The sequence below is a fragment of the Prinia subflava genome, chromosome 4 (assembly GCF_021018805.1).
Source record: "Prinia subflava isolate CZ2003 ecotype Zambia chromosome 4, Cam_Psub_1.2, whole genome shotgun sequence".
Classification (NCBI taxonomy): domain Eukaryota; kingdom Metazoa; phylum Chordata; class Aves; order Passeriformes; family Cisticolidae; genus Prinia; species Prinia subflava.
This window is the reverse complement of record NC_086250.1, coordinates 4,176,455-4,389,874: the sequence shown is the minus strand read 5'-3', so window position 1 is coordinate 4,389,874 and position 213,420 is coordinate 4,176,455. Positions and strand designations below refer to the sequence as shown.

The following is a 213,420-nucleotide window of genomic DNA, read 5'->3' as shown; positions in this document are numbered from 1 at the left end:
CCTGCACTCTCCCTGGATTTGTGACTCAAGGCACAGACTCCAGAAGACAGGGCACATGTCCTATATCAGGAGACTAATACTAATTCTGTAAGTCTTAATTCTATAAAGGACAACTCTAAGCAAAGAATGAAAAAAATGAAAACTCGACCAACAAAAACCAGAAGAACCCAAAGTAGATCTAACACTTTTTATAAAAGAAAGATGATTTTTCCTAGCAATATTTGGGTAAAAGGAGACAGTTTTTACTATCCAGCTAGAATAAACAACTGCCATTTCAGGTAATCCTGAAAGTGCTTAAAAGCAAATTTCCATTGAGTAATATCATATTTAAGTTGGGGGGGGAGGGGGTTTGCTTTCTTTTTCCTCTCTTCTTGTACAGCTAAATCCAACCCATGCAATGCAGTGGATATCAGAGAAGACACTCTCACAGATTACAATAAAAAGTGATTTACCCCTCTAGGGACCCCTAAAAGTTTTTGCTCAGCATGCACATAAGCAAGCTCTGGCTGAAAATCCAGTTATTGTCTGAGTAAAAAGTGAGTGGGGGATTCTGTCACATTCTGTTTGGCTTTATTCTGCTGACTTATTTTTTTAAAATTGTTGAGAATCATGAACTGGACATCAAAAGCTAATTTGTAAAAACCTCAAGGCTCCAAGATCTGGCTCAGCTAGAACAGTTTTCATCCCTATCATCAGGTTTTCTATTTCTACTTTCAACTGTGTTTTTTCTAGGCTGAGTAACACATTATCCCCATGTTAAAAAGAGTGCTGGGAGGAGATTTGCCCAAGTCCTCACAGAAAACTGTCTTCAGGGCTGAGAACACAGGTGGTAAAACTCAACTTTTCTCCAAAAAACATTTCTCTGCTGTTAATAAAGTTTTGACAATTGGCATCGTTCACCAGTCTTGATTTCATTTCCTGTTGGAAAAACACAGGCAAATCATGCTACTAGCAAAAGTTCTTGGAAAATTAATAAACTCATACCTTAAACAAACGCTTGAAAAACAAACTGATACAAAAAAAAAATCTAGGAAGATTAAGGAAGCACAAATTTGCTGGAAGATTAAAAAAAATGGTTCTGAGAACAGTCGGTACTTTTTGGTTTTGTGGCAAATCGTTTATAACCAGAAATGGATCTCATCAAATATTATTGCTGGATGGCATTCTTTGGCAGGCAGGTCTGGGCAGCTGCCAGGAAGTGTCAGTGCAGTGTGGATGACAAGAAATGTGAGCGTGGGAAGAGCGTGGGGTGGTTCAAGTGTCCCCAGAGACACGTGCCACCTCCACTGGAGCCAAACCTTACCAGCCCTGTGGAGAGCACCTGGACCTGAGCAAGCCTGGGAAGGCTGCTGTGTGCTGGGGTCACCTCCACTGCACAGGAAAAGGGCAGGGGGGCCATGGAAGCCAGCTGGATGGCTTGGAGGGATGCCTTGGGAGGGCTGACCTGGAACAGAGACTGAGCTAGAGAATAAAGTAGATATTTATTGAAAGGCCTCCAGGATCCACCTTGGGCAGGGCAAGAGCCTGAGCAGGGCTACACCCAAGGTGGACTAAGAATGGTCACAAAATGGATCACCGGTCATGAAACCTTACACTTTCATCAGTTTTGGTCCATTTGCATATTGGGTGTAATTGTCCAGTTCCAGCTCCAGGCTGTGAGGTCCCGTCCTTCTTGTTCTTCCCTCCAGCCCACCCTTGTTTGTGCTTTTGGGCCTGACAGTTCTCCTTGGTCTCAGCAGGAAAAGGATTTGTTTTGTCTCACCTACTCTGTGAAGAGAGCTTATTAACACTTAATATGAGAATTGCACCCCTAGACAGCAGAGAATCTGAAAACACAAAAGTTAGAACTGAAGGCATCAGGAGCACTGGAGCAGCAGGATAATCCCCTCTGTCCAGGAATCCATTCTGGAGCACTCCATAAAAACATAACACCTCACTTGGGATAACATTTGGAGTGTGGGTGGCAGCCCCCAATGAAATTCTTCACAGCTGATGTTGCATTAAGCTGTTTGATTATAAACAGCATAATTAGGGGGAAAAAATAAAATTGGAATAGTTTTAGGGGTGGATGAGTACCCATATTGCTAGCACCGAAGAGAATCAACTTTTTATCCTATAAGAGTGGCACCTAGGAATCCTACACACAGATGGAACATGGCTTGTCAAATCTGAAGGTCTTTTCTGGCAAGATACTTAATCTTCATAAAAAAAAAGAGAACATTTTTTAAAAATGCATTCAGATGCAAAAATTTATATTATTATCTGCTTTTTTTGAAGCTCAGCACAATTTATATTTTGTTTGTAATTCTAGCACCTTAAATTTTTTACGTTTTTTGCAATATCATCCAATTTCCTTCTTCACTAAAACTGCTGAAAATTTAAAAACATGCAGCTTTTCATCTCCAACTAAACCTCACAAATTGGTGCATAAACATTATAAAAAAATTGACACTGAAAATGCAAGCAAGCAGGCTAATCACAAAATAAAATTATTAATTCTTGAACATAAAATAACACAAAAGTCAAGGAATAAATGTAAAATGTGGACGATGCAGTGCTGATGACAACATTCACTGCTAATCTGTCACTCTGATATTGATTACCATTTTGATCTCATGAGTAGTTTCGTGAACCCAATTAATTTTAATTAATTGTGGGACAAAATATATTCATGTGACTCACAGTGTCAGCATTTTGCCCCAAGGATGTGAGGCAAAACCCACAGAAGTCAGTGGAAAGATCAGAGTTGACTTTAATGGGCTTTGGCCTGGGTCCATAGCGTGGAGCTTATTCACCAAAAATTAGCTCCAGTCAACTTTGTAAAGACTCTTTGTCTTTGGAGGAGCTGTAGACTCAGCTCTAAAACTTGCTTTTGATTAATAAAAAAGACGAAGACCTTACAGAAAAGCATGCCAAAAACACACAAACAACCCTTGAAGAGGTTTGTCTTCATCTCCCCGGAGCATGAGGAGCCGTGCCAGGTTTCCCAGTGATAACTGCAGCACAATAAAAGTGTCTCACTCGTGACGCACGAGCCTCCTCTCTTCACAGGTGTTCCCTGAAAGCCAGGGAGGCCTTTTGATGTTTATTGACAGTCAGTCCAGCTTCCAAATGAAAATACGGTTGTTAGGATTAACGAGTTTGCCCTGCCATAAATCTCCGGGTTGTAGGTGAGAGGATGAAATGGCAAACAAATATTGGAAAGGTCAGAAGCCCAAATGGCTGGAACACACATATATCACTTACCTCTGGGTTCACACTGTCAACATCCCGGAGTAACACTGACTGTGCTCCTCCTGTTAATATTTAGCACAAAAATGGTGTTTCAGTTTTCCTGTGTCGTAGCAAGGGTTGTGTGAGAATTACCTCCAGAATGGGTAGTGCAGGTATTTTTGGGTTCTTTAGTTTTGTCACCATTTACCTTTTAAAAAACACAATGACTTTTCAGAAGCCTGATTATGTATTGCCCTGAGTCCAGGAACTTTTTCTTCTGGGGAACAGGAACACCTTAAATTCCTTAACTAAACAACCCTTATGCTATCATATGGCAAAACACAGAAACACTGTAGGCACTTGGTCAAGAAAATGTGCACAATACACTTCCTTGAAAGAAAAGTGATACCAGGATCAGTCCTAGTTCAATTCCAATCTTTCTAAGCAAAGATTATGGCAAGAAAATGTGCACAATACATTTCCTTGAAAGGAAAGTGATACCAGGATCAGTCCTAGTTCAATTCTAATCTTTCTAAGCAGGCAGCTAAAGGCTGGATCAGGTATTCTATGAGGAAACACATGACTTATAATATCCCACTACGAATTTTATTTGGGAGAGTTCACATCCTGGAAAGGTACTCTTGACAGAATTCAGAGTTTTCTTCCCATTTGCCTCTGCAAAAAAACTTTTCAAATCTTCATGTAACCACACTTTACCCTGCCATGTGAAGAAAAGTATTAGAGAAGAAAAATGAAGCCTCTCTTCATCATTCTAGCATGGCTCTGTCAAATACAGACAAATCTATATTTTACAGTCACACACTTAATAATCAACACATGTATCTTGGTGTCTTCCCACCTAGCAGGTCACAAAGCAACCCAAAAAAGCCCGAGCTGAAGGAAAGCAATTAGTAATTTGCCTACTCCTGGCTGTCAGCTCTCTGTCCAGGTACTTGGTGTGCCATGTCTGAGCACCCCACAAAGACTAATGTAATCTTTCAACACTTCTGCTCAGGAGAGGGCTCATTTTCTGACTGCAGATGCAATCCAAGGAGGAGCAAATTGCTCACACTGAATCGAGACAGCTCGTCAGAGGTGAAAATTGAGCACAGGTCTCTGAGCTCCAGATGTGGTGCCCTGATGATTCTCTCTTGCTGGACATTTCTCTTGAACACATCCCTTTCCTCATGTCAACAGGAAGGGCTCTGCAACATACAGAAACCAAACAACCAACCAAATTCAAAAACAAACAGCTGCAGCCCAGCCAGTAAGTTCTGAATTAGGATTAGTAGTACCATATATTATATTACATATATATTAATCCATAGTTAAATGTGTTTTCTTCTCAGTGCTGAGTGCTATCATTGTAAATTATGTGGCTGGAAAATCACAGTGTAAATCACCTTTTCTCCTTAGGAATGTCTTTGTCTTCCTCTACCCCTATCTTCTTCAAAAGTACAAATAATCAAAACCTGAAATATCTGTTTCAAGTGCTATTGAAATAGGCATTTAGTCAATTAAAACTAAAAAATAACGGAGGAAGGTTAAAGATTCCCAAGGAAAGCAGGTAATTAGTGAATCCATACCTTCACCTATCCTGAGCATTCTCAGAACTGCCAGTTTAAACCTTGGCTATCACAAACAGAAATCAGGCAGAAGGAATTCACACTGGTCAAATAACAGGACACCCATGATGGTCAGACTTTCACTAAAGAATGCAAATTTCAGTTTCATTAAAATATCCATTTTGATCCTCAGAACAGTAGAGAGAAACAGCCCTCTCAGAGAGCTGTAATTCCTCACACAGTGATTTCTTTTCTCTGAAAAGACACAAGAAGGTTGCTTGCTGTGGTTGTGATCAGAAAAAATGGTGATGAATAGAAAACAGCAATAATCAGAGCAACTCAACCTCCCCACAGGTTTTCCAGAGTTGGATTTTTCAGGCACCCATCCAGATTGCAGCTGCTCGTTCTGCACTACAGGGAAGCTTTTCTGGGATTTTAAGTAGAACATCCTTGGGAGGGGCACATTTCTCCAATGTGGAGCCCTACAACTAATCTTGGCCACTCCTGTGACAAATAATGGGAGATAGAGAAATTAACCCCATCCCTAAAATACATCTCCAAAATAACGTGTGCAAATTGCTCTCTGGTAGGTTTTAAGGGTTTTTTTACTTCTCTCTGGTCTTTTGACAGACACCCAGTTTAGGCCTAACTTTCAGATGGCCAAAGCTAGGAACAGCAAAGTCAGTTCAAAGCCTTGGTATTTTGGAATTGTGGTCAAAATTTAGGAAAAATGCCATCTAATTCCAACTTCCAAGGCTTAACAGGAACTATATCAGGGCTTTAATGCTGGATTTGGGCTGGTTGAGAGCATGGTGTAGGCAGGAGGAATTAGTAACATGGCCATGATCATGGCACTGGGAATCTTATGGACATAACTAAGTTCAATTCAGACTCGTTAAAATCTTATTTTTCCCTTCTTTCAGCTAAAACTGCTATAGCTAGGACATCCCACTGGAGCTGACCTCCCATAAATCATGTCAGAAGGAATGGCATCCTTTGTATCCTGTCAGAATCCCCATGTGTTCAAAGGTGACAGGAAAAATGAGAGTTCATTAGTAGTCGCTTAATTTTATTAAAGACGCCCATTCTCCTTATCCAATACCCATTTCTCTAGATGTTTATTGGCACATTTTCTCAGGCACCACATTCTGTTAGCAGCTGAGGTGCTAAAACTGTGAATGACAAACCACTTAGCAGATAGGATGCACCTGTAACTATTCTAGATGAATTAATTGCCAATTTCCATGTTTTCCTGCATCAGTTTGAAAATGAGTACTCCGTTCAATGCATCACTATTGGAACAGGTTATTTAGTTCTCAAGGCCCTCATTTTTCAGGAGGTTACAGCTTTTTGAGCATACAGAACAAACAGTCTGCTGTTTTCCATTACTCTCTTAAAATTTAAATGTTTTGATTTGATGTACTCATAGAAACCTAAAATTGATGGACCTGAAATTTAATTGTGAAGTCAGCTTTGATTTAGTGCTGCCAATTAGGTTCACTGTGACCCACTGTACCCCAACTTTTCCAAATATCATTTTTCTTTTTTTTTAAGAACACCAAATTGTTTTTATTAAGTTCTAGCACTGTGTAGTAAATAGCACGTTCTTTATTCTGTCTATTACTTTAAAGGCACAGAAAGTGCCTTCCTGCACTTATACTTGTGCTTTTCATGGTTTTCACAGATTCCCCTGGTAAAAATATGATGCATTATTTTTTTTTAATTCTGCAGATATTTCAGACCAGAAATATACAGGAAAGAGAAACTAAAGAATCTTTTCCTGATGAAAATCGCTCTATGCATTATAGGCTATAGGATTCTTATGTTGGTAATTTCTGTCTCTCACAGCAGCTCCTTGTCACATTTTCCCTGTTCCTGGGCTTTGTAAAATTGAGAAATGTCACTGCAACTATGAATGCAACTGCATGAAAATGCACAAAATTTAGATGGCATGACTTAGCTTCCATTTGGGCAACTAACTCCATGCTTTCATAAAGAATGAGTTTACAAATAAATTTGTGAAGGGAACAGTTTTATTGTTATTGTTAAGCTCAGCTTAGGCTCAAAACCTGATACCATATGGCAGCAAGATGAAGACAGGAATTTAGAAGACTTTTAAAAAATACAAGAACAGAATGGGCCTGACTGTGTTTCCCTTTCCCTGTCTGCAATTAGAGGCAAACACACACATGACCTCTTTCACAAACAGAAGTTCATGAAGCCCTTATTAACTAAATGAGAATCTGTGCCTTATCAGATGAGTATTTTTTGCTATTTCAACTGGAAATCTGTTCATTACATTTGTCTTCCCATTGCTACACACTGTCTTTTAATTTCCAGTTAAATTCTAATTACAGACCATGTGCATTAATTTGTTTCTGGCCTGACAATTTTTCCTGGATAGACATCCCCAGCTACCAGCCCCAGTTCTAGACCCACCAAACTCTGCCTTGAACTTCAAATATCTGCCTTGAATTTCAAATATCTGCCCTGTTGAAAGTTTTATTGAAACTGAAATAAATATTTCAGAAAAATAAAAAAAAGTTGTGGTTCTGATGAAGTGCCACTTTCCAACACACACATAAACCACTTCAACAAATAATTCCTGACCACATTTATTCCATAACTGAATTTTTAAAGGAACCTCAGAGAATAAGTTAAATAGAGTCCAGTTATGTTTTCTGAGAAATCTCCTAGCTTCCTGATTTTTCTGTGGTTATATTCCTAAGTAGTATGCAGCACTATATGGGCTATGGTCTGCTGAGCAACTGAAAGAATTTTTGATTTCACTGTTATTTTTAATCCATATGAGCAAGTTCAAACGTTGCTGCCATATTTTGACTAAAGTAGACTCAGTTCCCTAGGGGCAGGGAATCATTGGGACCATAACTGAGAAATACATGCATTGGGAAAATCGAACTAGCTGTGCAAGTAAAAGATCACATCTCTTTTTTTTTTTTTTTTTTTTTTTTTTTTTTTTTTTTTTTTTTTTTTTTTTTTTTTATTGTTTGTTTGTTTGGGGTTTTTTTGTTTTGTGTTTTTTGGTTTGGTTTGGTTTTTTGGGGGGTTTTTTGGGTTTTTGTTTGTTTGTTTGTTTGTTTAATAAGGAAGAGAAAGATGATGAAGACCCTATTAACTTTACACCCCAACTTTAACCAGGCACTGGATTGGTTTTAGTGCTGTATTTTCCTCACGCCACTTTCAGTCTTCAAGTAAAAAAAAAAAGAGTATCATGGCAATAGTCCTACCTGAAAGATTGGATTTGCTAAAGAAAATAAGCTCTTTTTTTTTAATGGAGAGAAAAAAGCTGCCTCTTTTCCAGATCTGCTCACAGTTCCTTTTCTCAAGCCCAGGAGTGGCATGTGGGAGGAACTGTGACCCCATGAGGTGAGGACCAGTTCTCAAAAGCACACTCCAACCCTGAAAGGTGAGTTACTAGAGAAGTGATGATGAAATTTCTCCAGAAGTTCCTGCACTTTCAGGGGCTGAGCATTGTTTCCTCTTTGCTGAAGGTCAGCTTTTTCCACAGCCTGTTTGCACCGAGCTGCATTTACCACTGTGAGCAAGCACAGCTCGAGAGCAAACAGAAGCACACACTCAGCATGAACACTTCACCGAGATAACAAGAAACCCTCAACTAAACTTTTACAAAGCTCCTATCCAGTAATTGCCCTTTAAAAAGATTACACCGTGATCAGGGAATGCCTAGCTGGGGAGGAAGTTTGTTTTCACAAGCTGCTGAACGTGATAGGGTGTTTTTCTTTAAATCATAAATCTGCTGACTTTTGTGGAAGCTTTTGGAAACTATGAAACATGCAATTGTTTCAGTGAGGGGTTTGCTGAAAAATGCCTGATGGTTATCTTTAAATTATTAGTTTAACTAAACAGGAGAAGTTGAATAGCTATAGATGGATAGATATTTTGCAGGGAAATATCTGGTTGTATCTACATCATTCATCTGCAGTTCTCAGCTCTCCTCAGAGCCCAACAATAAAAGCTGCTCTGGGCATCACTGGTTAACAGTAAGGGATTTAAATGGATTTAAAAAGCCATCCTATGAGGAATTCTGCAAGTAGAGAGTTAATATAAGCCCCTTGTCTGGTCCAAAACCCACACAGTGAATGATGGCTTTTGGTTATCACTAGACAAGCAATTTAGGGCTTCTCTCTGACTCCCAACATCCCTTAAATGGTGACTGCAAGACCACAACTGCCTCGAGCTTTTCATTGTTTAATGGCAGCCTTATGCAGAGGAAAAGTGGATTCAGACTTGAGGAGAAAGGGCCAGAGGATCTAAAGAGCATAAAAGGGTTTGTTTTTTCCTCTGCATATCACAGGAGTTCTTCGGTGTTACTGCTGGGATCAATTTTTTTATCTCCTGAGGGATAAAACTCACCTCATCAGAAAGAGTCAGTAGGTGAAAACAATACAACCTCTCAAATCTACATAAGTCCAAAGGGTTAACTTTTATCTTCACTTTCAATTATTCCTATTATCAATTAAGCCAAAGAAATAACAACCACTAATCTACCCTTATCTGACATTAGCATGTACCCAGCTCAATGTGCTTTATAAGCAGGAGCTTTGGCTCACAGCTGCTGTGCAACAGGCAGCCTGCATTTATGCTCCTTTCACTGACACAGAAGCTAAAGCAAAAAAGGAAATTGTGCACCTGCTGATAATCCCCCCAAACACCAAAGAAACTTATCAGAGTTCTCAGAAGGCAAGAACAGCTGGAAAGGGGAAGGACAGTAAAGGTAAGACCGTGGGGTTTAATTCACCTCCCCGAAAGCGTGCGAAGGACTCTGAGATGGGCAGACAAAAAGACATGTCAGAAAGTTGGGGGATTTTTTGTTTGTTGGTTTGGTTGATTGTTTTGTTTTGTTTTTTTTCCCAGCAGTCAGGTGGAGAAATCACACTTCCTTCTTTTCAGGAAAAAAAAGTCATGCTAGGTTCTGATTCAACAAAATTAGTAGAGACTTGAATTTTGTTTCAGAGTTGCTCCTTTTCCGTGCAGATGAACACGATGCTCATCTGTACTGTAAATTCATCCCAAGAGATGAGGAAATTCATCAGGCTGAGCGTGCCAAGGGCAGTTCCTGCAGGGATCAGTGTGCAAGGGCCTCATAACTCTCATCAGGTCTGATCAATCTGAAGCCTCCAGCCCAGCCACAGCAGGGTCATGTCAGGAGGCTGCCAGTATCAGCCCAGGACAGGAATGAGTGGGTGCCTTGGGATCTGCAAGATGTGTTCTTTTGCCTATGTGGTTGTCACACCTATAACATTCATTTCATCTAAGTACAGGTAGAAAAGACCCTTCTCAAGACAAATAATCTGTTTCTCAGACAATCCTTACTGTTAGTCATACACTGAAATAAACATTTCTTGTGCTTACTAATGCTATTCCCAAATGATGTTTTATGAAGTTTAGTATAAAATCTATTCTTTTTGATGTAGACCAGCAGTAAGTTCAATCTAAATGTATAATTAATAATTTTATGATGTGATCAAAATAATACATTGAATTTAGTCAAACTAGTTCCTGTAAAGTGACCTGAAACTCTGTCCAAGATTTATAATTTCTATAAATTGGCAATGGTAGGAGTCAGCTGAAAAACATGAAACAACTGAATGCTTTTGTTAAAAACATTTAACACTGTATTTCTCATTTCAATTAAACAATCACAGCTATAAATTTTCTGTAGGAGGCATTATTTCCCACAGAGTCCAGAAATTACCTCTGGGACTTTCCTCCAGACAAAGCCTGAATTCTTTTGCAGTGTATGTGAATATCTGTGTGTGAGAGTGCAGTTTATAATGCAGGAGATTGTTTAGCCTCCTGCAGTTTACAAATAGAAGGAAGTTCCTTTGTTCACTACAATGGCATCTTTCTGTAGTAGAGAAATAAACCTATTTACAATTTGGAGTAGGGACCAGCATTTCATGAACTGCTTTTCTCAGAGCAGGACCAGGAATATTTATGGGGTTTTAAAAAATGGTGTCATGTCATGTAAGTGTTCTAATAATGAAACTAAATGTTTCTAAATGGTAAAGAGCCTGTGTCTGAGACAGTGGCTTTATTCAGTCTGCTGACTTTAAGTGTTATTTCAGTGCTGGTGCTACAGGTGAGAGACATAAACCATCACAAGGGAATAAACAGCCAATTGTTCAGATTTTACTGCCTCTCACTTGCTGCTACCTATGGCAAAGCTCCTCAGCTAAAGAGGATATTATTGTGGGTCTGGGCCACAGGGCTCAGTTTCTGGCTCTGCCCCAGTGTGTTTGTCATAACCCCATTAGCAAAATGGTGACATTGACATTTCTACCTTTTCTCTCTTTTGTTTAGATTGCCAGCTGCTCCCAACAGAGGGTTCCAGAGAAAAGACCTCTGGTAACATACCCAGAATTTCTTTTAAAAGCTGAGAGAAGTGGGAAAGGACAGGCTACAGAGTCAGGGTGAAATTCGTTGTAAATACAGACAATTTTTCCTAAATTTTCTTGCTCACCTATCAGAATACAGAAAAATAGTGCAAAAACCTCTGTAAATGCTGATAATGATAATACAATAATGACAATTTAAAAAATGATCAGTTTCCCTCGGATAAATTGCTGAAATTAATAGGTCAATTCTAATAACATTTCAACTGAACATAAATTTCAGTGAAACACTTTTTATGGCTTGGTATCCCTATTTGGCCTTCCAAAAAAAGCACATAATTTGAACTTTGTAATTTTGATGACTTTTATGCCATCATTTTTTAAAATAATATTATTACTTACAATACTAAGTTGAAAAAACAATACAAACAAATGCAGACTTTTTGTCATTTGGGGAATTTCTATCATTTCACGTTTCAACCAGAAATTCAGTTTACTAACTGAGATTTTATCTTAACTTTTTGACCCTGGGAACCCAACAATGGGAAACTCGAGAAAGTGATAATTTGTGGATTGAAAAATGAGAGAAGCTTAAGAAAAAAAATCCACAAAACATCACAAAAATAGCACTATAAGTATATTGAGACATATGCAAATTGCCTGTATAAATGTCATTAATTCTTTCTGTTCAAGGCCTGGTGTGGATAGCAAAAGGATATCCCTCAGTGTGAAGGTTCTTGGTAAAGAGCACAAACCCTGTGTGGAGGGAAGACAACAACTTTCAAACCCTGCTGATGGTACATGAACATCACCATTTTTTCACATTAGTGTCACCACTGTGTTATCACCTACCCACGTCAGATAAAAACTTTCCCAGGACATTGCTGCAAGAAGGAATTACAGAAATGATGAAGGCATAAATGCAAGCAGGGAGCAACACCCTGCTGCTTTCCTAGCAGCTGTCAGAACCGACTGGTGGAGCAGATGAAATGTAAACTGCAGCTCTGTCACACATATTTTTGAGATGTGATGTCCTGGCCAAAGAAAGATACAAACTTGTTTATCTTTAAAAAGAGACTAGAACACTGACCTTGAAGATCAGATCAAGTATAAAGTGGCCTAAAATAACAAACAGAATGTATGTCATATCTCCAAGATTCATTCCTCAAGTTTACACACGAAACTTGTAAGTGACTCTGGAAAGGCTGATCCTGTGAAATGTACTGAGAACTCTGAGGCCAAGAAACTGCCAGTGGAATTTTGGATGCTGAGCACCTTCCAGGATCACTCTGATGGGAAAAAAAGAAAACCAAATGCCCCATTAGATGAAAATCAAAGGGCTTAATACTGATGGCAGGATGCTGATCTATCTTGCTTTTAATGGCCTTATTTTTGGAACAAGAAAGACTTGCCCTCAGTTGAGGAGAGGGAGGTTAGGAAACATTTAAACAAACTGTGCACACACAAGTCTGTGGATCTGATGGGATGCAGCCATGAGAGCTGAGGGAGCTGGCTGATGGCCTTGCTTGATTCTCTCTAAAAGGTTGGGGCAACTGGAATAGCTTCCTGAGGAGTGGAAGAAATAAATGTCATCTCTGTCTTCACAAAGAGAAAGAAGGGGGATCTAAAGACCTGCAAGTTGTTCAGCCTCACCTGCATCCCTGTGAGTCTGGTGAAGCAAATAATCCTGGAATCCTTTTTCAGGCACATGAAGGATGTAAAGGTTATCAGGAGCAGTCAGGATGAATTTCCAAAGGGCACATAATGCCTGACCAGGCTGGTAGCCTGACTAGCTTGGTGGATGACAGGAGAGCAAAGGATGGTGTTTGTTTGACTTTAGCAAGGCTTTTGACACTGTCTCACATAACATACCCCCAGATAAATAGTTTAAATACAGGCTAGGGAACTTTTATCCCCTTCCTAAATGTCCTACGAAATGGGGCAGAGGACTGCAGTGATTTTACAGATTATATGAAAACTAAAGGGGTGAGTTCTGTACAAGGTGGTTGTGTTGGTGTCTAGAGGAACTTGAACAAATTTTGGAGATTAATAAAAACCTGACTACATCAGCATCACGTGGGCAATCTTTCTGGGTGACCCTGCTTGTTCTTTTCTAATTTTACTGAGTCTGGAGCTCTATAATCTGAGATTAGTTTGAATGTAAAATCCAGCCACAAACAAACAACAACAAACCCCCAGATAACAGGCAAGAATAAGTGAAACCATGACAATATCTTTATCTTCTAAATTGTCTTCAAGATCCAGGCAAGTAATGTCTATGTTCTGAAATATCTGCCTGTTGGTTATATTTTTATTTATTTATTCCAGCCAGCTTGGTGATCCTGCCACATCCATCTCCTAAGTAAAAGTGTGTATTCTGCAATTCTTGAGTGCAAATTTTAATCTCAAGCTTAGATACTAATGCAAAACAAATTTTAAATCTTGCTTCCACAAGCAGTTTCTCTAGAAACATAGGACCAGAATTAAGTTTGCATAGTAAAGGATATAAAATCTTAGAGATTGTGATCTGTTGTAAACCATAAACACAGCTTGAACTCCAGAGCTTTAAGATTAAAACTGCTGACTAGGAGAAAACAGAATTCACCCCACTAGAGGTGGCTTTCTATGCCTTTAGGAAAAGAAACCATAGGAGTTGGTTTTGTGCATTAATTATGCTTTATAAAGCCGCAGATACATTAATAATAATTAATTACTAACTAATATTACTCTATCTGCTGCCATACTAAACACAAATATTTTATGCATATTATTGTACATTTTTCATACCTACAGAAGTTGTGACTCTCCTCAGACTCACACAAACAATGGCAAATCTGCACTACCAACATTTTGTTCTACTCTAGCAAGTCACATTTATTTCTTTTGAACTTCTTTAACAAATTAGTGTCACTGGATCACTGGATAACAAAGACTGGATTGCAACATCTGTACCTGCACTCTTCTCAGCTTAACTGCAATTAAAGTTCAAAGATCCTTCCAGACACCTATACTCAACACGAGGTGTACCTTGAGTTAGGTAAAATTTATCCCCATAAAAAGAAAATTCATCTTTTCAAGATTTATGAGGCACTTACATCATAAGGTTTGTGCTAAGCCACTGTACAGGAGTGTGGCTGACCCTTGGTCTGCTCCAGGGCGTGTGTTACAATTCAGAAGTCTCAGGTCAGTGGTGGGTTTAGTTTAAGGCCTTATCTGCCTTGAAATCAATGGCAAAATAAAAAAGAGCTAGCCATACTTTTTTAACTCTGAGAAAAATCACATTTGGTCTTGTTGCAGAAAAAAAATGAAAGGTAAGATAAATGATGCTTTTTCCATTGGAGGTTCCTTGGTATGAATGTCAATGGCATAAGAAAAAGAGAAAAGGAACAGTGCATGGCAGGTTTTTGAGACTTTTAGATCAAGGACTGCAAGCTCTGTATCAGTCATTCCACAGCCTCTCTTTTTAGGGATACCAAAACTTGCTGTTATGCTGCCTGTCTGCTTCACATTTCACATCCTATGATTCTACCCTATAAAAATTCAGCGTACAGGAAAAAAGGAGTCACAATGAGAGAAGGGAACAGTGCTCAAGGATTTCATTAGCGTTGTGTTGATTTGATTTACACAGGGCAATACAAACCCACATGTATTGCTCATCAGTTCACACAGCACTAAACCCGAGCCACTGCTTTGTCAAAAAAGAAAAATCAAGTGACAGGAAGGCAGAAGAATCTCTCAGTACAAAATGTTTGTAATGGAACTTGTAATTTTCCAAAGATCTTATTTGTTTGCACATATTCCAAATAGAGGCTCTGCAGGAAGATGTACAACTTCCATCTCCATAGATTTTCTATGATGAGACAAAAACAATAAACTGTAAGGAGCTGTGGACTTCTGGGTAGAAAAAGTGCACTTGTAGCATTGAGTGAGGATAATTAGCACAGAAATTCTTATTAAGACCAGTCTGGCAAGCTGAGTTGTTGCCAATACATTTATCCATTTGTTCCCTAATAGCACAGAATCTGCCTAGTGAAATAATACCCTAAAAAAATGGAGTCTGAAAAAGTAAACTCTAATTCACTTACCACATTTTTCATTAAAAAAAAAAGAAGGAAAGCAGAAAAGTGGACATGATTGCTTGATCTGCTTTCTCATTCAGGCTGATGAATTATGCAGCACAAAGAATCAGGAATTGCTTATAGGGATTTATCTTTACACAGAAAAAAATAGTTAGTCAGTATTGTTTATCTTGTTGGAGAGAACAGTTAATTGTACACTTAATTCTAAACCAGCTAAACCTCTATTGTGTTCAGCTATAACAAAGTGTATAAAAACCACACCACAGAGTTCAGGCAAAGACGTCAGCAGAACCACACAGGTGTTATGTGCAATAGATCTGAAAATCAAGCTGGGAGCAAATTAAACTTTCACTGAAGGCATGTTCTTTCCTCAGACCTTATAGTCCAACTTTTAGTTCACTTAACAAAACAGCTGATCAGAAATAATAGAAAGTTCAAGGAAAATTGAAATATATTGTAGAAAAGTTATTAATATACATATTTTGAAAGCATTTGTTGCTTCAAGAAAACAAATGATAGTTCAGGAACCATCCTTCAAAAATTTTGTTAGCAAGAATCTAAAGTGACCCTAAAAGAATCCTTACAAAGTCTTGAAGGATTGCAGGTGTTAGAACTACATGGCTCAGGTACAGCTTGGCTTGTCCCATCACTAATTTTCCTTCAAACATTAAGTTTTACTTGTTTTATTAATTAAACCTTGTTGGCTTAATTTTTAATATACTTAACCTTATACTCTGAAAGATTCTAGTGTTTCTCTAATAATGATGTTTAACATCTCCTAGAAGGGAGCTCTACATGTGTGTAAGCTTTAATGAAGTAAAGACATTGCCCTATAACAACAAGAAGCAGGGGCTGACTCCTTCAAAAATAAAACTGATCCCAAGAACAAGACTTCACAGTTCTAACACATTTATATTAAATGCTGGCATTCTACAGAATATTCCTAAGGCATACAAAATAGCCACAAAGAATAGGTCTAAATCCTGCAGGTTTCTACCTCCACAAGGAACCTAAATTTTAAAAGCTGGCAGTTGAAGAAGAATGAAAAATTAGTCTCTTTTGACCCTGAAACTTATTGGATTTTTTTATTTCGAATTATTAATATCAAACTTCACAGAAAAGCTGAAGTCAGTCTGTTAAATTGTTAGTTTAACTCCCAAATTCTGAAAAAAAAAAGTTTTAATTTTAGGAGTAGATGTGAAGTCACATTTGAAACTGAGCTAAATAAAGACCTTTGAATCACATAAAGGTAAACCTTTCAGAATGATTAAGTTCATTGACCAGGAGAGAGAGAGACTTTCAGAATGAACCCTGGCCAGCTGGCAAAAAATATATTCATTATATTTGTGATTGGAGGGATCTGCATTGAAAGATATTTACCTTTTCAGATGAGCAGAAACAAGATCAACTGTGTACTCTGTAAGGAGAGAGGTAAAGGTTGCAGTTCACAGCAGATGTGAGAACAAATCTGGAATATTTGTGCTTATTTAAGCTTAGAGAGGAGAGGGTTGCACAAGCAGTGTATTTATAACAAGGGAAGGTTTTTACAATATCACAAAAAAAAAAGCTTAAAATTTGGTTATTTAGTCCTTCTTTAATATTACATAAGTTCATACAGGCATCCCATTAAGGGTCCCTTTGAACTGCAGGATAGAACTGGGAGAACCAAAGAATCAAGTTCCAAAGTTTAGCTTGCATTGCAGTGAAAGTTTCCTGGTTAAGAACATATCACCCTATAATGAAAGGTGTGAATAATTAACATTCCCAAAGTGGGCTGAGAGCAGCCACTTCCAGTGTTGATAACAACACAGAGAGAGCAGAGCAGAGTTTCTCCAGCTGTGCAGAGGTTAGATAGCAGCCCCAGGGGATTTGGTTTAAAGCCAGGTAATTCTAAATGAGGTGCCTTTACACCTGACTGCAGCAGACACAAGGATATAGAGGAGAACCATGGCCTGTACAATTCAGTATGTTCAAAGAAAGCCAGAATCCCGTGGAAATGTGCAGTGTGCTCTTTCAAGTGTCACTGCTTTGATACTGCAGAAACTTGTCAAAGAAAGCTTGAGTGTCAAAGATAAGAAAAAGCTCTACCATGTCAGCCTCAAGCATAAATCCTCTAGCTCAAAGCCCCACTGAAATCACGGGCAAATTGTATTGTTAAATTGGAATTACTGTTGGACGTGGTGGTCTCTTATTCCCCCCATTCACAGCAGATAAAGTTTTCCATTGAAACTGCACTTTCTACAAAAGAGATGCTAGAAATGTGCATTGTGCTGTTTAACTGCTATTGAAATTTATGCCACGAAAAACAGTTGTGCCTGGCTGACATTCAAGATAATTTGGCAAGTTACTGAAAAGTTTTACTGTATGCCCCAATTTATTGCTGCTTATACAGAGCCATCCCATAAGCCCAAAGCTATGTTAAACTATAACAAGCTTGTGTTTTCTGCAGTAGAATAAAAGGTGACAAGGAACCAGTACATTTTTCAGTATGAAAGTGTATGATGAGAAACTCTTTTCTACCAGAGTAAAGCCATTGGAATGCTTTTGTGGGAGAGAGCTTTTTGTTTTGGTACGTTTTAAAGCCTGTAGGTCATCTGGAGACTGTTTCCAGCTCAGGAAGTTTTTGAGCATGTGGTTAGACCACAAAGTGATCTAAAACACTTTAAGAAAATGTGGTTTCTTTTTCCTCCTAAATTTCTTTATGTCACATTTGTCAACAAACACATCACAGCACAAAAGGCATGTGATCCCACAGCAAACTGCCTCTAGGAGTTTGAATGCCTCTGGCATTCCCATCTACGGCTCCCTTAAACCCCATAATCTTCTTGATGGCCAACATATCCCTTATCATGACCCTACATAAGCTTCATTACCACAGTGCTGTTAGGGTTAATGAGGCAAAGGCAGCAGGACATTGTTTCATGAGGCTCAAAATCAGTGAAATCCTCCCGAACTCACCAGTACACCAGAACTACTTCATAAATACAAGGACAAGTGGAATACTTGGTATTGCAGGCAGTGTGAAGGGATTTTTTATTTATCCCTTGACCAGAACACCTGAATTGCTCTAGGAAAGCTTAGAGTCAGTGTTGTAAGCATCATAAGAAGCAAAAAGCAAGGAAACCTTTCCTCTGTTGTCAAAACAGTTTGGACCTCAGAAATATTCTATAATCACTATCCCTGGTGAAAATCCATTTTGCTAAACTCAGCTATTCCAAAATTATGATCAGGGCTTCTAAAAATTATGGGATTGAAAAATGGTAATGCTGTAAGAAAAACATCCCTGGATGCTGAGGTCATGGAAGTTGGCATCCCAGTGTTGAAGTGCTGCTTTCAAGTCTGAGGGTTGGAGCAGAGCAAGTCCTGCTGCCCTGATCACCATCTGGTTCAGCTTCTGAGACCAAATCTTCCCTACAATTAACTCCTTTACTTAAAAAAAAAAAATCAAAATAAGTTGTAATTGAACTGTATTATTGAAACTAGTGATGTTGTACTTTGAAGCAAAAATAAGATTTCTTTCCAATAACAGATAGACAGAATAATGTTAATTTGTCTATGCATATCTATTTATACCTATAAGGAGTTATACCATCTGTTGTTTCTCATAATGACTCAAATTAATGATAGATTCATTTTATAAAATGTAACTTAATTCTCTCCATAACAGAAATTTGGTTAGGATGACGGAAGTTGCCAAACTCAGCTGTCCATACAATCCAAATGTAGAATATTAAAAACTTGCTTATTTCAAATAAAGAGAAAATAAACCACTAAGAGTTCACAGAAACAGAAAACACAGGCACTGAGTACACAAATGTATTTTACATCTAACCAGCTGTATAATAATTTGATGAATCCCAGATGCTGCAGTAAAGCAAGGCAAGAGCTTAACTATGCAATTTATTTGAAACAGAGATATATTATTTAAATTTATTCCTGTAATAACAGTGAAATGGACAGGTTATGAGTTTCAGCCTGAATTTCCTACATACACCAGAAACCATAGTTCTGTCAGTAATCCACCTCAGTGGCCAGAAATGAAAGATGCTCTGGTATTTACTGTGAGAAAGTAAGACTTTCCCAGATAGCCTACGAGAAAAAAATAATCCCACCTCTTTTCTTCCAAAGTGCATCAATTATAAAGGGCCCTGAAGGAGGAGCTGAATTCCTGTTTTTGCTCAGGATGCCCTGAGAACTTTCACAGAGCAATCTTCACATTGGAGCTATGTAAACAAATCAAATCCATAAAGCACCCTAGGCCTGCCAGAGCTACATGGCACAGCAAAAGGTTTGAGGAAGGATGGTCCAAGATTCACTCCCCCTTAAACCTGCTCTGGCAGCAGTAAATAGGAGAGCATGGAGAGTGGGAATGGGGAAGAAAGAACACCAGACTTCTGAGAAGGGCAAGGCTCCAAATTTTCTCCAGGTGACAAAAATTGGAGACACCTGGCAGGTTCTCTGAACATGGCATGAAACGATTTTACAGAAGGACCAGGCTTATCTAATATTTTGTGTGGACATGAAGTCCTTTGTATTCCAATCTGTTTGCCTGTAGAATGCCCAGCTATATGCACAGTTCAGCAGCTGTATCAGAAAGGGAGAAAGGAAAGGCAAAGGTAAAAAGATATCTGCAGAGATTCCCCTGGGGTTTATTCAGGCTACTCTGGAGGAAAGCGTACAGCTGGGGTAAATCCTAAATCTGTCTTACCTGCAGTTTCATGTAGTTATAAAAATAAGGGATCTTCTTTAGGCCACTTAGCCTGGTTTTCGAATTGTGCTGGTAGCACAGGGATGTTTTAGCTCTTGCTGAGCAGGGCTCCCACAGAGCCAAGGCCTTTTCTACCCCTCACCCACCCCAGCCAGGACAGCTGACCCCAACTGACCAAAAAGATATCCCAGACCATAAGGATCATGCTCATCATACAAAGCTGGGGAAAAGGAGGAAGATAGGATGTCCACAGTGATGGCTTTTGTCTCCCCAGCTAACCATTACATGTGATGGAGCCCTTCTCTCCTGGAGATTGCTGAGCACCTGCCTGCCCTGGGGATGTGGGGAAAGAATTCCTTGTTTTGCTTTGCTTGTGTGTGTAGCGTTTGCTCTGACTCTGAAATCCATGAGTTTTCTCACTTTTACCCTTCCAATTCTCTTCCCTATCTCACTGGGAATGAGTGAGCAAGCAGCTGTGTGGTGCTTAGTTGCTGTCTGAGGTTAAACCATGACAGGTCTCTTCTCCTTTAGCCTATTTAATTAAATTAAATAATATCATATGACAAAAACCCCTAATACCACCTCTCCTTTAGGACTCCCTAGGGGAGCAATGTGCTTTTAGCTGTGCTGCTTAACAGATACCTGCAGAGTTGTCATTTCCTCAAGTGCAGCTCACAGATGTTCTCAGGCTTCAACCCCTTGCATCACATTTGGCACTGGGACTGTGGTGGTGTAGATGGTTGGACTTTCCCCATTTCAGTATGTTAAACCTCAGTTGGACTCCACAAAGAAAGTTGGGACAGTGTAAGCAGAAACAAGCAGGTGCTGTGAAGGACTGTGACAAGGAAAAGAAGGATAGACGAGGGAGAGGATTTAAAGAGAGAGACTTAAGGAAGAAGGAGAGGGTGCTGAAAGAAGGATATAGGAAAGAGGGTTTTGAGGCAGAGAGAAGTTGAAAGATATATGGGTGGTTTACCAAGTAGGAAGGATTTAGATATGTGGAAAAGATGAAAGGCTGGTGGGTCCTATATTGTATGTTCTGTACAATGCTGTATGTTCTGTACACCCCCCCTTAATTGAAATTCATAAGTTCCCCTTGGTCACATGTTACCTTTTCCCCTCTTCCCGCCACTGTGTTATCCCTCCCCTATCCCCTAACTGGTTCAAGGCTTGCAACCCTTCCCCTCATCTCCCAAGTGTCAAGGTTCCATTGGTTGCCGCAAAGAGGGACTCCCATTTCTCCTCCCCTACCCCGAAAGCATATAAGCTGGTGCATTTCTTTGTTCGGGATCCAGTTCAGCCTGGTTCCACTTCGGTCTGGACAGTGCTATGTTGGATTAAAGTTGTGGTTTCTCTGGCTGGCTGGATCCTCCTTTCTCGCTCTTAGCGCGTCGCTTCAGTTATCCTACTGCCGTTCAGGTCTCTCCCAGGGCCAAGAACCCACAGGGCTGACCCCTTCGTTCCGCTGAGGGGTAGCTCGGATTCCGCTTGCTCCGGTGCCTGGGCTGGCTCGGGGTGAAGCCAAGGGGCTTAGTAACGGCACCGCGACAGGTGGCTGGCACCCCAGATGGGACCCTGAGGAGAAGCCTTGAGTTTCCGTGGAGGCTCTTGTCTTCCCTCTTTGTGGTCCCCGTGAGGATTGGCGGTGCTTGCACCAGGCGCGAGCACCGAAGAGTTTCAGATCCAGGGCGGTCCCACCGCTGCGAGTCGAGCAGCCTCTTCGGAGGAGCGCTCCTCGCAGATTCAGGAGGTAGCTTCGTCGGCAGCACTCCCGGCGAAGTCTTCTGTGCGCTGAGGGTTCCCCAAGACCGCAGGTAAGTACCCTCCGTCGGGGGCACGCGATCAGGACCCCCTCTCCAAGCCACGGGGGAGGGCTCCGAGGAGAAGTCTGCGCAGGACCGGGGGGTTAACGCTTTCGTTTTCGCTCCCGGTTTGGTCGTGCCCAGGCGGTTTTTAGTTCTTTTCGTTCGGGTTTGTTTCGTTCGAGTACTCCTGCCAGCTCTCGAGGGAGGCTCGGAGCTGGGGGAGAGTCGGATTTTTGGGGACGTTGCGTGTGCCGCGCGCCGGGAGGATCGGTGGCTTTAGCGAGTGCAGGGTTGCCCGGTTTTTAAGTTGCGGCAGTTACGGTTTTCTGTTTGAGATTTAGTTGGTCCGGTCTTGGGTGAGGGTGGTTTTTCAACACCGGCGAGATGGGTGCCTCGCTTTCGACCACCCAGAAAGGAGTTTATTATGTTCTTGTTAGAGTTTTGGAGGAGAACAAGGTTCAGTTCTCCCGCGGTTCGTTAAAAAGGCTGGTGCGGTGGCTTTCCGTGCAGTTCAGTAATACGTCTGAGGAGCTTGTAAGGAACCCCCGTTACTGGGAGGCGATCGAAAAAAAGGCGGCCAATTCGGATAAATGTCCCCAAGATTTTATGTTTTTGATTGTCAAATTTAAAACGATCGCTAACAGCTCTCCCCTGCATGAAAAGCCGACGCGACCGCCCGCCCCAGTTTCCCGTTCCCCTTCTCCCAATCCCCGTGCTCCTCGGAAGGGAATTCTGAGGAGAGCCGCAGACCCTAGGTCTGCCAGCCCAGGCTCTCACCAGAACTCCCGGTCCCCCAGCCTCAGCAGTCTTGTCCGGACTGCTGAGGAATCCTCGGGTCGCCCTGGACAAGCGACCCGGGGACGCAGCCCTTCCCCTGTCTCCCCACGTTATAGACCGAAAGTTAGATTTAATCTTGCTGCGTCACAGGAGCCACAAGATGGCGCCTGCGACACACAAGATGGCGCCCGTTCGCGCCGTTCTCCTACCCCTCCCCCGCGTCCCCCTCCCCCGAAATCTAATCCCTTCCTTGACCCAACCCCTTCATACCCGCCCAACCCCTTTTATCTGCCCAACCCATTTTACCCCTTGGTCCCTCCCACACCCGCCCCCTCTGTTCCCTCCCTTGCTCCACCCATGGCTCCTCCCACATACCCGATGTCTCCTCCCTTTGTGGCCGCCCAAACCCCGCCTTCGGTCCCTCCCTTTTCCCACGCTGACACTCCTCCCACTCCTGCCCCCTGGCCCGCCCTAGGGGCGGAGCCAGGCACTTCTCCCCACCCCGGAAGGAGGCCATCTTGGAATGGTAGTTCCCACGCTGCCTCTTCCGGTTCCCACGGTAGGGAACCGGAAGACAACAGCGATGGAAACCAGGAAGTGCATCTCTCAGCTGCGCCTGTCACCTACCGAAGGGCTCGCGGGGGTGGCGACCCTAAACCGAATTGGCAGCCATTTTCACAAACTATAATTCGAGATTTATGTAAGGCGCACAAAGAATTTGGGAGAGAGAGCCCGTACTTCCGCGGCCTCCTTCAGGCAGACCTAGCAGCTGCGACAACCCTTCCTGCAGACTTAAAGCAATTATTTTCTTGCCTGATGACACCGGCTGAATTTGAATTATGGCTTGCTGCATTTAGGCAAGCCCTGAGGGAAGAGCTGCCGCACCTGCCACTCCCAGCAATTGATGAGGGAGGCAATCCCCTTACTGTTGAATTGCTGGGGGGAGAAGGTTCCTTCGAGTCCCCTCAAATTCAGGCACTGCTCATTCCACCAGCAGTTTTGCCTAGGGTGCGAGACCTGGCCTGCAAAGCCTTTTTCACGATGCAGCCTCGTGCACCCCTGCCGCCATTCACCCAGATTAGGCAAGGGGACACAGAATCATTTGTAGATTTCGTGGACAAGATGACTAGGGCTTTAGAAATACAAGTAACGGACGGGCTCGCCCGTAAGAGAATTTTGGAGGAGATTGTTTTTGCTAATGCTAATAATGTGTGCAAACAAGCGATTTTAAGTCTCCCTCCAGAACCCCCACGGACTCTACAGGTGATGCTGCAAGTTTGCCAGCAAAAGGTCCCTTTCCTGCTTCAACATATGACCACCGCAAGCAAGCAGGGAACTCGGCAGGTGCATGCTGCGGAAGATGCGACTCTTCGTCGCCCACAGGCCCGCAAGCAGGCAGCGTCGAACCCAGCCAGAACACGGGTCGAGTGCTACCTCTGCCATGAAAAAGGGCACTTTGTGAGCCAATGCCCGCATAACTTGCTGGCAAAGCCTCGGCCGCAGCAGGAGGACTCCCAACACAATTCAAAAAACTAGGGGGGGAGTGCGGGCCCACCCGGCATGATGACCCCAACAGGGTGGGCAGTGCAGAAGAGAAGGCAGTCAACGCCTTTGGGGGTCACTGGACCAAGACAACTATCTCGGACTGGCATTTCCTTTACCCTTCCCAGGAGGGAACTTTCCCGGACTTGACGTTAACACCATTTTGTAAACCTTACAGGTTGAGGCTCACTCACAGTGCGCACCTCAGAGATACCAGCTGGTACCCAGTTCGCGTGGATTGCGAAGACCTTCTGGACTGGCCGTTTCAAAGGAAAGGTAAGTTCATTGTTGTTGGGGACTGTAAATACACTCCGCAAGACATTGAGGTATACCCGGGGACCTATAAGGGTGACCCCAGGTTCCTCAATGTCTGGCTGCGTTCCACTCATCCCCCAGCTTTCCACCCAAAGGGACAAATAGTGGCCCAGGCAATTCCACACACCAGGCCAGATCAGTATCAGGTTTACCCTGAGGAAAGGCCACTTTCAGTCAACGCAGTGCATCGGATCACAGAAGAAAAACCTATAATACGATGTACGATGTCCATTGGGGATGAGTCCGTTAATAAAGGTCTTCTTTTTGACACAGGAGCGGATGTCACGGTCATTCCCACCCGGGAGTGGCCGTCACATTGGGCCTTGGAGGACGCGCCGGCGAATATCTCCGGAGTAGGGGGTTTTCAATCGGCTAAGAGATCAGCGCGCATGGTGAAATTCACGGGGCCGAAAGGGCAATTGGCATATACGCGCCCTTTCGTTTGCAAATATGAACGGCCCCTGCTTGGTAGGGAGCTCATGTCCCAATGGGGGGTCACAATTAGTATCCCAGACCCCCCTCAGGTTTTTTGCCTAGCGGTCACTGAGGAGCGCCCAATCCTCAAACTGAATTGGAAAACGGATAATCCAGTGTGGGTTGACCAGTGGCCGCTATCCAAGGAGAAATTAAAGGCGCTCGAGGAGCTCGTGGAGGAGCAGTTACAGAAGGGTAATATCGTGGAAACGAATTCCCCCTGGAACTCGCCCGTCTTCGTCATTCGAAAGAGTGACGGAAGGCGCTGGCGCCTCCTTCACGATCTTCGACAAATTAATAACGTTATAGAGGACATGGGATCCCTCCAACCAGGAATGCCATCCCCTGCCATGCTGCCCCGAAATTGGAATCTGGCAGTTATTGATCTGAAGGATTGCTTCTTCCAAATTCCCTTACATCCGGATGACGCACCGCGTTTTGCCTTCTCGGTGCCTACCATCAACCGAGCGGCCCCAAGGAAGAGGTATCACTGGAGGGCTCTTCCCCAAGGTATGAAGAACTCCCCGGTGATGTGCCAGCTGTACGTCTCTTCCTTGCTGCGTCCTGTGCGCGCAGCCGCGGAGGAGGTTATCATCCACCATTACATGGATGATATCCTCATTTGCGCCCCAACAACAAGCGAACTGGATAGAGTCCTCACACGCGTAACAGATTTGTTAGTTGCTGCAGGGTTTGAGCTGCAAGCAGAGAAGATTCAGCGGATGCCACCCTGGAAATACCTGGGGCTGGAAATCGGACGGCGGACCATTGTTCCCCAAAAATTGGCTATCCGGACATCAGTCCGGACCCTTGCGGATGTCCATCGACTCTGCGGAGAGTTGAATTGGGTGAGGCCCTGGCTGGGTCTCTCCACGGAGGACCTAGCACCCCTCTTCGATTTATTGAAGGGGGGAGATGAGCTTAGCTCTCCCAGGGCGCTCACCGCGGAGGCAAGAAAAGCACTGGAGAAGGTACAACAGGCGTTGTCATCACGCCAGGCGCACAGATGTGACCCCGGCTTACCCTTTCGGTTCGTGGTGCTGGGTAAGCTCCCGCATCTTTTTGGGGTCATTTTTCAGTGGGATTCGAACACCACACAGCATGACACCAAGGGCCACGGGGGGAGAGATCCACTGCTGATCATAGAGTGGGTCTTTCTTAGCCACCACCGGCCCAAGAGACTTACGAGGCCACAAGAAATCATGGCTGAGCTGATCCGCAAGGCACGTACGCGCCTTTGCGAGTTGGCCGGTTGTGACTTTGAGTGCATCCATCTCCCCATCAAATTATCCTCGGGCCAGATCACCAAACCCATGTTGGAAACTCTGCTTCAAAATAATGAAGCTCTACAATTCGCTCTGGACTCTTTTACGGGCCAAATTTCAATTCATCGGCCGGCCCACAAATTGTTCAATCTGGATGGAAATTTTGAATTGGCATTGAGGAGTGTCCGAAGTGTAAAACCACTCCAGGCCTTGACCGTTTTTACAGACGCGTCCGGGGCTTCTCACAGGTCAGTGATGACCTGGGAGGATCCCGAAACTCAGCAGTGGGACAGTGATGTTGAAATCGTTGAGGGTTCGCCTCAAGTCGCTGAGTTGGCCGCAGTCGTCAGGGCATTAGAGAGATTTCCCGGACCGCTAAACATAGTTACCGACTCTGCCTATGTTACAGGGGTAGTGTCCAGAGCTGATCAGGCAGTATTACAGCAGGTTTCCAACGACGCGCTTTATGCGCAGCTCTCGAAGCTTATAAAGCTTGTGTCCCACCGAGAGCACCCCTTCTACGTGATGCACACAAGGTCGCACACCAATTTGCCAGGGTTTGTTGCAGAGGGCAACAGGAGAGCAGATGCTCTCGCTGCTCCTGTGACAAAGAACCCACTGCCTGACATATTTCAACAGGCACAGCTCAGCCATGCTTTGTTCCATCAGAATGCACCAGCCCTGGTCCGCCGATTTCGTATCACCCGGCAACAGGCCAGGGCGATTGTGGCTTCGTGCCCATCGTGTCAATCCCACTCCGTGCCGACCATGCACGCCGGAGTCAATCCCAGAGGGCTGGGAAGTTGTGAAATCTGGCAGACCGACGTCACCCATGTGGCAGCGTTCGGGAGACTCCGGTACGTGCATGTGTCCGTTGATACCTTCTCGGGTGTAGTCTATGCCTCCGCACACGCAGGAGAGAAGGCCTCCCACGTCATCCAACACCTCATTCAGGCCTTCTCTTTCATGGGCATCCCCAAGGAAATTAAAACAGATAATGGCCCTGCGTATACTTCCAGGGAGCTTGCAGATTTCCTGCAGCAATGGGGAGTTGAGCATAAAACGGGCATCCCTCACTCCCCCACGGGTCAGGCCATTGTTGAAAGGACCCATCAGAACGTCAAACGGGTCCTTCAACAGCAAAGACCAGTCCTGAAGGTTGAAACTCCATCAATCAGATTGGCAAGGGCACTTTATGTGTTAAATTTCCTAAATTGTTCTTATGAAAAACCAGATCCGCCCGTTGTGCGGCATTTCAATAGCAACCGCGACTGGAACCTGAGTGAGCAGCATCCGCCGGTGACCGTAAGGTTTCCCGAAACAGGGAAAGTGGAGGGTCCACTGACGCTTTTGACGTGGGGGCGCGGGTACGCCTGCGTCTCCACTGATGCCGGGCCGAAGTGGATACCCTCCAGATGGGTAAAGCCTTATATCGAAAGAAAAACAAAAGTCCGGGAAAACGAAAAGCCTCAAGTCGCCTCCGCGGCTCTCCGCCGCAGAAGGCGTGAGTCCAGTGACTCAGAGGAAGAGGAGGAGCAGTCAGAAGGCTGGGAGGACCCCTTTTTCTGTGATTTCCCACTTTGTAACGATTTGTTTTTCTGAGTTTCTGTTTAGATCCGTCCAACCATGAGCGCCAAGACTGCCATCAGTTCAGCCGTCCTCTTCGCCAGTCTCCTGACCATCGCCCAGGCGTGGCTCGTCCCCCAGCCGCAACAGAACGTCTGGGCTGTCTTGGCCAAATCACTGGGCCAAGACCACATATGTCTCAACCAAGCGAGTGCCGCGAATCCCATGGCATCCTGCCTCGTGGGGATCCCATTTAAAGATCGTGAGATGCCCAAGATGCTTCTAGGTTATGCTCAAAAACTTAGACAAGAAGCTGCTAAAATGGAGCATAACCTAAAGCATGCCCATTACATCGTCGCGTGGTACAATTATATTAAAAGTCTTCCAAAGTTAGAAAACGAGCCTCAGGAGCTGGAGCTTCTAGGTTCCGCCAGAGCCGAATCTTGTTTTCATATCCGCAACGACCACGTCCAGCGTCACCACCGTCATTTTGTCTCCTCCAAAGCCCATTTTAATACTCATTGGTGCAACGCTGTGTCCTTTAGTTATCCTCCAATCCCTCCCCAAAAATCAGCCCAAGTCTTTGCCCATCCCCGCCAGCTTCCTAGGGGAACATTCTTGATTTGCGGAGACCACGCGTGGGCAGGTATCCCCTCTCACCTCTCCGGAGGCCCGTGCACCTTTGGGACCCTCGGATTGTTTTCACCCAACAAATCACAAATTTTGGATTGGGTTACACAAAATTCTACAAATGGTGCACATCTATTGGCACACTCTAGAAGGAAGAGAGAAGACTACTCTCTCAAAAAATTGGCAGACAATTGCGATGAGGAAATTATCCATTGGAGCAGATCTAAAGGCATCGCAATCACAGTATTTGCGCCGTGGGTCGCCATTGCTAAGACCCTCGGAGAATTAGGCCATTTGGAATGTTGGGTAGCTAAGCAATCCCGTTTGACTTCTAGGGCCCTATCAAACCTCCTGAAAGATGAGGAAATTACGAGGCAGGCAACCCTCCAGAATCGTGCAGCCATCGATTACCTCCTGCTCCTCCACGGTCACTCGTGTGAGGAGTTTGAGGGGCTCTGCTGCTTTAATTTGACATCTAGGGCCAAGGGGACTCGCGAGGCACTCAAACAAATGGAAAACATGATAGGAGACATCAAGCAAGAATACGGGGACTGGCTCAGTAATTTGTTCAAGGAATGGGGGATCTCGGGTTGGACGGGATCGATTCTTAGAACTGTTCTGTTAATTGTTTTTGTGCTTTTTGTTGCCATTGCCAGCCTTGGACTAATGAAAAAGATGTTGCAGAATTTGATTTCTTCCTCCACATCACCACTCAAAGCTGAAGTCCACCGAGTAGCCGTTGAAGTAGGCCCAGAAGTGTTCAAGGAGGAGGAGGAAAGCTTCGTTGATGAGGACGAGCAGGCTGAACAGCTTGAAATCATCGTGGAAGAAGTGCGCAGCTTTCCTCGAGAACAATGGCCTACTCAACAGCAGTGGTTTGCAGAATCATACCCACGTTCTGAACACCTGGTGGACCCCCCTCAATTCGGATATCTGAGATAGAACTCACAGGGTCAAAAATAAAAGAAAAGGGGGAGATGTGGTGGTGTAGATGGTTGGACTTTCCCCATTTCAGTATGTTAAACCTCAGTTGGACTCCACAAAGAAAGTTGGGACAGTGTAAGCAGAAACAAGCAGGTGCTGTGAAGGACTGTGACAAGGAAAAGAAGGATAGACGAGGGAGAGGATTTAAAGAGAGAGACTTAAGGAAGAAGGAGAGGGTGCTGAAAGAAGGATATAGGAAAGAGGGTTTTGAGGCAGAGAGAAGTTGAAAGATATATGGGTGGTTTACCAAGTAGGAAGGATTTAGATATGTGGAAAAGATGAAAGGCTGGTGGGTCCTATATTGTATGTTCTGTACAATGCTGTATGTTCTGTACACCCCCCCTTAATTGAAATTCATAAGTTCCCCTTGGTCACATGTTACCTTTTCCCCTCTTCCCGCCACTGTGTTATCCCTCCCCTATCCCCTAACTGGTTCAAGGCTTGCAACCCTTCCCCTCATCTCCCAAGTGTCAAGGTTCCATTGGTTGCCGCAAAGAGGGACTCCCATTTCTCCTCCCCTACCCCGAAAGCATATAAGCTGGTGCATTTCTTTGTTCGGGATCCAGTTCAGCCTGGTTCCACTTCGGTCTGGACAGTGCTATGTTGGATTAAAGTTGTGGTTTCTCTGGCTGGCTGGATCCTCCTTTCTCGCTCTTAGCGCGTCGCTTCAGTTATCCTACTGCCGTTCAGGTCTCTCCCAGGGCCAAGAACCCACAGGGCTGACCCCTTCGTTCCGCTGAGGGGTAGCTCGGATTCCGCTTGCTCCGGTGCCTGGGCTGGCTCGGGGTGAAGCCAAGGGGCTTAGTAACGGCACCGCGACAGGGACAACTGCAGAAGTCATCACTCCCTGCCTCCCACTTTCTCCTCTGCCAGAGGTTACCATAATCCCAGCAAGGATGAGGCTGAATGTGCTCTACTACCAGAATGAAGGGATTACCAGCTGAAAATCACAAATGAGAAGTCAAAAAGCAAATTGCAGATCCACAAATGCTAATGTGAAAATGTTGGGTAAGTGCCCAACCAGCTGCACCATCACCACTGTACTGCTTCCACTGCTCTGGGGTTTAAAACAGCAACTGAGTACCTCTGTACACCTTCCCAAGAGCTGCTCAAACTATAGATCACCAATTCCAAGAGAAAAAAAAACAAAAATAGGAAATTCAGGGGTGAGAATGTAGGGAACTGTAAAAAAGTAAATTCTGAAAATGCAGGGAACTGTAAAAAACCCCTTCAACTGAAATATTAAAAACATGAAAATATCAGTGATTATTCAACATTGCTACATTTTCTAGTTTACAAGGTTTGCTAAAAACTCTCTAGGTAGTTGAAGAATTCATCTTCATAACATATGAGCCAAGGTCCTGCATATATCTTTATAAGATAATTTTGGTTGAGAATTTAAATCAAACTTGATTAAAAAATCTAGAAATTCTTCCATAATCCAGGACTCAAAGAGTCTTCTATTTTTGGGGTTTGTCATTTTTGATAGGAAATTCACATAATCTAGTCTTTTCATAATTAGACATTATTAAATTTAATTATTTAAAATTAAACAATTAATTAGGTTCATGAAATACTTTTCTTTGTTTCAATAAGCAGTCTATACATAATTTCTAAACCCAAATAATCTTAAATTCAAGGCCTATCTATACCTAAACTTGTCTGCAGACTCATCTGAAGCTGTCACAGGAGAGCCTCTGCCACAAGGTTCAAAACCTCATTCCCTGTAGTTATCCCATCAGCAGGGTTACCCATATTTGTCATGTTGTACACTTGGTTAAATCTTTTGTAAAATGTGAAAATCTGACATTAAACCTTTCATGAGAACTGAAGGAAAAGGATCCCTTCTCAGGTGAGAATGACAAAATAGATGGATTAGCTAAAAAAGTTAGTGGCAATCTGCTATATATCCTACTAACCTAATGTAAGAACTTATTCACGCTACCATTCCTAAAAATAAAAAATAAGTAGCCCCTTTCCAGAAATGATTGATTTGGAGTCTTCAATGGAGAAGAAAATATTTGCGTATCATTGGCCAATTTTACTGGAATTCTAGCCACGAAATGTAAGATCTTTTTTAATTCAGCCAGGGCAAAGACACTAATCTTACAGGGAATGATTAAGTTGTCAGTTTAAGAATACAATGTGGGGGTTTTACAGTTTTCTTGTGGCATTTGGTTTAATGCCTTATATGTGCAATTTTTAAAGACTTTTATTGTTGCAGAGTTGGATCTAGAATGTAAAGCACCGGTGGCTTTTATGGGCCTGTCTGGGCTATCCAAACAAAAAAATCCTTGTAGTAGGCAAGTTTAAGGCACTGCTACTCATGAATTTTAATGAAAAGGCCAACGTGCAAATGTAACACAGCCCTGTGCTGAGTGGACTCTGAAGGGTTTTAATGTGTTATCACTGGCTAAACTCTCAGGAAAGACAGCGTGGTTGAGACATGTGCTTTAAATCAGAATGATGAGCATTTTCTTCTCACATCTACAGTAGCCTGTTCTGCCCCACGGTATGTGTGGGAATACAGAGGACAAGGAAATCAAGGGGGCCAAAAATCTAGCTATATGCAGAGGTGGTATTTCACAGTCGGTTTTGCCTTTTTTTATTTCTATATTGCTAAATTCTAACTGAGAAATGACTGATGAAAACGTTCTTTTTGTGTGCTGCAGCCAAATGAGCTCAAATGAAAATAAATGTCCATATACTGGATGACACATTCATCTATTTCTTTCAAATGCCAAGTCATCTCTGGTTCCAGGGGGAAAAAAATCTCCATCAAATCAAATAAGTAAAAATCCCATTATTGTTTGTTTCTCAGGGTCTTCAAAAGTTCACAAGGACCTATTTCTATGATCTTCAAAAATACTGTTTGTTTTATAGCCATGAAATTAGATATCTGTGGAATACTGACTCCTAACTTAAACATGTTCTATGTTACAGAAATCCTTCCTTCCTTCCCTCCTTCCCTCCCTTCTTCCTTCCTGATTTTCTTTATATGAAAAGGCCTGAAAATATGAATATGAAATGAATATGAAATGACTGACCCTGTGTCCTGCCTGTTGTGGCTTCTGAAGATGGTCACCAGCCAAGCTCAGAGATCATATTATAATTTCATGAGGCCAGTGCTTTTTCCTTCTTGCCTGCAGCTGAGATGTTCTCCCAAGCTACAGAAATTGCTCTGTGTAGGTAAATGTGAAATAAAACAGATCAAGTGCCAATGTTTCCTAAAGCAATAGGAAAGGAGTGCTCTGTCAGAATTTCCATGAAAAAAATCAAAACTCAAAAGGAAAAAAAAATGGTCTGTTTTTTTGTTCAAATTTCTCTGATTCTAGTGCTATAGCAAAAAATGCAAACTCAAACCTAATTAATGAACACAAATCAGAGCATGTAGACTTCAGGCTAACTGTTGGATTCATCTGCACAGTCTGACCAGGTTCCAGCCTGCTCAGCAGCCTTTGGAGGTGAAAGAGCACTCAAGAATTGGGCTGTTGACTGCAGGAATTCAGGAGTGCAGTGAGGGGAACTCTGAGGAGTGAACATCATGTCTTGCATGTGAATCTCCTTCAGATCACTCTCCTCATAACTCAAAAAAATGCGTCTGTTGCCTTGACCCTAAGGAAATGTGGACATGCAGCTGGGTGGAGGGTGTGGAAAGGGTCTCTATGAACCTGTGTCAAAAGGTGCTTGTCTCAGAAAAGAAACAGGCAAGGAGCTCCCTGAACTGTGAGTGAATGAGCTTGGCTGTCATTAGCAAAACCGTGGCAACACTACACAACTTAACATAAGTTTATTTATTAAGTCAATTCTCGTGCTGTTTCAGCTCATCATTAACTGGTTTTGTTGCAGCTTTCCCCAACACCTCCTTTTCCTCTGGAAACAAAGCCAAGTACACATCCAACAAGTAGCTTATGCTTGGACAGCTGTAGGGCTTGTCATGGTAGAGAAGTAAGTCAGGCTGAGTGTCTCAGGTAGGGGGGGTAAAAGAGAGTAATCTTAGTTTCTTCTAGCTAAGTAATCTTATGAATTATCTTTGTATTCATACACTGAACTCTAAGCACTGTATAATTTAGTCCACATGGCTCATTCCCCCTCTCTGTGCCACTATCTGTCTTGTTAATTAGTGAGGGAAGACAAGAGAATGTATACAAAGGATGTCAGAAAAATGTATTTTTTGCCTGCTATCAGGTGGGAGTAGAGTTTGAGAAAAACTTCAGGGCATACAGACACAGCTTCCAGGACAAACCCTCCAGGTTGCTGGGGAAATTAACTGAAAACCAGGCAGACATAAGCTCAGTAAAGTGCCTTCATTTGATGATTAGGTTATTTTAAATCTCTCAGGAGATTCCACAGCACCTAAATGTAGTGAGATAAAGAACAATTAGTGGTTCTCTGTGAGTGTCTGGAATGACAAGCAACAATTACTGTCATACTTATCTGGATGCAGAATTCTGTTACTGAAGAAGGGAACAGAGAATAGAACCATACTTAGAAAGAGAAGGAATGAAAAGTGGTTTTGTTTTCCTTTCTCTCTGGGAAAGAGCATATCAGACCCAGCCTAGGCTAGAAGAGCACTTCCAGAGGCAGAGTTTCTGACACTGGAAGGGTCTCCAGGGTGTTATGAAGATACTGAACAAAATGAAGCTACAAAGGGTAGGTAACCATGTGTCTTGGTTTGGAAAGACAGGTGAAAGTTGGAGCTCCCCTTGGAATGGAAAATGTAAACCCCCTCCCTCCAAATTATTATAATTTTGCAATTCAGGGTTTTCCAGGCAAAGATATGGGAATAGGAATAACAGTTCTTTACTAGGAATATTAAAAATATAAATGCAGTAGTACAAAAAAAAAAAAAAAAAAAAAAGGAACCAACCAAACAAAAGTCCTAGAAAACCCTGACAGAGTCAGAGATACAACCTGACACCCTGTTGGTCAGGATGTTGGAAGCAGTCCAAATAAATCTTCCAGGAGTGACAGGGGTGGTTCTGTTGGAGTAGAGATGATCCTGTAGAAAAAGGGTCCAGTGATGGTGAGATGGGTCCAGACTTCCTCTGGGAATCCAGTGGAAAACCGGATGCTTGGTGTTCCTACGTCTCAGTTTTTATCTTGGTGTTCCTACTTCTCAGTTTTTATCTTGGTAGCAATGATTGGCTCCTCCCCGCTGGGTGGAGCATCTCACAATGGGATGATGTACTGGGTCATGTCAGTGGTGAGCCTCAATGGCCCATTAACAGAAGATATCCCCTGGAGGGTGGACAAAGTTGATGAAAAAGATAAGAAACACTGCCCCACCTGGTTTTAACAACTGGTCTATTATCAGAAGGTATCCACCCTCCTCCCCCATGGAGTTACAAAAGATAAAGAAAAAAGAAACCATCCCCTAACTGTTTTCTACAGATGAAATAGAATACACTTTATTGGTTACATAACCCAAGATACCATGAAACAAACTGTCCCTTAATAAAGGAAATCTTGCCCTGTAGATACCTTGCCTGAGACATCTCTAAGTGAGGGGGAACAGGTTGATGACGAAGGAAAAACAAATAGGAGAAGATTTCTGCCCAGAAATGCCTCAGAATGCTTAGTTATAGAGGATGCCTCCAGCAGGCAGTGTGCAGTAGCCTAGGTTGAGTACAAGCTTTTTCAAAGAGTAAAAACTTGGTAGACAATCCAATCCATATGCACCCTTAACTAAAGCAAATTTTCTTTCCACCCTGCTGAACGTTCAATGTGTACTGAATTTAAGTTCTGCAATAAATCAAAGCAATTAAAAATAGTTAACAGTTGCGTTTACATGAGAACAAGAATTTTCAGATAATTATTCTGAAAGTTGGAAGTGGAACCAAGCAATCTGTCTAATTAGCTTTAAACCTACTCCTGCTTTTTGGAGTCAGATTGGAAAGGAGCTGAGGGATTTGAATTTCAGAAAGTGTTGCTCAAAGACTTTAGCTTTAACACTAGTCTGAAAGTTCAGTATGTGTCACAAACCACTGTAATAATAATGATGGTGATAATAAAACTTTGATAGCAGCCATCTGCCCATTCCAGACAGCTGAATCATTTCCAGAGCTCCCTGAGAGCCAGCCCTGACACGGATTTTTATACACTATATCACAGAGTGTATATGCAGGGTCTGCAGCCGAGACCTTTCTGCAATGACGTCAAAGAGGCTGGGCAGGCAGCTCTTAAAATTGCTGCAGGCTCGTCCTAATGACATTAGGATGTAACAAATGAGGAAAGGAAGATATGTACATCGATGTTACAATAACAAGGAGGGACAGCACACTGCAGCTCGGGAGGCAGCGCTTAGGTTATCCTCCACAGAGCTGCTCTCCAAAGTTTGCGTCAGTGGAGGGGTTGGGGTGTGAATTCCATGACTCAGGGGCATAACTCAGCTGGAGAATGTTTTAGGGGGAGGCCTGGGAAAAAAACGAAAAGAAAAAGGCATCAGAATTGTTAAGGCAGAAGTTAAACAAGAAACTGCGAAGAGAAGAAGCTCTAGCAAGTTGGTTTAGTGGTAAACATAGGGGTGAAGGATATGATTTAAAACAGTTTATAAGACACAGCTAAGGAGTTTTTCCAGAAGCAAACAGAAAAAAAATCTCAAAATAAATTAATGGAACAAAATATTCAATGATCACTCATAGACCGCTGGCAGGGATGCACAATGAATCAGTTTGTTTCAGCCCTGGTGATAACCTACATACAGCCACATTCACATGACCATCTCTGAGCTGGAGATTGATGGTATGTAAAAGAGAGACATGTTTTTTTTCCCTAGAATCTAAAAGCTGCATCACAGGCTGCATCTCTTCTGTGATGCATCTGGACCTGTCAGCCCTCTGGGTAAGCTGGGAAGCTCACATCAGGTATTTATAAAAAGGCACGCAGAAGGCCTGTTTCTTATCAGAGGGCAGAGAAATCCACCTGGATTTGTGCAGAGCATTTGACACTGTCCCTCATGGCATCCTTGTCTCCAAACTGCAGAGACATGGATTTGATGGATGGACCCCTCAGTAGATAAGATATTGGCTGGATGGTTGTCCTCAAACAGGCTGTGGTGAACAGCTCAGCACAAGCACAGGCTGGGCAGATTCAGTGGAACAGCAGAGAGTGAGTCCAGCTGGAGGTATTACAGGAATTCATTTAAAACAGGATAGGTTTGAGGAAGTTTTGATGGAAATCTTCACATTTTTAAAGTTCAGATCAGTAAGTGGTTTACAAACTTCTAAAAAAAGAATAAAAAGGAGAAAAACCCACAACACCATACTAAATCTCTACCAGTATTTAAGATGTAAGGTGAACATGAATTTATAGTCCAAAGGAGTGTTCTGTTCATTGGATAAAATATAGTTTGTGGAATTTTGCTATTTATACTCAATAGATACTCATATTTATGTAAATGAGACTACTGGTATTTGTATGAAATATGCTAATAAATACGTTATTTTCTCTACCTTTAAAATAGTCTGTGATTTAGCCATTCATGCTAATAGTGTAATGTGAACATTTAGAGTTTCTTTATGTTCTTATTTAATTTTTCCTTCATGTTTTCACTCTACTTAGCAGTACTTGCAGTATTCCAGCTGTACCTCTCAGAATAGGTATACAGTTTAGTATGATTACACTTCTCTATAATTATCAACATTAAAGCTTAGGGTTTACTCCCTGTACCTTTACTTTCATCTATTTCCTGGAAGCCATTGAAAAGAACACCTCTAGCTATATCTAATTGCATTGTAACAACATGCTTTCAAAAGTATTTTTATTTACTGTGGATTGTTGGTTTTGAAAGGAGCATTCTGAAGATTTTTAAAGGCTTTAGATCTTTAGATCTGAGGAATAAAGAATGAGGCATTACCACACTGGGAGGTACCAAGTGTCTCCAGGTCCTGTATTTCAGTGTATGGTGCAATAAACAGAAGTTTCAGAGGGACAGGGAATTACGAATATTCCTCTGAATGAATTTAAGAGTGAAAAACAAAAAGATCACTTTTGAGGTAATTGTAGTAATCAAGGGCTATGATCTATTGAGTTAATAGATCTAAGGGTTAGATCTATCTATGATCTAACCTTTGATCTATTACACTATAATGATCATGTTACCTGATGGAAATATAATGTAAAAAGACCTGAAAAAAATCAGAAAAGAGATAAATAAAACAACCCAAAGGCAAAACCTTCCTAGGATTTACATACTTCAAGTGTTTCTAGTTAATTTTTTACCAGCTTTTCATTGTCTATAAAGTCATCTCACTCAAAGACTTGGCCATGCTGGTGACAGGGTTGTGAGGTAGAAGACAAGCAGCGAAATGTCTCCCTTGCCTTGTGATTTTTCTCTGTTTTAGCTGGGCTTAGTCACAATGTGCTAAAAGAGGCAATTCAGAAAGCCTTCAAAGCCTTAAGGAAAGCCGTAAGACTTCTGAGGCTGCTATTTTTTTGTAAGGCAGCAAAGTTAGACTGAGTTCTTAGATAAACCACAGCAGTGACAGATTTAAAGTCAGCAGTGATTCTGCTGGAGAATAATTTTAAAACTCACGCAAAGACACAGAAGGATACAATCTAAAAGCATCAGACTTCAGGGTGAAGATTATAACTGGGCTTTGTCCTGGCAGAGAGGTTATGCCTGCATCAGAACTACCCCCAGAGCTGTGTGGGAAAAGGAAGAAGAGCTGAGGATCAATGAACACATCCCACATTTGGTGCCTGGGGACGGAGCCACCGCCAGGCATGACACAAACCAGAAACTCTCCTGTGACAGCGTTTCCTGAACCTCTTCCAGCCCTTTGCTGAGCTCGATAAAGTGACCAAAAGGATGAGCAAATGCTTCCATGATGATCCTCTCCTACCAGTGCTCTCAAAAAGAGATTCATTGGAACTGGTCTCCAAGGACAGAGATAACCCAGCAGCTACAGAGCAACCACGGAGCTGCTGGACTCCACACTTCACTGTCAAGTTTTCAAGGAAAAATTAGGAAATAGGATATAAATCTGTGTGGTGATTCCCGTCTTCAGAGGTCTTTAAAGAGCAAGTTAAATAATCTTGAGATGAGACAAAAAAACAGATGAGCCAATTTTTTACAGTCCATCAAGTCATTTAGATGCCTCTGCTTAAACAAATTTTGTAGTATATAATAGGAGTATCTGTACTAGGAGAAGCAGGGGTGCTGGAGTAAGGTCAGCACAAGATTTTTTTTCCCAAGCCCTCTGATTCTACTCCCTGGACAGTGTTTTTCTGTTTTCCAAGTGGTTTTCTTTCCTTTATGTTGGTTTGGAGCTTACAACAGTGAACTGAGTGAAACTGCTACATGCAGGGCTCACTGCTTAGGGCTATTTTCCAGCATCACAATACTGGAACATATCATATACCATGAAAATCATTCATTTTATCTTATCCAAGTCAATCTGTAACTCATTTTTATCTCTTCACCAGCTAGGTAATTGATTCTGGAAATGCTTCAGAAAACCCATTTAATATCTTGGCCCCTGTTGTGATAAAACCCAGATGAATACCAGCTCCTTCTCAACACCTTGGTTTCTGGGGAAGGAGGAGAGGAAGAGAACAGATGCTCAGCAGGCTCAGAATGATCAGCAGACCTGAATGACCCCCGGGGCAGCACTCTGGAGCCTCAGGGAAGATGCAGAGTGCCCCTGGTGTCCCTCATCAGACAGATGGCAGCTTTGGACACAGAGGGATCTTCCTGAGCTCCTACACTTCTTCTCACCTCCAGTGAGTCAGGGGCAAAATTGTGCATCCATTCTTAGAAACTTTCTTGTGAAAACCTCACCTGGACTTATTTGGGTGTCATTTTTTAGGGGTTTTCTTTCTTTTGTAATTTTTTGCACTTTTTTTTTTTTTTTTTTTTTTTTTTTTACAATTTAAGTATTTACTGGAAAACAAGCAAAGAGGAGAAATAATATTGTATTACAGACTATTAGCAAGACAGCTATAGCAAAAATCAGACCAAAAAAAGTTTATATAGAAGTGTCTTTCATTATAAGAAACTTCACACGACAAACATCAAAGTGAAAAAACAGTAAAAGGTTGGTTGTAAGTCTAATTTAATTTTCTCCTATAAAGAAAAAATTAGTTCATTGAAATTTCCGACTTTATTATTTCTTTACTACTTTCATATGGCACAAATTCTCTAGTCTTTTAAGAAGAAAAAAATACTAATTTATAATTAGAAACAAAAATCTTATTAACCTGTCCCCATGTTTGCAAAGGCAGCAGCGATCTTCTAAAATTTTCTGAGGTCTCGTGGGCATGTTATGGTAAGGCTGCATAAACCAGATGTTCACTATGGTTTATGATGTTCAGATGAAAAGATTACACATTAATTCTCAGAACACTTCCTAGATGAAAATTTGTGAAAACTAAAATATAGCTAAGAGATTTGTTATCTGCATTCTGCATTTCCTGAAAGGCTACAGAGGGATGTTTTTTTTCCCAGTCATAAGAAATCACCAATATAAAATATCTTTTTTCAAAAACACATAGTTAAATTAGAAATAATTTAAAGTTGTTGCATTCTCTGTTTTTGTTCAAGGGGCACTGAGGAAATAAAGATGAATTACTGAATTACTGGGGCTGAATTATCAAGAATAAAACTGAGGGGACTCTCCTTCTGCAGAGATAATATTAATTGCGGGCAGTTAATGGCAGAATTATAGATTCATTTTGGTTTTATATAAAACTTTATTGAATTAATTGAACCATGTTCACTGTGTCATAATGGGAAACATCAATAAACTCTAAGGGAAATTTCATTTCATTTCTGCACTGAAGGTTGTTGTAAGAGCTTGTATTATTCAGTTCAAATACAGCTGCACAGTGTTTGGCTTTTTTTGCCTGGGTTTGTTAATCTTATGCCAGGGAAGAAAGACCATTATCCACTAAAATTTTATAGACTGTTTGTACTCCAAATATTCCATGTCAAAACTAATTTAGCAAGCCAAGTTCAGAAGGAGAAGCAAGTTGGTTCATGCTAGGAGTGGAGGTTAACATTTGGGAAGCCTCAGATGTCTGCACAGGGCCAGGGACAGCTGACAGGGGATTCTCAGCACCACCAAAATCATCTTAGAGTGAACTGTGGCTGTGTTTCTGGGCTACTTTCTCCTTCCTGCAAGCCCCAGTAGGAGCCTGAACCTAACGCTGATTCCATCCTCTGCAAAACCTACTGAAGGCACTAAATGATGAATTATATAATAGTTGAATTAAGGGCAGTGTTTGCACCTCATTAATCTTCTTGTTGTATGTTCTCTCTCTTTCCCTGTTGCATTTGAGAAGCCTGACACAGACCGAGGCCATCCACAGCACATGAACGTGGCCTTTGGAGCATCATCAACACAGCTCCAAAAACCTCTGTGACTGAGGCCCTCCTGTACCTCAGGTTGCTGCAGCAGCAGAAGAGACTGGGAAGAACATTCATTAGCTCATTAACCTTTTTTCATCAAGATAAAACTCTCCTGCATATATCAACAGAGCATCACAATTGGTTTATTGTCCTGAGATCCCCCTTTGTGTATATACCAAGAGATAATGGAGTTACCTGTCAGTGTGCACTCCTGCTGTGATCTCTATCATGCTTGACACTTTAAAAGTCTTCCTTCTGCTAAAGATTCTAAAGCTTGAAGAAGGTTGTATCAATAAGAGTCAAAGAAATTTAATTTGGTCCAGTTTCACAGATTCTTGCAATTCTGAGTTGGCTTACCCTGTGAATACAAATGAAGTAAAATCACAGAGGTGACTCCACAGCTTGTTATTGTCTGTATCACAACATTCAGGCAGAAAGGGCTGACAGAACTGTTGTTTGGCTGGACCTGTCCCAAGTTTAGCTCATCTGGGCTCACTCCAGTAGTTGGACAAGGGTAACAATGCCAACAAATGAGGAATAAGCCTATTGTAATCCTTTTTAACATCTCTGACGAAGCCATTTGATTCAGCTGCTTCCCTGCAAAAGGCATGATGCAGTAGGAACAGGTCAAACCAGGCTACTTTGGGGAAAGCCCTTTAACTCACCAGAACTGATGGCAGTTCTTATGTGAAATACAGCAGATTCAGTAGGTGTGACGTGCAAATAGCTGTGAAAGAGCTGAGATTGCTGAAAGAAATGTTCATGGTGACGATAGAAAACAGTTCAAGCCAGTTTGTAACACTCAGAAATTCTTTCAAAAGGAGAGGCCAGTGAATCTGATTTGTGACCATATCCCAAGGAACTCTGTGCTTATTGGTGCCTGACACATTCAACTGTGACCATCCCAGCACTGATTCCACAGCACCACATGCAGCTTCTGGGAAATGTTTTCAGATGCACTTTATCTGAATTTGCTACAGATTATGTAAGTGAAAGAAAAATAAATGCCTATTTCCTGTAAGAACAGCAAAATAAAAGGTTTTCTTCATAAGTAGACATATCAGAATTTTGGGATAAAAATCATTTCAACTCTATTCGTTTGCTCTGTTGGCCAAACTCTTCCTCCCCACCCAGCCAAGGACTCATGCCAAGCTCTGGATAAATCACTGGCAGCCATTCCCATGACATGGTTGGCTTGAAAAGGCTTGGGAGGAATTCCAGCACTGAGAATTCAGCTGCAGGTGGAGGAGCACAATCTGGAATGCGCAATGGCAGTCATCTCCGCACATTGGCATTTGCAATCCTTTTTTCTGGCTCACAAAGACTCGTGCAATCATAAGCACTTAGTGTAACACTCCATTACTGCTTACAAGCATCTCTATCACTGCATGCACAGCAATATGACTGAAGCTATTGGCTTGACTTTGAAGCAAATCCTTAGAAGTGGCAAGCCCTCAATCAATTCGTGTTTTGTTCAGTTGGTGTCAGCATTCCTCAATAGACAGAAAAAGGTGCTTCAGCTCCATCTCTTAATGATCAGCTGAGGATGGCTCCAAAACCACAGAAAGATGCATAGCTCGTAATCAGCAAGACCCTCTGTTCATTGTGATGGATGAATGTGGAGCTGGACAGCAGTTGCTCAATATTTTGGAATGTCTCTGTATGCTGGCAAACCCCTCTCCCAGGCTCCTCCTTGCTAACAGGCAGCAAGGCATTTTAATTACTGCTGACTTTTCTAAAACTGTTGTCGCTGTATTGGTTAGAGCAAAAGGCTTCCTTCCCTCAATATGCTTCCACTCTCACCAGTGCAACCCAAATACAACATGTTCAACCCTTTTTGCAAGATTGCACTGCTGATTCCTGCCCAGCTTGTTGCCCACTATGGCCCACAAGGGATTTTTTGGGGTTTTGTTTTGTTTTTTTGCAAAGCTCAGTTGGCCACAAACCTGTAGAGCTACGTGGAGCTTTTCTATCTGGATGAAGCCAGCATCTTTAAATCTATGTAATCCTTATTTCTCAGGTCCCACACCACGGTATTAAGCTCCTAATGTTCTGGTATGCTGGCAGCTGAAGGTCCTGCTTCAAGGTTTGAACATATTCAGGCTGATCCCATCATTAGACCCTCTCCTCTGCAAACACAAACATCAGAGAACCGATTTAGCAAAGAGGTGACACTGAAGTGCTTTGTCTTGGTTTTAGCCTCAAAGCACTTCAGTTAAAATGCTTAGCAACAAAGCACATCTCAGCAAAAAAAAAAAGGGAATGACGCTCCCTAATTTTCATTTGTGGAATTGAAAACTCCGGACAATGAAAAGTGGTGTAGGCAATAAAGGAGCCTTCAGCAAGATTATGATTTTGTTCTTAAGCACAGCAGGCCCACAGTGACACTACAATGGCACATATATTGGCTTTGTGGCTATTTTTTTTGTCTGGGATTTCCTGTTTTGTTAGCTCAATTATCAAATGAGTGTCCCCAGGGTTGAGATTCCCACAATCCTGCCTAACTTAAGGGACACTTTTTAGCATGTCCCCCGCCAATGCTACATGAACTGTCATTCAGACCCCCTCTAAAGGCTTTTTATTCCAGAAACCCTAGAGCTGCATTAAAGGTGATGAGTTATGTCTAGATCTCCTCCACACCCTTCCCTTGCAGTGGGTGTTGGGTGTGTGCATCCAGCTGAGAAAGAGCCTGTTTATCCCCAACAGTGATACCCTCCAAACTAGGCTACAAACTAGCTGGGCTTTCACTGGAACAGCAGTTCTTCTGTTTCGTGCCTAACTCTCTGAGGTGAAAGCCAACACATAGAACTGATGGTCCTGTAATGCAGAAAACGTTTGCAAAAGGGCAAAAAGCTACTCTGGATCAAATTTCACTGTCCTTGAGCTGGTGGCTACTCACCAAAGAAGCCCAAAACCTCAGCTGATAAAGGAGTTGGTGGCACATTATGTGCTACACAACCTAGAAAACAAAGTGACTTGGTAAGAAGAATTTCTAAGCCCAGAAATCAGCCTTCATCATGAAGGTCTGTCTAAATGGGAGAGGTCAGTGAGGAAAAAACTTGCCAGATTGCTTCCTACCATCCTTAGCAGTGAGACTGGGACAGAAATCCTCAGCAGGGACCTGTCCTTGTTTAGTCTCTACATGGAAATATAATAGCAACTGTGGAAGTTTTTAGTTCAGAAAAAAAAACCAAACTTGGGTTTATGTCTAGACAAATAGAAATACCTTAGAGTTTCTGTTTATTTTTTTCTGAATTGTGGAGGATTAAGAAGGACTGTTTTCATGTTATTTTGGAAACAGCAAATCTTGTCAGATCTTATCTAGACTGCTGGCTAAATCTATAATGCTTACTGTGCTTAATGTGTAACTTAAGAACTTAAAAAGGGGTACAAGCGTTTGAAAACTAATGCTAATCTAATACTAAAGTAAAATTGAGTTAACATTGAACAATTTTCAAGTCTCACTAGCATCTCAGTCTTTTAGATTCAAAGACCTTTAACTGTACTATGAAGCAAAATGCACAGGAATTTGCTTCTACAATCACGAAAGTAATTTTTAACTTTTAAGAGAAAATACTGAGACCTAGAAATGATACAGCAAAGAAATTATGTTATCTCTGATAGGAAGAGCAGACCAAGAGAATACCCTCAGTACAGTTTACAGCCATGACTAAAATAAGCACAAGAAATGGAACATGAGAGACATAATAGTTCTTTTTCCTGCTACACAACCTGCTCTGACAAAAAATTGATGTGACTGAATTGTGTGTTAGTACAATTCACAAGAACTTATCCCCAGCTGCTGAATAGTTACTGTCTTTACAGCAACTAACAGTTTTATTTCACCTGTTTGCCATGAACCATGTCCTCAGCTCTTTCATTACAGTCTCTTACATATTTCCTCTCTGTACTAGTGATAATCTTCTCTCTTCTCATGAAAAGTGGACCCTGTCTTCTTACAATCGTGCAGCAGAGATAGGGATGAGCAGCAGTCAAAAGACAAAGCACAACCCCATGTTCTTTGCCCCAGACTCAAATACATGACTTGGGGTCATTTTTTGAATTCAGGTATTTTTGGATTCATTATGATTTATACTGCTCAAATGTCTCATCAATATAAAAACAAAGAAATAAACCCAAGAAAGTAGCTACAATAGGCCAAAACCAGGACTCCAAGAGTGAATTCCTTCAGATTATTCAGATTCCAGTCCCTGAATCATAAACCAGATTCATGGGTTTGGCCCTGGCCCCTTTGCAAACAATGTGCAGGCCCCTCTTCCAGTGAGCTTTTGCCAAAATCTTTAAGGAACAGCATATCACTTTCTTGAGGCTGAGATGAGTGACGAAACTTTCACAGAGGAGCAGCTGACCCACATTGCTCAAGAGGAGCACTGTCCCTGGAGAAGGTGAGCAAAGGAGGAACGACACTGCATTTTGGATGAGACATTTCATCAAGAAATTTGCCAAGTTCTTTGACTCACACAAATCAGAATCTGTCCCTGTCCCTGACCTGGCCACCAAACCCACATTCTGACATCTTTAATGCAGTGCTACCCACTGATCCTACTTTTATACAACACATTTACTGTTTCTGGTTAAGCTATGGGAACACAACTCTGCTGTTTCTTTCCCTTATACATAAGGTAACAAAAAAGGAGGATGGCAAAAAGAGTCAGAAATATGTTCTGGCTATAAATAGACTCCTTAATTGCTTAGCACGCTTCAATTATTTCATTGCACAATTACAGTTGTCAGTTCTCCACTCCAAAGAATCCTTCTTAACTGCTAATCCAGAACTATGATTTAAACAAGGCAGCATTAGGAATTTCTGTGTGCAGCAAAACACAACCAATTATAATCAACACTGGCAAATTGTAATTTGACATTAGACATAATTAACTCCACGAGAAATTACCCTTATAATAATATTCAACAGGAAGCAGAGGCATCTCCAGTAACTCATGCTCACTATTAGGTGTAGTCACAAAGCTCCTGTTGGCTTCTGGATTAACTACCTGACACAGGGGCCCAGGGTAGCCCAGCTACTTGTGGTACCAAATTCTTCTAAGTAAAAGACTTTTCTATCATTTCTTACTGCTGCAGAGCCCAAGAGGATCCAGAAGATTCCCAGAGTCCTAGAGGAAGGGTGAAGAGAGCCTACTGCACAAAACAGACCTTTCATTTTGCACTCCATGACATGAAAGGTTAATTCAAGTATGCTCTTGAAGTTCTGGCAACCTCTAAGCTTGACACCAGGAACTGAATGTTCTCTTCAGTTCTGAAGATTCTTCTCCAATTTTAAGGCCTTGCTTTCCATCTGACAGAATGGTTTAATCTTGGCTCTCTCTGCCTGAGGATGTGGTCACCTGGAGGCATCTTGTCACAGCAGCTTAGCAAATGACAGCTTCTCAACCTAGGCTGCTAAATGAGGAGATTGATTTTGTGGAGAAAATAGCCTCTCTTGTATCCAGGTCTTCTCCCTGTTGTAGTCTTAGCTATCCTTGCAACACTGGCTTAGAGGTCTTATGTGAAAAATGTAACATGAAGTTGTTCCATTGGCTTGTTCTGTTCAGTTCAACAATCGAGCTGTTCAACTGTTCATTCAGCTTGGAAAAGTCAGGTACCCCAAACCAAAGCAAATGGATATTGTTGTGCTCTGTGGGCTGTCCCAGGAAAAACCAGAACAAAATGGAGAATTACATTAGACAAGGCAACAAGGAGGGAAGGAGGAGGGATGCAAGAGGCAGTACTGAAACATGATATGCCAGATTTCACAATTGTCCTTGCTTCAAAGAGTTGAGTGTGACAGAGAAAATCACTCCCATGTGGCAAGCCTGGTGACAGTGACTCTCAGTGACACAGAGAAATCTTTCTGAAAATTTCAGAAAAATCTTCATTAAATACACTGTAGTCCTTGGCATCCTCCACTTTTGTATACCATGGGTAATAGTATTTCTTCACACTTACATTCTATAGCTTGAAAAATATTAGAAACCTTCAGGATGAAATCCTGGGCCCAATGAGGTTAATTAGAGTTTAGCCATTTGGTTTAGGAGAGCCAGAGTTCATATTTATAATCTTCTCGTTTTCTGTTATCGTGCATTCTTTGTTCAAACTTTCCTTTTTCCATTTAGAAAGTGCTCCTAGGATAACAAAGCAAACATCCCATGGACATAGAAACCTGACAAGGAATGAGCCTCTTGTGCTAAAAGCAATCCAGACCACTAAATTTTTCATTAATTAGTATTTCTCAGAAAGTTTCTGATTAGCCTCCCAGCTGTTTCCAACACTTCAGTCTGAAACAGCCCAATAAATACAAAAACATGTTTTCACATTTTTAAAACCTAATGGCTCGCAGCTTCTAGCTTTTGCATAGGCCAAGATGACCAGAAATAAACTGGGCAAAAAAAATGAGCAAGGAAAGCAAAGGCAGGTTCCATGAGGAATCACTTCAGAAACCACAAATGAGAAAAAACAAGATAAAAATTAAAGCGCTGTAAAACTGTGCCCATCATCCTTCTTGATGAAGGACTGCTTTTTACTGCCAGTACTAATTTTTCTAAGGTTAAAATACTGTTAGTACCATATATACATGTCCATATAATATCTTCAGTGTGGCTACTAATGGTAAAAGATAATCTATGATCCAAAAAACATTTTGGACTCAGATAATTCACTGATAAGCAGACATGCCTTTCTGTAAGAACAAATATAGAAAAACAAAACACTGACAGAAGCTGTTAAAAAAAAAAGATGTCATATTGCTGCTACAAAATGAAGTCTGAATGTTAATTTTACTCACAATATTGTTATTTGTAATCAGGGCAGAGGGGAAAATGCATCACAAACACAATTTTTTGTCCAAAAGTAAGGCCCTGACCTTGCTTTAATAGATACACAACAACATTCATATCTAAAATAACAAATCTACAGGACACTTCACTGCACACACTTCCATCCCTGGGGAGAAGAAGAGAGTACAAACAACATGTGACAGATGTTAATCACATAACTTAATGCACTATTGAAAGTGGGTCAGCAATAGCAATGAAGAGCAGCCCATTGGAACCATAAAAGGATGGAGTAGGACTAGAATAAATTATAGAGACCTATAATACAATTGAAATGTGAATAATGAAGCTGGTTTGTTTCTGATACATGAGAAAGTTTGTTCTCAACATGTGTTTTATGTGGAAAGTAACCTCTCTTATCTGGAGAGCTGGTGTCAGAATCAATATTTAACTTTGGAGATGGCAATTAACTAGACATATCTCACATGGAGATGTGGTTAAAATCAATTGGAGAGAGAAAGCAAATAGGAAATTAATTGATCTTTTTAATTGCATTTTTTCAAACAAATGCCCTTTGTATGGCCCTTTTCCTAAAGTCACAGACCAAAACCAGGCAGTAACTTTTCACAGGGTAAGGAAGACCTTAACAAAGAAATATCTGACTTTTTGTAGTGATGAGTTATGTGTAGTTTGCTTCTCACTGATTCAGCATTCAAGAGACAGGACTCAATACTTACCACTAAAAGCCTCATAAGCAGCACTAAACCCCTTTACTAAGGTATTAACAGCTGAGTATGGTGGGGAGAATTAGCAGGATGATGATTTTATGTCAAGTAATTTTGGTCAAAGTAGAATTCTAGGCAGACCACTTTATACTAATCTCATCCCCATGATTGCAGCTACATTGAGAGAACTTTGACTTTTGCTCCACACATTCACTAGAATTTTAATTTCACGTATCAACCTTGTTTCAGGAACACTTTCTTGTGCTGCCTTTTTGCAGTGAAGATAAAATTCAATCTGTCTGTAAAAGACTGGATAAAATATTTTCTTCTCTTTTATCTATTTGCTTTGCCTCCTAAATATAAGTTTGCTGAGCAAGAACTGCTTCTATGTATTAAACTAATGCCTAGAATAACATGACTAAGATTTTAACTGGGGCCTCAGACAACTGCAACAGAAATAAGACACAACCATAATAAGTTCTTTGGAAGAACCCTTCCTTTTGCAATCTAAATGGAAAGGATTGTGCAATTAGAATGATATTTTATCCTTCATTTCTGTAGAAAGGAAAAAAAAAAAGAATATTGACAGAAGCAATGGCCTCCTAAACTAATTTTAATCTGGCTGCAATTTCTCAGAGTCTGTACAGCACTAATATTACAAGATGGAGATAAGTAAATTCCTGTGAAATTTGACCAAATAAAAATTGCAATTGTTCCAAAGTTATTCAAACAGAAAAAAAGGCAATAAACAGGTCTAATTGCAAGAGAACTAAAAAGGAACAATCTAAACATATCAATTCGATAATGAAATACAAAAAGACAAGTGTATAACTTGGGAAATTAGGAATTCATTCTAGAAATTCTTTTATTTGGAGAATCAATCAACCAGAGACTTAATAAACAAATGATTCTTTCCTCACACAGTGTCTCTTTAATCAATATGTTTGTTTGTTAAATTGTCTAAGTATCAAAATAAAGCATTTAAGGATGCCTTCCACATTCAGTACTTTATTCTTCATGGTCTAGAATCATAACTACTTTGACTAAAACCTATGTAAAAGGGAGTGAAAGCAACTTCATTTTGAAAGTGAGTCCCCAAGCTCTCCTGCCATCACATGGTTAAGTATTCACTACTTAGCTGTTTATATCATTTAAATCTTTGGTGTATTTTATTTTGTATCACAGTTCTGGAGTAGATTGAAACTATTCATATAAGTCTTGGTAACTACTAAGAAAAATGTCAAAACAAAATGTGCTGGAATTCAAGAGGGATTATAAATACACAGAGGGATAAGAAAATAACTAGTTAAAGCTTTAACCATCAGACATCAAAAGTTATTTTCTAGCGGGTTTGAAATATGCTACTTTTTTTCTTTCTTTCCTTCTTTCTTTCTTTTTTGCTTTTGTTTTTTTAAGGCCACTATTGACACAAGGAAAGTTTCAGAGATAGGAACAGCTCAGGTTGTTTAGTGGTTCTCTACAAGGGTCATAAAGGGAGAGAATGCACTGACTAGTTCAGTTCATATGCAGTTTTCTAAAAAGCCTGAACTCAAAACCTCAGATGATAACAGGATGAATTCTGGAGAGCATTTGTATCCAAGCATAGCACTAACATTGTAAATCCTTCCTCAAAGGGAAGGATTTTTTTAATGTATTGTGTGCCAAACTCCTCATCTACCAGTATCAGTGGATGCAAGCTGTCAAGTGCCAAGCTTAGAAGTTATCAAATTACTATAGTTCAAAACTTAAAATATTGTTTCTCTTGAGGTTGTGTGAGAAAGTGCTTAGACTGTTTGGGTTAATGCATGCTTTTTCTGCTTGTATTCACCTACATGAATCCTAGACAAAACCCAGCTCCCATGCAAACTTCCCTGACTAAAAATCCCTGAAAAAACCTTCACTGGCTCCAACACTTGGGGTTATGTTATGAGAGAGGCTGGATCCCTTGCAATAAGGCATGATAAAGTCTTGCAATAAAGGACATTTTCATGCCCTTAGCAGAGTAATCTCATAAATCACTTTCTTTGAAAGTGACACCGAAAAGAAAACCCCTGTGGGAGACTAATTGTGATTCTAGATGAGTAATTTGGAAGAAGGGGGTCTTAATGGTGAGTGAAACATTCCAAGAGATGGTAATAGCCTCAATTCTCTCTAAATTAATTGCAAGAAAAGACTCACTCAAGAAGAAATAACTCCTATTGTTATTTCACTCCATGCTTAAGAAGAAGTTTAGGATGAAATCATATGGTTCTAAAAGACAACCAACATTTTTACTGATCCAGTTGCAAAAGATACTATCCTGTTTTTCTTATTCTGGCATTCTTATGAGTGCTGTTGGTAGGGTCTTCAGTAAGTGGTTGTCTATCAACAACCTCAAGCAGTTCAAGAAAAAATCCTCAGAGAAGAAGTAATATTAGTACTTGGAGAGAGAAACATAAATGTGAGAGTCCAACATGGAAATAAGTGAGAAAAGAACCTCAAAACAATATGTCTGAGGTGACAGCAGGGGATTTATTCACAGGTCTTGACTCTCTGTTTGCATCAAGAAATCCTGGTGGGAGGGACTGATAAAGTAAGGGGCAAACTGAGCTGGGGACCATGAACTTGGTTGTAAAAACACATCATGGGTATGCTCGAGCACATTCAAACCTCCTCTGTTCTCAGAACAGCAAAAAAATTTGTGGAAAGAATGAAAATATACTTTTACTGAACGTGACAATTAATAAGAACCCATGTGAACCACAGTTTCTCATTTTACATATTAACATGCTACCATATCTTAAACATTTTCTTTTTGCCTCAAATATCATGTAGATTACTGACCACCTAATAATGAATACTCCCTGAACTTTGTTAGGTGTTGTGAGAAATTCTCTTTCCCTTCTCTTATCACATGACCCTCTTATTATATATGAAATTATTTATTCTTAAGGATTATTTTCCAATTCTCCCTAAAAAAAGAAAAGATCCAGAGAATTTTCTGCAGCTCAGGTAGGTCAAATTGCTATAGCTTTAAACAAATTAGCTCCAGTACTGTAAATATAAATACTTGGCAGAAAAGAATCATCAGTAGTGTCTGCACATTCATCCTTACCCAAAGTTTTCAAATGGAGAAACCATTAAATAAAAATAATGCACTCTGTAAATATTCCTTCAAGTTAAAAGGAAAAAAAAATCCCAAAATACGTGGCTGTTCTATGACAACAATGAATTCAATACAAACTTACCTAGACAGCCTAGGTGAGGGCACTAGACCAGGTTTCTGGAAGCATCTGAATTGGCAATCTAATACATCATAAGACAACAGGATTTTGGAAATAAAGATATAAACACAGGACTTCTCCAACGTTCTTGCCTGACATTAAAGAAACAAGAGATCAGCTGTATACTGAGGTTGTCTAGTTTACATTCTCATAAAATGAAGCTTCCAACAGTTTTCTTCATAAATCAAAACACCATGGAGCAGCATTTAGGAAAAACTGACAATTGGATCCCATCAGATCACCATCAACCCCACCAGACTGCTTGCTTTACCTTCATCTTGTTTTCTCCAAAAAGATCTAATGTTTTTGGCCTTTTCTCCACTGTATGCTCTGAGGACAGAAGCTCCTCTACTGAGTCCAAAACACATCACAATACATCACTTGATAGCTGTAAAATCTGATTAGGAGTCCAAATTCTCCTAATCTCACCTGTGTGACAAATCCCAGTGGTTTCTGTAGGTCTGCCAATGCAACTGCTAATTGAATATGATTTGAAGCCACACCGTACTTTTGGTTCTACATATGATTATGTCTTGATTATGTCTATAAGTTTCCTGTATTTGTAGGTACTCTCTACTTGCTCATACCCTGTTTGAATTCATACAAAGCCCTTAATTCCAGTCACTGAGTCAAATTCTGCAGAAGAAATTAAAGGCTACCAGCAGTAATTTGCAAAGATACACAGTATACTCACTCTCTCTCCAAAAGGACACCTCAAGCTTGTATGGGCTTTGTTCCATTCAGTTCTGGAATTTGTCTTGAGTCCTGACCTGCAGAGTTCTTGTTTAGTTTCCATATCTGAATCCAGCATTTGCTTATCTGGAAACTGCCCTCATTTTGCTGTTTTCTATAAGGTATTGGATCCAAACTCTTTGGAATGCAGGAGAGTTACTGGTGAAACATATAGAAGGCTTATCAATTAAAATAATGCATAATTTGCCTTTACATTTTTAATGAACTCAGTAATGAAAAATTATACAGTATCAGTTTCAAATGTACTGTTTGGCCAACTCTGCTGGTGACCTTTTATCTTTTCTTCTGTGGGGAGACTTTACTGACCATCTCCATGGAGAAACTCAATGACAGAGATAAGAATCACATAACTGAAAGGCAAATGTCTAGACTTTGGCCCCAATTTGTTTTATTTTAATGCAGTTATTGCATAATTGCTTGCAAATATCTTTTCAGTTCTCACAGCTCTAAGATTTATATCAGCCTGGTTAGCTGGCATTCATGAGATACACAGTGCTAGCAAAAGCTGATAATAGTATGAACAAAAAAAAAAATAAGCTGGGGGGAAAGATGATTTGCAGCCACTATCTGAAACTATTGATTAATATCTCTGTATTGATACCATAATATTCAAGGAATATGCAAATTTTGCACAGCCAGGAAATGACAGGTTTATTTAAAGCAATAATAGTTTCTGTAAGGGGATTCAAAGCTCTTCTCTCTCACAGCTCACAGCTGAGCTCCTTTACATGAATCCCAAGTGGGGAGTCTAGTGATGCTGAACAAAGTGTACTTGCTCTCCTTTATAGATACAAGATATTTGCTGCCCTTCATCCTCTCTACCTGCTGGTTTGAGAAGCCCTGGCTGCTTTTCAGTTCATGCAGCAGTTCCCACTCTTCCTTTGGATGTTAGACACGGAGTGTGTGCACCTTGGACTCTCTGAGAAGAGCTGGATGCCTGAGGCCTTCTGAGCAAATCCTCTGTGGGCTTGTTTTTGAATGTGTACCAAACTGCTCTGAACATAAGGCTGCAAATAAACAGCTTGGATCTTTTGCACCAGCAATGGCAAAGCCTGCTTAGAATGGCCTTTTGAAGGCAAGACAGTTTCTCCATGATGGGCTTTTGATCCAATTCTGCATCTATCATGCAAAGTAAAACCATTGAACTTGTTCTTTTGGACTAATTTTAGAAGATTCCAGCTTTCACCTATGTCCATTTATGATGTAATTTATCGAGGTGAAAGCCATCGAAGTGAAATCAATTTTAGAAGAAGTCTAATAAAGTTACAACCACATGTTTAACCAAGCTCAGACGGCCTGATGGCAATGAAATAAAATAAAAATGTGCCGTGATTGAAAAGCTCTGCTGTAAGTTTCAGAACACCAGAGTGGGGAAATCCGAGATGCATCTCCCACAGCTGCAGGACCTCATCTCTGCTGCACACGTGACAAGGGAGCACAGCTCCCACTGAATTTAGCTGTGCTACAATTCCCATCTCTGTCTGTGGCAGGTCAGATTCCCCACTATGGGTATAAATCAGCCCGTTCCATTAAAGCCCAGACAGGCTGGACTGATTTACACCAGTGGAATTCTTGGCCTGACCTCTTTCCTGTCCTGTAGCACAAGTTGCATGACCAGCTCGTAATGGCTCTTGGAAACCAGTTGCCTTTGTGCCTTCAGCTTTTAGGCAATTGTGGGGTCCCTCTGCCCATGGAGGCAGTGGAGCAACAGGTCTTGGAAGGGGAATAGAGAAAATTTGTGGCCCAGGTCTCTGCTCAGACCCAAGAATGCCCTGTTCTCCCATGGAGAGTGTAGGAGCTCCTCATCAAAGAGCAAAGACACTGCAAGACTAAACAAATAAACATATGATACCCTCCACTCTCTCTCCAGCTCTGTTTTCTGGTAGTCAGATAAACAAATGGCTGCAAGAAAAGTGAAGCCATCTTTGCCATTTACAGTTTGCAGCTCCATAAATACAGTGCAGAGCCATTTGTAATGCACAAGCTGTTTTGGGTAATGAATCATTAATTGACAAAGTAAACACAGCATTATTATAAGTATGCTGAAAATGTTTTTGCTCATGTTCAGCATCCTTTGGGAACTTCTTGTACTTTACTCAAGATTGCATCTCAGGAGGATTTTTTCCCCCCTTAAAAAAATTGGAAAAAACCCGGTCATTTATTTTGAAAGCTACACTTTATTGTGTAGCTGCTAGAAAGGAGAATGCTGTCCCTTTTCCCTCTTTCCTGTTTCTTTCCTGTAAAAAGCAAGCAGCGGCATTAGCATCAGAAATGCAACCACAATTAGCTCCATCTCTGAGCATGAGTCACGGCCATTGGCAGTGCTGGATGGGAGCTCACATCCCCTGACATCACACGGGGATGAGGGGGATGCTGAGGGGGCTGCCCTGTAAATGTGAACACCCAAAGCCTGAAATGTGGCACTGGCTCCACTCTCAAAGCAGCCTTTTCTTGTTTCTTGAATGAATTTTACACGTAAGAGAAGGGTATGTTCATCCCCAGCCATCTTCCGTGCTCTGTTACTACAAAAGTAAGTTTACATGTGCAACAAATTTACTGTGAGAAAAAATATTCACCATATGACCAATCTCTTTGTGGCCATACCCTACAGAGGCACCTTTTATTGGCCACGCTCATCCTGCTCTTTCCCCCACTGTCCCCAGAGTTTCTTTGGCTGTTACCCAAGGTTTGTGTTTGCAGACCACACTAAAGCACATCACGAGCTGCCCCTGCTCTTGACACAGCTCTCTCTCCTCCTGCCAAAAAAACCCTTCTGAACTATGACATTAGAGGTTACATAGGGAGGCAAGGAAAAACAGAAAGGAAATTAAGCCCAGCAGTCTTCCTCAGAATGTGTCACACAGTTTTAAATGGTATTTTTTATCACAGGGGGTTGTTTAACTGGAGGACTGGAAGAAGAGAGAGGGGAGAGAAGGGAAGTAGGATTTTGTTTTTGTGAAAGTTTCCTAATCAATCTCTCTCAGCTTGCAGAACAACATTCTTCACAACTGCACTGCAGCATCCAGCTCTAAGTGCTGGGGGAGTTCCCTTGAAACAAGAATTCCTAGAATTATAGTTAAAAAAATATAATACATACTAATGTCTAAGTGCTAAAGAGGATTAGGGCTGAAACTTTCTTTATACAATGAAATAAAAACTATTTTCTATAAAACAGATTTCCCCTTTTATATAGGAATGTGACAAGCGAATTGTAAAATCCACCTGAATTTGTCCATATCCTCTTACAAATCGTGTCACATGTTTTTAGTGTGATAGATTGATCAGACGAAGTCATTCTAAAAATCATTTTAAGGTCAAAATTTCCTTTGTAGCATGATTTTTTTACTTTTTAAGATTAATCTGTTTCGAATTAAAGCACTCTAGTTTCAGAAGGAGTAGACTTAACTCCAAAATGTTTTTAGAAATAATTTTGAGAGTTATGAAAATCTAAGTAGAATACTTACAGTGAAAAAAAAAATACACTCCTTTCTTAAAACCCACTGCTGTTCTCCTTTTGTGAAAACTTTAAAAGTTGAAATTTGTATTTAAACTTCATTATCAGTCCAAGCCCAAGTTAAAAATCTATCATTTTAAAAATATTTCACTTTCTGTATGACAGTGTCACAAGGGAGCTTAAAAACCTAAAGCAAAACTGAAGCAAAAACCAGCAAAGCACCTACTTGTTTTCAATTTAGCAAAAACTTCTTCATAATTTTTCTGTTTCTAATAAAAAGTATGCTTCTGGGTTAGGTTAATTTTAACGCTGAATAAAAATTAGAGTTAGGTTTAGCAAATCAATCTTTTGTAGAACCTCAGTATTTAGGGTTGTATTCTGTAAAAATTGGAAGACTGTAGAGTATTGCATTGCCCTATATTGTAATAGGTGACATTTTACAAGAAGTTTCTTAAATTCTGGGTGTTGTACAGGCTTCATAAACATGTTTAGTAAAACTGGAGGAAGGAGCCTTAAGAGAACAGGGTTATTTTATGTAACAAGATCTCCTTATTCTTCACGTTATAGGCATCAACCAAACTGTTATACTACATATCTCCTTACTTAGATAAACACAGCCTTTTTGTACACAAAGAGCCAATGGTTTTCCCCATTCTAAGAAGATCGCTTGAATAAAACTTCTCCTAGATTTCTTTTCATTTCATCGATTTTTTTGCTTTCTTACAAATACTCATATATTGTGGGCAAACAGTCATGCATTTATCTGTATTATTATAGCCTTTTACCAGAGGCCAAAATCTATAGGCCTATTTCATTGCTTAAAATGTGCAGAAGTTTGAAGAAGATGCACCTAGACTAGTATCTGAAATCATATTAATTTTATAATCACAGTGAAGGAAAAGCAGATAATAATTTGAGATCTTGCAAAGAGCTGCATTCACGTTGTCTGTCCAGAACAGCAGAACTAAGAGAATTTTTCCATATAAGCACTTAAAAAGTGCAGGTATCCCACTTTGTGTCCCTCATGCTGTAAAGATAAAGACCCATTTGCCTCATTCTTCAGGGACATCTGCTTCATCAGGACATAAAATAATACTGCCAGTTTGTTCAGTTTTAATACAGCCAACCTTGCAACCGGGAACGAAACGGGAAATCCTGATCTCTAAAACATCATTAAAGAGAGGCAAAAGAGGGACAAAAGAGATAAAGATGAAAAGAGAGGCAAAGCCCATGGAAATGGGAATAACAGTTGTGTATCACTGTGTCTGTTAAAACGTATTTAGTCCCAATGACTGCCGCCACATTCTGTCTCATAACCTCCTCCTCAAATACCACGGATGCTTTTCTCTGATGTTCCTGATAGACACAACAGAAGGCTTGCACAGAAGGCTAAAAAAAGTCCATAAATAAAAATGTATAACCTAAAAACATATTAGAGTTGCTACCTTCATGCTGACAAGAGGCAAATCTAAGTTGTACTCACGTGAAACTTGTGAACAGGGGTACCTGCTCCTCTGGATCAACAGCCAACACACAGCACTGCCAGCAGTGGATCTGCACCAGGAACAAGAGCAGGAGGTTCCTTTAATGATAACAGAGTTTAAAAATGTGCATTATCATTTCTTTGCATTCAGAGCCAATATAGCAGCAGCCTAACAGCTAATGTCCATAATTTTACAGGTAATTTCAGAAAACAGTTGAAGTGTTAAAGGGCAGTTCACTTTTCATAAAGATGCACCAGCAGTATTTGTTCTTTTTGAAAGATTAATACACGTTTCCATTTCTCTTTTATTGTCTGGATGTTAGGTTGTTGGATTTTTTTTTATTGAGGTCTAAATTTTCTATTAAAAAGTTACCTAACAGTTTACCTGAACAATACTGGCAGCTATACTACTGATATACAAAGAGCAATCATTATTTCTTCTTGTGTCAAAACCCAAGAATTTCCTTAAGAATTTCCTTAATTGGGCTTCCCACCCATCTCTTGCTTAGGGACATTTATCACAATCTAATTATCAAATCTCTGCAGGGAACCAGGACTCAAATGCCATCTGGAGCCCACGTTCTGTTCACTAGGATACATCACTACCACGAGGCCATGATATCAAAATGTCTCATCAACTTACCTTCCTTGGGATTGTTAAATGGGAAATTATTTACTTCCTTTCAAAACCACCACGAGCCAGGAAAGGGTTACTAGAATGCTGTCTTTGCCTATAAGAAAAAGAAATTATTTGGGATTACTTTTAGCACAGAATCGGTTTCCAGTGGATTGACTCCAAAAATAGGAGGTAGCTGCAGCTGGCCTTCTTCTCCCCCTCAGTTTGTCCCTGAACCAGAAAACCTGTAACCAGGAGCAGAAGTGCTTCATTCAACCCTTCTGAAGAGGTGCTGAGCACAGCACAGCACAGCTGTGCTAAGGATTCATCAAAAAATGGCCTGAAAAACACTGAGTGAAGGATGCACAAGCTCCATCACTCAGACCCACCTGCACAGAAGCACCTGCAGCTCTGCAGATGTTTGAGCAGTGCTGGCCAAGAGGAATTTTGTAGATGTTCAGAAGCTTCTCTAAATGGGATGAAGCTGTGAAGACTGAATCTTCCCCTTCCTGAGTTTTAAAGCAAGCCTGAGCCATGATGCTCTACCCCTGCCACATCATAGGAAAACTTTTAGACCTCAGTCTGTAGAGTTTCTTAGGAGTTATAACATTTTATCAGAGCACCCTGCTGATAGAAAACACTCCTGGTGCACTGAGCACAGCAACTCACTAAAACAGAGAAAACATTTCTCTGCTTCTTGTAAGAAAACTGGGAGAGCTTGGAAGAGACACGTGCAGACTCTGCTGCTCACTCAGCTAACAGAAAATAGAATTTCTGCCCCGGAATCAGCATTCAGCACTTACAGGAACATAACAATACACAACAAAGACATTCAAATTATTGTACAATAGTAAAAGTAATTGTGGAAAGTACAAGATTGGTTAACATTTGGCAACAATAAATTAAGGTTATTGTTTTAATTAGTTTCCTTTTCAGTTCATGAGTTGGCTTCATAAAGCTGTTACTCTGTTTTGATAGACAAAAACGTTCACAAATGCTCACATTCTGCAAAAGCAACAGAACATTAAAAGTCTTTTCTCTTAAAAAAAGATGGGTTTATTCATCTAGCTATAAACCAGCATATTAGTTTAAAAATAACCTAGGAAACTATGTCTTTCTGAATTGTGATTTTGCCAACACAAAGAAATAGCTCATATATTTATCTATCATTACAGCCTGGTTATGGGAACTAGAAAAAGGAATGCAATGATAGGAACATTAACCTTTAACAATGGTTGAGCTATAAGCCATTCTTGTTCCAAGAGTCCAGTTGCACAATGGGCCTTTTTATGACAGTTTAAAATGCCTTTGCTGATAGCAGTGTTTATGGAATTAGCTTGAGATGACATCTTCTTTTCTATTTCTCAGGGCCCTAAAGCAGAGGAAAAAATGCCTCTGCATAGGGAAATCTAGAGAGGAGCAAACTCCAGGATTATCAGGAAAATGAGTCTCCCAGACATTTTCTCAATATTTCCATTGATCAAGTCAGAATTCCCTGTCTCCCTCTTTCTAAACACAAACACTGCAGAGCATTTTCTTCCCCACTCCTTGGGGCAGAAAGGGACTTAGATACTTTTCTATCCCACTTTCCCCATTTGGTTCTTCATGAACCTTACCCTTCACACTTTTATCTCATTTCCTTCCCACACCCACTAAGAATTACACAGTAAGCTCTGATTAGCCATCTTCACACTGCATACACACTATCTGCATATTTATATGTTTTCACATGTGGCAACATGAAGAACTCACTGTTGAGGTAACAGTTCTTAATTTCCAAAAGGCTGAGCTGTAACCATTTCAGGAGGGAAAAAAAATCCCTGCTTGTTGCAATGGGAAATGAAGTAAGTTGCATGAAGTTAAACAAAAAGAAATGGTACCAGTTATGCCAATTAAAATAATTCTTTGCATGTATGATCATTTGCATTCAGAAAAGCTAAACAAACAAATCTGAAGACATGTATATTTTTCACATTTAGGTAGGTCTCAAATTCACATATGAAGGCACATTTGAGATTAACTGCAAAAGTTTTCCTTTTCTAATGTTTTTTGGTCATAGAATTTAGCTGGGAAAACCTGAAGTGCTCAGAGTTAGACAGGATTCATCTATATAGCATATGAGTCAATAAAATTAAATGCTGGTTTTCAAATTACCTGTGCAATATTGCCTGCAAAAAAATATTCTCATTTTCAGCCCTGAACACAGAGCTTCTTTACCAAGTTACCCATGCAAAGCTCAATAAAGGAGACAAGCTATGACATCTACATTTGTTTGGTTCAGAGCTGTGCTGCAGCTTTGAGTTAAATTCCCCACTCATGGCCACTTGCTGGGAATTTGCTGGATTCACAGAGTTATTTCACCACACATGGACTGAATTCCTTGGGAGGAAACTGAACATGGTTGCAGATGTGCACCAAATGTCCACGCCAGGGACACAGGCCCTGGAGGAGATTGGTCCTGTGAACAGATTCAAATGGAGCTGAGCTGCTTTCTGCATAAAATTTTAAGATGTTCTTCTTTCTTACAAATCAAAATTTGATACAGAACAGCACCAGCATGCTGGAGAGCTTTTTTCTCAGAATCAAGTCTCTAACAAAAGGGGATTAATCATCTTGATTACAGACAGCCACTGAGCTCTGTGGACTCGTATTACTGACAATCATAAACTACCTTACAAAATGGTGTTATACAAAATGAATCGTTTTTATATTTAATACAGTAGCTAAAATTCTAGGACTGTTTTACTGTACTCAGGGTTGCTAATTTGGAGCATAGATCTCTGTTTGGGATGAATGTTTACAAATCCAGAATAAAACACACTATATCTTGGATTTTGTCAGTAGTTCTGTGACTTTTGTGCTAGACATACTAGCCAAGGAATGTCAAGCAGAAACACAAATCCCCTTTAAATGTTACTGTGCTTTCGCTGGTAATATCTCAAATAAATTGCATTTAGAAAAATAAATTATAAAATCATGTTCTACATCTACACACCCCAAGGTCTCTTGTCCTCTTATTGGATTCAGCTGGCATGGCTTGGAATTCCTCACAGGAAGCCAGCTTTTGAAATAAACCACTTCTCAGGTATTTCGTGGGTTTTTGGCATCAACTGTCGTCTCTTTTGGGATTGCATCAAATTTTACCAGGGGACATTTGACTACGTACTGGTATTTGACCTAATTTGTATATTAAGGTTTATTTGATCTGGATTGAAAGTGTGTCCACATTCCTAATATGACTCTAAAATTGCAGGTTTATAACCTGTCAAGCAATTCACCAGAAAACCTGCCCAGTTACCAAGACGATTTCTGCTTGTCAGCATTTGAAACACATCCTAAAATAAAAATACACTAAAATTATTGAGCATAGTAGCAATACACCTTACACTGTTAAGAGACAGTGAAACATTACTATGACTCAAGTTTTTCCTCCATGCAAATGTTTTTGAATAAATTTGAAAAAGAAAAACCCATCCACTTTAATATCATTCATGTTTCTTCTTGGGGACACACTGATACAGAACAGTCACCTAAGGCTGTTTGTCATTTGTTTTATGCCTACTGCAAGTTTGGTGCATTAACAAAGCACCAAACTACACCAAATAAGCAAACTACACATCAGAATCTTTCTGGTGGATGGTTGGTTTTGGCCATAGCTGTGCTTAAATTATTCTGAACTAGAAGAAAATCTGCTGTGTTTTTCAACTGGGGCTATTTGCTGTGGCAGCAATGTTTTTTTGAGCATAGCCGTGATTTATTTTGTCGTAATTGATAATTTTACTTCTCAGTGGTTTTGTAATTCATTAATGAAAATAATATGGGATCTTTCTAGTGTACAAAACTATAGATATAATTTGTATGTGTAGACATTAAATCCAAATGATTAGCTTTTTAAAGTGTTTAAGAAAATGGTAGGTTTCAGGATCAAGGTCTTTGGGTTTATCACTGTATTTTAACCTTAACAAACTCAGTCCATCCAGGGCACTTCATGGTCCTGACCAGAACAGTTCTGGTGGTCAGCAGCACCATGAAGTCTTAGACAAGCTGAAGATCTTGCATCATTTTTTTCCCCCCTATCTCTACCTTTCCAGTCCACATTTTCAGGTACGAATTTTGGACCCAGGAGATACCAGCTGACTCGATTCACAAGGAAAAATATGGCTCTGAAGTACAAAATGAGAAATTAAATAGCTCAAGAGCCCCCTTTTTGTTGGTTCCTATATTCATCTTTTCGTGCTGGCTGGACTTTTTCAGTGGAATGTGTCCTGCTGTGGAATACATTACCTAATGATCTTTGTTCTCCCTGCATTCATCATAGGGTGCAGAAATTAATGACATTCATAATCACGTTGAGGTCTGTTAGTAGTAGCAAACCTGGAAATTAATTTGGAGGTACGTGACTCTTTTCTAACTAGATGAGGCCAAAAGAAATTTGCAGCTGCTGGAAATCTGCATTTAAATATTTCAAACAAAGTACTGTGTTGATTTTAAGGGTTGAAAGAACAGTTGCAATCAGCAAAAAATATTCATAATAGGTCACAAGGTATATTTTGCCAAACTATAATATAGGTTTGACAAAGTGTTGTCTTGTATTTAATCAGACTTTTTATCATTTTGCAGAATAGTTGTATTCAAAGACATTGGAAATCACAGTGCAACTTGAATGCTGGATCAAGTTATCATTTAAGGTAGTCTGACTGTGAAATCAGACTTGCTCTTAGTTTGGACAACATTTAATTGGACTCATTTTGAAATATGTCAGTTCCTTCTCACTCCCATGGCGAGGGAAAGCTGTGCTGAGAGAAAGTAAATCCACTTCCAAGCATAAATAAACAACCAAACAGAGCTGCTCCTCACATGGATCTAAATAAATGATGTTATGGCATGACAAGGTGCTGCTGTGTGAGCCAGGAAAAGCCTGAATAGCAAAGAGAGAGCCACACCATCCATTACACAAGCAGCCAGGCAAATGGAAACTTCCTGGTGCTAAATCTTTCTCCAGTGGAACTCTAAAAGCAAGCCCAGCCTCATAACCAGTGCCAGTCCTGGTGACAGCTGCTTGGACAAGGCTCCTGCTGTCCTGCTAAAGCCAAAGCCAGCTTGATAAATTTGATGTATAATGTATTGAGCTGAACTGCTGGTTCCCATCCCCTCAGAGCGCTACCTCATCCCATATCCTGTGACACAGTCTCACCTTCCCTAGAAGCTTGTTTCCAAAGTTAATTGGCAAGTTATTTAGTGGGAAGAACAGACATATTATCTGTCTGATGACCTGAGGTGAAGCAGGCAGAAAACAGGGTTTTAATCAGCTAAAAAATATTTCTGTTTCATTTACAGTAAATTTGTTTCTCCCAATTTGATCGCAAAGCTTCAGGCAAAGAAAATAATTAGATTATTTTATATGTAAAATTATATATTTTTCTCATTTAAACAGCATCAAAGCAGATTTTTGACTGCCTTTGAGATATTCTTCTTTACAGTCCAAGGATGATTATATTGGTTTGTGAGTTACATTCTGGGAGATAGAGACAGAAAAGGAGCAACAGCCAGGCAACCCCAAACTTGTAACTCACTCTGTGTCCACAGCTTTTAAAAGTACAGGGAAAAGAATGGTCTTTGGCTCTGAGCCAAGTTAAAATGTGTAATACAACTTTTTGTGAAGCTTTCTGACATGTCCAAAATAAAATTTAAGAAGCAGGGTATATTTAAAAAACAAAATGGCAGCTATGTCTTAAGTGATACCAAAAAGCTTTGACATGCAGCTTCAGTGGGCTGGTCACTACAACCACAGACTGAGTAAAGCTTAGCAGGCTTGTTTCACCACATTAAGCAAACAGCAGACAGGATGAATTTAGGCAGTTTATGCACCTGCCAGACTAATCCAAGATCTACGAAATCGATGAGTTTGGCATGATTTCATCCTGATATTTGCATCACGATGCTTACCCAGAAAAACAACTGAAAGAATGTTGCTTTCGACAGTGCAGGTTGCACAATGCTTGTGGCAGAGGATGGCTGGCTGTTTCTACACCAGGCAAGAACCCCTTGATCTCTTCCAGGCTCTTCCATGTGGTTTCCCTTATATTATAATACGTGCCAAGAGAAAATGCTTGAAACCCAAATTTCTGGATTTGCTGTTTACAGGTTATTACAGTAATAACACCCAGCACCCCCCCAGATCCTTGCTCACTTGGTCACCTGCTGCTAAGGAAGCAGCAAGCACTCCTTCTCATCAGAACATTCATCAACTTAATGGAACAAGCCCCAAAACCATTTGTAGTTTACAGCTGCCCATAACGAATTCAGATGCAGAGCATCAAGCTTTTGCATCCCCTCATCCTAAGTACAGAGCAAAATCATTTGCAGAACTGAAGTCTAGTCCCTGTGTCTCCCACCCACCACCCCAACAACACAAAGTTCAAGAGCGTTTGGGCTCTGGAGCTTTGCATAGTATGTTCTCAGAGAAAGCAGCCATTACGGTTACGGAAATGTAAATTTCATCAGATAAAATGGTTTTCCCATTCAACACACAGAAAAGGCCTGAAGGAACAAAACAAAAGCTTAATAAAGAGCATAAAGAAAATTAACAGGAATTCCTCTAGGCTGAATGTTAGGATACAGCCAAAACCATTGAAATGTCCGGAACCCAGGCAGCGCCCAGCTGGTTCACAAGTTCATTCAGGGTAGGGAAAGGGGGAAATGTGGTCAGATGCTTCTGTCAGTTTGAAGAATATCTGTGGGGCTTTGACAAACAAGATGAATGTTCTCATTCAAATGCACCACCAGTTATTTAACTTACTTCCCCTGAATGTCTGGACTTCAACTCCCTGAAAGACTGAAATATTTTGTCCCACAAGCATTTCTGGTTTGCTGATTTATTTGTGTTGTGTCCTGACCCCTTCCCAAAGAACGATTCCTGTTTCGAGCATCCATGTCTATATGCAAAGCAGGCTGTCAAAGCATGTTTTCTTCAGAGCCCTTGCCATCAGGTACTTCTCCATGTCACCAGGCTGGTTTATTTTGTTTGTAGGGTTGTTGGTTCTCTTTGGGAAAGTTCTGAACTGTGGGCTTTGCTGAATAGCAACCTAAGCAGAACTTCCACTAGGCTGTCTCTCCTCTTTGATTTTAGCTGTTAAACATGTAAGACATCTAAAAAAACCTGAATGTTTTCCATTAATGTGTAAATCACTGTCTTTTACTGGTACAAAGACAACTGAATACAGAAAAGAACAGAAAGAATTATATAGAAAGTTTCAGAAACATTTGTAATAAATGATGTCTCATTATATAAGACTAAGCCCCTTACATTTTAGGGATATGAAGTATCTGTATTCTAATCTAGTAGCACTTTTGCTCACACACAATTCTGAAAAATGGCAGTTCATGTTCATTTTGCAGTGCATCCCTCTCTTAGCAAGGACTGTCCTGCATGGATCTAGATTCAAGGCTCATCTTCAAGTAGCAGTCACACTCCAGACTAGTGAATTCACTTGGAAAGACAGACTGACAGAACAAGTTATACCATTAATCCACAGCACACTTTTGCAGGCAGCATTACACAGGCAATGATGGGACAGAAAACAGGCTCCCTGGCTTAACTTAGCCCTCAAGTTGGGCTTGGCACAGAAAATCCTCTGGTTTTAATCTCCACAGGGGAAAGCCGACACCATCTTTCACATGGGCTCGGTGCTGTGAGAGTTCTCTTTTTATAAATGCTCAGAGTCACTTCAGGGTTGGTGCTAAATAAAGCAGGCAGCAAAAATGTAAACTACTGGCTAGTGTTTTGTTTTGCTCCATATAGCCACTAGTAAAAGTGAAATGTTTCAGAATCCCCAGAGTACAAGCGGAAAAGAGTCTGCACGATAGCTCTGTCTTATTTTGGCTGTGCAATAAAGAAGAACATTAACCATTCTCAGAGTGCACATCAGCACTCCTCAGCCAGTAGCTGTGTGACCTGGCATCAGTGTCTTCTCTGATCTTATTACAATGTTCAGAATTTTCCAGGGAACTGAGGGAGCAGGAAAAACTCAGCTGACGTACCATTCTGTTCACTGAGCTGAACTCATTTGCTGCAATTCCTGTCTAAACTTTAGAAATATTACGTTCTAGCTTTGATTGTAAAGACAAAGTGTGAGGAATAAGAAATTCCCTCCCTTTCCCTATCAAATATGCAGCAAACCTGAAAGTCCAGTGGCTATTATGATCCTGCCATGCAGCTTCCAAATCTTCCAGCTCCAGTGGTCTCCTTGTACTCTGGGCTCATTACTTCAAGTTTCCTTTCCAACAAACAGGATCAAAATCTCCTCTCATTCCCAATGACATTAGTCTGCAGCCACTTCATAGATCTCTGTGACGTTCTGACAAACTCCTACCATGCCGACCAAGAAGAAAAAACTCCCTCCTGTAAATGATGTGAAAACATAATTCACAGAGAAACAGAACATTAATTCCAGGTTCTGTTGAGGTCATTGGGAGTTCTGTCACTGGTTTCAACAAAAACAGGATTTGGCCCCCAGGTACTGAGTAAGCCCAGTGAAGTCAGTATATATCCACTGGGCAGGAGAACAAATCAGTCTCTGCCTCCAGCTGCTGCCACACAAATCCTTTTATTTCAATGTTATCACACACTCCCCAATTCATTCTCAGGAGGTCTCCTACACAAGAAGTTTTGTAGAAGGCAATGCTTAGTGGTACCTTGTGCTCATGGCTAGAATACACTAATACTTTTATCTATTTCAACATTGGATTCACCTACTGTATTTTTTATGAGGAAGGAAAAATAGTTTTAACTAGCCATCCTTTCCTTTTCTCTTTTCAGATGTGCTTGCAAACCTAAATGGAAACAGTAATGTCTTTAACATACTTCTGTGTTTTATCAGTCATGGCAATGCTGTCAGCAGAACAACATGAAATCTTTATGCTGACTGATACATGAGAACTAAGAGAGCTTTAATGATATTATGCTAATAGTTCAGCAGTTTTTAGGTAGAAAAAGATATTATCAACAAAGAGTCATTTACTGGAGGAACTGACTCTCTTTCTTGATCAAAACTCCCAAAATTTCTAGGTTTATGTTCCCTTCAATGAACCTAGAAATTCATCTGGGGTCTCAAGTCTAACCTCATTAACTATTCTGATAAAGCAACATTCTTCAACTGTGCTGGGAAAAATACATTAATGGATAAAGTCATTTGGCTAAAAGTGCTCACCTAGTCACTAATTGATTATATTATTTCTCTAGAACAACTCTTGTTCTGTTTGACAGCTGATCTTCTCCTGGAAGGAAATGAACCTTGAAGGAACACTGTAAATTTAATTGTGCTATTTAGTGACTCTGCAAAATCCTAGTGGCAAATTGTTAATATCACAAGTTTTCAGTCTTAAGAGGTGCCCATAGCATAGTATTAAATGATCTGTTAGCCACACAAATATTTATTTGAACATGTTGCAAATTTAAGGGTAGTAGATAACAACAAAAAACCCTTTTTCCTTTGTGCTCTATTGGTGCCACCACTTGCACTGTGATCTGCCCCTGAGACCAGGATCAGCATGATGAGACTCCCTCCTTGACATCATGTGCAGCACTTTGTGTGTTTAAAGAAAGAGACTGATTTCTGTAGTGAGGGCAAAATGGGTAGAATGAGAAGTAGAAAACTGAGTTACCTACTGCATTCAAGGATTGGTTTGATCTACTTTGTGAAAAATTTGTGTAAGATTATGTAAAAACAGTCTTAATTCTCTATTCCATCTTTTTCTTCTTAACATATTTATTTGTATTTCAGAGTCACACACTAATGTCTCTAACTGTTTTACAAAGAGTTTAAAGTCATGCTTGTAGAACCTCAGTTTACTAATATCCATAATTTTGGGATCTCAGTCTCACTAGGCTCAAGACACCAAGTCCTGATTGAGGTTCAAGTACTTCATACAAGCATATTGACTTTTATTCTCTGTATGCTGTAGTGGACATAGAACACAAAGATGTAAGTTAAGTTCAATTCCAAGCATAAGAAGGTACCCAAATATTGAAAAGGTCTAGAAGGTTTTGGTCTTTTCAATAATGGGAAATATCAGTGGAAGAGGATAAAAACTGTATTTGAAATCTCTTAATAGAGATAACACAAGTTGCATGTGCATTCAGTCCAAGTTTATCAAAATCTTTATGTGTTAAAGGGGAATTCTGAGGAGAAAAGAAAGCATTGGAATGCTAGAAAGCAACTGAAATTATTAGATCAATATGCTGTCAAAGTTGGTTCTGTCAAAACAACCCCAGTTCCCTGCATGCTACAGTAATTCTGTGGACAAAAGGACAAGCTTTGTAGTTTAGTGCTTTTCTGAGGAAAAAAACGCTGTGTTTGTTGGTGATTAATACCTACCATATATTTGGCAGACTCGTCTTGATCGTTTTTGCTCCAGCAGCTCACAATCATCTCCCTCTGGGGTATGTATGTCAGCACATTACCTAATGATAATCTGATAGCCGAATCTGCTGCTAAATAAAATCTGTAACATGACAAAGTGCCCACTTTTTGTGTGTTTATGCATCTGTAAGTGTTACAGGGGGCAGATCTCCAAGTAAGTTCAGAAAAAGGAGGAGCAAAAGAATGCTGTGTGATGAGTAGGAATAAAGTGGACACTGAGTAGTGAATAATGGAATTAAACAACGTGGGAGATTTGTCCTCATAAGATGGTCCTTCCAAGAAACAGAGGGGGAGGAGGTTGGAGATCAGTGAGGACATCGGAAAATTCAACTTCTAAATGGTCTTGGATGCTTCTCAAGGGAAATAAGGAGCTGCAAATAGATGTGAGGACAAATGGCCACAAGTCTACAGGACTTTTTTCCCCCATCAGGAAATGATGGAATATTACTTTTGGGCAGCAGGCCAGAACAGCTCTTACCACAGCTAGTTCTGATCAGCTGAGGTGTAGGGTTGGGAGTGTAAATGCAGAGACGTCACAAAAATTAAAGAAAATTACCACAATAGACAAGTGCAAGTCAGCCTCCTTTCCTGAACGTCCAGGAATCAACAAGGGAAGAAGGTCTACTGGACCCACACTTAGCAACAAGGAAGAACTGGAGAGGGGTGTGAAGGTCAGGGTCAACTTTGTTGCAGTGACCACAGGATGGTGGAGTTCAAGATCCTGTAAGAAGGAAACAAGGCAAAAAACAGGACTTCGGATGAACACAGAATTTTCCTCCAGGATCTGCCTGAGAGAATCCCATGGCAGACAATCCTGGGGAGAAGGGAGACCTGGGACTAACTCCTCCAAGCCTTGGTCTGTCCTGACAAGAGAACAATCAAGCATGGATCCTGCATGGATGAACAAGATGATGCTGATGACTTCAACATGAAAATAAAACATGCAAGAGGAAGAAGCAGGGATGTGTGACTCAGATGGAATAAAGACAGTGTTTGAGTGTGCAGGTATCAGGTGAGGAAAATCAAAATACAAAGCTGATCATGAGGCAGCAAAAAGAGCCAATAATCCCCTGGTTACATCAGCAAGAGTGTTGCCAACAAGATGGAGAGAAGTGATCCTTCCCCTCCACTGAGGAGTGGTGAGGCCACGTCTGCACTGCTGTACTCAGTTCTGGCTTTATTGGCACAAGGGAGGCACTGAGTTCATCAAACTCCATGAAAAAAAATGGAGCATCTGTCATACAAAAAGGACGAGATAACTGGAACTGTTCAGCCTGGAAAAAAAGAGAATGTCTCAGGAGGAGATTGCCAATAGGGGAGAATCTTACCCCATGGAAGACCATAAAGAAGACTGGTCTGACTCTCTAACACAGAAAATTCCATTTAAATAGAAGTTAAAAGATTTTTGCTGTGAGACAAATCATTCACTGGTTACCCAGAGAGGTTGTTCAGTCTCTTTGCTTTAATAAACTAAACTCTACTGGAGACAGTCCTGAGCAACATCCTGTAAGCTGGCCTTATCTTGAACAGAGAGGGTGAACTGGATGATGTCCAGAAGTGCCTTCCAACCTGAACTGTTCTGTGATTCTGTGAATGCTTTTCTGTTCTGTCATTCTGCTGTAGAAGGCACTTAATTCTTTTTTCAAGTTTTGAATCTCTATTTACACGGGTACTGCAAAAGAGATAGAAAAACAGAGAAAATAAGCAGAAAATTATGCACTAACCTGTTTATCTTTAAGAAAAAAACCAGAATTGAATTTTATTTAACAATGAAATTAAGCAGCACCACTCTCTGAAGCAAATTTGGGTGATTTTGTAACACACAATAAAAATGAAGGCGAAAAATCTAGAGTATTCAAAATCCATCAGATCAATAAACTTTCAAATGTAATTTCTGGAGACTGATCTATAAAATTCTGAAGATGAACCCTGCCTTGTACAAACAGCATAATAATAAAAGGGGAGAGAGATTAGAAGGGAACGAGGCATCTCCAGTTGCACAGAGTGTTCATGCTCAGGGGACAGCTTGCAGATCCAAATGAATCTCAATGAAGGAGAGAAGCCAAGCTGCTGGGAGAGTGATGCACATCCTCTGGCACAAGAAACACTCCACAGAAAGCACTCGCTTCTGATGTTGCCTGAGGAGAATGGACAATCAGAGCATCACTCAGCGCACTGAGAACAGCCCCAGGGCTGTTCATCACCAGGAGAATCCAAGCTCTTGTCACCATCCACAAAGGCACGGGGAGAGTTTGCAGAAAGATTTTTATGTAGCTAAACAAAACGTGGCCTGACGCAACATTAATCAACCACTGAATGTCATCACCAAGGGAAAGAATAAAACCCCAAAAGAAAATGGGTTTCTTTGATTGTTTGGTTTGAGGGTATTCCTTTCTTCTTCCTTTTCAGAAGTTATGGAGTAATTTTTCATACAACGTCAGTTTGTCTTACATTTTGCTTTCAGATCATTGGGAAAAGATTTTTTCTATTCAGATGTAATAATCCAGATCCTCCTGAAAAAAAACATTGAAGCAAAACAAAATAGCAGTCAGAAGATGAACTCTTTTTGATCTCCTTCCAAAGCACAACTCTTCAGATAAAATCTTAGTTCTCTCTCTCTATTCACCAAAATTATATGAAGTACAGCTAGATACTGTTTGCTAATAGCTTGTTATTTGTTTTAAGCAAACAGTTCCTAGCTGCACTTCATATTATTTGGCAATTAGCAGTTTAATGTTATATAATGTTCATATAATCTGGCAATTATAAGTTTATTGTTATAAAATCTTCATATAACTTGGCAATTATAAGTTTAATGTTTAGAAAACTACTTAAAAATGCATTTTAGAAGATATTGCTTTCAAAAACAAAAAGGTACTGCTCCACCTACCTATAAAATCTAATATTAGAAAAGGCTTGGACAGTTTGAAGTTGTTTCTTTGTCCTGAAATGGCTTAAGAAGTTAAACACACTAAAGCATTTCTTTAGAACAAACCCCAAAATGTTAAAACTTCTAACAGAAACGTAGAGTGCCTCATACTGGGGTAGGTCCAAGTGGACAGGATATTTGTCCAGATGGGAAATTCTCCCATTTGAGGTTAAAGCACAAATGTCATTAAAAAAAAATACTATGCCATAGTACTTTGGTGTTTCTCCCTCTTTCCACAACTGACAGATAAGAATACAAACAAATGAGTTACTGTTAAATAAATTATTTGAACTGTTTGGTATCTCCTGGACAGTTTTTGCCTGGAGTCTTCATTTAAAAAAGAGAACTGTTTTGGCTATTGGTTATCTGTTTGTAAGAGCAGGTAAAGTACAGGGAGGGGGAAATAGTGAAAAACTATGGATATTCAATTATTTTAGAAGCTATTCTAACATATTCATCACTGTGGTATTTGTCTGGACCAGAAAAAGGAAAAAGAAAACTACAAAAACCTCAGTGAAGGGAGAGAAGGCAGTGGTAGAGCTCCTAATGAAAATAAAGGTTGAAGTATAGGTGATTTAACCATGCATCTTCCATTAAAATTCATGGAAAATTCTATGGCAAAATATTTTAGCTTTCACTTAAAACCTTAATTACTGAATAATGTCTTTCACACCATCATTCTTGTTTGCTCATTTATGCTTTGCAAAGCATCTAACCCTAAGATTTTGCAAAGGTATTTCTCTAGGCCTGAGAACAGACTTGGTTGTTAAACCATCACTGGATTTAGACATCAAGAAAAATGTTTAGAACTTATTTTTCTTAAAATGTAATTTTCTGTGTTTCGGTGTGTCACAGACATTTATTCTTTCTCAGCTGCTGTAAATTTTCTGAATGAAACATGCAGTTTATTCAGACAATCCTATACAACAGTGTCTTCCTTCAGAGAATCTCAGGCCTCCTTAAAAATCTGACTTCTCTGTGAGTTAAACATTGGATTCCTTTTCCAAGCAGTGAATACATGAACAATAAGGTGTGACAAGCCATTTATCAGCATCCTGGTAAGTTTTGCAAATCAAGAACAATCTTGTTTAGAACTTGACAAGAGAATCAGATACAATATCATTATTTTTGTGAAATTGAAGTTTTCCTGGTGTTCGGGGTGGGGGTTTGCTGCAGAATAAGACTGAACTCTGATTGGAGCCTAGTGCAGAGCCAGGGAAATCATTCAACTGAGCTTGGAGAGCTCTCACCAAAGCAGCTCTTTAATCTCACCTGATCCCAAAGCAGACACCTAAAGCTCAAACTGGACACTCATGCAAAAGCTTTAGAACAGTGTTTTTCTCTCTGCCTCACTGTGCAGAGATTTAAGCACTTCCATATCCAATTATACCAGCTTTACAGGTCTCCCAGTGTAACCTGGAACAGTGTTTGTCCCAGGTGTAGAATTGAACACAGCAAAAAATGAAGTGACATTTTCTAAAGTACAATATCAAAGAGACCTCCAGTGAGCCTCCCCTGACACTGCCAATGAGTGCTTTTGAGGACAGAAACTATGAGACTGGAAAGAAGAACAGTACATCAAAATCAAATTTAGGAAGCAACTATTTGTATTTCAATACAAAATCAAGTGCAGGAGCATCTGTGTAAATCTAAACCCCAAACAAATCCCTCAGCCCCACCTAGAGAGCTCATTCCAGGTGATTAACCTGAAAATATTCTTTCCACTTTCACAAAACACTTGAACTGGTGACTGATTCAGGAACCTGGTACAGGCCATTGGACACAGAAACTTCCTGGAGATTTTCACACTGGAAAGAGAAGGGACTGATAGTACAATAATAATAATAATAATAATAATAATAACAACAACAACAACACATTAACAGGTGCCGCCGTGCAGGAGGGAGGTGCTGTCTCCTGGATCTCAGAATCAGCAAGCAAAGAAAAGAAAAATTGTTGTTTCTTCTCCAGATAGGATCTGCACTTCCCCAAGAGATGGAGGCAGCAGATTTTCCTGTCCAACAGCCTCTCCTTGAGATGAGCTTTCCTAAAGAAAATGCCAAATTCTCTCCAAAAGCAGAGGGGGCTCAGTCTGCAACAACAAACTCCTTCCCATGCCTTCCTGAATCAGCTCTTGGGCTGAATAATTTCATGGCATGTTGCTGTGAGATCTGTGGAAAGCAAGGAGAGCCTTGCTGAATGCCTCCTTCCCCTGCAACCTGAGCCAGCAGGGAGTACAGAGCTGATTATTAATTGTGTGATGTGTTGAAAACACGTTTTTAAACCTCTTCTGTAAGTACCATTTGGGAGCTCACAGGGACAGGAAGAAAAAAAACCCTCTGCTTTCCCACAGCAGGTCGTATTTTAGGTGGAGGGGAGTTTCCAAGGCTCTGAGTGAGTCAGACAAACAGTGAGGGACTTTGAGACTCTGCATGTGCCTCATACCCGCTGTGCTTCTTTTCCCTACAGGAAAAGATGCCTGCATTTTCACAGGCTGATGAATTCTAAGGACTGTGAGAGAAGGGAAAGGCACAGCAATTCATCTCCCAAAACCTTGTGCTTTCCCAGCATTCAGGAGAGGGTTACAGACAAGCACTGTGCTGATTCACTGCATTTTTTATTGATGTACCTTAGTCTTGATTAGAGGCATCAACACTGAGCAAAATGAATATGTTATTTATCAGAAAACCTTATTCTTCCTGTTACATGCACTCAGAGAACAGCAGCCCAACCATTAAATCTTCCTCTGAACACTGGATCATGCTTTCCTAACCAGAGCAGGAGATCGATTTATGCCCTTAAAAAACAAGTTACCTTCCTTTTCTTAGCCTGAATATCCTCCAGCATTATGAATGATCTTAATTACCCAGCTCCCTTTTCTCAGGGGCTCATGAATATGAAACTCTCTGATTAAAGCAGCTCTGAAGCTCCATGCACATCCATCTCTGGAGGCAGCTCTGGCTCAGGTGATGGGTTTGCAGCAGGGCTCAGCTCTGCCTGCTGTACCAGAGAACACATCCAGCAATTTGATGGTGAAGTGACATGGCAAAGAGCAGGTTCAGCCTGCTGGGGTGAAGCAGGGTCCTGTGAAAACCACAAAAGAGCCACACGTGAGGTGGCTGGAGGGTCAGCAGTGACACTGGAATAAAATGGCCCAAAATGCTGTCACTGAGCCTGGAATCCCTGCTCTTTATTCTGTGTTTCCTCATCAAGCAGCTCGGTGATTATCGTGCACATCATGCCAAAGGGCAGCTGTGACATTTCCCATCCCAGAGGGAGAGTGACAGGACCCCATCCACCACGTGAGGGGATGGAAAATGGGAATTTTTGGGGGAAACTGGGAATTTTTAGGGGGAAAAAAATGGAAATTTGTAAGGGGGAAAGAGGGGATTTTTGTGGAGGGGTAACCGAGAATTTTAGGGGAAAGAAACAGGAATTTCTTGGGGGGAAAAGGGGGAATTTTTGGCAAAAAATAAAAGGGAATTTGGGGGGAAAAACTGGGAACTTTTTTGTGGGGGAAAGGAACTTAGGGGGAAAAAGAGGGAAATTTTTGGCAAAAAACAGGAATTGGGGTGGAAAATTTTTGAGGGGGAAACTGGGAATTTAGGGGAGGAAATGGAATTTTTGGGGAAACCGCAAACTTTTGAGGGGGAAAGAGGGAAATTTTGGGACAAAACCTGTGAATTTTGTGGGGAAAACGAAGAATTTTTGGGGGGGAAGAGAGGGAAATTTTGGGGAAAAAACTGGGAATTTTGAGGGGCGGAAAGAGGGAAATTTTGGGGAAAAAACTGGGAATTTTGAGGGGGGGAAGAGGGAATTTCCAGGGGAAAGCCAGGAATTTTGGGGGAAAAGCCTGGGAATTTGGGGAGAAAACCCAGGCATATGCTGGATGTGCATGAGGACTCCTCTGGGCTGTGAGTCACAGCCTGCTCCTGCCAACATCTGCTGCCTCCATGGTCCCAGAACAACCCTTCTGGCTGGTGGTGTCATCCCAGTGCTGCAGCAAGGGAGAAAGAGCAGAGAGGATGTGACAGATCACCACCTGTGCCCAAAAGGTAATGGGTTTTGACATGGAAATAATTAATCTCTTAAGAGGTGACAAGAATAAGAACTGTCCCTCTGTCAGCAAGCTCCCAGGGAGCAGCAGTGGTGGGACAAATGAGGGTTTGATGTGAGCTACAGACAACTAAGGAGCAAAAATGGGAGGCACAGGTTCATCATTTGTGGTGGCAACAGCTTCACAGTGGGCAAGAGTCAGAATTACCTTAGTCACAGCAACCAAGCAAGGGCCATAAACTCTCCCACAGGACAACAGAAATGGCCTTGCTGGGTATGGGAAGAAGCAAACCCAACAAAGAACACAATATTGTGTTACTGAGTGACAGAGAGAGCAAAGTCTGAGGATCAAGTGATAGATCTTCCAGCAAATCTGGCAAGTTTCTTAAATGGATTGTTATGACTCTTGATTTTGGCAGCCAATTTTATCTGATTTTTATAGTAAGCCAGAGACCTCCCAAGCACAAAAGCTGAGCAAGAGATCAGATATGAAATTATTTTCTTCCCCAAACTAAGCTTCAACACCAATCAGTTTTATATGTTCTGCTTTCAAGTGCCAAAAATTTTTTAACACACCAGTAAGTCAAAGCTAGAACAGCTCAGCTCTGGGTATTGAAATGGGGAGTTTTTTACATGAAAAAGAAACCCCTGGAGACTGTGAATTGGGAAGCCTTCTCATCTGAAAGAAACTTCTTCAAATGTCTTTCTATGGAAGAATTATGTTACAGTACTCTTCATTTATGTTATTGATAACAGCTACTTAACACTCTCAAAATGGAAAATAAATTGAGTTATGATTCTCTGTGTCCTGATGAGGAAATACAGAGACATGTATTTGTCATGTACCCAAAAAGCACCTGACCTGAAAGAGAAGAATTCTCATCTTTCTCTTCATGGCTTTTAAACTCTGGGAAAGTGATGAACCATATCAAAAAAAAAAAAAAAAAAGAAAAAAAAAAAGAAAAAAAAAGAAAAAAAAATGTTATTAAAGCAGATACCAAATCTTTGGTAATAAAATCTGTCTCTGGGAAGAGCAGAGCAACTTGTTATGAATTATTGTGTCCTTGTTTCTTTAGCATTATGCATCATGTGAATTGTGTTCTAGTTCCACCAAAAGTTTTATCTGTCTGTATAAAAGGGATGGGGAGAAAATAGTATTACACATGCTTCAAAAATCTGAAACTGCCATGCCCAATAAATCACAGCATTTCTGAAATTGATTACTATTGTTCCAAACATATCCCCATTCTCCTTTCTGTAATGAGAAATGTACTTGTACTTGGTATTTTCATAGCTGAGCAAGTGCCCTGGGGACACATACAACTTTCCTACTTATTTATTTATATTTTAACACCAAGAAAAGTTAATAATCTTTTGACAGAACAATGACCTGCCATAACACTACTGGGAAGGGCTCAGCTTCAGGCCTTATGAAGGGATTATATTTTTACTGGCCCTGGAATCAGTTGTTTACTTTTGTAGAGAAGAAAGTAAAACCTGCTTCGAAAGGTTAAAAAGCAACAAAACAAAGCTGAATAAGATCGAATATTATATGAACATGCTTAGAGTACCCAAAATTCCCTGGCATCATCCTGCTGTTCTGAACAGCGCCAAAGAGGGGATGGAGAAAGGTGCATTTATATTTTATTGCCAGCTCCTAGGGCTGGGCACTGCTCCACGTCCATCACAGGTGCTGATCCAAGGAACAGCCCCCTACTGTCCTGAGAAAGTCCAGAAACATTTCCCATAGGGAAATCCTCAAGCTCTGCACTCTCAGGGAGCATTCAGCTGTCACCAGAGCAAGAAGAGACACGTAAGAGAGACAAAGAGAAGGGCAAGAAACTGTGAGAAGAGAAGGAACACAGAGTTTGGATGTAAGTTCAGAATCTGTCCAGATGTTCAGAACTGACAGTGGACTGGGATCTGCAGCTAGTTTCCCACAGAAAGTGAATAAATCAGCTCCAGCACTCAAACAACTCATCCCTCCTCCTCCCAGAACTCCTTTCACAGCTGTCACGTTTCTGTGTTCCCTTTGCTTCACCAGCCTGACTTTCCTCTTCCCTCTCATCTAATCTGGTGCCAGACTCTTCCCTGTGCCTCCCTATCTGCTGGTGTGAGTGAGTAGCTCGTGTCCATCTCCTGACTGATCCTTCAGCCTCTCTCTGTCTCACTGCTGCTCTCAGAGCTCGAGACATCCCTCGCAAATGCAGAACATGAAACAGAAACTTGAGCTCTGTGGAGGCCTGTTTGTTTTGGCTGTCGCTGTAGTTTTTATTAATAAATGCCTCCTGGTAGACTAGACTCCATTTATCATGACATATGTTATCTAGCTTATGTTCTTATACAGTATTTATTACAAAATTTAAGTTGAGCACGGAACTGTTCCTCTCTCTTCCCAGGCAGTGAGAAGGGTGGTTATGTTATTTTAATGAATTTGCTTGTCTTATGTTATTACTGAGAAAACTTGGTTAAGGAAGTGATCCCTGCGGTTCATTTTGAAAATGGGAATTTTGTGGTTGCTGTGGTCCTTTCCCATAGGAGAAGAATTTCTAATACATCTACACATTAATAATTCCCCAACTTCTCTTTTGCTGAGATCTCCCCATTGTGAATTTTTCCCAGACCTCTTAAGCTACTTCCCTTTCCAGCCTTGCCTATCTGATTGGTTGGATGCTTGTTTTCACACACCATATGCTGCAATCAAGAGAGCTGCTAGATTACCCCAGCCAAAAAGAGGAAACATCCATTTCCATGGCTTGCCAGCACCTCCTTCAATATTGCAACTGACCCCTAACTCTTGAGAAATCCTGTTTAGGATTACAGGGAAGTCTTGGGAGAAAACACTCGTCTAATCTGATTTGAAGGCATGAAAAACTCAGACTAGGTTCAGAAAGAGGAGCCAAATATTGTGGTAGGTTTCCAAATGCAGCCTCTGCTTCTAAATAAAACAGAATACGTTTCTTAGATGTGGTCTGACATCTCACAAGGGTTGTATCAAGCAGATGTGTGAACTGGTCTGTACAAAGCCCAAATTTCTGCACAGCTTTACCTTTACTGGCTAAAATTCATGAGAAGTACAAACACAACCTTATGATTACCTAAGGATAACAAAAATGAAGTGGGAATGCAAATTTTGTAGTCCCAGAAGGACCAGCATTTATAGAATGGCAAGGCTAGATTTGGTTAGAATGGGCAAAACTTATAGATTTTACATATAGATTGTACGGCAACTTTTCTCAACATGAAGCTTTGCACCACCTTGCTCTTTTCCCACCTCAAAAGAGCTGTAGGTAAAAGCATTGTGCAAAGTATTGCCTCGAGTAAGTTCTATTGTGCTAAGCCAGCTTGATAATTTTAGTGTTTACTGTCTTGCTTCACAGGTCCTTACATTCACAGTGATTTATACAAAGTGTTCTGGTTTGTATCTCTCACAAATTGCTTCAATACTGCACTAGGTAAACAGAATGTCATCAGATTTCCAGTCCTTCCTGGGTAATTTTCCCCAGTTATGTAAATGTTTATCTTAATTCGACTTCTTCCTTTGCACTTTTGAGAATGTTTTTGCTCCTTCCCCGTGCTGAGGCAGTGTGATAACCACGATGCAGAGTGGAGACAAAAGAATACCAGGGCTGGATGCCAAGGAGCAAGGCTGCAAGTACCCAGCCAACTGCACAGTCCTTGACTGCCAGTTCTCCAAGAAGGCATAAAGCAGTGCAGGGATCCTGTTTGAGCATTGTTACCCAAAAAATTCCAGATGCACCTCTTAGAAAGCGACAGTGAGGTATTTCAGCAGCCCTCGTGTTCATGTAGTAAAACTGCTTGCTCCTGTGAACACGGTCACAGGTGTGCCAGTGCCAAGAATGTACATGGCAGCAGAAGTCTGGATCAAGCCTTGATTCCCCTGGTTGTTTTTCCCACCATGTAACCTGTGTTGCATTTGGCAAATCATCTTCTGGGGAAAGGGAGCTGCATGTGAAGTCCTGGCAACAGCATTCGGTTTGATATGCATAAGTTAATTAATAGAAAACAGCTCATGTCAACGATGTTTACATTTCTCATGCTTTCTCTCTTTAACCACTTGAACTGAACTATACAAAAAGCACTTTAGAATCTACTGCGTGTATAAAAAATCAGTACTCTTCGAATAAATTTAAGTTTGTCAGTGTTGTTGATAGGTTGGGGATCCTTTCCACAGCCAAAAAGTGAATCTAACTCAGTGGAGGACATTGAAACTTGAGTTAAAGCTTCCTTCCAGGCAAGCACTGCTTTCTTTCCAGCTCCCAAAAAAATACAAGATGGGACCAGATAACTGCAGGAATCCACAGATTTCAGTGGGCGGAATTCTAGAGATAACCATCTCATTTCAGCAGACTTTGAAAATAAACATGAAATAAACAATTCATCTTGCTAGAGGTTGACACATTCATCCTTCTGCTTGGAAAATCAAAATTCTACTTGCTCCTACTCCAAGTGATCCTTGCAGCATCCCTGTGTTTGGGTATCCATCTGCTGCCAGTTTCAAACTCCATCAGCGAAATGCATTTAGCTAAATGGGCACATTTTAGTGGCACAGATAAATTCCTCCTTAATTGCTCACACTTTCTCTGCCAAGTCTCTAAATATGGATATGTAAACCAGAAGCCTTCTCTGATTTGGTATGATTTGATGGGTTGTTTTTTTTTTTCTTCTAAGAGGCAAAACATGAACTTACCTCTCTCATGACTTTATAAGGAACATAAACAAAAAGGACCAATTCCTAAACAGAACTTCTACACAGTTCAGATGTTTTAATTTAATTTTGTCAATACCTAAACCTACTTAATCATCCAAACTTTTGAGCAGGTACCACAGTACTTAGTGCTGGCTCATCGAGCAGCAGCTGTGAGATAACACAGTGCTGGATTTACTGTGGAGTCTGGAATCAGGGGCTCTCTGTGGATGACTTGTGCTAATGTAAAGCAAATGAAGTGCTCAGCCTGGAGGAACTTGACATCCCCGTGGTTTGGTTCACACAGAGGTAAACCAGAATTAACAATAGCCAAGCAGAGCCAAGTTAGACAGCAGAGCTTTGTGGGCCAGAACAGCACAGAGACATCCCAAGCTGGAAGGCAGCACATGGTGCCACATCCCTTGTCCAGGATGGAGCTAACCCAGACCAGTGGGTGCTTCTCCAAGACAAGGGTCCTCAGTAGTGCAGTCATGCACAGAAAAAAGCATCTATAAACCATAACTAGAGAGGGCACTTCCCTCTGTAGTTTTCCTGCACATCCTGGAGCAGTCCTGCAGTCCCAATGGATTCACTGTTTAGTTTTTTTCTCCCACTAGTAACAACCATAGAAAATGGGAAATGAGGTATGGAGTTCACCTTCCCAGGTAAAAGGGTGGCTGAAGCAGAAGCCAAAGGTTGTTTACTACCTCCTCCATATGGTCAAGAAAAAGTTTTCTGAAAATGCAGGGCTGAAGTAAATCTGTATTTGATTTCTCCCAGCTGCAAGTTGACTGCCATGCTTCTGTTATAAAACAGGCTTTGGTCAAGGGAGAAATGGCAAGAGCTGGCAAGGCCAAGGACAGAGAGACAGAAGGAAACAGACTTAATTTCACACCAGGTCATTTCCACAAATTGTAGAAACAGTAAAGAAGACATGAACAGTATTTCCACTAAGTGGATATGGAGCTTGTTTGGACCATCTCCTAGAGGGAATAATATCCAGGTCTGCATATTATTATTATATAAATATATAGTATATAAATATATAATATTTAGGTCTGAGCTGAACAAATTCATTGAAAGCTAATGGGACTCATTTTCCTACAGACCTTGGGCAGTTATGGAAAAAAACTTACAATATGCACATTTTCTACTTGTTGCCAAAAGGAATCAGCTGATGATAAAGACTAAGAATACACAAAAATTTACCTTCTTTTACAATCTCAGCCTGACTGCTTCTTCTCCTGCACCTCGCCTAGTCTCTTCTAGGAACAGCAGATTTTAATTCTTCCTGTTTTACCTAGAACTGTGCTGATCTCTGGTATTCAATGGGCATGCAGGTGAGTTAGCAGTGCTTGAAATGAACAGAGACAACATCTGGGACTGCCAGCTGAACTTGCTTTTCCTTTCCTCCCACAGAAGAATTTACAACACTTCTGGCTCATGCAAGGAAGTTTCTAAGGAATGGGATCAAACCCTCTGATTCAGGTTAAACCTCCTGATTAAGATTAAAAGGTTACAGTCTCCTCAAGGGTGAGGGGCATTTGCAATGCTTTACACACAAAAGAAAAATTGCTGTGTTTTGCTTGGGTTTACATTCACAAAAAGAACAGGTGAACATCATCCTGAAAATGCATTTTTCTCCCCAGGATACTAATTTCTAGATCAAGCCTTGGATTATACTCTGTAGCAAAGGACCAGGAAGAATTGCTCTCTCAAATGTTCTAGCAATGCACACTATAAAGGATGCTTGAGGAAATACTCATCGATTGATGCAATTAGCTGAAAATAGAAGAAAAAAACAGGTAGAACAGCACCTCTCATTTTTCAGTGTTGCTTTCACAAAACAAAATCAAAACCAGCACCAGCATCCCTCTTTCACGACTGCAAAACTAAGTTATCCATAGCAACTCCTTACACTCAAAAGCAGTGTGGTGCTCCAAAAAATCCAACTTAGTTTAGGGTTTAACAGGTGAGACAAAAAGCAGAAATGCTTATTTAGACCCCTACTGCCTCTTCTTCCACCCTTGCTCAAGTGGCTTAACCGCAGGCAGTGTTTTCAGGGCAAGGACTTTATGTCTTAAATTGAGTGACTTGATTCTTTGTGGGTTCTTTCCTTGAAACTGCTTCTAAGTGGCTTATCTGAAACTGATACTCTTTCATGCATAAAAAGGGAAGGCAGTACAACCAAAATGAAATAGCTTATTACAGGCTTGTACTTAACTTGATTTCCAAACATCAGGTTTTAGGAGTGAAATGCAATAATTATTTTGCTCACAGTTTGTTTTTTTTTTAAATGAGCCTGTGATTTCCTTCATAAAAAAAACTCCCTAAACCCTGATCACTTCATATGCAAAATGCTTTTGACTGGGTAGTTAATTTACCTCCAGTTTTAGGAAAAAAAAGGATCTCAAATGGATTTTAGCCTAGCTGTGGGGAGTACAAAACTCTGGCTAGATAAATGATAGGAAAAGGCATCAAACTTACAAAATTCTTTTACCTCTGTCCAGCTGAATATAAATCTTTTGCCTCTGGACTCCCCACGGTTCTCAGTCCCGATATGGGCAACCTATTTAAAAACAGCTCCTGGGCATGTCACACACTGGCCCTTCCTGGTGGTGTAAATCATCTGTGTCAGCTGGGAGGAGGAGGAGGAGGAGGAGGCAGGGAGGGCACTCCTGGTGCCAGTGGCTTCCCTGGCAGTGTGGGACCTTTCCAGCAGCTCGGTGCTTCTCCTGCTCTGGTTCCCAGTGTGAGACAGGCTGAGGGAACGTGGCCAGAGCCTTGCTCTGTTTCAGCTATTCTTGGCCACCCTATCAGCCCCTCGAGGCCATAGGAAGTGTAATGTAATGCTGCTCTGAATTTATGTCCCAGGCTGGAGCAAGGTTAGGAGAAGTTTTTAGGTCTCCCGTTGTGTTTTCAGCTTTGTTTCCTGGGGCAGAGGAAAGCAGAAATATTGATTAGAGGGTTCAATTAGTTTAACCTGAGGAGAGCAGAAAGTTTGATCTCCCCAGCAGAGTGTTTAAAGACTGATCCTTAACAGGATGTCTTTCCTTTCAACGTGAGTTTCAGCATTGCCACTCCAATCCCTATCTACAGGACACTTCTCTCCCACCTTGCTCCTTCTGCTGCTGAATAAATCCAGGCCCAAGAACCCAGAGGACACGCAACTCTGAAAACTAACAGAGGATGAGTTACAGTGACACCAATCAAATGAAATTATGTGTGTTCAATAAGATCAGCTCAAATATGTATATCAATTAAACGAGTCTTTATCTCCCCACAGCTCTAAGTAAGAAAACATTCAATTCAAGGTGAAGCAACCCTCTGTCAATGGCATGCTGCTTGGAAAATTTAATTGTGAGAAAATATTATTTGTGACCCAGAGGCCCTTACTCTCAACATTTTTGCTGTTTAAGAATTGCTTCTTACTGGGGTCTCGAGAATCCCTATATAAAAAAAATCACTTACACATTGTGGATTTCCCATAATAATTCAACTCTGGAACCTGAATATTCACAACATACTTGGAGAAGGTAATATGTGCCAGGCTTTATACAGCCCTAGAGAGAATCTAGACATGTATGTTTAATACTATAATGAAGTTTGAAATTTACTGTAACTTTAATACCAAAGGATTTTAAAAGCAATTAAACTGCTTTAAAATAGCATAGAGCTTATGGGAATGCAATATGGATTGGAACAAACAGGCCTAAATCAACACTGGTTTGGAAGTCTAGTAAGGACTAAAACTATGGGAGGTAATTCAGGAACAGATGCATCAAATTAATTCCAGTAATACTGGAGTGTTAAAAATGGCAGCAGAAGCCAGCTTTGTTCAACAGAATGGAAAAATAATCATCCTTTCTCTCCCTTTCCTCCCCCAAGGAGTTGGATTTTCCCGGCACAGCCATTCATTGGTGGCAGCAGTTGCACCAAAATGTTTGACACCAGCAAACTGAAGGCAAATAAAAAACATGCATGGGGGAAACAGAGGGGAAAAAACCCCCACAACATAAAAAAAAAAAACCCCAAGAGTGCACGTAGTGCAGAGAGGTGAAGCTGCAAACACACAGTAAAACCATGAAGCTGCTTGGGAGGAAACGAAAGTGAACCATATCTCAGAGCTTTCCATGGAAAGCACACCAGTTAATCACAGTCATTTCTAGTCACAACTGGAAGTGGATGGGCAGGTCACAGCTTTTTCAGGAAATTCATCACTTTTCTCAAGAATTGTCTGCGAACAGACTGTGACTTTTATTAATTTGTCTCCAGCTGGCAAGGGTACACCAAATATTTTCTGTGAATGAATCCTGGCCAATGGATTGCTCACAGACTCGGGGCTGTTCTAATTGCTTCAATACCCCTGCCCTGACGTTCAGGATGAGGAGGCTCTGATCAAGTCCCAGTTACAACTATTTCATTCCTAAAGTAATGAGAAATTTACCTTTTAGACAGAAGATACCCAAAGAAACCTTCCTAACATATAAAACAAAGGAAAGCAAATCAGAAACAGATCTCTGGCACTGACAGAAAGGCAGGGAGGAAATAGAGAAAATATTGATTAATGGGATTTATTTGTGCTGTGGATGGTGATCAAAGGGGAGTGAATGCAATGTGCAGCACTCACCATTGCTTTTAAAACCAAAATTCCTTTGATGTGCAGCTCAGTATCCGGCCATTATGGGAATTAAAAGAAAAAGCCATGAGAATATTATTAATAAAGGTTTAAACTGAACAGCTTCAGGCACCAGGCTCATACTACCAAGGTTTTTGCCTTTTTTAAATGACCAGCTGGTGAATAATCATGATAAAGAATGTTTTACAACTATTTGGTTTAGTAAACAAAGCCTCTTGACCATACACTAGGACCATTTCCACACAGACCATATGAAACTTTCATTCTTGTGTTTTTAACTGAATTATCTAAGAAACAGGAGCTTCATGTGTAAAGTGAACAATGAAATAAGATAAATTTTAAGGCTGATGGGCATTTTCCCACCATTAAAATTACTGGATACCACCTTAAGTCTTGCCCCCTTGACTGTTAATCAGAGATAATTCTCTGCCTACAGAAGAAGCAGCTTTTAAAATGCTGCATCTCTTGCAAAACATCGAAATTCATCTTACAAAAAAGAAAGTGGAAGGTTTTGAAGAGGCCCCATCCTCCTTGTCTAGCAATATCACACCTTTGCCACATACAGTACTTCTATCACCAAAAATGGGATTTAAAAAAAACAAATAAATAGTAGGAACCCTTGTAAACCAAACCCACTTTTAAGTTAGGGTTTTTGTTGCCTTTTTTTTTTTTTTTTTTACAAAGACAATCTCACAGCTCATTTGACAGATTGATTTGGTCAATATTGTCACAATGGCAGTGCATTATGTTAGGACTAATGTTAATTGCAGCACTAAGACAATCATAAGTGGAAGGAGACAAATAATAAACTAAACACAATGCATTACAACTCATTTTACTGCATAGTAAAATGTAGAGAGAGCATCCAAAAGCTACAAAATCAGTTCATTGACTAAAAAACAAGAACAACCCTATTTAACTACGAGTTTAATCCAAAGTAATATTTTGAATAAATCAAGCAAGGCTGTACAAATCCTTTTTTTTTTCAGGTTTTGAATCAAAAATGCATTTTGAAAAACATAATCGTGATGAAACTGTAGAGAACACTTGAAGTATCTTTAGAGATTTGGGGGGGAGGGTTGGTGATGAAGAGACAGAGAGAGAAATCTGGTTTGTGTCAAATGAAATATTCCATGCAGTTGAATGAGAAACTTTTTCTTTGAGGACCAAGAAAATCAAAGCAAATAAAGAGTTAAATTTGAAGTTCTCATGATTACTTTGCTGCCACACAGGAACAGAGGTTCTGGAGGATACTGAAGACTGAAGTTTATGCCTCTGTTTTCCTTATCAGGTGTAAATGCCATCTTCTCACTGTCTTACCTAAGCATAGAATACCACTGCGACTAAAGCATGGACTTTTGCTTCTCTCAATAATATCATTTTTTTCTTGCCTAATTAATTAAATGTTCAGCGTGGAAAGTATCGTAAATGGAATACACTTGGCTTCCTCTTGCAGGGAAGCTCTGCCATTGACTCATTCAGTGAGTAAATAATATTGAAGAGGGATGTCTCTACCACAAAAAGTCAGACACCCCCATGAGTTAAAGCTGTAACTGAGGGATCTCCTCTCTACACTGTTTTTCTATCTCCAGGTTAGTGGTAAAACTCTTGCCACTCTAGGCTTCCTTCCCTGCCAAGATTAATTTCAAAGAGGTAAAAAAGGTGCATAATTTTCCTTCGTGATTTAATTATTTCTCATCCCTTCCCTCAGAAAAGAGATTGTGACATCAATAATCTTAATGTAAGCTCATTAGTTACTGCAGAGCCGCCAGTGCTGATTTTCCACAGAGCTGTCAGAGGCAGACACACCAAGGGAGTGTTTTCTCATCAAGAGGTGCTGGTTCATGAACGAGCTGTTCATGAGGAGCACCCTGGGTCCTTTATTTCCTTTGGAGAGATAATCTTTATTTCCTTTGGAGAAGCATGCCCACCCTGCAGCCTGCCCCTCACCCAGGGCTGAGGAGCGAGGCCCTGCTCTTTGGCCATGGCTTTGACAGCACACGGGGTCCCTCAGCAACCTGGGCAACCAGAGGAGGCCTAGATCGTGTCACTGTCTGAAAGAGCCCGGGGAGGCTGCAGGAAATTACACACACATTAGCTGGAGTTGATTTTGTAACAAAACAAGCTGTTTGAACAGCTTGATTAATGGTGGCCAACAAGGCTTCAGGAAAAGGAGCTCACGTCTGGCTCCCTGGCCGGAGTTCTCACGGGGGATGTCGGCCAGGGTACACACACAGGGGGAGAGCATTTCCTGAGAGAATCACAAAGAATCCACCAAACCTCGCTGGAGATTGATGCAACAAACAGCTCCAGCCATGGGGGCAAGAGAAAGAAGAGATTTCTCCATCAACTGAGAGCTGGCTGCGGCATAGAAAAGGGAGTCACGCTAAGGCAGAGAACCACTGGCATCAAAAAAAGGCAGAGTAGCTGCTTGCAGTGGGGCTGCCATTTCATTAGTCTCACTGGAATGCCCTTCAAAGCATGTTACTGCCAGACAGAGCTGTGGAAAAGGTCAGTGTGTCAGCCCTTGATTATTTTAGTTTGGGAACACTCTATTATTCGTAAAGTATCTGTGACATATTCGTCCCTCTCACTCTCCCTCATGGGCAGAAACAAATGGGAGAACCACTTCAGTGCAAGGCATAGGTGGTAGTGCAGGAAAGGAAAAGCACAAGCCTGCAAAGAGGATAGACTGGGGAGGGAAAAATCACAGGCAAAAGAGGCACCAGTCTAACTGACCTGCTTAAAATCATCAGTCAGAGGATGAGTGGCAGATTGAAATAGCCAAAGAAAGTGGGACAGACTTATTTCATATGATAGCTTAGCTCCTGCTGCTCCTCACACACATGTGTGTGTTTGCCACAAAACACTTCTCTCTGCTCTCCCCAGTTTTGTCCTCTGCTCCTGGTCTGGGTCTCAGAGGGTGATGGAGAACCCTGGGGAATCTCCAGTGTGGCATGGAGAGGTGGCAACCTGTCTGGTTTAAACCCTCTTTGGCAGCAAATTGGCTGCCCCTGTGGAGCAGCACAGCTGAGCTCTGGTGTGTGATCCCAGGCATCTGCTACCACCCAAGTGGAGTGAGAACAAGGGTCAGAATCAGCTTTACATTGTTACGTCCTTGGTCTCTGCCCCCCAGCTGCACATCCAGTTATGACTGTCTGAAAACACATTTTTTAAACACTAAATGAGCATGCCCTTCCTCCAGTTCTTTGCTGATACTGTATGTTCCTTCCATTTCACACTGAAATCACTAATAATGTATTTTGGCTTTCTAGTGGGAACCTGACTCAGCAGGCACAGACAAATTTTTCTTCTCTCCCTCCTAGTTCATCTTATTTCAGGCCTCATTAAGTGGGATTTCTCCTTATATTTCAGAACCTCAGCCCCATCTTCACACTTCACTAGCTACCCTTGTCTTTCTAGCCTCAACCAATTCCCTGTATATCAGGATATTTTTCAGCTTTTTGCACCATTTCATCCAAACAAGTACCTGAATAATTTGACAATTTCATCTCTGATATTCACAGGAGACAGACTTACCTATCTTAAGGTGTTGTAACCTGAGAAACAGGATGATTTGACTGAATCTAACACAACCATTTCTCTTTAATACTTTCATTTTTTAATGATATCCAAACTCACCACCACTTCACTCAACAGCTTCCTCAGGCTTGGAATCAGCTCTTCCTGGAATGAAAGAAATAACAACGTGATCACTACAACTACAAACACCAAACAAAAGAATATAAACTGCAGTTCCTTTGAAGCACTGTGAAGTTTTGGGTTGCATGTGTATTTGTACAATATAATTAGTAGCCTGTACACCCCTCATAATGTGTTACTGTCAGGAAAAAAGTCAAGAGTTACAAAAGAGCTGCACCACAGAAATAAATAAAGCAAAGGTTCACATTACTCCAGCAAGCACTGCATGTTAAACAGATTTTTTCAGTTTACCAGACACATTTGGTCTGTCTTATAAATAAATCACTGAAATAATAAACAAGTGGCTTTTCTATTCCTAATAGGCTTTAAAAACCCACCCTTTCTTTCTGAAACAAAGCCATCCCTAAATGATGCTAATGGCATCCTTTTATTGATCTCCTGTATTCACTTACCCTGCAATTTTTTCCTCACATTTCTCATCGCAGAGAAATAATTGCCATCTTACCCAGCATGAGAATTGCTATTTTGTTTAAGTTCCTTAAAACAACAGCAGCCTATTCACAGCTTCTCACATTTCTATAACTATTTGCCTTAACCCAGTGCAGCCACCCTTGAAATGGTTCATTTTACCACATAAGGTGTACAAAAGAACTTTAGGAAACATCCACAGGCATGGAGGGCTTGTTTTAAAATCAATTGAAACTGAGAGGATTACTTCATCATCTTTCAAGTCAGTATTCTACACATAACACCATTGAATTTGAATATCAGCAAAAATTATGGGTATCACAGCTCAGGGGAGATCCTTCACTCAAATATTTTCTACCTAAACTGTTCATATGTCACTATCTCTAAGCATTTTTCAACTTTTTAATTTCAAAGCCACCTTTCATTACAAATTTTCCTTATTCTAGTACTTTTAATATGTTTGTTTGTTTTCATTTTGGATGTATAGCTTTATATTTATTCAAGTTGCCAAATTATTAAATTAACTGCCAGTAATAACTATAACAAATGGCTGGCCTAAACATGAAGTGAGCACAGGAACTATTTATTTACCAATTACAAGGCTGCATTTCCTGGCTGACAAGACCAGTGCAGCAGACTTCCTGCAAGGGAAGCTAATTTTCACTGCCAAACCAGGGAAAAAACAGTGATGAAAAATACTTTTATTTTTCAGATCATGTAAAATTAAAGAAGTTTCAAGTAGGTAGAAAGTATTCTGTTTCAGAACATTTTGAGGGTGAACACTGCGTTCTTTCTCACTTCATTCAAATCCCTTTTCTTCATTCCTACCACAGGGAAAAACAGACCAAAATCTCAGATTCAAATGATTGCTAACTTATGCCACAAATCCCATCCAAGTTTTGCAAAAGATCTCTCTGTCATTCAGGGAGAGTCCCAATCCTAAATTCCAACACCCTCAGTTTAGTGATATTTGCCACAAGCCAGGAAAGCCTCTGCAGGGATGGGAATCTTTTCTTTTCTGGCATCTCCATCACCCTCCTCTGCTGGGGGCTCACATCTGCTGGCTTTGATCCAGAGAAAGAGTGTTAGCCAAAAAACTGGTGTGGGAATATGAGGTGGAGGTGGAAAAAGATAAAATTCATCCCCTGGGCAACTCTTGGGTGCTGTTTAAAGATTTATCCCATCTTGGCATAAAACATCCAGGGAAGGTGACCACTCAAGCTGTGCTTACCAACTTCAGCCGTTCCAGGAAAACACAGCTGAATGAGCAAATCAGGCCCAATATGAGCACACTGAGGTGAATTTCCTTTTGTAAGCTTTGTAGTCTAAGAGAGAAGACAGAACAATTTGCATCTCTGTTTTCATTTGGGACCAGGCCAGTTTATAAAGCAGAATTGAAGGCACGTGTAATTTCCTGCCTTCTTGTCCCTTTTTCTCCCCCTCCCCTGATCATAAGAGTTTTCATGTGTTCTCAGGCTCTCCTTTTGTTCTGCTGCAATAAAGTCCCCAAAAAATTCCCAGGTCAAATGTACTCTGTCATTCTTCCTTTAGTGCAGCAGCTGGTGCTCACCTCTTAAAATTCCTTTACTGTCAGCTGACAAGTGCCATCCCATTTGAAGAATTTCTAATGTGATTTTCAACTCCAGCCCTTTGCTGCTCTCAACCTCACTTTAAAGGCTTGATGGGTCCACAAAAACCACATAGATTCAAGTGTCCTCAGATGGTGTTCAGATCTGGAAGCAAGCATCATTAGATTTCCTCTCCTGACAGGTGAAATGAAAATGAGAATTTGAGAAAGAAAAAGAAACCTGACAAAACCAACAAAACACATGCCTGCTGTTTCTCACAGAAATTTAGATGCTGACTCAATCTCTTTTTCAGTAGAAACTCCATGTTGCTTCAAAAAAAAAAAAAAACAGCAAGCAAACAAGCCCACAAACATCTGTATATTTATTTGGTATTTTTCAGATCGAGCAAAGGACTTGAATTCATGCATCCTTTTCAGCAGACAAATAATAATGCCTGAAAACCTTTTCATGCCTCTTGGAAGACAGAGCCATTGTCATCTCCTGGTCAAAAGTGCCACTAGTTTAGATATTTTCCCAAATAGTTTATAATTTGCTAGAAGGACTGATTGTTGAACATAAGCCACCCTTCTTAACAGGACATCCAAAAGGAATGTGGAATAAAGGCAAAAAAGCACTACAACATTATAAAACAATAAAAATGTTATCAAGCTATCAAACTCAGACAAAGAATCTACAACTGTTGTCAGTTATAGATATGGCTGAGGTAGATCATACAAAAGAGTAAAGGGAACGTCTTCAGCTGTAACTTCATTTTTAAGGTTAGGACTGAAGTATTTTGTCACTGTGATACAATTACAGAGCAAATTTGAACTTGCCAGGAGCCAAGAAACCGAGGGGCACATTTCCTCACTGGGAGGTGGAGCAGAGCACCCAAGATGGAGACCAAAGCAAGCTTTCAAACATCCCGAATCTTGTTAATTGGATTTCTGTCTGCAGCCTAATTTAGACAGCTCAAAACCTAAGTTAGAACTTTTCTGAACTCTACCCTATTACAGTGCTGCTGGAGCCAGGCTGCACTGACACACCCCTGTCTTGCCTTCCTAAGGACAGGAATTCTGGCTCTTCCAGAGGTTCTCTGCAGAATATCTTTGTGCTGTCCAGGAGCAGACTTTTGGTAGCCACTTTATATTACTTCAGTCTTTTCACACAGTGTAAAGGGACAGAACACATCTCAGCTGGTCTTTAAAAGCTGCTTCGGAGTATATTCAGATGGGATAAAAAGCCAGAGGATCCAAAATCATTATTGACCATGGGTTAACCCCAAACCCACTGAGACACGTGGATTAGCAGAATTCACTGCCTTTGGTGAGCTTTGGTTCAGGTTCCACACACCCCTTTAAGGATCTTTTCTATTTCAAAGTATTGCAGCTATTTCAGCAGATGCCCAGCATCTGCGGGCTTGATGGGGTGCTAATCCCATTACAAGGTGATGATTGGAAGCCTATAGCTGATACTTCCAGATGGTTTCAGGGTTCTGAGACCACATATGCTCAAAGAGAGGAGAAGGAATGTTTGGAGAGCAGGCTGGGTGTGAGAGTTTCAGAAGGTATTTGCAGAGTTTTGAGAGGTTTCCGGAGAGCTGGGGACCACAAACCCTACATACATTAAACAGCAGATATTCACAGAGCTCTTGGAAGCTTGGAAGACTTTACCCAGACCTGTTAATATTCCCTCTGGAATGTGTCAGGGATCCCAACAACTCTTGGCATGGCACACTTGGCAATCAGCCACTCAGACTTTTTGCTTCTAGGAAAGTGTGGAGGCCTTGTGCTCATTTTCACAGCTTTTCATCAGAGTGAAAGCTTCAGGTGACTTCATTCCTTCCACTCTGGCACTGTGGATGTGGCAAGGCCACAGCAAGGATGTTGCTAATTTCCTGGTCCTGGTTAACTACAATATGCTAATCATAATCCACACCGACTTCCAAAAATTGCACAACTTCATAGCTCAAAGCAGTCACAAAATATTCCCAATAAAAGAAAGGAACAACTGTTAATCACTGTTCCTGCAAGTTATTGTGAAATTTCACAAGATTTGATCACTGTCAAGGCTCCAGCTGCTGAAGTTTGTGCAAGAATCTCAGCTTCGGGCTGGACTCAGTGCCTGCCTCCAGCAGCAAGGGCAAGGTGTGAACTAGAGGATCAGGATAGGTTCCAGTGTTAGCAAACCAGAATGCAAACATTTACAAACAGTGGCTCTTCGCAGTGAGAAGATTGTTTGCTCACACGTGCTCAGTCTTTTGCAATGCTCAAACACACAAGCTAGCAAAGGCAAAGTAAAACAAACACAATATTTGAGCAGGTTATCAGTAGTGTTACTCTGTACCTATCAGCCTCACACCTCCTTCAACTTTACCTGTATCAACAATGTTTCATAATTAGATGGTCAGTCAAATATATCCCTGTCCAAATACCCACACTGGAAACATGGAAAAAGAGCCTGGAAACCATTTCCAGTCAAGGAACTCCTACAATAACTCAGTAGGGTTCACTTGAAGCTTGCCAGGAGCAGACGTAAAGGCTTTGAAATTGGACGTGTGAAAGTAGTGAAATGCTCAAATAGGTGAGATTCATTTTCCACCACAGGTGTCCTTTACTGAAAGGGAAATTTTACTGCTGTTCTTTCACTGAAGTATCACACACCAGATCTAGTGGCTGAACTAATACCATTTTTCTAAAATGGTATCCTGCTGAAATATTTCTCCATTCCACATTTTTGCTAACCAAGATGCAGAAGGAACATGTAAAATAAACAACAAAGGCTAGACAAATAGTTTAAAATACCCTTTGGGTGTTGTCTCCTGCATTACTCTTAGAGATGATGCCATGCATATCAACTGCCAGAAATACCTCCCTCTCTAGTGAGGGTGTTTAGTGTGCTACAGAACAACCTTAGGTACAAAGTTATGATCACCAAAACCACACCAGAAACCACCTCTGATAACATTATCCTGTACATGTTCTATGGGAGCTGATATTTCTAAAGGGAAGTGAGTAGTGGATTCCTGCTAGGTACTATTGACCTTTGAGTCTTAGTAAACAATCTTAAAAAGTTTTTCCCTGCTCAGAGTCCAGTGATGTGTTTTGTTCTGTGGGCATCAGGGTTACAACACTGATGCTTGTTCCCTCAGGTGAGAGCTCAGTTTTATAAGAATATGTCTCAGCCTTGAGATTAAATGCACTGATTTAGGCCCTTAAAAATATTTAATTTTGAGAAACTCTATGGAATTATAAAGGTATCTGTGCCATTAATCCTGTTGCAGTACCAGTCCCATTGGGAATAGGCTGAAAGGAATAGCAAACTTTAATCCTGCTGCATTTTGCCAAGAATCCCACTTTTTATAAGTCTTAAAATTTTGTGGTCTATAAACCAGCTCTTCATTACTGGTGCATTGAAAAGCATTTTGAGTCCTACTTTTGCCAATAGGAGCCTTTTCAAGCTTCCATCACTGCTCACTGCTTACCAATTGTTCCAAGGTGGGTCAGGGCATGGGTTTTTCTGTTACCATTGTGGTTTTCCTCTGCTGTCATGCCAAGTCTCAAAACACTCTCCAGATTCATCAACGTTTTAAGTATCAAAGTACCTGGTAAAAACAGTTTCTGATTTAGTTGGGGGAGAAATTAATGGAAACTTTCCTGGCAGTTTCAGCAGGAGTGAGATCAGACTTCTCTGATGCATGAGAAACCGTCAGCCTTTCAGGTGATGTCTGAGCTCCATTTCTAATCAGATTTGTAGAGCACAAAGAAGGGCAAAACTTTTCTTCTCGGAACTTGGCTACTGATTTGGACATTAGGAGGACTGGCTGGAGGAGGACTGTACACCAGTCTTCCAATAATGCTGTAAGGGAAATGAAGTTTTATCCTTCATTTCCATCTCACCCCATCTACTGAGGCTGAAAAGTCCCTAGAAGTACATGGTTAAGAGGTACAAGAGGCTGAAAGGGGATTTGCACTCAGCTTTTGGATTGCTGCTCCTCTGAGCAGTTTTAAAAGCCTCTTAGGACAGGACTGTAAGTGCCAGCGATGTTATCAACAGAAAATATGTTAAAACTAATGAAAAAAGCCTGCTGAAGGCAAGTCCAGCAGGAAAACAGATGGATAAACCAAAGAAAGCCTCATACTTCTCTCTCCAGAGTGGTCTGAATCTGAATATATAGATTTTAGTTGCAAACTAATCTGCTCTTTGCTGGAGATACACACTTGTAGTGTGAAGGACTGAACCTCACCTGTAACACAGCAAAGCAGGCTAAATGCTTCATTTTCTCAGTGTGTACGGGAGGAAACTGGGACAAAATGTGTTCTTAGACCCTCTGCCTCCCAGAATTAGACTGTCATGATAGCCAACATAGACTGAGAGAGGATTGCAAGGATCCTTCAGGCACAGCAACAACTTTTTCACTTCAGGAAAACTCTACCAGCCTGCCTCAGCAACATTGTCCTGGTTTGAAAGGAATGACTTCGAGATTCATGGCCAGAACAAATATACAGGGGAAAATTTTGTACTGTTTTTTAAGACATAACTATGTAGCTGCAAGTTTATAAAGACTATATATAGCAAGTGGAGAGATAGATGGATGCATTTATTGTGGTAAGTCATACCACTGGGGTGCTCTGTATGTAGCAAAGAAGAGCCTTTCAAACTTTTAACTATTGTAAAAGCAAAGCCACACGATTATCCATCTGCATTCCTTTTTGTCATATAGTAATAAAAGATACTTCTCTGAAAGCATTTAGGTATTCCAAAAGGATCCCTCAAAATTTTGTGCCCATGGTGAACAAACACTCCTCTGGTAGCTGCCTTTTTCTACCAAGTTCTGGATATAAGAGGACAACACCTATCAGCCTAACTTTGACCAAAACTAACTAACTAACTAACTAACTAACTAACTAACTAACTGGCCTAACTAACCACAGTGAGAGGCTGCCATGCCTATTTACAGCATTGGAGAGCACAGTGAGCATTTGTTCACACATAGGCATTTTATTTCCCTGTACCTAGAGCTCAAGAGCTCCAGGGGATTAGCCAGGGACAGTACGGGATTCTACTCCTGTGACAAAAATCTCTGCTTTTTCACAGTACAGGTTGTGTTCCTGTAAACCTGTGACCAAGCAAAGCCTTTGTTATGCTGCTGCAGTCCCTGAAGCAGTGAGGTTCTGCAAACTGCTCATACAAAGCATCCCTGAGATGGTCTCAGACAGAACAAGCCCCACTGTTGTATAATTGAACAGTTGGTCTGAATCTTTCTCAGTAGACCAAGTAATTTCAAATGTTCAAATAACTCTGCAAATACAAGTTTTGCAGAAATGCTGTTTTAATTTCCCATAGGTACTTAAAATTAATTTGCATGTACTTCTGGAAAACAAAATCCAATTGCTGCTTGGAAATCACAGGAAGCATTGAGGGCTGGAAGAGTGCAAGCAGTGACTGAATTTACAATACCTTTTCCAGAATTGTGTATTCTTGCAAGCCAGTGAGAGACAAACATGAAGCTTAGATATCAGTCAGGCTTCTTCAAATTCTGAAAGCAGAACTCAGTGGAAGGATACAAAGACTTCAGTAGCAGGGAGTACATTTGAACAAAATACAAAGCTCCAGGTTGGAAGTTAAGTTTGTAAAATATTTCTGGCAGAGATCTTGAGATGTGTTTTCTGACAGCACCCAGCACAGGAAAACCACATTCCTAACTGGGAGCACCTAGTTATAAAATGACATTTATTACAATAGGGTGGTATCTAATGGCATTTTTATCAGACAGCACTTAGATTGAAAATACAGATCTTACTGTATATGCTGTCACCATTTCTAGAGTAACTTGTGATCTACTCAACATCTGCACACAAATTTAGAGTTTCTGGGGCTAGTCTCCTAAGAAAGTAATTCCCAAGGATCAGATGTAGTGGCTGCAGAGTGGAAGTGACTTCAGTGAGCGTGGGATGCATAACTATGGAAACAGTGCTCCAGTCAGCCTCTTCAAAAGCAGTCTCATTTCAGCCTTGTGCTTTGATCCAAACAAAGAAAAAGCCTCAAAAAACACCTCACACACACAAAGAACAAAAGAGATGGTCCACCTAAACAAGAGGCACTTCCGTGACTCTCAGCACAAAATTTTGCTTTAAGTCTATTGTAGCATTCAATTTTTCATAACCACCCTCATTACACTAGCATATAGGTCCCACACTCCATTTTATTCAGCTGAGCAGGATTGAATCAGTTTTCCAGACCAAATAGTCATCATGATGAGCTTAAAATTTCCTTCCCACAAATATTCTCTTTAGTTGCTTTCAGCGACCTTTGCAGTCTATCCCTATAATTCCACTTACAATGTAAGTAAGGGAAATTTAATGAATATATGGCTTTATTCACTCCACACAAACCTCAGATAGAGCTGGAGTTAATTTTTAGCTGTAGAAGTCTAGTCTAGTAACTTTCTTTGCCAGCTATGAGAACATGAACTCCATAAAATCAGGCATACAACAGTTGTTACTCAAAAATCAATTTTAACAACAGTTACCACAACACAGAATCCATGAAAAACAGGGCTTTTAGATTTCTAACTGTGACATGGAGAAATGCATGTAAGGACAGGATTTTAAAGTTCAAACTTCATGTCTTTATCCAAATCTGTGTTTGTGTCCCTGGAAAAATACATGCAGGTCCTTTTTTCAAAGTATAAATCTCATTTTTTGCATAAAATAGCAAAATTTCACAAATAATGCTTCTCCAAAATGTTATTTCAGATGTTTTAACAGTTCCCCTGTGAAGTTAGATGTGAAATTTGTGATACCTAATAAACTGAAGTTACAGCCAACTATTTTCTTTTGAACTGAAATACCAAAATCTTGAAAATAGAAAGATTTGTTACAAAGAATTTTCCTATAGCCCACAAGTCTAAGCACTGTAAGTAAAGTCTACATGGAATTTACTTTGGTGCATTGGTCATATGCTTTATGGCAAAACAAGCTTAAAGGTTGTTGTTTGGGAGAGCTCCATGCTACAAATTAATGAGATTTAGAAAGAGCAAATAATAACAGTTACATCTGCAAAGAGGTGATTAAACCTCACCTGGTTTATATAAAATCTTAGGTGTCCCAGGAACAGGGACAAAGAGGAAATTCTCATCACAAATGCTTTTTCCCTACACATCAGGGTTTCTAAACTGTACTGTCCACCAGGGATAAAAGCTATCCAAATTGGAATTGAGGAGTAATTTGATAGTTACTCTGAAATTTTAGAGAAAACTCTGAATAAATACTTGGCATCAAGTCTGCTCCAGAAGTACAGCCTCTTTTTCTCCATTTGTGTATTCTCTTAATCCTAGTAAATTTTCTTCTTTTCCCAGATAAATTGGCTGTTGCTTTCTGGCCAGTACAAATTCCTCTGAGGGTGGATTAATATATTATGTCACACAACCTCATAAGATTTCTGCCACCTATTTATCACTTCAAAGAATAAAACTGAGATTTTTCCTAAATTGTTGTAAGAATTGTTGCTTTTTCAAGGTGGATTCAGTGGTTTGCTTGAAGACAGATCTCTCTCTCAGACCACTATTTAACACTTGAAGATTATGGTAATAATTATTTCTATTAGAATTCACTTTAGCCTAAGCTGGAGTCTCAGCTGAGAAAATCCAGATCTCCTTTTGCCTTGCTCCTAAACCTCTTCCCTATAAAGAAGCCATTCAACAAGCAAACACTGCAATTAAAGCTGGGAAACACTGTCAGGAGGGTTTGGGATCATCTGGAAGACTCCACACCACTTATCTGACACTTCTCAGAAATACTAAATACACCAAAAGAACAGGTGATGCCTAACAGGGGAGTATTAATGAAAAGGTTTTGACAGCATTTTTACTTCACCTGTGTCCTTAATCAGTTCAAAAATTATTAGTATACAGAATAAATATTTAAACAGTATAAATTAACAGGATGTGTGTGCTGAGCTGGGGAAGTGGCACAGGCTGAGAACCAGCACCTGCTTTGAGCCAAAACATCACAATGAATTTTGTGTCTGGGTCCTAAACAGACCTATTATTCTAATGGAAAGTTCTTCTACAATATCAGGAAAGTGAATTGAAAGGGTGGGTTATTCTGGGGAGCAAAAAGGTGGGCATTGAAGCAGTTATAAACACTGTTAACCACAAAACGTAACAGATAAAATGATGACAATTAATCCTCGGTATGATATGGATATGGAGGAGCTCCCATCATAACTAAAGGAAAGCCTGTCTTGAAGGACAAATTTGGGGATGCCAAGCAGTTTAAATAAAAAGATTGGTTGTCTTGATGTTCCAGATGGACTCCTGAACACTTCCAGAGACTAACCAGTGCACCTAGGCTGAGAAATCACAGCTGGGGAAAAAGAAATCCTCCTGAAAAGCCTCATAAATTGTCTTTCATTGTATTTAATGGTCAAAAAGCACCTGTGAAATTAGACTGTGCTGAATTTTTTTGTACAGAAGGAAAAGTATTTATACTACCTTAATTTCATTATAAAAGATAAAAATTAAACTGTGACAGGAGCAAATTATATCTACGTATATATTCTATGATTTTTATACAGATCTGCTTACATGCTTCAGTTCTGATGGTTCTGATTCTAAAAATAATCATTGCCTTTTCTCATTTTAAACTCTCTACTGCTGATAAAAATGACAGCAGTTTCTCCAGTTTAGATGCTTCACTGTCCACAGTTAACTTCACTGAATCTTCTCTTTTCATCCCATTTGTCATATCCTCTCAAATATCAATTAAAAAAGCACTCCCATCTGTGCCAGGATTGTTACCTAAACATTGCTTGTTTGACCACAGACATCAAAATTTCTGTCACTTAAGCCTGGATACTGTAAAAGTAGCTCAATCACAGAGCTGAGAAGCAGATAAAAATGGCACTGAGGGTCAAAAAGGAGTGAATTCACCCATAAGAGGATAAGGAGAGATGGGCAGAAGAAGCTCTGCAGCAGAACAAAAAGTTGAAATCACACTGTGCAAGTCAAGAACTACAGCAAAACTTACAGAACCCGGCTTCCTTTAAAAAACGCCACTTTCCCAGTTGGGACAGTACCACTGGTGATCTTCAGGAACTGCTCTGAGGTCAATAAATAAAGAATACACACAGCTAACTATTACTGACAATTAATTACAGTTATTATTGCAGCATGACAGCTGGCATTTCTAGTATCCAATATCAGATGCATTTTTAAGAATCTGACCGTGCAATATCATGCGAAATAATGACTGAGCTGCATCTCAGGAATCTGTCAGGCTCCTAAATACAGGTCTTTAGTTGCTATTTTCAGCCTGTAAGATACCCTCCCTAGGACATTCTTGAGCTCCCTTATCAAAACCCATCTTTTCATCCAGCCAGAAACTTCTCCTCTTCTCTCTCATGCTGTGCTATCAAGGGTGCTTATTTATACTTGTTATGACTTCATTTCCATCCTCAATCTTTTTTTGCTATAGGCATGTCAACTTATTAAGGATCAAGAGGGTCTCAAGGCATTTTAGAGTGAACCAGAGGCTGATGTGTAGAATTTGTATGGATTCCAGTCTCTAAAGACCAAGTTATGCAAAGGTTTCTGGACAACTTGATCCTATTTGAGTATCTAAAGAATTTCCTCCTTGCAGCCAAAAGTAGCTGTACCTACCACAACAAAATTCATTCTGGTATTAAATTTGCCTTGATGTAACCTCAGACTCCCAGTTTCAGCAAATAATAATCAAAGGCCTTTCTGAAACTGGGAGCTGTTCACTTTTGTGGAGCCTCTGCTCATGAGATGTTTGCCAGTAATGTTGTTACCCTTAAAGAAAGAAGGTGAGTGTCACAGGAAATAATAAATAATCACTCCTTTGCCATTCTCCAGGACTCAAAGTAAATAGTTCCTGTACACTGGAGCAGCTCAGGATGTTTTCAGTGCTACAAGCAAGAAGAAATTCATTTTGATATCCAAATTTGACACTTTTATAGCTGTACAAAGGCATACAGAAAGCCACTGCATACATTTGACCAACATGTACCAGTTAGAAAACTTTGCAGATACACCAAGCCTCACATAGCAAGCTACTAGAAGAACTGAAAAATTGACATGATGAAATGTGTGACCCACACGCTGCATGAGGTAAAGCTATTTTAATTAATTCTTCCAGGTTTTGAGCAAAGAATTCCACGTTTCAACATCAGTTGTGACCATAGGTCAAGAGAAAATGATACCACTGCATTTCCTCTGAAAATGTTCTTTAAACACATTTTGCAGAAATGCAAACTTTACATTTTTTTACATGGTATTAATGGTATCTTATTCCTTCCCACTCATTTGCCCTTCTTTTTTTAAAGGAAAGGCTGAAAAAGCAAAAGTCTGAAATAGAAATTAGTAGTGAAAGGGAAAATGAAGAATCCCTTTTTCTTTAGGCATTTTTCCTTGAAAAAAAGAAATAGAGATTTCCTCTCTCCCATCTCACTCTTCAAAACCATTTTTGAAAGGTGTTTAGAAGCAACATGAAAAGTTTATTTTGAGGTGTTTCAATATTTCTGATGGGAGAAAGCCCACAATCTTTTTCTCTGATAGATATTCAGGGTTGCCATTTAAGAGTAAATGGTTTTCCTGTCAGCTGCAGTTATTTGTGAGTACATTATAAATTTCAATTTCTCATGTTTTAGACCTGCAGTATAAACAAGTTCTTTATCTACCTAAATTTCTGATGTGCTGTTTTCAGGATAAATGTCACACACAGAGGTGCAGTAAGAGGAATTCTTCTTCCTCAGTGGGTGTTTGAGCAGCTTGAAGAGTCAGACCATGTGTTTCAGCACGGCTTTTAGCTCATCACATTCAGTTCATGGCCAAAAAATAAAACATTTTTAGTGACACCAGAATTTAATAGAATGAAAGGGCCTGATTGACAGCTCTGGTGATCCATGTGCTTTATCCCTCTCAGGAGAGGGGTTGTATAAACACCTGGAAGAGCTTGTCTGATATTAGGAAATGGCTGTAACTAATGGCTTGGCTGGAGCTCACCATATGGACATTCTTATTGCACAGCAAACCTGCCTCCACACGATTTAATTTAATCTATATCCAAAACTAGCATGAGATAAAATGTAAGCCAAGCATCTATGAGAAATTTATTACAGAATAATGATTCTGAACTGTGATCATACCTTGACTTATTTTAAAAATCATTTCCTCCAAGGACAATAACATCAGATCCATCCCTATATTTTCCAGCTGAGACCAAGCCAAGCCAGCTGCAGACCCAAAAAAGGAATTGTGCCTCAAAAGCCCTTTAGGCTCCACTGCTAAAAATGCCAGTGATTGACCTGATTGATGCTGTTGCCCCTCTCTCCCCAGATCCTGATGAGCTGCACATCCCTCTTTCAAGTCTCCTGCTGATTTCAAAGGACTGCCTGTATTCACCACTGAATCCAGGAGAGGTTACAAGGAGCACCTATCTGCACTTATGCAGGGTAAAAAGGGTAAAAAAGGGTAAAAAAGGGTCCCTATTTCACCCAAACCTCACTGCCAGGTGGTGGCAGACAGGCAAAACCCTGGCTGTGCTTCCTGGCATGCATCAGTCTGCAGATCTGAGCCCACAGAAATATCTTTCCAACACAAATTACTCCATAGGAACCACATTTTTTTCACCATGCAGTTTTTAGGGTTGGCATGGCAAGGTTATGACCAAGGAGAAGCTTTGCAGTGCAGCCTGTGCAAGCTCTTAGATCCTAATCATAATTGAGAGAAACTCAGGGCAGCATTCTGGGATATTTGTGACACAGACAAGTGGGACCAGAGCATTTTTATTGATTACAACTCTATGGGTGTAGAGGAAAAGGTGTTGTTTTAAAAATCCAGTGTTCCAGATAACTCACCGCTCTTGGCAATATTCTTTGTAACTGCTTATACTTAAGAACTAATTTTGATGCAATGCCTCATTATCCATGTACCAGAACATCTTTTTTCCTGGCAGCATTTTAGAAAGAAAAGAAAGAAAAAGAAAGAAAAACAAACCAAACCCAACTCCTAACAAAGACCTCTGATAACTTCAGTGACACAGCCTGTACTCATAAATAATTCTCTCTTCACACAACAGTCAAATGACTATGCACAAAGATTTTGCACCTCTATTTTCTCCTTTTTAAGTCACACTGACCACAAGGCACCAGCGTGTTCAGCTGAAATTAGAAGGAATGCTGTGGTCCAATAGCCATGACACCTCCTAGGACTACAGGAAACTCATCTGTTCTCTGCTTCACAAATTGCCAGAACATTTCACAACAGAAAATCAACGAGCAGCACAGAAAAAGTTCATCCAAGAGCATGTCCTTGATGTGTGTTTGATGCTCTTTGCTGGGTACTATTTTTTCATGGCCTACTGGAATGTTTTTGGTTGTTTGTTGTTTTGTTTTTCACCAACTCAATTTTTACAATAGAAATAACATTTTAACTTCTAAGCTCACATAAGCACACATGGTTATTATATATACATATACAGTTTTAAAATAAAAAATGTATTGATCATAATGAAGAAAGTTTTCTCTCAGAGTGCACTGAGGTGGTGCTTGTAAATTAAAATCAGTATCTTGCCAGCATTAAAGAAAAAGTTTAGTTCTCATGCTACCTTAAAGTGAACCCTATCCAGTGAAAATCCAGGTCATAGCAGCCCATGAGCCAAATTCACTCTTCCAAATATTATTTAAACCAAGTAACCTTCATACCTTATTCACAACAGCTCATTAGTCTTCATTATGGTATATTTCAAAGTTTTGCAAACACAATAATAATAATAACAATAGTAAAAACCAACTAAGCTATGATTAATTAACAAAATAGTGACCCAGGAGGCAACCAAAACCATTGTAAAGAGGTATATCATAACAGCAAAGCTTGATAAGGGCATTCAAATCATTATTGGAGCTTATTTCTTTTTCACAAACCACAATTACCTTAATTCTTTCACTGTACTACAAAGCATGAGTCATGGCTGAGATCTTCTCATCTCCAAACTTTTTACCCCGGTGTCTTGTCCAGGCAGTGGTAACTTGCATGTGACAGGAATGTCTTAGAAGAAACACAACATACTTTATCTTCCCAGCTTTGGGAAGAGTTTTTATCGTTCAAGTCCCTCTTTTCCTTCAGTCCACCCACTTGAAGTGCTGCTACAGCTAAATATGTGATTTTTGTTTCTGTGCTCCAGTATTCAAACTCAGCTGAGAGAAAGGTGATCTTAAAATCCTAGCAGAATTTAGGAGTGTCAGGGTTTTGGCTTCTCTGTTGAGCTTGTATTCAGATTCTTAGTGTCAACTACTAATTACTCAGTCCAAAGGATACACCATTCTCCTCCAGTATTTTTCCCTTCTCTCCCTCCATTTTCCACAAAGAAACATGAACAAGTACTCAGGGAAGCTCTCCACTCAGATCTGCAGGTACTTTTCACTGGCTTCACAAAGAGAAGAGCTAAAACAAATTTTCCTCCTTCCTCCATGGATCATCACAGTTTTCTTTAATTTTTTAATCAGCAGTAAAATAGCTAATGCTGGCATTTATAACAGATATTTGCATTTATTCCAGATGAGATGTTTTGTTCCTTTCCAGACCACCTAACTCTGACTACCTTCATTTGGATGCAGATGGTGCATCCAAAGTGCAAAATGCACTTTTGTCATTTTTTTCGAAGTTTTTCTTCTGAGAAAATTACAAGACACTTTCAGTTAGGGAGGAAGGAAGAGAAAAGGAGAATACGGAAAGCAAAATGGCAATTCCTGTAAGAAATCAAATCTCAGAAATCTCAAATATTTTTTCATTTTCAAAGGAAAAGATCAGATCTCACTTATATCTGTTTCACTTCCTTTTCTCCCTCTAAATAAACCTGCAGACAATAGATGACTGAGGCACGGCCTGCCATATCCATCAAACCCACATGACTGTGTCAGAAACAGACCTGGAGACCATATCCTGAGTTCCTGCCTTTCCAGTTCTGGGAAAATTCCCACCACAAATTAGATTCTGCATCCTCAGTTCACGTTTCACTCATCTGTTTCCAGCACAAAAGGCTCTGTTTGCTTGGCAGCCTGCTTGCTCTTAATCTGAAACCATAACTTTCAGATATATGAAATCAAAACAATTTCCAAAGTGACAGCATGCCATGGCAAAAACACGGGCTTATAAATTTCACTGAAGAAACAAACAGAAGAAAAGAACCTGGCCAGGGGAAATTTTCCATATTCTTAAAACATTTGAGTCTTTCAACAGTTGTTTTAAACAACATCTGATAGAGTGCCACCAGCAACACTAATGTCATCTTTGAGTGCTCACTAATGAAACACACACAGAAAAAGCAGAACTGTTTGCAGCAGAAAGTTTTATATTTCTTGACATCTCACTACTTACATGGCCCTCACAACCTTCATATAAAGACCCCAAAATCATTAATGGATTAATGGATTTACTCCCACATTGCCCCTCCTAAGTGGGTTATCTACATTTTGCAAATGGAGAAATCAAACTAAGAATTAAAAAAAAAAAAAGCTTCTTGAAAGCTACCCAAAGGAGATGATTAATTAAAATGTGATTACAAATCTCTGGAGTATTGTGTTTTAAAGCTCTATGAAAACATAAAAAAAGGGGCTAGATAATGTTTTTTTCTGAAAATATCAAACTTCCAGAATAATAATTTTTAAAAGGCCATTTTATGTTTGTCCCTTCTATGCATATTAATGACCTTTTTTCACGTAAAGCTCCATTTATTAATCAAAACCATTCTGTCTCTCACCCAGGACAAGATAACCACGATGCTGTTGGATTGGAGAGCATACCCAAAAATCCATTTGGTTTGCTATTCATTGTGCTTATTACAAGATCACAAGCAGTCCCAGCCCTGTTGGGTTTCATTGCCCAGAACACAAAGGAACACAGGCTTTGCCCAGGGAACTCAGGGAAAGTGCAGAAGATTTAGAGTCAATCCTGCCTTCGGGCAATGGAATATATTCACTATCTTAAACTCTCTGCTGTGTTTCTGCAGTCTTATCAAAGACTCAAAGTTTATCTTCCTGTTTCTGAAGGTACAAAGTCTCCCATAGCTTTAAAATCACTGTCAGGCTGGGGTTTTTTTTCAAAAACTTCTAGCAAAAGAAAAAAAAAAGATCAGAAAAAGCAACAGCAGGTGTCTTATTCATGATGTGCAATTTATTCCTTTGTTGAGACAAAAATCATTTCAGATTCTCCTCACCTACCTACTGCTAATGCATTACAGTCCTCAGGTTTGACATTCATCTTGGCCAGGTAAGCCATCTAAAAAACATTCCCTGTGGGGAAAAAAGAAAAACAAACTCAAAACCAACCAAACAAAAAAGCACAACAAGAACAACAACAAAAACCCACAAAAAATAATCCCAATAAACAGTAAGAATTTTAAAGAAGCAATTCTTTTAAATTGTTGTAAAATACTATTTCAAGGTGGAAATAAAAGACCAGAGGGGTTGGGCTCTGAGCACCCTGGTTTAATGAAAAGATTCCCTGCCCATGGCAGGGGCCATGGCACTGGGTGATTTTCCAGATACCTTCAACCCAAACCATTCTGTGACTCTTCATCCAGGCATCTCCTTCTGTGAGAGCCTGACAGCAGATTGATGACTAATTGAGATTGTGGCCTCTGGGCAGCTAATCTGAGCTTCCATCAACCCCTTCCCAAGAAATTAGGGAGATTTGTAGACATTTATTCTAATCTGGTGAATCTTTCTGACTTTTCTTGTTCCAGCAGCTGTGCTTGTCAACCACAGATAGAGGAGGGGGGAAAAAACAAAAACAAACAAGAAACCACCAATAAGGCAAAAGCAGAGGACTGTAATAATTTGATATAGAGCTCCTCATGGGAGATGTCTGGATCTATAATTTGGAAATGCATTACCTAAACGTGAAGTTACAGAGCGATCGCCATAACCGATGAAAAGTACAAGAGAACCACTGGCTAAAACTTTAAACTTTACCTGATAAAATGAGAATAAAGGCATTTAAACTTAGAAATCCAAAGAGACTCAGCCTTTTTTTAGCTTTAGTTTCTTTTTTAGCCTTAGCAAGCTTGAGCATTCCTCCGAACTCCCTGGCTTTGCTGGAGAATTGTTGCTCTCAGGTTTAACACAAGAACAGGCTGTGGCTGTAGGGCAGCCTGCGCTCAGTTTTGGTTTTCTGCCAAGGAAAGGCGGATTTCAGCGGGCAGAGCTGCAGGTGAGCACTCAGCCCTGGCCTGGGGAAGGCTGGGATGAGGCTGCTGGGGCTGCCCGGTCCCGGGGAGCCGCAGTGCCCCGGGACCATCGTGGGGCTGCCCGGTCCCGGGGAGCCGCAGTGCCCCGGGACCATCGGCGGGACTGCCCGGTCCCCGGGAGCCGCAGTGCCCGGGACCATCGTGGGGCTGCCCGGTCCCCTGGAGCCGCAGTGCCCCGGGACCATCGTGGGGCTGCCCGGTCCCCGGGAGCCGCAGTGCCCCGGGACCATCGTGGGGCTGCCCGGTCCCGAGGAGCCGCAGTGCCCCGGGACCATCGGCGGAGCTGCCCGGTCCCCGGGAGCCGCAGTGCCCCGGGACCATCGGCGGGACTGCCCGGTCCCCGGGAGCCGCAGTGCCCCGGGACCATCGGCGGGGCTGCCCGGGCTCGGCGTGCCCCGGGTGCCCTCTCGTGGGGCCGCCTGGAACAGGGCACCCCGACCCGGCCGGGGGTGAAAAATCCGCTTAAACTGCGAGCAAAACACAAGGAATTGTGATGTGTTTGTCCTAAAGGCTCTTAAAAATAGCTGTCAAAAAGCGCTTTGTGTATCCCGCCCGCCGGAGCTCGCAGTGAGCGATGTTGATGGACCAGAGCGGCTTCCATTAAAATTAAATGCAAAGCTTGGTTTGACGGCAGTCTGAGCAGGCTGAAGCCTCGTGTGTCTTCCCAACACTAGTGTGTATGCAATTTATTATAAAATAAATCAGCTTGGAAAGAGCCAGGATCTTGTATGTGCACTCACCAAGCTCGCACACTCGTGTGCCACCAGAAACAATTGAGTTTTCTTCCCCAGCAACAGGGACAAGGACAGTGTGCTGCAAGGATGCAGTGTCCCTGTGTTGACATGCCTCGACAAAAAAAAACTATCCCTGGACAGGTTAAACCCCAAAGGCCATGCCTGAAATTTCTCTTGGAGTCAAGAGAGCAGTCCCAGCCATTCAGCACTGAGGATCTGGAGGGGAAACTGAGCTTTCCAAAATAAGAAATAAGGACATGGTAACTATTGTGGCTGCCAATCACAGAGCTTGAAGCTCAGTGTTTCCATGGTCAGGATCAGAATGCTTCTCTCTCATCCAATCCATTGTTTCTCAGAAACTCGGTGTCTTATCTCCCGTGTGATCCAAGGCCGTCGTGTTTGTGTCCATAGGAACACTTGTGAAGTCACAGAATTGCTTGACTCACCAGAGCAAATCAGATGAATTAGAGCAGAAAAGCCCTCCTGAGCAAGCTGGAGGCTCAACAAGAATATGGTTTGCAAATACTGTGCTGGCTTTCTGCTGTTCCTGCAGAGAACATGATGCTTTCACTTGATTTCATTACTCACAAAATCGCTGGCACTGAACCCAAAAAGAAGGGGAACAGGGTTTTTATGGCCAGCAGACCCCAAGCCCCTCCCAACCATGCCACAGTGCTGCAAAGAGCACCCTGAAAAAAATAACACTCCCTTTTTCAGGGCATCAGGGAAGCAATTTGATCCTGGCTTGCTCACAAAAGGTGGATCTGGATTACATGACTACCCATATCCACAGAATTGTGAGAAGAGGTTGGGAATGAAGGTTCCATCTCTTGGAATCTCTCACACCACAACTATTCTCAATTAAAAGCTCCCCGGTACCAAACTGTCCTGTGATATTTGGTGGTAATTTTCCTGTACACTTTCTGCTATGAAGCCATGAGGAAGGGGAAAAAATAGAAATATCCTTCTGCAGCAGTATTCTAGGGTTGCTGAGGATGCTGAAGATGCACTGCAGGGCTGATTTTCCACCAGGTTATCTCAGATACTCTCTCAGCTGTCAATTTACCCCTTGCACATATTTAGTGATGTGCAGCCAACAGTGCATCCTTACATTATACAGAACATTTCAACCCTTCCAACCCTATCTTGCTCATTAATCAAATACACAAAAGCTACAGGACAGTTCCCAGCACCAAAGCAGAGCAATGTCTGCCCTCGAACCTGTAGACTGCTCCCTCTTTACACCCTAGTCATCAGGTTTTCTCTTTTCTCTTTGGGATGACAGTAAAATTTATCTGGTCAAACCTTTCACCCTTCCTGTACAAACCTTCATATGATTTTTCTGGCATCACAGTTGTGGGAACAAGAGTCCATCCACAACTCTGCCTTAAACTCACCTAGTGTTTATTAAAAATTACACTCTTGTGAGATATAAATAACACCTTGCCCTAGTGAAATGATGTTTGACAAGAGAAAATGATGTAATTAGGATTAGGGCTGCATGTGGCTTGGTCCAAGAGTGGCCTCGGGAGAATTAACTTTGATTCTGTGTTTGACACATCCCCGGAGGGGAATGACTGCAATGAGCAGGGTCTGCCCAGGGTTTCTGGCAGACTGAGGAAAGGGGATGGGAGGGGTTGGGACTTGCAGTGGGGGTGGCTTCTGTCACCACTGCAATCTGCCTCTGGCCAGACAAACACTAGGATAAGGTTTTTAAGGAGCAGCCTGACTTCAGGGGGGCCGAGTTGGCCGTCAGAAATCACGAGGCAGCATTGCACATTACACTCCTGATATTTTATGTTGCTCATTCAACAGCGAGTGACATCTGTTCCTGTCATTGTGGTGCTAATTCACAGATTCAGTGTGTTCTCTAATTGTAAAATTAGCTTTAATAAGTTGGAGCCCCTATGTGTGCACACTATTGGGTACAAAAGAGAGATTTTTCTAATCCCTCCACAAATGAGTGATATTGTAGATATTAAATGAGGTTGTTAGTGCCTGCAGAAGCGTGGACTGTGGATTCAGATAACATTAAGTCCTTGATGTGCTCAGTTACCAATCCGATCTCCTTATGGCCCTGTTTTACAGGAATTACTTTTGGTTAGTGCATCCCTTCTGTTTCCTCCATGCTCCAATTGCATGATGCTGGGACAGATGTTTAAGAAGCTGGGGGGGTGTTTATTATGGGGTTTTTTTTTTTAGATAAAGTCTCAAATCGAGGGGGAATACTACATTAAGCAGCTTATTCACTTTTGTGAACATTTAATGACTTATGGTCATAGAGATGGCAGCCACTGCAATAATCAGAGTTTCACTATTGTTATCCCTTATTTATCCAGTTCTCAGTATACCAGTGAAAGTCTTGTAATGTTGGGATTTTTTTCCTTAGAATCACTGTTCCTGAAAACAAGTAATTACTTAATGATGTTGTATTTGCTTACTGCAAGGTTAGGTTTCAAGCCTTTGTACTAGTAGACAGAGGATTGAAAAATGAGACTTGAGGGGATTTTAAAGGCTGTATAAAAGTACCCTCAAAATTAAAATTAAAAGAAGCACAAATGTTTATTATTATTGTGGTTTTGGTTTTTTAAGCCTCAAGACTGAGCATAAAAGCACCTCTGCAAAAAGAAATAAAGTGCTAAAACTACAGATGATTAAAGGAAGCTCATGAATAAGATATTAATTCTCTATAACATCAAATTATTAATAGTTATCAATTATGGGCTGGATTGCTTTCTAAATGCTTTCACAACTATCTTTTGCACACAAAACACCCCAACCCTTCCCAAGTTTTAACTGCAATCTTGGTGCTCTTGCACTTTTCCCACAGGAGTTGTGCTCTTATCCATAACTTTTCTGTGGGATATTTTCTCTCTCTGAAGGCATCACAACTACCACAGCTCCCAGATTGCTATCCTGCCATCTCCAACAAGAGATGGATGAAGCAGATTGATTAATGGAGCCTGGAGCAACAAATACAAGAGGTCATAAAAAACAAGCCTTAAGTAGTGCCCTAAAACAATGCAACAGCTCCGAGCCATTTAACCAGCTGACCTAAAATAAACCATGGATTTCAGGATGACTTGACAAAAAAAAAATAGGTTTTTGGTTTTTTTTTCCCTTGGCAAAAGTGATGCATTTCCACAGAAAATATCAATTTTGCTGCAACCACAAGTGTCTGTCAAGTCATTGCAATGGAAAAGTTTCCAACCAGCTCTAATCATTAGTCACTTGAAAATGTACACTGAAACAAAGGACATTTTGGTGTACATCTGCAGCCAATCAAGAGATTAATTTGAAACAAAAGAAGTCCATATACAGTTGGAAAAACAAAAAAATCAGCCAAAGTGTGCAGCTGCCAAGAATGCAACCTCGAGAGAGCATCTGAATGACACCAAGATATGTTGTTCCACACTGATCTCGGGAAAACCTCGTTTGATTGTAATGGATTTCTGCACTCTATCATATTTTTACAATCCATCACAGTTCTGCAACATTTAGGGCCATATAAACCACGTAGACTCCATCTATCCTATTCCTCAGTGGTTTTGACAAAGCAAGATTCTACTCCTTGTATGAATCCTGAAAAACAAAATATAGGAAAAGGGAAAAAGAAGAGGAAAGTAAAGGAAAGAAAAGGAAAAGGAAAGAAAAAAAATACCACTTAAATAGAACAATTTTTTAATGGTTCTCAAGGATAAATCAGGTGCACACTGTAAGTGGCACCACCTCATAGTCCTTTTAATGATGGACTTATACTTGAAAAGCTGCACACGACATCATAAAATTTTAGTTATGAAAACATAAATGGCTTCCAAAAAAAGAGTCCATTGTTTAATAAAAAAACTCAAACAACACAAAATATGCCCCCTGGGAGTTCAAAATTTCTTCCTTGTGCCTGTCATTCTAGTAAAACAGAGATCTGCTTAACCAATAACCAAAACAATTGGCAGTCTCTTTGCTTTCTCAAATTTACCATCAATATGAAAACCAATGTGAAAATTTCAACCGGCCCAGTTAGCAAGAAGAAAAATGAGAATATGTGAAAAATTCAGCTAAAAGCTGCAGCAGCACCTCAGGTTGTATTTTTTTTCAAAACAGCACACTGCACACAGGGAGGTCTGTAACAATTTGTGGTGTGGATATGCAGTGCACTTCCATCTACAGGAGCCTGGCAATATTTTAATTACACTGAGAAAACTATTGGGTATGTAGATACTGTCAGAAATGGAGACTGGACACCAGAACAGATGTTATTTTCCAGAATACAACCATCATTCTAACAGGCAAAAAGAAAGCCTCAAAGATCATGTAGTTTCTAGCACAGGTCCCATAAAGTGGGAGATGATACTGAAAAATGTGGCTCTTATTGAAATGGGAATTATCCACTGCCCAGGATTTCTATGGGATGGTTGGTACTGCAACAATTTCACTCCCTGGAACGAGGACAATGCACCACAGGAACATTCTAAATTTCAGCTTCCTGACCTGAGTGTTGACATGTTGATTTTGAGAGTTCATTCAAACTTGTCCTTCAGTTTGACAGCTTTAGAGAGCCAGTCATGAGGATCAGCTTGTTGAGATCTCCCAGTTTAAGGCACTCTCCAGTGCTGGTGAGGTGTCTGAAAAATAAAAAAAAAAAAATCACTGTGCCATGAGACATGGCAGACCTGGTTTTTAATTCCTCTTTCAAGAGCTGCCTTCTCATCTCTTCCCTTCCTTTCTCTCCCTCCCAAAATTCAGGACTGATCCCATACTGAACGTTGCTCTGCTCTGTTGGGACCAGTGAGAGCAAAGGGAAAAAGCCTGATGTTCCATCAGCAATATCTGAATCACAAAGCAGCTTTGGGATCAAACCAGCCAGGCTTTGCCACTTATCCAGGTCTGCAGCAGTTTGGAAAGGAAGAGAGGGGTTTGGAAATAGAGCACATTTACAGGAACACCTTCCAAGTGAGGGGCTCCAAAATAGCATTTTCTCCTTTATAACCTGATTGAAATAATCATCACACAGTCAAGCACAGTTTGTTGGTTGCACTCAAAGCAAAACATACTTCCAGCTGTGAGAGATAATTACTATTTATTGACTGGCTTTTGAGGACTTTTATGCTATATTTAGTTTTAGGGCTGCTTGGGGTTTTTATTTGCATCAGAGGCATTGATGAAAAAGGCTGTTGCTTAGAGCAGTCAGCTGCCTTCTCATGATTAACCTCTTATTTCACTTCAGAATATGTTTCACCTGCAAATGTGCTGGGAAATCAAAATTAATCCTGGGCAAATTCCCACAAGTGCTCCGTTGAACCAGTAAGTGCATTCATCAGCATTACCCACTGATAGCCCTTTGTTCTTGTGTAGTGGAGGGGGTTTTATTTGAGTGTCTTCACAAAAACCAGAAAGGACAGTAAATTACACCCATCCTGCTGCAGAGGGGTGATTTTAGATGGGGCTGCACCAGCTGGAACCAGTGCTCTACCCAGTGAAGTGTTCCTACTGCCTTCAGTGACCAGCACAGTTCTCCAGAGGCAGAATCAGAAACCAAAAAAATAAACACAGAGGAGTTTTAACCCCTTCATCTCCAACAGTCACAGTAGGGCTGCGTTCTCAAGCCAAGAAATTCTAAATCTCTTCCAGGACTGTTTTCTCGAATGTAATTTCTGTCAACCTTTATCTTATTTCATTTGGAGGTGGCTTCAGATGGGACTCAGGGTGTGTGAAGGCACTGAGGAAACTGTCCATGCTCTGCTTTCAGTGTTGACTTCCTCTTTGGTGTGATGTGAGGACAGTGCAACTGGAACTATGCAAAAAATGCAGAGGCAAACAGGAGAGGTCAGCCTGTAGCTCTGGTGCCACAACTTTGGCAGCTGCAGGCACACAAAAGGGAAAAGCACAGAGAAAGAACAGTGGATCAAATCAATTAAAAGGTTTTGCTAAAATACTCTTCTTAAATCAAGATGTTTTTCTTTGGAACTGGGCCTGAAGTTTAAGTCACCTCAAACTGAAGCATTTCATTTTGAAGCAAACAATGTCGCAACTGAAGCGCTGAAAACAATTTTTTTTTCCTTATTTTGGTTTTTTTTTTCGCTGAATGGCTCCAAAGAAGTCTTCAGACAAATCCAAAACAGTTCTCATCTTCCCCAGCCTGTTTAATATATTCATTAGGATCCCAAATGGTCTCATCATGACATGCCAATTGCAAAAGTCATCCCCTGTCTTTACAGGGAAGTTGTGGAGCACACATGAGTAATCTCAGAATTAAAACAGCCAGAAAGAAGCAGCAAGATCAAGCAGTAATAATGTTAAGTGTTTGTAAAAGGTACAGGACCATGGGTACCAAAAAGGATTGAAAAGATACTTAAGGATTTTAAGGATTATTGGAATCTACAAGAAAAGTCAGATTGATATGTCGTCCTTGTGAACCTGGGGTGCAGATTCAGACAATATATTGTAAAAATACATCTTTAGAGCAATACTGCTATCAGCAGGGCAACCTCCCAACAGTCCACCACATGTTCTACATTACCATCCCTGTATAAACACAGAGAAAGAATAAAGAATCAATTTAGAATTACTATGAGAAGATTGGAGATACTATACAGGATATTTCTGGATACATATGTATTATATATATATATAAATAACATATACATATAATATATAGAGAAATACATATATTTCTGCACCGAATGCAAAGATGGGAGTAATAAAGAGAAGAAGGAGTTACAAAACAGCATTCCTGCTTTTGAAAGTGACACATAAGTTCATTTTGCAGAATATTTAAGCATCAGACAAGTAGGGACCTGAACCCCCCTTACCATTAAGACTGAGATCCAGACTGTCACCCGGGTTACTGTAGCCACAGAGGTTTATTATCAAACTACAATCTCAATTGTAATTTCCCATCTGAGAGTCCAGGCAGCACACCTGTCTATGAACCAGGTACTGCTTTGAAAAGGATTAAATTCTGTCTCCTCTTGAATTTAATGGAAGCCTTTTTTATTAACTTCAGAGGCAGAAAGACTAGACCAACAATGAAAATTATATCCTAAGGCAGAGTGAGATCAAAAGACCTTTAACACTATGAAAATTAACATATTATTAAAATTACTGGAGAGTCCAAAATTGGATTCAGGTCGATTTGCAGGGTAAGGGTAGTCCCAGAGTTATGTATCCTAATGTTTGTAATTAAGGAGAATAAGCAAACAATTTTAAGGCAGAACATGCCATTTAAATAACTACCTTGTCTGAATTCAGCCATGCTTGCACAAGACACTGCAAAGTGAAATAGATGAAACTTGAAGTCCCTGGGAAGTTAGGACTGTTCTAGTGGAGCAATTTGTGTCCCCTCCCAATAACATTTGCCACAGCAGAAAGAGGCAAAAGCCTGAAGGCATATTCTTAAAGATACTCCACAAAATCCACTCCAATTTGTTTTGTCCCTCCTTAGCAAAACTTAAAAGAATAAGAGCAAAAGAAACAGTCAGGGGGTTGGGGTTTCTCCCCTCTAGTGTCACAGCCTTGCTCAGTGCTGGTTTGCTAAGCACAACCACAAAAGAAATAAAGAAATTTTATTAGCTGTGGCCCAAGGGAGTATGTCAGGTAGAGTCTGCCTTCTCCACCCAGATAAAATGCTGTTCCTGATGGAGGGGCAAGATGCACTGCAGGACTGAGAGTAAAATGCTGCAGTGTGGCAGATTCATCCCACTGCTTATCTATTTTCAGTCACAGGCTCTGTTTTGCTTCCCACCTCTAAAATCTACAGGGCAGGCATGCCCAAAAGGAAATCATTTAAACATAATTAAGGCAGTGGACTTGGCAGTGCTGGGGGACTCAAAGATCTCTGGGGTCTTTCCCAACCTAAATGATTCCTGTGATTATGAACATCACACCATATAACTGCCTTGAACTACAAAAAAAGAAAAAAAAATCTATTCTAAATATTCCATGATATGCTCTGGTTTTCATTTGATAAAACTTGTAGAGAAGAATTCATGCTATTAATCCAGTTTTCAGTAGGAAGGTGTACATATCATCACCAGTAACCTCTTCTCAAATCACCATAAAATAAAAAGGTCTGGAGAACAATCTGTTTTCACGATTAGAGACAAAACTGGACTTACAAGTGAGAGTGCCTGTGTGTCTCTTAGGAGGAACAAGAGAATGGAGAGTTGACTTTATTGCTTGCTCGTGCTGTATCTTGCATTTAAATAAATGACTTGTTCTAATTCACAGTGAAGTCAACTAAACAACTCCCATTGTCTCAAATAATTAATCAAGTCCAGGAAATAATTTCAGAACTTTTCAACACCACTAAATTAATTCAAGAAGATGAAGAAAGAAGATAGATTACCCAAGAAAAAAAATAGAAGAAAATAAAATTAAAAATGGTTTTTATATGAATGCATAAGATGCTAACCCTGTGACTTTGAAATATTGGCTGCTGTTCCCTGGGCTCCTTAACTCAACAGAACTTAATTTTAAAGGAGGAATAGAAATTTTCATTACATCAACTGTGAGCTGGGGCAGTTTTTTCAAGAAAAGCACAGGGATTATGGTCCTGTAGGGAAGAGACAGCATCACATCACCATCAAAGGCTCTTTACCACCAGACTGCTGTGCAAACTGGAGCCGTGTCACCATCCCCTCCTTCTCCACACATTTTTCTCAGGAATTCTGGGGCTGTCACTGCGCTCCACATGGAGCTGATGCCAACAGATAAACCCTGAGTGAATCCTGGTAGGAGCCAGGCCACAGAGGGAATGCACAATGGCAAATTGGCCTTCCATAACATGGCAGAAGTGACTCGGGACATTAATTATTCAAGACAAACAAAAAATCTTCATTTCCAAAAGTGTCTGTAGGACTAGAAGTGCAGGTAAGAGGTCAGTCTGGAGTTTGGGGATCTGAATCTCCCCTCTGCCTTTTGAATTCATCAGGCCAGAGCTCAGTTTTTCCCCTGAGGAATGGAGACACTACAATTGCCCAACATAACAAAAGTGACAAAAAGAAAAAACACACCAAAACCACTCCAAAATCCTGAAGTCCTGACATGCAAACAGGTGTTAAATTTATATCAGAGGGAGAAAAAAACTCTAAAGGTGCATAAGCCTTTTTCTGTGTGAACCTCCATGAACTTCCCCCTTGGATTATGCCTTTCTAGCTGTGTGTACAGGAAACTGAAAAATGACTGTATGGAAGAATACTACGGAAGAATATTATGTCTTAAGGGCTTCAGTTTGCAGATATTACAATGGATAGCTTAACAGATATTTTAATGCCTCTCTGACTAATGCCGTATTTCCTAGTAAATGTATAAATATATCATTGTTAAATAAACAGTCCTCTAACTTCTTGTAATTACACACAGCTGCAAAAACCTGTTTGCTCAAATGTCAGGAAGCAGCACAGAACTTTTTGCCTTTTCAGATTTTCCCATAACCCCAGGCAATTTATCCTGAATCTTAAGATGTCATATGTATATTTTTTCCTTTTTTTTATGATTAGAAATCAATTGTTATTTTTAAGCTTTTATGGTGCATTCACTAATAACATACTTATGTTTTAGCCTTTCCTTGGAGATCTTTGACCAGGCAAAGCTTTCACAAAGATTTTACTTAAAGCCAAAATGGTTGGAGGTCAAGGTTGACAATCACAGGTGTCAGCTTCCCATGATATCCACAAGTTTATTATCTGCAAACAACTCTGCTACACTTCACCAATTTAAATCATTGTGTTGCCTGAAGTGTCTGAAATTTATTGAGTTTCCAACAAAAAAAAGAAAAAGAAAAAAAAAAAAAAAAAAAAGAAAAAAAAAAAAAAAAAAAAAAAAAAAAAGCAGGGTCATAAACCCACAGAAGCCATTTAGAATGAAGGATGGCCCTAAATCAAAGCCTTGATCCAGACTCCACTGCAGCTGAAATTCAGATCCAAACCTACTCACTCAGAAACCAGTGATGAGAGCCATACAAATATTTTAATACATCTAAAATATTTCTATACATACAACTTCTCCTCTGGCTTCTTTCCTTGGAATGAGTGAAATCAGAATCCTAAGTTCAAGCTCCCTATAAAATCTGGGAAATGTTTTATCCACCTCCAGACTCTGACAGCCTTACCTCCTATTTGAATCCTACGCCAAATAAGAAGTAAAATTTCTGTTTTCCAAGCAGCCCAAGATTTAAATACTCCAATATCACTGAAAGGAAAAGAAAATAAAGGAAAACCAAAGATCACAACCAAACCCCCTCCTTTTCTAAACTCACTTCAATGTGTTAGAAGGGTTGCTGCTTATCTATTCATTGAATAAGACTAATAGGAAGTTTTATTTCTTACTACTCTGCAGGATAGATTCCTTTATTAAAAAGGGAGTCATTTCACTAAATTCTGATAGCTTGTTTATAAGCATAAAATTTAGGAATAACAAAATCTAAAGACAAGGATAAGCTCTCATCTGTTTTAGATAAGATGGCCTCTGAGCCAAAAGGAGGAAGCTATAAATACTTTTAAGTTTAGTTGAGCTGTAGAGTTTTAATCTCACCTGATCAGGGCAAAGCTGTGAATTTTGTCTCAGAAGATACTCATATTTTAACTACACAAAATTGTCATTACTAATCTCCAAACTAACATCTCTGCCACAGAAATGCAGGTCAGACCTGGGAGGGGTCTGAAGGGAAAAGGGAACAGGAAGAAAAGCCTGTGGGAAGGCTTAAGACTCTAATCCTGGAGCACCCTCTTTCACTAGCTCCAAAAGTTCATGAATAATGCTCCCTCCACACAGCCCAAGAGGATATGGCTGACAAATTCCAGGTGCAATGAAAACCTTTGGAAAGCATCTCAAAAAAAGCAAATCCTTCCACAAACTGATTCTTGACCTCAGCCTTCCCTTGAGAAAGCTGAGCAATCACAGTAAGTGCCTAACAAAAATTAATTAGGATTCATTCTCCTGGTGTAAACAGTGAGCAATAGGAAAATTACAATGGTTTCCAGCAGCTGAAGTGCAGTTTGATCACAGGGATTTTCTGTAATAGATAAGACAGGCACTGTTTTTGTCAGATGCAGGGAGAACACAGTGGCTGAAACAAGTTCCAGCTTGTAATACTCACTAATATATTTCAACAAAATTCTTTCCTCTCTTTGTACTTTGTTTTTGAGAGCAAGCTGAGCAGCATCTTTGTGCTAATATCCAGATTGTCAAAGAGAGATTTAAATAGAGCAGGGGAGCTGGATCCTAAAGCAGATAAGTCACTATAAATGTTAGAGAACAAGGCTGATGTTCGTGTTTCTGACACACACACAGGGGCAGATCGCAGCATTCTGCCCCCACTGAAGAGCTGGGATCTGGGCCAGGCAGCTGCAGGAGTCAGGTTGAGAGGATGGACAGGCAAAATGGTGCTGTGCAAGGGGAATATTGTGTGACTTCCACGATCTGGTGCAAGCACAGGAACAACGCTGCTTCATTGTTATTTTTCACCAGAAAGGGAGTCTGGGCTTCTTTCCCCAGTGCTGAACTTTTAGTCTTTCCTCTCTGCTTATCAAAACTCAGGGGACCCAGGACTGCCTAGAGCTAGTGAAAGGTCTGCTATTTGCAATCCAGCAGGATTTGAAGCTCAATGCATTAATGAGTCTGGTGAAATACAGAACATTACAACAATGGAAGTCCAAGTTCTTTTCCTTCATTCATTATTTTAATCACAGCCACTTTCTTGAACAAGCTGGAGAAAAAGCTAAGGTTCTCTGTTCCAGGGCCAGTGTTTCAGTCCCAATTATCCCTTGCAGATCAGAGCCATGAATTGTTTCAGTGGACATCCATGCCAGCCATCTCATCAAGGCAGGACGAAAACAAACCACCTCAAAAGTCTGTTTTGTTCAGATGCAGTTTGCCTCAGAAAAAAACTTATTGGGCAGAAAGTTCCTGCAGCTAACATGGCCTGCAGTGCTCAGAAACCAACTCTGACACACTTCCCTTAAGCAGGGTCTCCCAGAGGAACTTTTCTACCATCACACTTCTTGCCATCTGCCTTGCAGTCACACGAGCTGTGCCTGTTCCCATCAGCCAGGAGCTCACAGGCTTGATGAGGACCAAACATTCTTGGGTCTCACAAGACCTCAGCCTTGCAGGCACAGCTGGCACAGCTCTAACCAGGCACCAGCAAGTCTCATCTTCCCCTCAAATTTATCTATTGACCAAGTGGTACATCCAGACACCTAAAAACTTCCCACTGGCCACTTGGCTTCCTTCAGAGTCAAGAAGAAGTGTTGATGTTATAATGTCCCTCCTAGAAGTGTCTGACCTTCAGGATACATGCCAAGACCCCACATACACACCTTTGGCTCAGAGCTACCCTTTTCTCCACTAAAGCAATGCAGATGTACATCAGCTTCTCCCAGTTCAACCTGGAGCCAGATCACCTTGTCAAAGTTTTATCTCAGCATTGTCTTACTGTGGATGCTACAAACACACGGAGTTCATCCTCAGAGCACACAGATGGGGATGGGGCATTGCTGGGTACTCCAGCAGGCCTGGAAAGAGGCAGACAAAAGTTCTATCAGCTCCCACTGAGGAAATAAGCAAGCTGTTCTTGCAGAACTCTGTGTTTTACACGGGGCAGGGTTCTAGGCACTCCCATCAGCTCACTGGATCAGAGATTTCGATGTACTTTATCACTGCTGCTGCATTTCTGGGTGCCAGCTGTGGCACTGAATTATTTCTGCTGTGTGAGGATGACCTGGGGAGTGCACCTTTCCCCGGGGCAGGGCAGTCCTTGACACAGCTTATTCAAACTTTATTCATTTCAAGATGAAATTGCCATGATCCATTTCTGTTTAAAGAGGTCCCTAAACTCCACCAGAAGCCTTAACAACTGCAGACCTCAGCCCTTCAGGTGAGGCAAGCTGCCATGAGTGCATAAACCATAAACTGATCCCCATCCACAGGGTCATCTTAACCAAAATAATTTTGTTGAAGCACTGCCTTACTTAAAATGCTAATTATATCACTTCAGCTGCACTGAGAGAGTGAGAACCTGAGGGAGAAATGAGTGCCCAGACAATTTATCACAAATAAGCTTGTTTTAAGAGTGTGATAGCTGCCTAAGCTCCCAGGAACAGCTCTGGAAATGCATCAGCAACCAGCCATGGGAGCAGTCTGGCCACATATTCTCCACTAACAGTTACGTCAAGAGCTGCTAAGAAATCTCTAATTATCCTAACTTTGCGTGTTCTGCTTGATTTTTATGCTCTGGAGAAACAGAGCATGAGCTCCCTAAGATGACAGAAAACCTTGCTTGAATTTCAGAACACCTGAGGACAGAGAGAGAAGGGTAAGGGCTCTCCTGCTAGAGCTGAGTGCAGAACTCAGGCTGTCCTGCCACTCCCTCCTGGCATTCAAGCTTTGGACCAAACTCATCACAACTCCTGGCACATGGTACACACCACCGGTATCTGCAAACCAAACCATGTGTCAGCAGGTGCAGCCCTTGTTTTTCCTCTTTGGAACAGGTTTTCAAAAATCTTCCAATATACTTTATTCCCTTATCAAGTGAACAGAACCCAGAAACCAGATAGGGTTGAATAGATCTTGATTTTGAAAAATGAATCACATTGGTTTCCTGTTGCACCCCATCTCTTCTAGGCATTTATTCCATTGCTTTTACTGTTCTAATATTATTTGTATTGGGAAAAGTACAAAGAAAGGCATTAAAACAGAGCTGCAAAGCCTGTTAAACCCACTTCTGACAGGTGTAAATGCCTGGATGAAATTTAAGGAACTGAAGAATTGGGACTGGAGTGTTCAAGTCCTGAATGAAACAGGAACCAGAGCTGGCTGGGGGCTGGCTGCAGGATGAACTCCTCAAAAACACACAGTAATCTTAGCTGCATGCAGGTGCAGTTTCAAAACTTCTGAACTTTTATCAAAACAGAAAATTCCATTGCTCAACTCCAACAGGGAAAAAAAAAGAAACCCAAGCCCCTTCCTCTGTCACAAACATGGAGATATCGAATTTTCAATGGATGAGTACACAGGAAATAACTTTTCCTGTGGAAACTCCCTAACTGGGGAGATTTGTTACCTGTTGCAAGCCATGTTTCAGCCATGGCAAGAAGACAGGTTCAAAGTCAGGGCATGGGATGTAGGACAAAAGCAATTGGCCTGCTCTGGATTTTCATCAGCTCTGAATTTTCATCAGTGTCCTGATGATCAGCCTACCCAAATCCTCTCTGGCAGGAGGAGAGCCAGTGCTGCTTGAGCTTTGAAAAGGATGTGGTGAGAAAACAGGACACAAAACACCAAAATCATTCAGCCTTCTGAAGGTGAGGCTGAGAAGTAACCCTGAACTTGAAAAAAAAAATACTTGTCAAGTGAAAAAGCTTTCTATTGTGTTAATTCGAACTTTGCAAGTAATTGCAGGCAATTTGAATTCTGTATCAAGGCTAGAGGAGCTTGCATAAATAATTCTCCTATAAGAGAGATCAGAATAAACCTCATTTAGAGAACTTAGGTATTTATGACTGGAGAGAAGCCTGGTTTTTAATCATTAACTGATGAAGTGAATCCTCTGTCAGGTCATATTTTGAAATAAAATAAGGAAAAACAGTGAAGCAGGCTTAGCAACCATAGGATAAAACCAGCCTAAAATCTCAAAGCAAAAAAAAATTGGAAGTAACTTAGGTCAGGTGTACTTGTGAGTACAAGTGGAATACAAAAACGTTTTTGTAGTCTGTTTTCCTTACACGTTAATCACCTACTAATTAGCTCGTGTGATGGGCTATTACCATCGTGTATGTCCACATCCCAGATTTATAGCTGGCAAAGAACTCTTCCTTCTCCTGTAACACTTGGAAAGCTGCATAAACACTGACTAATATGAATCTAGTATTGAAAGGGAGTCCTGGGTAATGAGAGGGGCTTGGAGAGGAAAAGTGCTTGCCTTGAATGATATTTGGGGAGAAGAAAATACTCCAGAAGCAATGAATCTGCTCCAGAAATCTGGAAATAGCCTTCCCTCTTCCTGCTGGAGACTTGGCTGAGACAACACAGATTGTGCTTCTCCTGCAAGACACAGAAGAGATTATTCCATGATAAGAAACAGCACCAGCTGAGGACCTTGTGGAGAGAGATAAAACATGAAAGCAGCACAGCTGAGACCTTAAAACACCTTAATTTTGTAAAACCCTTCTGTGGTTATCATTATTGCTTCAAATCAGGAGCACAGGACAGAAACTGTGTTTCTGGATTTACCAAACACATTTTACTTTCTCCTGATAAAAAATGTTTCTTTTCTGTGTGTGCATGAGGCCCCAGGGAGGTTGTGCTTATTTATTTCACATTTCTGTGCAAGGGCTCAGCCTGATTTAGAACACACATGGGAGGCAGCCTAAATATTTTGATTCTGACCATTTTTTGCTGTCATTAACCACTTGAAAACTTATAATTACAATGACAGACATCTGTCCAAATCAGATGCTATTTCCTTTTAGGAAGTTGTCCTACCACCAGAGGGAATACATCTAAATCAACTGAAAAACATGCCTGCACAACTGCACATGAGGACAGACAGGAGCCAACATCAGGGTCCTACCCTGCTGGAACCCTGGGCACTGAGAATTTCAGAGTTTCTGTGCTGACAGACATTGATCCCCAAGAAAACACTGCATTGAACCTGAGAGCATGGAAAAGGCTTCCAAAATTGACAGCACTGGGATTGTGGGTGTGCAGTTTGAATAGAAGTGTGTGCAAACAGGGTGCAAAATTTAGATTTTAAGGTTTTAGAATATAGTAATATATATAAAGCAGGATGGAGGTTTTAGGGCAGAGGCCAGTCTTTCTTTTTCACCTTCTTCTTCCTGGGTCTGGGTGATATTTTGTACTTGGGTAGAAAAGTCCTCATTGCAGGCCACAGGTGGTTGGTTATTGGATTAAAAGTAAAAATAATTTAGGTGTCATCTCTTAATTGGACAGTTTATCCTTAAAAGGCCCTATAAAGAGAGAGAAGGGATCCATTTTTACTTCGTTAGCTTGAAGTGCTGTAGAACTCACTGTTTGTAAGGCTGAAATATAGATAAGAATTAATAAACATCTGAGTCCAAACAAGAAATACTGTCTCAGCATTTAGTCCCGACTCTGTCAGAAAAGAAGATAAAAAGCAACAGGAAGAGGATGCAATGAGGGGAAGATTAAACCAGTGGAGCTGGGCTCACTCACAACCAGCACCTCTGTTGGAAGTGGAATTCTGCATGGAGCACCCACCTGAGCTGGTGGGGGTAACTCTGTGTCTCTGTGCTGCACCTCCCTGATTTGCACAGACCTGGAAAAGGAGGAACAACCCTTCAGGTGCTGCCTCACCAGAGAGAGGGTTCAAATGGCATTTCCACCCTCCAGCTGGCCCTGGGGTGGAGGTGTCTGTGGGGCAGGAGAGCGTGTCCTCAAAGAAGATATTCCCTCAGGACGTGAGGTGAAGCCGGCGCTGCTGCCCTTAGAAATCCCTCTGAGGTATCATCTCACAGCTCGGAAGCACTGGCAGCTGGTGGTGAATAAATCATACCCTTCAATCTTTTTAATACAACCTTGCTCCTAGCTCCTAATAAATGAAAACACTACGTTTCCTTTCATAAGAAATGCATGAAAGTGTGCCATTCATAAAAAGATTCAATTAAACATATGAAGCGTATCCTGCTGTGACCCACATCTCAGCAACAATGTGATCTTTCTTTTGTGGCAGTGGGACTTGTGCAGGCAACTTTTGGGTTTGATTTTCTTTACATTCTGCTTCTCTATTTAAAACACACAGTTCAACCCATTCAGAAAACCTGTTCGAATCTTTAGGATTAATTTTGTAAACATAAAATAATTCTCCAGTGTAAAAGTAGTATATACAACTATTTATTTGAATAGAAGCTGCCAAATCATATTTTTTTCCCTGAAGCAGCAAAATAAAGTCCTTTTTCTTCCTCTTAATGGAAAATTTAGAGAAGCTTTGTTATGGGCCAACTAGATCAAAAGGGATAATGGGGAAATAGCTCACACAATACAGACCTTTCTTCCTCAGGCTTTTATCTTCTAAATAATTATATTCAGGTCTGAATGTAAAAGACTAAAATGTTAGTTTAAGAGCTGATTTTGCAGAAGTATTTTAAACACCTTTTGCCATCTTTGATTTCAATAGCCTGAGATAGGAAACTGAGCAAATGAAGGAAATGATTCACCCCAACAAGGGAGCCCAAAATCATCACCTTGAGAGGAAAGTCCACAAAAATACTACCCACCCTCATATTCACCTCTTGCACAGTTTGAAGCCACAGAAGTGGTTATTGCTCTCGTGAAATGTGTTATCTTGGGCAAATAGATTTCACTGAAAACACTCACAGCAATTACTGAACATTTATCTTCCTAATGCTTTTGTTGAAGAGCAGGACTGTTTAATTAGGAAATGAGATTGAATCCTGGCTCACTGAAGTCAATGGGAGTCTGCTACTCACTCCACTGTTTAATCTTCAGATTTCCAAAGGACTGCCTGGCAGCTGAAACTTTAAAAACTCCTTCAGTGTGCTGCTGCAGGTCTTTACCCTCCAGTCTCTTCAAGTATCCATTTTCTTTACGTAGGGGCAAAGTTCAGCAGTGCAGGATGCTGAGATTTCTGGAAGGATGCTCAAAAATCTCCACAGAAAATAAAACAACTCTCACCACACCCCAAGCTGCTTTCAAAGTGAGAGCCAAAGGCTTCTGTCCTTGCACTGCAAATTCAGCACCAAAAAATCCTGCACTTGGAGAAAACAATTTGGGATTAAAGCACAACAAAGCCTTAATACCTGTGGGCATATGATTGCTTGATATGCCTAAAACAAACACCAACATTTTCAGAACTAAAGCACAGCTATTATGAAATATCTGATAGCACAAGTCTTGGTACTGCTGGTACTTTATTACAAGTTTTAACACTTTATGTGTTAAAATGCAATAAAAATGGATCTATTTCTAAGAAAACCAAACCAACGCTGTCATAAAATATGCCACAATATTATTAAAAAATGCATTAAATATTTTTTTTAATCTCTCAAAACTCATGGAAGTGACATTTCAGTGTACATAGCCTAGGGCTCAACAACAAGAGAAGGTGGATGGGAATTGAGTCTCAGACCATTCCTGCTGTTGACACTGGATGTTGCAAGCACATCTCAGGGTTACCTTATTAGTTTTGTTCAGTGTTGCTGTGAATTAATTGGAAAGGCTGGCACAAAAGGCTATGGCAAGGACCTATTACACATCTCAGTTGGACCAAGACACGTGAGAAAGGATTACTGGAGTTTATTTTCAAAAAAAATGAGCATTTATAAAGTTAACGAGTGAGGTCTTGGAGAAAAATATCATTTATTGCCCCCCACAGGTTTGGAAAAATCTGCTGGAGGCAGACTGCATGCAGTTACAGCACTGTAGTCACACACTGTGACATTTGCTATCATAAATTCCAATTTTCAAAAGCAATTCATTTAATTTTCACCAAATGGGAGAAATACCTTAGTTTTGTTTGCTTCTGTGGTAAGCTGACATTCACCTTAAACTATATGAACACAATCCAGCCATATTTAGGGTCTTTTATAACATTTTGATGGTCTCTTTTAAACACAAGCACTCACCATCAGCCAGTCACAGCTACACTTGTATGTGCAATTGCCACTCTGCTCTTTGCTAGTCAGTATTTTAAGGTCATCTACAGCATTAATCCTGCTGCATATTTTAATAAACTACCATTCTCCTCCACCAAAAATGTTATGCTGATCTCCTAAACCCCTCTGGCTCCAGCTGTAATTCTCTTCCACCATGGATTTAGTCTGTTGCTCATCATTACAGCACCACTTGCTTTAATAAAAATAGGAATGAATTAGTTTTCAGTTAGCAATTGCACCAAAGGGCAAGGCAATGAATAGCTAAACAGATGTGAGTATGATGTGAAAAGGGTAGTGTGGACTATCTGCTTGAGATCCTTACTAAACTTTTAATTGCTTTATCCAGTACCAACAGAACAAGGCAGAGCAATCCACTCACCTTTTGTAAAACTGATTTCTACCACAGGTTTAATGCAGGCCCTTAGCATTACAAGAAAAGGCCACAATTCCAGCTTCAGAAATGAAAGGCAGTGGTGTTTGACTTCCTTGGGTTAGGGTTTGACCTCGCAGGTGAGCAGAGAGTGCTGCCCAAGCTGCCAAACACTTGGGAGCTGCCTCTCCACCTCCTTTGGCTCAGGAGCTCTAATTTTGCCTTGTTCTCTGCTGTCTTTCCTTGCCTCTGCTGTCTCTCTCAGAGAACACACACAGGACTGGATGGGCCTGGCCCAGTTCTGTCATCCTTACTCCAAATGAAGCTCAGAGTGTAGGAGAAACCCTACTTTTCCATAAAATCACTGAGATGAGTCAACAGCAGCTCTCACCACAGTACCCAGGGGTCTGCATCTTTATTCATCAGCCCTGTCTCCAGGGCCTGCCATGCTAAACCAAGAGTGATCATCTTGCCAATTAAGGTTTTTCACTGTTGTACTGGGATTTTTACTGAGTCACACAGCACTGACATGAAAGCAGAGTGTCAGCCTAAACCCTGCACTGCGAATTCTTGTTAATTAAGATGTGAGGTTGTTGCATCACGATCCCTAGCCAAGAGCAAGCATGGAACAGTAAACAATCCCTTGCTGGAAATGCTCAGTATCAGTGAGAAAAGTAGCACAGCATCATTTCAAATCTCTGCACTGGACAGGGGACAGTGGCAGTAATAGGCCTTTGAAAACGTTAGTGTGATTCTTCTGTGCAGAAATATCAGTTTGGTGTGTTCCAAAAACTATTGTAACAATTAAATATCTGCCTTGAAAGAGCTCTGTAAAGATAGAGAAAGTGACATTTTTAAAAGTGTACATAAATGACAGACCTATCATTGTCCAGCACAGTCTAGATAACTGAAAAATCTGAATTTAACAACCCCTGTTGTATAAAGTCATATTTAGATATGTACTGCACATTTTCTAAGAATGTTAATTAATTGTCGAGTTACTTTAGCAAGACAAACTCAAAAGAAGAGTATCTAAAATACAGGCTATAAACACAGCCCTCCTTTTCTTCTTAATTTCAGCTGCCATTTTATTTCCTGATTAGCCAGGCTTGTCAGATACTTTCTCTCTATTCCACATCTTGCCCATAAATTTATTTCATATGCACATTTTCCCCTCTTGTGCTCAGTCAATAAGAATTAAACACACTTTATCAAAAATGGAAAAGCTATAATCAAACACAAGTGGCCAACAAAATCCTCCCCTTAATCTCTCTTTGATTCTCAGCAATTTCATGTTCCAGAACTTTTTTTATTCATCCAGTACAGAGCACAAAGCTTCTCATCTGTGTGTGTTTGTGAATCCACACATACATTCACGAAAATTAAAAGCAGCCCTACCATCAGAACTAAGCAGAAAAAAATGTTTCAGAAACTTACAGATTCTTTTGCAAATAATTGTGGCCTCTGAATGAAAGCTTCTTTCTTCCCCCATATCTAGGTGTTAGTGGTTTCCATGACAACTTTTTGTCAGCTTTCCACTACTTCCAGTAGGTCTTTGAATTGAAGTTTACCTACTTTATTATTCAAAGATCAGCTTTGGTATCTGATGAACCCTAAAGCCTTTTTAACAGAGGCAAAAAGAACAAACCAAACCATCAATGACAACTTATGCAAACATACATTTGTTATCCTGCAGCCTCAGTAGCCTGATCAGAAATCATCACTCAAACACAGCAAGGGGAGAAAAACTTGGAAGAAAATCTTCCAAGAGAGAGATGTCTCTAATGGCAACTTGAGGCACAGCAATCAAAATTAAAACTGCTGCAGTTCCTCTGGTTTGTAGCCAAAAGCCTGTGGATACCTTGGGTGTCACAGGGTCTCCTCCTCAGCCACAAAATCCACTTTGATTCACCCAAGTTCATGAAGTGTTGGCTCATGAAATTGCCTCAGCTTTAAATTCAATGGATTAAAAATATACAGAAAAAGCTTCTGTACAGAATAATGGAGCATTCAACATGGCCAAAGTGTTCTGCAACTTCACTCATTATATGACAAGATTTTTTTTTATTTTCTGCAGAAGGTGGTTGGAAGAAATTTGTTACCATAAGGCATCTTAAGCTTCCAAAGGTGAAGACTGAAAAAAGAGTTCTGCCATGTCAAAAAAGGGGGAGCTATTCCAGGAGAAAAAGAGCAACATAGCACCTGAAATTCTCAGGAGAGGCCAAACTTGATCCCTGTTCAGATGCATCTCTTAGTATGACAGACATGTCATTCTATAGTGGGGTATCCCAGAATCTGAGGCTGGGGCTTGGGGGATAGGGTGGATTTAGATTTGGGGGGATTTTTTGGTGTGGCTTTTTTGTTGTTGTTGTTTTGAAGAGGAACATTTGAAGAGATGTGCAATTCAGATTGGCCTGGATAAAAACACGACCCTGTAAAGCATTTAAACTTGGCAAGCAGGCTGGGGGGAGCATTCAGGCAGCACAGCTGGGTGCCTGAAAAGGGAGAATCCAATCAGCAGTGATTGCACATGGATAAATCCCATGAAGATTGGAGGGGGGAAAAATGGATACTGGCAATTTTCTATCCTGCTTAGTGCAGGGAAATAAAAACCTTGTGCTGACCTCAGGGGGAACAGTAACATTTAGAGATTCAAACTTGAAAGAGGAAAATATTTCCTCTTATTTTTGGTGTAAGACTCCTCTCAAGAAGCATTTGGACATGTGAACTGGAGAAAGGAATGAAAGCACATTTGGGAAAGCCTCAGACTGTGCCCAACTGTGCACATCTGTGACTATGCACACAGTTATGCACTGCCTCCTTCAGCCAAACCTCTTTTTGAAGCTGAACATGAAGATCAAGCAGTGCAAAGCCAGACCAAAGTGGAGAGTTTCAAGTTTTCTAAAACCCAAAATAACAGGAGTCTCAAACCCAAAATAACACCAAGCATTGCCACAGGACAATCCTATTTGCTCCATGGGCATGAGACGCACAATTTGAGGTACACACACAAAGGGCTCTGATCACACCAGAATGACAGAACAGCTCTTCCAGCCAGAACCATCCAAACAGCCCTTAGGGGCATTAAAAGTGTGTTTTAACGTTATTTAGTCCTTTAATTCCTGTACACTGGGAAATGAACAGGAAGACAGCATTGCCCAACTAATCCAGTGCCTTAATGCATCAGAGCTGTCGCTTCTCAGGGTCAGGGGAGAGATTTTTATTACCTGGCTGGAGCTGCACTTGTGCTGTTTCCAGGAAAAGTCCTTAGCTCTGAGTGCCAGGATGCTGCTCAGTGGATGCAGGAGTGCTCCCTTGAGTCCAAAGGCAGAACAAAACTGTGGCAGCTCTGAGGGTCCCTCTCGATACCTTTGCCATAGACGTTTTTCCATCTTTATCAAATGTGCAACTCTGCTTCTTCTGTCTCCATTGTCCTTGTATCCAAGCCAAGTTTCTTCCCAAATCCTCAGAACACCTCAGTGCTGTTATTTATATATGGAGGCCTAAGCAAAAACCAAATTACTAATTTTTCAGTGTCTTACCAGTGAGTCACTTGGCTTTGTAAGCCAGAAGCAAAAAGAACTCAATAAAGTATCCCAACACTACAAGGGAGAAGGAAACTGAACTGAACTCCCCCAACCATCATTTCTCCTCCTGACAATATCCAATTCTAATTGCAGGTAACAGGCAGGTCGTGATAGATTGCACTCTTTGATTCTCTCCTCCCCTCAGGTGCAGGTTCACTTTGCAAACACAAATGGTGGGATGCTGCCCCATTGGATTTTATTACAAAAACAACTTCAATAAAATACTCAGAGAAGAATTTGTACTCTAATCTGCAGCCAGAGGAGTAGCTCAGTCCCATTTATACACAGAAATTATCTGGGGGAGAGGAGATGCTTAATCAAGAGCCAAAGAGGAGAAATTCTTCCCCAAAACATCTTTCAGCCCTGGCACCTTGCCACACTATCAGAGTTAAACCACAGCTTTAAACAGATTTGTATAAACTGTTTTTCTCAAACAAAGAGTTTTTAGTTGTTCAGTCAAATTTTTCTGTTAAAAGACCTTTTCAACTGAAATTTAGGCTTTCTAATAAATGCTGGGGAGGAGTAGTCAAGGAAGAAGTGTAGGCTTGCTACAGAAAAATACATATTGCATCTGAAACTGGAAATCTCTTTGATAACATGTTGTAGGTCAGGAACTTACTGTTGTTCACACTGTCTGAACTGGGCTCCTCAAACAGATTATATCTAACTATGCAAAAATTTCGCAATTTTTATTATGAAATCTGCCCAGACAAACTGGAAGCATAACAAAACTGATCTACAACTTCCAAGAGTTTCTTTCCGCAGTGTTTTCAAACCAAATTATTTAGTACACAGGGCAAACCTGTCCAGTTTTTTAAGAAAAGAAGTTTTTCACCATATCTTCTGTAAAAGACAATGACTTTCTATTAAAGACAAAAAAGAGGATTTGCAGATTAGTTTGCCCCACAGCTGAAATCCATGCATTCCTGGGAGTAAAACTCATGAAGATTTTTAAAGTAAAATCCTAAATGTAGTCTACCCAAGTTCCAGCTCAGCCTAAGTTAATAATATGCTTTAATTAATTTAATAATCCCGTTGCCTAAGTTCAAGGGTCCAGCGTAATCATCTACACAAAGTTGCTTATTACAATGAATATTCATGATTTCAAGTACTTAGTGTTATGCAGCTGAGATCCTTGTAAGGATGGGCAGAAGGATAGGAAGCTTCTTACACTCAAAATGCAAGATTACAGGAGGGTTTTTTGTTGGTTGGGAAGGAAAGGGCTGTTTGTGATTTTTTTTAATAGCTTATCCACTTCTACTAAGCTGTTGTGATATTTCAGAGGCAATATTTTCAACTGGCTAACAAACTTCACAGAGGTCTTTGAGTCTTTAAACTCATTTTATAATTTAACACATTAAAAATGTTTGCTCTCTACTTTTCAACAGAACCACTACATTTGATAAATATGGACCAAATACCATCTTGTCCCAAAATATCAACTAAGCCTGAATATTTAAGCATGCAAGTCTTTCATCCATTAAAGACAACCAATTTTAAAAATAAATTTGGCTGTGGTATGTTAAACCTTTTCACAGACTGTGTTTAAAGTTCATCTAGAGAAAATATTTTCCCTACCTGCAATTTTGCTTTGATTCCTGCAGCCATATATTGAAGCATGCATAATTAACATATGGAAGGTCTCAGAAGATATTACCACATATTCTAAATTTAATCAGTCACTGTGTATGATGTCAGCTGAATCTAATTCAGGCCCCTCACAGCAAGGCTGCCCTTTGAGCTCACACCATTCTGGCCGTGTGTGTCCAATCTGTGCCCATCTCCTGCCTCCTCCTCCAAAGGCTGGTGGGTGCCTCAGTGTCCCCTCCTGTGCCACCCCTCCTGCCCAGGGCACACAGCCCAGCTCCCCCAGGTGCCCTCTGCAGCTGTGTTTGCTCTCCGTGCTGCCTGTAGGAATGGGAACAGCATTTTTATTGGTGTTTTTATTTTATTTATTTATAACATCACAGCCACCCGAGGAGCAGCCACCTCCTGGGGCTGACAGCGGGCTCCTTCTCCCCCTGCCCCCTTACCTTCCTGTCTGAAAGACAAAATTCTGGGTTTTTTGCATTATTTTAGATCAGAGAGCAGGCTCATTGGGGCCAGAATCCACAGACTGAATACTTGGCTAGCTTCTGACCACAGGCACAGATTACCTTGAACAAAACCCACTTAATGATTATGGCACCACTCTTAGTTATTTCCTTTGCTACCCATTCTGCTGGTATTAACAGCAGCTGGTGAGTACTTGACACTTTTAAAAAGCAATTGTCCATATTAAGTAAATAAATATTGAGTGAGGAACTTATCTTTGGAGACTCATTTTTTTAATAAAGCTTGGCCTTACTCTGGCTGCTTTTGTTTTTCGAGCTAAACGAATTACAAGTATTATCCCACTGTTAATATCCACAGCACTGGATGCCAGCATCAACAGATTCCATTGACAAGCTGTGTTTGGGTTTCCCCCTTCCCTCTATCAAACATGCCAGGGCTTTAAAAATGTCCTCAAGTAATTGGAATTACTCAAAATGGAACTGCTATAAACTTCCCTCCATGTCACAGATAATTAGTTCTGGGCATCTCGTCCATTATGCCTTTGGGCATTTTCTGCAGATGCCACCTAAAATTCCAGAAAATGTGCTTTTCAGTGAAGAATCACAGCAAACAGTCATGCCAGGGGCAGTAACAAGCCTGCTGACAGCTTCACAACTCTCCTTCATTCAAAGCAGTCCCCTGATTTTTCTGCAGTTTTTTTCTCTGAATACATTTCCCTTCCCACAAATAAGGGTTTTGGATAGCACAGCCTTGATAAACAAACCCCACACCCCATTTAATAACACGTGGAATAAATGTTAACCCATCTCTAAAGCTTCTCCCTCTCATTCTCAAAAGTATTATGCTGGTAGCTTTATTACACCTCTTTTTTTTTTTTTTTTCAGTTTCCTACCTCTTCCCGTTGCAGCAGACAGCAATAAATGGAACATAAAACCAGCTTTTTGCTTCTTATGCATGGAAGGATATTGAGTTTTAAAGCTTTTTGGCACAACCAGATAAGGCTGAGCACGACTTAAAATAAATCCAGCCCAAGGAAACCCTCCTATGATAGAGGCTACATGAGCTACAGCATTTTGTGACATCACAACAATCACTGAAAATAAACTGCAGTAATAACTAACATTTCTGATGTTGCATTCTGACAGTTTTAAAGGTTTTAAAAAGGTTTTAAAAAACCTCAAACACATATTATCCATCATATATAAAATGTCAGCTGTTTAGAGATGCCAGCAAAGGTTAGGGCTCCATCCTGTCAGGCACCATATAGAGCAAGACACGGATTTTATCCCACCCAGGTTACACTCTGAAGCTACAGAAGAGACATTTTTGGAGATAGAACATATAACTGTGATTTTAGAGGCCAAAAAAACCCCAAAAAATCACATATGAATCAGCAATTACAATTAGCAGCTTTAAACCTGGATGATTAGGCACAACTATTAATACAAAACCTTGGAAAATCCACCATCATTTATTCACCTAAATATGAATCTAGGGAACCCTGATAGAAATTCAGTTGCTTTCTCATTGTACCAGGTTTTGTCTGGGATGCTTGGCAATATTTTGTGCTTGTGACACAAGCATAAAGTCATTTCTGCTCCCTGCAGGGAGTTTATTAGTTTGGGGTTTTCTGTGCTCAGACAAAGGCTCTTTAGCCTTTTACTAACAGCTCTTAAAACTCCTTTGCTTCGCTGTTCACAACTCCCATTCAGCATGAGTGGATGGAAAATACATTGATTTAGAATTCGAAGTGTTGGCAGGAAACAAATCTATATTTTATTGCTCTTATCCATTCTAGACTACATTGGAAGCAACCTAATCCACGTTTCTCCTGCAAATCTTAACCTGGAGACTCCCACAGTAGCCAAGGATGCTGAAAAGAGGTCCTCTAACAGGAGAGGGGTTTTGTTAGACAGTGATTTGTCATCACAAGAGGTGGTTGCTCCCCAGGAACAGACTTGTTAATGGAAAATGTGAAAAGCTCCTCTGCTAGTCTGTGTGGGGATCATACATCTTCAACAGGTCAAATGAAAAAAAAATCCAACCCTCCAAAACCCCAAACCTTCTCATGTAAGTTTAAAAAGCCAAACTTAAGATATGTTTGAACTGGGGGAAAAAAGAATCTAAAGAACCCTTGAAATAGAAATGCAGATCAGGTAGAAGATACCACACTAAAGACAAGGCAAAAGCAGAACCACAAAATAAAGAATCCTTTACTATTAATTTTTTCTGAGTCCAAATATTTTCAATCTCTAAAACAATTGAAGTAACAAAAAAAAAAAAATAGGTGAAGGAACACAGAAGGAAAACCAGGCCACTCTTAAAAAGAGTATCCAGATCAGTTATCTCTAATAAATCATTTCTGATGTTATGGGAAGCCATAAGGGAGAGCTAGCAGAGTGTTCTCATGGAATCCTGTCAAAACCCTTCTACTAATAATGTTCATGACACGCAATTAGTCATGAAGTCAAGGAGACACACAATATATAGTCCCAAACCACAACAGGCTGTCTGGAACAAAATGTCAGATGGAGAGATTGGTAAGATTCAGGACTGGCTTTAAAGACTCATCTTGGCAACCCTGCATACAACTGGCAAGAGGGAAACACAGGAGGAAGGCCACTATTGTTCTAGTTTATTGAACTTTTGAGCAGTGATGCTTGAAACGTCTCATAAGAGGCTTACAAGAATAGCAAGAGGAAAGGAAAAAGGCCCAAGTTTGTTGCAGCTGAAGGATTTTTCCATAAAAGGCAGAAAGAGGTATAAGAGAATGGGATGGTGTTGCCACCAAAGACATGAAAAGGAGCGACTTCTAAGCCAAAGCAGCAAAAAATTAAGGTAGAGCCTGAGGAATAGTTGTTTAAACTTGATATTAAGTTTGGAAGGAGATCCTGCAGCTTGCTGAGGGACATGGAGCTTGGCACAGCCAAACTGGGATCGATTTCCAGAGCTCCTTAGCCCACAGAAGGCTCCTGAAGAGCTCTGTGACAGCACTCCCCTGCCTCAGCTTGCACTGCAGCTGTCCAGGCACACAGTGCTCACTGGAAATCTTGGCAGAGTGCTTTTTTGGGAGCCACAGAAGGGAACTGAAAACAGACTCAGGAATTATTCTCTTTTTTTTTTTTTTTTTTTTTTTTCTTCCATAATATTTGTTATTTTAGATTCAGGTTCAGTTAAAAGAGCAACAAGCAGAAATCAAGTTTCAAGGAAACAGCCTGAACTGGGGAGAAAAATACAACATAGCTTCCAAAGAAACTATATCAACAACCTTTCCCTTTCGTATATTTGGATGAATTTCACTGAGAGCTGGAGCAGAAAGGCATTCTTCAAAAGCCTTAACCCAATTCTCTCCAAATTTGGTCAAAAAGGTTCTTTAATTGAACCACATTCAAAGGAAAAAAAAAAAGGAAATAATAATAAAAAATAACAAACTGAATTACCACCACCACACATTTCAGCTATCTAGGCTGCATGTTTAGTTTTTTATTTTGCAGCACAGTGGTATTTACAGTATCAAAGCCAGAATCAACAGAGGTTGTTGTTGATGGGTTTTTTTCTCCTCTTCCTCCCTCCCCCTAAAAAAGGGAGCTGCTCAAGGCTGTCCAGGTCAAAGTCTGCAATGCAGACTGTGAATCAGCCTGTGAATCCCTCCTGCAAGGGCAGAAAGAAAGGGATGAGGTGCAGTGGGGGAAATGGAGCTGCCCTTTCAAGATAAAGCCCAGGAGAAAAGGCTGCAGCCAGCAGAGCTGCTGCACACAGGGACTGTGCAGGGGCACTGCTCATGGCCAGGGGCACTGCACAGGGACAGGGGCACTGCACAGGGACAGGGGCACTGCTCATGGCCAGGGGCACTGCACAGGGACAGGGGCACTGCACAGGGACAGGGATACTGCACAGGGACAGGGATACTGCACAGGGACAGGGGCACTGCACAGGGACAGGGCACTGCATAGGGACAGGGGCACTGCTCATGGCCAGGGGCACTGCACAGGGACAGGGGCACTGCACAGGGACAGGGATACTGCTCATGGCCAGGGACACTGCACAGGGACAGGGACACTGCACAGGGACAGGGACAGGGATACTGCACAGGGACAGGGGCACTGCACAGGGACAGGGACACTGCACAGGGACAGGGACACTGCACAGGGACAGGGGCACTGCATAGGGACAGGGGCACCGCACAGGGACAGGCAGGGAAGGTCCTGCTCCTCCTGGGGGAACAGTCCCTGTCACAGCATTCTGAAAACCCTGGATGGGCATTCAGGGCATGGCTGTGCTGCCTTATCCAGCAAGGCTCCCCTCTGGCTGGCAGAGCTGCCCTCCAGGCTCTCCAAAGTCGCAGCTCCCAGGCTTCTTTGATTTGCAGAACTGTAAATGCTTGCTCTAATCTCAGCTTGTTTGAAAAATAAGCACACTTCCATCCCCGGCCTATCCTCTATCTTTCAAAATAATCTTGACAACACGCGCTGCCTGATGGAGCTGAAATTGTCATAAATGTTTTTTTACAATCGGGTTATTTTCGCAGTCAGGACAAACAACTGCTCAGAGCTGACCTCAGAGATCTCTCCCAAGTTTTTTAAAGGATCTCTGTTCATTTCAGCTGTGAAGAATAGCTCTGCCTCGGCTGCCAGGGCCAACAGCAATTGCTCCCAGCTGTAACAACTCCAGTGTGCAGGCAGTGTGAAAGCAAACCACTAATCCCAGGCTGTGGACCCAACGCAGGGCATCCAGAGAACCTTGCACGAGTCCATTCCTCTGAAGAAAGCACTAATAACTTAACTGGGCCCAGCAGGAGCCAAAGAAAAGAAAGTACTGATCACTCCTGCTGCTTCTTTCCCTTTCCAAATCACGGGCAAAGCCCTCACATCCTGCAGACAGCAGCACTCCTGTCTGGAGCATTCCCAAGGAGCCTGCATGGTCAGCTATGCTGGAACTCCAACAACTGCTTCAAACCGTGGATGCCAGCAGAATGAAAAGAAAAATCATCTCTGACAAAATCTCTTTTACCTTTTCTGCTTGTCAGCCTTCAAGCACTGGCTCTGTCAGAGCCCCAGTCCTTCCCAGCCAGGACTGCTGTGGGAAGCAGTGAGTAACAGGATGGTTTCTAAGGCTGATAATGAAAACAAAATCAAAGGCCCTGATGAACTGAGGAGCAGAGCACATACAGAGGAACCCATAAAGAGAACAACTGGGTGCCCAGCAAGTGCTTCAATTTTCCACTTTTCATAGCTGAGCTTTAGAAATTGACCCTGCTCCAGACTGTGTGGATCTACCAAAACTCAAACAGTTTCTTGATTTAATCAGAACATTAACTATTATTGCCTTTTCCTCATTGTTAATGCCATTAAGAGATTAGAAGATTTATGTGCAAAGCAGGTTAATTTTTTTTAAGTGCAAACCCACCTTGCTCTTACAGGGGTGTACCATATAGGGCAGCCCTGACTTTCAGGACCAGCACACACACTGAGGGAACAGATCATGTATCAAAGGGCGAAAATTATGAGAAAAAACCACTTCAGGCAGGTATTTCTCTGCAGGATGGGAGGTATATTTTCCTCCATGGTACTTTGCAGCTACTGCAGTTATAGCATTCTTCCAGAAAATGATTTTAGTAACCCATCAAACCCATTTACCTCTGAACACTAGGAGAGCAAAACAATCCTCTGAATCACCCAGCCCACCCACATCCCACCAACACAGAGGACTTCACTCTCTGCCTTCAAGTAGCAAATCATTTGTTCCATAACCCCAACTCCACGCTTGCATTGCTTACAGTACATCACTTTTAATATTTACCTGTTTGACCACTGTGGTTACAATATCCCTACATGCTCCTATCTACAGTCTGCCTGAGCTCTTTTTGTTTGTAACTAATATTATTTTGTTTGCAGCATGGGAGAACTGAAGAGCTGCTCTAATGGTTCACATTACGCCAGGCACAGAAAAGAACAATAAAAACAGCCTCTGTCCTAAAGATTTCCCAGGTCAAAGCTGTTTGCCCAGTTCTTCCTCTGGGTTTAATTTTTGCCATTGATGAAACCCATTTATTTTATCCTTTTCAGATACTCAAAATTTTGTGTCTTCCCCTTATAGTTTCCCTTTTCTCTAAAAATGTACTTTTTGTGAATTGACCATACAAGGTCCCTGCATCCCCTTTCTTCAAAACTGTCAGAAATATATAAAATTAAGGTCTCTAAACCATTTCCCTTAGCTCAGTAACTGGTAAAAGCAATCAAAGCATGTTCTTCATGAAGGATTAAAACCCTTAATCTGATCCTTTTTAAATCCATTAATGGTTTCAATATTTTCCCAGATGCTATCATTACTTTTTAACTGGTCAGAGAATGTCAATCATGATTGTATTTGCACTCTGGCATGCTGCTCTCAAGAAGGAATGAGCAAGATGGAGAGGGAGTATTTGCCAGGGGATGTAGTGGTGGGACAAGAGGGAATGGTTTAAACTAACAGAGAGTAGGTTTGGTTGGATATTAGGAAGAAATTCTTCCCTGTGAGGGGGTGAGGCCCTGGCACAGCTGCCCAGAGAAGCTGTGGATGCCCCATCCCTGGCAGTGTCCAAGGCCAGGCTGGATGGGGCTGGGAACACCCTGGGAAAGTGGAAGGTGTCCCTGCCATGGCAGGGGGATGGAACTGAATGATCTTCAAGGTCCTTTTTAACCCAAACCATTCTGTGATTCTACGATTCCTTCTGTAATTCTGTGAACTTCTGGAACAGCACAGGACTCTCATTAGACCTTCAGTCCAGCAAGAACTAATTTGTTATAAAATGAGAGACAAGAGACCAGTACAAGATTTTCTCATTGTTCTGAAAGACATTATTTGGTAAGGTATGTGAAGCCACCAATTAGTTTGTAATTGCCAGCAGAGCAAAATACCAGAACTATCTGTGCCTTAATAGAGAAATTCCAGCCTTGCTTTCTTAGGCTTCTCAGAATTCAGTATGTGCAACAATTATGATGTACAAGAGAAAAGGAAGACATCTCCCACACAGCACATGGGGTCACACCTCTTCTACTTCAAGTGATTCTGTTCCAGGGAATCCTCCAAGATTCCTGATGACTCAGTCATTTGGGAGTGTCTGAAAAATTCCTAAAATTAAAATTAAAAGAAACGTGCAGAGGCACGGAGATAACTTGGGGCAGAATGCAGAAGAGACCCTGTCAAAGTGAAGGGCTGTCTTCTCAGTCCTTGTTTATTAGCTGCTTGCATTTATGTGCTATTATCCATCTGCATGATTAATTAATCCATGAGGAAGGGAGAAGAAAACTCCACGGACCAGCCAAGGGTTGAGGTTTTTAAGAGACACTGATGTATGAGCAAGCTCTCCAAGTGGTTCTGAGATCCTGGATTAGAGGGCTGCTTAGATGAGCTTTCCCTCTTGAGCACTGAGTCACTGGAGAAGGTGCAGTGATGGGACTGGAACAGGAAAGCAGACACTTCACATCTCTCAGGAGGAAAGGATGAAATGTACAGAACGTGGCTGACGTCGTCACCCAAAATCTGAGAGCGCAGATGGCGCAAAACGCCGGCAGTCACCAACGCGTCTGCACTGCCTTGGCTTCTCTGAAAGTACCAGGAGTGAAAGGCAAACCTCTGCACTTCATAAAAGCCTCCATCAAAGGGCCAAACACAGACCATGACTAACTCCCTCCTGTGAAGAGAATCCTAAAAAGAAACCAGAAACAGAGAGAGAGAACAGCCGAAGGGCTTGCAGTGCGAAGTTGCGTAGATTCACCTGACCTTTGTAGAAGTAAAGATTAACAGGTCTGACAGAACTTCACAAAAATGAAGGTGAAATCTCCCTCAGATCTCAACAACAGCAGAATGGAAAAATAGTGCAAAATTATCTTAATGCTGTCAGCAAAACCTGCTACCTGTGGGAAGCCTCATCCAAAGCACAGGGCGCCTTTTGCGGTTCTGCCACGTTGAATCTGTGAGTCTTAGTGGCTGGTGATGTGTTTAGCATCATGCTAAAATATGCTCCTTGTCACAAGTTTTCTGCTGTTTTGGTTTGGTTTTCTGAGAAATCCTGACACAGAGGCCCTGCAGAAGTTGCCTGAGAGCATGTTATGATGTAGGAGGCATCACACACACCACTGATAAAGACAACCTCAGACAGATGCCCTCAGTTGTTACATTGATCACTCAGAGGATTTCTAAATGCTAAACTCAGGATGGCATCCATAAAAAGTCATTGCATATGTTGGAGTGCCAGATATATTTAGTGTAACCTAGAGACAAATAAGGCAGGGAGATGACTGGAGCTGCAGGGAGTTCAGCAGTCTTTCAGGAGTTACACAGGTAGATTTTCTAATGAAAACGTTACCACCTAATCAACCTCTAACATTTTTAAAAATGCAGGATGAACACTCTCACAGCAAAAGCCTCAAGGATGTCCTTTCCCCACAGAGGGCATTAAGGGTGGATCTGCTTGGTTCCTTCAAGCACTGCAGTCAGGCATAGGAGCAAAAAAACACGTTAAAAAAAGCTTTTGCAGGAGCTTGATGTCTTCCTCCTGCTTTTCTTGGACGTGGCCAGGGTCTGTACAGGTGTATGCCAGATGGGCACGGTTACACTGCTTGTGTTGACAAGCACAATATTTCCATGAGTTTTCTTGTTTTTCTTGGACAACCTTCTAGAGAATGCCTAAGATTTCTGCCATGTACTTCATCAGATTCTGGAAAATTTTAAACTTCCCTGTGGAAGCCAGGAGAAGATGAGGATATTGCAGCTGGGGCTGGATGTTGTTCTGCTGGAGTTTGAGGTTTTTCTCCATTCTGTCAGATAGCTGGGCTTGGAGAAACACAGTTGTGTGAGAGGATTTAATGCACCCTTTGAAAGTGAAGAGCTGTTCTTTGGAGGCAGTGGGCAGAGTTGGCTCTGGGGGCTAGCAGGGAGCAGTGCAGCTGAGGGGTGAGAGGAGATGAGAGCTCAACCAGGAGCAGAAACACAAGAACCTGCACAAGGCAGGAAACAGGACAAGTTCCTGTGCAGCTCTTGCTGAGCCTCTGGGCCCTTTTCTGGAACTTGGGCTGCAGGGAGAGAAAATTCTGGCAAAAGCAAAGCCAAAAGGTGCATTCACAAGCAGGAGAGAAATAATTGTTTTTGTGATGTGCTGGGACCACCACCCTGAGGTCAGTTCTCCACAGTTCAAAAGCCCTTTTGTCCCTGTTCTGCACTGCCTTGCTGGTTTCTTTCTAGGCATCTCCAGACACACAAATGAAGTGCAAGGTATTAAATTCAACATTCCTTACCCTTCTTGGTCTAGGTTTGGTGGCAGGTTTCAGGAGTAACATCCAGTCCAGCCTTCACAGCTGTCTCTTATTTCCCGGACACCTAGCACTGTTTGTGCATCATACTCTGTAAAAAAAATACACAAAAATAGATGTTGAGGCAAACAATTTGAATAAAAACTAAAACCCCAGAGCTCTGGACCAGCATTGAGATGGATTTGCTATATGGGAAAAGTGCCACAGGAAGGAAGGTACTGTGTGTGCCTGTGTATCAATACAGGGAAGCCAGACAAGAGCTTGTGACCCTTCTGTCTCTTCCCATACCTGGCAGAAGCCACCAGTATCTTTAATACACACCTTTTTATGCTCCAGACTGGCATTTGTCACAGATGGAAGATGAGCATCATCTGCCTGTGCTAATCACTCAGCTAAAGAGAGCTGAGGCCCTGCTGGCTGAAGTGAGGATCCTTAACCAGCAAACTGAAGTTATTTTACAAGTTCTCTTCAGAATCCACTAAGTTTTCTTGCAAAATTTCCTCCCTGTCTCTCAGCAGGGCACTGAGAATGTTCACAGATGAGCAGCATTTTTCTACACATGAAACAAGTGGCTTGTTTGAACCACAGAGAAAAAAGCTTCTGCTTACACATTTAATCTTCAGTTCCCAGGATATCAGAGATGCCTGGAGTAGAATTCAGCTCTCATTGAGGTTTTGTGTATATATTTTAAAAGACATACCAAGAGTCTCTGTGTATGTAGATAACTGTGTGTTTGCCAACTTTAAAATTCAGTGTATTAGATATTACTGTTCATAAACAAGTATTCACCAAGTTTGTCCATATTAAACCTTTCTTCTTGTGCCCCAGAGAGTATTTCTTCCACTTTCTGATTAGTACCTCTGGATGCATTCTCAGTTCCTTGGTCTCCTTTGCATAATTTAGCAATTACTCAATTTCTTAAGACTTTAAAAGTAGACACTCTTTCTCAACAGTTTTCCAACCTTTTCTCTTAAAACTTTTCTTCCAACCTAAGGGTCTGTTGACAGTTGCTGAATCCCTGCCTTTCTTAGAAATTTTATTGCAGCAATTCAGTTTTTAGATCTCCTTCTGCACTTTTAAAAGACCTAAAACTTTCAAATACATTTATTAAAATGGAATACTGACGACTCAGTGATTCACTTTAAAGTGCAGATTTCCCAAAAACAAATCTTAAGCTGCCAAATCCAGCCCTACCCTTAGCCAGCCTCTGACGTTTTCACAAGGACATGGCTGCCAAGATATGCAAATTGAGTCATTTTATTCTGTCTTTGTCTTTTAGAATTCAGATTCTGATTTCTCACTAAATTTATTTGTAGGGCTCTCCTCTGGAAAAAAAACCAAAATTAAAGATGAGCAGATCTCTCTTTTTTCAGATGGTTCCCTTGTGTTTACTTGTTCCTGACTGAACTGTCACATCAAAGATCTTCATAAACTACATGCAATTATTCCAGTATCTCGTTATCAAACCATGTAATGACTCAGTGTATATCTGCGAGTTTCCTCATCATGAAGTCATCAACAATGCCATTCATTGGAGGTGAGGGAATGCATTTAAGCTGGATGCTGACATCTACAATGGATCAGTTGTTGAAGCAGATAATTAAGAATAGCGTCAGACCCTTCTGCTATTTTTCTTGACACATCAACGCTCCTCAGTGGATTGTGGTGGAATTTTCTAAAGGAGACCTGTGAGTTTATGACTGGTTTCCTCTCCCTTCTGTTTGATGGCTGCTTTGATGCCTGTGCAGGGATTCTTGCAGGAGAAATTTATTCAATTTATGCTCTTCCAGGCTGAAACTCAGGTCAGTTCTTCTTTGGAAGGTTGTGCAATGTCACACGAGTATTTGCCACAGTTCACTTCTGTATGTAGGTGGTAACATCTATTTAACCACAGACTCCTCCTGGTCCTGGCGTCTCTTAAGTCTGCTTTTATCACACATTTTCCCTTCAGATGCTTCTGTCCTTTACAGTTGCCTGGTCTTCAGCTACAGCTTTGTCACATGCATAAGCTCTGTTTCTCTTAGCATGCCCTTTATCAGTGTCCTGGAGAAAAAACCCACAGGCAGCACCACTTCCCACTGCTTGACACTCCTCCTCTGCATCCAAACCTTTTCTTGCTCGCCCTTGGCCAACACCCCAGCTCACACAGCCTCCACAGAGGGGATTTTTCCAGAGGTATAGCAGAGGTATCACTGTCTCCAGCAGCAGTTTCACCTTCAGAGCTGGTTTGTCCATGTGCTCATCATCCACGGCGCATTATTGCAACAGCACAAACTCACAGCCACGCCACTGGAGCAGCACAACCCACCAGAGACCCAGGCAGGGACTTTGCCTCACGGCAGCAGCTTGTAAGAACAGCTCAGAGGGAGTTTGACAACTCTGCTTTTGTGCCCTCAGGCACCCATGCTCCAAGCCATGGCCTTGGAATCCCCCTGTCTCAAAGAAAACTCAAATACTGCCGTTCCTTTTGTAGGTCATACCTCCTCTCCAAGAGGAGAGCATTATTTCCCCTCCATCTCTTCTCTTTAAGATCCATGCTCCACCAAGGGTTTTCCTTTCTATTAAGAAAAGAGAATTTTCTAATACTATTTTCACTGAAGCTCACTGGGTGAAATCACCCAGACTCCCACAAGTCATTTGGAAAGCTAAACAGTGTATTGATAAAATATACACCATGACCTTAAATATTGCCTACCTGCAAAAATTTAAGAGATCTACAAATAACATGCTTGCATTGCTTTATTATCAAAATAGACAAGTTACCAATATTTTTATCTTTACAGCATATTAATTTTATCCCTTGTAAATCTCATGAAAAATTAACACATCTGGTATTTTCCTTGTTGTCTTAGACTATCTGAACTTCCCAAGATTTTGCATCTTAAAGTAGCTTGTACAATATGTAGCTACGACTTAGTGCCTTGTCCAAAAACTCTTTTAAAAAGCACCCAATATTTGCAGAGCACAGAAGTGACATGGAAAGCTAAGGTCTGTTTTCAGAAATGTCTGGAGCACTCAGAGCCTGCTGGAAGGCAGCAGTTCTCACCTAAATGTCTCAGACACATTTGCAATGCTCCTGTGCTCAATACCTCATGCCAGACAAGAGTTTTGTCTGTGTCAGATTGTAATTGCTCACTGCTTTATGAATGTCATTGTAATTATTGCATTCACTCTGCATTTTAACCTCCAAGGTGAATTGAGAGACTCAGTTTCTGCTGAAAACTGATTTTTGTTTGATGGTATCTCTCAGTTCTGAGGCCCTGGTTGTGCATTCCACGTGCTTGGAAGAAGACAACCAGATGAGAATCACTCAGGCCAACATTTCAGGCTCCTTCACTGGATCTACAAGCACTTAAAGTCCTGTTGTTGATTTGAATAACTTTCTGCTGAGAAATTGGGTAAGGCTGGGTCAGGGAGTGGCAAGACATTGGCAGAGGTGACACAAAGCTTATTTTCAAGAAATGACTGCTTTTGAGAGCACCATCCCAGACCACCAGCAGAGCCCACATGGCAAGGACAGCTGCCAGGCACAAGGATGCTGAACCAAACCTCTGGGGTGAGGTCAGGCAGGGGCAGAGAATGCAGGGTCATTTCTTATTTTCCAAAGGGCTGTTGGGATCTCTAAAGCTTTCCAGGCTACAGCCAAAAAAATTCATTTTGCTAATCCTACTGTCTTGCTCTCCAGTCCTATCACTCCTAAGGATTTTTCTGGTTGACTCCTATAGTCAAGGTATTTTTCTGTGGTGAAAAGACAGGAAGGCCATCACACTTGCTCCAGAACCTGTAGTTTTCCACTCTCTGGAGTCTGCAGCCCAAGAAAAGGACCAGACATTGGGTCAGCACCTGGGAGTCCTTGTGCCAGTGCAGCATGTTCTGTAGAAAGAGAGGAGCACAGGGAAGTATTGCACAGGTTCATCCTCAGCAGGTCCAAAGTGTTCAAAGAGCTTCTGGGCCTGGATAAAACAGTTCCCACAGTCCACCTAAGAGAGAGCAGGATTCCTCTTTGCTCTGATGTGGCCCAGGAGCCAGAACTCCAAGGCTGTGGTTTATCAAAGCCTGGGCTTATCTTTGTGACTTGGCCTGGCCTGTGCAGTTTGACATACATTCTGTTCCTTGTTCCTATTTTTCTTTGATCTTGGCCTGCCTGGAATTTTCTTTTTGTTTTATTTTTTTTTTCCTTTCTCTTGCTTATTACATGACCATTCTATTGTCCAGCTCAGCGGTGAGTGAGGTTTTTCCAGGCACCACTGCACAGGGGTGGAAATTCTCAGAGCACTTGGCATCCTGTTGCTGGCACAGCCTAACACCAGAAAGCCAAGTGGCACCAGGTCCCTCAAAGCCTTTCTCCTTTACACCCCTGACCCCTGGCAGTTTTGAATTATCACTGCTCCAGCCTCACACTTTGATTTAGAATCTTAGGGTGAATATTTACACTCATCCAGAAAAAGCAGAAGTGTATATTTTAATTTTGTTTCACCCAGAGGTGCACATCCTCATCTCTCCCTGTGGCACTGCATTCACCATCTGCCCACTGCTAACCTGTGCCTGATCTGTGCATCATCACCACTCTCTCAGTTGAAAAACATAAAAGATTTGCTTGAATTCACTTAATTAGGAGCTGCACCACTCAGGGAGATGTACCAAAAATAACTTGATTTATGAGCTGGCAGTTTAAGCAGCCCCTTAGCAGCCCTTAACAACTGCTGCTGATGCAAGATGTCTCTATTGATTCAGGGCCATCCAGGTTTGAAGTGAGTCAGGTAACTCCATCTCACATGCATCAGAGTGGCAGCTCACGTTTGAGGGATTTATCTGAAACATAGTTTTTATGGGAAAATCCAGTTAAGATAAATAGCAATAATTTACTGTTGAATCTCTGGAAAAAAAAAACGCACCCCACATCCACAGTTTTTGCATTAAAGGCCAAGCAAGGGTAGGAAAGCAAATATCTTCACTCTGTACTCACTTTTCCCTGTTGATATACTGAATTATGGGATAGATGGAATACATTGTCTCCACTTCACTGTTTCAAACACAGCTTACTGAGCTGGTAGTTGTTTCCAGGACAGCCCTTGCAGTGTGCTTTGAGATGCAAGAGAGTCAGGAACAACTTCTGCCCCTCATCTTCAGATGGTGCCTTCTCAACATGATGCTTTGCCACAATGAAAAACAAAAGCAGCCCATGCAAGATGCTGGGTGGTGACACAAGGGGCACAGGGTGAAATTTCACTTTCACTCTGGTGATTCTTCAATCATTAAGTCAGTCAGGATTACTCTTAATCAAGTACACCAGGAAAAAGCCAAGCACTGTAACCCCATTTTTTCTTCTGCACACCTCCCCAGTGCACATCACAGATTTCCAAGGGCAGAAACCTTCTGCTACTGCCATGCCTCTAAGCAGGGGTGGGAAGAGTCCAGCAATAGAAAGCACATTTTAAGAGTTCACTCAGGAAAGAGAGGAGATTCCAAAAGCTCCAGCACAACCCTGGAGAGCCACAAGCCACACTAAATGAATTAGATGATTTTGAAAGGTCTAAATAAAAAATAAAATCCCAAACTGTAGTGACACATTTACAAGATACATCCTATAAAATCTGAAAGCAGAAAGACATAGAAATTTTGGGAGGGGGACTATTTTCCTTGTAAAAGTGGAAATAACAGCACCCCTATGCCCAATGGGCAATAAAACACATTATGGAGCAAGGCATCAAGAGGCTACAGTGACTGGGTTGATCAGAGGAGTGAAAGAGATGAATGAAAAGGTCACTAGGTATGAATAGAAACATCTGAGCACTCTGAGGGTTTCATAATTTGTTAACCAAACAGAGATGCTGCAAGAACGGCTACAGGAGAAAACAGGGGCAGAGAAACAGAGAGCTGCAGGAGAAATAAAATATAGTGGCTGAGTAAATCTCCTTAGACATAAAAGTCTGGAGGCAGGGGCAGGGGGTGTTGCACAGCTTTAAATCACATAAAACCAGGCATCAGGGCTGTGCTTCTTGTGGCTGGGCCAGCAGCAAACACATCTGAGGGAGCCAAGCCCGCGTGACGGCGGCGCTCACGTGTGCTGTGCTGAGGGAGATGTCATGTAGAGCACAGATAATTCCTCTGATGTGGCATTTGCTCGGGTAACCACGCAATTCTCTGTGAACAGCGAGCTAAGGAACCGTGCAAAACCCATAGTTCACTGCTCTCTTCTTCCCTGAGGTTGAATCAGCTTGTTTATTATTTTTTTTTTAATGCAGTATTTAGTTCTTTGAGCCATTCATGTTTCTCCCCTATCTTTTTTTTTTTCAGCTGGTCTCCCATTTGTGCATTTGTGCCATCTATGAATGGTGGCTGCATTTCATTCATCCATTCTGCATCCGTGGGGGTGCAGAAAGGACAGGCACATTTGTGGATACACAGCTCCAGCAGAGTGCCAGGCACAAGGATGGCCTTGGCTCTCTCAAGAGATGCACAGACAGCCTTTCAGAAAAGCGTCCTGGCTGGGGGCTGCCATCCCAGGATTCATCAAGGAAAGCACTCCAGGAGGAATTCACAGTTCCAGGCTGAGCGACTGTGCAATCCCACAGGTTTTGAGCAGGGAATTGATGTTCCCTGAGTTCCAGTTCCATGCTGGCCATGCATGTGCTCCCTCCACCTCTCACTTTGAGATCCTCGGTGCTGGACAGGTTTCCAGCTCTCCTTCCAGGACTAGATGGGTGAGAGATTTAGGATGAGCTGTGCTAGGTTTTTTTCCCCACAAACATTCTTTAATTCAACAAGTTTAGGACTGAAATTAAGACTGGAAAAAAAATCTTCATTGTTGACTGGACAAATTTAAGATTTTAAACCAGCACGGTTCTACCTTTCAGCTGTTTTTCACATTGTAGCAGACTCTTGCTTATGGTTTTAAGTGCACAGTCACAAAACACAGAGTGTGGCAGATTGACACCACACTTGGATTTATGAAGCTTTCCTGACCTGGATGTCAGTTTGTTTCTTATTTAAACATATACATAGGGAGGCCTCTGGAGCCTTTAAAGGATATTATCTATGACCACACACATACAGAGATGTTTGAATTCAATGCTTTTTTAAATGTTTGCTTACCAGGTGGTCCTATTTTCTCTCTCTCAAGAAACAAGGCACGTGTACATACAAAATTGTCTCACATAAATTATAGTGAAGTGAGTTGTTTTGGTTTTTAATGTAAGGAATTAGCTCACATGCTCACTCCTTATGCAATAAAAAGGTGTGCACATGTCAGATTTCCAAGATGAGTATCCTATAGGAAAACATTGCATCTGGGAAGCAGCAGGAAACAGAACAGACCAGCCGTCTGTTTGGTTTGCTCTTTTTCCTTTTTCCTTTTTTTTTTTTTTTTTTCCAGTGCAGCAGTTATGCATTTGGCTAAATAACCTTGCCTCTCAAAACAAGAGCTCTGCCTCTGTACAGTAATTTACTGAATTCTGACCTGTTATCAGGGAAGGATGGATGGAATGGCATGGATAAAAGCAGTGATCCACTGTTGGATGGGGCTGGAGGTCTGGAGGAAGGTGTCCAATGATCTCTAAGGTCCCTTCCAACCCAAACCATTCTATGATTCTAAGTCCTGTACATGAAACATGAAACAGGGCTACAGGATGCTCCAGCAGGATGTCTCTGGGCAGTTTCCCCCAAAGATAACTCAGTGAGAAAGCAGTGAATCAGGAGCATCACTGTGGGGAGTTAAAAACAGTGCTGAGCAACTCCAGTGAGCAGTTCTGAACAGAGCTGTGTTTAACCTTGCACAAGAGGTACAGAACCACACAATCTGAATGCTGGCAGACTGGGGAGTGTTCCATGCACAGCTAAATGTGACAAAACTCCACTTGCAATGAAGTAACTCCACAGGCTCCTGCTCATTTTAGCCCCTGTATGACCCAAGCACGTTTGGAAGTGCTGCCCCTGCACTGCAGCAACCCCAAGCCCTGATGGTGACTGTACCACCACACATTCTGTGAAATCCCATTTGAAATCAAGTGGATCAGAGCTCCACAGAGTCAGATCTCTCTGTGTCATCTGCAAGGACACAGCCATTCTTCACAGAGGGCAGAGGAAATGTAGTTTGAAAACATGAATAATTTGTGTGCCACTAGGGCTCCAGAATTTTGCAGGAACACTGATGAAATAAAAAGCAATTTGGCTCTGCACAGGACAGACCTTCAAGCATAGATAGGCCTCTGCAGTAACAAAAACTTCCTGTCTCTAGAACTTGATTTTGTTTGCTCTCTTTTCCTAGCTACTGCCTGGATGCCTTGACAACACAACAAAACTTCATTTCATTTTGAAGGTTTAGCATATCATACAACAATAACCAGATCACTCCCTCTAATACACACAGAAAAACAAAATTGCATAGAAGAAAAGATCTCATTTTTGTTGTTTGGCACCAATTATTCACCGTGTGAATTACTCTGGAAAGCCTTAAAGCTCAAAAACCAGAACATTCATCAGTATCTCTGAAAGGATTCCACAGGTATCAATTAGTTGTTTTGAGATACAAGTTGAACCAGTGATTTCCTCCCTCAGTGAAGCCCAGAAACTTTCTGTCCTGACATTCATGAAACGTAATCTACACTTAAAATGGAATGAAAGACAGGAAAACAAAGCATGCAACATGAAACTAAGGTGTCAGGATCAGTGGGGACACAAGAGGAAGAGCCTGCAGAATTACCTTAAATTGAAAACCACAAGATTCTCATTAGGTGGAAAGTAACACCTATTACAACTGTTTTAAACATGGAACCCAGCAGAAAGATAACACTTTAGTACACACAGACAAATAAGTAAAAGGTTATTCACTATCCATGTTACAGCTCTGACAAAAATCCCCACCTCCTTTCTGGTATCTTTGAAAGAAAATTTTTTAAAAAACCAACACCTGAGGCTCCACTTCAATAGATTTTTGCCAGCAGATCCTGGATTCTTTGGGGAATTCTCTAGGAGCAATTGAGATGTAGGGAAATGGATGAACATAAAAGTTCCATCTGGGCAAAGTTTATTAAAGGAGTGGGATCCTAAGTTGCCCACACACTATTGCTGTACCCATTAATATTCTGTTTGCAACATGTAGCATCAAATGATTCACAGATGTTTTAATAATTAGCTTACAAGCCTATATAACAAACTCTGTTTCTATAAACTTGCAGGGTATGCTAGATAATCACACTTTTGAACTGTTTTTTAAATGAAAGCTTAACAGCAACTCTGATGTTTAATTTTTACATACTAATAAAAAACCGATTAAAACCATGATAGTTTTAGAAACCATGATTTCAAATGAAATCCAAGAGAGGGTTTGGGTTTTCATATCCCAAATACTAAGAACAAATTTTTTCCCCATGTTGTCTGAAACAAGCAGATTTTTCCTGCCTTCAAACAAAGCAGTCTGAGGGCTCAGAGGGGAAGAGATGAATTAAATGTTGACTGAAACACTTAAAGGCCTTCAGGAAGAAACACAAATGCCAGGTGCTGACCTAAGGTTCCAAAAGCCTATAACGAGTATACAATAAAAATGAAATATTTCAAAGTCTCCTACCCTTTGACAGATGTTGCAATCATGTTGTTTCATTTTTCTGTTTTCAAGACTCACATACTTGTCCTTTGGACATTCCTCATACGAAGCTCATGCTTCTATCTGTTGTTTGCAGCAAGTCTCTAAGGCAACCACGGGGTTGGGCAAATAGTTTCACTTTGTGCAAGATAATAGGTAATTCAAAACATCTATTTTTTCAAAGCAAGCTGAAGTCATCTACACATCAAACAGTGCAGCTGATTAAGAGTCCAAGAAAAACCAATCAACGAGGCCAGTCAGACAATAACAACTCAATCCCAAAGTGCTGCAGCTCCCATTAACTTTCAGGGTCAGGGCTGAAATTCAGGGGTGTGTAAAGCACAGCCTGCTGCCAAACACCCACCCACTGCAAGCACAGGGTGAGGAAAAAGCTGATTAACTGGGGGGTTATTGCCAGAGAATGCACAGAGCACACAGCTTTGCCCAAGGTGAATCCACTTGAGCCCAGAGAGTCATTCTGGCACCTACCAGCACAGCACAGGCTTCTCATCCAAAAGAGGGTCTGAGCCAGAGGAGAGACCCCTCAGATAAAAGATAATGAGAGACAAAGGGAGACAAATGCACTCCAAAGGAGCAAATATTCAGATATACCACAATCCAACACCACTGCAGCTGGGGCTTCTGCACACCTACACTGATTTCTACTTGAATAACTGTTTTTTCTTGAAAAGCCTCTTTTGTGCATCTGAATAATGGAATTATTGGCATGTCCTGTTAGAACGAAACAGAGGTATCATTGTCATGGAGCTGCTTAAAAAAAAAAAAAAAATTCCTAGACTGAAAAACAACTGGAGCCACAGTTGGATCAAGAGCAACCAAAGCTCTTGGGCTTGCATCCACTATAGCTGGAGGTAAACTGAAATAAACTTCCCATTCCACAGAGCTCTGGCACTCTCCTGGGAGCTGTACTCACCTCCAAAACTATAAATAAATAAATAAAAGCAGCAAGCCCAGACCTCCCACACCATCTTATTTGACATAACAGTCCATGCCTGGGTGGCCCAATTTGTAAACCAACCTTATTTTTATGACAGCAGAAAACACTAAATCATGCTCAGGAAAAGTGGATATAGCTCCCAAAAAGATAGGAAAAAGAAGCAGAACATGAGCAAGAGTGAAAGCAAGTGCAGTACTCCAGAAGGAAGGGGCTGAATGAAAGCAGACATTTAAATTTAAACTTGCTTTGGGCAAAGGAGCATACCCCTCTGCATTTTGATTCTTTTTGGCACGTTCCCCTTCTACTTTTTGAAACATCCAAGCCTACAACAACATTGGCCAGGACGTTCTCCTGGTCCCCACTAAAGAATCTCAGTTTCTCCAGATTTGCAGGTGTCAAACACCTGGCATACTCTGAAAAGAAAGAAATTTCCTGTCATTTCCTTCACGTTCCAGAAAGTGGCTGTTGCTGAGGGGGGTGCAAAGGCTGCAGTGCCCCTGCTCCTCAGGCTCATCCTCGTGCCCAGGCTGCAGCCAGGGCTCCCACATTTCATTACCACCATTGCTTGAACAAGGGCTTGCAGTTCTCCCTGCAATAACCTAGGCCTGCAACAGGGCAGCCCAAAATCAGAGCATCCCCAAGACACCTAAGAATAAACATTCACACCCAGAGGACTTTGCCTGTGGTTCCTTGCAATTCTTTTTGGAATTTGTACCACGCTCTGGACAAAGCCTTGAACACAGGCAGGTCCTAAACACCCAGCTCTCTGCTGATGTCTCACGTTTAACTGGTGGAACATTTAAAAATTAATAAATTATACATTGCTTTAGTCAAAATTGGTAACATCCTTCTTTTAAAGCCTACTTACAGAGCTCCCTGGAGCACATTTATCACTGCAGGGCTAGAGGCTCACCTCCCACTACCACGGTGCACAGCTAAAAACTGTAACATCCAGAACAGAACCTAACCCCAGAGCATTGTAGAAGATGGATTAAGTTACCCAGATAAAACAGGAACAGATTTAATGTTCAGACCTTGACTTGCAAATTAGGCTGGATATATAAGAGCAGCCCTTAGGGTTACAAAGAGCTTATCTCTCACATTAACTCATGTGAGACTAAACGCCATGAGCCTGCCAATTACACCTTTTCTGCTGTATCCCAGGTCTGGAATAAACCTTGTCTACTTGTCATTACAATTGCTTTCAGCTGCTTAAACTTATCATTTATCAGAGATGGAATCCTGGTGGATCTCCCTTCCATACCCACACAATCCTGTGGAGATCCTGCTGCTCCACAGGAGCTGGCCTGTCCAAAGGCCTCATTGCAGATTAGGTCTCAGGTGCCTATGAAAAAAGCCTCTCCTCCCCACAAATTCCAAAAAACTCACCTGGTTATAATAATATCAGCTGTAATTAATAAAATTACACCATTGAAAAGCTGATATAAAACATCACTAATGAAGCTGTACAGAAAAAAAATCACAAAACTCAAACTTCTGGTACTGCACCAAAAAAAAAAGTACTTTCTATCCAAGCCATCACATCATGCCATCTCCTTAATTGAAAAGCATTAATCTTGCTCCTTTGTACAGAACAACGGCTTTACACTTTGGAAAATAGAGAAATCAGGAAAATCATGGATTCTAATCAGTAAGGATTACACCTAGCTGGGGTTGAGTAGTGTGACACACAACTGCAGCTTGTGGCTCTCTGAAAGCAGCTCAGCAGACAGATGGAGAGAGGAAAACTCCAATAAACAAGGTTTTCATGGCCGAGAGGCCTCACAACAAATTAGGCAGCTGTGGACTACTAATCCTGAAAAAGCTGTGTTGCACTGTTACCTTGAATTTGATCATATTTAGGAGCAGACCTGTTCCAACAGCACCCAGTAGTACCTAATATGTCTACACTAAACTACACTCTTAAAAAGAAAAAATCCAAACCAAAAACATAAATTAAAAAAACAACAAAAAACCCAACAAGCCAAAACCAAACAACAACAACAACCCAAACCCACAGCCCCTTAATAAGTAAGAATTATGAAAAGTCAAACGTACAAAATTTGGGTTTCCTTTGTAGCACAGCTGACTCTCCTGCAGTGTGAAGTTTTCAACCATTTCTCATTGATTTTCTTAATTTGCCCCTAGTATGACATACACAGGATGCTGCTATCAAAGTGCTGAAAAGGCACTGATGAGCACAGCATATGGGTTCTGTGTAGATAATGGATATATGTTTAATATTATATGTAAATAAATACAGAATATACAGAATATCCTGTTCTCTAGTCTATCAACCATATTCTATTACAGTGAAGCCAAAGAGACTCATACCTTTAACTGATAGCAGTTTTAAAGATTTGTGGCTGTTTTGGAAATCTCAGTAGCACACAGCACATCTGATATTCAATTAAACAACATTAATGTTGGGGATGGTGGGGGGATGATGAAACCCATTGACCTGGAAACACTCTCCTCAGTTTAGCATCCTCAGTTTAGCCTTTGACTTCAAAGACATGATGTGACATCTAACTACCTCCAGTCTCACACTGTGTCCTTTTCAGGAACTATTCTATCCTTACATTTTGTCCACAGTAAAAGGAGCAGTTAGAGCTTCATCCTTGCCATAAGGTGAGGTGAACAAAATTTGAGCTGGGTGCATGAATTCTCTGTACCAAGATCAGTGTGCCTGCATCTTCCAAACACACTCACCCTGTGCCTCCTTCTAAAAACCTCAACACAAATTACAGCTCTGTGTGCTGTGCTTTCAGTGCAATCAATAAGGCAAGCATCACTCAGAGGGGGGACAGACATTTCTCACAGAGCAGCATGCTGAAGTGCAGCTTCTCTTTTGCAGCCTGGTCTCAAACCTTATTTGACCTTGTGGTTTGCTGTTACACTACAAGCAGATGCAATTTCCAGTGCCTCATATTTTATTGCTGTGTTACAACCAGGAGCAGCCTGCTGGTCATTACTACATGTACTCTTACTCATGCATGAGAGCCTGCTGTCTCCCATTTACACACACACTCCAGGCTAAGCCTAGTTAATCTATCACTATCTCAGGGCTGGAAAACAAAGCCTGAGCTGAAAAAAAAAATCTTACAAAATTTTTCCTTTCACGTAATCGTCTCAAAGGCAGCTGCCTGATAAAACAGGCTGAGCACAGTGAATACTTTGTTAATTTAGAAATACTAGTACAGCTAACTCAAGCATCAGCCCTAGACATGCTGTACTCTCTGCTGCTAAAACAGGACTTTCCGATAACTTGTGTTTACTGAAGGACTTGCTTAATGCATCAGGCCCTGGATTTCTCATGGAACCTTGCTAATAATAGTGAACAGGTCCAGAAGACTGCAGTCATTTGGGGTCGTTTATCTAACAGTATTAAACAGATCAGGAATGCAGCAAAACCAGAGATCATGCCAGATCCCAGAAGTTCATGCAGAGGTAACTAAGAGTCCCCTGACTAGCAGGACAAACGAGAGGCAGAATGAGGCATTTACAGCAGGAAAAGTTCCCTTTTTAACATGGTTTGTGGGCACCTTTCCCCTTAGTGATGGGGGAATTTCTCCAGTGATGAAGTAATCAGAGATTTCTTTAGGCTGTAGACCTTTACTGTTTCCTCCTTTAACTCTAAAAGTGTTCTTTCTTTTTAGAAGAATCCACGCATCCAAACGAGACATCCAATATGGCATGGTGTAATACATTACACCTACAAGCTGACTTTACACTGAGAAAAACAGAGCTTGTCTGCTTAACAAGCACAAAGGGATCTTTATCTTTATCCCAGCCGCTTTCCAGTCTGGTATCATGTCCTTTCTCAGATACACCTGGCTGAGGAAAAGCCCTGGTGTCACAGCAGAAAATCAACTACAAGGAATTCCCACATTTCATCAGTGTAAGACCTTGGGAAAATTTCCTCTTCCAGACCCAGCTGAACTGACAAAAGAGGTTCATCTGCAGAGACTACCTTTCCAACAAATTCACCACCAAACACTCAGATGATTACACATTAATTCTCTCAGGTAGGATTACCTTAATCTGAATAGTTAAGGTAGTTGGTCTCGTGTACACAGCTGATTCACTTTATATCTCTGTCTTGGGAAAAAAGACCTAAGCTTCTCTAGTCACTTCTTGATAAAACTCATTTGGACAGTAAACAAAAAGTACCCTTTCCTTTGTGGAAGACTTAAGACAAAATGGATTTTCTTCCCTTAAAACATTTTAGAAAATAGAGGGAGAAAAGCTGTGTATGCTAATCAATAGAAACAAAATTTATCAGATGTAGACCATCAGAACAATACTGAAGTATTGGGTCTCAGTTCATTTTTTATATGGATTTTTGAAGTCAAATTTTCATCAAATCACACAAATCCCCACCTCACACTTCTGTGGCACTTTAACACCTGTTAAGTGTGTGTGGCTACTTTTTTGTAACAAGTTTTAAAAGTGGCAGGGACCCTTTCTGATTGTTATAGTGTAACACTTGTGCTGCCATGGAAGGGCAGCTTGAAAACACATTTTTATAATCAGTGGTAATCAGCAGAATTAAAGTTTCAAGCAGTTATGGATATGAAGAAGGTTGTAAGAAGCATCTTCCTTCACTCCTGCTTTCTCCTCGTTCTTGGTGATGCTAATCTCAGGCATCAAATTGCATCACCTTTGGCAAACACGTCGTGCTTTGGTGAGGTGTCCCTGTCATTGCCAGCACCAGGAAAAGGTAAAAACCAGTAAGTTTAAAGGTAAAAACTGCCAGTAATTTTATTAAAGCATGCAGCAACAGAACACAGGTCTTCATCCTCCAAACCCCTGTGCTCACTGCTGTCTTGGGAAATTACAGCACAGCTGGCCTCAGAGAAAGGGAGTTGGAGGAAACACGGAGGGCAAAAATGGAAAAAATTGGAGTGGATGTTGAGTCATGACAACACATGAAGAAGAAATTGCTGGACACCGACAGAGGGTGCACATGAAATGATTTTTTAGTTCTACCACCACCCCCGAGTTGTCCTGAAAAGCCTCCAGATAGGGATGATGTTTAAGCACTGGGACTCTAACAGAAGTCAGAATAGAAGCAAAGTGGCAATGTCGGAGCACCTTTCATGCTCCTTCCCTGTGAACTCTTTGCTCCTTTCCTGTCCCTTTTCTGTTAAAAAAAAAAACCAAACAAACTAGCAAAAAAGCCTTCAACCAAAACCAAATCAGCACAGCTTCTTTTGTGGTATGACCACAAAAAAGCCCCCAAACTGAAGCCAATTGATCTTCAAAGGACGAAAGGAAGAAAGTGCACACAAGAACAGACGGATATGTTGACTTTTGGATTTATACTTTTAAAATATACAGTCACTCAAAACACATCATCTGTCCCACTGACAGCTAAAACTTTGTCCCTTGTTATAAAAGAAACTGATGAAGTGCAGATGGCAGCTTGTGCACTGAGCTGGCTGCTTCATAAACTGTAATTATGGTGGATATGAAATGGATCACCTCATCCATCTGGAATAAAAAATGGGATTATCACTTGGCAATTTTTTTTTCTTTATAGGACTGCAAAATATCTTGCCTGTCGCTACTTTTTGGCATGGCTCGAGTTTAACAATGAAATATAAAAGAATGCAGAGTTCAGATTATCTTTTATTTACAGAAGTGATAAATTAACCACTGGAAAGATAAAACTTGCCCAAGAAATCATTTCTCCTCACTGACCTCATGCTTAGGCACTGCTTGGAATGAAATCAGCTTTGGAAAAAGTTATCCATAATTGAAAACAAATGGTGACCATGCACAAAAAGGATACACCAATAACTGAGTTGTAATTTCAAGAGTTTCCTAAGCTCCATGAAAGCCTGAACCTTTCCTAAGCATGCAGCCAGAATCCAGTGACATATTCACCACCACTTGCCAGATTACTGTCATGTGTACAGCACACATCAACCAGTGGATTTGTTTGTTAAAAGGAAAAAGTAATAGGAAAACCACACTCCTTTTGGCTGTGCACACCACAAAACAATCAACAGATCTCACTATAAAGTCGACACTATGAAACACAAAGGACCATGGAATACACATTATTATGACTCAAATCACTCCTTACATGAGCTGACCTTTGGCTTTGTGGTACACAGGCAATCTGTAATTTTGTTACTCAGCATTTGTGTACTCACATTCAGGACGTTATTTCAGGGATGAACCCAAAATAGCTACCCAAGTTACAGAACTCAAAACTTAAAGATTACTAGGTGATGCCACTGCTGTTGGGGGCACGGAGGAAATTCACACAGAAAGTAAATGCATCTTCCACTTTGACAAAGATGCTGATGAGACAGCTTTTCGATAATAGAAAAACAACTTGGACTGTAGAGTACAAACAAGGCAATCTGTTTTCTTCTGCAACTCCTGATGAGCACCTTGCCAATATCAAAAAACCCTCAAAACCACATGGATCATTTGAAAACAATTTACTTTGCACAAATGTGGAAAAAAAATATATCACTGCAAAAACTCCACCAGAACATCTCAGTCCAGTCTTCAACTATGACTCATTTACCCCAATCCCATTATTTCTAGATTCATAATCATCCCTTGCCTTTCACATGATGGCAGAACAAGTAAGTAAATTCTATACTTCTGCTTTGTCAGTGTTTTGCACCCATTTTGGATGACTACTGAGCTGAACAACAACACTGAATTTGGCTCAACAAATTCTTACATAGCTGTTTGCCAACCCTCCCCCTCACCCATCCAACAAACACATGTTCATTCCCCATCACATCAAGAACTAGACAGAGAGGCAGAGAAAAGAGGCTGTATAAAAAACCTCCCTCTTACCACCTTCCCCTTGCCATAGCAATGGTAATATTTAAGTCTAGATCAAGGAGTTGCCATTAACCTCACATATTTTTAGCCTTTGTTGTTGTCTAGAAACTGGAAAGTACGACCCCAGTGCACAGAGTGTACTGAGCTCTACCTGAAAGAGCAAAGAGCCCAAGATCACCACGAGTGCACCAGAAACTTGGCAATGACATTACTGGAATCCCTAGAAAGCCACAGAGGGTGGTGACAAACTGGCCACCTTCCAGGCAATTGCTGAATGACAGAATGAGAGCACCAGACAAAGGGTTTGGGATGAGAGAAGGCTCAGGGTGTAAAATTCCTGGGTGAGGCGTGGGAGCAGCTTGTCCACTGCTGTGTCCTTCCTCATGTAGCCATGCAAGACAGTTTCTGAGGTGTCAGCTTGAATTTCAGGCTTTAAGCAAAGGCAAGAGAGACACTCCACATCCCAGAATCAAGGAATAGTTAGGGTTGGAAAAGATCTCAAAGATCCAACTGATAACCCAGCAATGCCTTGTTCATCACTCAACTGTCCCTATGTAATACATCCACATTTTTGGAACACTTCCAGGGATGGTGACTCACCCCCTTCCCTGGGAATGTCACAGCTCAGTGTTTACTGCATTACCCTGCACCACTCATGCAGCAATGCAAACCAATTCCCTTCCTTACTGGGAACACAACCACGTCCCACCATCTCCCATTTACTGAAGCATAAAGGTTGTGGAGGTCATTGCTACAAAACAGCAGATGCACAGCAACGTGGTGGGGCATCAAAAGCCATTAGTGACCCCAGAGCAATCAAGAAATACAGCAGAAAGCAAAACAAGTAACACCACTTTTTGGAAAAAGATTTTTTTTTCAGTTTTACAAATACCACTAGTCAATTTTAAGGGCAACTGCAGATGTGAGTTTTCTAAGTTTGCTTTAAACCCACCCTATACATGGCTATCCATCTTACAGACAAAAAAGTAATTTTCCTGTGAAAGGGGTACTGAGATACAGAAGAAACCATGGTTCTGATTCCAGCAGCACTTTTTGTGGCTAGTAATCTGAAAAGCTTTGCAATTTACAGGAACATAAGTTGTTTGGTTCTGTTTGTTTTTAGCTCATACTGAAATTGCCCAATTTTTCATTTTGGGAGGGAAAAAAGCCCAAACACCAATAATCTGATTACCTAAACAATTATTTTTGATATGCAACCTACTTGAACAAAAAAATACAGATTTTCTGCCATGCCCCTTTAGGAAAATGATCAGGAAGTCAAAAGTGCAATGTTGGGCATCACTGGCAAATAAAAGGTTATCAAAGAAAGTGCTCAAGCACCATAATTACCCAGGCACATTTTCCAAAATGTGATAATGTTTAATCTTCTCAGTACTTGGGTAATAACACAACTTCTTTCAAGAACTTTCAGTCTTAAGAGTCAGTTTTATTAAAAGATAAAGCAGTTTCTCTTCTCTGTAACATCTGACAGACACAGACCAACCAGAAAAGCAGGGAGGAGAGCTGTAGTTAATTAAAACACAACTGCATCTTGTATCAACAAACCCAACTGCACACAAACAGGCTGGTTCAGAAAAGCAACTGAACACCTTCAGCAGCCTCAGCACAAAGTGATATATTAATTTCTGCACAGTTTAGTGTGGTAGGCTGCTGCCACCTTTTGGTTACAGGCTGTTGTGAAATTAGATTTGATCCTAAAACACACGCCCAGTGGAAATATACTGTGACCTGTGGGATCTGATCACCTGGGGGAACAGTGGGGTGGGACAGGAACATCATCTGTAGTTTCTGTAAACTGCACAGTGTGTGGCTGCATGTCTTGGTATTTACTTGGTATTTATTTACTGTCTTCCAGCTTAAAATATCTTTGAATCCTCTGCTGCTGACATCAGCTCCCACTGGAACGCAATAGTTACTAAATGATGAAATATCTTCTAAGATTAAAATTAACAAATATTTTAGCCAAGGAGAAAAAAAAGGGGGGTTCCAAGGAGATAAATACTTCAGTAATTACCATGAGCACTTTGCACAGCTTGTAGTAATTACCCAGATGAGGCATCAGCCAAGGTAAGCTTTTGTTTGCACCTTCCCTCCACAGTAATTCACTTCTGAATAAAAAGAAATAGTTTAAGACGGAGGCCACCTTTTATCCACAAGCCAGCTCTCTGAAATTTTTCCAACATACACGAAACATTTATCTGTATCTGCCTGTTTTAAAAGCTTTTTGTAACTAATTAACGAGATGTAAAACACACAAAGAACTACCTCCACCATGGAATTGACCTACAGAGCCTATGCTACACCTCCAGCAGCAAATCCATACAGCTCAGCCCATGAGGAAAGTCTTTCCACACTCTGAGCTTGGTCTGTAGCATAAATCTTCAGCCTCCAAATCAATGGCAAACTCTCAACAACTGTAGAGGGAATAGCCACAACAAAACTAACAGATGAGCACAGGATTACTAAAAACCCTTCAGATCTCCAATCCTCCTTTCTTAGGGCCATACAAGCCCATCAAATGCTGCTTGACTGAGGGAGCACAGGTGTCCGGGCAGGGAGGACACAGAATTCATGGATGACTGCACAGCACAATGAAAAGGCAGCAACACCACATGATGGCTCTGAGGACAGAGGCAGAGGAAAATTTTTAATAAGTAATTACACATGAACTTGCTCACTGCCAGCAGAGTGTCTCCTGACATCCTTTTCTGCTTTCCTACCTCCTCACTTGTTTAAAAAGAAAGAATCCAGCTGCAGGCAACTGCTAATTAAATACTTGGGCTTTCAGCTATAGTTACTGTATGCACATATCTGCACTGCCATAAACGGTTTTAAGTATAATTGACTTATTTTCCATGCTCTAGGAGAGAATATTTATGACATGAAAAAAGAAAAAGCAAGCAGGGTCCAAGCCCCTGCCTCATATTCACTAGAAAGCAAAAGCTGTAAAGTGTTTTAAATTAGAACTGTTTAAAATCCTTTTATTGCTTAGGGGCAGTTTTGAATCTCACATTCCAAGGCTTTGCTCCCAAAACAATACATTTACTAATTTTTTGGCCTTGAAATGATGTAAACCTGAATATATATTTCAGTGCCTAGACACGTTTAAGTGGCTCATGTTGAGCATTTTGGCTTAAGTGAACCAAGAGCAACATCATGTTCCCTTCCCTCTGATTTCACAATCTGGGTTTCAGACAACAGATTTGAACAGAGGTAGACAAGGCAAATATCCATGATGATATCCTCCTAAAGTCAATGAGACATTGGTCAGACTCCATATGTCTGTGCAAATCCCACTGAGCCACACGAGCTTAGACACAACATTTCATGGATGAAACAAAGCAAAAAACACGACTGAGCAACAACACTGAGAAAAAGATCTGAGTCTGGATGGGGCATTCAATTTCTAGTACTATGTCCTAGTTTCAGCTGGGATGGAGTTCATTTTCTTCCTAGTAGCTAGCAGAGTACTTTTGGATTTAGGATGACAAATGTGCTGGTATCACACTGATCTTTTACATTTTGCTGAGCAGAGTTTACACTCAGTCAAGGGCCTGTCAGCTTTTCATGCTGCCCTGCCAGGGTGTGAGCTGGGGCGCCCACAACAGAACCAGGGCAGCTGACCCACTAACCAAAGGAATATTCTTTTATCATTTCATAAGGTCTCAAATTTATCTTTTTCTCCAAGTCTCACCCTTTGAGACAGTAATTAGCCCTTGATTAGTCTCAAATCAGAGGTAGTTCTGACAGAGGAGGTACGACTGACATTGAAGAAGGCCTCAAGCACCGGCACCTTGTTTTCTAAATGTGTCTCATACCTTTTCTGTGTAGCCTCCCATGGGCAGCTCCACGCAGCTCCAGCTCCTTCTCTCCTTCTTCTTCCTTCTGCAGCTCTGTTTAGCTCCTTGCTGTCTCTAGCACAGCCCCTAACCCTCTGTGAGGTGTGTGTCTCACCCTTTCTAACACGTTAACTCACTTTTACACACCCACAGTGTGAGGGTAAGGCTGCTCCCGCTCTTTGGTAATTAACACAGTTGCACTATATTGGGGCAAGATTGCCCTCAGCACTGCCTGTCCTCTCACAGAATTCTTCACAGAAAATCTATGCGGGGACCTCATCCTCCAGTGAGGCTACAAACACAGGCAAAACACCAAGAGGAAAGGATATTAAAATCTGACAATTCCTCTGAACAGCATCCAACAGACACGACTCAATTCTCCTGTACACAAGCCAAGCCAAGGGGATGTTATCAGCAATTATCTCTCATTTGGGAAGAAATAAACAGATTTATCATATTGCTTAGTATTTGTTGCTTTACTACTAAGGAGGATTTACAAAAGTTCAAAGGGCCAGTTTCAGAATTAGGAAAAAACAAATAATGTAGCATTAATCACAGCACATTAACCTTCACAAACAGCTGCAGGACTTGAATTTATCTGCAATTGGCTGACAACCAACAGATTACTTTTTGTATGTAATCAAGACAATTTTATTCTCTTCACTCTTAGAACTACACTTCCTTACTCCACTGTAAGTTACATTACAACATCAGGCACGTCCTGATTTTAACTCAGGTAAGAGTTAGAGGTAAATGCACAGATGTATGTGGGAGAGAAGGGGAAATCCTCAGCTCTCCAGATCACAGCTCCTTCCAGTCTAGACCTGAGCACATCATGAACTCCCAACCTTCCAACAGCCACCAAATTCACAAGCAGCACCTCCTTCCCTTCTTTATCCACATGAGCTTTAGAGAACAGGACTGGTGTTTGAAATCACCAAGTAATTCCAAAATTTGTAGAACGCAAATAACCTTCAAGCATTATTAGTTTTATCAACTGACTTTAATAGCTACAAGGTAAAAACCAGCCAAATGTCCACTTACCTTCTGGCTTTTATGGCAAGTTCAATTAACTCTGATGTATCCATTTCTTCACAGATGTTTGTTATTTAAACTGATTTTCCTTCCAAAGCAAAATCACTGCCATGAGAACACCAGATAATGGTTTTCTCAAACCCAGGAAAAGTCATATTTTACATGAACAGCACATTAATTGAATCCATGAATTCCCCCTTCTGTAAAGGTGTGTGTTACGACAGCATCGTTTTTATATTTGTTTTTGAAAACTCCATTGAAATCTTACAATTGTGAAGCTTATGAGGTTTGTTTGCTTTGTTTTTATTAGAAAAAATACTCAGGCAGGGTCTACAATCATCTGTCAATTATAAATGACTTACAAGAAACTCATGAAGCAATAAAATTAAAAAAATACAAATACAAACTATATCTGAAACACTTCTATTTGGCAATTTTATAACAAATTCAAAAAAAAAGAAACAAAGATTACGGATTACTTTATAGGTACAGAAAAAGCAGTAGGTGAAGTGCTCAAGCAAAAAAATAAAAAAACCAAAACACTGCATTTTTTCCAAAAATAAAGTCACATCACTACAGATTTTATGAATAATACCCTTATTAAACAACCATTCCAGAACATCTTATATTAGTGGTGCTTTTAATCTGCACTTCATATCGTTGATAAGATTATTTTTTTGCGTATATAAGTAACATTTTTAACCCGCTGGAGCTAAGCAAGACTTGTGTCAGTACCAATGCAGAACGCATTTGTACTACATTAGGATATGCTCACTTCTGCAACCAAAGGGTTACTTTAAGTCTTAATCTATTTAATAAAAATTTAGTGTAAAAACTGCTGGTTATTAGTTTCACTGTAGTAAACTCCTCCCCAATAAGGAGGACTAACTCTGCAGTTTGACTGCATATATCCATACAAATTTTACATATTAGTTCCTTCCGACAGTAAGGAAAAAACTAATTCTGCGTCCACTATTAGCAAGGAGTGCCATGAATTAATTATGGGTACTATTCATCCCTCTAAGATTTCTGGGAAGGATGTTCAATGTATTTTTGTTCTTACAACAGATACTAACAGTAGTATATAGTCCCTTAGGTATGTAAAAGAAGGTTTTTTTACTGTTAAGGAAGGTGCTTTTTTAAAACAATTCTTCTGGCAGCACTAGTGAATTACAATATCCTTCAATATTATTTCTACCGTAATATATACATTTTAACTTTCATGCCTCTAGAAAAACATCTACAGTACATTTCATAATATAAAAATATATTACAAATCTGCTGAAATATTTACAAGCAATGTCCTATTATCTATATGCAACATTTTTGTCTCCATACAAAGACTAACAGGTTAGACGCGTCTCTATTTGTCAGTTAAAAAAAATCCACGGCTCCTTGCTTATTAAGCAAGAAAATGATTTTACTTTCCTTTTCAAAGCCAACTTTGGTGCATAAAGGATTGAATTTCTAGATTAACTTTTTTTAAAAAATACCATTTTCTTTACATCTAGAAAACATTAGGCCAAATAAGGTATACTTTACAAGTGAACGGGGATCCTAGAGGGTCAAAAAAGCAAAATAAATCACCAGTAACACTGACTGCTTACATCGAGGTTTTGCAAACCCGCCCATTGATACGGATCACATCAAAGCAGATCTGATTAACACACTACACTACTCCTGCAAAGGGTCAGACAGACTGCAACACTCTGAACATCTTGCCACCGTACTAGATGTACTCAGAGTTGACTGGAAAAGACAAGCATTCCATCAACATTTGTTTCAACATCATAATCCAACATATTTTAGGGATCTGCAAAAGGACACAAGATTACAAATGACGAATGATTACTATCCACCATACTCAAAGGGCAACAGGATAATCCCTTGGTAGCTGTTCTTCTATTGTCTGGCATGTGTTAGATTTAGTTAACATTGTCAGGAAGCCCAATAGCTCGTTAACAGTTCTCCTGGGGATCGGGAGGAAATGGTGATGGTTACTTTTTCTTTTCATCGAATATAGACTACTGTATTCACTAAAGAAAAAAGCAGCTTAAAGAAGCAAGCATGCAAAGCCTTTTAGTTGTTCCACTAAGTTGCCAGAAGAGTGTTTGCTCAGTCTCCCACTGTACCATTCCATGAAAATGTGGATATACAGTAATATATTAATATATTCCACGGAAGCATCAACTTCATTCACAGAATGTTTACACTAAGCATAAATATTTCTCTAACAAAAAAAAAGAAAGAAAAAAAAGAAAAAGAAAATTAAAAAAAAAAAAAAAGAAAAAAGAAAAAAAAAAAGATGGGATTTGACTAATGTGCAACTTTATTTCTAAATCCATTGTCAGTGACTAAGACTGCAGGTGTCCCCACTTGCTTGGTTTTTACCTCTTCAACCTCTTCTGGGGCATTGTTCTGTAAAAGAAGATGGTACAGCTTTCCATTAAGACCCTGTGATGGATACATCAGTCAGCTGAATGCATTATGAAATCATGACTATACAAAATCTACTTTCATTAAATTAAAACCAAGAGCTATTTCAGATGATCTCATAAAAGTGTCCATTTCAGATAATTGTTTCAAACTTTCTATTAAAGCATAGTATTTTAACATGACATTAATAGCTGCCAGTGAATTTCTTTAACTTTTCCCCTTGTAAAGTTTTGGTTTTTAAAATTATATCATTAAGCTCCCTCAGCTGGTCCCAAAAGCTCATTTCAATCACAGACTGATCCATAATGCTAAAAATAGAGTACAACATTACACGTGGGGATCTTAATTTTATTTGGGAGAGATAGAAAGCTTTGTTAATTTTTCTCCAAGGGCTTAATCCAGAGATCATTAAATTTTGATTTTAAAAGGTTAATTTATTTTCTTTTCAAAGCAAATTAATCTATCAAGCTCAGCAAAGGTAATCAATATGGAATTATTAACACCTCACTTAGATTATAAAAGCCACTGTGTTGAGCAGTTTTAAAATGCACAATCCAATCTCACCATAACATTTTTATGATTTTACCATTAACAGCAATGATTCATAAACTAAGGTAAGTATTTAAAACACATTTACAAAGATAGCAAATACAGTAGGATTGGTTTTCATATTGTAAAGCAAGTTTTCATTAATTTGATTAGTGAAATACACTGAATATTAAAGGTGAACTGAAAGGCTTATTGCATTGCAAGACCTCAGATTAGTGTTTTATTTACTCCTTGAGACTCTTGGTCACTGCGTGTTAAGGAAGAAACATCGGAACGCTGAACTTCTGTTATGATAAACTTTCTTTCCACAATCCATTTTCATTGGTTTTTTAATACAATCACATTCATGTCTCTATGGATGCTCAAAATTTCAGAATGAATTAAGCATTTCAGATTACCTTTAAAAACTGTACACACAGAAGTGTGGGTACTGACAATCATGGGAGAGCAGTAATAAAGGGGTGGGGGGAGAATCAGGAAATTATTAGAAACCAGATAGATTAGAAGCCAATCTGAGGGCCTAAAAACAGAAATGTGAAAGTAGCTTAAAGACAAGCAACATGGATTGTTCCCTTTTGTCCCCCTATAAAGAATCTTGTAATAAAAAAATAACAGTACTTGAATACAAGTACGAGTTTCAAGGTAATACTGCATGTATTACAGCTGAATATAATATGGAAAGATAAATTTGGACTTTAAAAAAATTGGTATACAAACCAGTATGTGATCTTAACAGAAGTGATCTTTCAGGATTCCACTGTATGTACTTCCTTTACTAGAATTTCTGTACACCAAGCACAAAAAAGTAAAATACACTTGGTAAATACACACATTCCCCGATTCTCAGTCACTAGAGTTTAGTTCAAGAAGTAATTCTGAAATAACTTAAGACCTCAGAACTTAACTCCTGGACGTTTACAGTACCAAGGCTCCTTGATCTGGTGTATAATACATTAGCAATCCTGATTTTCCAACGTCAAAAAGTTAAGTGAGGCTTAAGATTACATTCAAGTAAAGAAAGATTCAAAATTAAGATGTTACCTGTAAATGTTTGGGTCCAGAAGCAAGGCAGTATCTTTTGGTAGCTTTGATAAATGAACTACTTTAGTTTTTAACTGATGTCGTTCACTTTCATTTACCCACACATCAGGCAGACTATGAATAAATAAATAAAATAAAAATAGTCAAAAAAGATCAACTGTTTTTCTTACTATAAAATTATGTAATTAACTAGTACAATATGAGAAATTTTCCCATTTCCCTGGTTAAAAAAGCATCTTCACCTGTATGAGAAAAGGCAGCCAATCTTTACACATTATACTTTGAAGCTTTTCAGTTCTCAGTTTGGAAAGACACTGAACAGAATTTAGATTATTCCAGAAGTATATTCCAAGAGTGCAATGATACTGGTACAACATTCTCCACTGTAACAATTTTATGTGAAAACAGGTAACAGAAAAAACAACAGACCTTTGAAAATAATTTACTTTTCTAGGTAGAAATTTTTTGATTCTGTTCAATTAAAGGAGAGAATATGCAGACACTGAGCTTTGAGTTACACTAATTTGCTTGCTCCAGGCTCTAAGGTTTTTAAAGACAAAATGCTCCAACTTTGCTGAAGTTAATGGTTTGATTTTCTTCTTCTTTGGGTTTTTGGTGGGGTTTTAAAAATTTTCTACACGTCCTAGAATTCAAAGGTTAACTTCAGCCTGGGGGAGGAGTATGTAATTAAGGTGTGTAAGTCTTTCAAACAGGTTTCAAATTGAGAAGCCCAACACTTAAAACTAAATGTAATGGCCCTTTCTCTGCAAAGCCAAATTTCACAGACTTTTGCAAGTTATCTCACTGAATCTGTATTTCGCAGATTTCACACTGCATGAGACTTAGCTCTAACTCAAATGCATTTTTTGAGTCAGCCACTCAAAACACAAAATGAAACCCAGAACTTCTAACCCAGCAGGAAAAGGAGTTTCTCCAATTAAACCTTTCAGATGAAGGAGAAAGAAAAAAAAAAGGAAAAACAACTGGGCAGAGGGGGAGGGAGAAAACCCAGCAGGCAATCCATTTATTCACTAAGTCTCATGGATCATGAAAGGTGGAAAAGCATCATAGAAGTTTTTTTAAAAAGGCAAAAATCAGGTTTTGGACAACCAACATTGTGGAGATATTTTCAGTAGCAACTGTATGCTCAAGATACAAACAGCAAAAAAAGAAACTTTTCACATACAGAGATTTGAAATGTACAGAAGGCTAACTCACTAAGGTGATTTGTTGTCTCAATTGACTTTGTATTAAAAAAAAATTACTCTTTTATTTTTCATGTTCCCAGTGTTGCATACTCCTTAATGCTTATCTTAAAATAAAATTAACTGTCTTTATCCGTAACATTTTTAAAAGAATAATTTCAGAATGCTGTTAAGATTAGTACTACCATCTGTCCTAAAAAGAATCAAAGAACTGCCTATTTTGTAAGAATATTTTAGCTTTTGTCTCTCAAGATGAATTGAAACTTGTGACAAAATACAATAAAAATACAGATGCAAATTTAACTGAACTGGTATTAGAGGCCCAAGACTTGAAAGTGAAAGTAAAAACCAATAAACTCATTGCTTATTAATTTCTAAACTTCTAAATTACTTTTTGAAAAGCATTTTTAAAATATTAACTTTAACTCAAATATTCAAAGGCACAAACCAATTTAATAACAGTTCATTGATCCCACTGCAAATCCTTCCCCATTTAAAACATATCTAGCAACATACTCACATGTCCTCTGGTGTCCAATGAAGCAAGAGTTTTATTTTGCCAGAATCCTCTTTTCTTTTAGCTATTACCTAGAATAATTCAAAATCATAATTAAAACAAAATTACAGATTTTTTTTTACTCAAAAGTTGTTGTTCTTCATGACCTTCTAGACATTCACAGAAAGCAAACTGTTATATTCTTGAAACCTGTGTGTCTGCAATAAATAGGCTCTGAAGACATAAAACTGTTTTGCAAAGAACTTAAGTCCATTTAAGCTTTTAAGTGAAAATCACAATTCATCCAGAAGATGTACACTTAATAGAGCTTTATTTGGAAATATTATCCTCTCTACATTTCCCACACTGTCCCAAAACCAAAATGGGAATTCAAAGGAAACATGCATCAAAGTTGTCTCGAATCAGACATGGAGTTTTGCTGACCTCTTCTGGAAAAAGAAAATTTCACACTGCATTATTTACTGTCTTGCAAGGTTTCAATATATTGAAACAAGGTAGCTAGTTAAAATACATGTGGCCACTGAACTGAAATACCTAAAAATGCTGAAACCAGAGAATTTTAGTGTTCAAATGTTTTAGAGAATTAATTCAAGCCACTTCAAAGATCGGGGATGATGTGACAGGGTAACCTGTAAGTTACATTTTTTAATCAGTGTAACATCTGTTTCCTAGTTTAACTAGACATCCTTGACTTTTTCCATCTAACAGTTCAGAGAATTAAATACAAAGAATTTGACTCAATAAAAAAAAAGTAAGCAGAAAAAAAATCATTATCAAGTCAAAGGTGTATTCTGGATGGCAACCACATTTCTTCAAAAAGTCTTTATTAATGACTGCATTCTAAATCTCTCCACATCTACAAAGAAAATGTTGTATTAAAAAAAGCATATATAAATGAAAGGATGTTCCTTTTCAGAGAACATGAAAGGCATCTAGAGTGACTGCTTAGAAATTCTTTATATTACAGTATCTGGCCTGAAATAAACTGCATTGTGCTGGCATTCTTCTTATGCTGCATAAAGCAATAAAGCCACATCATTTATGTCCTTTTCAGACAGCATGGCAATTTCACCTTCCTATTTTCCACTGTTCAATTAATGTCTCTGATAATTACAATTTTTCTTCATCTGAAGGTGGACCACACAAACTTATTATGCCACTTAGCCAGTCACCATTCAAATCCCGTGTCCTAATGCCTTTAAGTGATGCAAATTGGTGAATGTTTGCATCTGAGGTGTCGTCAGCTCAGTGTGACAGTGCACATCCACAAAACAGCTCCCAGCTTTTCTTTTTAAAGCTGATTTTAGGCTGAGTCTCATCAACAAAGCTGATGTCCAGCACAAGGCAGCACACCAAACCACAGCAGCCCAGTGCAGCATGGGGCTGCAATCCTGCAGTTCTCCCTCTGGTACAGCCTCTCCCACAACTGAGCTCCAAAGCCATTCCAGATCTAATCAACCTCCTGCCATCCCCAGTGACGCATGCATGGATGAGCTGAAAGGATTTGCACCACTTCCTTCAAGTTAATGTGAAGCAGCTTTAGAGCAGATTCCTCCCTCTAATTCCACCTCCTTATGAATTATTCCAATACCAGAGGTGTTCCTCCACAACTGGGTGGACTGCCTGGATAACCTTTCAGATTAAAGTAAGCTGTGAACTGGAGGAGAATCTGCTTTTCTCATAGCATTGTAAAACCAATGTTGGCCAGGAAAACCACAATGAGATTTAAATACAGAAACACCTAAACCACCTGCAATCTCCACTTGCAGCTGGGGCACAATGTACATAAAGTTCTGCAGAAAGAATTTGGAAAAGATTTCCATTACAGGCCACAGGTAGGTATTAGAATAATCATCATCTTGCAGAACAAGGTGAAATAAGCTTCATGTAAACAAAATCATCTTTAATTTATGGAAAGAGACTGATAGTTCAAGAGTTTGAATCCCATACTAAGATTAGGCTGTAGCTGAAACATGTCAGCCAGCACTCCTTGTTTAGATTATTCTACCAAGTTAAAATCATCCCTCCCCATTTTGTCCCATCTCTTCTCTTCTTCAGCCAAGTCTCCACCTTTTACATGCCCTCATCCCAAGAAAACCTGAGGTTATTCAACTTTTTAAACTTCTGATCCTTCTATCCCAATTCAGTACTTTATCCCTGCTTTGAACTCTTCTAAATTAATACAGATGTCTTTCCTATCCAAACACAGGTTCCCTACTTGGTTCTTGCCTCCTTCCAGCAATTCTCCAATGTTTTGATGGTATGTTTAGTAAAACAAAAAAGGGGACAGGAATAAATTTATTTAGGATTGTATCTTTTAAACTGGAGGAAAAAAGGGAATAAACATCTATTTCAGATCAGCATCTTTACATTTACATCTTTACATTTTACATCAAAAATATTTGTGATAGATTAGCACTGTCACTCATGACCATGGGAATGCCATCTGAACTGCATTCTTATTTAGAACCAATTTTCTTCTGCAACACAAAGTTGCTGTTAGATATTTCCTAACTGGATCAGACAGGAAATGCTGCAATCCATTCAATCTGTGAGCTAGAACAACTACCACCAATACTTCTTAAAAGTTCACTTACTAATAGCAGTGGACAACTCAACAATGTAAAAGAGCCACTACTGCTTATTTCTGATTAAATGTCTAGAGCAGTAAGAGGAAAAGAGAAATGTTAGATTAGATTTCTTAGACACACAGGTAAACAAACAGAATGCATCACATATATACTTACAGTACTATGAAATACAACACTGTGGCCTTTTCCTAAACTTTCTATATGTGCTGAGAGATTAAAGCAGATGGCTCGATGTCTTATAGCATCCAGTGTTTGTGCATCAAAGAAGTCATGAGGTCTTGCTGGAAAAAAGGAAAAGGGATCCTTAGTGTTCAATACATACAAGCATTCAAACACATTCAAGCATGTAAATAGGTCTGAAGTGTCATTAGTAAATCATTTATCATTGTGTCAGCAGCTCTACCTTGTCAGAGAGCTGCAAATGTTAATTCCACTACGAGGGAGAAATTACTCCTAGAGAAGCACAATTCAAGATTGGTCAAAACACTCCCTGTGGATGGAACAGCTGTTTCCAAAAATGTAACCACACCCACTCATTTCAGTTTCAATAATGTTGAATAGTCAGGTGGAAAACGCCACAGTATTCCACATTTCTTTCTATGTACAAGTCTCATTCCATGTTCTGGGACTATAGTAAACATTGTCTACCCAAGAAGCACCAACTGCATGCACCACATATTATCCTTCAATTTATAATGAACAAAGCACAACTAACACTATCAGTATAAAGCCAGCAGGCATTATAAAGACCTTTTCTTTTCAGAAAAGGATTTTTATTAAGTGTTTCTCGAACAGTAGAAAGATTATTGAATTTTGATTTAGGTAATAAAAGAAAGTCCATCAGTTCCACACTAGAAGTACCTAAACGAAAAAATAATTGCTATTAAGAACATATTTGCATGGTATTAGAAATACTTCACAGGAAAGTTTTAAAATATACCATATAAAACTGTAATAACATTACATATCTTTAAGCCTCACTTGAGCAGGTGCTCACTGATGGAAGCAGATAAATATTTGATACATAAATATGAGGGAGGAAAGGAGAGAGGGTGGAAAAAGGAGAAAAAACAACTCCAAATTTTTGCTTTCAGTTTCACGCAGCATGTTTCTCCAGGATTTACAGTGGAAAAAATTCAGCAGAGAATTTGAGAATTTGAATTTGAGAAGAAAGGGCACAATTTTTCAGAAGTGTAGGAACTACTTAATTTATTCATTAGTGTTAGTGTTGTATTCTCTATGCATCTCTTTACCCTGAAAAGGATTTTGAGGAATTTATGTATCTTCCCTCCTGCTTAATAGTACAAGTTTCAAGTACACATCAATTCCTTAAGTCAAATAAATTACATCATCACATCAGTAACCCACCAAATGAAAATCCAAGCCCAACATAAGTAACGGAGTCTTTCTCTAAATTTCATTAACAGCAAGACCTCCTTATCTCTCTTATATTCCTCCTGTGAACTCGATTATCATGCTTGTTAATAACTACCGTGTCATCTTTGCAATGAAAAGCAAGTGACAATGTTGTAAATAAATATTTAGTAATGCACCTTTAAAAAAGCCAGGGTCTAATGAAACCATGAGGTAGAAGGAACGTGTTGACATTTTTTCCTGAGACAAATTGTTTTGTGCTGAAAAACTGCCAGCTTTTGTCAAATTATTATCTGCAAGTGATTTGAAACAGATTGTCCACTATCAAATGGCATTTTGTTTTATATTTCTGTTACATCCATGTCATTAAGTCCTTGTAGCCCTATTTGCAGAGAACCTGGTACATGTGTTGAACACCTCTCCTTTTGGGCACTTAAAAATATCTAATTATAAATCCAGGTTCTTAGTTTTATATACTCTAGACTGAAAATATTTAATGATGTTAATTGTGTTATTCTGGCTTCTTAGACAAGGGTTTTGCCTTCCCCCATTCTTCCTGTAAAGACAAACTACACAAACTTGCACACTTCATTCTTTAACTAAAACTAAGCTAAGAAACAGAAAGACAAGCAAAATTGTATCAGCCCTTTGTCACATTCACTTCACCACCAATAATCCACACAAAGTTTGAAAGGAAAGCTGCCAATACTTGGCATTTTCAGAAAATGCCATCAACTTTGGATACATTTCTGGGTCACATACCCTCTGGAGAAATACATTACAGTAGTCAGTTCCCAATTCAGTTAGAGATGATTTCTGCCTTAAGGCAACAGTCTACAGCCAGCATTGCATTTGTCTCAAGAGGCAAGAAGATAAGAAATTGCTCAAGCAGCTGTCACTTTTCCTCCTGTGTAACACTTGATCAAGACAGCAGACCACTCAAATACTACAGCCTGGTCTTTAACATTCCCACAATATTTATTATTTACATTTTTTGCCAAAAAATCATTCATAAATTCTTACTACGACAGCATCTTAGCAGGTGATTTGAAGTTTTAATTATGAAGCTCTGATTTGAAATCTGTACGTCAAATAATGTAATATGATGTTTATCAATTACTAATAAAATGCTAATCTGAAAAACTACTTCTGCATATAGTGGGGGTGCAAATTCCTTAAGATGCATTAAATCAGCCACCTAACAAAATCAATATGGAGAAGCAAGCTAATGTAACTCAGGAACCTCTGAAAATGAAAATTTTGAAGTGACCACTTTTAGACACTTATATTTTGAGTAACACAGTCAACAAATCACAATGATCCTTTAGGAACCTGCAAGTATCTCAAGATGTGCCTCTCATTACATCTGTGATGCAAAAAGATACTGCAAAGTGAGCCCATAACCTTCCATTGATCAGCCTTCCCTTCAGCCTTCCCATTTACACAGATTTCCACAGGGAAAGGGAAAGCTCTTTGAAAATCAAATACTGAAAAGGCTAGAAACCGTTTTCCAATTTCTTTAAATGTTGAATCAAAATTAGAGGAAATTGAATCAAAATTAGAAATCCCTACTTTTAAGATGTGTTTCACAGTACAATTTGCTCATCTATCTTTTAAGAACACCCAGGCACACCCAGCAGCTTAGAAAATTCTTCAGAATTCCAGTGGATAACTTCCCACGACATGCTTGTCTGCATGCAAGGCAGAAACAGGATCACTGCTTCATAAATTTCCATCAAGTTCCTTAAAACAGGTGAGCTTTAAGAATAAATCACAACTGTGTGATAAACACTAATCACCTAAGACCACTAGTATGTGGATCCATTGTTACAGTACCTTTTGAATAACTGGAAACTGTATTTCTTCACAGGAAGAGAAAGATGGATACAGTTACATGTTCTGCTACAGAAGAGGTTTGGAGAAATAAAACTGTGGACAGTATGAGATTTAAAATATCCAGTGGTTCCTACAAAAAGGTATCTTGTGCTGCTTTCCAATACTATAAGATGAATTTTGCACAAGTAAAAATTCCTGTTGTTTTTCTTCAGCTGTTGACATACCAGCAGAAAAAAATGGAAAAGGTTTTGTTCATGTCTCCTCTAAAATGCACGGGTCAGAGTAACACTACAATAATAGCAAATGATCAGTTTGGTACTGGAGAGTTGCATCCAAAGCAATTATAACTCAAAGTAAAATATTTTAACGATTATCTAATCTTTCCTAACTATTCCTGGAGATTAGAATCTCTATAGAAATTTGAGGTTTTATTAGTCTAATGTTAGGACAACTCAGGAATCAAACTACCAGATCCAAAAGGACTAGAGGAGGTACAGGGTAAGTGATCATTTCTTGCTAGAGGAAACAATTGTTACTTCAAATGACAAATCACACCTCTCAGCACAGTGGTTCATATAAAATTAATGAACATCAACTATGTGGAGACAGATTAGAGAAACATAGCAAGTCAATTCTGCCCAAAATTAGATCTTGGTTATGCTCATAAAAGTGTCATTAACATAATGAAATGTTGTGCTCAAAAAAGCGTTTATATAGCATGCATTTTTCTTCAATTTATATGAATCTGCAATCTCTGTCTGAACTTCAGATCTCATCAGCATTAAACAGAGCACTTTCCAACAGTAATACAGTCAGTAAACAAAAAGCAACTTTGAAATGGAAAGCTTCTTTCAGTTTGCAACTCCAATTGTTGCTCACAGGAAACACATCTTTTCTCCTTGACACACAGAGATTTACCCTGGAAAGGAACAGAAACAGAATCTGGAACTGTTTTCTCCACATCACAAGGAATGCCAACCCTACCAGATTCAAATATGCAGAGAAGTCACCAGAGTAAGGAGGAATTTTCACTCTAAGACAAACTTTTCAAGAACTTCTGCGAAACACTTACGTAGTGATCGTCGTCTCTTGTTCTTCAATTTTCTTCTTTTATTCATTCCAGCTTTAGATGGAGATTCCTCTTTGGCCTTTGGCTGGCTGGCAACTTTTGAAGAGTTCTGCTGGCTGAAGTGTGTGGGCACATGACGGGCAAGTCCTCCCTGAGATGCAAAGCTGGCATTGCACCCACCAACTACACACTAGTGAGAGAAAACAGAGCAACTGGGTCAGTGGCTGGGAGGCACAGGAGCTTCACAGACCCTGCTTTGACTTTTCTGCTTCAACTTCCACCACACTAAAGCAAAATCAAATTCTTAATGACCATGCAATTCTTAAAAAGAAAAATAAAAACGTATTTTAGAATACAATTGTTTGACGTTTTTAACTCTCAGTAATTATTTCATGAAAATTTTTATGCCATGCTGTATTTTATATTGTATAGCATAAAATTAATCTCAATGCACTGGCAAACTTTCCATAGAAAACGGGCTTCTGAAGGACTTCCCTCTTCACAGACCAACATTCCCTTCCCTTTCAAAATACTGCACTGTTACTGTTTCTCAACACCTCTCCAATGCTCTGCATTTGGTAGCTGTTAACATTCTCTAGCATCCTCCTTTCTTGTGAGGAGGCAGAAGTAACAAATACATCCTTAGCCACATTAAATTTGAAACAGCTTAATGCTCTTTGTAAATGATATAAAAATCAATGAACAGCTGCCTTACAGTTCTGTTTAAAACTAACTTCAGTAAAGCTGTATTAATTATTTATACATTTATTTTGGGATGCTGCTTTTACTTCACGAGCATTTAAGGTAGTTCTCATTTAAAGGAAATGTCCTCTCCCAAGAGAAAAGTAAGATCCAACAATAATCAAGCAGAAACACACAAACTGAATGGCAGTAGCAACTAAGACTGGCTACCATTATTGGCATTTTTATAGGTATCTGGTTCATATTTACAATTATTTCATTTGCAAAATAAGTATTTAAATTATACCATTGGAGAGGGGAAGCACAACCCTCTTCTATTGTGCTCTGAGCTTACATGGCTAATAGAAAAATGGTTTTAGAATATGCATTTCATCACTGGCTGCAATTAGCTGTGTATCCATATGATTGATTTTTCTTTGGATCCACACAATAGCAGTAGGACAAATGAGTGGATCAGCCAGCAGCAAAAAACCCATCACCAGTCTAAACCATTGGAAAGTTATCTCCTTCTACATCTGCCTGGCTCCTTCCTTTCCTTCCCCTCTCCTCCTAAAACTTCCCTTCAGAGCAAACTAATGAGGCAGCTCCAGCAGGAGCTTGGGAATCAGGAATGCTGCTATGGCTGTAGTGCTACATCATTTGAAGGCTAAAGATGAATTTCCAAGCAGACAGTAACCTGCCCCATGCCTGCACATTTGACTGGAAGACAAGAAAATAGCTTTAGAGCCCCACACGTCCCACTGCTTGCCCCTAAACCCAACTGTGGCTTTCTAACAGTGGTTGCAGAACTGAAAAGTCTATTTCTGCCTCAAACTTAACAAATGGTTTGCCATGATCAGTAGGAAAATAGTGTCCACAAGAGAAAAAACTGCTGTCTCCAGTAGCTTACTTCTTGCTATAGGACTGAAAATATGTACATAGATTTCAAGACAGTAAAAGGCAAAAAATGAAAGGATGGTTTCACTTTTTTGCGTGTGTGTTTGTTATGTGTTTTTAAAGGGATGAATCTTAGAGAGAGAAAGTTCTCTAAGCAGTGAACTAACTCAAAGTTTCCTGACAAAAAGCTGGAGGAACCTTCATGCTGTATTTGTCTCTCCCTGTCTCCCTCACTAATAAACATCTTAAGAACTGTGAAGATTTCTACCAAAATCCCCCCTATGCCTTTTACCCTGCCCTAAGATTTCCCACATTCAAACAACAGCAATATTGTTTACTTAGACTGTAGTGAGCCACAATGGCAGAAATCCCAGCACACCTGGGAATCCCAACACACTTGGGATGCTGATCTCATTTACTGCAGTAGCTCCAACACAATTTTTATTTCTTTAAATTCATACTGGACATTAAAATTTACACTTAGAGAATCTCAGGGTGGTTTGGGTTGGAAGAGTCCTTTAAAAGTGATTCCATTCCAAGGCCCCTGCTGTGGGTAAGGCCAGCATCTACTAAATGAGATTGCTAAACCCTATCAACCTGACCTCAAACCCAAACCACTTATTTTTATGAAAGATGATTTAACTCACAATCAACAGATAGGTATACAATGCATGTGTGCATTAATTTAAACATTTTCTGCTCCCCTTTTTTTTTTTTGTCCTTGAAATAGCTGTCTTGCCCATAAAAGCAGCTTCATGAAACTAAGCCACAAAATACAAATTTAGGATTATTTTCCACTAATGTGCTCCTGATTTCAGATTCCAGCTCTTTCTGATCAAACACTGTCAGAATAAAAAAGCAGTTCAAAAAAAGCCCACATCCTGAAATCCAGTCACACTGAGAAATTAAAATTTCAGTTTTACCAATGCATGCTAGAGGCCAAAAACAACCTAAAGCCTTGGTACAGTGCATGCATTACCATATTCCAAGTTAAATATAGTATCAAAAAGCCAATACCTTTGGGGAAAAAGCACTAACTATGTGTCACGTGCTTTTCTAAAACTTTTCAAACAATAATTGCATTTCTTGTCAGATGGGAAACGTTTTATGACAAACTGCAGGCTGACTCACAATATAACTTTTTTCTTGTCATGTACAGCGCAAATAATAACAAATATTCTATATAAATTATCTACAGAAGCTACTGCTAACTCTTCTTCTCTACCCAAGTTTTACTTTCAAAATCCTCAAACCAACATTCTCAGACCCCAGTATCTGCAACTTGGAACTAGAAATTGTCTTTTTCCAGAAAGTGTATTAACAGTCTACAGCCACAGCACAAAACATTTGCAGAAATTATCACATTCAGATTTTGTTTACTTTGAGACTACCTGATCATGTCTTCAAATAATCAACAGCTGATAGGTCAAAGATGACAGAGAATGCCTTTGTGGTAGACAGGAAATAGTAGAAGAGGAGAATGAAAAAATCTTACCTGATTGTTCTTTTTTTTCTCTAAAATAATATATCCAGCAATCCGTTACTAATGGGTAAAGTCTCTTCTCTCCAAAGATAAAGGAGCAGTTCAGGCTGTCACTTCAGGATCTCTGGACGGTAAGTCACACCAAATCAGCTTCCCACCAGATAATTATATAGCTCTAGAGGGCTTCTAATAAATCAAACTCAACTATTATGCACAACTTTAAACCAATCTTTTTATTTTTCCCCCAAAACCTAAATCTCAAAATTTTGCATTGAATTTGAAATACGACAGATTGGGTCCGGATTGGTGGATATGTTACTTCAAGAGAAAGTAAGTAAACATGTAAGAAGTTTAATTTCTCCAGTGTACCCATACCCACCATGATTAATGGGCAGTAATGACCAGTGACTTTAAAACAAGATACAAAAGCATCTAGCAATGCAGGTTTTTGTTCTAAATTCAAAATAACCGAATCTCCTATTTGGGTTATTTAACATGTAATTTTTTCTACTAAATCTAACAGTAATAGTTGAGACACCTGGATAAACTTTCTTATTGTCTCCACATCTGAGTGTTTGGGCAGAGTGCCTTTACATTTTACATCTGCAATGCTCTGATGGATAGAAAATATTCTGCCAAGAGAGTAACAGACATGAATTCCCAATGAAGACTGAAGCTGCATGTCTGTGTTTTCTACATTTCACCAAGCTCTACTCTACTGAGAGTTGTATTCAATGCAGTCACTCCTTCCTGAATTCTGAAGTTACAGGGAGCACCAAACTCCATTTTTAATACTACTTTCTTCCCCCATTTTAAGGAGAGCCCAGGTTGAACCTGTGCACTACCATTTGCTGTCACTAAAAACATTTACCCCACAAGAGCAAACCCTGCATGACTTTTCCTGAACATGAAGAGCCTATCCACTGGAATCCATGGGGAAAGCAGCTGCTAGCATGCCCACATGCATCCTTATAGAATCATTTATGTTGGAAGAGACCTTTGAGATTATCAACCTTAATGATATATGCAATTATTATTATTTTTATTATTATTTTATGCAATCATTTTGCATAAAACCTCCCACTATTTCACGCTAATCTACCATTTGTGCTCAACATCTAAGAGTTCATTTGATGTGTCTTTAACTTTTACTGGCAAGTAACACTTGATTAATTTATTTTTGCCCCTGCACAGCAGAAAGCATGCTGGAAAGTGCGGGTTGTCCCAACTCCTTTAACTATTGCAATACTTATTACTTGTAACAGGCAAGTTTAGGACAAGAAAGATGGAATATCTTCATTCACTTCTTTTCAACTTGCCAAGGACAGTTTGTTGGAACCAGGATGTTTTCTAACTCAGCAGATTCTTCCTCTATATCCTGACTATAAGGTCTGAAAGCCAAATTGCTGAACCCTTAACCAGCCCTGCATGCTGATGATTCTGCACATATTCCACTGGTTCCTAACAACCTGCAAAAGTGTGCAATTAAGAGATCTGAAAAAGAATAACGTTGAGGGTTTTCTCTCTCAACTCTGTCTGTGATATCACACACAAAGATGAACACACTAAATGTCTTTGGAGAGAATACCTATATTCAATGAATGGCTACAATGACAAAATAAAATGAAAAAGACTGGCTAAAATCAGACTGATGTAAAGGAAATGACTCTGAGAGGAGCTGGATCTACACTGTCAAGATATTGCCCCACAGAAAAAAGAAGCTAGCATAACAACAGTCCCAAAAATAGGTACCCAAATGGAAATTTGTCTTTTCTGTGACACAGGTACTGCAATATTCATGATGAGAGGGACACCCTACGCCACACAACCAGGAAAAAATAGGATAAACTTCAGCAAATATGAACCATTTTGCCTTGACAATTTAGGAGTGGGTTCATTTCTGTGACAAATGAACTGCACAGCCACATGGCTGATAGGAATGAATGGAAAGGGCAGGTAAAACCCACAAAGAACTTTCAATAGCAAAGCAGAACAGCTCATTTAGAGCTGAATGGAGCTTTTAGTCAAAGGACAACTCCATGTGTATCACAAAAAGAGATAATTAAACCCAAAATGTGCAACTACATAAAATGAGCCCATTTGCAAGCAAAAGGGGAACTGGACAGGGGTAGATTCTTTAATGCAAAAGAGAGTTATGTTTGAGACAGTCCCCAATGCTTTTCAATTTAAGAAAATACATTTCTCTCTTCACTAGAAATGTAAGAATCAATCTGTGATACACTTATTACTCTCTTCTGGCCACTGTATGATTGTAGTGGTCTTTTACCCTTACAAAAATAAGATTTCCATGCTTTTAGTTGTCATTTTCCTTGATTTAAGATTCTTTGTTTTTCTTTGAAACATCCTAAATAGCAGTTCTTCAGACAACAGCATAGAGCTGTACTATTTCCATTATCACTTCTTACAGATTTTTCTCTAAAATCCCAACATTGTATTTTAACTAAAACACTGAATAACTACTTTCTGCAAGTTTTCTAAAATGACAGATTCCTTCCTTTTGTGTTAGGATTCAAGGATATTCTCATCAGGCAACTGAAGTTTCATTTGTAATTTAGGTTTTGGGAGATATTTTGTCTGCAGTAATTTTAAAGAATAACAGGTCTTTAAACCAACTCTGACTTCAAAAAATCTGGCTTTCACTGAAAGGTGAGCAATTAAGATTTATGAGAGAAACTAGGTGCATGAAATTGGACATGTTGGCTCCATTTTTGACTGACTGCCACAAAACAATTAATAAAATGTTCTTGAACTGGCCAAGACTAATATCCAACACTTCAAGTGTTTTTTGCCTCAGAGAGTAGATTTCTAGAGTTAGCATTAAAAAAAAGAAGCAGCAAATGAAGCCAGTTAAATAATAGATTGCCACCACAGACACTCACATACTTGGCTACCTCATGTGAGCCCTGAAGCCTACTTCAGCATAAATGACAGGGGAACAAAAGATGTTACAAAATTCTATTCAGACCGCAATTATCCTCCATTCAAAGCTCCCAGGAACAGATTGAGAAATACAGGGATAAAAAACAAACAGAGGGACTCAAGACAACAGCACGAAAAAATGCTGCAGTGACACACATTGAGCCAGGATGATTAACTACTGCAACCCTCAAATGTTTTGTTCTCTCCCTCAGTAAGACCAGAAAGTACAGAAAATCAGCTGGTGAAACAACAGATATTGAACACAAGATGATGATTAGCAGAAACAATTATTGACAATTTTAGGGTTCTAGCTGTAACTAGCCAAAAAAACGAGGGTACCAACTGAAATTGCCTTTGCTAGGTAAGCCTGACAGACTCCAAAGCACTGCTGGTGTTTCTGAGCTATGCCCACCTCTTCAAGACAATGGCTCTAAAACCGAGTTTCTTTGATCTAGACCAAATAAGAGGACAGATTAAACTACTAAAAGACTTTCATCCAAGAACAAAGCTTGCCATTATACTTTGAGGTAGACAAAATATTTAATTCCAAACTAGAGAAAACCTAGGGTACAAGTTTTCTCTGGTAACTGGTGGTTATTATTAATAATAAGAGATTAGGATTAAAGATTAGATCAGTGCCTGGAACAATCATATCTGCAAACTTGCAGGGATCTATGATCCTTACCCTACCCTTCCAAGAGGATGCTAAACTCATTCCTTCAAACACAGGCAATGATAACCTTAAAACTCATTTTCCTGTGGTTACTTTCTGAGTCAGAAATTTTCAGTCTAAACTACACAGTTCAGTATGGAAAAAATCTGTTTATTAAAAAAATCTTTTTCACATGCAATGCACTATTTTTACTATCTTGGTTTTGAGTTTAATTTCGTTTTGTTTTCTGTCATAACTGTTATTAAAACCTATATAGGAAACGTAACTACAGAAAGACACTCCTGTAACAGAAAAGTATTTTTAGTAATAAAGCTGCCTTAAAATAAAAATTTTTAAAAGTGGAAGATATTACCTGAGGAGAAAGAGAAGAGGGAGAAGACAGGGACTAAAACTTGGTGGGGGTGGGGGATAAGGAGGCATAAAATGCTACCTGAACTCAAAAAAAAACCCCAAATCCTGTTTCATTTTCATATCCTACATGGAAGAACTTCAGTCTGAAGGAGTGTGGGTGGGACTTACCATCAAGTGATCCAGGATTGACAGCTATGAACTGCCCCAACTGTATCCATAAGAGGATGAAGCAACTCATTAATAACGGATTGGTGGATATGGGAATGATAAACACTACTATACCTAGAACTGCAGGTACAGATTAAGGGGAGAAAGAAAGAGAAAGTTAGAAAATATTGTGCAGGAAATACAGTCAGCTCAATGGCCCTGCATTCCTGACTTCCTTATTCTTTTCAGAGAAATGAACCTTAAATAGCCACTGCCAGTGCTTCTACTGAATGTAACAAAGGCAGTTCTCACTCACACACAGAATGTGCACCACCAGCCACGATGCAAAATTCAATGTGGAAGTGCAAAGTATGAGAGAAAATATCTCACTGTTACAGTGTAAGCAGCTCAACTGCAAAATGCACAAACCCCCTGAAGTTTAGCACTTCTTAGTTTTACACTCCCTGCCGTTTATAGATTAAAAGAAACAGGGATAGAGAAGCAATAACAGTTTCTTCACCTGCTTTTAGATAAGAATAGGACCTCTGGGCACTATTACTGCAAAGAAGAAGGCTCAGCTCACTTTTTAAGAGATCTTCCAGTGATGGTATTTTTCAATTGAGGTATTGGGAAAAATAAAGAGAGTTTTTTTAAAAATAAGAGATAATGTATGATACAATGAGCCTTACCTTGAAAGGTTTGTCCCCACTGTGTGTCAGCATATGCCTCTGCAACCAACTTTGACTTGTTGAAGGTGTGTTATATACTTTGCAACCTTTCCACAAGCAAACAAACACCTAATAGAGTAAAAATGTGGTAAGTTTACACAAGTCAGAGAGAACAGTAAATTAAAAAAAAGCACATTAGCAAAGAAGGCTGTTTTTACAACACTTCAAAGAATTCTGAACAACAACCATTTATTTTGAAACACACTGCTCATATCTCACCAAGAAAAAAATAATTACAACCCCAAGTATTCAATAAAACCAGGTCACTGGAAGAAAATACCAACAGACAGATGTTCCTGCAGATAAACAGAATAGAGAGCAACAGGATCTGCTGTATTTGTGTTTGCACCCAGTATCTGTATCCACCAGATATGGAGACTGAACATTTTTACATGAAAAAATTTGCATTTTCTGGGTAGTAACGATAGAAATAAAATAATTTACCCTCATAAGCAATTAATTTTATTTGTTGAGCATGAAAAAATAAAAACTCTTAATCGTAATGCAGTTTATATAGCGGAGTTTTGTATTCTGGAATACCAGATACCTCTAGTTAGGGCCTTATATTCAATTCCTGCTGAAGGAAGCTCCCATTTCTCATAGGATTCAAAATCTATGGGTGTTTTGTGATTCCAGTGTACAGAACAATCACATGCACAATAGTGCATTAAGGGGAGCAGAACTTACTCATGCTGCTTTTCTCTCTCCTCTCATTGTGTTTATCTGTAACTGAGGGAATAAAAAAAGCTCAATGAACTTGCCTTTCATTAGAATTTCCTCAACAGGTCTGTGGGTGAAGGGAGGTAAAGCCCTAATTTGTCACAGCAAAAGAAAGTTCCCAGGAACAGCACTGTTCATAACACAGGTTTTCAGAAATGCAGGAAACTAATTGGATTTCAGTTTCTTGTTCTCTTTTGGAGAATAAAACCCCTCAACCTTCAAAAGATTTTATTTTCAAAATGAAAAAGCAGCCACGGGAGTTCTACGTTCTTGCTGTATAATAGATCCATAACCCAGCTTTACCCAGACAAAGCTGGGAACCCCTCCGTGTCTGTGTGACTGATCCAGACCTACTGACACAAGGCCCAAGCCCCTAAAACCTTTGGAGTCTGCCACTCCTCAGCTCTGAGATGCCCTCAAAGCCACAGAATTGGAATTTCTGAGATTTCTGGCTCTGCAACAGCTCCATAATTGTGCCAGCACTTCCATCAGCAACTGCAGACTGCAGGGCACTGGGCAGAGGTGTGTTACTGTGAAGTTACAGAAGGGGAAAATACAAGCACTTGTGTTTGCAACCACACACCAGAAGTCTAGACAAGGCTTCTTGGGAGCCCCTGTCAAAAAGCTGAACCCAAAATATTTCTGAAATAACATCTTTCAGAAGCAAAACTGCTTTGCCAAAAAGTTTCCCAGGCTCTTCATGGATGTATCTGGTTTGGACTGGAGCCATGACATCGGTATTAGGTGGAAAAAATACATTTTACCATGCAAAGATGTTTATCTTACTCCTTTCCATTCTCAATAAGCAACTACTTGAACCCTGGCTTTTCTTCAAATTTAGAGCCACTCCAGTTAAGTAAAGCAAGTAATTGAAATCCCATTAGGTAGGATCTGAAATCCCATCAAAAGCACAACACAATTTCCAACACGCTCGAACACCTCACCGGCAGGTGGCAGACAAATCCCTGAAACAAACCCACCAGGATACACCCCCTTCCACAGCACCACCATGGAACTCCTGAAAAAATAAACTCCAGCAGGGAGATTCAAAAGTGTGAGCCTCCTCTTTCAAATATACAAACGCAGTCCAACATTTTCTAAATAAAAATACCTACAAATCATGTCACACGAAATATAAGTGACAAGAAATAAAATACAGAAAAAAAAACCCCACCCAGAATCTGCAAAATCTTCTAGCTCCTTTTCAAGAAGTGTTAAGGAGGCATAGATGGGATAACAAAGATCCAAACACACCTTATTCATTTCATTGTTTCATCCAGGTTTCATGGAACACTTTTATACACCTGTGGACAGAACTCAGAAATCATCTCATGGGTGGCTAAAAAGCCACTGCACTGGATGGATGATTCTGTTTAGATACTGGACTGAAAAAAGCCATCAAATATGAAGCTGAAAAGTTCAATCATGCCAAAAAATATTAGCTAAATACAGCCAGAGTCACAGCTGTCTCAGTGACACATTTACATAATAAATTAATTTTAATTTTAAATTAATTCAGTAATGCAAATTAGCATTTCATTTAAGTTTCTTATTCACTGAAGATAAAGTTCAGCAGCTGAACATTTTCCTTCTGAAGAAGTAACAGGACAAAAAGCCAAAAGATAATAACTATTCTGCTTCAAGAACTGATACTACCTCTCCCAGAAATTGAAGAGCTGCAACACACAGTGCCTAAAGCAGGCAGATTGCCTGTGCTGGATGTAAAGGTAGTTTACATGATGTATTCCAGGCATCAGAGGTAATTTGGGAGCTTGAAGATGGGAGGTAGTTAAGTACAAAGTTGAAATTACTCTACTAGAAGATGTTTTTAAACATCAAAATTGAGACCAATTATCATTTGTCCAGGGATTAGACTAGAATTTACATGCTATAAATGCAACTCAATTTAAAAAAAAAAAACCAGATGCAATTATATAGAAAGTAAACTTGCCATCAGTATTACACACAGAGCTGTTTTGTTGAGATTTTGTACTCTTCAGTCAGTCTCACATTTTCCCTATTTACATTATGGATAGATTTTACCTGTAGTGAGACTCCTTTGGTAACAGTACATTAAGAGATTTAAGAAAATGAATTCCAAGTGTGAGTATTTAAAGACACACCAGCAGCTTCAGAATGCTGAGAAGTCAACACACAATCAAAACCCTGGTATTCTCAAATAATTTATTGAAAAGAACTGACTACATTCCTAAAGTTAGGCTGCTAACTTTGCTGCCACTACTTACAAAACTAGAATTTTGAAACAGAAAATTTGCTACTGTCATTTCAAGAGCAAAATATTGGCAAACAAGAGAGAAGGAAAACCCAAAAGGAACACCAACCCCTCCTCGCTGCCCATCCACGTGTATGGAGCGGATGTGATCGGCCAGGTCCGGGCTGGAGCTGAAGCAGGCGTGGCAGTGATCCCAGCAGCAGTTATAGGCAATGCTCTTGGCAGAGGAGGCAGGAACTCCCTGCCCGTTCATCATCACCGGCGTGGACCGCCCGCTGGAAATTGTGCTGTCTACATCCATGATAGTGCTGCTTATGCTGCAAGAGAAAGAACCCACAACTAAATCAGAGTTTGTATTTGTTGCACGTTAACAGAGCAAATCAAAACTGCAGCTCTTTGTTTTGGATATCTTGAGACAGGTTGAAAAGAAGACCTTGCACAAATTTATTATGTATTGTGGTTCATCACTTTATTAAATAAATGTACAGTTAGGAAACAGTTACTCTTACTCAACAGTGTAACTTCTTCTGGACACTGGTAACAAAAGGGAGGAATGGAAAATCTTCAATACATTGAGCCCAGCAACCCCTGCCAACATTAGAGCCTTAAAAAGAATACAGCACTTCGGTTCTATATAGGGTTTAAGGTGCTCCCAGATTGCCCCAGCACAATGTGCATGGTCTGAACTAATGCTGTTTGGTTTTGTTTGCAAACGTTCCACAGAAGTCAGAACAAGCAGAGGAAATCTGTGGCCAGCAGGGGTCACCTCCATCAGCCTTGCTGCTCTGTACCTTGGCAGATACAGACAAGTGTCACACGGACCAGAAAAAACTTGCAGAGCACGCTCTTCCCACATACAAGCAAAAAGTATCGAGATGGATGTTCTTCCTCATTAAACAGCTACTGATATACCTTTTTTTATCTTGTTAATCTCCTCAGTTGCCATGAGGGCCTCTGAGTTTTTCTGTTCCACAAAGCCACAGCATTACAGAACAGCTCATCTTTGACAGAACCTCAAAGACCAGGTGGTCACATTTGCTTAAACAGAACAAGTGAGATCAGATTGCCTGCGGTCTTGTCCAGCGGAGTTGTTAATGGTTGTGTTCAAAGGCTGGGATTTCTGCTACCTTTCTGAACAATTTTCTCAATGGCTGACTAACCCTGCTGTGGGGGAGGGAGAAGTTTCCCAACATCTCATCAGAATTTCCAGTGCTGCAACTTCTGTCTCTTGTCTCTCATCCTTGGCAGCTGCAGGGCTGAGATGACTCTGCCTCCTCCATTGTTAAAGCTCCCTATCAGATCAGTGAACACAGAATAACCCTGCCCTCCTCCTCCCAAAACGGAAGGAACACACGCACTCAGCCCCTCTGCACACTGGATTTGTTTCAGCACCCTGGAGCCACCTTGGAGAGCCTCCACCAGATCCTCTCCAGTATCTGTACAACTGGGAGATGTTAAACCATTCTGCTTTTAAGGTACAGGTGCTGTTCCTCATTTTTACCACCCCTGTTTAAAAGCCCAGTATTGTTCTATTACACACTGAGACAAATGAAAGAAAAATCAGCATTAGTCAAAATCTGAAGATACCATGAGCATGTTTGCTCTTCTGCTCTAAGAGTCCCTGCTAGTGATTTCACACATAATCTGTATCTTTCTGAACCACTACTGTGCTAGCAGGTCTTTTTCTGGGACAGATTTTGAAATAATCACAGATATTTCCTTTGTTTAGATTTCCCATTCTCACCCACCATGCAGATTCCACAGTATTTATCAACAAAAAGTGCCTTGCCTTAAGTCTAAATAACAGATTCCCTTTAGTAATGCTCCCAGTTAAAGCTTCAGTTTTAACTACTCTGAGTAATTTCGTTTCATGAACAAACTCTTATCTCAAGAGATACCAGCAACATAACATATCCCAACCACTGAATCCTTAAAAAATCATCTTCCAACTCATTTGCCTCCATCTGTTATTAAAACTGTCCAACCATTTTTAGGCCTTTGTCTTTCAAGTTAAAAAGGAAATTTCAGGTGTCTTTTCAACACCTTTTTGCTTTAATGAAGTTGTATCAAATACATAGTTCCTAAATGCTACACAAATACCACATATGCCTTTCTTCCACCCCACTCCCAATTTCAAACAAGGTCTAACAATTTAGAAGGCACAGCTCCTATGCACTGAAGTCATGTAGGCTGTTTGCTACTACACGGCAAATTTGCATGTGTCCATTATTTTTTTCTTCCCTTTTCTACACCCTGAATACACAGAGCTTTCCATGATCCCTTCCCCATGTATCCCTTCCCTCCCCAGTAATCTTTACTCCTTTTATGATGTACAACCTCCCAATCTGTTGCTAGCAATTATAAAAATATTCCAGTGGCCCTGAGCTGAAACTCCCAGCCCCAGCAGCATTAACAGCCACTAACTACATGTCCTGTAACAGCATTTTAGGATCCCTGTAGGAAATTGTCAGAAGCTTCATCTGCAAAACCTGTTGCAAGTAATCCTAATTTTTCCACTGTGCCAGGCTCACAATAGATGCAGTTATGGGACTGACATCTTCTCCTACCTCAATGCCTAGGCCAAGAATGATCCCCAAAAATAAAATCTGTAAAACTGCACCGTGAAAGCAAAATTTACCCATGATGACAGGAAAATAGAATAATTAATTACAGTTAATTGTGCCACTGCCCCATCTCCCCCTCAGTTTAAGCTACCCAAATACAGCTTTCTCAAAATCACACTTGGAAATAGGTTTGGACACACAGAATGGCACAAAGCCCAGCCACTTCTGCCACAGACAGCGCTGTTACACGGATCAGTGCTCCCGACAGGAAGCTGCTTAGCCAAGGATGGCAAAACACTGCACACACAGCACTCGTGCAACAGCTGCCTCACACAGGCTCAGGTCAATAAATAACCCTGCCTTTCCCACAGCTGAAAGGTACCAAAGGAAACTGCTTCCCAAATACTGCCAAGGAGGAGTTCAAAGCCACTCCAGTCAGGATGAGTTTCTACACCCACAGCCAGCATTAGGTCCATTCTCACACCCCCCACCGTACAAGCAGACCTGTGACTCAGAGGACATGCAGTGCTGGTGACCACGGGGCAGAGTACGAGGGGTATTCAACACAGTTCCTGGGTTTACAGTCTGCTCTGAAGCGGGAAAGCAATGAGGAAATGTGACCCTGAACAAGCTCTGTGAAAGCATTTTGGGGCAGGGGAAAAGTACATCCTCACACAGGTGTGTGTCTGTGTGGTTTCCCTGTTCCACAGGCATGAAATCTGCTTGATCCCTTTAAGAAGAGATCTAAAAACTCCCCTGAAAACTATCAACCCAAAGCATGAGAGTTTAGTTCACACTGCCAGTGCAGTGCAACAGACCTTGACACAAAATCACAGGTCTCTAATTTTACAGCCTAAGGAATGCAAATGCTTAGGCTCTGTGGTTTTTTATAAGTTATCCTGCCTTCTTCTGGAGAAAAATATGTGAAAGTCAACTGATCCCAGCAAAAGCTATCGTGATAAGTAGGGTTATTAATGACATAACAAACCAGTAACAAGCTAATTTAGCTGTTACTGTTTAAATGTTTGCTGGGTCCAGGTTTAATAGCCTAAGTGTTTGCTAAGGGCTAACAGATTAAAATTTTGTATCAGAGGAACTGGAATGAAAAAAGGCTGCCCATAGTACTTAAACCAAGTAGTAGCACATAGAATATGGAAACTGAGAATGAAGTGCTACACTGGACTGTGATTCTACAAGCTATTCAAAATCCTGTCTAAAAATGGGAAAAAACATAAATCCAGTTGACCAATAACAGCTCAATATTTAAGACAAAATGCCCTCCTTCCTTCTAGTTTTAAGAACATTGAAAAGCACAGACAAATACTGCTGTAACAGAACCTGCTAGAGAAATAACTCAATGGTCTACAAAACAAAATGACCAGGAGTCACACAACAAGAGATCACCAGGTTTGGATCGATAGATTCTTGATAGAATTGATAGATTTCTTGATAGATTCTTGGTAGACTCTAATGCAAGAAACTCTGCCCGGGCACATTCCTTCTCTAGTAACAATCTGTTAAATAAAAATGTAACATACATTTTTGTTTCCTCTTCTGTGTCTCCAGAACCAGTGTATTATCAGGTGCCTCCCAGTACTAAGAAATCTAGAATTAGCTTCTGTCTCACTTAGCAAGTTCTGTCCCTCACTAAAGAAGTAAAGGCTGCAAAGGGAATCTGTGAAAGACCAGTGCCCAGTGCAGCTCTAGCGTGTGTCGTTTTCTCTCGTCTTTCATACCCTGAGAAACATCAGGAAGCTTTTCAGAGAATAGTCTGCAGTGTATGTGACATCAAAGACACTGACTTGGGCGGTCTCTTGACCTGCCCATTTCGAGATGAAGCAGAAAGATAAATTTTACAGTCAGAGCTGTGGCTGCTACTAAGTCTGTGAAGACTTAACTGCAACACTGTGTCTGCTAGAGCTGCCAATTCACCCGCTTTATTGTTTCTCAGAATTTCAGACAGCCCGTGAGGACAGGACACACAAGCAAATAAAATGTGTGCACAAACACTCACAACTACAGAAAAGGTGTGTGTATCTTTCAGTCTATGAACAGGGCTTTTCAATCCAAACTTTCTATCTGCTTGGGATGATGGAGAGAAAGGTTCCTTAACAAAGGGAAGGTAGTAATGGAAATTACATCCTTCTGCTTTCTCACCCCAAATCCATAAAGCCTCCAAGTGGAAAAGTAATAATGTGCGTAAGAGGAAAAACCAAAGTAAGAAAAACACAGACATCCTGGTAATAGAACAGAGACAGAAAACAGATTTTTAGCTAGCCAAGTTAAAGCAAGTTTTTCTGCCTTTTGCTGAGTCCCTTTCTGGCAGGCAGCTCTGTTTAAAGCCTGCCTGCCACTATCAAAGCAGAATGACACGGGCAGCACTGAGGCGCTTGTGGCACTCCCCTCTTGCCGGTGACAGACAGGTCTGGGGCTGCTCCCAAGCCGTGGGCAGGCTCCAGCTCCATTGTAATGGATCTATGGAGCATGGCCTGATGAAGAACATCAGACATTGGAGTTTCAGCGAGTTCAGCTCAGGGGTCATCCCAAACAATGGAGCATCAAAAACAGTCACTGCTGGAGAGAGCTTGCACACACAATAGCAGTTTTTAAGAAGCGCCATTCAAAAGACTGACTAATTACTAAAATTTAGAACTGTTACAGCAAGTACAACATGATCTTCGAGCTTGTTGTCCTTGTTTTCAACCAAATCGAGCACCTGAATCAACCTGACATAAAAATCACAGGTTTAGAGGCAAGAACTGAATGCCCTTCTGAAATGCTTTACTAAACCCACACCTCATTTCACCGAGCAGTGTCTGCCAAATGCACCAAGGTACAACTGAAAATACAGAATCTTCTCAGGGGGGTCAGACATTTTTCTCTCCTCCTACAAATTTCCTCCTACCAAGAGATTAACAGCTTTGAAAAGATACTGACATTTAAAATGCGTTCATTAGGCAGAAACATGCAAGCTCAAGTAGAGGAATAATTACCTCAAAGGCATTGTTTCAGGTCTTATTTTTACCTGTACTTATTTTACCTGTGGCTAGAAATAACACAGTCTTCATTATCAAGAACATTAAGGTATTTTTAGCAGCACTTTCATGTTAAAAGGCTAGTGCTTGCACAATCGAATGCATATAGCTGGTTAATTTAGTTCAAACTGTATTTAAAAATAATCCTGAAACAAAAAATAATACCTAAAAGCTTGTAAGAAGCTGCCAATCATTTTCAGTTCATAGAAAACAAAAAGCATTTTTCAAGCACTTTAAATTCTGGATTATTCTGTTTCCGAGCAAAATTAAGCCAGTGTTGGGAGTTGCATAAATATGGACATTTTCTATAAGAAAAAAAAAAAAAAACAAACACAATCCAAATTATTCACAATTTAAAATGTACAAATTTTAAACTACATATTATAGACCTGGGCTCTAATTTTTGTGTACATTTAAATGTGATTAAAACTATAATGAGATTATGATTTATTGCATTAAATAAAAAATGGTAGACTGCACATCACTGCTGTCACACACTTGGCTCTCTGAGGAGATTCTTTTCCTCACAACTGCAAGGAATACCCTCTATTGAATTTAATGAATGAAATGTCCAAAATTTATTCTTTCTCTGATTTTGTTACTCTTTCAGAACAACAGATAGTAAGAGTCGAGCAGGAATATCACCAAAAAACCTGAAAGCACAGCAAAATAATTTCGTTTTTCATTTTCACCAAGTCCCATTAGCAACTGCCCACTTGAAGCGAGAGCAGAGCCAGGCACTGAACACATGCACAAAAGCCCAATCAATTTGCTATTATACTTTTAATGTCTGCTAAACATACTCCCTGTAGACCTTAAGTGAAGTAACCTTCCCTCAGGCAAAACGCAGCCCTGACAGATGGGCCTTACACCGTGGCCCGGAGGGTCAGCAAGCAGCCCTGCGCTCCGAGCAACAGGAGCTCATCTCGGGCTGGAGCACCTCCACCCACAGCCGCTCCCAGCGCCAGATGTTCACAGGTAACCACAGGAGCCAGCTGAATTCAGCTGACACCAAAACATCCTGACACGTCCGACACGGAAAAAACTCATCTTGGAAAGCAGCACATGAAAAATGAACAGCTATTTCAGTGAGCACACGCTGCAGGGCGCTGAAACCATCATCTGCACATTACTCCAAGTTTTGAGAACAGTTTCTTCTCAAGTACACAGCGATAATCCAGCCATAAAACATCAAATCAGCGGATTGCCTCCGAAACCAAATGCTACTAATCTTACTGGAAGTAAACAAATTAAGGATTAAAAAACAAACAAATAAAACACACAAAAATAAACACCCTGCTAGTTTTTCTTTCTCTTTTCCTAGTCAGTGAAATACTCTGTCATTTCCCCTTACAGCTGCAGCTACATCGGTCTAATCCATGAGGGAAGCTCAAGAAAGAAAACTGAAATGCTACAGTCAGATAAAACAACCTCAGCATAATGGGAACACTGTGAATGGCAGGCACATCTCACAGCAGCTTCAAGGGTTAAAACCTAGAAATCAACAGAAAAGCTTTTACCACCTGCAAGACTAAATCACAACTAGGTACTAATCCCCAAAGAAAACAAACAGCACCGACTGCAATCATTCAATTACAAACACCAAGTCAAAACAGAAACATTGAAAGAAAATAATAATGACATGCTTGGTGACATCCCCCAGCACCTCATTATTTTCATTTCACTAAGAAAACTTGAGAGCGAAAACAAAAAGTTCACCATTTTTCCCACTACTCCCATTACTTTCCAAGATAAGAGGTGGAAAATTGTGATGTACAGCTCTGGCCAAGGGACAAGTTCCACAAAAACAACAGCTTTTCAACACCACCAAATTCAAAGCAATTTGTGCTTGCTACTTCCTAATGCAATCAGGCTAAGATAATCCTCACAAAACTTCAAAATGATCAAATTATTAACCTTTGGCTCCCATCACTGAGAGAAGGATCTTTCACCTGTCCCATTTTAAAATATCTCCATCAATTCCAAATATCTGAGCCATGCATACAACAGATTAGTAACAGAAATTGTTCTACTGGCTCCTAAACAAAAGCAGAGGAAGAATAAATTCCTGTGGTTTTGTGTTAGACTTAATTAGTACAAAATTAATTAATTAGTAAGATTTAATTTTTGCTGACATTCAATGAGTATTAAGCAAACTTTAATGCCAACATCTTTCTGAAGTTAATATCAGAATATCTGCATGGGGCTACCAGTATATAATAAAATGCAGGGCTCAAACCAATTATACAGGTGGCCAAGGAGATTTCAGTTCATCTTTCTGCTTTATGTTCTCCAAATGATCATGCCAACTTTAAAGTTAGATTAAAACAAGTCCTAAGAAAAATAAAGTTCACAAAACATGAGCAATCATCATGAGCCAGCAACACAGCAGAAAAGCTTGAGACTTGCCTGACCTTTTTTTGTTCCTCTGCCCATCTTTGGTAAATTTGGTATTTTCTGATGCATCTAGATTGGTAACAGATGAACTCCTCCTACTAACTTACAATTTAATTCCCTAAACCAAACATTTATGCTTCACAAGCAAAACAGTTTGTCTTACTTTAATAGATGTAGTTTGATTGTGGCATGAAAAAAATCATTATGCTTTAGAGCTCTTAATAGTTCCTTTTCATCGAACCAGCAACGAGCCCAGAGAGAATCTTCAAAGGAGACAGAAACTTCAGCTACCTGCATATCTAAGGGTTTTTTTGACTGATTTTGCTGAGAAAACCATTTAAATTTAAACCTTTAAATAGAAAGCATTCAAAATAATTTCATGACTGATAATGATCATTTTCTGAGTTCAGGAAAACCTACCACCAGTAAGAAAAAAAAATAGTGTACGTGGATAAACCACCATGAAAAAACAAAACGAAAAAAACAAAAAACACACCCAGAGCAAAGAGAGAATGCAGAACACTAAATGGCTGCCAAACAGAGAGATAATTCACAGGTCAGCAAGAAATCAGAACACCTGGATCAAAAGAATAAGCCAGGACTACGTGAAGTGCAAGTCCAGCACTGTGTTTCGAAGGCAGCACCTCCTGCTCACGTCTGCTCTGGCACATTCCATCCACAAAGACAGACAGACAGACAGACAGACAGAACTGACTGCTCTTCAGAGGCAGGGGAGGCAAAGCAGGACAGGCAGAAATAAGTCAAAGCAACATTAAAGCAATATAAAGAAAAAAAGACCTTCATTTCCAGGACTGCATGACTGAAGAAAGCACCCACTCACTTGGAAGCACTTGTGCTTCTGAATCACATTAACTTTTTTTTTTAAAATCAAACGTATCAAATCTATGCTTTACACTGATTACATTATTCTAACAAAAACGTCTCAAAATGAATAGACTCAAAAAGTGCTCATAAATCAATCTTAAAAACAAGACTACAAAATCTTTTATTAAATATATGTATTATTACATGACTACTAAGCAAGCAACACAGTGGAAAATAAAATAGTTAAGGGAGATAATTTTATATGGCATGGCAAGTGGTTACATTAAAAACTTGTTTTTAAATTCTTTTTGAAGCAGCAGCTTATTTTAGAGTAAAGCTATGTCTAGATAAGGTATAACCATCTAGAAAAGGGAACAACACTGGAAACACTTCAGCCTGACAATGTAAAACTAGGGAAGATAGGAAAGCTCTTTGAGATAGAGAAATTGAAGGAACTTAAAATAACAAACATGCACAGGAAACAAAACAAGACTGAGAAAGTGTGTTATGATTCACCACCTCTAGAGCTGTTTCCACTCTCCTGGATCACTTAATTTGATTATTTAGACTGTTAGGCCTAGAATATTTGGGCTCATAATACTTGCATAACACAAACCCAGGTTATTACAGGATTTGTAGCATACAGAACAACTGGAAACACAATGAGGAAACTTGGAATGGCAAAATATCCGGAGAGCAGTGCAAAAATAGAGGAGGTTAAACATATGTGCCTTGTGATATGACAGCACAAAGATGACATTCTGCAAAAGGATTACACAAATCAAGAAACTGTACTCGATTCTGCCTTAAAGATACAAATAAAACTGCCTTTCATTTCTGGGAACCTTGTTATCTTCAACTTGATAACCTCCCTGAAAAGTTAGAGAACAGCAACAAGTGGTTCACAATTTTCAGTCTTTAGTGATAAAGGACTGCGTTTACTAGCACTGCTCAGGAGAAGCAGAGAAGAAAAACATCCACCGAAGAAGCACCAGACATAATTTATTTTTTTAACAGTGCTTCCCACTTTGAGGACCATGATCACTATGAAGGTGTCTAATCAGCACTGGGGATGACAGGCTTCAGGCGTGGTGTCAAGGAAATGTCACCTGCTGCAGGTATTACCCTCCCATTCTCCCAATCTCAGGATATCTCCCCTCAGACCAGAACACAAAACACAGAAAACAAAAGGAACATAAAATGACCAAAGGAAGATGCAAACTCACAGAGTAGATCTAAAAAAATCCTTCCAGTTTCAGTTATCATCATGTTAAATTCAATTTAAAACAGAAAAAATAGACAGCTAGGATGGGATTGTATAAAGTAGCAGCCTTGCCTATTTCTACCTCAGTGAATACTTGCTCCTTCAAGTATTAACCAGGCATCAAGAGCAAGGAAATCAGCAAAGTACAACTCCACCAACTGCCTTAATTCATAATAAAAAGGTCCTAAATTCAGGTTTGACCCCTGTTCTGCGGGACACTGAATTAACTTCTACTTGTACCAATTGTCTAAGCTATAACTTAGCATTCAAGGCAACCTAAGGAAGCCTGCTTAAAGACGTGCCAAAAGGAGTTTTATTTCAAAGGAAAAAGAAATATTTACATTTCTCTGTTCGCATGTTTTGAAAATATTTTCTTTGCACTTTTAAGATTTTTGTTTCATTTGGAATCCAAGTTATTACTAGAGCACAATAAACTAAAGTGATCAAAATAAGGACTTTACTGCAATTTTACAGAGGAGCTAGTAATTTATACAAAAGGCCACATGGAATGACATTATTAGTAAGTGGAAATTCTTTATGCTAGGTTCTTTTTTAGACCTACTTAATAAATTATAATACCACTGTATGAGCCAACAGTAAGTTTTTTACAAGTCTCAACTCAAAGCACCAAGGTGCATTTTCTCCCTCTGACATTACACAAGCTGTTTGAACTACAGCACTCCTCTAGGGTTCACCAGGACAACACCAGGACTTTCAAAATCATAACAAATCTTTTGCTTTTCTCTATCAAATATCTTGGCATAAACCTTAAGTAACCTCTATCAAAGAAAGAAAGTATTCATTCAACATTAGCTAGAGAAGTTCAGCAAAATTTATTTAAGAATATAAATTCTAGTAAGGAGAAGAAAATTAGATATGGGAAAAGAAATCCCAGGTCTTTCTTGCTTTGCACGTTACCATTGTTAAGGGGGGAAAAAAGTATTTCAGCATCTCAAAAGGCTTCAAAAATTTTGCCCAGCTCTTTGTTGGCTTTGAATGCTGCAAAACCACAATTGTAATCACTATCTTAGCATATCACAAAACCAATGATAAACAGCTAGCACAACATGGAATATTTATATTTCATTTTCTAAATAAGTATTTTTGACACGTTCATATTTAAATGAATCCCAGACAGAGAGCATATAAAGTTATAAAAAAGAATCAGTTACATGGATTGATAACCAAAGAAATCTCTACCTCAGGGAATCTTACAAAATCATCACTTTGTATTTTTGCAAGTCATGCCATCATATTTTTTAACAGCAACTGGGGGAGTGGATAAAACTCACTGTTCATACAAAGAAGTTCCTCAGCCTCTTCTGTTCCCATCTCCTGCACAACTTCACTGGAGATTACATTCCCACCTGTTTCAAGGACTCCCTGCAATTACTTGGCTACTTCACAGCAGAGACCAATTTTTCACTTTCTTTGGGTTCTCTTTTTTCCCCTCAGGCTATTAGACATAGCTCATTCCCTATCATCCTAGAAGTTTTCTGTGTGTATCTCACATCATCCCCTTGCCAGAAACCTCTATTCCTGTCTTGAAAGCTCCATCTGCTTCTCATCCCCCTTCCATGCACCACTTTCCCAGCCAAGAACAGACTGCTCCACCACTACCCCAAGGGTTCTAGGTGCATTTCCACACTGCTGGCTTCCACACCATTCCCCCACTGTTCTTCTGCAGCTGGGCAGGGGTTTTTTAAAAATATATAAATATATGAAAGGTACTAGAAAGCTGTGGAAAGATCTGAACAAGCGTGGTATGGTAGAACATTTCCACTGCATCATCCAAGACAGTTGGTTTTATCTGTGACCAGCTCCAGAAATGTGATGTCACAGCTCTGCCAAACGCCTGTTCAGGCTGCATGTGACACCCTGCTTAATGTCACTGGAAAGTAAAACAGGGAAGGGAAAAAAAATAAAAAAGGGGGAAAAAAGGAAAAACCAAGACAAGGGTTTTTTTTTTTTCATTACTGCCTAGGAAATTCCCTGAAAAACCCCACCTATTAAACCTTGTATTTAGAAGTTACCAGGCTTGATGATGTCACAAACTTAACACAAAATGCACACAGACCGGTGTGGATGTTCAAATCATACATAAAAGCAAAACTATTTCTGTCTCACACTGAATAGGAAAATGTTTTTCTCAAATTCTGTGAAGTATATTTACATCTTACTACAATAACTATAACAGCTCATTATACCGAGCTCTTTCATCTAGTTCACAAAAAGACCTCATGTTAACCACTCAATTATACCAACCAACAGCTTCAGTAATAAAGATACTCACCATACAAAATATCTGGGCTGTTTTGTCTTCCCATCAAAAGCTATTTTCTCCCGTGCCAGAAAGGCCTGAACATAACCATTACAGAAACAAGGGGTTTATTTTGCAATTTGAAAGCAAATAACTACAGCAACAATAAATGCAGTTAGAAATACTGCAAATACAATTTTCAGCAGAATTTCTGAAACTCGGGTAAACTTCTGTACAGCTCACTGTGACACGGCAATATTACACACACTCTAAAAAAACTTTAATGACTTAAGCACTTTGCCATAAGTGCTAATGAATGATTCCTCACTTCCTGCATAGGAACAAGTGAGACTGTGCAGCAAAGAGAGGCCTGAAGCACTTTTTAATCTGGTCACATGAATCCATGAAACACACCTATTAGTACCACATGTCCTCCGGATTATATTTCAAATTTATTGCTCTGCCTTCAGAAATGTCACTCATACAACTTGTGTGCCACTGCCAAGTCAATCTTGTAAGTTCTTCACTTTTAAAATTTTAAAAGATAGACAAAATAAAGACTATAATTAAAACTAATATTTTTAAATCAGCATACATCTTGAAGGTTGACAAAGCCTTCACTTTACATGAGATTCAAAAAAACTCAGACTACAGCCTCGAATTTTCATGTCTAAACCTCTTTCAACCCATTAGTTCCACACTGTCATTTCACTCACTAAAATGAAAAAACTTCCCAATCTGAAGCACAAAGAAGTTTACTGCTGAAAAACTTATCTGGAATGTGTTTTCAAAACTGCTCATCTATTAAACAGGAACAGACTAATAACATTTCTAGAAGTATTTTGCAAGTCTTACGTGGTTAAGAACACAAATTGTCATTAAGTATTATTGAGTATTCCTTGAGTCAGAGCCTCTCAATAACTGACTTGGTGAATAACAAAAAACATGAAAAGGTTATCCCCCCCAAGCCTCCCCCTCCAAAAAAACAAACAAAACCAAAACAAAACAAATTTAAAACCCCACAACCTTACACAAGTTCCATGAAAACTGCCTGTAAAAAAGACATTATTTAGTGCTGTGCCTAAGGGAAAGATTACTACGTAAGGCCAAAGACAACCTGTTACACTTGGCCTAGCAGACATCAATCAGCACTCACAGATCACTCTGCAGAACAGCTGATCCTGCAGCTTAAATGCACCTTTCCCATGCTCCAGGAGGAGAGGGAGCAAAGGATAAACTGCTAAGAGGGGTAAAGATAATGTAGGAAGAGTAAACCAGGATTAACTTCTAGGTGACAGTATGAAAACACAAAACAAATTCACAAGGGTGAACAAAAAAGCTCTTCATCGAGATTTACTACTCGAATTTCTGCTCAACAACTTAAAACTGCAAGACCTACCACTGCTTTCTAAACCAAACAAAATCTGATGATGAAACTACTTCAGATTTAAATATATTTCCATAATAAGTGTTCCAGTAAACAATATTTAAATTATTTCAGTGAACTAAGTGTTTGTAAGAAAATATCATAATTCAGCAATAACAACACAAGGGAGCCGCAGATGCATCTCCACCACAGCCAGTTTACACCCAAATCCCTGCATTTGCTTAGGTCTAGCTTCAGTGTTTATAGTCAACCAAATCATTATTTTTTTCTTTTCAAGTCCTGTCAAATGTTCCTCAGCATTGCAGCTAGACTAGCTGCTCCAGAGGACTCTGGAGGAACACATCCATCCTTTCAGCACCGATCTCCAGTTAGGGAAAGGCACAAGAAAATGAGCAGCATTCACGTGCTGATAACAAGCTTTGTTCCTACTGTAAATCCAGAGGATCACCAGGCTTGAATGCAGACTATTATTACTGAGCCAGCTGATCTGAGCTTGCTCACAAAGTCACAAACTCCTGCATAGCACTGGGGACTTAGCACAATCCCCAGGGAAAAAATGGAACTACTACAGATCAACGAGATACTTGTCAGTCCTAGAGTTACTGCACTGAACTCTGCTGCTGAGCTGAAAATGCCACCCTGGTTCTTTATCCCAGGTATCAGTTTGGGGTTTGCTTGCTCCTTTCTGGGTTTTTTGGAAAGGAAGATAAGCATGTTTTAAGAAAGTACAAAGTCTTATCAGTGTGCATGGAAATACAGGGTTAAAATTCACCCTACATTTCAGGGCACTGACAGTCACCTCTATATTTATTGCTTGTGTTATTAAAAATACTGACAAAATTCCTAAAAATTTTTTTTTTCTGTCAGCAGATACTCTCAAAATACAATCAAATGTTAAAATCAGAAGTTGCTGAACAGTAGCTCTATTTTGATCATATGCAAGATTCTCCTCTTCATCTGCTTCATTTGTGTTTGATTCACTAAAGGAAAAATCAGAGATAACACAATGTGCAGAACGATAAAGAACATGCACAAGGAAATGGGAATTTGATCACTCATGGAATTCAGCCCTTTTTACCACACCTTTTTATTCATTCAAATTTTCTAAAGAGGAAGCAAGAAAAAAAAATCCCAAGCCCAGGGGCATGCTCTGAATGTTACCAAACCTGCTGACAGTGGGAGAGTCTTTACCAAGTGCACTCTCCTACCAGCTTCCTCTGGCTAAAGCCAGGCTCTGTAAAGTCAAGCCTGTTAGTTCCATCTCTTCCCTTTTCTCTCTATTCCCTCCCCAGGGAATCTTTCTTTACAACACACTGAGAGAGAGAGTCAGACACCGAGTTCCTCGCGACTTCGGAGACACAGGGAGTCAGCAAAGGTCATGAAGTACTGTACAATAAACTACCTCATACAAACCAATATTTAATAGACAAAATATCATTCTATAATAGTCACAGACTGACATTTTAATTCAGAGGTGACCAAATCAATGAATAATTAATTCTTTCAGGATTTCAATATATTATTATATACCTGTACCTCCACCTTTAAGTCTGAACTGTTTCCAGCTCTTCCTTGGTATTTCACTACTCCAATTTCCACACTCCAACTCTTCAGCACATGCCCTACCTCTTGCCACACTCTGCTTGTCTGTGTCACCATCTGAAAGGCACAGGATTATGTTGTGGCTGCCTTCCAAGCAGCAGCAATCATTTGGATCACAACGTCAAGCAAGCAACTTGCTGGACTACATGTGACAAAAATAATGAAGCCCTCTAACACGCTGCAGCAAACGAAATTCTCCAACACCAGGAATAACAAATGGCACTCGTGGCAGCTTTGCTCTTCTCCCACCAACTCAACAAGCAGGCCTGGCAATTACAGCACAAAATGCACTCCCAACACCCCGAGTTTCCACCCTGGCAGGTCAAGATAAAACTTTGCAGAGATTAAAAACAAGGCACGGTCCTTATTTAAACCACTAAACACAAAGAGACCCACTCTGCAAGAGAGCCTGTACTGGTGGCACAGAGGAGCAAGGACCCACACACGTGGATTTAACCACGTACAGCAAGAGGACCACGAGAACAATGACAGAGAAAGAAAGTAGCAACCAGCTCTGGAGTGCACGGGCAAAGCATCATGACACGACTTCCAGAAAACCCCTGCAAGTTATTTCTGTTATTTCCTCAACCCAGACACGCACTTGGATAAGATCAGGATTAGATTTAGACTTACACTCTATGAAAAAACAAGAAACAACTTAAAGCTCCTTTATGCACCTGGTGTTTTTCCAGAGGTCTACTCCCATACTTAGTCAATTCCACATAAAATCTCAGCTTGTGAAAAAAAAACCAAACAAAACCTACAAACAAACAAACACCAACATCCACATCCCCTTTCAACTCGCATAAGTTTAGAAGCAAGAAAATGTGACTTCTCTGAGTCTCAAAAGCTTGATGGAGACCCAAGACCTGATTTTTTTTCTGTCTTCTTGAGACTTTTAGACAAATTAATGGTTTTGGGGAACTGACGCACAAGGAGTTTGCTGGGCTGGTTTTAATCTTCGAGGTTAGGTCTAATCACACCCCATTTTCATTCTGAAATATGGGGTTTTGTATAGTTACAAAGATTTTTATCTAACATATATTCACAGTACATTTCTGCACCAAAGCACGTAATTCTCCGCACTTAACAATGAAACTATCTTAAGAAAATACAAATAAAATTCTAATTGTTACCTAACCGTAACTCTAGCAGGGAAGTCTGCTACTTTTTCTGCTAAACATATAGAAAAATTATAAAAATTTCTTCACCTATTCGAAAGGACTAATTAGTAAGGGGCAGACAGCACTTTCACACTGTTTTTACACCCTTTTCCCATCCTATTTTCGGTTTTTCCAGTAAACTGTTGCATACAACATCCAAGAGAGCGACTACATGAGCCATGTTCTTTGAAACGCTTGACTTAGTCGGCTGAAACAGACCTGAATGCTAGAATTCAACCATGTGTGAGAATTCCCTTGTGCCTTTTCACAGAACCGAGCTAGAATCTCGGTAAAATGAAATGTGTAGCTTTAACATGCAAAAAGCTCAAGAACTCGTCTTTACAGATTCTGTAATTCACAATTGCAGAACTCATTCAAAGATGACTCTGAGCCTCCAAATACTTCACTTCACACTGGGCATGATTATTACTTGTGCACACGTAATGCAGGAAAGGCTGGTCTCCTTGTTATGTTAGCAAACTCGATTTTTTTTCCCTCTCACATTTTAAGAGGTTTTCACTCGGTTTTCTCCCTCTAGAGCAGAGACCCTGTTGCGGGCGCAGGTAAAACCGCATCCAGAGCTGCATTTCCCATGGCGAAGCTTCAGAACACCCCACCTGGCACAAGACACGGCCCTGAAGAACCCCGAAAGCACCACCTGAGAAAAATCCGCAGCTCCCGAGGAAAGAGGCCCCGGAGGCGGCAGCGCCCGGCGGGGCCGCCCGGGGCTCTCCCGGACCGGCGATGGCCGGGGAGCTCCCCCTCCTCGCCGGGCAGGGACGGCGAGCCCCGAGCAGCAGCAGGGGCGGGGGCCCGGCACAAGTTGGCCGGAGAAACCTGTGGCTGCCGTGACACCCCCGCGGCCGGGAGCGGGGCGGCTCCCGGGGAGCGGCGGCTGCCGCGGCGGGGACGCGCCGCTGTGGCCGGGGAAGGGCGCCGGACACTGACCTGTCCTCCGAGTCCATGCGGCTGAGGGGCTCCCCGTCCGAGGACATCTCCAGGCTGCCCCGCCGGCCGCCCGACGTGGCGCTGCCGCAGCTGCTGCCGCCGCCCGTGCCCGGGCCGGTGCCGTATCCCTCGTCGCCGCCGCTGGACACGCTGCTGGAGCTGCTGCCGCCCCCGCCGCCGCCGCGGCCCGGCCCGTCCTCCTGGCTGCCCCGGGGGCCCTTGGGCTCCTCCTTGGCGTCGGCCTCGCTGCCGCCGCCGGGGCTCGGCGAGCGGGTCTCGTCGCTGCAGCAGCCGCTGCTCGTGCTGCTGCTGCTGCTGCCCACCAGGCTGCTCTCCTCCTCCTCGCCGCCCTCCTCCTCCTCCTCTTCCTCCTCGTCCTCGTCCTCCCCGTCCCCGGCCTGGCTGGCGCTCTCCGGGCTCGGCTCCGACATGCTCTCCGCCTCGCCGTTCAGCAGCAGCAGCGGCTCCGGCTCCGCCGCGGCCGAAGGCGGCGGCGGCGGCGACGACGACGAGGAGGATCCAGCCCCACCGGCGGCCGCCACCTCCGCCGCCACCTCCGCCTCCTCCTCCTCCTCGGCGGGCGCCGCCTGCCCGGGAAGGCGCCGCTGGGGCTCCGCCATGTCGCTGCAGCGAGCGGCCGCCATGGCGCCTGCGAGTCGCTGCCGCGCGCGCGGGGCCGGCCGCGGGCGTGCGCACGGCGGGGGCGTGCGCGCGCGGCCCCGTGCGCGCCCGCGCGGCCGGTGCGCGCTCCCGCCGCGCCCCCCCCCCCCCCGCTCCTTCCTTCGCCCTCCTCGCGCACCCGCACCGGCAGGGAGGGGCGGGGCCCGGCTCGTGCCGCCGCCGCCGCACGCGCTACGGAGCGCGCCCGGGGACAAACAACGCACGGAGGGCGGAGCGGCTGCGGCCACCGACCCCGGCGCGAAGGGGCGAGCGACGGGATCCCGGTTTGAGTCCGCCGGGGATCCCACCGTGAATGCCCTAGGGATCCCGGCTGGAATCTGCAGGGATTCCGGCTGGAATTCTCCAAGGATGTCGCCTTGAATCCTCCGGGGATCCCGGCTGGAATCCCCCGGGGATCTCGGTTCGAATCCCCCCGGGCGTCCCGGCGCCCCGCTGCAATGGCGTGATCCCTGCCGCCGGCTCCGCGCATAGCGGAGGCAGTGCCGCGGGACGCGCCGGGAACGCAGCGCTCCCGGTTCCCCCGCCTCGCTCCGGGACAGATCGCGGCGGCAGCGGTGTCCCACAGCGGGGCATGGCCATTCCCGGCTGGCTGAGGCGCAGGGCGGGGCCGGGAGCGCCGCGGTGGGAGCGGGCACTGCGGCCCCTCACAGGCTCTGAGGCGGCAGAGCGCGGGAAGGCAGAGCCGAGCTCCTCGGGCAGAGCTGTGGAACCCGCCGGGCACGGCTCGGCCCAGGCTGAAGGGAGACGGGGAAAGGGCTCCAGCGGCACGGACAGAAGGGAGGGAAAATAGCGGGCGTGCTGTGCAGTGAGGAGAGAATAAAGCAGAAAAACTGGCCATAAACCTCCATTGGCAGGGAAGAGGCTTCCTGGGGAAAAGCTGTGTGACCAAAGGGGGCTGCAAAATAGCACAGAGTGGCTTGGATTGGAAGGAACCTGAAGAATCATCTCATTCCACGCCCTGCTATGGGCAGGGACACCTTCCACCAACTTCCACTGTCCCAGGTTGTTCCCAGCCCTATCCAGCCTGGCCTTGGACACTTCCAGGGATGGGGCAGCCACAGCTTCTCTGTGCATCCTGTGCCAGGGCCTCCCCACCCTCACAGGGAATAATTTCTTCATAATACCCAATCTTAACCTATGGATGTATAAACGGGGAAAAGTGAGATCTCAACAGGATGACTGTCAATCGCATAGAAACCTTCAGAACAGAGTTTGAAAATTAAGGTCGTTTAATGGTCATGTGGAATGGGATAAAGTTTGCTGTAAAGTACATAGGATGGAGATTTGCAGTAAAACAGAAAGGTAGAATCTGAACACAGAGATAAAATCAGGTAGTTTGACAAATTATTGGAGAGATGAGAAGGGTAATCGAAAGCTATTCAATCAAAGGTAAATAAATCAAAGGTAATAAGATGCTACTGCACATGAATTTTAAATATCTTACATCTGTCAGTCTTCAGCCAATGCTTACAGAGCTTGCCACGTTTAAAACAAAAATCATGGAGCCACGCTAGTTAAGCTTAAAAACAAACTACAAAACACACAACCACAACTCAGTCCAGAAAAGCGCTGTGCCTTCTGCACATGAGGAAGAACATCAAGCTCAAGTTACAGCAGGCATATCTGGCATGTCCACAGAGATCCTGGTTCCAAGAGAAGTTAACTGCGTAGGATTAAAATCTGGAGAAGGAGCTCCGAAGACCTGCTTTTGCATAGCTGGAGATGGCTCCCTGCCCATCAACAGATGTAGCTGTGAGCAGCAACAAGAACAAGCTGTGGTGCAGCAGCATCAAAATAGAGAGCCCCAGCACCGAAACAGCAACAGGGGGTTGGGGATTCAACGCTGGATTAATCTTTGAAAACAAACCAGTAACATATTAAGCCTGCAGAGGAGCACAAGCAAATTTTGGACACCAACAGCAATGAAAAAGTGATGATGGTTCCTCAGATGTCTAGAAGCCAGCCTCAGCTAGAAAGTGGAAATGCTAAGAATGCTTAAAAAAAATCTAGAGGGGGAAAAAGACAAGAACAGCTGCAATGCTGTTTCTCATCTGTGCAAGATGTGTATTGCAGGTCTCCTAACTCCACCAAAAGAGTCACCAAACCCTGAGTCTGTGTAGCCTCTTCTGCCTCTCCTCCTGGCAGCAGCGTGTGCTGTGCTTTGCTCTCCGCTGCGGGAGGCGTGCGGCTCCCTGGTGGTGTTGCAGTCACCGCTCGAATCAAACACGAAGTGTGGCGTTTCAAAAACAACCCACCCTTTGATTCAGCCCACAAACGGCAGTGGCTGGAATAATTCCCGTGTCTCTAGTGGCCACTGATGCCCTTCTGCGGGTCTGTGCTGTAGCAAGGGACAGAATCAGAGAGGTATCGAATCACGAGAAACCAAAAAATCTGTGAGGGACTTGAGTAAAAGACACCTTTCACAAGCGATGAATATGAGATAAAGGAGAGAGCAGTTACCACGAAGAACTCTATGTACCAATATAAATTGTCCTGGCCGGCTCCGCTGTGTGCTCAAGGCAATCAATGCCCTTTTTTCCCCCCAGGTCTCTCTGAGTTTCTCGAGGTGTTGTGCACGCAAAGGCTCCTTGTGCTGGGCACTGAACGCGAGCAGGGTGATTCCACCTCCCACTTTCCACTCCCCTAAGCGTGGCGGTAGGGACGCCAGCTCATTAGGTAATTTGTGTATTCACAGAGGGTCGGGGAAGGAACCTCCGGACATTTCTGTTGCCTAATGGCAATCACTGGGCATTTAGGCAAGCGCTCAGGACCAGCGGGGTCACTACTGCAGCGGGCTGTCATCGATTATCACTCTGTGATAATCTCTTGGTGCCCTGCTCTCGGGTTCTCAAACGCACAAAATTCTGCGTCCAGGCTCGGCCCTTCAGTGCTGTAATAAAGTCCTAATCAAATGCAAGCAGCAATAATTATTGCACACTGAGCTCTCTCTCTACAAACCCACACAGTTTACCGAAGCTAGATTTCCTTTTTCTCCAAGGTTTTTTGACTTTTCAAATCTCTTGAAAGAGATCTGTCAGAGAACAGGTGATTCTACAACTCGCAAAAGCATCTAAATCATTTACATTTGAATGCCGTGATAAAGGCTCAAAGGAGGAGACTCCTGTTAGGAAATCCTTTGGAGGAAAAACACATCATTCACTCGGGCTTTGCGGGTGGATGTTACTCTGTAGTTCACACAAAGAGTTTCTGATAGGCTCGGTCTGGCTTGGTATAATCACCTTAACAACGCTTTAAAGCTCAGACATTTACGTTCAGGAATCAACAAAGTAAAAAGTGATAAAATAAATTTTAAAAAGCTGGTAAATAAACCAGGAGATGCCTGTTCACAGGCAAAGATTCCAAGCAGGACCATTAGTTCAAGGACAAACAACTTGTAGACACAGTAGAGCAGGGAGAAGAAATGATTTTATTCTCTTACCTCAGGTCCACCAGGGTGCAGGGCATTCACACTGACAGCAGGATCAGCAACAAGCACACTCCAAAGAAGCGCTTTCTTCTTTTCTTGATTCTCAGCAGTTTTGCTGTTTTGTAGGGTTTTCTTGAAGGACACTTAGGTGAGATCACCAGAAGATAGATGTAAGGCAGGCTTCTTGAGGTTTTTCCCTAAATCTGATCAGCATTATAGTGCTATGATATACAGTATACAAGCAAAACACTTCCAAACAGCAAGAAAGGCCTATGAAGAGAGAAGAAAAATTAAATAGGCCTGAGGTACAGGAAAGGTGACCTCCAGTCTTACACTTGCTCAGGTATCAGGGGAGATTCTGCAAAGCCAAGCGTTTGGTCCCTGAGCTCCCTTCTCCAACCCCTGCCTCCCCATGCATGTCTTAAGCAGTGCAGGAAATTCCTGCTGCCTGCACCCCATGACTCACCTTGCTCACTATTCTGCCTGCTCAGCAGCCTCTGGAAACCCTTCCCTGCTTTCTGCCCCACCCTTCCCCATCCAAATTCAAGGTCTGGAGGAAGAGGCTGCCATCTCTCACTGCTTCAAGTGAGCAGCCGGCGCTGGGTTCTCACCCTTCCCTTCAGACTGGGCTGAAATTGCCTCATGATGCAACTCTGACCCCACCCTCTCCTGCAGCACCCGGTTAATTGTCCCTTTAAACTCAGCTTCCATGCTCTTTTCTTTTTAGAGCAGCCTTTAATCTTTGTCTGCTTACAAACCATGACTGGAAGAAACTACAAGCCATGCTCAGCTTGGGCCAACCAGAAGGGAGTGCGTGTTGGGAAAGGGTCCCTCTTCTGTCCCTGGAGTGTCGAGCCCTCTCTGGGATGGTAACTGGCTTTGAAAAACCCTTTGCAGCAAAATGAATTCTTGGTACTTCTTGGGACCTTCTTCCCCCTCTGCCCTGCTTTGTGTCACGCTGATCCGCCGCCTCTTCTCTGGTGCCAGCACAGCTGTCCCTGAAATTCCTGCCATGATCTAGACCAGGGAACTGCTTTTAGTGGTAACTAGGAGGAAAAAAAAAAAAAATAAAATGGCATTCTGTTCCTGTTAGGTCATGAAGCTTCAGAAAGCTCCAGACAGCTCAGTCAAATGTAACACTCTGGGGATGGGGAAAAGAGGAACAAAAAATGTTAAAAACTTGCTAAGGTGGCAAAAGGGACCAGGGATTACATCAGGAATGGAAAACCCCATTCTATGATTCTGGAGCTCCTCCAAAAGCACATCCTAACATTCATTCTTGTTTGCATTTGTGGTAAACTCCTGCCAGCCCTGTGGAGATGAGGGCATCTCTGCTTTAAGGCATCTATAAACACAAACAGTGAGAGGAAGGCCATGCTCCATAGATATTCTGATGTAATTGAGAGGAATCAGATACCTTACAGGTAGATAAAACCTCCAAAATGCACACTAATCGATGCTCAATTTGTTGTGAAATTATATTGAAGGAAAACAGGAAATGCAAAGTAATAAAGCCTGACAATTTCTTGTAAGTGAAAGATAAAAAGCTGTGAGTTCAAGGCATTAGGAGGCCTTGTCATATGGTTCATTGATGTGCTCTACAGATTGCTGCAAAACCTGAAATATAAGCCCAGAATTTCAAGTAGGTACTATTCAGCTGTGATATCCTAGCAGTTATTACAGACAGCACTAGGAATGAACTGGGAATTTCCTTCAGAAACAAAAGGTACTCGCAGTACATTTGCCCAGGTATAGCTGAATATTAATCCTGCCACCCCGTGTCTCTCAGTTTTTGTGACTTCCAGGGACTTGCATGAGTACATGCTAAAAATACATTGTGCTTTTCTTTGAAGCTATTGGGAAAGTTTTTCAAATGCCACATTGGGAAAATTAAATAACTGATATATATCATATGAACAGGTAAAACAGTAATATATGCGGGACTGTACAAGCAAATAAAACATTTTTTCTCTGTCATCAGTATTGTCAATATTTTTATTTATGACTAAAAAACCTACATAAATTATCAGAAATACTGTCTTTTCCTCCAAAAGTATCCTAAACCTCCTTGTGTACCTTTTCTTTTTGTCACAGTTTTCTCATTTTCTGTAAAGGCAACCAAAATTCTTAAGTCTCAGAAGAATCAACATCGTTAAGTGCTGTAATTTAGATTCATTTTAGCCAGAGATAATTAAAATATTAGCTTCCAGATCATAGAGCCTTTACATGCTGTTAATTTGGGGAATTGGTTTTCTCAACATTCTTATGCAAAGCAGAGCTGGATTCCAGCTTCAAGTGAAGGTGTGTGCCTGAGCACATGTAGAAGGTGGTCACTGGTGTATATATATATTATTTTCTTCAGTCACTTGCTGCAGAACCTCAGTAAAAAACCAGTAAAACCAGGGAAGGTCATCCCAGCTGAGTGGGCAATTCTGCACAAGCACCCCAGGCAGTAAATCCCAGTTTTTCCCTAAAAATATTGATGTGAAGTCAGGAGCAGAGGCTTTTTTGCAAACATGGAAATTCTCTTCAAAAACCGTAAAAGTAATGAAGTCCTTGCATGTTGCAAAACCGGCGTGTAACCATTACAACCAAACAGAAATGCATAATTAATTGAATGCTAATTAAATACAAATCACAGCTTGGAAGGAGTACAAGTTTACAACAGCTTTTCTGTGTTCTAGGATTACTTTAAAACTCCCCTCCTTCAGCTTGTGGAAACTCCCCTTCTTCATTTTGTGGTGGTAAGTAGAGTATGGTTTTTCCAAAGAACAGGTTTACATTTCTTTAAATTAATGTTTCATAAAATTTAAACAAAAATCCCCTTGCAGAAATCTAATTACAAAGTTTGTGTACTTTTTCTCTTTTCTTGAAAGAATCTCCTGTCCTTCCAAGATCAAGCTCTTGTGAACAAAGTCCTTCCAAACAAAGTTCTCAGCTTCCCAGAACAGGCTGTGGTGGGACAGATAATTAAGATAATTAAGGGAGTGGAGGATGTCAGATGAGGAGAGGCTGAGAGAGCTGGGACTGCTCAGCCCCAAAAAGTGAAGGCTCAAGGGGATCTTATCAAGGTATAAATATCTGAGAGGGGAAGTAAAAAGATGGAGCCAGATTTAGTGGTATCTGTAAGGGCAAGAGTCACTGATCACAAACTGAGACGCAGAAAATTAACCCTATATAAAAATCAGGAGAAACTTTTTCACTTTGAAGCAGTGGAAAAGATTCCCAAAGATGTTGTGGCATCACTGTTTATGAAGTTATTCAAACCACATCTGGACATGGTCCTGAGCAGCCTGTTCCAGCTGTTCCTGCTTGGAGCAGGGGGCTTGGACTCCGTGATATCCTGAGGTGCCTTTCAACATTAACATTTCTGTAATTCTGTAAATTGAGATACTATTGCCATGTTACACAGACACGGGCTTTGCTAAACCTGCAAAGCCAGTAAGCATTTTCTGGGTTCCCAGATTCACCGTATACCCTGGCTTTGGCCCAGCCTGACGTGGGGATGAAAATCTCCTTCACACCACTCCTGCCTTGCAGCATGCTTTGTAAAGATGGGAAGGGAGCCCTGGTTGGGAGCCACAACAGCCGAGCTGAGCCGAGCTGAGCTGAGCTGAGCTGAGCTGAGCTGAGCTGAGCTGAGCCGAGCTGAGCTGGGCTGAGCTGAGTGGCTGGGACCAAGCCCTGAGCCCCTGCAGGCAGGTTTGGATGCAGCCTGAAAGACTGATGGCTCCATTCAGAATTCCCACGATAGCACAGATGACAAATTTCGGGTCCTGCTACATCCCGTGAGATTAGAGATGACAAGCGAGTGAGATTCCGTGTTTTCCATGACTGCCAGATCTCGGCAGGCTAGAGACTGAAAGGAGAGAGGTTATCCTTAAGAGAGGCATTTATCACCCACTCTGGCCAGCCTTGGGCAGGATATTGTCTTGGAGAAGGTGTCAAAATCCAGATTTCCCAAAACCTTAGCAGCTGGACAATTCATCTTCTCTCCCCTCTGCTCTGCTTATGTTACAAGAAAAATCCAGGTCACGGGAAGTTTATCAAACAGCTAGAGATATACAGAAATAGTTTATTTAAATGGAATTTATTATTGGGTAGGCTTGAGCACAAGGAAACACATGAATTTCAGAAAAGTTCCAAATTGCATCCAAAGACATGAATTGCCATTATTAGGGCATTCACTGAACAGCGAAGTCGTACTCGAATTAATCAAAACTAATTTAACAATTACAAAACCAGCAGGATGACTTCATTGTCGTCTGCCACTAATGACAAATGTTTATTACAGATAGTGTATTTGTCTTCTGAGCTATTAAAACCCCCTTTGCTATTCATAACTCCTCAAACCTTTCCTGTAAGATGAGGGATCCATCATGTTCATGGAAAATAAGCCAAGCTTGTAGAAGTACAGCACCCCTCCCTATTCTCAATCAATCAAATCTGAGAGAGAGAGAGGGAGACTGATGAGAACAACCTACTTTTCTGTGCGTGGCATTCACTGAATGTGAAAAGGGGTTTCAGCAGCACCGAGAAAGTAGCTGTTGTCATGACAGCACTGGGAAGCCCGGGGACTGAAAAGATCTTCATCAGCTCACTGCAGCAATTCTGTGCCAAAGGAACTGTGCTGCCTGTCTGCATGCTGACAACAGAGCCAGGGGAATGCCTGCTTGTCAAACCTCTGCGGTTTTACTCTGCAAACTTCCCCACTCCTGGCCTCTGAAGCTGGAGTAGAGTTGCAGTCTGGCAAAAATGGATCTCTCCTGCCCCCCTCCTTCCCTGTCAATACTCCCCACGCTTTCTGTTTCTCTCTCTGGTTTGACAAGGGCAGCACCCAGCCTTCTTGCAGTCCCCTTTGCCACAAAAAATGCCATGCTGGAGGCAGCAGTAGCCTGGAAAAAACCGAATCCAATACCAGCCCATTCTGCAGTCCCTGCAGCTCCATCGATGTAAGGAGTGCTGCTGCTGCAGCCTCAGTGTGGGGATGGATGCTC

The 213,420-nt window shown here is 40.8% G+C and overlaps 2 protein-coding genes and 4 long non-coding RNA genes across 9 annotated transcripts; 2 read left to right on the top strand and 4 right to left on the bottom strand.

Annotated features, from left to right (window-relative positions):
- The first annotated feature begins 9,104 nt into the window (after nucleotides 1-9,104).
- On the top strand, nucleotides 9,105-13,227 carry LOC134549554 (uncharacterized). Its single transcript, XR_010080130.1, has 3 exons — nucleotides 9,105-9,534; nucleotides 11,124-11,168; nucleotides 11,849-13,227. It is a non-coding gene; the product is annotated as an uncharacterized LOC134549554 (long non-coding RNA).
- Nucleotides 13,228-23,990: 10,763 nt separating this feature from the next.
- Nucleotides 23,991-29,323, top strand: LOC134549553 (uncharacterized). Its single transcript, XM_063395212.1, has 2 exons — nucleotides 23,991-24,342; nucleotides 27,735-29,323. The coding sequence occupies exon 2, from the start codon at nucleotides 27,747-27,749 to the stop codon at nucleotides 29,256-29,258; it is 1,512 nt and encodes a 503-aa protein (XP_063251282.1). The 5' UTR covers nucleotides 23,991-24,342; nucleotides 27,735-27,746; the 3' UTR covers nucleotides 29,259-29,323.
- Nucleotides 29,324-30,127: 804 nt separating this feature from the next.
- On the bottom strand, nucleotides 30,128-77,331 carry LOC134549555 (uncharacterized). Of its 3 annotated transcripts, XR_010080133.1 has the most exons (11): nucleotides 76,007-77,331; nucleotides 65,918-66,139; nucleotides 57,766-57,853; nucleotides 57,123-57,193; nucleotides 52,127-52,323; nucleotides 51,397-51,524; nucleotides 43,553-43,612; nucleotides 42,600-42,782; nucleotides 40,849-41,011; nucleotides 34,215-35,716; nucleotides 30,128-33,656 (listed from the first exon to the last, which is right to left on the bottom strand). It is a non-coding gene; the product is annotated as an uncharacterized LOC134549555 (long non-coding RNA). The 3 variants fall into 3 exon arrangements; XR_010080131.1 differs by lacking the exons at nucleotides 42,600-42,782; nucleotides 43,553-43,612 and having other exon boundaries at nucleotides 30,128-35,716; XR_010080132.1 differs by lacking the exons at nucleotides 42,600-42,782; nucleotides 43,553-43,612; nucleotides 51,397-51,524; nucleotides 52,127-52,323 and having other exon boundaries at nucleotides 30,128-35,716.
- Nucleotides 66,157-75,999, bottom strand: LOC134549556 (uncharacterized). Its single transcript, XR_010080134.1, has 3 exons — nucleotides 75,353-75,999; nucleotides 73,903-74,172; nucleotides 66,157-72,896 (listed from the first exon to the last, which is right to left on the bottom strand). It is a non-coding gene; the product is annotated as an uncharacterized LOC134549556 (long non-coding RNA).
- Nucleotides 77,332-88,133: 10,802 nt separating the features above from the next.
- LOC134549552 (uncharacterized) lies at nucleotides 88,134-150,873 on the bottom strand. The gene is made up of 7 exons (XR_010080129.1): nucleotides 150,716-150,873; nucleotides 141,136-141,241; nucleotides 111,684-111,817; nucleotides 105,434-105,505; nucleotides 90,193-90,355; nucleotides 89,854-89,947; nucleotides 88,134-88,178 (listed from the first exon to the last, which is right to left on the bottom strand). It is a non-coding gene; the product is annotated as an uncharacterized LOC134549552 (long non-coding RNA).
- A 12,812-nt stretch (nucleotides 150,874-163,685) lies between these two features.
- On the bottom strand, nucleotides 163,686-204,959 carry AEBP2 (AE binding protein 2). Of its 2 annotated transcripts, XM_063395210.1 has the most exons (9): nucleotides 204,316-204,959; nucleotides 186,980-187,187; nucleotides 183,879-183,986; nucleotides 176,021-176,207; nucleotides 171,895-172,019; nucleotides 169,151-169,218; nucleotides 167,426-167,539; nucleotides 167,102-167,168; nucleotides 163,686-165,817 (listed from the first exon to the last, which is right to left on the bottom strand). In XM_063395210.1, the coding sequence occupies exons 1-8, from the start codon at nucleotides 204,957-204,959 to the stop codon at nucleotides 167,114-167,116; spliced, it is 1,509 nt and encodes a 502-aa protein (XP_063251280.1). In that variant the 3' UTR covers nucleotides 163,686-165,817; nucleotides 167,102-167,113. The 2 variants fall into 2 exon arrangements, with proteins under 2 accessions (XP_063251280.1, XP_063251281.1); XM_063395211.1 differs by lacking the exon at nucleotides 167,102-167,168.
- Between the last annotated feature and the right edge of the window lie 8,461 nt (nucleotides 204,960-213,420).

Coding starts and splice junctions, on each gene's coding strand:
- LOC134549553 (XM_063395212.1), top strand. CDS start 27,747: ATGAGCGCCAAGACTGCCATCAGTTCAGCCGTCCTCTTCGCCAGTCTC.
- AEBP2 (XM_063395210.1), bottom strand. CDS start 204,959: ATGGCGGCCGCTCGCTGCAGCGACATGGCGGAGCCCCAGCGGCGCCTT. Junction 187,188..204,315: donor CGCATGGACTCGGAGGACAG/GTCAGTGTCCGG, acceptor TTTCTCTTGCAG/CATAAGCAGCACTATCATGG. Junction 176,208..183,878: donor GTGGGGACAAACCTTTCAAG/GTAAGGCTCATT, acceptor TTCTCTCACTAG/TGTGTAGTTGGTGGGTGCAA.